At 47.5% G+C, this 286643-nt stretch overlaps 5 protein-coding genes across 16 annotated transcripts; 3 read left to right on the top strand and 2 right to left on the bottom strand.

Moving 5' to 3' along the window:
* The first annotated feature begins 31845 nt into the window (after window positions 1-31845).
* On the top strand, window positions 31846-41801 carry PIRT (phosphoinositide interacting regulator of transient receptor potential channels). Of its 2 annotated transcripts, none has more exons than XM_032992079.2 (3): window positions 31846-31952; window positions 32442-32661; window positions 38409-41801. In XM_032992079.2, the coding sequence occupies exons 2-3, from the start codon at window positions 32659-32661 to the stop codon at window positions 38829-38831; spliced, it is 426 nt and encodes a 141-aa protein (XP_032847970.1). In that variant the 5' UTR covers window positions 31846-31952; window positions 32442-32658; the 3' UTR covers window positions 38832-41801. The 2 variants fall into 2 exon arrangements, with proteins under 2 accessions (XP_032847970.1, XP_032847971.1); XM_032992080.2 differs by having other exon boundaries at window positions 31861-31952; window positions 32540-32661.
* A 25203-nt stretch (window positions 41802-67004) lies between these two features.
* RNF222 (ring finger protein 222) lies at window positions 67005-71320 on the bottom strand. Of its 2 annotated transcripts, none has more exons than XM_032992082.2 (2): window positions 70897-71320; window positions 67005-69542 (listed from the first exon to the last, which is right to left on the bottom strand). In XM_032992082.2, exon 2 carries the CDS (start codon window positions 69509-69511, stop codon window positions 68846-68848), a length of 666 nt encoding a protein of 221 aa, XP_032847973.1. In that variant the 5' UTR covers window positions 69512-69542; window positions 70897-71320; the 3' UTR covers window positions 67005-68845. The 2 variants fall into 2 exon arrangements, with proteins under 2 accessions (XP_032847973.1, XP_032847974.1); XM_032992083.2 differs by lacking the exon at window positions 70897-71320 and adding an exon at window positions 69855-70247.
* A 10313-nt stretch (window positions 71321-81633) lies between these two features.
* On the top strand, window positions 81634-109171 carry NDEL1 (nudE neurodevelopment protein 1 like 1). 5 transcript variants are annotated; one of them, XM_032992090.2, is made up of 10 exons: window positions 84772-84816; window positions 91631-91728; window positions 93178-93331; window positions 94570-94718; window positions 95802-95938; window positions 97981-98154; window positions 98982-99073; window positions 101381-101532; window positions 104704-104738; window positions 108904-109171. In XM_032992090.2, exons 1-10 carry the CDS (start codon window positions 84790-84792, stop codon window positions 108909-108911), a joined length of 1026 nt encoding a protein of 341 aa, XP_032847981.2. In that variant the 5' UTR covers window positions 84772-84789; the 3' UTR covers window positions 108912-109171. The 5 variants fall into 5 exon arrangements, with proteins under 5 accessions (XP_032847983.1, XP_042658666.1, XP_032847982.1 ...); XM_032992092.2 differs by lacking the exons at window positions 84772-84816; window positions 104704-104738 and adding an exon at window positions 81634-81978; XM_042802732.1 differs by lacking the exons at window positions 84772-84816; window positions 104704-104738 and adding an exon at window positions 82518-82586.
* Window positions 109172-111137: 1966 nt separating this feature from the next.
* Window positions 111138-215199, bottom strand: MYH10 (myosin heavy chain 10). Of its 6 annotated transcripts, XM_032992093.2 has the most exons (43): window positions 215133-215199; window positions 212083-212460; window positions 198728-198884; window positions 176749-176776; window positions 164981-165083; window positions 159018-159047; window positions 155079-155171; window positions 151112-151175; window positions 149356-149454; window positions 148268-148411; window positions 147872-147967; window positions 144305-144423; window positions 143718-143870; window positions 143146-143319; window positions 141190-141363; window positions 139337-139451; window positions 138222-138284; window positions 135583-135776; window positions 135196-135317; window positions 134798-134867; window positions 134538-134698; window positions 133826-133934; window positions 133616-133747; window positions 132041-132247; window positions 130695-130832; window positions 130023-130146; window positions 127624-127795; window positions 126639-126851; window positions 126394-126538; window positions 124783-124989; window positions 123609-123713; window positions 122394-122546; window positions 121806-122054; window positions 121042-121254; window positions 120336-120548; window positions 118888-119049; window positions 117229-117357; window positions 115904-115992; window positions 115531-115654; window positions 115219-115427; window positions 114241-114349; window positions 113697-113869; window positions 111138-112860 (listed from the first exon to the last, which is right to left on the bottom strand). In XM_032992093.2, the coding sequence occupies exons 2-43, from the start codon at window positions 212425-212427 to the stop codon at window positions 112800-112802; spliced, it is 5940 nt and encodes a 1979-aa protein (XP_032847984.2). In that variant the 5' UTR covers window positions 212428-212460; window positions 215133-215199; the 3' UTR covers window positions 111138-112799. The 6 variants fall into 6 exon arrangements, with proteins under 6 accessions (XP_032847984.2, XP_042658662.1, XP_042658661.1 ...); XM_042802728.1 differs by lacking the exon at window positions 138222-138284; XM_042802727.1 differs by lacking the exon at window positions 159018-159047.
* Window positions 215200-215903: 704 nt separating this feature from the next.
* CCDC42 (coiled-coil domain containing 42) lies at window positions 215904-280697 on the top strand. Its single transcript, XM_042802310.1, has 8 exons — window positions 215904-215977; window positions 276305-276460; window positions 276799-276904; window positions 277030-277134; window positions 277644-277841; window positions 278635-278856; window positions 279964-280122; window positions 280611-280697. The coding sequence occupies exons 1-8, from the start codon at window positions 215904-215906 to the stop codon at window positions 280695-280697; spliced, it is 1107 nt and encodes a 368-aa protein (XP_042658244.1).
* Window positions 280698-286643: the final 5946 nt, after the last annotated feature.

Below are 286643 nucleotides of genomic sequence, written 5' to 3'. Positions count from 1 at the left end.
GAAGCAGACGGGAGATGTCTCCTGTGCAAATGGACCAGGTCCATGACTGGAGTATTCACTTCTCAGGCATGACAAAATAATGTTCTCACTAACAAGGAGGGACTGGTGGGGAACCAGACTTGGCTGCAGTGATCATGAAATAGTGGAGTTCAAGTTCCTTAGAGCAGCGAGGAGAGCACACTGCAAGCTCACTACCCTGGACTTCAGGAGAACACAGTTTTCAATTTTCAAGGATCTGTTTGTATAAACCCTTGGAGGAAAGAGGGCCCAAGAAATCTGGTTAATATTCAAGGATCACTTCCTCCAAGCTCAGGAGCAATGAATACTTATAACATCAGGAAAAAAAGCCAGAAGGCCTGCGTGGACAAACAAGGAGCTCCTGGACGAGTTCGAACACAAAAAGGAAGCCTACAGAGGTTGGAAGCAAGGACAGGTAGCCTGGGAGGAATGCAGAAATACTGTTTGAGCAGCCAGGGAACAGGTTAGGAAAGCTAAAGCCCTGATAGGATTAAATCTGGCCAGAGACATCCAGGGCAACAAGAAAAGCTTTTATAGGTATGTCAGCGATAAAAGGAAGACTAGGGACAATGTGGGCTCTACAGAAGGAAATGGGAGACCTGGTTACCCAGGACATGAAGAAGTCTGAGATACCCAATGACTTTTCTGCCTCAGTCTTCACCAGCAAGTGTTCCAGCCACATGACCAAAGTCACAGAAGGGAAAGGCAGGGACTATGAGAATGAAGAATTACTCACAGTAGGAGAATATTAGGTTCAAGACCGTCTAAGGAACCTGAAGGTGCACAAGTCCATGGGTCCTGCTGAGATGTATCCACAGGTCCTAAGAGAACTGGCGGATGAAGTGGTTAAGCCACTGTCCCTCATATTTGAGAAGTTATGGCAGTCTGGTGAAGTTCCCACTGACTGGAAAAGGGGAAACAAAACCTCCATTTTTAAAAAGAGAAAAAAGAAAGACCTGCTGAACTACAGGCCAGTCAGTCTCACCTCTGTGCCTAGCAAAATCATGGAGTGGATCCTTCTGCAAACTCTGCTAGAGCACATGGAAAATAAGGAGGTGGTTGTTGACAGCCAACATGGTTTCACTAAGGGCAAATCATATCTGACAAATTTGGTGGCCTTCTACAACGGGGTTACAGCGTTGGTGGATAAGGGAAGAGCAACTGATGTCATCTACCTGGACTTGTGCAAAACTTTTGACAGTGTCCCACACAACGTCTTTGTCTCTAAATTGGAGAGACATGGATTTGATGGATGGGCCACTCGGAGTATAGGAATTGGCTGGACAGTTGCACTCAAAGAGTTGCAGTCAATGGCTCGATGTCCAAGTGGAGAGCAGTGATGAGTATCATTCCTCAGGGTTCGGGGTTGGGCCCGGTGCTGTTTAACATCTTTGTGAGTGATATGGACTGTGGGATTGAGTTCACCCTCAGCAAGTTTGCTGATGATACCGAGCTGTGTGGTGCAGTGACATGCTGGAGGGAAGGGATGCCATCCAGAGGGACCTGGACAGGCTGGAGAAGTGGGCCTGGACAAACCTCATGAAGTTCAACAAGGCCAAGTCCAAGGTCCTGAACGTGCATCAAGGCAATCCCAAGCACAAAGCCAGGCTGAGCGAGGAGTGGATTGAGAGCAGCCCTGTGGAGAAGGAGTTGGGGGTGTTAGTGGATGGAAAAATGACTGTGAGCCATCAATGTGCATTTGTAGCCCAGAAAGCCAACCGTGTCCTGGGCTGCATCAAGAGCAGTGTGGCCAGCAGGTCAAGGGAGGGGATACTCCCCCCCTACTCCTCTCTCGTGAGACCTTCCTGCAATGTTGTGTCCAGCTCTGGGGCCCCCAATATCAGAAGGACATGGGCCTGCTCAAGGGGGTTCAGAGGAGGCCACGAAGATGCTTGGGGGGCTGGAGCAGCTCCCCTGTGAGACCAGGCTGAGAGAGCAGAAGAGAAGACTCCGGAGAGACCTTAGAGTGGACTTCCAGTGCTTAAAGGGGGGACAGGAAAGCCCAAAAGAGACTTTTTTCAAGGGCATGTAGTGATGGGACAAGGGGTAATGGCTTTAAATTGAAAGAGGGTAGATTTAGATTAGATATAAGGAAGAAATTCTTTATTCTGGGGGTGGTGTGACACTGGCACAGGTTGCCCAGTGAAGCTGTGGATGCCCCCTTCCTGGAAGGGTTCAAAGCCAGGCTGGACGGGGCTTTGTGCAACCTGGTCTAGTGGAAGGTGGCCCTGCCCATGGCAGGGGGGTTGAAGCTAGATGATCTTTAAGGTCCCTTCCAACCCAAATCATTCTGTGATTCTAATATCAGTGAATTAATTGTATGGGACATTTTGTGGCTGCACATGAATCACAATGACGTTGCTTTTACTGAGCAAGCTGAAAAACACATATCCCAAGGGGTCTACAATGTCCCCTTGCAGGCAGAGGAGTTGCCTCCCCACTGCACCCCTCCTTGCATGAAGGGCATTACACTCTGGGTCTGAATATTCATCCTGCTAAGAGTCAACACTGCATGTCCTGCTGCAAGACTACAGCTGTCTCTAAGCCCAGCACTTAATGAAAATGCCCTTCTTTAGACAGCACCATCCTGTGTGCAGACAGACAGTGCCGTGAGAGCTGCCTGCATACAGCACAATGGAGAAATCTCAGCCCGAGTCCCTGGCCCCCAAGAGTTTCGGTACATAAGAAGAGGAGAGTGGTGATTTAAGGGTGAAGGACAGAGCACTGGGAATTTCTGAAGATCTTTTCTAGAGCTGCCAAAGTAGGACTTCAGGACTTGGCCCACTACATGAGCATAGCCTGCTAGGTTTAAGGATAAAAGAAATGCAAAGCCTCAGTAAGAGACAAATTAGCATTTAGTTCAGCTTCTTAAGTGTGAGGCATACTGGGCAGCAGGACATGGGGGGCTTTACATCCTCCCAACAGACATCTTGTCCTTCTGGGGGAAGTAGCACAAAAACCTCTTCCAGGCCAGCTGAGAACAAGGAAAAGTGCCATTTGTTGGTCACTGGGATTTGCTGCATCTCCAGGAGTTCAAAGAGCAGTGAGTGTTTTCACCAGGGATTTCTGAAGGTGTTTTCTTTCCAGAAAAGTACAATTTCTTACTAAGTCTAACTCTTCCATATGATTAACAGCTGTTTTTCATCCAAAATAATTTTCAGTTAAAATATACTGCCTTTAAGAGGCACTGCACACCCTGTTTTTCATCTGCCAATCCATGACAGTAAGTCATTCAAAGACTCACCTTGGTGTGTCAGGTCCATCTTCTTTTCTGCAAATTTCACTAAACATATCTACTTTGAATGGCATATTTGTGGAGCTTCTGAAGGACAGGATACCCCAGCCTGACTGATAAACAACCTGGTCTTGCATCCAGACATAAATCCCTTCTCTTGTTCCTTCTCATGTTTACTTTCTGCTAGGTGATTGCAAGATGAGAATCATCAAAATGTAAGATTATGTAGATTGAGCAGATTTCTCAAGTAGAGCAGATTAATCATGATCTTGTACAGTTGAGCTTTGGATATCTTTAGGAATGAAGATCCCACATCCACACTGGGCTCCTCTTCCAGTGGCTGAGCACCCTCAAAGTTAAAATATTTTTCCTAATTTCTAATCAGTGTTTCCTGCATTGCAACTATTTCTTGTTGCCTTTTAACCAAACTCCATGCACCTCCAATTAGAGTTGGTAGCTGCCTTCTCTACATCTTCCCACTGGGGTTGAAGACAGTAATAACATGTCTCCCCCTTTAGCCTGTTCTTCCCAAGACTAAACAAATAGCCTGTCTCCATACATCATATGCTCCAGCCCTCTGGCCATCTTGGTTGTGTCCACTGGACTCATACCAATATGTCAATGTCTTTCTTCAGGGAGCCTGAAGCTGGACCCAGTTTCCAAATGTAGTCTCACATGTCAGCAATAGAGGAGGATAATCACTCTCTTTGCCCTGCTTGCTACATCCTTGTTACTACAGCTCAATATGGTTTTGGCCATTGTCTCTACTACAGCATGCTTCTGACCTATGCTCAATATGTTGTACACCAGGATTTCCATCTCCTTTTCTGCTAAACTGCTTTCTAGCCAATTAGCCACCTGCCTGTCCTGCCACATGGATTTATTGCATCCCAGACACTGAACTTGGCATTTGCTTTTGCTGAAGTTCATGAGGTTCATCTGAAGAGCAGCCCTGTCCTTCCCAGGGTATTGACACCCCCCCCCCCAGCCTGCTTTCATCCACACACTCCCTGAGAGCACAATCCATCCCATGATCCAGGTTGATAGTGAAGGCATTGAAGAGCATTGACATCACTATCAGCCCAAAGGATGCTGCAAGTAACAAGCCACTAGTTGTACTTTGTAAGACTGATTGAAATCCTTTAAGCCAGTGTTCCAGCCAATTTTCTACCCATATTACCATCTTAATCCAGTCTGTATCTCACCAGTTTGGCTATAAGGATATTGAGGGCTCCTTCAAGATTTCTTTGCTCCTATTTTGCTTCAGAGAAGGGAGGTAGGTTTTAGGCTCCCACTCTCAAATGTTGATGTTTCTTCTCCAGTGACTTGATCTTGGAAGTCCTGCTCTGGAGGGATCCAGGTCTCTGTACAGTCAGTTCTCTTCTGAACTGTTTCCTGGCTCTCAAGCTGTTTCGAGCCCCAGGATCAGGTGAGATGCATTTCTGCAGTAAAGTGATTGTATCCTGACTGCTGCAGTAGTCAAGCAGGTATTCAAAGATCAGGAAGAAATTTTAATCGTCTTCTCTGGCCTCCTGTGTGCAGCAGAATTTCTCCCAGTTATTCAGGACTGAGCTCACCAACTTTATTTTGACTAAATTGGCATTACCAAAGTAGTACACAGTAAGGGTTTGAGGAAGCAGAAAGTGAGGACTGCACCATTTCTATTGGGTAACTGATCCAGCACTTGAAATCTTACTAAAGCAGATGCTTTATTTCTGATTGTCTCTTGTTTTTCTCTGAAAAAAAAAAAGAAGTGGTCTGAAGAGCACAGAAGCTTCTCCACATTAAGGTTTTTAAAAGAAACTCTTTTCTCACTTTGTGTTTTCCAGCATTGAATTTATTTCTTCGTTAAAGTACAGCTCTATTCCGAAACCAAACTGACCAAGAGAGACTCTGCAGCTTCACTTTCTGTATCCTTCTGTTCAACCCACAATGAATAAACTGCTCTCTGTTGGTGGAAACCAGATGGGATCTTAAACACAAGCTGAGCTTGTTCCTTCCTGGAGCTTCAGACCAGACTCTCATCTAATAGGATACATCTCTATAGGTCCTACCAGAAGTAGGAAGGCAGGCTAGAGGAACAGAGAAATGTCATCTTCTCAGAGTAGCACAAGTAACTGATAGCAAGGTGACAGACACAGCTTAGGAATCAGTAACACAGGAAACGGAACATTCTCACTCTCTTTGTCTCCCATCAGATGCTTCTCCTACCAGCTCTCTGGCTGTGGACTGTTTGAAGCTGAATATCAAGTGGCCTGTTGCTCTTTTCTTTCTTTCCCCCTAGGGCTTGATAACTTATGCTGAGCTTAATTAAAGGTGTTCTGAGGCAGCTATTATTTTCAGAGCATTTTCAACTATTTTCAGAGCAAACTAAAGATTTTTATCTGCTTTGTCTTGGTAGAAGCTCTACTATGAGTAGCCAAGTATCAGACAGTTTGCTAATGACTGTACTCTTAAACTTAGATGTTCCCGATTTGGAGCTTGATTCACGTGTTTCCAACAGAATGGGTAATTTCTTTTACCTGGCTCCAGTCTAATCTTGGTGTCAAGGCTCCCCCTGCAGTCACTGAAAAGAGATGGGCACCTCCAGGGAGCAAATTTGGCCCTATAAAAGTTTTCTCTGATGACGATATGTGGAGGAATGACCCTTCAGAAGGAGCTGAGTCTCTCCCCAGAGGCCATGCGGCACTCCAGACACTAAGTGTAGATGGAAGTGTAATTTCTGGGGAGTCTAACCTCCACATTTAGCTGCACAAATGAAACCCAGCACGAGTAAACGGAGAACTCTGACTGGTTTCGTTCCCATAATGAGGTGCTATATCTCCTTATCTTATTATTATTGCTTTGAATTGAATATCTAAGTCCATCACCCTCCCATCCATAGTCCATCCTATATTTCCAGCAGCCAGAGTCTTTGCAGCTCAGTTCCTTAGGAAATCTGTGTCACAGAGTCAAAGTAATTTCTCAGTCTTTCCTCATTTGCACATGTCCATCAGTCTTTCTGACAGAAGTGATTGCAAGGAGCACAGATGCATTTGCCTTTTCTGAGTATTTCAATGCAACCATCACAGCTGATTCCAGGAGAGAACATGCAAAGAAGGAAGCAATGAAGGAAGCAAAAGGACAAAAGAAAGTATAAGAAGATGAAGGCAAAAAGGTAATTGCAAAGGCAAAGGAAAAGGAAAAAATAAAAATTTTTTGTAGCTTGCAGTGATTCCCTGTAAAGAAGAAAATCTAGTCAAGCAGATATTTTCTTTGAAGAATATATACTCTCATACTGAGAAGTATTCAAAGCAAGGTTTGCCATCCTGAGATCCAACAGGCAGCCTCATCACAGATCAGAGCTGTGCCCAGCCCCAGCCCCCTGCCACTCTCTTCCAGTTCACTCATCTCATTTTCTCACTGCTCTGCTGCTTTTCTTCCCTTTGCCTCCTTTTCTCTGCATTCCTGTCTTGCAGCATTTCTGTGTCCCAATACCTCTCGTCCAGCTGCCAGACCAATTGATGACCTACCATGTCATCCCACAACAACCTTAAGATGAACCTGCCACACTCCCCACTGCCCCCAGCTCACAGCTCTGCTCTTCTTTTTATTTCTTACCCACTGATATCTTAGCCTTCCCAAGTAAAAAATGCAGCCAACCATTGTGCAGAGACTTCAGGTAGGTGTGAAGAGATGAAACAGAAATTCACAATGTAAGCTGCTAAGTGAAAGCAGGTTGTAATGATCTGCTCAAAAGCATTTTGCTAACACTTATCTGAAAAATATCCCTCTGCAAGACATTTTTCAGTCTTTCTATGAAAGAATAACTTGAAGAGCTTTCAGCAATTAGCTGTACAGATTTGCTCCTGAACTTAAATACTTCTAAAATATTTTTGACAAAATACCAATTTCCAACTGAACATCTCTGTTTTCAAGTGAAGACCTGGAAACTTTTCAATACTCCCTTGTGGCAAAAATTAAAACATTCCTTTTTCAAGGAATCCTCATCTTTCATCCAAATTTCCAAGGGAATCCCTAAACAAAAGTCCAGAAACCTGCCCTGTGTTGTTGCTGCATTCTTTTGACCTTTTTATCACTTACTATTTTGTTTTACCAGAAATGTTATTGTCAAATTTGAGGCACCTAGTTGTGTGCATCCAAGTTTTGCCAATTTAATATTCATCTTCTGACAACACTCAGGGTTCAGCTAGCCTCCTAATTAGTTACTGGCTGAAGTGGAGAGAATTATTGTGGAGAAACACTGACCTTCTACCCATGGGATCTCATTTTCCTTTGCTATCGCTAGCTAGAAATTTGGAAGAGTGGTTCTTAATCCTGCTGGTCCTGCCAATCGTAACTCCCCACCTCTCTCCAAAGAAATATGAATGCATGTACTATTTTGTTTGCTGAGGAATGCTCAGAAAAACTATGTATTTTAGTAACAAAATATCTGCTCAGGATGCCATGGTAAAACTCTGCAATAGATCAACTTAAGAGGGCCTGGGCTGAGTTTTAGTCCTACTGAGGTCAGGGTGTGTCTGGAGCACCTCTGTGGGAGGAATGTTCTGGTGGGGTTGCTGAGATCGGGATCTCTCCACTGTATAATGTTGGTAGTAGAGAGTTGTTCACACTCGTCGTCTGTGCTCTCGTTTACTTTTCATTAGTTTGTTAGGCAAATCTTTTGAGTGTTTTCATTCTCATCAGTCAGTAAATGATAAAAATCAGACATGGAATGTTCCAGAAGTGGAACCACAAAAAGAGCTATTTCCTGTCAGCCCATATGTTCTCAGCAAAGAGAGTTGTATATCCCAGAGGAAAATTCAAGATCTGAAAGAGCATCTGAAAATTCATCAGCCGAGTTTCTCAGCAGATCCTGATTGCACAGACTGAAAAACAAGAGCCCAGCACTAGTGGACAACTAAAGATCTCCATCTAGTGAAATGGAGTAACAGGACAGCTTGCCGGTTTGCAGTCTTCCCGGGAAGATCAGGCAGATGGTGAGGGAAATGGTCTTCAGTTAAATGGCAAGTTTAATATCAGTGCTGTCAGAATACCTGTTCTTACAACAACCTCAGTGTTGTGTTGGTGCTGTGAACAGCAGCCGCCGCTGTAGCTTGCAGGGGGGACGCAGGATGCTCAGGAACACAAGGGGAGCCTGGATGCTGCAATGGCAAGAGCCATGACCTGTGCAAAAAGGGGTAATGCACAAGGTTCTGCTTAACCTCTGTGTGGCAAGGCTCCATTAGGAGAGCATTAAACCTCCCCTCTCAAACTCCTAACCCTTACCCAAAGTGATCATGGCTCTGTATTAACTCCAACCTAACAAATTACACGATACAGTAATGATGGCTTTTGGCTGGGAACCTTTTCACAAGATGATATTTTTCCTACTGATGGGATTACCCATTCTGTTGCAAGCACAAGATAATTGTAATTTCCTGGACTGTTACGGAACACATAAAGGGTATGGGCAGTCTTATTAAAGCTTTCATATTAGTGGAAAATTGTATGTTATGAGCTGGGAGAAAATTAATGGCCATTCTTTTGCAGTTTGCATACAATTAAATTCCTAGGGGGCCTTTCTGTTTCATCTGAAACAGGTGATGTGCACATCATCAAAAACATCACCCCTTCTTTCTAACCACTATCAGGCTCAAGGATATTTCCTAATACATCCTGCCTGCTGAGCTTGCAGGAGTGTGTGACCAGACTCCCCAGCTCTGCCCTGCTCTCTCTACGCCCAGACATGAGTAACATGCTCCTGTGCTATTAGCAAAGAAAACCTTGCAGATGAAGGAGCTAGCTTTATATGTGATTACTTTGTGGTAGCTTTGTGGTGGGTAGCTGAAAACCAAAAAGTGTTTCTCAGAATGGCCACAGCAGGGGGACATTTCAAAGCTGGAGGCTACACACCTCCAGAGAGGTACCTGGAGATTACGTACCTCCAGTGCTACAAACATATCCTCATGTTTAGACTTGAGCTTATTGTAGGTCCAGTCAGGTAGCTCCCAACCTGGGCCTGACTGCTGAGATGTCTCATTCTATCAACACTTCATCTCATCTAAAGGATAACACTTCTGATACCCCTTCTTTGCAGGTTTCCTTGCAGGCCTGAAGCTTTTTCTTCTCCCAGAAGGAGAACTGATGCTTTGTTTTCTGTCCTCAGATGTAACTCCCAGAACAAGTGATTCCCTATCTCTTCAAAACAAGCTGTCCCCTTTCACTTCCCCACCTGCTGCTCAAATTTAAGAGATAAATGTAATAATAACCCAGCAGTTTTTCCACTGTTTCCATCCTACTGTGTTCAAATAGTGGCACCTCACTGTGCAGGCAGCACGGATCAACCTAGGATAGCAGATGTCCATCTTAGAAATAATTGAGCTATAGACATTAGGACTACATCCACCCTGTAATCATGAAACCTCCACACTGACTTAGCATCAATCCAGTAGGTATGAGGAGCAACGAGGTTGATAGTGGGTAATGTCTGCATTTCAGCACAGGATTTTCATATTAGTCCAGGACGCAGGATATCCAGCTGGGCAGCTAAAACATACTTCAGTCCGGGTGTCCATGTCCTTACAGTGACTATTACCACTAGATAGGTTACAGCAAACTGCACACACTGATACAGCTTTCCTGAATGTAAAGAAAAGGATCTGAAGAACTTGAACAACTTTTCCTGGGAGATTCATAGTTTCTCAAAAGAATGTCTGTGGGAGATCTCATGGATCATGTTTTCAGAGTGTACATTTCCAAACTTAGGTCAGTCCCTTGCTTCATGCTACATTTTACTCTTTTTTTGTGATGGACACTGATTATAGAGAAATTGCTATAAAGTTGCTGATAGGGATGGAACTGAAGTCATTGGCCGCATTTTGACAGTACTGTCTTACCACTTCTCATTACATGAGGATGGATTGACATACAGACGGAGGAGGCTGGGGAAAGAATGTGACCTGACTCATGAATTCTCAAATCAGGGGAAGGAGGGAAAACCATTTTCTTAGGGATCCAGCAACATCCATAAAATTGGTCCTTATCCAGTAACCCTGCTGTGCTCTCCCAGCAGTACATCTGTCTTGTCAAAAACTCTGACAATTCCTCCAACCTGCTTCAGACTTTGTTTTGTGGTACCAGTAAGGTATTGGAAATAGAAGAGCCTAACATTGGCTCCTGCTTTGTCAGTAGCAAGATCTATGTATCGTAACTTTCTTTACCGCAAGCAAAACTTGATTCAGGAAAAATCAATTTAGTTGTGGTCTGCCCAGGACTCATCACTGCAAGGATAATGTGTGTTCCTCTTTACCATGTGGGAACATAAAATTTATTCGGGCTGAAGTATGATTCATTAACTGCCCCCAAATGGCAGTTGGGCTAAAATTATTTTGGCTTTGTTTAACCGAAAAATATCTCTCTCTGCATGCATGGTCGAGAAGGTGAGCACAGCTCACTGTGCCTCGTAACCCCTGTGGAGACATGAGGCTTTGATACAAGACACACCTCATGATGACTCCTCCGCCTTAAGCAGTCGCGTAGCAGATTTAGGAAGACAGTTCTACTTTGCTAAATCATCCAACAGAGATAGGAACAGCATGTTGAACCTCATTCCTATTCAAGGCTGGAGGCATGTGATGGTCTTTGGTAAAGGAGATTTAACTTGGCCCCACTGTCCCATCACATTTGCAGCCCATTGCCCCACAGACAGACCTTTGGCTTGGTGGTGCCTGCCTGCAGGAGAGGTCTGAGCTGGACTGTCGTGTCTGGGCTGTCTGGGCTATGGTTCCCCCTGGAAAAGGTAACCTGTCCCCTTTCAGGAGTGAAAACATCTGTGCAAACCTCACTACAAGCTATGAGGTGGGGCTGGGAGATGAGGAGCAAGGAATCTCAGAAGTGCTTCAAGCCTGACACAAGACCTCAGTGCCACAGAGACAACCTAGTCGCAGTTACAGCATAGGCTATGGACCAGATAAAAATCTTGTACAGAGGTGAAGGTGGCAGGTTAATACTAATTAGGTTCTGCCCCAGCCCTGTCACACTCATCACACACCCTGTCGTGTGAAACAAGATCTCCCCACCATGGCTACTTGACACTTTACAGATTTTTGCAAGTGATGATTAAATATGAGTTCTGAGTTCTCTGAAAGTGCTGCAGAGTTAAGACTAAACCTAGTCCCACTGGTGGACTATATTTGGGACAGCTGAAGCTGCCCCATGCATTAAAGAAGTAAAAAATCACCGTGTAGCAGGGGAAGGGGATCTTACCTGGGTATTGTACTACCATACTAATGGTCTAGCACTTTAGTCAGTGGATGCCTTGGACCCATCACTTCTGGGAAAAATTCCTGGAATCTAACTGGGAAAGCTGCAAAACCTACAATTTGAAAGCCAACACCTTTCTAACATGGATTCAGGGAAAGATTCTACTTTCCAGTGAAGGCTGGCTGCATTTCACTCTGTACAACTAACCTCAAAGTAAGGGCCCCCAGAAGATGATTTATGATGTGGATTGTTCTGATTTAGGAGATAAATTGTCATTGCTTGAAGGTTGGTAGCTCCTTATACAGATCCTCCCCACTAAACAATGACTTCATCATGTGCCGTGAGCCGGGAAAGAGAAGGAGGATAAAAAGAAAGTGGATCTGGAGGGACTTTTGTATCTGATTTCCACATGCTCTTTGATGGGTGAAAGGCTCTCCAGCATCAGGGTCAGTTGTTGCTGGATCATAAAACAGAAAGTCTCAAGCAAGAGGCGAGCAAGGGCAACCTATGATCCTCAGACCAGGCTTGTCCTGGGAGAGGTCCAAGCATGCCAAGGCAACACAGCCAAGCTGCATGTGCATGAACAGTAGCTCTCCTGTCCTGGGGGTCAAGAGAGTGGACAGAGACCCTCATCAGTTCTGTCATGTGTATAGGGAAGCAACCCCTGTTCTCACATACAAAAAAGTAGCATGATAATTAAGAGATTTAATCAGCGAAACAAGAGCTGCTTAACTGCCCATATCAGCCTGCCTGCTATGAACATGTTTGCCACAAAATGGTCGGCATCTAGGGCAAGGGTTTCTTTCACATCCTCCCCAGGTGGCAATTCCAAAATTCTCCTTCAGTTTACAAATGGGTGCTCTGTTCCTGTCAGTAAAAGCAGACAGAAAATACCCTCAGGGACTTAGAAACAGAAAAAAAAAGCAGATATTGTTGCTCCAACAATCCAAGCAGGGCCCACCAAAACTTCTTCCTTTATTTTTTTTGTTTGTTTTTTTTTTTTTTTTTAAAGTGAAATATTTTCCAGACTAGATGTAGGTACAGGCTGCAGCAAACTTGACAGAGATAACAACGTGAAGAAGTTTTGCCAGTGGCTCAGTGGCCATAGGCGGTAAGAGGGCAGTTGTGTGGGAGGGACTGTACGTTGCATCATCTCCAATAAGGTCTTGCTGCTGGAGGAAAAGGAGCATCTTCTGAGGATGTAGGAAAGGCAGCAACACCAACATCTGTAGAGTATGTGAGGTAACCTTGTCTCCCTCCTCAGCATGGGTGCAGGACCCATTGGAGCAGCAGGACAAGTCTGTGGCAGAGGAAAGATGTGGAGCAACTGGAGAATTCAAGACGAGGGAAGAGAGGAAGACAAGGAAAACAGATTTGTGAAACTGTATGAATTGGATTCATTTCATGGAGGGAAGACTGAATGCAAACAATATGTCTCCAGGTACTACTGCAAAGAGGAACAGACCAGTTGATTTAAGTCCATCATGGACAGGACACGAGGCAATGGGTTTCAGCTCAAAAAAAGTAAGATACAGGCTGGGAGAGCTGAAAAAAAATGGAGACAAGCATGTGCCAGGGTGAAGAGCTGGGCCTTGACATGCTATGATTCTTTCCAACCCCTGCTGTCCTCTAAACATTTAGTTTAGGTTAGAAAACTCAATACAGTAAGTCTGTAATTAAAAAAAAAAAAAAAAAAAAAAAAAAAAAAGTCTTTAACTCGAAACTGAAATAATTGGCTGAAAATTTTAATCTTAAAAGACAGATATCTGGAAACTGTAGAAATCTGAGGATTCTACAGTTTCTACAGGGAATAAACTCCTTCTTAGCCCACTCTGCGTGGCTGTTCTGGTGTCAGAGCATTCATTTTTCACCCCCCCTCTTCTTAAAAACAAAACAGAGTGTGATCCCAGGACTGAAAGAAACTCCCAGCATCTCAGAACTTGCAATTAAAATCACCAGAGGTGACAGCACTGGAAATGCTTAAAAATAATCCAGCTGCCTTCAAGTTTTCTAAGATTTGCTTGTTTGTTTTTAATGCCTTCCTCTCAGAGGGAGAGGAGGATTTCATAAGAGCTTGAAAACTGCCTCAGGTGGAAGCCACAGCTACCGGCTCTGGACCGCTGCCTGAAAGGACAGAGAAAGCTTTATGTTTCCCAGTCTTTCCCCTCTCCAGACACAGTTGCTTTTTTTTTTTTTTTCTAACTCAGTAATTCATAAGGAATTAAAGCAAAGGTGTTGCAACCTCAAGCTGATTGGAGACAGCACATGTAAATGGGATGGAATGGGACCCAGGACTCCACTGGACCTGACAGCAGGTCTCCATGACCAAGAACGTGTCTTGAGGCTGTGTGTTCCCCCTCCCTGAGCCTTTCCACAAAATCTTAATTTGCAAAGAAAGCTTGGGAGTTCACCTTTCAAATAAATTCCAGCCTTCTCCTTTGGACAGTACTGGATCCTGCTAATTTCAAGTCTTGCCCAGGTGTATTGATTCTTCCAGCAGTGACAACACTGGCATATAAATTGCAAATTGGAACCAAAGGAAAGTGGCTGTATTCAGACCACATGGGATAAAAAAGATTTATAATAAGGGAAAGGTGTGTTTATTCATCTGTTGACCTCGGGGCCTGCATTACTACACTCCCCGTAGAGTGGTGCTTGCTGTTGACCTTGAGAGGATGGCTTAGCAGGGGCAGCACAGCCAGGATTTAATAAGTGTGTTTAGCGGAGGCAGAACCATTCCAAGAAAAATGCTCCAGAAAGTGATCCTGTCAAACCTGACACAGCAAAATTAACAGCCTCATTCTGGCCAGGCTAATTCCTTTCTTGTGACTATCATTATTATTCTGTTTTCATATTGCAATAAATAATGTAATTACTAAAAGCCGAGTGCTGATTAACAGAGACTCCCTGCTCTGCTGGCACAGACAGCCAGGCTGGAGACAGGAGAGTGAACCTCCAGCTCCTGCCTGGTTTTTCCTGCATGCTATTCAAATGATGGATCACTTGGGGTGGACACTTCAAAGAAAGGGACTGATTTGGTGACCCACAGGGTCCCTTCCTGACCATGCCTGAGCAAGAGTGTGATTTACAGGGACTGCTGTAAAGGACAGAAGCCAGGGACTGCAGGAGAGATGTGGATGCAGACCTCAGTGCTGCCTGTGGGCAACTCACGGGCATGTGGCAGGTGGGCTACTTGCTCCATTTCTCCAGGCCTGGCCTTCCCACCACTGTGATGAAACCTCCAGTCCTCTCTCTTGTCCACATGGAAAGGATGCAAAGCTCCTAATGCAGGGCAGTGCTGGCTGGGGGAGGAGAGATGGGGACACAGGGCACAGTGGGGGGTTTGTGTCTGGGAACCTCACCTGACCACCTTGGGTACAGCAGGCAGAAAATTTGAGAAAACAATGAGCTCTCACTGCCTTTGCCAAACTGAAATTATAGAAATATTGAGATTGATTTCAGCGCTGTTTAATGAGGGATAATTAATCCACTCATCACAAGACCATAGGATTACACTGGTTGGAAATTTTCCAGTTAATGCACTATTTGATGTTTCCTCCTAATTCTCAATTATTTAATAGATATCTTAATTACAAAAGATATAGTCATTAACACCATTCTTAAACAAATTCCTCTCACTGCTGTGATTTTACACAGGCACATGGGCCTTTCGCTGCCAGTCCCCATGGCAGTCCTTTCTCCTCAGAGACAGCTCCTGGCCATGCTTGCTGAGCCCGAGCTGCACGGACCATCTTGTGCAAGTCTATGTGAAGGACTAGGGCAAAGACAGGATCAGGGCATCTTTTATTAGTCCCAGGACAGAGTCCAGGCTTCCCCTTGTGCAGTACTTGAGTGTGCAAGATGTCCTGCGCAAGCCCACATCAGAACAAAGAATAAATAAATCAAGCTCTCTGGCAGCTCCCAACCCTCTGCCCCCAGTTCTCCATTAGAGTAGGGACAGTTGTAGAAGCGATTCACAACTCCTCTTCTGTCAGGGGCCAACTCGGACCTGTAAGAGAGAAATGGTGGTGGGGTGGTCATGGTTGTGATGACAGACCTCCAGGGAGGAGGGACTGAAACTGGTCACTTAAAAACCAGTGATGCTTACCTGTCACTACACTGCTGAAGAGTAAAGGAGGCACTAGCATCATTTTTTTGCCCTTAAATCCAGCCTTAATTATTTTTTGCATTACTGCTGGTTAGTGCAAAGGCACATCTAAATGTGAGGCCACCTCCCAAAGGCACTTGACAACATTAAGTATGATGAAGGATGCTGTCGATGATATGTGTAGGAGGGATAGCTTGTGTGGATCCACCTGGTCAAGGATGACCTAAAGGTGATCTTGATCAGTTGAGTTAGGTCCTGGGAATCTGAGCCCTGGGGCTATCAGAGAGGGGGAGGATGAGGACACACTGAAAGAAAGGTCTTTTTAAAGCAGAGCCCTACTCCTTCACATCCAGACTCAGCATCAGCTGAAATCCAATTAAACACACCAATTATCAGGGGAACACAGGAGAATATTAATTAATGATTGCATTGGGTCTGACTGAGATGGACTTAATTTTCCCCATAGCAACCCTCATAGTGCTGTGATGTGTAATGGTATCGAAAAAGGTGTTGATAACACACCAGTGTTTTGGCTACTGCTGAGCAGTGTTCCACAGCCTCAATGCTGCCTCTCCAATATTTCCCCCTCACCAGTGGGCTGAGGGTGGTCAGGATCTTGGGAGAGGACATAACCAGGACAGCTGACCCAAGCTGACCAAAGGGACGTTCCACACCATGTGATGTCTGCTCAGCAATAAAACTAAGAGGGAGGAGGGAGAGGTGTCATTCATTGTTACGACGTTTGTCTTCCAGAGCAGCCACTATGCGTACTGAAGCCCTGCTTCCTGGGAAGTGATTGCACATTGCCTGCTGATAGGAAGTAGAGAATAAATCTTCTGTTTTCCTTTGTTTCCATACATGGCCTTTGATTTTGCTTTATTAATCTGCCTCTATCTTGATCCATGAGGTTTTTTCCATCTTATTTTCTCCCCACCCTGTCCTGCTGAGGAGGGGAGTGAAAGACAGACTTGGTGGGCACCTGATATCCAGACAAGGTCAACCACCACAACGATGTACCCAGACATACTCCTGCTTCGTAACAAACACCAGAGGATAAATAAGGCATTTGAGGGATTGAAAGGAGACTTGGCACTGAAGAAGTTACCTCAAAAGATCCTGTTCCTCTTCTGGGTCTTCGAAACACCAAGAGCTGACAGACGCCAACAGGCAGTAGGAGTCCAACAAGCCTTCCTTGCTTGGATGCTGACTCTCATCCATTAGCTGACCTTGCCCTTCATTTCCAATAAGCCCAAATCCTCCACCCTGCCTGGTGCTCCAGAGCTGGGGCCCAGGCTGCCCAGCTCACACCTGAACTTTGCCCAGATCAAAGACATGAGCATAAGGAAGATACAGATAGATTAACCTTAAGAGGGTCTCTCTCCGCATCTCTTCTGGTAGAGATCATGCATCATGGAGAACGTGCATGGCCCCTGTTGCCTTTACCCATTCATTCCTCATGGGCAGCACTGACCTCTCAGACTTCCTCTGCTAAGTACCACCTTGGCCTGTGACACGTCTTTCTAAGGAGACGTCTGACCTTCAGGGCTCTTCTACTGATCTTAAAAATAGAGATCCCCTCCCAGAAGGGATGGCCTCAAGCTAGAGATCCCAGGCTAGCCAAGCTCTTACCCAACACTCTGGGCAGGAGGCATAAGTCAAAGACTGAAGAAGCACAAAGTCTTGAGGACGTTTCCATGGATGCCCCAGAGCCCTTCATTCCCTCCTCTATACCCAGTTGTCTGGATGCCTTCTACTCCGTGTGGGTATCCAAAGCAAGACTGGACAGAGGACAGGGAACAACTGCTAGGAAAACTGTTGGAGATAAAGACCCCTGACAGCTCCAAGCCCCAGCTCACATATTTCTGAGGATCGGGACATTTCTCATGAAGCTTTCCTGCCAGGCAATTGTGATTTTATTGGAAGGAACCTTCTTCATGTCCTGTCCTTTGAAGAACAGATTAGAATGGTCCCAATTCATAAAATTAAGACAATTCCCTTATGAAGAAAGAAAGAAAAACTCGTTCTGAACACTGGGGTATCTGAAGTCTGCAAGGCCACAGTAGTGCCTCTCAGCAGCTGGAGCACAGGCACCATGTTTTCTGTGAATTGATCTTCCTTTCAGCCTCCTCTTCATTATAGTCTTCAACACCACACAACTACTGCTGTGCATGGCTCTCCAGCCCCAAGAGGGTAGATGACAGTTCATCAGTGGAGACGCCCAGAAAATTGGGTCCAGAAAAGAGAGTAGCAGCACCTGATTTCCAGTGAAACCTCCCAGGGACTCCTGAAGCAACTCCTCATGGTGAAAATGTTGGGGATTTTCAGCTTTTGTTTAAAATGCAGATTTTTTTAATAGAAATTTTCCTCATAGGAAGGAACATCTGATCCGCTCCAGTTCTCAAACCCTCTGCCTGAGATTCACAAGAGCAGACACCCACTTCCCAAGGCTGCATATCTGATTCACACCCTCACTACAAGCCCCAAATTACAGGATAACTGTGTCTCCCAATTAGCTGTTCTCTGCTGTTGCTGCACCCATGTAACCTGCCCAGATACCGCGGAGCAGAACATGCCAGTGGTGGGGTGGGGACCAGCAGGCACTGATTTACTTTGCCTCCTGGCCCACCCAGAACTCCAAGCTGCTGCAGGAGCTTGCTTCTGGCTCAGGTATCTCTGAAGTAGAGGGATGGGGACCTTGCAGGGACAGCCTGTTTGCAGTGGTTGGACAACGTTCAGCCAGCAACATCCAGGGAGGAGCTGCTTTACATACATGGGGCCACTCACTCCTGCTTTGCATGTTGCAGCTCAATGATCAGGCATGGGTCTAGGGGTGGTTCTAGGGGAAATGCAGCTCAGAGTGTCCTCAAAAGCTTTAGCTGCTGCCATATGAATAACTTCATTTCCATCCTTTCCACAGCTGACCTAAACTGTCCTGGCTGGTACTGAATTGTCCTCTGTGTAGGGCTGCAGAGGAAGAAAAGCAGGGGCATGTGAGTGGGTGTTTGCAAAGGCAGAGAGTGCACAAAAGCCAGAACCCCTCTCCACTTCAGCTCAGCTGCAAGTCCACCCTGAACACAACTTCTGCCCACTGCCTCCGTGCCCTGGTGTCCATGTATTGCTCTGGGCAATGTGGTGTAAGAGACATTTTCTCTCATCAGTACTTGTTACAAACACAACTCCTCTGCAGAATTTGGTCTTCTTCATCATTTCACAACTCCAAAATAAATCCACATAATCATCAAGTTTCCAGTACCATAGGCAGAGTGTTCCTGCTACTGTTTGAACATGTCTGGCAAAGCAAAGTCCTTTAAAGACCAGCATGAAAAGGCCCCTGGGTCTGAAGCAAGCTAGGGAATATGCCTCAGGCCAGTTTTTATGCCCAAATGGAAGAACAGATGCCATAGCAGGGGTCTGTCTGGACAGTTGCATATGCTGAATGATTCCACTCCTTCTGTCTTTCCAAATCTTGAAGCCCAAGGGCAGTGACAACGACCTGACCACACTGTGATCTGTCTCCCTGGCTTGAAGGGACTTGTGTCAGACATCCTCCCATCACGTTCCAGTCACATAGATCTCACCATTGAATTTAAAAATGCCGCAGCTGCCACAACAATTAAAAATGCAAACAAGGAAAACAGCATGCAAGCAAGCCGGAGAGCAGGAGTGCGTATTTATAGCTCCTTATGTAAACCAGATACAATGGAGCCATTTGGAGCTGAAATAGGCTTAGCGTTATCCTCCGTCTTGGATGCCTGGTGCAGACTGCAGATCTCAACCCCACCATGTCCTTCTCTAAGTGAAAATGAGCACAGCACCACCCCTCCACGGGACACAGCCTGCTCAGGGAAGGTGTTGGTTGTGGACCAACAAAAGGAGAAATTAGAAGCTTTACAGTCTATGGGAGGTTAGGTACCTGGTAGTGATGGGCAGATAAGAGGTCTCATCCTGCTCCACACATGATGAACAAAGAAGGGGAAGAGGTTGTCTGAACCCAGCTAGACATTTCTAGGGCATCAAGAAAGGTCGCTTTTCCGTGCCCTTTACTGGAAAGCAGGAATTGCTATTACTCATCAGAAGGGACCCCAGAGCAAAAACCTGGTGACTGAGGTCTAACAGATTTTCACAACTGATAAATTAATTTCAAAAGGTCATTGTGAATGGCTTTAAAACAGTGTAAGCACATGAAAAAGGGGTTACTGCTCCATGAACACTGCTGCCTGTTCTCTTCTCATGTGCTGTTGAATTAGAAATTAAGTTCATAGATGAGCTAAATGAGTTGATCATGGCTAATGTTATTACCAGGAGTACCAGAGGAATCAGAGATGATCAGCCACCTGTCATAAAGTCTTAGCTCAGAGGACAGAGGCAATTAACTTGTCCCACTGGCCTGTTTTTGCTTTCCATGTGATTCTCATTGATGCATGCTAGAATATAGGAAATAAACGGGGAGACATGGAAATCCAAGATGATAATACATGGGAAATATGAGATACAGAAGAAATGTTCTAGAAAAACATGAAAAGGTAAAGATAGGGCCTGCATCAAAAAGGGGGAGCCAGAGAATTACCAACCAGCCACCAGCACTCCCTCCTAACCTGAATTATCCTGTGACTCTAAGCAGCACTTCCCAGCAGAGGATGTTCATTGTGCTCCCCCCTTGGGAATCACCTTCCCAGTCAAGACCCTCCAGCAGCACCAGCTCTCGCTTTGGGTCAGGCTGCCCCTCTCCTGGCCACAGACAGAGATCTCCACAGGTCAACAGGGCTGGAGACTTCGTCCTTTCCCAGTCATGTCTGCTGCTTGCCTTTCCCTCAGTGTTTCCTTCCCTGACACAGCTAATTTCCCAGAGGAGATGGATTGATTCTCCACAACCACTGTGGATTTAATACATGCTATTTATCACCCATCTTGTCACCCAAATGGAAGAAGTGTGTGCCTGCACAATATATATGTAAAAATTTCCATTGCATTTAGTTAATCCTCCAATGGCCATCAATAAAAATGAGGGAGTTGGAAGTCACTCAGGAAGAGTTTTAATAAATAAAATATTTACATAAATATTTTTTTTATTGTTGATCAGATTCTCACCAGCCCCTTCCATTTAAAAGTGTGTCAACCCGCAGTAGCTCTCTTGTTTTAATTATGTCAGTCTGCCAAAGCAGTAGAAATTGTGCTGGTTACATCAGTCCTGCTGTCTGGGGAAGGGAATATCTCAGAGGAAAATCAGTTATCATTGTTCTGACGTAACTGTGTCCTACAAGCCATTGACCCTTGAGCTGGCAAGCGCTTCCATCTGCTTTCAGAAACATTCAAAGTAGGACCTGGGCTGGGTCTTCTGTACCTGACAGTAAGCAAACCAACAACACTGTGCAGTGAGTGGTGGATCTGGCTTCTCCATAAAAGCACCTCAAGCCTTGTGCAGGGACTGCAGGACGCGGATGGCAGCCCCAGATGCACAACGGGCCAGGACTCACAAGGCCCCATGTTTGCTGAAGCCAAATCAGGCATCAGGTTAAGAAGGGCGCACCACTCCTGGAGATGATTTTTTCCAGTACAAGAGTCTGGAATAAGGTAGGTCTTTCAATACAGACCGAAGTCTGCCCTACGTGCAAAATGGTCCTATCCAGGACCATAGATGAAGTGTGGGCCTCTGTCAATGTGGTGCTCTGGAATTCATATGGCACATTGATCCCGGCCCAGCAATGCTAGCAGTGGGAAATCATTGCATCAAATTAATAAAAAATAACTCCATTTTGGACAGTCTGATGTTGCAGTGCAACAACCCCATTTTTTTTGCAGAAAGAAAGCATTAACGGTTTCAAAATGGTTTGCTCAAAACCCATTTCCCATCACAAGCCAGCTTCCTTTTTAAAATCTTAAGATTCATGTCATCACATGTCTAGTGGTACTTCTTGAGCCCTTGCTTACAGCCACCACCACTTAAGATCTGCCCCAATCATGAAGCAGATGAAGACAATTGCACAACTTGGCCCAGATACTTTATCCACCTCAGACTGGCCCAGCTGGAACTGTTTTCTCCTCATGAGTCATCAGACGCTGCCACTTTCTCTGTCTCCTTTTAATTGTCATTCTTAGACCAGTCCCATTTCTGCAACACAAATACCTCAGTACAGTTGACTTTCTTAAGTACTGCTCAATATTTCATACAGAGACTTCTCAGTGTCTTAGACTATTCCCAACTGATCTCTTTAATGATGAGCAATTCACTGAGAACACCCAAAATAGTACTTTTTTCTCCTTATTAGAAGGAGGGGACCAAAGTTTTCTATAAAGGAAAGATGAATAATGAGACTCTGGTAAGGATATTTGGACAAGCAAGCGCTGAACGTCTGTGAAATGCTCGTGTTCTGGAAACCTTTCTGTGCACTATCAGCAGTTTTCTTCCTACCTGAGCAATGCACATATTGCAAAGTGCAAGCAAAGACATAACACGTTTTAATTTGCAAATACAAGCACGAATCACTAAATGCTCAACTAGCAAGTGTGTTGTTCTTAACAGTTTGTGAGGAATGATCCTCTGTATCTTGCTTCTGACCCAGGCCCCAGCCAGGTGTCAAGCCCTGACAAGTACAGCATGATCCATCGACCCACCCAGCCACAGAAAATGGCATCCTTTCTGTTCCCACACCAGATTTTGCCCCAACAGTTTCTGTCTAGGTCTGTGGGAGCCAGAGCTACCCAGCTGGCCAGGCGTTTACTTTTTACAAACAAGCATGTGAATAAACTTATTTAACCTGATATGTCTGAGTCCTTTTGAGATCCCAACTCACATACACCTTGCAGACATGCGAACGGCCACTGCCTCTCCCTGGCTTAAGAAGGCATCTGCCCAGGATGGGGTGAGAGGACAAAGGGCTGGCTCCATCGGTGCTGCCCCATGGGGTGTGTACCCAGGGCCAGGGATTTGGCTGGCACCAAGGAAGAGTCCCTGACACCTGGACAGATTGCAATTCCTTCCAACTCTGGTCCTGTTCTGTGTTGCACAAAGAAGCTGTAGGAGGACACATGAAGGTCACCAGCACAGGGCAGGGAGTCTGAGATAACTTTGCAGGAGGAAGGAGAAAAAACATCTCCAGGGATTACAATAAATTGCCACCTTCTTCCCAACAACTCCTATGAAACACTTGAAAAAGTGACCTCATTAATTAATGAGATGGGTTAACACTCTCTCCACATACTCTACTTAATTGCAGTTCTGTCATTCCCAGTGAATTCTTAAAGCCATATTGATTATTCAAAGCTCTGTTCAATCAATAAAGCAATAAACCATGTATGCTTAAAAAAACGATTAAAAAGATAAATACATGAGACACTTTAAAGAAGCCAAGTCCTTCTGCAGCCCACTTAGCTAAGAACAAGCAATGGGTAAATATGTTTTAATGTCCTCATTTAATTGAAGCGGGTAATTGTCTCATGAATTTATTTTAATCCCTAATCCAAGTACAAAGTATTTCCAAACAGAAACCATCCCAAACACTAATTGTCTCAATTTTCCCTGTCTACTTGTTCTGTGCCCTGCACAAATGATAGACACGGATGAGCAGGGTAAGAGAGAGGTTGTGGCCAACAAGTGAGACCATGTGAGCCTCCTGCCTTGGGGGATAGATTGGGTAGGGGACCAAGGAATCCTGAAGAACAAGTCTACTTGGGAAGCTGCAGAAACATCAAGCACTGTGGCTGAAGTTCACTTATTGAAAAAAAGGCAGATGTGTCCTACTTTTTGGAGTAACCGTATTCAGCCCTGGTTGGAGCTACATCTGCTGGAGTCAAAGGACCAAGCGAGCCCACTCCTCATCCCTGAATATATCTGTCTTGGTCTCCATGTGGCTGATCCTCCTCCCGCTTTGTTTCTTCTTGCCTACAGCACCCCTGCACTGAGCATCCACCACAGCCTGCAAGGGAGCCCTGCAGCCTGTTGCCGCTCCTGTTCTCATGGGAGCCACATCGCAGAGCGGGGAGGAGGAGTCAGGGAAAAGCTCGTGTCCTCCCAAGTGTAAGTCTCATCTCTCACCTGTCTGTCATCCTGACGTATTTATGTTATCTCCCTATAGATGTGGGTCAAGGCAATTGTCTTCACTCCCCCCACTCCTCCACAGCCCAAGGTCTGATAGCCAGTTCCATGATGTTAACTGGTGTTGCTGGGATTTATTATCAAACTGAGGTTACTGGTGTCCCTGTGGGAGGTGGGACGTGACTCGCGACAGAGCTTTCTCAGCAATGCACCAAGGATCCCAACTCTGCCCCTGGCTGTACCGACGGGGACACTCTGTCTGTCCAGGGCTGAAATCTATCACTACAGTAATCCAGGTTTGAAACTCTTCAGAAAGATATCTCCAGTTCCCCTTCTGTCCAAGCCTTTTTCTCCTTTAGAGAAACAAATGATATGTATTTGTACAACACATCATGAATTTGGAGCTAACAGATCTCCAGGGCTTCTAACTACAAAGGATCCAAGGTAAGGGCTTGAAGCTTGGACAAGAGGAGGAAAAAGCATTTTTGGGCTTGACTGAGTGTTTTATTCTTCCTTTCTTTTTTATTGTAAACATTGTGATTTAACAACTACAGATGTTGTTGAACATAAATAAATAAATAATGTGGAGAACTGGAACATGCTAGGCTCTGTGATTGCATAAATATTCAAGCTGAAAAAGAAATATAAGATTTCAAAGGTGCAAACCTAATTACAGAGTTGTTATCTATCCCCTGTAGTAATTCAAACTTAAAGAACATTTCCCCATGGGGTGGTAAGGGACCATAGTGCACATCTGAAATGCTGAACCTGGAAAATACAGCACCATGCCATAGCGCAGCGTTGGCTCACCCTCACAGACACAGTCAGTTAAACTAAAACTAAGGGCACAGCCTTGAACTGTCCCCGATTGTCCCATGAGCAGAGGGTTGGGGCTCATAACCCCTTCCTGGCACATTGTCTCCTTCCATCACTTGCACGATACCTCCACCTCGCCTCTCCTTGCAGCCCCTCTGCTGTGTTTGGTGCCACGAGGACGGGCACAACCTGACACCGGTGATAGCCTCATCCCATGGTCCTTTCCGCAGCAACACCAGGCTGACTCTGCCAGGATTTTCTGCTGCCACCTGTCATGCTGCCAGGTTTTCTGGCTGGATTGCCCCACACCATGCACAACCTGGTTTGACGCAGGTCTCCCCATCCTTCTGCATGGCTCCCACACAGTCACCTGGAGATGACTCTGTCCTGAACACCTCGGAAAGCTCCTGTGGGTTGTGGACAATGCAGGAGGATGCTTCAGATCCCCTTGTCGCTCTGCAAATGCTTTACAACGGAGCCCAAAACTCATCCAAGTTTTGCTGCCAGCTTCTTTATCCTGGAATCTGGGGGATGAAAGCCCTCACCTTCCTGCTCTTGCCCCACCTCTGCAGCCAGACACTGCCAGCTCTGCTTGCTGCTGAGCTCTGGCCGGTGCCAGCACAGAGCAGCGAGAGCCAGGCCAGCACAGCCCATGCTGGTCGGAGAGCTGGGGCAGAAACCCAGCAGCCAGCACGGTTTGAAGGGTGATGAGACTTTCCCTGCCTCCATGGACAAAGCCAAAGATACTCAAAGTGTAAATGCTCCCTCTCCACTCCGATCAAGACCCTGCAGCTGGTTCCAAAGTGAAAACCCAAGCATCTGCGTGCATCTCCACCACGTTGCTGCGGAGGACAGTGACTCCAGCCAACCCTCCCTAAAGGTGCTTCATAGTTGTTGTTTGCACCCAGACCCCTTCAATGCCAGTGCTTCCCACCCTGAATTTTCAGGAAAACTGATCTTTATCGATGCCAAGGCTGGGGATCTGGGCTGAAGCCATAGCAGGATATTACGAGTAAGGAAAGAAGCAGAATGGTCTCAGGCTCAGTTTGCTGTTTTCCAGGAGATTAAGCAGATCCCTGTGGACTTTCCTTTTCAGTGGTTAGGGGCTCCAGGGGCACTGCAGGCTAGCATGCTTCCCAGCTGTTTTCACTTATATCTTCCCTCATTTTACAAGTTTTCAGGGCACAGCACACATAAAACCACAGTATGAGAAGAATGACAGTAGAAAAGCCCAATTATTCATGTTTTCTTTTCAAATCCTTAATGGCAAATAACATTTAGTGAGCTCCCAGCACCAACTATTTGTTAAAACAGAGATTTAAACTGGCAGATTAAGCTGATGATGAGCTTCCCCGCATCCTCCTCTGCTCGTGCCATTGGTGATGAGCAGAAACGTTGCCCAGAGGACGGCAGTTCTGGCTCTCCTGGCCTTGGCAGGGGGCACGGGCAGGGTCTGGTGTCTCTGCTTGCTTGCTTGGGGCCAAATGATGTAAATCAGCACAGTACCACTTCAGTCACATGAACGCAAGGCATGCGGGTTTATGTCAGCTGCAGTCTGGCAACGCTGGATTTGGCCTCGGCAGTCATGGGGCCAGCAGAGCAGACGTGGGCAGCAGATGGGCTACTGTTTGGGTCCAGCCCTGTTTGCACAGACTGTTCATCCTGTTTATCCAGGACAGGGGCAGCTTCAAAGACATCGTCACAGCCCTGGCCTGGGCCATTAACCCACCAACACTGGGGGTTTCTCCTGGATTTTGTCAATCCTTACCACAGGGAAAGTTCACCACTGGAGAAACAAAAACACCACACAGACCACTGACCCATCTGAGCTCCTTCCCACATGGCTTCTACTATGACAATAGCTGAACATCCTTAGCAAACTGAATTTGACCACTAGTCCCTTTTCCATATAATAGGCTTATGGAAATATGTCCCTTTACTATCTTGAAAACAATTTTTTAATTAACCCTTTAGGATTTCCATTGTAGTTTGACTTAAAACATTGGTTTGCTTCATCTCTCTTTTTAGGTTTGGGATTTTCCAACAGGAAACTGTGATTTCTATAATATTGTCTCTACAGCCAAAAAAAACCCAGGTCAAAACCCCTCCATCCACATCTGGGCCAAGCTATGACATGATGGGAGACACACACAGGGGCTCTCTGCTCCCTCCCAGCCTCACATGCCCTGCAGCACCAGGACCCCCACTCAGAGATGCTGAAGCCACATTGCTTTTTGGCCTGGGTGTGCTACAGGTGCCAGAGCAGAGCTGCTCCAGCCAGGAATCGATGACTTGCCATGACATTGCTCAGGAAATCAATGCCCCAGCCATGCTGAGCACATGCTTTAGAGCTGCTGCACATGCCGCAGCTGTAAGTTAGGTTTCAGTTGCATCCCAGGGAAGAAAGGTGATGTGCAACTGGGGAACTGCCTGCCACCAAGCTGGCTCAGGGCTCCCTGGTGACTCTTTGGACCCTGCAAGCTCCATTTGCCATCAGACAAACAACTGGAACATGTGGGGTAGGAATACTGGTCCAGCACAGGGCTCAACCCACACAGCAGAGCCCTGCACACTGCTAAGCTCTGTAAAAGCAATGCCTGCCAGCTGCATCGCAGGTTTTGAGAGTAGCATTACTGGGGAGATGGCAATAAGGCCTGGAAAAGGCTTCTTGGGGTGCAGGTTCCCCTGACAGAGGCCTGGGATGGACCCAAAACTCCTGAGATGCCGATTTGTATTTCACCTGCCCTCTGCACAGCCAGACATGCCAGAACCATCCTGACAGGGCAACAGCACCATCTACTGCTGCAGGAACCAGAAATGCTGCTCACCCCAGCAGCACTCTTACTGAGCACAGCTCCATCCAGCGTGTGACTTCTGCCTTGTCCTGGTCATACCCTGTAACAGCTCCATATCCACGAGAAAGTAGTTCTCTCTCACACCAGAAAGGGCTGTGGCAGGGTAATGCTTTTGTAGCACCATAAATATACCCCCCTTGAGGACAGAGCTATGGGAAGGGTGGTGGGGGTACCCCATCTCCCACTCCAGATAGAAGGCACAATGGACAGCCAGAAGCAGATCAGCTCTCCTTTTCTCCCTGCCCAGGCACATCCAGAGCAGGTTCTTGCTCTCTTTCATGGAGTGACAGCAAGAAAAAGCCTTGGTTTGATTTATTTAACCCAGATTAAGGGACTTTCTCATGTCATTTGGCACAGAACTAGGATCTGAACAGAAACATGCTCTGCCCTGCCCACAAGACCCTCCTGCCTGTCTCTTTGGCAGTTTTACAAAACCCGGGGTGGATTTGTCAGGGCCCCTGGCGCCCACGGGTGTTGCTCAAAGCAGGTAATGGCTGCTATAAGTCAAGTGTGTCTTTGGTCTGGCCCCTCATGCCCACACATATCCCTGAGCCTGGGGCAGAATGTTTGGTCTCCTGACACCCATGCTTCGCTCTGGCCCTGTAGAAGATGAAGGGATCAGCTTTATTCACAATTTTCTTTCAGTGCCTCTTTTGAATGCCTGCAGCTGGTTGTCCTGTATCCTTGTGACCTCCCAGGGATGTCTGTCCAGGGCCTGAAAACCCGACTAAGAGTCCAGAGGAGCCTGATCTTGCTGGGAGCTCTATGACACTACTAGAGCCCAAAACAATATCTTTTGTGCTCCCTCTTGCTGTAGTGAAATGATGCTGCTTGGAAAAGACTTTCACCATCTATCTATCCCCAACACCCTCCTAGTCCTGGACATGGGTGAGCACTGGGTGAAGAAGGAGCATGGACATGGGGCTGGACATTGGAGGATGCACAGAGGAGCTTCCCTCAACATGGAGGAGTGAAGAGGATGGAAGCAACAGGACCATACAACCTGACTCCTAGATGAGTCCCTCATCTTTAACAGCTGATGGAGAGGTGCTCTCCTGCTCTCACAGAAGCCATTTGGGCCACTTGGGAAACCACTGGTTTAACTGGAGAACATGGAATCCCATCAACTGCGAGAGCAGCATGGAAACAGCTTGAGGAGAGATGGAAAAGGCAGATGCCACTCGGAAGGACCTGTCTGGAGGGAGGAGTCCCCCACAGAGAAGACCTGGAACCCATCTTATTCACTATTTGAACAAAAGCAGCTGTCCCACTTTTTAGTGTCACAGAGGCCACAGGAGACCAGATCCCACCCACCTTGGACAGAGACCATGTCAACATGGGAAGGGACAGAGGAGGGCAGTGGGTGCTGGCAGGGCAGGGAGACCTTCCATCCCCAGGGCAGACAGCCCCAGTAGTGGGCATAACCTCTGTGAGGACATGAGGAGCAAACACAGGCAGGGTACAGAACTCTTGAACAGCAACGCTAGCAACAGAGCAAGGATGATGAACTGGCCACCAACATGCACCAGCTGGAAGATAAAAGTCAAGCCATGAGCTGGAAAGGGCTGGATCAGCCTCCTCATCCAGCAAAGCTGAGCTGCCTAGTCAGGTTATGTCAGGAGCTTCATGCCACTGTGCCTGGGTCCACCTCCGTGACTCAGGAGGCTCTGACGGCTCTCTGATCTTCTTGTAACTCTGCTCTGTGGCACCTCAGTGGACCCAGTGCTGCATTCCCTTCCCTGGGCACCTCTTGCCTACCCTACCTTACATCCTATCCTATCCTGCCCTCCCCTAGCCTGTCCTACCTTACGTCATTGTGCTGCTGAGCCAGCCAGCCCAGAGCAATGCAGGTGACCGTAGGCATCTCTGAAGTTGCCCGAGCTGCTCATGGTTCTCTGGACATGGTACTCATGACCAGAGTGGGTTATATTACCTTTGTCTCGGACAGGAAAAGGTTATGGTCTGTGGCAGGCTTCATTAGCCCTTACCAGTGCACCCAGCCTAGGAAGAAAGTTTAGAAGGAGGGGTGAGAAGGAAGGGGACCAAGGCAGGACACAGGCTTTCCCTTGCTGTCACTGGGTAGGGTGGTGACCATATCTCACAATCCAAAGGGTCTGGCAGGTGAATGAAATCATTTCACCTTTTGTGCCTGCCCGGGAGCTGGTGACCAGGCCATGGTGAGCAATGCAGGGCACACGGTTCCCCAGAGAGGGATGTGCCACAGATGACAGCCCCACAGCGTTATACACGGGGAGCCACATCACCCCACCGCTGTGTCCAGACATCTTTGCAAGACAAATCACTCCGGGTTTTCCCTTTCCTGAGGCTCTTGGATCTCCCTCTGCCCCTGCAGGGGACAGTGGTGTATCCCCCCCAGCTCCAGCTGCAGGGATGCACGGTGTGTGCAGGCGTTTGCCCGTGGGGAGCTCTGGTGGGGGATGTTCTGTCCCTGGTGGGTTCAGGGACAGCCTGTCCCCACGTAGACCCCAGAGCTGCTGGCAGAAGTGCGGCCCCCTCCCCACGGCCCCGCGAGGTGGCAGCAAGGGTCCACGGAGGAAGCAGAGAGGCTGGGAGGCTGCAAGCTGCTCTGCCTGGCTGCCGAGAGGAGCCAGCAGCTGGGCAAGCTGAGGTTGGCCTGGGAGAGGGGGCGAGACCCGGCCTGGGGTGGTGGAATGCCCCTACAAGACCTGCATGTAGGGCAGACTGGGAGGGATCCCCCATTCTTTCAGCACATCCAGCCCATGGGTGACCCCATGGTGCAGACTTCAGCACAGGGGACATCGCCCAGCTCTGGAGGGATGTACCTCAGCCCTGGAGGGGCAGGACCTCTAATAAATATTCGGTCCCCAGTGCCTTGCTCAGGTTACCCTGACATAAATAGGGGTCTGTGTTCAAAAGGAACTCCGGTCTGTGTCCGTGCCCAAGGCCTGTGACCTGGCCCCAGCCTGATCTCTGCCACCATGTCTTGGTCCCTGGGACAGGAGGAAGTGCCAGGAGCACTGCAAGGAGCATGGGGCAAGTTTGGAGGGGGGCTGAAATGAGTAGGACTGTGTGATGGAGAAGCTGGATGAAGCACAGGGCTGGATGCTCCCTAGCAGGGCAGTAGTATTTCAGTTCAGCCTAGAGACGCTGTAGCACCATGGTGTGAAATGCATCCCACTGCAGGTGCTGAAATGAAGCTTTTCCACCTCTATTTTTACTTTTTTTACCCCAACTGCTCCTTTAGGCAAAATAATTCATTCCTTGGACCTGCACTAGGGAACCCAAATCCACTCAACTCTCACAATTCTAGAGAATCTTTTAATCTGCTCAAATAAATACTCCCTGAATACCCTCAAAACACCTGGCCTCTTTGGCTGCTGGTTCCCAGATCAATGGGCAATGGAGCTCACTGTTAGCCCAGGGCTTGGCCATTGTGCTCAGCTAACTCATCCACCTCCCACCAAGAGGTGAGGACAGACCATGGACTAGGATGCTGAGCTCATCCCACCTCTGCCTCTCTCTACCCCTCTGCCCCTGCCCCTGCCCCAGCCCATGAGGCCACTGACCCTTATTAAAGAGCCCTATAACCTGTCCTGTGTCCTCCTACCACTAGCCAGAGGTCTACACAGAGCTGAGTTGAAGCACATCATCTTGACAAACACCTGGTCTTCCTGCCTGAGCTCCCCACACCTGGAAGAGCTGGTTTCCCCCCAACCCCGACACACAGTGCCTCTGGACTCTCCCTTCTCTTCTGCTTCCAGCCGCATGTGCTGCCCTGGGATGCTCTGCACCAAGCCCACCACACTTGTGGGTTGTGCCCACCCCCATGAGAGCTCCACCACTGCTTGCCCATCTCACCTCAACCCAATCTCTGCCCAGGTCTGTGGTGCAGCTTAGGTACCATTACTTACTGCACCAAACCAACGAAGAGCCCTTGGGGATGGAGGCAGCCCCACCGACACTGGAACACAGCCCTGGATGCCAGTAATGTCTGTGTCAGGCTGGATCCCTTCCCTGCAGCAAGTGGATTCACACTGATGTAAGAGGGTATTAAAGTTTGGCTGTGGGTTTGCAGAAGGAGGCAGTATGCCAGAACCACCTCCCTTTTCCATCCCCCTCCTTGTAATGGACTCAGGATGTTAATTAATAGTTAATTGCTTATATTTTGCATCCCTCTAATGTCTTACTGAGGAGCCTCAAAGCACTTTTCAGACACTGTCTATGATCCCCTGCTTTGAGAGTGCAGAAAATGCAGTCCAGAGATGTTTCAGGAGCTTGCTGATGATCTAAGTCTGGATCAGCAACAGACTCCAGTCCTGGGTCCCTGCTCCAAGCACCAACTCACCCTGCCTCTCCTGCCACGCCACTGGACTGCCTCCCAAAACGCGGCCTTTTATACAACCCTTCCAGGCAAGCTGCCTAGAAGTCATCTTTGCAGGGGCCCAAGGCAGGGAAGCAAAGAGTTAAACAATATACTGATAGACTGGTGAGATCATCGGAGCTGGGATGCGCTCCATTGTTTATTAGACTCAACAGAGCCCAGTAGACAACATCCACAGGGATGTGGGGATTGGGGTGAGCCTGGCTTAGGAGAGCAGGACCTTCTGCTGCAGTCCATCCCACTGCCGGTGGGGTGGGCAGCCATCCCTCACCACTCGCCGTGTAAGTAGGATGGATTTCCATGGGTTTGGCGTGGGGTGTGGTGGAAAGGGAGAGGGGATATGGCATGGCAAGGCTGGGAGTCTTCCTCTTGCTGAGCCCCGAAAAGGGACTTTCAGATGTTCTTTGCTCAGCAAGACCCTGAGCGTGTTGCTGGGACCATCTAAACTCTGGGCGATGCTGGAAAGCTATTCCCAAGGGCTGCAGGCAGCTGGGCCCAACCCCTCTCCACTGCACCAGCAAATGGACACTGGCTCCATCTCAATTTACATCCAAGATCTGGTGGGGCTTGTAGGCAACGTGAAAACCCCTTGTTACTCCACCACTGGTCTCAGAGCAGAGCTAGACAGTTTGCAGGGATGGCTGCCCATGTAGCCACTGCCAGCCCCCTCCTCACTCTGAGGTGAGCAGGGGTGTGGGGACAGGAGGAGAAAGGATGGGGCTTTAGTACTCATGCCTGGCACCCACACAACTCTCCCTGTCTTCTCCCAGAGCAGAGACTGCTCAGCCCAGCAGCATCCAGCCCTCCTGGGGCTGACACACAGCAAGAGAAAGCTGGATACTCCCAGCCACTCCTCTTGTGCCTGCAGGAGCTGGTGACTGGGCTCCTTCTCGGCGTGCTCAAGGGGATGTTTAATGCAACCGGACGCCTCACCTCCCACAGCGAGCCACGACACGCCGGTGACAGCCCGGACGACAGAGGCACGGCATGGTGAGTGGGCTCTCAGCGCTCGGTCCCTCCCCAGGGGATTCCCTGCCCCGACACCCGCGCAAGGAACCGGGTGCTGTCCCCCATCAGCACCCCCCCCCCGCATGAAAATCCCCCGGGGCGTGGGCAGCGCAGGTCCCTCACCTCCACCGGGAAGCAGTCCCCTAGTCCCCAGCTTACTGGTTTCTTGGGGTCCAAGGGAACAGTGGTTTATTGAATATACATCTCACTTCTATTCACTCTGAGCCTGGTTGATAGCCACTCTCAATCCAATCTGGCCAGCACTAAGCATTTAACAAAAAGTTTCTGCAAAGTGCGTGCATGCGCATGTCTGGCAGTGCAGCAGCCTCCTTTCCCACCCATCCCACAGTCACACGAGTCCTCTAGAGCAGCTAACCCCTTCTGCAAGCAAACATGGACCCACAGCTGTCATCCGGGGGGGTGTCCTGTACTGAACTTAAGCATCAGGACTGATTAAAGGGTCAGACTGAGACACCCCAGAGCAGAAGGAAAAACCATGCCCAAAAAAACACTTGTCAGTTTGCCTCCATTCCCCAAAATTATGGCTTCCTCCCAGCTGGTACCCACCTGTGGGGACTTTGCTGCACCCCCCTTGGGGTGGCAGGTACTACACGTCTGGCTGAAGGACAAACAAACCCTTTGGGTCTTACCCCAAGGCTTGAAGCTGCCATTTGCCAGGGGACTGCCCCAAGCCACCTGGAGGCCACTGGAAACCCCAGAGAGCCCTGGGGCAGTAGGAGGGTCTGGGGTCCCTCTCTGTGGAACAGCTTGTGGCTTTGGTGGGGCACTATCTAGATCTTAGATGGCCAGGTCTGGGGTGGGTGGAGGAAATGTGTGCACATCTGCATTCAGGTTACTTCCACCCAACTGCTTCATAGCACTGGAGCTGCCATTCACCAAATCCAGTGGTGGTACTGGTGATGGGCAGGCCAGAGCTCACTCACTTGGTCTGCCTGGGGACAACAAGCAGGGTCTGAGCCCTCAGGAAAATCCTGGCCAGGCCTGGGCCTCAGTTCAGACTGGTATCTTTGCATCTCCCCAGGATAAATCAGGGTAAGCCACATCCATGGAGTGCAGAGCTCACTTTGTTTTTTCCTCAAAATTTTCTTTTCCATGATGGTTGATCCCCAGAGGGATGTAGGGCTGGAGGTGAACCTGTCTTGGGAGAGCAGGAGCTTCTGCTGCTGCCTGTCCCACCCCTGGTGCAGTGGGAAACTTCCTTCAGGGAAGTGGCTTGACAGCAGAGAAGATGGCAAAATATATCCATAAACTTGGCCTGGATTTCCAGCAATATTTAGCAGTTGGTTTGCAAAATCCTTAGCTTTTCCCACAGTGATTTTTGTGGTAAAACACAGGGCAAAGACCCCAAGTGCTGCAGCTGCTTTGCAGCACCCTGCGCCCGGGGGCAGGTCCATGTTTGCCCCCACCACTGGTGATCCATGGGATGACACCCGCTTAGTCCCAGGGCAAAGACCAACCTGCCAAGCTGCTCAGTACAACCATTGCATCTTCAAACACGAGCACATCTGTGATGAATCAAGGATGGAGCATGGGCAGAGCAGGATACTTCAGGATACTGAGAGGGGTGTTCATGAGGAAGAGCCAGATGGAGATGGATGCCAATCCCTGGGGGGAGACTGTCCAAGCTGGGGAAGCTCTGGCATCCCCAGCCATGCAAAGTGAGAGGAAGAAGTGGCAGAAATTGTTTGCAGTGAGGACTGAAGGGGTGCATGTAAAGAGCTCCTAAAGAATCCGGACTACCTCCTCGAATAAAAAGGAGATGGCCAGGCTGAGGACTGGATTGGAAAAGTAAATCCAGCCCTTGTATTGCAGGGAGGACACAGGCCTGTGCATAGGAGCAGGGTCTCCAGATCGGGCTGTTGGCCCACTTTTAGCACAGCTCTGGCCACACCTGCAGGCTGTTTGCAGCATCCCAGGTGCTGGCTGGGATGCCAGTCCTGAGAGCTGCTGCTGCTGGGGGCTGGCAAGTGAGGAATGCCATCCACAGCTGGGATGGGCTGAGGCACCCGGGGCAGAGCCCTTGGCTGCTCTGTTCAGTTCAAAGCTCTCTCCTCAGCACCACCACGAAATGCCCCCGAGGTCCAGTATCCAAGTGTGTGCTGCGCTGCTTTGGTACTGGGGTCCCCAGTAGCACCAGCAAATGGGCACCAGTGGATCTCCCAGCCCAGAAACCAAGCACCACCACACAAAGCACTGGGAGAGCAACAGGAGGAGAAATAGAATCACACGAGGCTCTTATGGAGGGGGAAAAGAAAGACGCCAGTGTTAGTTCCACTGCCAACAGCTGCCCAAGATTTCAGAGGCGGCAGCAGCACAACACCAGACGTGAAATCTGAGATGCAGTCTGGAGGCATTTTCAAGCCAGCAAACAGTCATCTGCTGATGCTCTCCTTACAACAATAATGATTTAAAAAATTGGGAGAAATCTGATAGCATTATCCTGCCAAGCTGCTCAGTACAACCATTGCATCTCCAAATACGAGCACATCTGTGACGAATTAAGGATGGAACATGGGCAGAGCAGGAACTGAAATTGCATTAGCTTTCCCAAGAGCTGCAGATACATGCAGTGCTCACAAGCAAACTCCTGGCCACTTGCAGGGAGTGAAATCCTTCACTAGCTAACAGTGGGGAAAAATGTGACCAAAAAAAGCATGCTCTGTCAGGAAGCAACAGAAAAATAACCGGTGGGAATTGTGGTGAGACGGGTGGTTATGTCAGAAAACAAAATGGGGGAAAAAAATCACTCTAGTGTAAATGCAAACCTGAAAGAAAGATGATGGTTTCTGCAGGAGCCTGGCATTAATGCTCTGAAAAATAAAGAGGAAGGTGCTTTGCAGAGCTCAGAGTATCCCTAGATATGGAGTCAGGGTGGCAGCACGCAGGCAAGCAGAGTGGGGTGCCTGAAAGCTGGAGCAGGACAGACTGCATTAGACTGCTGAGATATGAGATCTGGGCATTATTCCAAAGAAGAAAGAAAATTTCCAGCCACAAAGCCAAATTAAAATTATACAGTGGCTTGATCATAAAACCTCTCCACAATGGATGTTACAAGGAGAAAGCCAAGAAATGCCATGGCTACCTAGGATGAAATTTCAGGAAGAGCCTTGCAAAAGATATGAGCTAGAAGAGGGGGAATCACAACCCAGCAGTGCCACAAGCAAGGCAGCTGGTGGACAGGCTGCACACGCTGGCCGAGCAAGGAGTTGTACCTGATCACCTGCATGTCTAACACTGCTGTAGCCATCAAAATGGTCTCTTGTGGTAGCTTATGCTTTTCCAAAGCCAAGGGATCAGCATGGTCCACTGCAATCAGTCCAGCTTGCAGAGACAGGATTACCAGCTCAAAAGGAAGAGAAACAGAAACCAGATCTTGCTACTATGATCAAACTTACCTGCCTTGTCAAGCATTTGATCATCCCTGATCAAGTGCTGTAGAAGACATGTCAGGATAGCAGAAATGTGTCCCCTCCTCTGCACCCATCCTTCCCAGTTCAACAGTGAGGGGTGAAAGCTGAAGATAGGAGGGACACAAATCATGTCCATTGTTCTTGGCTTTCATTTTTCGCTTGTAGGTCCTAGTTTGTCAAACCTGAAACATCACAAAACACATTCGTACCATCAGACCTGCATTTCTGCAACAGTGCCTGTGTCGGAGGGACTAAATTAAAAAATTTCATCTGTTTCTTTTCAGAATAAACCACAAACCTTGTCAGGGGACACAGGTGAAGGAATAAGGGAGGTGCTGGGCAGCACCCAGCCATCAGCAGCACTAGATGGGCACTGGGCCCGTTATGGTCCAAATACAGGCAGGTTTCCTTAAGACGGTGCCTCTGGAGCTGTGCCAGCTTTGCAGCCTCTCTGCGGGTGCCCTTTCGTGGCACATGCTCTCACAGTCATCAGCAGCCCTGGGAGAACAGCCGGGGCCACTGGGCTTCACGCTCATCTCATCTACACCTCGTTGCTGCCCGCTGCAGCCACAGGCGTTCCCGTGGCACACGCTGGGTGCAAATCCAGGCTGGTGTCACGCATGATGTGCATCTCCTGGCGAGCCATCCCCGGGCCAGCAGTGGGTTTGGGTGCAGCCAGGGCTGGACTGAGCAAACACGCAGCCGGCGATGCTGTGAGTGCCAAATGAGTGTCGAAGCAGGGTTTTAAATCGACTGCTCCAGATTAAAGCCCACTTAGGCTCGAAGCTTGTATAGTGCTTAGGAAGAGCTGGGCTTGACAGTGGAGGGGACACAGAGCTCTGGTGGCACTGCCCATCCATCTGAGATGTGCCCAGGCCAGAATGGATGTGACTTCTCCTTGACTGGTGCCCTGCACTGGGAGCCCCAGCAGGGACAGCGCTGGGGCTGGCAGCAATCTGCTTGGTGGTGCTGGCAGCAGGGCGATGCAGGGGTCCTGGGCTGCTCCAGGCCGGCACTGCTGTTGTATTCCTGCTGCAGAGCATCCCCACGCCTGAGCTTGGGGACAGCCCAAACAACCGGCAGAGGACAGGTCAGTCCCAGCCCTCCTGACACCGCCGAGCCCCTGGGAGAAAACCTGGCAGCTCAGGCAGGAGTTCACTTTACAAAAAAATCTTATTCCTGGGTGTGAAGCAACCACATCCCCGGCCTCTCCTGCCCTCCTCAGCCTTGGTACCTGCATGGATTCATCTCTCCCGGGCTTCCAGCAGCAGGACAGACCATGCATCAGGAGCACTCCCTGACCCAGCCTCCTGCCCTTGTCTCCTCAGCAGAGCCCTGAGGAAATAGTGGTTAACATAATGCTTGGCCCTTCCCATTTACCATAATGGTTTCTCCGTGCTAAAGGCACTTTGTTTCTGGGAAAATATATTTCCTCCTTGAGTTGGTGAAAAAAATAACGTGCCGAAAAGCCACGCTGCTGACCCAGCCATCGCAGGGCAGACTGTTTCAATGTGCTTCTGCTACCAAGCTCAAGAGCTCTCCCACAGAACCCCACCCCAGCTTACAACTGGAGAAATATTCCTGTGTAAGGAGCATTTCCCCATCCTCCATCTGTGCATTGACACAGGAAATGAGAAGCTCCTTTGCTGTGGCTACAACAAGGCTGACACATCTAGGCTGGATGTGGCAGCGAGGAACATCCAGCCCCAGGGGCCCAGTGGAAGCACGCAGCCAGTGGGAGGGTGATGCCTGCTCTTCCACCGAGCAGTCCTGACACAGCACACCCACACCTCAGTTTCCCCATCTGCAAGAGGGAGACCTGACCATGCCACAGGGTCCTGAGGTGTAATTTGGGATCTGGGAGGGAAAGCAGGTCCAGGGATGCAGCCAGCTTCTCCAGCCCTGTTTGAAACACCCTGCTACTCCCCTGAAAGCAGCCAGGAGCCCTGGAAGGCTCAGGGTAGTGGCACATCTAGTCATTCCCACCACCGAATCCCTGTGGGAGCTGGGAGCTGGTGAGCTGGACAGTCCAAGGACAGGGACAGGGACTATGGGAGTCCCACTGTCCATGGGTGGGCTGCAGGACTCCACAGGCATCCTCGGTCCAGCCTACCTGCAGGTCCCAGTTGCCTATTCCTACATTTCATTGATCTCATAGGTGTGATGCTCTTCTCCTCCCTGCAGTGACCCTACAAAGCCTTCTTCACCTTAATTTGATTCGTCACTGTTTAACGGAAAACACCCAACACATCCTCCATCACTAGCCCTGCTCTGCTCTTTCTCTTTTGTCCATCTCAGGTCTCCTCCTCAGATCCCGTTACAATGGAAATTCCCCCCAAGAGCCCTGATGGGAGTGAGAAGTCTCCTCAGTCCAAGGAGCTGCTGACCAGTAACACGGCCAGCACCCTCTGCATCAGCTCCCGGAGCGAGTCTGTCTGGACCAGCGCATCCAGAAGCAAGTGGGACATATACCACAAGCCCGTCATTGTCGTGTCTGTTGGAGCAGCCATCTTCCTCTTTGGGATTGTCATCACCAGCCTGTCTTGCATCCAAATCAAGAACAAAAACGTCTACAAAATGTGTGGCCCGGCTTTCCTGTCCTTGGGACTGATGCTTCTCGTTTGTGGCCTTGTCTGGATCCCCATCATCCGGAAGAAGCAGAAGCAGAGACAAAAGTCACAGTTTCTGCAGAGCCTCAAGTCTTTCTTCTTTAACCGCTGAGGGCAGACCAGGACCTTCCTGGGAAGGCTCCCCTCCCCTCTACCCACCTGTGTTGGTTAGCCATAAAAAGAAACAAGTTCTTGTACTCTCCTAGAGGGTTTCATCCCAGTAAGTCTCTTCCCTCCAGGTGAAACACCCTGCAGCAGCCTCCAGTGTGAAAATGAACTTTGTATTTCACGCCAGGAAAAAAGAGAGCAGGATTTTGCAGCTACAGCCATCAAGGCACATCTGAGCTCTCTGCATCACTCTCCTGTCCAATGAGCAACCCAACAACACTTATCAGGGAAAAGCAAAGCTCCTAACTTGTCTCCACCCAGTAGCTTCTGCAAGATACATCAGCAGGGATGAGCCAACCGACTACAGTGTGAGGAAAGCCTGGTGTGAACATTGCTGATTGCAAACTGCAGTTCAGATGTAGAAACTGGGAGGCCAGACATGGTTCATCCAGAGTTAGTGGAGAGGAGAAGGAGGACAATGTAATTCCAGACCACTTTCTATCAGAGGAGGCCACCAGAACAGACAACACACATCACCAAAGCTTAGGAAGACCAGATGCCGTGCCCATGGCCAGAACTTCCCCATCATTGATCTGTTACAGTGGCTGGCTGAGACATGGCTGCAAACTGGAGCTCACTCCTTGCTCAGCATGGAGCATTTGCAAGCTTTATTTATTGCTGGAAAGGGTGAGGGGAAGGAGCAGAATCACAAGCATCCCCTCTAGCAGAGGGTGTTTAAGAAAGGCTGCAGGGGCAAATTTGTTTGCCACATGTGTCCATTTGCCCTGCTGTTATCTTCCAGAGCCACCCATAAACCCTAACCATCAGCTTATTCGTGCAACCAGAATTGGACCACAGGCAAGAGAGACAGGTTCATTATCTCCACCATTCCCTTTATGCCTTTAATAAATGCGTGCCCTAAAGCAATTCACCAAGGAAAGCACAGATCCTTTCCGCATGGTTTTTGCTTTAATTTTATATTTTCAGCATGCCTGATTTACTTTAAAAGACAAATGTGAAACACAAATTCCCAGTCTGAAGAACTGGTTTCAGTCTGGACAGCAAGATCTAGGTTGAAATAAATAGGCCCATAATGTCCAGCTCAGAGTTCCGGATTCAGGCGCTGGTGAGAGTCTGATTTTTCAGAAGTGCTGATCCAGTCCGGACCCCGCATCTTCATCGGTCCGGTGAGACTCCCCAGCACAGTGAGCACTGGCTCAAAGGCCCTGACACCCGCTGCGGGGTGAGGATGTGGTCGGTGCTGATCAGAAGCCGAGGAAGAGCACAGAAGATAAGACCCCACCAAGCTCCTCTTTGTAGCCTACACCTCCTCAGGGAAGCCGAGGCAGACCCGTTGCTCTTCCAAGTGCCGTGGGAGGCAGAGAGGCTGGCAGGAGGTGCACTGAGAGAATTTACAATGGGTTTGCTCTTTGATTTCAGACAGACAGGGTATGATAAGCTCCATCAGATGCTGACGAGAGGAAGCTCATGCGAGCCCTCAGCTCCCTCTAACCCAGTATCTCACATCTCCCAACAGCTGCCAAGGAACTCTGGAGAAAAGCACAAGGACTGGGGCACACAGACAATAGCCCTTCTCCTGGTTAGTGTCCACCTCCCAGCTAACAGCAGCTCAGGGCCAAGGCAGACATCGCTCCAGACCGCTGTTTACAGCCACCAATACAGCCAACATGCCCACCTCCTCCTGTTTTGACCACTTTTTCACATCAGTTTGTACTTTCATTCTCTGCAACATCCTGGAGCCACAATTCCTTCAAGGTCTCTAATTTTCCAGACACACTGGAAGCTCTGCATGGCATCAGGAGACACGGCAAAAGCAGAGGGCAACAGATCCTGCTGCTCGGGGCCAGCAGGCACCCAACAGGCCAGTTAAAAGGGAGATGTGTTCTCCGTAGTCAAATATCATGAATCTGTAGCTGTGGGAACTGTGCTCAGGGCCGAGAGCTGAGTCCCTGTGGGGAAATATTAACCTCCTCCAGGCCATCTCTGGCTGAACTCTGTTATTTCTGAAACTGGTGCCACATCATCATTTCTGCCTGCAAATATGGTCCAAGGTGCCCATGGCCCAAAGCCTTCAAGTGGAACCATTTGTGCTATTGCAACCTGGCTAACATGATTAACTAGGGACTCACCTCGACACTGCTGCCAGGCTCCTACCAATATGTGACCAAGGCTGGCCAGCGTCATGTGCCTGGAGATCCCCTCCACCAGTGCTGGGAGAGCTTGAGGAGGCAGCTCCCAGCCTGGCACCTGGAACAGCTGGATTACAAGTATTTGAGTAACGCCCATCCCTTTGCCCCAGGGTTAGCCTGGTCCTGAGTTTTGTTTCCTGGGTGGTACAGACGTGTGTGTTCCCAGCCAGACAGTGCCAGGTTTGTGAATGGGGTGTACAAGGTGTATGAACAGTAAAACATTTGTTCCTTGGCCATTCATTATGTTGTGCAACGTTTTGCTTGGGTTTGCAACCCTGACATGGCACCAGGCAGCAGTCTCTATTTATTTAGCTGTGCAGAGAGCTCACCCAAAACTCCTTGCGGGAAGCTGCAGTCAAAAGAAGAGACAAACATCAGGACTCATGAGGGGGAAATCATGGAGCAATGTGAAGAGCATCACCAGGTCCCAGCTGGCTGCAGCCTGCAGACCTGGTCACAGACAGGCATCCTAAAGCTGCACAGTCTGGAGGAGGCACCTGGAAATGGACCCTGCTGCAAACAGCTCTGCAGTGGCAAGAGACTGCTCAGACTGGGCTAGCTGTCCAAAGAGATGAGCCAGGAGGACTAGAAGTACCAAGTGGCCTGGAAAGAGAAAGCAGGGGTCTTGCTCTCCATGTCTCATGACTGTCAGTGAAATGTTAATATGGTAAAAAGTCACTGAGACCAAGAATCTAATGGGATTCCAGGCTGGTCATTTATGGAGAGAATATTAGGTTTAATTAAAGCAAAAATTTCCCGAGAGACTTTCACGTTTCTGCTCTGGTCTCATGTCTGTTGTTTTGTGCCTGCTGGCAGGGAGGGGAGGCTGTGCTGTAAGGTCCTGGGGGCAGATGATGGTGTGGGGTCCAGAGGTCACTGTGTGGGGGGGCTCACTCAGGACGTGGGGAGGAGGAAGAGTGGGGCTGGTGCTGCAGGTTTGTTTGGGTGCTGGCCCTGTGCCCTGGGTAGGGTCTCAGGTCTGTGGATGTTCCCAGTGGACACCTCTGTTGAGGTGTGAGGAGTACACGGGTGGCATGGGAATGTGTCTGGCAAGAGGATGGAGCCTGCCCAGGTGGGGGTAAAGGCAATAGCCCGGGGATCAACAAAACTTGCTGAGGAGAGGGAATTTATCAGGTGGATCTTACCATTTGCTGCCAAGATCAGTAGAGAGACAGTGAGGTGAAGGGAGAGAAGTATTAACTGAAGGGAAAATCAGTTTAACATCTCAAAGATCAACATGCAGATGGAAGCTCAGCAACAGAGTGGGAACCCATCACTTTGTTGCATGGGGTATAAATGCCTGATTACTGCCGGGAAGCCGGGTGGACTTTGCATTTGTGCGCGCAATGCAAATTGCTCCCAGCACTGGGAAATGCACCAGCCTCTTGAAGTGAGAGAGGCTGAGCTGGAACAACTTAGGGAAACAGAGATGCAGGGTATCCTGGAGGCTGTTCACAAGGGTTTCATTAGGAGCTGACATAAAATGCATGCCCTGCTGTGGCTCAGAAAAACCCCACAGGGCTGCTGAAAAGTGAAATCCTGCCTCTGTGCTGTGGGACCTGTCAACTTCTATATCCCGCTGCTGCGGGAGGCTGCAGAGGCAGCAGGTATCCATGGATTCAAAATGGGTTTATGGACAACAGACCAAAAAAGAGACAGCAGACACAACAGAGAGAGATGTGCCCTCTAACTTCTGTCACATAACAGTGGTGGGTGCTGGAGAAGTCCATGAGGAGCAGAGGGCACAAAGGGATGGGCTCAGTGCTGTCTGCTCCTGCCGCTGCCAGTCAGCCCTGGGCTAGAGGGACCTTTCATCTGACCATAAATCAGTTCATGGCTCGGGGTCATTCCCATGCACCCGCAAAGCACTGTTTGACAGCTCCCCAATATTCCTCTCTACTTCCACTGAAGCCTGTTTGAATCCCAGTGTGATGCTTTGGATCAGAACAAAGAAAACCATGTTTTAAGAAAATATCAGGTTATCCAGCAAACATAATTATGTTCAGCTCCACTAAAGCAAGCTTAGATGTGATCTGTCAGCTTCCCCTGTTCTATAAAAAGAACGGGAAATCCATTATAAAATTCATTATCTCTGCAGAGCAGTTCAAAGAGGAAATGTTTCTCCTGCATCTCAAAGGTCAGCCCCCAGCAAACCCACCGAGCAGGCTCAGCTGCGGGCTGACGCCCTGCTACAGGGCGTCCACAACCGTTTCTTCATTCCTGGGCTTTAACAAAAGTTAAACCTGCCCAAAGATACTGCACACCCCTGTTGCATATCTCTCTCCGAGGATGTTATGTTTTATTTCACTTCACATCAACTGGATTCATTCTAGGTGCAATCAGTAGATTTCTGCAGCTACTGCTGGGAATTGCACTAACACTAACCTCCCTCCTTCGGGGTATAAATTATTTAACTGTGGAAGGAAGCAGGTGACCACCGGTGTCTGTAAGTGCACGTATATATTCCCCTGAGAACTTCCACCACTCCTTCCTGGGAACACAGCCAAGGGCTCAAGGGGCCACGGGGGCTGATATCCCAGGTTCCCACTGAGATGTCAGCTTCATGCCTGTGTCTGGATATTAGCTGGGCCACCAGTTCAGCGTGCACCCTGACAGGCTGCTGGTGCTTCCTTGCACCATAAGGAGCAGATGGCATCCCGCGGGGCTGAACTGCAACCGCCCATCCCTCACTTAAAGCCAGCAGCAGCCCTTCCCTGTCCTTAATGAGCAGTAACGAGAGCAATAACTTTCAGAGGACTCTGCTCGCAGTGAGTTTGAAATCCTACAAAACCCCACAATCCTTCCTATTTTTGCACTAGGTGTTAGGCACATGGAAGCTCTCGAACCAGCTCAGATTTGCACTGTGGCAATGCTGAGAAGGGCACAGGAAAGCTGCAAGAGGTAGGTGTGAGTAAACATGCCCCAGCTTTGCTCCTTAAACCTTGCTAAGGGAGGAGAGAGAATGCTGCAGCCGGACTTTCACCCAAACCATGTCAGAGACAGTAACTCTGGTTATTTCTCACTCAGATGTGGCACTGCTGTGACCTGGGTGTTTCCAGGAGAGGAAATGCCTCCAGCTGTGCAATTGCTTAGAGCTGCCTGTGGAGAAGTGTACTGTCCCAGGAGTTCTCCCCAGCGGAGCTGGGTGTTGCAGCAGCAAAAATAATTCTGGTTTTACTTCCTTTTTTTTTCTTTCACTCAACCGGAATATCAGGCTGCAACAAGTCAGCACCAAAAAGGAAACTTTATTTCCAGTGATCCGACACAGGATATTTAAAGCTCTGCTCCTCTGCAATGCAGCAGCATTGGGGATGATAAAACTCCTGCTCCCTGTAGTATGGGGTTTGCAGTGTCCAGGACACCATGAACACTGAAACCTCAGGGGCTTCAGAGACATTCTTCTCCATCCCAGCCTCCCCTGTCAGCATCCCTGTGAAGGAAATACCATGGATCCCAGCCTGCTCCCAAGCTGGCTGGTGCAGCATGGTTTTAACCCAGCCTAAACCCCCAGTCCTGCCATCAACCCCTGAACCACCAGGATGGAGGGGCTCCCAGGAAACCAGCAAGGAGCAGCTGAAAATTCTCACCCCCACGTCCAAGTTTTCTTGGGTCTGAAACCTGCTTGGGCCCCATTAGGGCTTACAAAACTTTCCATCCCTTTCTGTGCTGGAGCACCCTGGGGCACGGGAGATGAGGCTTGCAGGGGCAGGGCTGGTCCCAGCTGTGGGTTGGAGTGGGTCACAGCCAGAATCTCTGGCAAGGGCAGCTGCAACTGTGCTCTGGGCCACCAGAGTCAATGTAGGGGTGCTGGTTAACCACTACGGAAATACTGGGGGGGACCCCAGGCTGCCCAGCAAGCACTTTCCTGAATATTCATTTAACCAGGAGCTTCCTTTGAGGCTTCTGAGCCTCAGAGTTTAAACTTTCTAGTCTAAACTCCACCCCTGGGTTGCTCAACCCCTCTCTGGTCCAGCAATGACCTTTCCAACATGTTCCAGTCTGCATCTGCAAGGCTCCGTGAAGGCAGGTGGAGAAATTCAGCTCCTTCACCTCCTTCTTGTCCTCACAGACTCTTGCAACGGAATGCTGCATTATTTGCAGCCCTGACGTGGCTTGGAAGCCCTAGTTGGAGCCTGAACTCACCTGGGGAGAGAAGACACAAATACTTATCAGTGTACCTGTGTCAGTGGAAGGAAAGGCCCTTTCAACAGCATTTGTGTAGCCCTCGAGATGAGCAATACAGCAACATGTAACTCTGCAGTGAATGCACACAGGCCAGTAAGGCTCAATCTCTCCTAGATCGACTGGCAGTGATGCTCTGGTGCGTCTCCCCTGGCGATGGTTGATCTCCAGAGGGAAGAAGCAGAACCCTGGAGGGGGCCTGTGGCAGAAGGTGCCTTATGCCAGTCTGTCCTGCCAAGCCTTGGTACTTGACATCCCTCTTCAAATTAAACACTGACTGCAGGTGCCTGTCCCTCCGGTGGGACCCTCGGAGGGGACTGCTGCTCCTGACTGCCCCATGGTGCTGCACCGTCAACCAGAATCTCCTGGGCAGCTCTCATAGATAGTTATTTATTTTGTTTTTTATATTTTTTTTATATCTGACCAGTCTTTGTGGTGTCCTGTTTGCAACACTTCTCCCCTGGTTCAGGACCAGGAAAGATTTGCTCAGTTTTAAAGCAAAATCCTTGGGACCGTTCCTCTGCCTGGCAGATTCAGCTGTCATCCTCCAAGGACTCACAGGTGATGAAGGACAGGAACAGTTAGGCTCATGGCAGAGGGGGCTAATACTACACTATCTTCTGAAGAAAACTTGATGTACTGCTTTGAGAGACCCTCCAGGTGAGGTAGGTGAGTGGCTATGGGCGGGCAGAGGAGGGGCAACAGCATAGTCTGTCAAGAAAACACCTGTAAGGCAAAGCTGTGTCCTACCTGTCTGTCTGTCTGTCTATATCTAGCTAGCTAGCTAGCTAGCTACCTATCTGTATACACTCCCCAGACAAATAACAGTTCATTTTGATCCCTGAACAGTTAAGGCAGCCTGGTGCTGGCAGGTGCTGTGTGGTTTCAGCCCATGACACCCAGCCCAAGAGGCATGTACTGCAGTTGCCTGCAGCATCACCCACTGCTGGGACACAATTTTTCCTCTCCCTGCGGATGGAGAGCATGTTACTTCATGCAGGAGGAGGGATTGGGACTTTCCCCTCTTCTGCTCTTTCCTTCTCACCTCCTGCAGAGAATCAGCCTGTGTTTCTGATTCTGAGCAAAGCCCTTAGAGGCAGCCTCAGCCAGGCTTGGCTCCTGCCCAGCCTGCTGCCTGTCTTCTCTAGCTGGAAGGAAATATTTCATTGGAAAGTTCTTTCACATCCTTTGCCCTGGCAAAGTTTAAAGCTGAGCATAGGTATGGGAAAGGCAAACTGCAGAGCTGAAAGTAGCTCAGAAAGTCCCTTCTTGGTGCTGGTAACAAACAGTAGTCCCAAGGCTGTCTGTACAAGGTACAAAACAAGGAAGAAGAGAGGGAGATGGGAGATTGGGTCTTCTGCACTTGGTGACGTGATGGAAGCATTGAGCTGGGGAATTGAAGGGAAAATGCAGCTCTGGAGCACGTCCTGCCTGATTTGGGAGGGACCAAAGGACTCAGAAGGGCATCCCCCATGTCTGTGTATATGTGTCCCCATAGGGTAGTCTGTATTTTGGGAAAGGGTTTCAGGGGAAAGCACTTGGGGGTTCAAAGTTCCTCAGGGTTTTGGGCTCTTGTGTGTCTGAGATCGGGAGAGACCAACATCCCCAAAGCTGATGCTGACACATCACAGGGATTGCTTAGGGCAGTGGGCTGGGCTCTGGCAGGCTTTTTCTGTCTCCAATCATGGTAGGAGCCATAAACCCCAAGTGACACATAATCAACAGCCTCTTCTGCTAAAAGCAGCTCTCCCTGCTCTTCTGAGAAGATCAGCGATTACTGCTGAGCCAGACCCTGCAGGCAAATGAGAAGCAGGTCACCAGGCTTGCCCTGTGGAAGGCACGGGGTGTGTGTGGCACTGCCTCTGCTACAGCAAGACTCTGTGGCATCTCTGGCTGAGAGGCTGAGGCACTGGACCAGTGATGGGCCCTAACAGCTCCCAGCTGAAATCCTCACTGGGAAAAACTGCAGCCCCTCACTCTGCCCAGTGCTGATAAATTACTCTGGCTTTGTCTAGTGGTTGCTGCCATCATTTAATGCACAGGTTCCCCCCTTTGCTTGGTGGGGAGAGGGTGTCAAAGGTCTGTCTCTTTTTTATGGCTGCTGTGGGTGCTCCCCCGGACCCAGCTAGATCTGCAAGGTTTGGGGGTGTGGGGTGTCGAGCGGGGAGTCTGGTCTGCACCCCACCTGCCTGAACTGACCATTAGAGTCCCACTTTGGGCTGGTGTGCCCGTGCTTTATGAAAAATTTTGCACAGTTCTTGGGTTTGGGGTAAACCAGCAACCTTCCAGTTCCACTTGCCTTCCACCCCCCAAATGCAGTTTAAACACAGGTCTTTGAAATCCAGCATAGGGAAGGGGTGGCTGGAAATCCTAAGCCAGTATAACCAGCACTGCCAGCGTATTCCTCAGCTGTACTGACCTCAGCTCAACACATCTGTTTGTCTGCCAGGGAAGGAGCTGCTGCCCAAGGCGAGCAGTGCTGCGCATGGCTGATTGTATCAGGTCCGTGGAAGAGCTGGCAGATAATCTGTCCCCAGGGCAGTGCTGCTAGGAGCACTCATCAGCCCTTTGGCTGCTCACCCTGCAAGTGTGAGTCTAAACCAGCTCTCACTTGCTTAATCCGTTGCAGTGGTTTGGCAGTGGTGCCTGCCAGCACAGGTGGGTGCTGCCATGCAGGTCAGACCCCAGGACTGCTGCTCCCCCCCACTCCTGCCGTGCAGCTCTCTCAGACAGGGCTGCACAAGAGCATCCCCAGCTGCTGTCCGTTCCTGGGGAGCATTCGCAGATCTTGCAGAAAAGATTTCAACTGCTGCGTGCCCACCAAAGCCGCGTGCCAGCCAGAGCTCGATGATGGTCACAGCACCGAGTTGGGCAGGGGGTGCTGGACCCCCTCTGCACCGTGGTCTGGGTGGTCTGAGCTGTCCCTGATCAGGGACGTGAAGGGTCCTGCCAAGTGTAGGAGTTTCTTTCAGTAGAGGGGAGTGTGTGCTAAACCACCACGCACCGGGATGCTTTGAAGTCTTCTGTGGATGCTTTCCAGGGGATCAGTATCGCCAGCCAGGGCTCAGCAAGGAAGGTGCACTGGGGGAAGGAGCCTGTCCTAATTCAGTGCTATTCCTGTCCTGCCATGATGTCTGGGCTCCTTTCCCAGATATATGAAGAAGTACAATCACTCAGTGTCTGTCAACGGATGTCTTTTGGGAAGGAGGGTGTGCTGGTTTTACCATTCCTCTGCAGGGAGATGTCCTGAGAGATCAATATAAATTGCTCAAGGTCAGGGAAGCTCTTCCTACACCCAGACTTGGGAGCAGAGCACTCTAAGAGCAGCTTCATTCCTGCAGCCATGAGTCCCACAGCTGAGACCCGATCCCAAAATGCTCCAACCCTCCATGGAGCTGCTGGCCCTTGAAGGAAACCGGTTGCCTTGTGCCACAGGAGGGAGTTTGCCCACCCCTGCCAAAGCTGAGCTCATCTGCAGTCCCTGTATTTATGGCAGTTTGAGCCATTCACCACCACAGGCACAGCCAGCATTGAGCTGTGGAGCTGTGGCTGGAGATCCCCGTGTGTGAACCGTCCCTGGGCTGCTTTGTCAAGCAGCACTGTGCTGCCCATCTGTTTCCTCCTTATCCTCAGGCAGATATTTCATAAAAGCTCAGCCCATGCTACAGGGACTTACCTAGGATTCACTACAGAACAAATTTAAGTCTCCTTCTTGGGTTTGTCTCCACATGCTGCAGCTAAATAAATATTGACTGACTCCTGCTAGCCAAAGATTTTGTCAGACCACTTCCATATGCCTGCTCAAATTCTTGCTGCTCCCAACTAATATGTAACCTGGGGAAGCAACATTCATTGTTCCCTGTGAAGAACTGGTTCACTCTTGCCACATACTTCTGAAAACCTGTTTTGGGCCAGCTCCAGGAACAAGCGTTTTCTGCTAACATCATTTTACCAGCTATGGCAGAACTGGGCTAGAAAAAGGCAGAAGATGTAGGCAGACTTTTCTGCTCATTTTTAAGCATCTTTGGAGCAAAATGCAGCTGTTTGCGGTCTTCTGAGCCATTAATTGGAGGTGAATGAACTGCTGGAAACCTTTGGGTTCCTTTCCAACCCAGAGAATGACTTTATTTAGTGTGTCACATTTCCTTTCATGCTATCATGGGCAAATCGCTGCTCTCACGCACTGCTTGGCAGGGCTCAGCATCACTGAAATGCATTCAGTTGAAAGCCCTGCCTCCTCCAGAGACAATCCAAGCTGGGCTGCTGACACTCTCCTGAAGGGCAATGCGGGCTGCTCGCCTTGCAACATTTGGCTTATGAAAGTTGGAAACTGCAGTGGAAGAAAGCCTGAAGGAAGCCTTGCCTACCCCAGCCCCAGAGCTCTCCTGGGGGAGCCCCAGTTGTATGAGACAGGCCAGGCCATCCCACCCGTGTCTCCTCTAGAGGGACAAGAGTTGCCACAGCTATTCCACCCTCCGGACTGGGGTCAGCGACTCCCAGTTTCTGCATTACAACCATCTCCACAATTTTTCTTGCTCTCTTTTTCATTCCGAGGCTGCCTCAGGCATTGGCTGCAGCCCAAGAGAAAACTTCTTCATCTGGGCCAGTGAGATCAAGGGTAACCCAAGCCTTTTGCAGTGTGGGGCTGGACACTCCTGAGTGGACCTGAAGTCCTTGTATCAGACCCACCTTTCTTCCAGCTGTTTGCTTTTAGAGGGTTTCACTGGTCTGAGGGGGATTCCTGGGGTGCTGCCCACTCTGCTCCATGTGGCTAATATCTGTCATGATCAGAAATCAGGATAGAAAAGACAGAAAAGTCTTGAGGCATCTTCAGGGCCTCTCCCACTACGATAAAAACTGTTTAATCATCTGGAAGAACTCCCTGAAATTCAGTGAATGGAAGATAAACGCTCAGAAAAAACAAAGGAGACAGGAACTGGACATAGCTGTGGGAGTGAAAGGGGACACAGAAAAGGTCCTTCCTTCATTTCAAAGAGTGATAGGGCTTAAGGTCATCAGAAAACTGACCGAAGCAGCTCCATCACTGTCAACACTAAACCTCAGATGAGTTCGTAAAAATGCAGCTGAACTGGGGAGCAAAGAGATGCAAACCTCTTTTTCCATCCTCTGTCCACCTCCACAATCACTGCAGCCGATTGAAAGACTACAGAAAAGAGTATCATCCCCCGAGGCTGCCCCACAGCAAGCCGGGCACTGGGCACGGCTCCGAGCCTCGTGTCACCTGCGGCAGGGCAGGGGTGAGGGCAGACACCGGCGTACGGGCAAGCGCAGCCTCAACCCCAGGGCTTGGGCTGGGGGAGCTCTGGTCGCCGAACGCTGGGTGAGTCCCCAGCTCGGCTCCCCGGGTGGAACTGAAGGCTGGGTTTGAGAGCAAGGGACGTTTTCGACAGAGAATCCATGAAGGCAGATTTCAGAGCATGATTCCTGCAAATGAGGTGATCGGCTCCTGAAAGAAGCTGTTCCCCAGCACTTCCCTCCAGCTCTCTGGTAATTAATCCAGGGCTGATCCTGGGCTGGCAAGAGCAGATTCTCCCCCAGGCCCCAGAGGGTGATAATTCGCAAAGAAGTGATTAGGTATTTATTTGCTTATTTAAAAGCCTTAATTGTTCAGTCAAGGGGTGGGTGGGGGGGTGGGAAATACCTCCTGGAACAGGCAGACCCTTGCCATTGGGAGGGAACAGCACACGCTGGAATAGACGGTTGGCACAGCGCTGTCTGCCATGTGTCTGCAAGCGGCAGGCTGGATACGGCTGGGAGAGAGGACCACAGAGCCGAGCTCGGCAGCCTCCTCCGCCCCGTGCTTGCCACTTGTGAGATGTACGCTGTGGGTGGCAGGCGGGAGCATGGTGACTTTTAGCACCTGGGATTCCCTGGGCAGCAGAGGAAACACTCAGGCAAGGTAGGTAACGTCCCCCCATTCCCTCCAGCCATTCCCTCGCTCGTGGCAGAGCGGTGGTGGGGCTGCCCAGGTTGCAGCCAGGCCCTGGGTGCCCTGAGTTTGGCAAGGAAGTGGGGGATGACACTCCTCGTGCTACCCCTGGCGTTCCCTGGAGCTGAGGCCATCTCTAGCAGGTGCCTGCAGTTGGGCAGTGCTCCAGTCCCTGACGCTGACCTCGTGCCCGACGGTCCCCTCTCAAGCTTTAGCATCCTCTGCATGGCCAAGAGATGGGCCAGGCAGCTGCCAGCCCCCGGGCCATGCAGTGCTTATGTCTTGGGATGCCTTTCCCAGAGCCAAGGGCTCCCTGGATGCTCCACCTCCCCCAGACTTGCCCTGTTTGCACAGACCAGAGAGTCAGGAAAGAAAAGATGTGCCCAGTGTCACACAGCAACCTGAGAGCAGAGCAGCAGTCCTGGATCTTACAAAGAGATACTGGCTGCTCAAAGACAAGCCGCGAGGTCTGGGAAATTCTGCCTTATTTGATGATTCATCGCTGACTTGTTTGGTTCCCATTTTGGGGATGGACAGTGACACAGGTTGTCTGATTTGTAGCTTTCAGCAAGCCCTGCTTTTGGGAGGTGTTGCAGGGGTGAAGTATTTTTGACACTCTGGACAAATTCCTGTGCCTCCGTTTGCCTGTAAAGAGAAAGCAATGGTGCAAGGTTTCCAGGCTATCACCGGGATGTCAGAGCTTTTCTGGGATCCTTGCGTGGCAAATGCTGCCTAGAAGTGACACAAGATGTCCCAGTTCTCAGATGGAAGGAGTGTAGCCTGTCTGCAGACTGGCTCAGGGCCAGACTTGCACATTTTAGGCAGACTGGGTGTGATGTGCCTACACCCGGACCGATCATGGGGTATCCCAGCAGCGGGTCCCTTCCCCGGAGGGCTCTCACACACCATGCCCAGAAACACACCCCTGGGAGCTGCTTCAGGTGAGGCAGAGGCAGGGCAATGGCAGGTCCATGAAACGGTTAAAGCAGTATCGTGTGCTCCCTCCCGATTGTTCTGCAAGGTGTGTTGTGACATTTGTACTTCCTCCTGGCAGCCTGCAGCAGAGGCAGCAAGGGAGAGACTGCCGGGATGCTGCCGGCCCCTCCGCCCCTGCCCTGAGGGTCTCTCTCTGCCGGGGGGGCTCCACCATGGGCTTCTTCAAGCTCATCGGCCGATGCGCTGTCATACTCCTCCTGGCTGTGTTGTGCGATGTGGTCGGGCTGATCATCCTCTTCCTGGGAATTTTTGCTCCGCTGAGCTCCTGGGACTTCTTCGTTTACTTAGGAGCTCTGTTGCTTGCTTCCAGCCTTGTCTTCTGGATCTTCTGGTACACATTCAACATCGAGGTCCCCTTTAGGGAGCTAGGTTTTAACTAACTGGTGGCTCCAGCAAAGTTGAAATGGAAACTTGCACTTGGAGGAACAACGACACGTGCTGGGAAGCTCCAAAGCATCATCCAGTTGGTGAAGAGCATCCAAAAAGAGCAAAGGAAAGGGCCTGTTGGTCCCTGCAGCATCAACCAGCCAGATGGATCCTCAGGGGAAAGGTACCTACAGCTCAGCATGCACAAGGATGCTTTGATAGTGTTGGGGAATGCAGACGTCTTGGCAGGGCAGCCAGACCTTTCTGCTGGTGACAGCCACTCTCAGGAGTAACTTTAGATTTTAAAATGCTCTGGAATGGATTAATGATGGACAGGAACTTGGTTTTGATGAGATGAGCCTCTCCGTATGAATCTGGGGAAGGGGATTTTGATGGAAATTGGAAGTGGCTAGTATCCAGGGTTTATTTCCTCAGTTCTTCCCATCAGATGATGTTGTGAATTGAGGGTCCTGGAGAGTCGCTGCTCTCTTGTGACAGCTTTTGGTAGTAGAGGGACAGAGAGCACAAGCCATCTCCCAGGGATACAGCCTGGGCAAATAGAGAAAGTCAATAAGAGCAATCCAGATCCAAGCTGTCGCTTAGCACCAAAACCTCTGTATAAATTGTGTTTGAGTGAGAAAATCTGGCTGCTCGTTGGCATACACCCATCACACCTGTGTGTGCTACTGGGCTGCCCAGGTTGGGAAGATTTTGCCAGCTGGGAATGTATTTTCAGTAAAGTAATGGGGAACAGTGAAAAACCAAGCGAAAGTTGAGTCACCAAGGCACTGGTATGATGCCATGTACACAGCCCGGTGACAAATGCTGAATACATGAAAACTAGGTACAAAGTGCCATGTTTGATCACTGGTTCTGAGATTATGCTTTCTTAATCTCAGGCTGGTCTGGAACATGCCTGGTTTGTTTGGCAGTTGCCCAATGGGCAGAAAGATCAGGCAGCATGGACCTTGGCCTGGTCCTACAGCGCATGAGCAGGAGGCACCCACACATCGAGCATCAGCCCCTGCATTGCACAGAGGGGCTGGTGGTGATGTGGAAACATCCAGGTCAGCCAAGAGCTGCTGAAAAGGACTCAGTTTTGGCCTCACCTAGTAGTAGCACACCACTGAAAATCTTAACAGAGGTGGAAATGTCCGTGTGTCAGGAGACCGCTGCTGCATGGACCTCCTGCCTCCTGCCCAGCATCCCAAGGGGATGTTCCCCTCCACCAGTGTGCTGGCAAGTCTGGTGGAGCCATTAGCCTGAGTTAATTAATGAGAAGCTCCACAGTGCTCAGAGCTGTACAGTACATGAGAAAAGGATGACGGCAGTCTGAGGATATGCCAGACAGGAGCCAAACCCATGTGCAAAGAGCCAATCCTGACCCCAAAGAGCTGATGGTTTTACAACAGTACACGAGACAAAGAGAAAGCAGAGATGGGGGAGATGTCCCCCACTGACACATGGGTGAGTGTCAGAGCTGAAACCAGACTCACCTCTCTTCGGTTTTGGCATCTCATCCAGGCCAGTGTCCCCAGGCATATACCTCCTGGTGCGCAATGCAGGAAGATTGCCAAATGACATGATCCATATCTGCAAGTCACCCAAGAGAGATTTCCTTGCATGGTTTTTTTATAAAGCCTCTCACAACCGGTAAGAAATGTGGGGTTTTTAATTATTTCCTGATTTTTTTTTTTATTTTATTTTTTCTTATTTCTTGTGTTGTGGGCAGTGACTGCAAGAGGCAGCCAGGAAGTTTTTTCGACCCTCCCAGGAGCATGGAAGCTGCAGTGTGAGTCACAGTGTTTTCCAGCCCTACGTTTACCAGGATGCCTGGACCAGGAGTTGAGCTTTACCCTCCACCACCAGGTCTTAGGGTGCTGTTCCCCTCATGTGCCCTTGGGACTACCTCCTTGAAGAATTTCCTTGATGTATCCCCAGATAAGACCTTGTAACAAGCGTTAGTTGGATACTGTAACTATACATAAGGAAGGGCCAACACCCTCCTTTATTTGCTCTAGGATTTTTAATTACTAATGCTAAACCTGTTCAATCCAGCCTGTAAAGTTTAGCGGAGGGCTTTGTCACCATTCAATGTCTGTCCCTTGTTGGGTGCAAGCTCGGGTTCATCGCCCAGGGCCAACACGCCGGGATCTGGTGACATCGAACGGGTGCAAGGTCCCTGTCACCACCTGTCCCTCCTGCCTCCTGGGCCACTGCACCAGACCGCTCCTGCATGATGCTTGTTGGGGAGCAAAGCCTCTGCCAGCACTTGACTTTGGATGAGCCAGTGCACATCGCTAGCACATGGCCAGGGGAAAGCTTTGGGGTGATGAGGGGTGAAGGATGACACTCACCCACCCAGGAAAGTGCTTCCAGCCCTGTGTCCAGACCTCCTGGCATGCACTGATGGGGCCATATCCAGCTCCGTGGAGGAGTAGAGGCCTCTAATGCACCCCACCACACACTGGCTCAGTGCAAGCACTGCACTGCCAAGGTCCTGCGGATCCTGGGATCCTGTGTTACCTGTAGGGTATTCCTGCTTGCACATTTTCCCCTCTCTGGTTCATCAGTGGTCTCTGATAGTCACCTAACTCACATGTCTCCAGGCAGGGCAAGCACCGTTCCCCAGCGGGATGCATGGTGGGAGGTGTTGCACAGGTCAAACCCAAACATGTCTATGTACTTGTGTGTATGCTCAAGGTGCCTTCAGCATCCGTCACCTCCTCCAGACAGCTGCCACGGAGGGGCATGGGCACAGGCGGGACACGGTGGCTTCAATTTCCCCCCATGCACAGGCAGAAGCAATCAGCCAGGGCCAGCTACCAGAGGGAAAACCTCCTACTTGTGGTGTGTGCCCACGGCTGGGGACCATGGGGTTTCTCTTGTCTCCCTGTCCCATCTTCTGCCATGGTGGGTACCCAGGAGCCTGCACACCCCAGCACCTCCAGAGAACCAGCTCTGATGGTCCCTAATGTCCCTTTGCATCCCAGGGACATAAGTCCTTCCTTCTTCTGCTGTCCCCAAATCCCACTGGCTGGAGCAGAGCCCATCCCTGCCAGAGCCAGCCTCACCAATGCCAGGAGAAGCATGAGGGAAGCATCTGTGAGCCCCTGTCCCTTGGAGGTTCAGTCCTGTGCAGCACTGGGAGAGCTGGCCAAGCCCAGCATGTTATTGATTCAAGAGCTTATCTTTCACTGTTGGGTTTTTGTGGTTTTGTATTCAGTCTGTTTGCTTTGAGCTGCTGGGGGTGGTTTACAGCCATAGGCATGGTGTAGCCCAATGGCTATGGCACAGTGCCCATGCGTGCAGGGCACTGGGGACCAGCAGCCCTCCTCCACTCCCCGACCAGTCTGTGCTCCCCAAGTCACCCCACTGACCTGAACGCCCCGTCACCAAAAAAACAGCACCCTCCAGCTCTTCCTGACCCGATACTTTAACCCCAAAATGTTGTGGAAGTGCATGCCAGGAGTCCTCTTTCATGACTTGTGTATGCTCTCAGGCATCTGGGCTCCCTCACACCTCTTCCCCCACACAGCACCACAGCCACGGCATCCCCCACTCTGCACCAGGGGAGGCACCAGGGGTGATATCAACCCCAACGATGTCAAGTGTTTGAGCATGTGTCTAAATCTTCAAGGGGGAAAAAAATCCTCCTTTTGTGACCAAATATTAGCAGCCTTACTCATGCCCTGAGCTGGGCTGATCCTGAATATCACTGGGCAGCCCACAGTGTCCAACTCAGAAGTTGACATGCTGCACACGTGGGCATCCTGGACATCCTGGGCATCCTGTTTGTCCCCTAGAAGTCCACTAGTGCTTCAGTATCAGATCTGGCTGGTGGTCGATGGTCCCCTGAGTCCCAGTGTTTTGATTATATATGCCTTCATTGGATAGATCTTGAATTTCTTAGATATCATCAGGATCTGTTAAAGTATTTGCATCTCTTTTTTAATAGTGAAACAGAGAGGATGAGAGTGTGAAGATAAGGAGCAAGCAGATGAAGAGCAATAGCACCAAACAAGGACTCTTGTGCTATTCTTGCAAACCCATCACTGAAAATACAGAGAGCTGTGCTATACTGTTCTGCTGGGCATGTTGTGACCACTCTGGGCACAAGTAGTCAAAGCACCTCTTGAAGGGCAGATACCCTTTTTGCATCATCCCTAAGCATATCACACTCACTCCTACCCAATGCTGTTGTCTTAGAACACCCAACACAAGCAACCTGGTAGCAGCAGAGCCACTGCAAGCTGTCCTGACGGTGGGCACGGGTGCAGATCAGCAGGATCCATCTGGCTGACAGGCAGGACCAGTTCTGCAAACCTCAGGAATGGGATGTGATGAACTGGTTCAACAGGGCTCAGAGCTGGAGAGACTGCCTGAGGTACAGCTGACTCCCCTGGCTTGGGCACCTTATCTGTACACTGATGCACTCAACAGGAGAGGGAAACAACAAAATTGGACAGGACAGAGGATTTTCTAAGCAAAATCCAGCTGCTGGGTGGATAGAGGTCTTAGGTATGTTTTACCTAATTACCAAAGTCCCAGACACTTTCTAAGTGGCACTTAATGAAATACTCAGAAGATCTTGGTTCAAAGAATTAGTGGAGTTGTGAAAGCTGCAAAGGCCAGGAAGGGAATACAGTACTTCAACTGTCAAACTGGTGTGGCTCAACGTGTAAACAAGCTTCCTAGGTGACTCAAAATACAAATCTCAGGTGAGAAGAGGCAAGACCAAGAGACTCGTATCTCCATCCTCCTGGGTTCGTGATGCAGCATTCAGCTGACCATAAAGACATTTGTGTGCTATGGAAGCACATATAACACCTATCAAACAGGCTGTTCAGCACTTTCCATTACAGATGCCTTTTTTCAGTTGTTTCAAATTTTGCCAAATTTTTTTTTCTTTGTGATTTCCCATGCCAGAGAATCTGCCTCTTAGGTGAAGTTTGGTGCTTCCCTCGGTCCTTCTCTCCGCAGACCAGCTGACAGGACAGCGCTGGCACTCAGGAACTTCTCTGTTAGTCAGGATACACTCTGCTAAACAGGCTCAGTATGGAGACACATTGACCCGATACAGGAGCGATCTCCCCACCATATCAGAAAGTCCTCCACAAAGTTTCCTGCAGTGATGGAGATGTGGCTTGGGCCCAGTGTGTGCAAGCCATTTGCATTCAGTCCAGCTCCACCAGCCATTTCATGCAGAATTGAATTGTCCCCAGGGAGAGCACTCAGAGCAAAACACTTGGGGCTCCAGAGGGAGTGTAGAGCTGTGGATGCCCACCTTCACGGCTGCCCAGACAACAGCATGGACCACATAACACTTTATGGGTGATATCAGGCCTTTGGCGTCTTTGCTGTGCTTAATTTTAGCACTTTGCTCCAATAGCAATGGCAGTGGGGCAGCGGGGCAAGTTGTCCAGCGTGAGAACTACTGGTTGTGAGGGAAACTAGCAGCTCTTCTCTCTCTCTAGTTCCTAGGGCATGAGACTGGTGGCAGGACTGGCATCTCAGCCCTTGTCATGAAGAAGCAACTGGTGTCCCCTGTAGCCACCTAACCATCCTGTCTTCCCAGCCTGGGAAGGAAGGCTCCCTGCTCAACTCCACAGATGTGCTGTGCAGGACCCACAGCCTCAAAGCCTTAAAATAATGGACATTTGAAACATAGGCATATTTGGGCCCTAATTCTGTCCCAGGCAGAACAGAGACCACCTCCCAGTTCCTCAAAACATCAATCAGAGAGCTGTCATGCTAAGGGATGCCATCAAGCACATTGAGCAGGGTACAAGGCTGTCTTTTGGAGATGCGAAGCAGAGCAGAGCCTGTGCCAGGGTGTTTTGCAGCATTCTGTTCTGTTCTGCTCTGGGGAAACTATTTTGGTGTCACCTTTCTGAGCCTTTTTTATTAAAGTTGGTACCTTCCTTTTCAAAGCTCTTTGCTGGTGGTAGGGTAAAGTGGGAACCTCTGGTTGCAGCAACTCTGTTGAAGAGTAGCTCTTACTCAAGGGAGAATGAGAGATGGAAAATCAGGTAGCACATGTGGGATAAATCGCAGAGTCAGAATGGCAGTGGCAAACAGCACCATCAACCCTTCTCTGGCAATGCAGAGAGACTCCTGTGTAAGTAAGCCTTAAAAAAAAAAAAAATCTTTAAAAAACCATAGGCACTGTTGGCTCTTCTGCATTTGCAATTAGTGCAGAAATGGGCCATTAATTAATTCTTTTTCCTTCAAGGATAAAAATTATGTTAAGAGGTTGTGTGAAATTTTTGCAAATTCTGATGACTGTAGAAGCAGGGACCTTTAGGAAACAGCAGTTGTCAGGAGGTCACTGGCCGTATCTTCAGGTAAGCAGCTGCACTATCTCTGCAAATGACTGCCCTCTGCCCCGGACAGGAGCTGACCTTCTCCAGGGCAGCCTGCCAGTGTGAAGCCAGATATCCATCCATGGCTGAGCAAGGCAGGAGCCAGCCTGCAGCCAGGAATTGTATCAAATAAAGGTCTGGGAGAATTTTGAACTGACCCCACTGCTTACAGGGCCACCTTTGCACTTTGCCCACGGGCAGAGCCAGCCTTGCCTGGAGGCAAGGGATGGGGTTTGAAAAGGGACCAGCACTGTGACCTGAGAGGGGACCCAGGCCAGAGACCACAAAGTCCTCTGGTACATTTGGACCTGCACAGCACCTTGTACCCAGGTGCTGGCCGAGGGGGTAACAAGCAGGGTTTGTACATACTGGAGCAACTATTTCTCCCAGACTGCACAAACCCTTCTGCAGCAACCCTTGTCTCTCCTTGCACAGCTGCATCCACCCTCCCTGGTCTGGAGGGAGCAGGATGCCTGTGCCTGCAGGCAGTCCATGCCATAGCCATGTTTGACCTTTTTCCAGCTGGTTCCAGCACAGCTGGTGAGCTGGAGGGAGTGGGCTCTGAACTGGGATTTAACCCTCACCAGCCCTTACTGCTGCAGCTTCCCAGCCACGGAGGTGCTCAGGACTGATGGGATGCAGCAGGATGAGCAGCTCCCTCACCTTCTGTACCTTGGGCCAGTGCTGACTCCACTCTCAGACTACTTCTTTACACTCTCCAGGGCCAGACAATGCCTTGCTTCTTGCAGGCTCATTTTTCTGCCCCCACCCAGTGCTACTGCAGTTCAGTTAATGGTATGGGTCATTCTCAGGGCATGTGGCACCTGCAGACACAGTACTGTCAAAGGATCCCCTTGCCTGCCTCATCCTCCTGCTCTTCCAGTGAAGCAAAGCCCATTCCAGCCGCGGGGAAATGACCAGTCCTGCACCAGCTGGGAGGATCAGGCTGGAGTGAAATGCAACCTCATGTAGGGAATACTGGAGAGACAGGCTCCGGGGGGGACGGGGGGGAACGCTGCAGCAGGAGCTCCCTTGCATGTTCCCCCGCTGTCACTGGGTGGCAGGAAGGGCCTGTTTGAAGGGTCCCCAAGATGAAGGACCGTGGCACGCTGCTTTGCAAAGTCACGGATGTTTTTGTAGTCACCCGGGAGCATGCACCCCTGCCTGCTGCAGTCAGCCCCCGGGGTCCTGCCACCCCTTCCACCCCACAGCCCGGCCCCTCCGGTGCCCCCAGCCCCGCTGCTTTGCCCAGTCTCCATTAACGAACCGGGCTCCATTAATGCCTGCCTTAGCCCTGGCAGCGCTCCAAATGGATCAGCCCAGGAGTGCTAGCCAGGAGCTAATTGCTGCTCATTTGAAAAGGAACTGCGAGCTCTGCGGTCATTAGCGAGAGGGGTGAGAGGAAGCTCTGGTGTCACCAGCACCCAAAGGCGCTTGCCCAGGGGCTTCGCTGGATGCGAAGCTGAAGAGCAGCACCTGGTGACACAGGGGCCTTGCAGAACACTGGTATCCCCCTGCAACCCCAGGGCTGGTTGCTGCTCCAGAGCCTGGCTGCCACAAAACCAATTGCCAAAGCACCAGTGATGGCCGGGTGGCTCTGCCTTCCAGCTGGGCCTCATGGCTAGTGCCTTCCCGGAGTGGCCACCAAGCTACTTCGTGACTGCTACCAGCGATGCTCAGCAGGGCTTCATGGCTGCTCTCCACACACTCTCAATACAAGCAGTTCCTAGGGATGAAAACCTTGGGACCAAACCCTTCTACCAGGGCAGGGGCCAGGGCTGGCCAGGGCCAGGATCTCGCTCCAACAGACACAGTTATCAGCTCTCTCCAAGGATGTGCTCCCACCTGGGTCCCTGGAGATCCCTCATATCACAGCAGCCACCTGCAATCTGGGATGGTATCAGTGTCTGGCAGCTCTGACCCCCAAGGCATCTGAGCAGGCGGGATGGGTTTTCTAGGAGGCTCCAACACCTTATAGTTAAGTAAAGTAACCTTAGGCTTTCCTACGACACTCAAATGTTTCTCAGCGTGTAGCTTGTCATTAAACCCCTGACTTCCTGCACGCAGGCCCCCCGTGGTGGATTAACAAACCCTGCTTGGTCTTCAGCTCATCTGCAGAAAGGACATGCGAGGGCTCCTCCATGTGCATGCCAGGATCTGTCCACGCACAGTAAGTTGGGTGCCCTGCAGCACCCCTGGGCACACCCCACCTCAGCATCACTGATCCCTGCCTGCACCCAGGACTGGGAGCATCAGGCACACATCTGTCCCCAGCGACTACAGGGGGCACTGGCCATCAACCACCAGAGAAGACACACTTGAGAAAATGAAAGTGATTTTCCCAGCTCAATCTGCTGTTGCAAAATGGGACGTTATTTAAAGCAAAACCTGCTGAAAAGAAGCTCTTCCTAGAAAATATATTTGTAGGTTTTTGCCAGCCATTGCTGGAAAGGAAGTACAGACCTTAGGTTATATTCCAGGTTTTTTTTTTTTTTTTTCATGGTAGGTTGCTGAGTTTTTGACAAAAAGGATCTGTAAGAATGACAGAGGGAAATGTAAAACGTCCCCAGCCCACTGAGCAGGATGTGTCCTGGGGTGCTGCTGCCAAGCGATGTAGAGGAGCTCAGGGCTGGCCACACGCTCCTCTGTGCCCTGGCTCTGCCGTGCCATGCTGCGAACAGCCATAACAGGAGAATAAATCAGACTCTCACCAAGGGACTGGCTCCCGCCCGGCTCCTGTCTCTGAGGGGTTGGGGATCGCATCCCGGTGAGCTGCCCCTGCCACGGGCATTGATCTCACAGTGGGGACACTGGCCAGGCCCCTCAAGCACTGCCAAACCTCTAGTCCTGTTGTAGGCTTGGAAAACCTCGCCCTTCTGCAAAGCCCAAGAAAAGTCGAACCCAGGAACACACCCCATATGCTGGCACAGGTGAAAAACATAAAAAAAGTGTCTGCCATGTGCTGGAGATGGAACCAAAAGGACATTGGCTGGAGACAGCCAGGCACAGAGACATCCAGCTGGGTTGGTGTCACCTCTTGTCCATGTCCCACACCAGCCACATTGGACTAACCAGGCCAGTCCCACTCCAGCCTCCAGCTGACCATGGCTCTGCAGGAGCCCTGGCTGGGTGCAGGGGAGGGAGCTCGGAGGAGCCTCCTTCTCAATTATTCATGGTGAGATCTCAGCTGATGGAGCTGGGGCTCTCAGAGGCTGGTTCCTAATGGAGCCTGATGACGTGTCTGGTCAGTAAGCACTCCTGGGCCCTGCACAATTCCCACTTCTCCCATCTCCATGCTATAAAAATGCCACCTTCTCCTGCTAATGATGCATTATGCAGACATTACTCAGGGTTCATAGCCCTGCTGCTATCATGCAAACATCTTGAGCTGTTAGTGGGGAAGGGCAGCATGTGCTCTCCAGCCAGGGAAATCACAAATGCTGGGATCTGCCAGGAATCCTACCCGTGCTGGAGGCTGATGGAGGGATGACAGACCATCTGAGATCAGCTTGCACAGGGAGAAGAGGTACCAACAGGCATAGCTAGAGCACAGTGTGGCCTGCAGACATCCCACCCCAGATCTTTTTGCAGAGGATGGGAAGATGACAGATGACACTTGGGGCTGCATCAGCCGGCACCCCAGGTGCTGCAGACCAGTTAGCAGGATGTGCTGATTGCCCACAGGACATCTCTACCTGCAGGGTCAAACGATGCCATGGATGATGGGTGGAGGCACTGGTAGAAGGTGACTCAGGAATGGCAAATTTACTGGTTGGATATTGTGTAGGAGAATGTGTTAAATGCTGCATCAGGAACACCTGGCAGCCTCGCGACCCTTCTGGCTGTTTGCAACACTGTCCAGGGTTTCCTGGGGCCCTCTCCTGTCCAGGTGGACATCCCATACTGACTGGGTAGAACTTGAAACATGACTCTGGTGTATGCACAGCTCAAGGTGCCACGTAACCAAAGAGGGGGTTCACGAGGGCCACAGTATTATGGCAAGGCTTAAGTCACCTTGAACAGTCCTGTGTAACATCCCCGTGCCCATGTCATCTACTGTCCATCCCAAATGGAGAGCTGTGGAGGTCCACCCATTTATCCATTCATCCCCACAGCCTTTTATCCTCACAACAGGCATATCTCCATCTAATGCCCCTTCTCAGACTGACATGACACTCCATCCGTCCATCCATCTATTCATCCCAATGCACTCATCACCCAACTATTCTTCTAGCTCAAACCAGTGCTCCACTCATCTCTGAGTACTTGGGATAATAGCTCAAACCTGGGATGGTTTTCATGTCCTTTCCTAAAAGGAGAGTATTAAACCCTTGTGATCACGGTGTGGACCATGTAGGGTCTGTAAGGGTTACAGGAGTGCAGGAGACCTCTCTTTCAGGAGGGCAGAGGACATGTTGATGGGAAGGATCTGCACCCGCTTCTTCTCATGACAGGAGGAGCATCCTCAGAAGTGTCTGCATGGGCAGACAGCTATCGTGCCCAAGTCCTCCCTCAACAGGCTCCCTAGCACCTGTAGCAGGCGATACAAGCTTCCTCCAGATAGATAGCCATGTTTATAAAATGTCAGTGCTGGCAGAGAGATCCCGATCCCTTTTCCAGCCAACTGGCACCCAGGGAAGGTCCCCAAGCCAGCCTGCCTGGCTGAGTGGTGGCAATGCCTGCCAATACATGCCAAAGGGCCCTGCCACCAGCAGGCCATGCCCGAGAGCAGCGAGGCTGGGCGCTGATTTGGGATCACGTTGCCTGGTGGAACCCATTGCCCAAGAGCTCTGGGACCTGCCAGAGGGTGAGAGGGAAAAGCTGCTTTTGGGGACCCCCCAGGATGTCCCCAGCATGGATAGGGCCATGCAGCCACGGCACGAGATGGTACCCGCTGCAAGTGGGCTGAGGGCTGGAGTCAGTAATGCACTCAGTGCCGGAGGAGACAGGCAATTACCCCCCAGAGTGGTGACCTGCCCATCCTGCCAGGAGAGTTAGGGACCACAGGTCTGCAATCATCTAGCCCGTGGCCACACTGCAGGGCTCCTGGGAAGGGACATGGCCTGGGGACTCTCCTTCCACAGCAAAGAGAAAAACACCTCTCACACCCTGGGGCCTGGGGTCCTCTGGCACCTCCACCCTAATGGCCCTGCCCAGGCCTGGGATGTCCCCACTGAGCACAGCAAGGGTAGAGGAGAGCTCCAGCCCCACCACGATGGAGGAGGTGAAGGTATGGGCACTACAGAGTTCAGAGGGATGGGACATCCCCAAACTAACCCCTGGGGTTTGGGGCAGTGGAGAGGGGACTTCCATTTGCTTTCAAAGCAGTCCAGAAACGGAGTCCACAGCATGGCTGTATTGGTCCGCAGATCAGTTCACCAGTTCTCTCCATGGGGACAACTGGTGCTGCAGTCCCAAGGCTGTGCCGATGGGGTGGAAGATGCCCAGTCTCTTGCTTCAGCTCAAACACTGGAAAATGCTCACTGAGGCACACATGTGCATAACCAGCTGCTTGAAATAAATTACATGGGCATGAAAACATGCATGGAAGCATGTGTACCAACAGTCATAGACATCCCCCCATGCACACAGGCGGATGCTTTCCAGATGTAAGGACACATGGACATACATGCAAATACACACACACTCTATCCCTGCATGCAAACACCCACCTCCGGCCTAGGCTGGGCTTTATTTCTTACCCTCTGCTTGCAGAGCAGTCCCAAACCAACACCGGGGCTCCCAGCATCTTGCCCCATCACTGAGAGCCCTTTGTCCTCATCACTGAGTCCTACAAAGTCCCTGTGCACCAGGGATGTGTCTCCTCCTCTAGAGCTGCCTGGAGGATGTGTTCCTTGCCCATTAGCTATGCCAATACCATTAGCTGACCCTTAATTATGCTGCCTTCCTTTTCTGCAGGAGAGAGCCATTAGCTCCCCACACTCACATTAGGAAATAATTGCCCTAATGGGTTCTACCGGTCGCCTGGTCCATGCGTGCTGCACGTTACTGCCTTGGGTGGCCTCTGGCTGGCAGAGAACAGAGCGTGGACACGGGGCTCCTACCTGCAGGCAGGGAGACATGGCTTCAGCATCAGGGGGATGTGGCTCCAGCATCCCCAGGACCTCCCATGGGACAAGGGATGGGAGACCCCAGCCCTCTCCAGTGATGGAAAAGGGAGAAGGGGAGCAGGACTGGGCCAGGTAGGTCAGTGTGGAGGGGGCTCTGATGGTGGCCACGGGGTGGGCTGTGTGTCGGGGGGGCATTTGGGATGCAATACCGGTGACGTAAAGGCACAATGGAGCCAAGGCACCCAGGGCACTGCCAGGAGTTGCCAGCAGCTCCCAGCTTAAATAGCAAGCACTAGTTGTGTGCCGGGAGCCCACGGCTAAGGGTAAGTGTGAAAGGTGCTGTGTGGGGCTGTTCACCAGTAAATTTGTCCATGAGTGAGCAACCGGCTGCCCACAGCCCCACGCTGGCATTTGCTGATGGCTGTGGCAGGGCCAAAGCAGGGCTATGTGAGTGTCCCAGCTACGGGTGACGTGCAGGGTGGGCGCTTGCAGAGAACAGTACCATCCTATACATGTTCCAGAGCCACAGGCATGAGTTATCCTTGGGATTTTAGGTCACCATGACAAACCAAAGCACTGATTTACTCAGGACTAAGCTGGAATGGGCCCCACTATCCTTTAATGGACATATGCCTGGTGGGACAACAAACTGTGCAGCATCTGGGGGCTCGGGTTTGCTGGAGATCCAAGCAGTTCCCCCAGGGACCATCAGCAGAAAAGGGCTCAGGAAGGTCTGTCTCCAGTCATCAGCTTTAATAACAAGAAAATAGGATGATGGCAGTTTTTCCATCTGCAGCAGAAGGAGCTGGGAGCATCTTTCCCAGATGCAGGCAGACTCCAACCTAAAATGACCGACACCCACGTCTCTGGGATGACCAAACACAGGCCCTGCTGCCTGGAGATGAGGCGGCTCTGGTGAGGACATGGGGGTGGCAGCAGCTGTGTCTGTGGGCTGATGCAGTAGGTGCTGGTGTGAACAGACCCTGGCTCGTGCCCATGGGCACAGGAGCATGCCACCCCCAGCAGAGCTGGTGGATGCTGGAGTCAGCGGAGGATTTCCCAGGGTATCTCCAATCTCTTGCAGCCTGGCCCTCACCCACACAAGAGAGGGGTCTGGAGCCCAGTGTGCTCGCCCCCGCCAGCCCTGACAGACATCCAAAGCCATTGTGTGTCCAGGGAAGGGCAACGGAGCTGGTGAAGGGTCTGGAGCAGAAGTCTGATGAGGAGCAGCTGAGGGAACTGGGGGTGGTTGGTCTGGAGAAAAGGAGGCTGAGGGGAGACCTTATTGCTCTACAACTCCCTGAAAGGAGGCTGGAGCGAGGTGGGGGTCGGTCTCTTCTCCCAAGTAGCAAGTGAGAGGATGAGAGGAAACAGACTCAAGTTATGTCATGGGAGGTTTATATTGGATATTAGGAAAAATGTCTTCACCAAAAAGGTTGTCAAGCCTTGGAACAGGCTGCCCAGGGAAGTGGTTGAGTCACCATCCCTGGGGGTATTTAAACGAGGGGTAGACCCACGGGGTTTAGTGGTGGACTTGGCAGTGTCATGTTTATGGTTGGACTCGATGATCTTAAAGGTCTTTCCCAACCTAAACGATTCTGATTCTACTGTGGTCCCTGGCCAAGCAGTGCCACCCTGTGGCAAAGGTCCTCCTCGCCTCTGAAGGGGGTGATGCCCCTGGACCCCCGTCCCAGGCCCCCGGGTCCACGGTTCTGTCTGTCCCTGCTGATAACACCCCCAGTCTTGGCCCCCTCTCCCCTGGTCCTGCACATGACCCCAACACAGCTCAAGACATCCCACCTCGTCCCAGTGCTGCCACTGAAGCTCTTTCCCCATTGCTTTGACCAAATATCTCCAGGGCTCCAACCGAAAGTGTGTTCCTCCAGCCCTACCCCTGGGGGTGCAGATAAGGGGGGTGCCCCGCTCCCACTCCCAGCAGCCCACTGCCAAGGGGGTCATTCCTTGGTACTCTGCATTAATTCCCCAGAAAGATTAATAATAAAGTTTATTATTAAATAATGAGGTGTGGACATGTCATTATCAGGTAATAATTTCTTGTGAAATAAGATTTCCATTCCAGTGTGGTGTCTCAAGCACTATTCCCCAGGCAATCTCCCAGTGCTTCATATAGGGGTCAGTGCCATTGCACTCCAGGTGTGGGTGGGGAAACTGAGGCATGGGGTGGGGGACTGCAGTGTCAACATCACAGGGAGAAGCTGGGCAGTCATCAGCCCATCCAGGGCACCATGCCCCGGCTGTAACCCCAGAGGCAAGGGTGCGATGCCATCATCTCCTCTGCCCGAAACTGCTCACCCCTTTCCAGCCCCACGTGGTTCTTATTTGTTCCCCTGAAATGTTCTGGCTGATCCCAGAGGTGCCTCGGTGGCACTGCTGGCTGTGTTTTTCCTACCTGATGCTCAGCCAAGCAGTGGGAACCTCTCTTTGGGAGTATGGGAACCACGTGCCAGCCCTCCACCCCGCTGTCACCCCCGACAGGCGATGACGAGGACAGGCGATGATGAAGAACATCCTGCTCCCTCTCCCAGACACGTTGCAGCACCCGTGGAAGCGCTGTGGCCCTCAGGGCACATTCCGGAATGGCGGGGCCCAGAGCAGCACCCACAGGGCCAGAGACTGGGTCAGGAGGACAAAGGTGGCCAACGAGGGTGCAGACGCTGTGTTGGGGTGCACAGCTGGGGAAAAACATGATGAGGGGCCCTAGCACCAGCAAGTAGCTCCATAATGGGGGTCACCAGAAGCCCCAACTTCCCCCCTCCTCTGAGAGCAGGCGCAGAGGGTCCCAAATCTCAACTGTGCAGCTCAGATGTCCAGTGTCCTCCCAAACCAGGGTCCCTGGGACGAGGGCTGAGACTGGCCTGGGTGGGACCAGTCCCAAAGAGGGTAAAGCTGGGGTGTAAGTGAGCCGGGTGGTAACCCTCAGGAGCTCGATGTAGGGACAAGGAAACATCACTCTGCCAAGGCACAGGGCTCTAGCGAGGAGAGCAGGGTGGGATCCCAAATCTGCCCCCTTATACAGTCCAGGTCTTTGGATTAGCACTCTGCCCCACACCCTGTTGCCTGTCCCTGAATCTCCAGCGCAGGAGGGATGTCTGTGACACCAGGAGGATGGCCGCAAACCTGGGGAGCTGAGAGAGGGAGGTGAGGGAGGGCAAGGCTGGGACAACCTGGGGGATGAGCTGGTGTCCCTTCCCACCCCATGGCTCCACAGGGAGCGTTGGCTGGTGGAGGGGAAGATAAGCTCACAGGGGCCAGGATTGCTCACAACATTCTCTGCTTTTACTGCCCTTGTTGTCTGGTAGCTAGAGGCTCTGATCTATCTTTAAATCTTTGGGATGGAAAGCCATGAGTTTCTGCTCCAGGGTGGCTGTATCACATACCCCAATGACCCCAACAGCCTGGGGATCCTGAGAACCTCCAAAAGCCCCACAACCTGACAGCCCTGATCCTCCGATGCACAGAGCCTTGGGCTGTCCCTGGGCTCTGGGTACCTGCGTGCCATGGTCACAGCCCCCCAGGAGCTGTGAGGGGACCAGCACGGCCCCCTCACCCCCTGTGCATGCTCTCACAGGGTGCGGGAAGAGCAATCATCCTCTCCACTAAGACAATGGAGGAATCCACTAGCAGTGTTTGACCTGACATATTTTAACCAAACGAGGCAGAAAATGCCAGCAGTGACACTGTGAGTGCCCAGAGATCTGCAGAAAGGTCTGAAAGTCCATTCAGTCCCCAGCCAGATGAGAGAGATTCAGTTGAATCTGCTTCTGGGCTTTCTCCAGGGTCTTCCGAGAGAGGTTCCAGCCTTATCTCTGTCCCAGCATCACTGACACCCCTCTAGTATCCAGGCTGATCCCCATCTGCTATGAGTCCTTTTTCACCAGCAGCAGCCAGGGCAGTACAGCCGCCAGCAAGGCCACAGTCAGGATGAGGAGGACAGCGAGGGCGATGGGTGACTGGCAGCATTTCACCCCTAGGGCCGAGCTGGAGGACACCGAGCTCCGCGTTTCTGCTCTGCTTCTCCTCCCCAGGGAGCTGCAGTCCGCATCCACCAGTGGCGTCCCGTGGTCGCTGATGACAAAGATGTGGGCTTCCCGTGCCAGCTCTCCTGGGACCCCCTGCGAGTCCACGGGGCTGCTCCCTGCGCTGCAGCACCGGTCAAAGCTCTGTACCGGCATCACAAAATGGCTGGGCACCACCAAGGTGTTGCTGGCCTCCATTTTGGTCAGATGGGACAAGGAGGAAGGTGATAGAGGCATCTCCAGAGTCCGGGGGTTGGTGCCCGCCTTGGGTGGCCATAGGGCCTTCTTCTTGCTGAGGAAAGTCACGTAGCGGCAGACGGGGCAGATGATGCTGCTCTGGACCTGGCCATCGAGCTTGGCAGAGAGCAGGCACTTCACCAGGCAGTCGTGGCAGAAGGTGTGCCCACAGCTGAGCTTACGGTGCATGGCCTCCAGCGGGTGAAACTTCTCGTAGCACACGGGGCACTCGGCCGGGGGACCCTCCTTGGTGGATGAGGTCTCGGACATCCCTGCTCTGTTGGCCACAGGTGCTCCTCAGCTGCAAGAACGAGGTGTGATGGGTTAATAGGGTCTCGGCTGCAATGATGAGCATTATCCATCTCTTCACCTCTCCTCCTGTCCCTGCTCTCTTGCCTTTGCCCTCTTCCCCTTAACAGATGCAGTGGATAGCTACTAGGCATGCTCTCAACAAGGCAGAACATCTTCAGGAGCATTAAGCCTCTCAGTGTGGCCCTTGGGGTAAAAGAGAGATGATGGGAGGACCTGAGCTCCAGAGCCACTGGGGGCAATAATCCCTGGCTGTAATATCACATGGAAAAAGGGATGAGCCCCTGGATGGAGCTGTGTCTACCTGCTCAGCGCCTGGTACAGATAAAGCAGGTTCAGCTTGTGTCACAAGTGCCTCTGTGCTCCGCTGCCAGCTCCAGGTGCACAGGGAGTGAGAACTCCCATCCCAGAAAGAAGCCTGCCAAGGAAAGGGAGATGCTCCAATCCCGGGGGACGCAGAGGGGCCAGGCAGGAGCAGGGGGAGGCCGGGTCAGTGGGGCAGGTGGGAGCACAGGACCCCACGGGGATGGAAAGGGAGCGTGCCAAACCCCGGGCAGGCAGCGAGCACCCACGCCAGGCTCCTTCCAGGATGCTGGACGATGTCCCAGGCTGGTGGCCAGGCCACTGTCATCTCCAGGCCGTGCTCCTCACTCACGCTGCAGCACGGTGCGGGCAGCAAACCTCAGAGACCAGCGTCTCCTGTTAGTCAGAGCGAGCAGGGCAGAGCCCAGGCGGCTCACCCAGCCCCCGCCCTGGCCCGGGGTGCGAGGGGGAGCGCGGGGCCCCTCTGATCCCCAGCCCTGCATCTGGGCTGGGTCTGAAGCTCTCCTGTACATCTCCCAGGGCAGGGAGCATTCATGTGGAGACTTTAGAGAGGAAAGAGGGGAGAAGGGAGAGAGGAGAAGAGAGGAGGGGAGGGAGAAGGGAGAGAAGGAAGAGAGGGGAAAGAGGAGATGGGAGGAGGGATGCTCAGCTCCCTTCTCTTAGTTCAGGAACTGGAGCTTCATAAAGCCTGCAGGTTTTTCCAGACCTTATAGCATTTTCAGACCCAACCCAACCTGCACCCCTTTTCTCACGTATGACTGTGCCCCTGGACACCCTCACAGCTGGTTCTGGAGGTTTTGCCATCTCCCTCCTTGGCTGCCCTCTTCTTGCACAGGAGCCACCCCCTGCACCAGGATGGACACAAGAACACAATCAGCCATCCCTTCTCCATGCAAGAGAAGAAAGATCCAGGCTCCTGCTTTGGTTTAGGAGGGATCAGGGACTTCATGCTCCCCCAAAGCGCTGCAGAATGAGACCCCAAGCCTGTGCACTTGCTCCTCTGTGTCCCAGAGTCCCCTTACCTGTTGCAGGGCACCAGGGCAGGGGCCCCTCCATGCACTCCACCACCGTCCCCAGAAGCAGGGCTGGCCGTGCTCCGGCCCCAGCACCGAGCACCAGCTGAGAAAGGGACCGGGGCACCTATATAACACAGAGGTGTTGGCTCCGCGTTTCATGCACGCACGTTGCGCAAACGCCGGAGCAGAGACAGGGACAGCTCCCGGGGAGTGAATGCGGAGGAACTCGTTCAGGTTTTAAAGGCCTGATATTTGCCTGGTTGGCCAGGGAGTGGGCGAGGAGCCGGCGTCAGGCGTCAGAGGGCAGGGACAGGAGGCATGGGCCTGCCTGCTTTCCCTCATGTAATGGGAAGCTGTAACTGGGCTTGTCCCTGGGTTCAAAACCCCAATGAAAACAGGCAAACCCCAACCAACCAGGGCTGGGTTCCTGCCAAACTCTTCTCACCTCTACCCACCACCACTCCCCACCCCTTGCCCTGGCCACATCTTCATCCCCACGCCCCCCCTCCCCTCCTCATCCCCCAAACACTCATCCCCCCCAGCCCTGCACTCCCCATCCTACATCGTCAGACGTTCACCAGAGCCCCGGTGTGGCGGTGCGTGGCCCAACAAATACACTCGAGTCGGCGTGGGGACCACCGCAGCCTCGCACCTGCCCTGGGGGGGTTCCAGCATCTCTGGGAATCATGGCCCAGACAGCAGCAGGAGCCCCAGGCTTGGCCATCTCAGCAGCTGTGGTGGCTTGTGAGTCACTCACTGTTTGGCCACGTGCAGGCTGGAAAACCACACAGAGAAGGTTCTCTGTGGCCTTACGCCTGTGCAGGGGTGCTGCCCATCCCTCACCCAACCCCCAGGCAAGAAACCAAGAGGCATCTTCCCTGCAAAGCCTCGTAAAACTGTTTGTGGGGTGGGTTGCTCCTTCCTCAATATAGATTTTTTCCAGACACCCCTGCCACTCCTCAGCCCGTCCAGTGGCCACAGGGCTGCCGGCCTACACTCAGTCTTGTTGAGCATCTCCAAGGGGATCTGGATGCTGTTTGCCACATCCAGAGGAGGTCCCCAGAGCAGGCGCAGTGACCCCAAGACACCTGCCTGCATGCCTGGCTCTGGCTGTGGCAGTACACACACAGGACATGGATTTGCACCATTAAGGGGCCTGAATGTCCCAGAGGATCTGGGGTCTCCACCATGGAAAGCCCTCAGGAGAAACCTGGACATATAGGGAGGTCTTGCCTTGGGGCAGAGAGATGCTTTGCAGAAGCATTCCCAGCCCTGTGCTCCTCCAGCTTCAAGAAGGTGCCCAGGGCTCTGCAGAGTCTGTGGGGCAGGAAGAAGAAGAGATGCACCCCTGGCACTCAAAACCCAAAGAGGTGGGCCCTGGAGTCCCTCCGTGGGCAGGAGGGGTGGTTTCATGCAGCTGGGTGCTGTGGCAGAGCTCAGGGCTGCAGGCGTGGGCAGCAGTATCAGTCACTCGTGGGCGCAGCAGTTGCAGTGGTTACAACACGAGGTTGGTTTCTGGAAGAAGAAGGGTGGGTGCAGCCCCACTGGGACACCCCATATGCTGGGGCTGCTGCCAAAATGCATCTGCCCTGTGCAGAGAGCACCCACGGGGGGAGGCCTGTGCCCCAGGGAGGACCTCTCGAGCCATGGAGCCTTCTCCTTCGCTGGAAGGAGACCCAGAGCACATCAACAACTTCCACACCTCTGCTTCGGATCAGGGACCAAGCCACTCCACTTGTTATCCCAGTTTTCTCAGGATGATCAGAAATTGAGGCTGAAACCTCACCAGACTGATTGTGCCAGGGCCGAGGTTGCACAGTCACCCCTGGTGTAGGCATCCCCATCCCCTGGCTCCTCCTTGAAGCTGTTGGAGGTGCCAAGGCTGCTTACACGCACAGAGATCTGCAGTGCTGAACAAGTGATCTGGGCCAGCGAGAGTAGATTTGGGGCAGCTGAGCATCTCCCCAGCTCCAGTTTACTCTCTGCTGGAACCGAGGCGGGGTGGAAATTCCTGTTTCCCATACTTTGAATGCTCTCCGCAAGTCGGAAACTATGAGCTCATGGCTCTATACATAGGCACTGGAAAAACGAGTCTGCCTCCCTTTGCTGCTTTGACCACGCCAAAATCAAAGGGATTTTGGCATATCATGGGCCGGCTCTGTCAGCAGTTTCATTCTTTCCCGTGTATGGCTTCTCTCAGTGCCTTTGCCCCACTTTCATGTGTGGCAGCATCTTTCCTGAGTGACAGGATTGAGTTTGCCAGTGCCTGAAGGACAAGAAACCAGTTTCAGGGGCAAAGTGAGTCCCTAAACACTGTCTGTATTTTTCTCTCAGGCTTTAAGGAGCCCAGTTTACAGCCAATGTTTCATCCCCCCCTCAAACCCAATGCAGGGTCAAGGGCTCCAAGATACTTTTATCCAAGCAAGAATGTGGCGCCAAGCTCAGCACCTCTCCAGACTGCAGCTGAGACCTTCTCTTCTCTGGGGTCGGTGGCTTCCAGTGAACAAGGGACATTTCTGATCCAGAGGAGGACACAGCCCTCACTGCAGGGTCGGGGTGGCCAGCGTTCCTTCCCTGCAACTGTGCTGGCATTTGAGCAGAGCTTTGCAGCTTTTTGCAAGGACAAAAGGATGCTGCAGAAACAGCTCTTGTCTTCCACAGCATCACCCAAGCTTTCCACTCTCAGCAACCATGTGAGGAGAGCGGAAAATGCTATTATATATAGTTACATCAAAGTGCTTATTTTCAAAGCACATTTAAAGCCAGGAGATTGATCTATATGTGAGTCTGGTGCCAGCAAATAATCACTATAGGCCTCAATATTTCCACATCAAATCCATGCTGCCCTTCCCCAGGTCCTAACTGATGAAGCAGGAGCGTTTCCAATGAGCTTAGATGTGTCCCACATCCCTTCACTCAGCTGGGCCCAAGATCCTGGTGAGAAAATCCCAGATTTGTTCTTGGTGGCAAGATGCACGCAGGGAGCTTTGCCATGCAGCCACAACCCATCCTCATGGCTGGTGGCTGCTGGAAAGGCTGGGCTGGGTGAAGTCTGTAAATGAGTGACTGCCAAAAGCTGCAGGAGGGATTGCTGTGCCTCTGTCTATATTCTCTTCTCTCGGTGCCATGAATGCTTCACAAAATGGTGGCTGTGATGGCCACTGTCCCTGTCCAGTGACACTGGTGTGTCCCCGGTGAAGCTGCAGGACAGGTCTGGTTGCAGCGTGGTGGGGATGCTGCCCCTCCTGCCTCTCCTCCTGCTCCTTTCCATGCTGGGCTCCTTACACCATTTGCACCTTTTCCCCATCACCCCGGGGCCAGCACGCCCGCCCCGGGGTCACAGTCAGTCCTCCCAAACTCCCCCAGGTTTTCCCTTAACAATGCTCAACCTGCAAATCTGAGGCTTTATGGAAGTTTTCTGCTCCATCCATTCTCCTCCCACCTTTCCCCAGACCCAGCTCGAACACAGTGAGTTGTTGGCATTGATGGGAACAAGGTGAAGGGATGGGCAGAGGGGAGGTAAATCTGTGTTTGATCCCAGCCCAGGAAGATATTCCCGTCTGGGGAAGAAGCTTAGTGAAGAAAAATTACTTTCCCAGGGCTGCACCATGCTGATGGAGGGTTCGAGGGTCCTGGCCCCTGTCTGAGTTACCTCCAGTCCCATGTTGTCAAAATAAACTCACATAGCAGGAAAAGATGGATGAGCCTGGGGGCACCCAAGCTCCTTAAAGGGTCTTGTGTGCCCCTGCCTTGGGTGCCCCTGAGCTTGTCAATCTTTTCCCACACTTGCTTTGCTTGAATTCAGAGTGAGAAAATCAGTGTCTTTTCCTTCTAGGTGTCTCCATCCTGCCCATCAGGCACCTGGCAGGATGGAGACCCACCATCAGGACACCAATTTAACCAAGATGGCCTAAAATGCATAACAGGAGCTTTTCCTTCAACTTTCTCCTCGGTGCTTTCTGCCGTGGCCAGGAGGTGGTGCTCTCGGATGTGCTTTCGCCATCTTAAAAAAAAAAAAAAAAGTCAGGAGTGCACTGAAAAAATAGCCCTGAGCCTGCCTTTCCAGGGGTGCCAGGGTCTGGAGCTGGTGGTCCCCACCAGATGAGATGGATGGGATCTGCTCAACCTCCTGCCGATCAGAAATTTAGGTCGAGCCATTTGATGGGATGAATACTTACCAAACACCAAGGAATGTCTGGGTATGGCCCCAAACCTTTCTCTGACCTCTTTTCCTGCCAGATGCTGCCGGCTTTGCGAAGGGACCTCCATGGTTCCTGAGCATCACAGCTCCGACCTGCCCCCGCCTCCCTGCTGCTGGCAACAAACCTTCCCGGGAACGACCCCAAACCTGGTGTGAGCCCTTGGAGCCTTATTCTGACACCAAATACGGGGGATTTGTCCCATCCAGTCCATGTAGAGCCACACAGCCCCATGGTGCACGGGGTTTACCCATGACTGGGAGGGCAGCTGCAGTCTCCAGGGGCCCCTTCAACCTTTATTTCCCCTCCAAAGACGTGCTCCACCAAGCAGGGTGTCAGCTCACTGCAGGAGCTGCCTCGAGTGAGCCTGGAGACTGCCCAAATGCAATCACCTGAGGTGATGAGCGGTACCAGGGCTGCACGAATCCCCCTGGATGTGGTGGCAAGAACCAGCCCACATCCCCCCTCCCCTGGCCCGGGGCTGCCTCCCCGCATCCCTCCCCATCTCCCTGGCCCCGCTCCCACCCCACATCCCACCCTGGCCCCTCCAGGATGCTGGTTAACAGCAGGAGGGAGTTGCTGCAATGGTAATCCGAGGCATCGTGTTCATAATGGAGAAACAATACCGCTTTGAAGCGAGCAGGCAGATGCTCAAGGGAGAAGAAGGCGCCTATTCAGCGGCAGCAGCCGGGGTGGGCAGCTGCCCACTTGCAGAGCCCTGCGCTCGCCCGGGGCTCACTTTGGGGGTCCTGCCAGGATGAGGAGCAGCATATCAAAACCCCGGAGGGACCCATCATCAAACCCTACCATCAAACATGGCCAAAGAATGGCAGATTGTCCCCTTGCTCGACCCCCCCCATCCCAGTGCCCACACCAGCCCCTTTGGGGAAGCACACAAACCAGATGTAGACCTACCACGGTCCCTGTGGTCCACCTCTGCCATGCCGTGAGCCATGCCACGCCAGGAATGTTTTATCACCAGAATCTCCTGTAGCAGAGGGTACTGCCTGACTCTTACACCATCCCCTCTGGCCGCCTTTTCATCAGGCAGCTCCCTTGAGCATTATTCTGGGAGACATGGCACAGAAACCCTACAATGTCAGGAGAAAAGGCCACTGGCATTGGGGATTTGGGGCCTTTTACTAAAATGGGATGTTCCCCATGATTTTGGCTGCCAGGCTATGTCACAGTTTGGGCTTTTCCTCCAAGCCTGGCTCCTGGAGGGCTGAGATTGCAGAGGCATTGATGGCTTTAATGGGAACAAGTGCAGGTCAGCTTCTATTCCTGCAAAAACACACACCCTGGAGCAGCACAGAAAGGAAAGACTCAATAAGAGAAGCACTAAATACTCAATTAGGGTTCATTTAATGATTTTTACAAGGTGTTATGACCAAGCAGTCACTGTGTTGCTGTGAGCAGAGAGTTTGAAGGCAGACCTGCTTCACCACCCAGAATCACCCAGTGGGTCGCCACCCAGAAACCCAAGTGGGTTATCGAGAGGAGGATGCACAAAGTGCATCTGCCCCGACACAGTGGCAGGAGGCAGGAGGACTGTCCTCCCCATCCTCCCATCCTGTGGGGTCTGCACTCCCTGTAAGTCAAAATGAGAGAAGGATAACCTCAGCTCTCCCTTCCAGCTGGGGTCAGCTGGAAAACACACAAGGATCCTGACAGCCCCCTGACCCATGGTGTCTCATGGGGGACAAGGCATGTGGTGTGTCAGTGTCCCCTTCCATGTCCTGGGGGGATGATAAGTCCAGCACAGATACACACACCCCGCACTGGCATCGGGGCCATGGCCACTGTCACAGCCACTTCCCACATCTCCTGGACCCTCCATGTCTGTTGTTAGGGACTCCCAGAAAAATGGGCACAAGCAGAACTGGGGTGCCTAAGGGGTCACTCCTGCACCCTGTGAGCAGCTGGGCAGTAATCAAGAAAATTTCAGGGTGGCTCTTCATTTGACAGGCAAGCTGAGCTGCAAAGTATATTTAGGAATCGCTGGCAAAGTCTGTTGAAGGAAACCATTTGGTGAATATTACCCAGGCACCAAAGGCAGCACTCAGATTAGTTAATAAAAATAGCAACATTTATCAAAAAAAGTCTCTGTATGGATGGATACAGCCAACTCAGAGAGGGATTTTGGGTGCAGGATAAAGGGAGGATAAATGAAGTGACCCTGTTGTTGAGTACAACAGAGGTTTTGTTGCCATCGTGCCTGAAGAAATATCTTGTTAAATGTCAGTCCTTCCCCTGGCCCCAGACTTGGCCATCCTTCTGGTGTCCCCACACCGAGGTTTCGCCCCAGGCTGGCCCATGGGAGTCCCTCATCCCCCGGCAGGCAGTGGGATGTGGCTGCTGGCTGGTGGCAGCTGCTGCCCTAATGAAGCTCCTTGTCCCGAAGCTTTCACCTGATCTGCCTTTGCCTGGACTGTCTGGTAACAATCCCACTGACCCATCTGGATACATCCCAGGAGAGCACTGGGTATAAATGACACGTGGTTGTAGGCTCAGCATTCAGCCTCCAACCTCCCCCCTCCCCAAAATCAGCTCCAGGCTGCTGTAGGCATTTCAAGGGCAGGAGCTGTGGCTGTACCCTGCACTCCACTTCATCCAGACCCACTTAATCCTGGTGGGGACAGTCCCCCTGGCCGTGCCGCAGAGCAGTGGCCTGGCACCGAGTGCCTTTGCTTTCCTGGCTGCTGCATCATCCCGGCAGGCTGCTGGGACATGGCACATGCCTCTCCCTCCACCTTCAACACCATTGTCCTGCCACATCCTTCACAGGCCTGCACTCCCTGCATTCCTCCCACTCCCATCCCCTGGCCAGTCCCATCCCTCCCAGCCCCATCTCTCCCTACACCTCTCTGAGCCCCATCCTTCGCTGTAAGATGTCCCGTATCCCTCTCAGCTCTATACCCTCCCCAAACTCATCTCTCCTTACATCTTCTCCAGCCTCATCCCTCCCTGCATCCTGCCCAGTCCCATCCCTTCCCTGCTCCTTGCTAGGAGGCACACAGACCCCCATGGGAGCTGCCTCTCAAGGGCTCCAAACAGCCACGATTCAATGCATTGGGTTACAAGGATGAAATATTGCTGCCGCTGTTGTCAGCGTGGAGCTTGGATGGGAACCGTGGGTATGTGTGAGCAGCAGCTCTCGTGTGCAGATGGCAGGTCCTGCCCTGGACATTGTCCTCGACCAGCCGGGGAAGGAGGAGGGGCAGGGGAGAAACGAGATCGGGGCTGGTTGCAGACAAACACCAGACTGAGCAGGGAAGCTGATATTCCCCAACACCTGCCAGTGCTGAGGCCAGCAGACTCGTGACATAGAGTCCTTGGTGGGAGCTGTGCAAGGCCGAAGGCTACCTGGGATTTTTCCAGTGGTCAGAAAACCGCTGGATCTGAGGTCACCGTTCCTGAGCCCAGGAGCAGCCAGGCTCAGCCACTTCAAGCCCCTCAAAGCTCTTGAGGTGCAATGAGTTGACAGTTCTCAAACCACATTCCCAGGGGCAACTCTCACGGCTCCAGGGTCACAAGGAGATATGGATGCTGTTGCCTAGCACAGATGAGTACCCAGCTCCCCTGGCTGTCTCCCATCCCAGATTCTCCTTCACCAAAAGCCTTCTTTCCCCTTCAGCTCCCTGTCCTGGGCGCTGCTGCCAGCCCTGGGCCCCTGACAGGCCCCCCTGCCATGGCTGGGGCAGCTCAGGCACTGCTTCACCTTGCCACGGGGCAAATCCTTCACTGGGCAGCTGAGAGGCGCCTCACAGCATCCAGCTCTCCCCCAGCTGCTTCAGCTGATTAAGGTGTATGGGCAGACGCTGCCAGCACAGGGGAGATGTGGGGGGAGATGCTGGCAGCCCCATGTGTCCCACTAGGGATGTGTCCCCTCTCTGGCTGGGCTGCTCCCAGCTTCATCCCCCCAGCCCGGGTGCTCCTGGAGACAGTAAGAGCTGCTGGTCCCAGACACCCATCCAAGGCAGGGATTAGTGAGAAAATCCCTGTCCTTCTCCAAAAACCAGTCCCGGCCACTATTTCTGTCTCTTGAGCCTTCACCAGCACCTCTTTAAGGTGATGCCCAGGAGTACATGCACACTGCAGGGCCCCACACCTGGAGCAGTAATTCTCAGCCCATAATTGATCCTCCTGGGGACCCACACCCACCCTCTATCTGACCCTTTGGGGCTGTCCCCCCCACAGGTCTCCCTGCACAATGACATAGCCCTAGCAAATATATAACCCATCCTGCCCCCACATCCCCCTGCTCACCCCATGTCGAAATAACCTCCACCAGCCCCACACCTGGACCATGGGACAGCCCTGGCTCCTGCCCCTGTGAAAAAACAAGGCCTTTTGCTCAAATCCATTACGACTGCCTTGTCTGCCAGGCTTTCAGCAGAGGGGCTTTTGCTGACGAAACACAGACCTGGCTCAGCCAGCGGGAGACACGGCCACATTGTGGGGCCGCTAATGCTAAGTGACTGCTCCTTTGTGCGGCTGGAAGCGCCGAGCCCGCGGAGAATGCATGGGAACAGCTCTGGCTTACAATGGGGTGCAGCCAGGAGCGACCTCAAAGCAAACATTGACTTAAAAATCAGTGTTAACCAGGCAGGCACGCCGGACCTCTTGGGAAATACAGCCCCCGTCAGCGCTACGGCTTTGTCGCTGGAGGCAAAGCCCCGCTGGGCTGGGACAGAGGCGGCTGGTAAAGACGGCTTTGATGGAGCCGGTGGCATCCACCCCTGGGCCTAGAGATGCTGTGTCGATGTCGCCAGCTGGCTGGGAGACTGGTGCCACTGGGTGCAGGGAGAGGCAAAAGGCATTTCATTAACCTAGAGCACCCAGCCCAGGAAAGAGGGATCAGGGAGGTCAGGTGGGGGTTTAAAGGATCCCACTGGAGAGAAAAGAGCCCAAGGGTATGCCACGATGTAGATGCCCCGGGGAAAATTTACTTAGGGTTGTGTAGATACATCCTTGGCATGTCTGTAAAGGAGACACCCCCACCCCCTGCACACACAGAGTTCATTTCCAGCAGCCCTTCCAAGCCGTGATCTCTGTGATGTCTGTAGTAAGGTCGCAGAGCTGTGCTTGGGTTTTCCAGCGCAGCGAGGTACCCCCAAGCAACCTGCGTGTTGGTGTGCAGACCGGAGCCAGGAGTGGCCCTGACCCCCACCTCCTGCAGACAGACATCCAGAGGCACAGACAGAGGGACAGAGAGCCCTCGTACCGCTGCAGCTCCCCGGCGAGAGCTCAGTTCACATCCTTGCAGATGACTGCACTGCATTTTTGTCCCCTTGGCATGGCCACTCCGCAATTGAAGACTGAGGGAAAAAATGCACCAGGACCATGTGGGATTCATGATACAAGCAGTGCGTGGCATTTCCTCATGGCTTCTGCACTGCAGTGAGGAAAGTGGGTACCCAGACTGCTCCAGACTGCAATGGTGGGCACCCAACCTGTTCCAGAGGATAAGAATGGGCACCCAACCTGCTCCAGAGGGTGGCTGGCACCCAACCTGCTCCAAAGCATGATGGTGGGCACCCAGCCTGCTTCAGAGTACATGAATGGGCACCCAACCAGCTCCAGGGTGCAATGGTGAGCACCCAACCTGCTGTAGAACACAAGAATGATCACCCAACCTGCTTCGGGGTGTAATGGGCACCCAGACTGCTCCAGAACATGACGGTGGGCACCTGACTAGAGCAGCACAGGGCTGGGTGCTGGGAAAGGAGCTATTCGGCCAGCCAGGTCTTCAGCCTCTATGCATCCACCTCAGTCTCCCACTCTGGCCTCCACAGAGGGTTTCAGAGAGCCAAGGAGGGGGTCAGCTGAAGTGAGAAGCTGGGAGGTGGATGGGGTGGACCAGGGCTATGAGCATTGCCCGCATCAGTCAGGTGCAGCCAGGCACGGGGGATACAGCGGAAGATGCACAAATACACACTGGGAATAAGGTTCCATTTCCAGGAGGGATGAGACAGCTCCAAGGGCAACTTGCCACCGGGATGACTTCTCACAGGACGCTGTGGCTTCCCCACCCCTCGCAGCCTCTAATTCAGGTGCAGCGTGTGGCTTGGAGCCGCGCTCTGCCGCACGTCCTGGGCTCAGCACTGACGCTGCTGAGCAGCATTCGTGGCCTTGTGCAACACCCAGGTCATGCAGGGTGACCTGAAAAGTCCTGTGTAGGTGTTGGGGGACATCCACAGCGCTGGCTGGAAGCCTGGCCAGGGCGGGAGCGGTGCGTGCTCTCCATCCTCAGGTTGTCTGCAACCACCCACCCCATCCACTGTGCGAAAAGGTGGAAAAGTACCGGAGCATCGGCCCAGCATCACCCTTCATACAGGTGGACAGGACATGGCAGAGGAGAGGCTGTGGGGACTCATGTGGGGACAAAAGTGGCCTTGGTGGCACAGTGCCCATGGAGGACACAGGCTGCCCCGACAAGGGCAACCGGCACGGCTGCTGTTTTGGCCACCGCCACACCACACTGCTGGCAGCGCTGGCCCACGGCAAGGGAAGCACGAGGGCATCCCAACAGCACTGCCTGGTGCTAATGTCAGGCTGGCCAGCTAATTACAGGGGGCAGAAAATTAAGCATGCAAAAGGAGTTTAAATTTTAGGTCAGCGTACGGGAGCCGGGAGGTCAGCCGTGGGGCAGGGCCTGTCCGAGAGGCAGCGTGGAGGCACCCTGCCCACCCGTGCCCGTGGCCCCGGGGGGTGCGGAGGCACGTGTGGAGGGCATCAGGGCAGCGGGCAAGCCCCCCCACCAGCGGGGAAATGCTGGGCCCGGAAAGCAGAGGACAAGGAAGCCGGGATGGGCAGGGATGGTCTTGGGGGCTGTCGGCTGCCCTGAGCTTGGCTTGGGGCTGGCGGGATCCCCGGCAGGTTCACAGTGAGTTTCTCTCTCTTTTGGGGCTAGAAAAGCCGCGCAGGGAACAAGGCAGCGGTGGCGGGGATGGGGGTGAGACAGCAGGGCGGCCCCGCGGCCGTGCTGCCCGCTCCCCCTTCGGGGTGGGTGGTCGGAGGCGCAGGAATAAGGTGCCGGTGCCCGGGTCTGCCCCTCCCGGCGGCACCGGGGAACAGAGCCGCGGAGGGCCGGGAGGAGGGGGCGCCCGAAGGCGGTAGGGAGGGGGGAAGGGGGGGGCTGGCGGAGCCCTGGCCGTGCCCCGGGGACGGCCGGTGGGATGGGGGCGAGCCGAGCAGCTGGGGGACCCCCACGCCGTGCTGAGCGGGGTGCCGGAGGGACAGCGGCACGGCCCGGGATGGGCCGGGACCGGGACCGAGACCGGGAAAGGGAACTGGAACTGGAACCTCCCGCCGGGGCCCCGGTTGCGGCGAGGCCACGCCCCTCGCCACGCCCCCCGCGTGACGGCAGCGTCCCCGCCCCCCGCCCTGCCGTTGCATCACGGGAGCGGCCCCGCCCCCCCCCCCGCAGTACCCGGATGAGGCAGAGCCGGCGCCGGCGGGCGGTGCTGCGGCTGTGGCGGGGGATGTGCCTCGGTGAGCGGCGGCGGCCGGGGGTCCCCGCGGCGGCCCCGGGGCCCGGCGGGGCGTGGCGGGAAGGGGACGCGACGCGACGCGACGTGACGCGGCTGGGGTGGTGGCAGGGGGGGCGCGCCCCTCGCGTCAGCGGGGGCTGCGGGCCCCGCACGGCTCCGCCGATTGGTTGCAAACTGACAACGGGGCAGGTCCCGCCCCCCCCCTCCCGCGCGCCGTTGGCTGGCGGCGCAGCCCCGCCGCCTCCCGTTGGCGGAAGCGGGTGCCTGTCACTGTCCGGCCCGGCTCGGCCCCGCCCGCCCGGCCGCCGCCCTGCCGGAGCCGGCTGCCCCCGCTCGGCCGCGGCACCCGGGGGGACGCGGAGCACCGGCACCCCGTCCTGCCGGGGCGCCCCGGAGCGGTGGCCTGCGGGGGGAAAAAAAACCCTTTTTTAAAAGGTATTTGTAGTTGAGCGCGAGGGAAGGAGCCGTGTCAGGCGTGGGGCTGCCGCCCCGCGGGCAGGCCCGGCGGCGGGGCGCGGCTTTGCCTTGAAAACTCCGGGGTTTGGGGAACCCGAGGTGCCCGCGGTGCTGGGGCCGCGGGGAGGGAGCGCGTTTTGTTCCGGCATCGTCGCGTCTCGCTCCTCCTCGTCCCGGGGAATGGCAGGATTTGGATGAGGCAAAGCAAAACTGCCCGAGCTGTTCCCGGCTGCTCCGCGGGCCGGGGGGACCCGCCGCCGGGCCCGGGGAGGAGGGGGGACGGGACGGGACGGGACGGGACGGGACGGGAGGGTGACGAATTGGTTTGGAGTTCAGCCCCGGAGCGGTTTCCACACGCGGAGGGGCTTTAACCGTGTGCGAGCGCAGAAAGAAGCGGCACCGTAAGTTCGGTGACTTGCCTGGCTGCTCCCTTTACCGTCGCTGTGCCGCTGGGCTTTGTCCCAAAACGTGTTGGTTTTTCCATCATCCGTCCCCAGTCACTGACAGGAAGCTAAAGGTATGATTTGCCTCCGTTCTCATAAAATACGTGGTAGATCAGATGCCTCGGGGGCATCTCCGTCAGACATTTTTCAGTAATTCCGTGAGGGGTTTTCTCAGAGGTTTTTATCACCTCCCTCTCAGCTTAGCGAGCCCTGCTGTATTTTGTATAAACATGACCAGCTGAACAGTCCCTGCCTCGTACTCCCAGTTTGAGGAGTTTGACCCGAATTGCAGCAGACCTGCCGTAAAGGATGAACACAGCTGACGCAAGAGGAAATACGTTACTGGAGTTAGACTTCAGTTAAGTGACTTCCCATTCACGCATCTCTTCCTCCCCTTCCTAGGGAGGAGAGCTGTCCTCACCCACCCACAGCCCAGCTCCATTGTTCTTGACCAGTTCGTGCTGGGAATGTTTCGTGACTCGGGGTTCCTCTGTTCCTGCTGAAACTATCTTGATTTGATCACGACTGTGAAGAGGTGGAGGGCTCTTTTGAACGCCTGAATGCCTATGGTGTTTATTGCCCTGAGAGGTGGTTAAATATGTGAAACTGCAGTAGAAGAGTTCCTTGCATACTTAAGCACTTTTTTTATTACTATTATTTTTATTTTCCCTCAGAAACAATTGCTGTACACCGCAGAGGGTGAGTGGCCTTGTCAAGGTCACCGTTTTGTTAGAGGTATTAGTAACTAAGAGGAAGGAGCTGTCCAAGGGCAGAAAAGTGGCTGGGAGCCTTTTATATTTATTTATTTATTTTAAAATGTGAAGTGTCAGCAGTGTGACTGCGGACAGGCTGGCTGATAGTGCCAGTTAACTGTGGGTGTAGGGGATGTGACAGCTGTGGGTAAATAGCGTGGTTTTTGGATTAATAGTGCTAGGTGTGCCCTGGAAGAGATTCACTGTCTTCTTTTAGACCCAGACCTGTCTGGGCTGTGTATTTATGTTGCGTATGTGGAGGCAAAGCCCAGACATTTTTCTTTTGGTTCACACATGTGAAGATTTGATCCTGCATGTCATCGGGTGTTACAGATGAAGGTATGTGTTTAGAGGCGTAGTGATTTAATTTTCTTTCCCCCTCTTTGAGGCAAAGCCTTTTTTTTTTACTGACTCTTTAGAAGTTGCAGACATGTGAGATAATTCCTCAGTTGGTGGAGAAGGAAAGAGGAGAGAAAGGAAAAGAAGAAAGTGGAGAGGAAACACAAGACTGATGTCTGTGACCTTGGTACCGCAAGGAGTCTTGTCTCTGGAGATGTGTCTGGGAGTAGACTACCAAAAAGTATGGCAACAAAGTATTATTTATTCCCTCAGTCTATTACAGTTATTTTTGAGAAATGGGGAAAGTCAGACTACAGGAAGGAAATGGTCTTTTTACAGTCCTTCTTGATGCTTGTTGACACCAGAAACATAATCAAGATAAACTATAAGGTGAATTCAAGAAAATTGTCTTTTCTCTATGCTACTGCACTCATCCATGGGCAAAGAAAGACATACCCATCAAAGCATGTTTTTCTTCATCTGACTGTGTCCCTCGAGGGCTCTTCTGTTGATACAGCTCAGTAGCAGATTGTGCTGCTTCTCTCTCCTGATCACCGTAGAGTTTGGGGATTTATTTTTAACTCTCATCTTGTTAAGTGCTTACTGAAGAGACCTGAGGACCTCTCTGATGACTGGCCTGTGACTAGCATTTGGGTAGTATTTTTCAAAACTGTTTTCCCCTCCCTGGCACCGGTAGAACTTGAGATGTAAAAGCAACAGAATTCGCTTCTGTTGAAAAAAAACCTGTGCTAAGTGCTTTTCCTTTTAAGTTTCTTGGTCACTTGTCATTCTGCAGTGTCCAGAAGCATGTTAGCTCTCTGGCCACTGCCTTTCCAGGGAATGTCGTCTCGTCTTTGGGGTGGTATTAATTGCTGAGATAATAGGGAGGCCCAAGGGACCAGTGTGCTGTCATTTGTCACAAGCTCTTTGCTGTGCACGTCATAAGCTCTCAGATAAATTAATTGCTTCTGGGTAGGATACTTTGAAGTTTTTCAAGGTTTAAAGAGAAGCCGGGCAGCTGTGAGTTGGAGAAGACGCAAGTTGGGTGGATAATCTCGAGGGGTGGGGGGGGGCTGTGCAGGCACGTGGCAGCTTGTGCCAGCTGTCAGCTTCCACTGCAGGGTCAGGATCAGTGCTGCTGGTGCTCATCGTATCTCCCCGGTTTTCCTAAGTGGTGCTTTTCCAGAGAGCAGAGACTGCGGCAGGGAGAAGCGTATCCTTTTCACAGCCTTAATTTCCTTCTGAGTTTGCTGTTTACTGCGCAGCCTTCTGCTCTGCATGGATTCACCCCTCTGGGGTTCCTGGGTATGGAACTGGGAGCAAATTGTTCTTGTGATCAGGCCCAGGTTGTTCTGGGATCTGCGCGTCTCCAGGGGCCTTCCCTTCATCTCTGCAGATACCGAACCTGCATCAGGACCACCAACCTCTTCAGATTTTCCTTTATAAGGCATTTCAGTGGTGTTACCTGGGAACAAATAGAGGTCAGATGTCTTAAACTTCCCATGTTTGTGAAAGGGATAAATGTTTTTGAATACTAAATTCTTTGGTAGTTGCATCTTGGTTTTGGAAAAGAGGCTTCTTACATCAGTACCTTTCTTCTGGTGTCAAGGCTTGCATCCCAGTGCTGGCTAACTCATCAAGGGGATTTTTACCATATTCACAAGGTGTGTGAGTCTTGGCCATGTGGTGTAAAGCGTACCTGGTTTTATTTGATTAATAAGGCTGATTCCACAAGAGGCTGTTGAGATAACAAGGCTTTACTGTATGGCATTTGGTTGTCTTAAAGGCTTTTAGTCTAACCTGGCACAAAGTTCCTGCAGGTAGGATTTGGTTATCTTCTGCCACCTATACTGTTCAAATTGGAAATGCAGGATTTATTATTGCAGCAGAGGAAGGAGTCTTGTGCTGATGTTGTCTTTCTTTTTTTCCTGAAAGCTCATGTGCTGCTGTTGTAAGAGGCCAGGAGGCATTTGTTGTGGTCACCCGAGAACATTCAGTTCAAAAATAGTGTTGCAGGAAAAGACAGAGGTTGACTTTCCAAAGCAGTGATGGATGCAGGCAGCCTTCCAAATTGCGTATGAAGATGCTTCCAGCTCCTATTTCAGGATGAGAAAAACAAGCACAAATTGATGGGTGAAATCTAATCCATGGCTTTTGTTTATTGTTTTCCATATTCTAAGTGAAAGACAATGCAAATTTGCTTTGATTTTTGGCTGGAATGCTCAGGCTCCTTTGCTTTGAATCCTGATCGGGTGTTGGAAAAAAATGCAGAGCTTCAGGGGCTTGGGGGGGTTACCTACTGGTTCTCGTGGTGTCAGGTGGTGAAGGATGGTGGAAACAAGATTTCTTCTGCTTTTCTGTCTATGAATCAGCATAAAATGGGAAGAGGAAGAAGACCTGCTTGCTGGCAGTCCTTCCTGCTCTCCATGGCAGCTCTGGCTGGTCATTCCCTGCGAGAAGGGGATGACTGTGGCAATTACGTGGCGCTTGGCAGTTTTGGGGACCCTGATAGCCAGAACAGGTTGTTATCGTGAGAACCAAAAGCCAGATGTGAGCTTGGCAGAATTTAGGTGGTTACTTGTTTAATTCCAAAAGTCAGTGGACATTTGCATTGCCCTCGGTGGTGGGGCAGCAAAGTGTAGACGGAGGAGTCCTGGCGCTATAGTTTGATGCATTTCAGTGGCCTTGCTTTGCCTCTGCTTAATCCTTCCTGTTTGGTGTCTGAAAATACTGGGCAAACAGGATTGGGAGGAAGAAAGCTGGTGGCCTACGTGCAGAAAAATGACCTGTTCATGATCATTAAATAATATTAATTCACTTTATATGGTAAATACTTATAAGCTAGCTTTAAATGGAAGAATGTGGGGTGACTAAAGTCAGGAAGAATGGTTTATCCAGCCACTTGAGATGCTGCAGGTACATCCTGGGTGAATTGCAGCTGCCTCTGAGCAGTACTCAATCATTTTGGACGTGCTTTTATAGCTCATCCTTACCGCGATGTGTCAGTGAATTGAGTTGACTTTGAGAGTGGAGAGGAGTGGATTCCTGACTGTGGGAAGGGGTGGGTAGAAGTTGAAACATCGTGTTATATTTCAAGCTTAGTGTTTTGGTCTGATATTTGATCCAAAGCCTAGCAGCAGCCTCCAGTCACATGGAGAGCCTGGGAAGCTTTCTTAAGGTACTGTGTTACACTTCAAGCTGTGTTTGTGTTTTCATGACTTAGCTGAAAGGTGACTCCATGAAGATTCTGGTTTGGCCTTGAATGCAAGATTCCTTAAGGTACCTGAAAAATACTGTCTGCATGTTAGTTTAGTTCTGCTACATGTTGGATTCAGCCTTTGGCTCTTGTAATATCCAGAGGATACTGAGCATCTCACTTGTAAGGATGCTTTTGGAGGTAGGGAGCCAGATTTGTCCTGTACAAAACACCCTGGACTTAGAGAAATTCTTAACCTACAAGTTGCATTTTTATTTTTTTTTTTTTAAGAGTGATTGCAGCATGGAAAAGCTGTTTCATTTTAACAGTGGAGAGTTACTCTGTCCTGTGGACTGTGTAAGGAGGGGGCTTGAAAGGAGCCACTGCCTTTTGAACATAGTTCTTGTTTAATAGCTGCTTCAGATCCTGGAGTTATGCCTGCGTAGCTGAGTTTTCCCAGGGTGCTGCGTGAATGCTAAGCTGTGTTGTAATGAATTCGAGTGGGCAGCAGCATAAGCCTGCTCTCATTTTCCCTGGAAGACGCTGCTGCATTGTCTTGTCTGTATCCTGAAAGCCCCAGTGTTGTTTGTCAAAGGCTTGATTCTGCAAGTGCCACGTATGCAAAGAAGCCCGTGAATAGGAAGGGCTTGCCGTGCTGGTTCTCAGCTCCTCGCATAATGCCCAGAGCCGGGACAACCAGCAACGGGCTGAAGCAAAGCAGTATTTGTTAAACTCTTGGTATTCTGTGGGTATCTGCTCTCCCACATGTGAGAAGTTTAAAATTGTCTAGTTATGTTCTGATAATGCCTAGGAGTCGCTTTCTGCCAGGCGTGTACATGTGCTTAGATAGGCCTGTGTTTCTGCACCATAAATAGAGGGAATGGGCAAAGGCTGGCAGAAGTGGAGTGATCTCCTCACGGCCACATCTGTGCCGGTGGCAGGTTTGGAAGCTGTCTGCATCTCCTAGCTCTCAGACTAGTGTTTTGGCCCTTAACCACCTTGTTTGCAGAGTGTGTATATGTGTTCTTATCTCTTTCTCTCGCCCCCCCACACCTACGAGGGAAGACAAATGATGTAACAGTGTACAAAAACTGGGATATGGGTGTTGGAGCTTAGTATTGCACGCTGGCGTTAGCATCTGGTGTAGGTGTTTGTACAGTGCAGTTAGCAGATCAAAAATCCACGCTGATAGCGTTGGGCACGATGGTAGACATGGGGTGTGGGTAATCGTGGACCATCACCTGCTTAACCAAGGCAGGCAAGGGATGAGAGACTTGGAAAAGGTCAGCTTGCTCCCGCGGGCTGGGTTTGGGAAGGAAGAGTCGCTGCCGAGGGGCCTGAAATACCACAGAGCTGAGTCTCCTCCCTCTGGTATCTAAAAGGAAAGGGTCTTCGACCAGGGGAGGCCGGGAGGGGAGAGTATCTTCTACAGCTGGTGACTGTAAGTGCCATGGGGTCCCAAGCAGCCCTGCCCGCTTCTTGGGCACACTGCTGTGTTTGCAGGGGTCCCTCGGGTGTTTGTTTCCAAGGCTGTGCCCCATGTGAGCAGGCAGGAAGGAGTCTTGGGCCCAGGCGTCCCTTATCTCGGCTGCTTCTAGGAAATGATGTAAGCAGCTTCCATTTCTCTAAACGCATCCTGAATTTTGCTGATGGGTGGCTTACTGGCTGTTTACCGTTTGAGATCAGCTCGTCTGGAGCTGTGGGACCCGACCCTGCTCTGTGCTACGCCTCATTTGATTCGGGGGAAATGTGCTTCTTGCTGATCTAAGCCTCTCAGAGTGTGCTGGTCTAGAGCCAAGTGCTTGAAAGGGGGAGGTCAGAAGGCTTTTACCGGAGGGGCTTCAGTGGGATCAGTGCAGGACTGATGTTACGGATGGCATGCAGCAGGAGCCGAGCGGTTCACCTCTTACTGGCAATCTGAATCGCGGTTCGGGAGCAGCCTGACGTGCCCGAGCCGCAGCAGATGTCTGTTCAACTTAATGCACCCGGCTGCGAAACCACGACAGTTTGGGGGGTGATTCACAGGCTCTACCTCCACTATAAACACTCTTTTGCGTAGGACTTGTGGTCTGTCCCTGTGTTGTGGTGATTAAGCAGCCTTGGTAACAGGTACAACTACTGAAGCAAGTACGCTCAAATAAATTTTTATCTGAAGAGGTACAGCAGGACTGACAGTATATATGTTGGGAGGAATCCTAATGGATCCGTAAGTTTTTCTCAGTACAGGGCAATGCAGGCAAGGAAACACCATCAGTTCTCCTGAGCAGCATGGAGACCTGATTCATGATTAACTTGGTTCTACAATAAAGCTGTAAAGTTAACACAGTGCAAGAGTTGGGGTGTTTCTGAGGTGCTTAGCACCCTCTGGATAAATTTGATCTTGTGCCCCTGGATTGTGGCAGCTGCAGCCTTGGCTGAAGGACAAATATGCCAATTCTGCCTCACTTTATTTGTGAGCTAAGTGCCAGTTTCTGAAATGAGCCGGTCTGCCCTCTGATGAAAGCATAGGATTGTTTTGTCCCACTTTGAGGTGTCTAAAATGTGGGTCACTGAGATGCAGGACATACCAGTGTGACAATTTTAGGCCTGAAGGGACAGTGTTGACTATTGATGCCTGTTAGAGTGTGAAAGTCAGGACTTCTAGGTCAGCTATTACTGATGGATGAGCTTGATGCAAGCATGGTTTAAAGCCTCTGCTTTCAACAGGGCAGAGGTTGGTTTCAGCTTATTCTTTTTTGGGTGTTAATAACAAAATTTAGGTCTTGGCTTTTGGGGAGAAATAAAGATGCCTACCCATGAAAGAGTTGTGGGATTGCCTGGGGATTGCTCAGAAATGGTACCCGGTGCGGTGCATCTCCTGGCTGTGGTCAGGATCTGTGCACTTCTCTTCGTCCTGCTGTGCTTGGCAGAACCATGACTGCTTCTTCGTCTTCGTCAGCTTTTGCGACCTGGTGTGTGTCGAGACCTCAGATGTCTTGCATCCCCCTGGACTGCATATTGCTCCATTCATGAACAGAGATATACAAAGTACGTGTTGGGTTGTATTTCTTACGCCAGCTATTAGCTGAGCAACAGTGTAAACAGCATCCAGTGGTCCAAGCAGCTGAAGAAAGAAGGTCCTCGCCCAGGGAACGTGACCCCCCCGCCTTGGTGTGGGAAGCTGGTCCTCTGAACACCTCCAGGCTGGAAGCACTGTTGTATGGTGTGACCATGTAATTTCATGGGAGAGGCTGGTCTTTCTTGTGTCGGTTTGAGCGGACACGGGGCAAAACTATGTGGATCGCTTCTGTTAACTGCATGTTTTACAGGAAAGCAGGAACTACCTAGTACTCAACACAGGAAGAGTAAATTGAATTTTAATCTCAGCAACACAGTGTGTTAGCGGTTGACCTCAGAGTGTTTGTCCTCATTCATTACGTGTCTTTGCGGCTCTAATAGGAGCTGTAGTGTGCACGGCTGTGTTGGCAACAGGAGGCAAAATGTCTTTGAGAACATTTAACGAATGAAAATGCAGACTTGTAGCTGTAAATTTTAATATCTTTACCGACTCTGGTCCTAAGTGAGCTTGCGGGATTAACTACTGTTTCAGTGGCAGGTACAAAATACAGCCAGAATACCTGGTCTCATTTCAGGCTACTGCAAGAGCATTTCCAGAAGCTGGGTAAAATTACGTTGCTTGTTGAGGCAGGCCTCTGTGCTGAATGATGCTCGTTAGGGATCATTAACATCCCGCTTGCGGGTGCCAAGTCTGGGTGCCGCTGTCAGAAAGGCCGTGGCGATGAAGCTCAGGACTTAGCAGCGGTTTCAGGAGCAGTCTGCCTGGCTATTCATCCTGTGGTCTTATGTTTGTGTCCTGCAGGTCATATTGATCATGGACAGTGAAGAAATTCCAACTTTTTCGAGTCCAAAGGAGGAAACTGCATATTGGAAAGAGCTTTCCTTGAAGTACAAACAAAGGTACTGTTGCAGATTTGCAGGCTGGATTTGGTTCTTAATGATTTGATCTATTTCTCTGCAAGGGTACACCAAGGTGGGTATTAGATATTTTAGAAAGAATCTCCACATTTCCAGCTTTAAATTGAGGTTTAATTCCAGTCTTGTGGCAGCTGAATGTTTCTTGCACGGTGTTACCATGCTGTGAGCTCCAGGCTCTGTTTCAAGCGTGTTTGAGCAAGAGCAAAACCCTTCTGCAATCAGGTGCCTCTTTGTAGAATTAAAGTGCTGCCTTAAGTAGTATCTTGACGTTTTATCATAAGAAGGTGCCTTTGGGCTTGCCTTGTATCATGACTGTTCCCTCCAGCTCCATGTAGTTGAATTATTGGTATGAAAAGTGGCTACTTTGGTGTCTGTTGCCATTTATTGAAGTGTCTTGTACGTCACAGTGCAGCCTGTACCAGTGGTTTACATCTTTGAGGAGGCACGGGGGCTTTTTGGTTACCAAAAACGACAAGAGAAGTTGTTGTCTTGAGTAATGCTGTGCTTCTTGTGGGAGTAGGGTTTGTTTGGGGTTTTTCTGGAGTGGGGGGCATTGGAGGCTTCCGGTTTGTTTTCTTTGGAAAGCTTTCCTTGCCTTCAGTATTACGTATGTGCAGCTGAGATGAAGTTGGTTAAAGAGCTCTCAAGACCAAAGAGTCCAAGGTGCGAGTTGCTTTTTTGTTTGGTTTTGGTGTTTTTGTTGGGGAGGGGAGTGGGCATGTGGAGGGGCCCGTCCACACAGAGACCTAAGCTGGTTTGGGGTGTCGGAAGGTTCTGTCTCTTGGACACCAGTGGATATGTTGCTTCCCATAACCTTGTTAGTTTTCTCTGCCGCTTGCTAAGAGCTGAGCTATTACATATGGTAAAGATGCAAATTTAATAAGCGAAGTATGTGGAGTGACTACATGTAGTATTTAATAACTTGCAGTGCTATAAAGTAGGTATGTGCTGGGTTCTTGCCTCAGTCCTCAATAACTCTGACTCAAACCTTCATGCTTTTAAAGAACCTTAAATTTCCAGGTAGTGCAGAGATCTGGAAACTGTTGTCCTGTCTTACAGTTTTTGATCAAAACCAGGTTAAATGTTTAATTCAGTGACTCTATCCTCCTAGCCTTGTGAAATCTAATGGAGTACAAAGTGGTTGTCAGACTCCCATGAATCCTGTAAATAGCTTTGATACAAGTTTGTATTCAAACTTGCATTTCATGTAGCTGTTTGTTTGATGTAAGAGAATTAATTTCCTTTTATAGCTAAGCTTAATGATATGATTTCTCTATTTCTCCATTTTTCTTTTTCCCCCTAGATGTCTATGGATGACACTTAATCACTTCAAAACTCTTGTTTTTTCAGCTTACTATTTTAAAGAGCTGTGGATTTTGTTTTAACTTGGGAGATGCTGGATTTTCAACTGATTAAATTCTCTCTTCACAGCTTCCAGGAAGCTCGTGAAGAGCTGGCTGAATTTCAGGAGGGAAGCAGAGAATTAGAAGCTGAGTTGGAGGCACAGCTAGTGCAAGCTGAGCAGAGGAATAGAGATTTGCAAGCAGATAACCAAAGACTGAAGTATGAAGTGGAAACATTAAAGGTAGGTCTTTTCTGTAATAGCATTGCCTCTTCTTACAGATATGTCTTGGATCTCATTTTATGTTGTCGGGTCTGAATATCCAAACGAAGTAAAGGACTTTCCTGTTTAAGATCCAGACTTGAGTACGGCATGTACTCCGAATAAGGCCAGCAACTTACCAGGGAAATTTCTGATGGAATTTTTCTTGTTCACATCATGAAGCTCTTGTCATAAAGTCTAAGCTCATCTGTTTGAATTCTCTAGGCTCTGCCAAGTAGTAGCTCTGTTGGTTACACAGGGAACATCAGCATAGCAACAGGGTGGATAACACAAGTATGTTTTGTCAGACACTGCATTATCATCTTCCTTTGTATACTAGCTTTTTGCTGAGAAGGTCTCCTTGGTTTTATGAGACCGTAAAGAAAGCTGAAGATGGGTGATTTGTGCACATCCTTCAGAGAGAATCTCCTGATTCATTCTTAACAGCCGTATCTATGGGGACAGGAATTGCATAAGGATCTGCATGTGCAGAAGGTGTCTTTTTATTGATGTCTTTACGTTAACAACTTCTTGCTTCTTCTAGGATCTTGGGAAAGTATAATTTTTGGTAGTCTTAGGTTATTTTAGTGAAGGCAAAGGTTGGAAATTTACCCAGTGGAAGTCAAGTTCATGGGATTACTCGTTTGCATATCCAGTCCCAGCTATATCTGTAAGGTCAGTAGTTTTTATGTTAGTGGCCTGTGTGTACCCTCAGAGCTGGTAAAAGCATATTTGGGAATGAATTCTTTCAGTCTTTTCAAGAGGAGCTTGTGGACTTGGAAGTTTCCTAACAGATTTCAGTGGCTTTCATTTTTGCTAATGGAGATGCCAGACAAGTTCTGGTAACAGTGTGGCTATTGTCAAGGGAGAGGCACTGAAGGAGGGGCTGTGCAGTTAGATTTCTCTCTGGCTTCCTAGATGTTGGAGACTTCAGAGCAACTGTCAGTGCAGGCTGTTGGGAACAGATGCTGGGGTGCATCTCTGAGCAGGCAGCTGTGTCGTGACGAGGTGCCTGTGCACAATGCAGCATTTGTAATTTTTACACTGTGCCCATTTCTGATGTTCAGAGCGTGTTCCTTCTAGCTCTCCACTTTTTGCTTTGTGATTACCAGCAATCCCACACTAGCAGACTGCAGCGAGTAGGTAACTTCCTTTGTCCCATTTCGCTTACTTGGAGAGTGTATGTGGCTGATACTTATCTCACTACTTCTTTCTTTCAGGAGAAGCTGGAGCACCAGTATGCACAAAGTTACAAGCAAGTGTCGTTGTTAGAGGATGACCTGAGCCAGACACGAGCCATTAAAGATCAGCTCCATAAGTATGTGAGGGAGCTGGAGCAGGCCAACGATGACCTGGAACGTGCAAAGAGGTGAAGGCTGCAAACCTCTTGCCTTAAAGTTTACGCTGGATCTTTTCTTTGCTACTCAGATTGATGACGTTCTTCCTTAAGAGGGAAAATAACATGCACTCAAAAAAACCCCAAGCAAACTCCAAGACGCTCGATTCTTTGAACAGTGCAGTTTTTCCTTGCAGTTCACCTCCATCAGCTGGTAGCATTATGTTACAGCAAGAAGGACGGGGCAGCAGTGTGTCTGCTGTTCCTGTGAGAAAGCAGTGCAGGTAGGCGCGGAGCAAGCCAGGCCAGAGCGCTGCTTTTGGTACTACCAGCTGGGTGACTCTTACAATATATTTGTGATCCTTGTAGCTCAAAGCCCCTTTGAAGTAAGAAACTAGTGCTTTACATAGTCCCTTTTAAAGACAACAGGCCAAAGGAGTCTCTTCTTCCCTTGCATAACAGTTTAATGACTGTAGGGAGCAAATATGTCCTGTATAAATGCATAAAATGACCAGGCTGCTGTTAGAAACACCCAATTTTGGAGTAGGTCATGCTTCCGTTTTGCTGAATGGGAATTCTGCCACTGATTCAGTGGGACCAGGAATGAGCCTCTGGCTATCTGGCAAAAAGATCTGAGAGCTGAGGCCCTGTTTCCACAAGACTCTTAGCCTCATGACTAACTTTTGACACACATGAGTTATCCCACTGAAATCATGGAACAAACTGGGTCTTAGGTAATATCCCAGTGCCCTGCTTTCGGCACCCGCTGGGCTGTTGCCTGTCCAGAGCTCTGGACAGTACAGTACTGCCTCAGCCAGTGCACCGATTCGGTACGTGGATTTGGAGCGTGGCTTGGGAAAAATGGAGATTGGTGCACTGGGTTGGCTCTTTCCCAGCTCTTTGGTACATCTCTGAGAGCCAGACGCTATCGTGTTGTTTTCATCTTATTCCCCTGCTTCTTTGGAGTTTATTAGTCCTTTCTAAGAAGCATTTCCATAGCTTTCAAATTACTAACTTGAATGTAGACCCTGCTAACATTTTTCTTCTATTATGTTTTTGAATACGCTTTTATGTCAGCTGAGCTGAAGAACCTAATATTCTGGATTTTGTTTCTAGGGCAACAATAGTTTCATTGGAAGACTTTGAACAAAGGCTGAACCAAGCTATTGAGAGAAATGCATTTTTAGAAAGTGAACTGGATGACAAGGAATCGTTGCTAGTTTCTGTACAGAGATTAAAGGATGAAGCAAGAGGTACGTCTTGCTTGATTAGTTCTGTCTCTCAGTACATTGTTGGCTTGCTAACAGAGATGTGTAGCAACCAAAGCTCATGTTTCTAGAAAGCCTCACATAATGAGACTTGAACTGGATACGTAGTATAAGCGTTAGGTATTACTAACAGTATGTTCTCTGTTCTTTGTATGGCCAGCGTAGCTAAGAGGAAAAATTTCCTCATATAGGGCAAAATTAATATCAGATTCATTCAGGATTTTTAACACAGGTGAGTACAAAAATACTGCGTTCCACGGATGGAATAGAATTGAGGAGGTGTCCTTCAAAAGTTTTCACTCGCTGTGATTGAAAGGGAGAGCATGGGAAATGACAGGGAAATACGTGACAAATGGCTAAATAACTGTCTGTAAAAATCCTGTCTCCTGTGTTCATTCTAAACCTCTTGGAAATTGCCTGGTTTATTTAAGATATTCTGGTAAAGACTCTGGTTAGACCTGTGGGATCAGAGATGTTCGGGAGAGTGTTCTGGGATATGGTCAGGAGTGGCGGATTTCTCAATGGATTTCACATTGAGGATTCTGGGGAAACTTCCTTTTTTTAATAGTTGGTGGAAACTGATATCTCTGATAGTGGAGATGATCTGCTCATAAGCATGTGCCTGCCATTAACGCAGTTTTAGAGATTAGTGGTTTTCAACTTTGTTTCCCAAGTGAAGCTTTCTAAAATAATTATTCATTTAAGGCCTAGACCTGAGTGTAAGACAACGCACTTGATAACAGACTGGGACTTTTTGTTGTTGTTCTCTTTCGTGAACCTGTGTGAACCAAGTTTGTGCCCCACACACAAGTTTGTGCCTCTATTGGAAGCACAGGGTTTTTCTGATAAATATGAAAAGGGAGATTAAGTATTTTCTGAGAAAATACATGTATTTCAATTAGGGGTTAGGGCAATACTACTGGAAAAAACAGCAAAACCTAGGGGACTGTTTTCTAGAACACTGGAATAATTGGCAAAAAAGACGTTGTGTTTCTTGGATGAGTCATTTGGAAATTTTTAGCATTTGTTAGGGTAGCAAAGCTACATGTTATTCCCCCTGACAGCAAGCAGGAACACTAGCCACTAAAAGAACTGATATGGTGTCAAACTCAAATACACATTTCTGATTGAACAGCCACAAATCCTCTTCTAAGAGCCCAAATAAATTGTCATTTCAGCTGTGCTGTTTTGCTTCAAATCAGTTCTAAATCTTTATAATTTAAAAGGTGTAATGTACAACTAATTTTGCTCTTTCACGTTATACCAGATTGAGGCAAGGAATAAGAGGTCTATGAAAAATTAATTTTCTCTACCCAAAAAGGACCAAACCCCTTGTAATGTGTTGTTTATTTGCATCTAGTCCCTTCTGAGGATTTTATAGGTTCATTGCTGAGCTGTGATGGATGCTCTTTGTAGCAAATATGTGTGGAAGTGGGAAGGGACAAGGTAGGGGTCAGCAGCAGTCTGGAGAGGAGGGGAGAATAAAACATGGGTTTCCTAATCTCCAGTCTCATTCCCTGTCATTTGGACTACCCAGCATCTCCAGTCTGCCCTTTCACTTGTTGAGGCGTCGAGAAACTGGATAGAACACTTTGACTGTCTTTGGCTAGCACAGAGTCCTGTGGATTATTATAAACTGGAAGAGTAACGTGGGGAATTTGAAACACAAGAATAGGTCATTCCTCCCTTTTCCCAACCTCTGTTTGAGCAGGAGCTGAATGTCGTTCAGCAGACAGTTGTGACCAGCTGCAGTTTCGTAACACACTTTCCATGGGACTCACACTAGAGATGGGGAAAAAACCCTGCGGCTGTCACCCACCGTGCTGGCTGAGACCACGCAGCCCTGGGGGCTGCCGCTGCTGCCAGCTGGGACTGCTGCGGTTGGGGGTCCTTGCTGCTGGAGAAAACCAGCAGCAGGCAGTTAATATTGGGTTGTTGCAAAGTGTCTCCTCCTCCCACCCAAATAAATAGAAGGAGCGTTTGTTAGAGAAATCAGTCACCAGTAGGTGTGGGGTGTTTTTTTTCAGACTTACGGCAAGAGCTAGCAGTACGGGAGAGGCAGCAAGAAGTCACCCGGAAATCGGCACCCAGCTCTCCAACTCTGGACTGTGAAAAGATGGACTCGGCTGTCCAAGCATCTCTCTCCTTGCCAGCTACGCCCGTTGGAAAAGGATCAGAAAATAGTTTTCCTTCCCCCAAAGGTATAAGTTATAGAAACTGTATCTAGTTGTTTTGGCAGCGTGTTCAGCTTGTTAACGATTTCCAACCAGGTGCTTGTTAGGGAACTTGAAGTAACTGTAGGTAGGTGTGGATCCCACATGCATTGCGTAAGGTGTGTTTAAATCCTGGGGCAGCACCAGGTGCATTTAAGGAGTATAATGAGTAAATAGCACCGAAAAGAAGGAGAGTAAAGCTGATACTGCTTTTGGAGGGGCAGGGGTTTGCACTCTGCAGTAGAGCACTGAAGACATTTGGGATTGCAGGGAAGTGCAGTGACTGATATTTCTGCTTAAATGTGGAGTAGCAGTAGTGGCTAAGGGGTGGTCAGTAGTTCTGGCAGTCTGGAGTCTCTTACCACACGTACTTTTCAGGGGTCCTGTTTGGTCTGTGAGACATCATGATGTTAGTCCAGTCCCCTTCCCCATCCGGAAAGCTCTGGACAGCCACACGGATGAATACGTTATTTTTCAAATTAGAAAGAGTGGATTCCAAAGGCAGCTCTGGCTGGATTCGATGGGTTGCAGGCAGTAGCCTTGCAGATGGAGAGTGCATGAACTTTGCCTGTAGGTCAAACGGGAAAGAGGGCAGTGGAGGAATAAAGCTTTTTCATTTTTCATGGCTAGTGATCATGTAGTCTGTGTGGTACAGTGGGGTAATGGTATGAAGAATCTGCAGCAGGGTTTTAGATTTACTTTTTTTATGTAGAAGTTAATTTATTTAAATTAAAAAAACGAAACCAAAACCAAACAAATAAAAAAAAAAACTGTGGAAGAGTGGAGCATAAAATAAAATTTGTCTGTGTTTGCAGCCATACCAAACGGATTTGGTACCAGCCCCCTTACTCCTTCAGCTAGGATATCTGCACTCAACATTGTGGGAGATCTGCTACGGAAAGTGGGGGTGAGTGCTCTGAACTGAAGTATTCCTAGCCCTGTGCTGCTGTTGCTGTGCTTTCATCCCGGTGCACAGTTACAACAAGGCCTTGGCCCATGCTGCATACATGCTGTAGTTTCCAAGTCATCCACATTGTGTTGTATTTCTATTATTTTTAAATTATCTTGATTTGTAAAGCATGTTACTAAGGTTCTGATGCTAATTGGGGGTGATAGAATTCATACTCGGCGTAAAAAGTTTCCCAAGCACTTTGGTATATGGGATTAGACACCGTCAACTACTTCTTACTTTAAATGGGCCCTGCAGGTTCCTCTGTATTGAGACCAAGATGCAGAGCTGGACGTCAGACTCTGGGTGCCTGCTGTGCACAAGTGAGGGGCCAAGATCACACTGCCAGTGTCTCCTCGTGTGGCTGGGGAGATCAGCAACAGGTGCTGAAAATAGGAAAAAAATCCAGAAACCTTTGATGAGAAAGTGAGAAATCAGGAGAAAGCCCAGTGTTCCCATCTGTAGTTGATGGGAGGTGAAATGCTTGAGCTTTTAAAGGGATTACCACTATAAGCAGGGAAGAAGTGGTTTAAACATCTGTTACGGTGGTGTTGAGGATGCCAGGCTTTCCGGTTGAATGAAGACTTGGCTTCTGAGTTCTGAGAAGCTTGTTGACATGCCTCAGTGGTTAGTGTTTTGAGTGGAAGCGTGGATAGCCTCGGGGTCTAGCCTCTGGTGCTGGCTTTTCTCTGTCTGTTGTGGTTAACACTGGGAATGGCAATAGCAGCAGTAGAGACAGTTGTTTTAGCAAAGTTTGAAATCAAGAATTACCTCGTTGCTCGCATTTGGAGCCAGCGAGCTGGTAGTTGGTTTGAAAGGGCAGCAGGACGACTCGGGGTTATGGAGTGACAGGTCTAAAATGGGATCACTGTGAGTAAGAGTCTGCAGGGGATTTAGGGAGCTTAATTGCAATCCCGTGTGATTACTCTGCAAGGACAGGAAATGCCAAATAAGCATGCTGCTTTTCCAGCCTGCTCTTAGATACACGCTCTGCCACTGATACAAAATTCCTGCTCGCACATTTGTTTAGTAACAATTATAGGATGTTCAGGATTTCTTTGGGTTTGGTTACTCATCCCAAGACTTAGATTCCCTTTCTCCTCAAGAAGTTTCCCCTCAGCTTTCTTGCTTGCAGCTGAGATGGAGTCACTTGGCACAGATCACACTGGCTCCTTCCAGCTGGTAGGTGCTTGGAGACCAAGAGAGAGGTCGTTACCTACATCTGCCTGCATAGTCAATGAGTAAGCTTACATGGATTTCTAGAAGTAGACTGTATAGTGTTCGCTTACTTGTGACAGCATGTCAATGCCTTATTAATGGAATATTTTCTCCTACATGGGACAGGACCAAACCCCAGGTTTGGGGAGAGGAGTTTGTCTCCCACGCGTGTGTTTGCAGGTGTCTGAATGCTCCCGTGTACAGGGTGGATGCAACAAAGGGTTGCAAGGACTTTGTGCTAGACCAGATGGATATTCAGGTTAAGCCTCGGTTTGTGATAGATGGCAGAAAGGGGAGGTGATGTTCTGAAGAAGCAGGATTTTGGTCTCTGTCCTGCCAAGAGTCAGAGGATGAGGCAGAGAGTGTCACCTTATAGAGAGGAAAAATATCTCACCAGGCTGGCTTGGAAGTAGTAGAAATGAGGTACTGAGCATGGAGATGTGCTTAGCTGCTGCCTTTGATTCTTCCTTCTGATGCTGTGGCTGCAGCACCCCTTGTTCTGAAGCATATCAGTTGGGCTTAAGAAACTGGCTTTATTTTGCAGGCCAAGATTAAGAAAAAAAATGCTAGCAGGCATTGTCCTGGGGTAAAAATTCAACTTTCCAGATATGCAGTCCCTCATGAAACTTGGGGATTCTGCCTTAGGCTCAGTCTTCTGATTAGTTTATGCCAGCCTGATTGCAGCTGTTGAAGTTTTGGTACTTCTACTAGGAGTTAGATTCCTTATTTTAGGTAATTAACTGAGAGTTGATGAGTTGATATGTTCTAAAATCTGAGCCTTAATGGAACTGAGTCATGCCTGGCAGTCTGCATCAGCATCTCATTGTGTGGGTTTCCTTTGTGGTTGGATGACAGAGAAAATGACAGCTTTGTTCCCATTTAGTTCAGTTTTTGCCAGAGGTGATCACACTGGGGTCCTGATCATGGTGATCTTGGGGTCATGACAAAGCCTGAATTCAAGCAGCAAAATACTTTTTCTTAATGGTATTACTTTTTTAACTTTTGTGTTTGTTTGTTGTTTTTTTTTTTTTTTTTCCCCTTTCACAGGCCTTAGAATCCAAATTAGCTGCTTGCAGAAATTTTGCAAAGGACCAGGCATCAAGGAAATCCTACATTTCAGGGAACGTTAACAGTGGCATGATGAACAGCAATGGCACAAAGTACCCTCACCCGGGGCACACTTCTTTCTTTGACAAAGGGTAAGTGAGGATATATTTTTGCCCTAAAGTGGAGTGCCTTTCAGGATCGTACTTGGGGCAAAAGTTTTTCTTGGCTTGTCTTTAGCCCACCCCAGCTTCCATCCTATAGGACGAATAATTTGTGGAGCCAGAGTCTCAAGGGGACGGGGAAGGTGACAGTGCTGATTTCTGTAAAGCAAAGAGAAAAGCAAGTGGGCTCGTCTCTTAGCTGGTAGGATGCCAGTGCCTGTTCTGTCCCTCTGCTGCCTGATCTCGTGGCAGCTGCATCTCGGGCAATAGAAAACCCGAGGCAGCAAACCTGCTAGTGAAGGGAACGTGCCCTTCGGCAGGATCTCGAGTAAGCAGTGGTGGAGTTGCCTCGGCTACTGGCGCGCCGGTGTGCGGGGAAGTACATTAACTGCAAACCTGGAGATGCCCTTGGTGAGAGCAGTGAGCACAGGCAGTGAATACTCACTTGGAGGGCGGTGCCCTGTTGCTCTACTTCCCCCTCTATTAGGGGAAAATAAAATGTCACTAACAGCGTAACTGTGGCTGAGGGGGCAGCTGGCTGTGTTGTGCGTCAGCCACGAAGCCAGAAACTGCTTTCACAGGAAAAACCACCCCGTGTGTGTCCCATGACTCACCTGTGGCCAGAGCTTCCTCTGGAATACGGGGAAGTGGTTCAACAGGAGGATTATCCCACAGTCCCTCGAGCGCAGAGCCCTGTGGTTTTACGTGGAGCCCTGAGGAGCGGGGCGAAAAGCACAGTGGTATTGTGAGCTTTGCTTGGCGTCACCAGGCAAAACAGCCTCTCTGCTCCCTGCACAGTAGCAGTCCTCCGTGCTAAACCTCAAGCCAGTGCAATTTAATGCTAATAGTCAGCACATCCTCAATCAAGAATTTATTTTAGAGAATTAAATGAGCTGTCACCAACCCGAAGAGTGCGATGCACAGAGCAGACAAGCGGAGCTTCCTACAATAATCCTCATTTGAGCTGGATCGTGTTGCTATGTGGGTAGCAGGGCACGTTGCATCTTAGAAACTGGCAGTCAGAGTTTTTCGAGCCACCACTGTTTGCTGCTTTTGGAAGGGTAGAGTTCAGAGACTTAACGAAGTCAGTGTTATATGCGAATTGGCCAGACTTCTGGGTCGTCTGTATGCTGCAAGGCTGACTGGGGCCCGTGCCTCGCCACGGCAGAGCTCACAGTCGGGCTGCTCAGGCAGTTTCAGGTGCAAGCTGTCAGGGTAGTTGCTGGGGAGAGATTATAGCTGTTCTTAGGAGACATCATGGCTATATCGAGTCGTGGTGTGAAGAATGAGCTGATTGCTGTGTGGGATGTGGGGGGGTCACTTTTAATTATCTAGATTGTCATCACACTTGTCTGGGCTGGCTGCCTCAAGTTCGGAGCAGGTTGTAGCTGAAAAAGGCTTAGAAACCCAGTCTCCTGCGAGAGAACTTCTCCAGCAGGGTTGGAGGATGGAGGTGGGCTGGAAAAGGGGGTGGAAATGACGGATGTGCTTATCTGCAAGTTGCTGGAGATCCCTGCATGGCCCTGCTGTCCCGGCCTCCTCCTCTGCCCCCCGCCCGCTGTTCACTGCGGGGTTGCTGGTGGCCCGTGGCTCTCCCCTTACATCGGCTCCTGCTCCGCCTCGCTGCCCCTGTCGAGGTCCGTGCAGGCTGGGGCTGATCACGGTGCCTGTGCTGTGTACGTGTCTGCTTGGCTGCTGTGTAAAACCCGTGTAATTCTGTCCACACGTGTAAGCTAAACCGAGCTGTTACCCACAGGAGGCCAGCCCGGTCCTGCCCGCGCGCCCCAGCCGAGCTCCCAGCCGTGCTGGGGTCCCGAGTGTGGTGTGGTGGCTGGGCACGAGGTGCCGAGTGGAGGCATGCCCTTTCTTCTCCCTTCTCCAGCCCCTGAACTCTCCTCCCTGCCCCTAATTGTTGCTGGAGCCTGAAACAGCCACGTGTGACTGTAGATCCGATCCAATCTGCAGCCGTTGCCTAAAGAACAGCCGGTGGTTGGATGGTAGGATTGCGACGGAGGTAACTCAGCCACACCCTTACAGTTCCCTTTGCTTCCCTGCCTCCACCGTTTTGTTGGTTCAAGTGTTTGCTGGGTGTCTGCCTCCCATCAAACACCTCTTTGCTTGCTGCATGGAGCTGAGCAGGCAGCTGAAGACAGGCAGGAGCTGGCATGGGGAGCATCGCCTTAGGGGGGCCCTGGAGGACTGCTGGGCTTGCACCGAAGCTTTGCTGGAGGATTGGAAGAGTCAGAACTTAACCTGCTTTTTTAAAACTCAACAGTGTCTGGTATAACATCAGTTCCCTGCAGACTTGTTGCTTCAGGAGCATGCTGTTTCTGTCCAGTTGCCAGGGCATAGCAGAACAACACCTGAGGATGTTCTCGGGTAAATACTTGTTCTCTGCTGTTGTAATTGTTCTAAATTGGTTATTAACTTCAATCCAGTTACAAAACAAAATGGCTCTGACCTTGATGGGCTCCGCAGAGGCTTGGCACTTCAGCAGCAGAGCTGAGACAGCATGTGAACCAACAGGGGCTGTTTGTTCCTTGGGGAATTAACTTCTCGTTTGCTCCTCCCCTGCTCCCCTTTCTACACTTTTGAATGTCTTAAAAAACATCAACTACTTTGACATTTCTTAGGTCATTTTTATGAATCTGTTGGGCTTTGTTTTAATAAAACAAGCTAAAGTTTGAATGTGAGAAGTGCCGTTGCTTGAACACTTCTAGCAGTCCCATGAAGCGTGTGGGTATATCTACGCAGTGGACAGTGTTACCCACAACCCTGATTCTGATACATCAGGCTGTGAAATCAGGGTGGTCGTTCTGTTCCCTAGTCCACTTGATAAAAAAGTTTCCCTGGAAAAGAGAGAGCTGTGGGTAACTCATGCAGGTGAGTAGTCCCACGTCCTGTGACGTGCTTTGCAGTGCTCCAGGCTTTTATCTGGGCCACGCACCTGCAGCGGTGGAGTGTGGTGGGAGTGCTGGTTGTTGCTGGAGTAGGACCCTTGCCTGCCCCTGCAGGGCAGTGTCATTATTCAGGGGTCAAGGAGGAGAGAGGTCTGGTGAGGTTTAGTTTAACACCTTTGCTTTGCCTCAGTTCCTGCATCCCGGATTGTGCCCAAGAATGTCTTTATTGTGTGCATAAACTGTTTCAATTTTTCTCCACTAGGCGCGAAAAGGTCATATTCCCCACCTTGGTCATGGGTAAATGAATTCATTTGCAATGATAAGCTGCATGCATTTTAACTCGGTGCTTGGAGGTGCAGAGTTGGTGGTTATGCTAACTGCATGAGGTAGTTCTCTTAGCATTACAAACTAACAGTCCATGATCAGAGCCTGAGGCTATAACCTCCCTCTTTCTCCTTACTTCTCTGGTGCTGTGCCCTGTTGCAACCGTAAGATTGAGTGCTGCTTGCTTTCTTGATCTAATTAATATTTCTTCAAATACGTGCATGTTTTTGATTGGATCGGTCACATCAGAGACACAGGGTGAAGTATCACTGCTGTTAATTTTACAAGTTAGTTTGCCCTTTGGTCGTGTTTTTCTTTCAACGGTTTGCTGGCCGTGGGCTCGCCTGCCGTGGTTCTGGCTAACGGGGAAAAAAAAAAAAAAACCAAAGGCACAGATGTGCCGGGGGCCGGCCAGGATTGCAGCTCCGGGGGAGAGGGCAGCGTGGTCTGAAGCGTGCGGGTGGGGACAGGGGAGCTGCGGCCCCACGTCACCGGCCGGGGGTGGCAGGGCCAGGCGGGGAGCCCAGCGCCTGCGCGTCCCACCTGGCCGCCTCTCCAGGGAGCGCGGAGGGTTCCCCACGCTGTCGAAAAGCGGGGCTCCCTCCCAGCCTCATCCCCACCCTCACACCTCGGTGCTGGGTGTTCTCTACCTCCTTACACTGTTACTGCTGCCTGGGAGGGCAAGCGGTGTGTTTTAAAGCGCTGACCTGCCTGAGAACTCGCTTTTCCTCTTGTTTTCTTGTGGCGATGCTCTCCAAGCATGCTTTGGCCACATCCATTTACTCTCAGACTGGGATATTCAGCTACAGGAGGATCTTCTGCTGAGTTTTTACTGGATACTTAAAGTCTTGGAGATAGCAAAGTACAAAATAGAGCCTGCAATACAGTTTAATGAGGAAGAAATCAATCTTTAGCAATCAAGGGCCAGAGAGCGGTTGGCAACGGGCACAAAGTGCGCACCACTGTAGGGACAGGGAGTCAGAAACCTCCATCAGAAACCACTGCCGGGGACATTGCCAGCAGGGCCTGGTGCTTTTGGCTCCATTTGAAGCCCCAGACCTTGGTTTCTCCAGAAGCCCAGAGCCAGGGCACAGTGTGCTGGGGGGGTTAAGCCCTGCAGGCAGCTCCGCTGGGCAGCGGCGGGTGCAGCAGCCCTGCCCCGGAATCTTCCAGCACATTTCATTTGTTCTTTTCTTACACTTGCTCTGTTTAATTTTATTTTTCTTTAGCTGCAGTAATGCTGATTTCTTCCCCTTTTTTTTTGTGCGTTGTCATGTTACCAACAGAAACACGTGGCTGGGTAAGATCTCGGTAAGCTCAGCCACAATGCCAGCTTTCGGTATCCCCCCCCCCAGTTGCTGCTACTATTTGAAGCCTTTCCCCATGCCCCACTTACTGAACTGGCTTTCAGCAAATCAAAGCTGCTGTTTTGTCTTTATTTCTGCACCGAGGGCAAGTTTGGGCCGGCAGGATGCAACGGACAGCGTGGGTAACTGACTCCAGGAGCTGATCCCGGGAGAAGCTGCCACAAACAAGCACCCTGCACTGCCTTCCTGCTTTATTTTTTTAATTAGCCCACGATGGGGGAAACCTCAAAAGGCTTCTGAATGGGGTGTCTATCTTTAACATCTTCGGCAGAAAGCCTTCTCATGTCTCCCTCGTGCACCGTGGTGCTGTGAGCACTCCACATCTCGTGCTGGTTAACGCTTGTAACAACACTTAGAGCGCTCATCCTCTTGCTGCCCCCGGCTCTGTGGTCGGGCTTGGTCTCCCTTCTTGTTTCGGGCATCACTGGGTTGTTTGTGACACAGGTGATTCAGGCAGAGTCCCGTCACGCCCGTGTGGCATCTCTGCTGAGCATCTGATGGCTTCTGGCCTTGTTCGTGTACCTCTGGAAGGTGGAAAAGGGCACCCGAGGTGCTGAACGTGCCCCCGTGCAGGAGCTGGGGCGGGTTGGGGCTGTGTTGCTCCTTTTAAGAGCAGGAGCTGCCTGCAGAGGCAGGTCTGTCGGATGGCGACAGCTCCAGGGAGGTGTTCTCCCAGCAGGCAGACCTTGGCTCTGAATTTAGTGCAGGAGATGCGAGAGATCCGCAGAGCTTGGCTTTAACGTGACTCATCAAACACCAGCACTTCCAGGCTCCTGCTGTTGAATGTCTCTATTCTCTAACCCTTTCAAAAGGGAGCAAACCACCACGTTTTAATCCTGTTTGGTTTTGGGTTTTGGTGGCTTTTCTTCTTCCCTGTCCTACTTGGCAAAGGTGCTTTCTAGCTGGTAACTAATTTGCAGAGTCACGTCAGGATCGGGTTGGCTTCATGCCCCCTCATTCAAATGTGAAAAGCGAAATACATCTGCCTCTAAGCTTCTTCCAGCAGCTTCTTACTGCGTGAAGCCAGGGAGGCACGTGCTTTTCGAAATGCATCAGAGCAACGCTCAGATGGGAGTTGAAGTTTCCAGTTTAATGGGGAGAAGGTGGGAAGGTGGTTTCTCCCTGCTCCAGCCCCTGGTGCTGGGATGTGCTTCAGGCTGGGCTAGTGTGGATGTTTAACGGCAAGAGAGGGAAAGGAAACAGCCCAGCTCTGTACGGCACTGAGCTGCGTTACCATGGGAATCTGGCCTTGCTAGCAAATCACGAGATTTTAGCTTTTCATCTGCTTGTCTGGAAGGATTTTTTAGCTGCCCCGTGCAGTGGCAGCAGCCTCCTGGGTTTGCTGGCAGGGTTTTTGCATCCCCTGATCCAGGAGGTGCGAGGTCACCGGTGGGTGTGAGCCCCACGGGATCGGTGGGCCGTGCAGCAGGGGTGGGGACAGGGCACTGCTCTGCCCCGGGGCCGCCGGCACCTTGGGCCCTTAGTGAGGGCAGGGGGCTGGGACCCCAGCGCCACCAGCTCCTGGGTTGGCTTCTTCCTCAGCGGTAGAGCCCTCACTCGTTGTTCTTCTTGCTTTTACCCACCACAGCTCCCTGATCTAAGCAGCAAAGGCTGTCTCCTGAAGTGCCCCTTCTTAAAATCGTAGCTCTGCCAGGAGAAACTCCAACGGCATCTTCTGGGGTGCTGGAGGTCGAGGCAGAGCTGGTGAAGGGCTGCAGAGGCGCTTCTTGGGGGCGGGCGGACGTCGCGGCGGGGACCTGTCCTGCCTTGCAGAGCCGTGGGGGTTCTCCCCCACCTTCAGCATCGCAAATGCAACCCGGAGGGCAGGGTGCTAGTTCTGGGGGTGGACACGCTCTCCTGCTACAGGGATGCAATTGCTTCTGGTTGTCACGTCTGTGCTGGTGGCGCTCAGCAGATGGTGAGCCCGGGCAGACGCCGCGTGTGGCGCCTAATTACAGAAGATCTGTCAAAGCTGTAAGAGAGTAGAGATGGAAAAGCTGTCAGACCCGCGTGCTCCTCTCCCAGCCCGCCAAGGAGCCAGGTTCTCCGCACCTTCACCTCTCTCAACAGCTTGGGGAAGGGGGGAACCCAGGGATCCTGGGGGGCGTGGAGGCACCCGGAGCCCCCGCTGCACCCCAGCCGGGGGCGGTGTAGCGTAGAGGCATCGCTGCTGCGCTTTAACACGTGCCTGCCTGCTCTCGCAGAGCCCGTGCGCCGTGGCCGTGGCCGTGGGTCCATCCCCAGGACCGGGCAGAGCTCGTGTAGCCACCTGTGAAGGACCTGGGGACGCGGGTGCTGCTGTCCCCAGCCCGGCTGCGCTCCCCCCGGGGCCGGGGCCGTCGCTGGGGTGGCCGTGCTGCTGCCGAGACAGGCTGTGATGAAGAGGGCCGGGGAGCTGAGGGGGGGCCAAGCCTGCAGCGCTGCTGTGCCCGGTGCCTTCAGCTGCACCGACCCAGCGGGCTCAGGGTCTGTGCAGGAGCCCCTTGTCCTTTCCCAGGCCGGTCACCTCGGCCAGCACCGGCCTGCTCGGGGCAAGGGGTTGAGGTGGGCGAGCACCGATCCTCGCGGCCAAAGGTGGGAGCCCTGGTGTGGTCATAGATTGGCCCCACTCCTGCCCCCACGGCGCAGGCACCGTACGATCAGGGTGAGGGATGCAGTGAGGAGGGAGGGGAAGGGTCTGTCTGCCAGCTGCTGGTGGTGGGGAGGGGTGAGCGGTGCCAATCTCCTGAGGCCGCTCGGCCCGTAACAACCTGTCTCTTGTTCCTTCTCAGGGCAGTAAACGGCTTTGATCAAGGTCCCCCCGGACTGGGAGCCTCTCGACCATCCTCAGCGCCCGGCATGCTCCCCCTGAGCGTATGAGCCCACGGGAGGTCGTGTCGGACTTGCGGACGCTTTTCTCAGCCCACCAAGAGAAGAACTGCCCCCCCCGATCCCTCCCCATTCCCGCCCGGCTGGAACACGACCCGCTCCGTGCTGCCAGAGGCGACCCTGCGCTCACAGCCCTTCATGTCATGTTAATACAGTTTATTTTCTCCTGTTGCCGTAGCAGACATTCTCTGACTCGGCCCCACGCCCTGAGCCACGCTGATGCTCTTATTTTTTTCAGGGGCTGCAGGAGTCTCGCTCGCTAAACCTCGGCCAGGCAGTTCTCGGCTCTTTGCTTTATCTCTGGCTTAGGTTTGACTGCGGCTCAGCACCCCCCCCCCCCCCCCGGGGCCAGGCTGCGCGGTGGCACTTGGGCCGTTTGTGCCCGGGGAAGCAGCTCCAGGTCCACCAGTCAGTTCCCACGGGGTTCTGTGGCGTGGGGGGGGGTGCGTGGGCAGAGCCGAGGAGTGGGGCGGCTGCCTGGGGGGGGGGATGACACCCCCAGGGAGGGATGGGGGGTGGCAGCGTGTTGGGGTGACGGTCACAGGCCCGACTGTGGGGCTGGGCCTCAGGGGAGCGTTCTCCCTCAGCGCTCCCGGGTGGCAGAACCTCCCCCCCCCAACTTCCACACCCCCCGCAGCAGGGCCTCCGTCAGCGCGGCAGGACGATGCCACTAACCCAAGGGGCTGCCAGGCCCACATGTCACACACACCCCACAAACCCCCCCCCCCAGCCTCCCGCCGCCGTCACAACCATGTTCCCCACCCGTGTAATATATGACTGGATTTTACAGCGTCACCTCCAGGCTTCTGTGACAGTTTCGGGCGACCGTGTACCTTGTGGGTCTTTGAAGCGACGTTATTCGTGCGATTTCTCTGTCGATGTGCCTCGGAGCGGGGGGATTTTTAAAAGGAACCAGCAAACCCAGCCGGGGTTTGACCTGTGAGTTGGTGAAGTGTCGTTCCCGGTCCGGTCCATCCCGTTCAGTCGGTTTATTTACAGGCACTGAGATGAACCCTTGGCCCCAGCAGAAGGGAGGGGGGAGCCCCCCCCTTGCCCGGAGGGTTTGTATGGTCCTCCTTTCCTGTGCATCCTCTGCTGCATTTGACTGTTTACATTTGTTTTATTGTACATAGGTTTGTAAACATAATATCTTTGCCTAAGATCTTTGTACATAACTTGGGCTTTGTAGCTTTATTTATTCAAAATCTATATGGCATGTTTCAATAGGACAGTGTACCATACCACGGTGGTGACACAGATCATGATGTGGTTTAAAAAAAAAAAAAAAAAAAAGATCAAAGGAGTCTACTCTTCCAAAAATAAAGTTCTTTTAATGTGGAATCAGTGGATTTTGCAGAAACGGTGGCAGTGGCTGTATTTTGTCATGTAGTGTTTTCTGCCAAGCCCCAGCACTGCAGCTCCTGCTCCCCCCCAGCCTCGGGCTGGGCTGGTGTAAGTGTTGGAGGGCTCCAGCTGCAGCTGCAGGGGGGGTTTTGCCCCCCCCCTGCCCCGAGCAAAGCCATTTCCCCTGCAGCACAGGGGGGCTGTGCCAGCTCCTGGCTTGGCTGTGCCAGGTCAGGCTGCTCCTGCCCCCCCCCCCCCCAATCCCCCTGGCAGGGGTGGCCACGCACCCCTCGGGCCACCTCGGGGGGGTGCAGGGCACCCTTGCTGCAGCATCCTCCCCCCTTAAAATTCCCCAGGTAGGCGCAGGCTGCTCTTGCACAGGGGACAGAGGGAGGGAAAAGCCAGGGAGGGGCTGGGGCAGAAGGTGCTGCTGGCAGGGTCAGAGCAGCTCCCAGGCCAGCAGAGACCAGGCTGGGGCTTTCAGCTCCCACCCCCCCCTTCTCCCCTTTTTAATGCCCCCGACCTCCCCCCCCCAGCTGCACCTTGGTCCCTGGTTTCTGTGCAGACACAGCAAGGCCCCTGGCCCCCAGCAGCCCAGCCAAACCGGGAGCACTCCCAGCCAGGTACAGCCCAGGCACGGGAACCAGCTCTGCTCAGAAAAAACCCCAGAGCCTGGGGCTGGGCCATGGTACTGGAGCCAAAGGCTCAGCCCAGCCCAGGCCCTGGCTGGTGCTCAAAATAAAAGGAAAAAAATCCAAGCAAACAAAACAGGAAGAAGGAGGGAAAAGGCAGCTTCCAGTCATATTCTCATTTATTAAGTTCTATGCCAGCCTCAGGAGATAGCTCTTCCGGTAAGTAAACAGAGCAGGCGGCCGCATCTATAATGAATAAATTTATTGTCTTACAAAAATCATTGTCTAGAAATATGGGTATACAAGAAAACAAGATATTTGCAGTCAGATGCCTGGTGGTCAACAGCCAGTTTGATTAAAAATATCCAAACACACACAACAAAACCTTTGCGACAGATGTTAAAGCTTTTAACCAAAAAAAGGAAATCCATGGTTTTTGAGCATGTGGCAGAGGAAGTTTCCTAGTTAACACTGATTCATTGTCACTAATATCAAGAATACCACTTGGACTAGAGAGGTACATGATATGAAGCACAGTCAAAATTAATACATTAAATCATTGTTATATAGGCAAATTATATATGTAACATTGTCTTAGTACTGTAGTGTCTAAGGCACTTTCTGTAATGTCAGTTTTTCAGCTATTTAAACAAAAAGAACGCTAACTACTCGCTGTAATACTGTTCAAAATAAAAAAAAAAAAAAAAACACAACAATAACAAAAAAAAAAAAAAAAAAAAAAAGGATTCACATCCACTGGCATGTTAACTCGTAGGCAGGCAACATCCACGGCTGCGCCCCGTCAGCGGCCCCCGCCCCCGCCCCGGGCTGGCTGCTGGCCCCTCACACCCCCCTCACCGCCCAGCCGCCCCGCCCCACGTCCTGAAGGCTAACTCGGCCATAAATTAATAAATTAATTTTGCCTGTGTTGTATGTTTATTTTCCACTGGTGTTCACATTATACGAGCCTTAATATATATACAGGTCTGTTGGGCATGGCAATAGCAGGTCTCTACAAACGCAGAAGTACTGTACAGATGAGGAACGGTGACGCTATTTCAGTTTGCCTGTACTGCATGAACACTAACTGATGAAAGCAGGTGCTGAGAACACTTCAAAATGATATTGCGGGTTAAAAACGGACACTACTCGTTCATCCCTACATTTCCCTCTAACACTTCCCAAGGCCTTTTCACAGTTCACTCGCTGATTGTGTGCTGATCACAACAATTAGGAGAAAAGAAAGAGACAGGTGCAGTTTGGTCTTCAAGGATCCAACAGACTCAACACAGCCAAGGGCCGTCTGAGCACAGAAGAAATGGAAGGATGCTGTCTGTACAACAAAGCATGCATAGTCATGACAATGGGTCTGTCCCAACCACCTAACCCTCTGGGAATGAAGTTTCTGGATTGATAAAAAAAAGTTTCATCCTTCACATGATGCTTTATAAAATGGCTTTACAATGAGTATCTGGAAAATAGATGCACTGGACAGAGACGATCCCATTTTGTTTACTATATATAAAAAAAGCAGTTGTACCTATATCTGAAGCGGGGTACAGTATGGTGAGGCTGGAGAGCCTTAAGACATAGTTGACCTAGGATAAGTAACCTTGTAGCATGCCGACGCTCCGTAAGGCAGATGTAGGGCCACAAGGCAGTTGGGTGGTCAGGGAAGGCCTCGTCCTCCTGCCGACCCCCGTGTAAAGGTCTCTGCATGCAAACGGTGTGACGGGCTCTACTCGGCTGGGGCCGGCTGCGTTTCGTTCACATCGCTGCCTTTGCTCTCCGCGTCGTCGTCCGAGAGCTCCAGGGAGGCCCCTTCAATGTGCAGCTGACGTCTCCCGGATCGACTGGAGGAGAAGGTGATGGGCCCCCCCCCTCCTGCGAACAAAGCAGCGGGCAGCAATCGCTGCCGGGTCACAGCTCCTGGGAGGCGGCTCAGCCCCAGGCTGCCCACCCTGCCCGGGAACGGCGCCCCCCCCGCTCTGAGCAAGGGGCCAACACGCTGTGCTCAAACACGCTCTGGTACTCTGGCATTCCTGCTTAGTTTAGACCATCGCCTTCATTTTTAACAAGTCCCAAGTAGCTTCAAATATTGTCTGTGTACGAGCACCAAGCACGGACCGAGCACTGAGCGGAGTGGGCTCTCTGAAAAAACCACCGACTGCTCCTTTGAGAAGCACCACGCTGCGCCCCTCCTGCCATTCCTACAAGTAACCAGCTCAGCCACTCTCCACCTCGAGATGGTTTCTGCTCTGCAGCAGCCCCACCGCTGCCGACTCCCATCTGTACTTGACACAGACTTTGATCTCCGAGGCCTGCTCTCCAGGAAAATGCTGATAACCCTCCCAGCAGGGTGGGTCAGGAAAAGAGGGACCGGTGCCAGCCCCTGGAAGAGCACAGCTGAGCTGTCTCCTCTGTCACGTTCACCCACGGCTGGACTGAACTGGCCACCCCAGGGAACCTGCCAGGTTAAGCTCCAAAGAGCTCAGACTCAAGAGCTGTCAGGACTATCCCAGTGCTCTGCCAGCTTCGGCATCGTCACCGGTCTCAGCCAGCAGCTCCCAGCAGGCTCCAGTTTGACCCCCTCCCTCGCATTAGCCGCTCTGCTGCCGCAGCTCCACAGCTGGCTGCTCCCCCAAGGACGCACCATGGCAACAGTCAGTGGGCACGCTGGGCCTGGGAAACCCCTGCCCACTGCTCCTGGGGCCACTTACCTTAGCCTGTTTTTCAGGGTGCTGACCTCCCGGCTCAGGCCCTCGTTAGCCTCTGTGGCATCATCCAGCTCACGCTGAAGTTTACGTCGGGAAGCGTTTGCACGCGTGGCCTCCTCTTCAGCCTCCTCCAGCTGACGTTTGAGCTGCTTCATTCTGGCATTTGCCTTTTCCATCTAAAATACAAAACCTCAGGATTAAACTAGGCAGCTGCAACCCCAGGACTGGGGGTCAGCTAGCACCCGGCCCTCCTGACCAGCCCGGCTGGAGAGGAACAGTCAGCCCCACTGCAGCCTCCAGCCTCGACTCCCAGAAGCGCTGCAGAGCTGCTGGGTCTGGGAGAGCAGGAGGCCTGACAGAGCATCACACCACAGCTACCACCGGGACATTCTGACTGACAGTAACTACTCCGCTGGTTTTGTCATCAACATTGATTCCCATAGATATTTTTATTAAAATGCTTCTTAACAAGCCCCTTCTACTCCAAGTACAGTTTTATTTGCCCTTTCTGAGAAACAGGCCTCAAAAGCCAAGTCCTTCCACCTACCTGCTCCTTGTACTGGTCTGCGTGTCGACGTTCATCCTCCACTTGCATGAAGACTTCTTTCAATTTCTTCTCTGTACGACGGACCAATTTGTTAGCAGCTGCTCTTTCCCTAGAATAAGCAAAAGCTGTCATTTGTCCCAGAGCTTGAAGGCTGGGAACACAAGATCTGTCCTTTCTGAAAGGCTCTTGCCTCACTATACAACTGATACTTGAGTCCTCTTAACAGGCCTGACACCACCAACAGAACTGACTTAGTTTTAGGGTGCAGCTTTGAAAGCATGAAGCCTTAGCACCACTGGAGCAATATGAGTATGGTATGCAGGCTGAAGAGAGAAATAAGAAGGCACTTCTTCACCATGAGATTGAACAGAGCAGCTTTAAAGTTGCTGCTAACCAGTAACACTGTCTTGCCACAGAGCCAAAAGCCCAAAGAGAACGGAGATGGTGGTAAGACAGTTCACTTTCAGATTCTGGGAGGAACTAGCTTAAAAAAAAAAAAAGTATTTGGAGGACCAAGATGGCAAAGAAAGACAGGAAGAGCTCACTGCAGAAGGACTTCTGCAGAGCACAGGATTCATCTCAATTCACTTAAGCTGTCACATCTAAGATGTTCAACTTGTTTCCTCTAACCAAAGAGACCAGGTGTCTCACGGGGATGCATTTCATCTTGTCTCAAGAAACTCCCACAGCGCCTTGGGGATCCTGGGAGTACCAGTCAATATATTCACCTGGTTAACTTCAAAAGCTAATTCAGCAGTTTCAGTTACAGAGCAAATAGATTCTGAATCTTTCAAACCCAGTTACTTTACAGCTGTCTTGTTAAAGTGTATCCCCTAAACAGCAGCTTTCCAGACAACGAGCCTGTGCTGTAAGCTCACATCTCAGCCCCACAAACACTTAAGGCCTGGAGGTTTCAGATGTTCAACTGACAGAGCAAACACGGGCAAACAGATTTTTTTTTTTTTTTTTCCCCCTTACTTGGCTTCCTGCTCAAGCTGTTCTTCTAGCTGCACAATCTTGGCTTCTAGAGTAGAAATTGTTGCCTTGAACTTAGACTTCACAGATCCCTCCAGTTCCTGCAGCTTGGCTTTCAGCTCTTTGTTCTGCCTTTCCAGCTGCTGCCGTGCATTTTCACTCTTCTGGGCAGCACTCCTCTCCCCAGCTAGCTCGGAATTAAGTGTGTCAACCTTTCAGGAGAAGAATAGAAGTTCATTTGGTGCTATTCAGAGCCTCCACTTAACTGCACACTGAAACAAATTGCCCCTGCAGCACTGCCAACAACGGATTCACCTGCAGCGTGGTCTTTCGGAACCGCTCATTGAGAAGCTCCATGTTGCTCTGCTCTTCCTCGAGCTCTTCCTCCAACTGTGCAATACGAGCTTCCAGCCGGCGCTTCTCATCCAGCAGTGCTGACCTAGAAAAGGAGCATTTGTGTCAAGACGTGTTTAGATCTGATACAAAGCTACTGGCTAGTTTGCTTCTGATACTTTAGGCATTGCATATTGTCATGAGAAGCTACTGTGTCAGCAGTTTTCTTCCTCACAACAAGGAATTTTTATCACGAAGACAGGTCAATACAGAATTTGCATGCAAACTACTGACAACTACAGCTGCTGGTGCCTGAAGTTCTTCCAGTGCACAATTAATACATTTGATGACTCACTTTCCTGAAGCACTGTTTGCAATCTCATCAGCCAACTCATCCCTTTCTTGCTCAGCATGACGACGGGCTCTTTCAGATGCAGCAAACTCCTGGGAAGGTTTAGGACAAGATTCATTACAGCATCAGGAATCTCAAAACTCCTGCAAATAACTTATCTTGGGGAGGTGCTGTGAAGTGTGATATTCCTAAGGTCTTCTAATAGATAAGCAGAAGAAACAGCTGTAGAAGCTAGCAGGACACATCATGTTGACACTCCCACCCCTTAACTGCCATACGGCTACAATGGATTTACTCCTCTCCCTGTCCCTGAAGTGTTCCTTGTACAAAGTTAAGGAAAAAAAAAATATACGTGAAGATCAGTAACATTCAAGCCTGAAACAGTGGGAGAAAACCATTGTCACCTGCTTCTGTCACATGCACACAGAATAAAGTGGGCACTAAATTAAGCAAATTTTTTAAGTTCTTACAGAGCATGAATGCAAGAGGAGTATAGAAAAATAAAACCTTTATCAGAGTAGTATGAACAGCACTGAATCTCATACTGTCAAACTGTATTAAGCGGCAGAAACACCCAAGCATTTGCTTAGAACAATTAAATGCACTGCAAGACTGACAGGTTTGAAGTCCACAAAAGAATGACATGGAGAAGCTCTAGTAAGTCACAGGTTATCTGTAAAGGCTCAAGCAGTAAGTATAGTGAAATCTGAGCAATTGCTTCCAACTTTGGTCTACAGCTAATACAGACAAAAAGGAGGAAGTCTCTGACACAAAGCAATTCTGCTGATGTTTGACCTTGCGGCAGACCAAAGAGATAATGGGACAAGTGATATGTAGCAAGACTTAGAGCTCTTAGATAAATTGCCAACAATGAGGGAACACATGCCCGTAAAAGAAAGGGATAAGGACCTAACAGGGCAGAGTGATAAATCCCCAGAGACTTAAATGGTCTGCTGAAGCACTAGAGAGGTTGTTAGGGTTTTACATATTTCCAATAATCAATTTTAGTGCTAACACTGTGCACTGCACCCTTCAGAGACTCTTGAATCACCTTGCAAACTCCAGTGAGACCTCAAATCTGTTTAAGTACGAGTAAAGCCTTCCTGCTTCACAGGCAGGGAAATGAAGCCCAGACTACTAGAATGATTCTTACAAAGCCATAAGGTGTTGACTAATGACCTGGGGCAGGGCGGGAAGAGAAAGTTCTCCTGGTTTCCATTTCTCTGTTCAACTCAATAGATTGCTTTTTACCTTTTTTACTCTCTGATATTCGCTTTACTCTAGAAAGAAAAGCAAATGGACTTCAACCTCCTGGACTTCAATCTCACCTCTTGGAGCTGGAGTATTTCTGCTTCAAGACCTTTGAGCTTCTTTTCACTCTCTTTGGACTGCGCAAAGATCTCATCTCTGGATGCACGGGCTTCCTCCAGCTCTCGCTGGTAGTCTTTCATTTGAGCCTGCATTTGAAAAGCAGAGGAACAAAAATGCCATGCTGCATTACAACTGCAAGATTTATTAGTAGCTCTGAAGCATTTTGGCCCTTAAGAGGTAAGACTTTCCTCCCAAAGTGGCTTCACTCCACTTAAATGCACTTTCAGTTCTTATTTTCATAGTAAAACTTCATTTTCTCATCTTTCCATCACTCAACTCCTTGTCAGAAATATCACATTATAAGACTTCACCTCATTATCTGGTGTATTTCTTGGAGCAAAATCTTCTAGTAAAGAGCTGCTCAATTACATCTGTCATGAAACTTACGGAGAAGTAAAGCTTTTGGAATGACTTTTAAAAAGTTTACTCGAATTGACTAAAACCCCCCAAATTTATTACAAGTATTCAAGGTAAGAAGCTATTCTCAGAAGTAACACAATGCACCAGTTTTCACACCTAGAAGCACATACTTACATGTCCCTTAAGAAACGCTGTTAACACAGAGTGAGATCTTAATCTGCACAAGTTTGACTTGAGATGCTAAAAGACTACGGAAGTTGGAGAAACTGCATTTCAGTTGTACCTGCATCTTTAGAATACCACCGGTCAGAACACTCATTTCAGGTGCTTGAATGAAAGCATAGAGAGACCAGGTAATGAACTTTCTGGCTGTCTGCTGTCCTCTTGGACTAGAGAAGTGGGGTACTGCTAGGTACCAGCATTTCTTGCTTTAACCTACGCTCCCCTCTTCATCCAGGGCTCAGCTCCAGAATTGCCCTCGTTCAGTTAAGTAGGATTGCCAAAGAATAAAGTGGACAGGGCTGAAAAGCAATTTGATTTGCCATATATTTTACACGGTCTTGCCATGGCCTCATATTCCTGCAGCTTTGGGCCATGGCACTGAAGATTTCTGGAAAAAGTGAACGCTACCAAATGTTGAATATTTTGGGGGGGAATGGGAAATAAATCCTTGACACAAGGACTGATTTTTTTCTTGCCAAACTAAAAAGAATGGGCAGCCTGGAGCTTTTTAAAAGCAACTGAATTTTACTCCTCTTTTTCCTCTGGAGCGTTTTTTGGCTGAAATCACATTAAAAAGTTCAACTTGAGGAAGCAGCAGCCAGCAAAAGCAGTGCTCAAATCAGTAAATTCAAAGGTACAAACAACCAGAAATTTTAAAAATGCAGCCTAGATAGCAGTACTCTGTAAATCCTTCTGTCAAGTGTTGAAATAAAGACAAAGATGAACTACTGAATAGAAGTACATGGGGGACAAATTCACTCCTTACGGACAAAAGGATGAGAGGAGTTTTGAGCCCCTGGTAATTTCAGACTAGATACTCTATGACACAGGTCAGCACAGTCGAGTCAAACTCCCTTTCCCTTCAAGCTACAATGTACTTAATGAAAAGCAACATCCCTGACAGACTGTCACAGGTCAGCACAGTCGAGTCAAACTCCCTTTCCCTTCAAGCTACAATGTACTTAATGAAAAGCAACATCCCTGACAGACTGTCACCAGGAGAGCACGCAGCTGGGGTGATGAGCTGTGCCTACCTGGAGCTTACGTAGCTGTTTGATTGCTTCATCTCGAGCCTTGTTTGCAGCTTCTATCTGACCTTCCAGGTCTTTCAGATCCATCTCCATTTTCTTCTTGGCTGCCACAGCAAGAGCCCTCTGTTTGCGCTCATCTTCCAGTTCTGCCTCCAGCTCTCGCACCTGTGAAATCACGGCATTTAACAGGCTCAGCTCCAGGAATGGAGCAGACGAGATCCCACCAAAAAGGCTGACAACTCCAAAGGCCTTTACAGAGCAGAATTAACATTACGCAATTGGAAAAGACCACAGAATCCAAGCTACATGGGAAGCCACTGCAGATGGCAAAAGCAAATCCACAAATTGAAAGCAGGGATCTCAAGTGACAAAAAGGAAAATGAAGACAATAACTCAGCATCTGAAGCATTTCCATTTCATCTGTTCAGCTACTTAGTGATGAGCTTCTTGCCCAGCACATCTATCCACGTTGAGGTATCACTCTAGGGCAGATATCACTAATTCTGATTGAACCACTAAGAGGAAAATAAGAAGCAGAATCACCTAATTTTCTCAAGAAAATAATTAAAACAGCTGTGCTACTAGCATCACCAATAACTTTTTTTCCAAAATAAAATAGAAAAGTATCTAAGCAGCAAGCCCAACTTTAACTAAGCCAAAGATGCAAAAATAAAACTCAGCCAGAAATGCCACAGGTTATCAACATGAAAGAATATATTTTGTTTTGAATCAAGCCTCCCTCCTCATGCAGGGTCAAGAGCTCTTGTCCAGTGCAAGGTAACAGCAATTTTGCATTGCAGTGAATGTCAAAAGCCTTCCAGGCCATGGTTTTTTCTACAAAATCTCTGCATTGGTGATCCTCAGTAATTGTACATTTTTGTTTTGCTTCGGTAAGTCTTGAAATATTGGGTGTTATTTCCTCAAAGCTTAATGTTAGTTTAGAACCATCTTCTCTTACAAGCATGAAATTTTAAAGGCATTTCTTGAGCCTCTCCTGAGCTGCTCTGTGTTACTAGAATTCTCAAGTCTGGCAAACCTGGAGTCTTTGCCACAATTCTAATTCAGGAAACTGTTCACTTAACCTGAAAGACTGTAATTATCTCAGCATCCACAGATTTGTTCCTGTACCTCACATAGGATGGGTTTGACAGAGCAAATAACATGCCCCTGTCCTGGAAATACTCACACAGCAATAGTGAAACATCTGCTTCGTTGTTGTGTGGTTTTGGAGAACCAGCAGCAGCAGACTAACACTAACAGCTGACAGTGGCCAGTCCTCAACCAGACCTATTCTACTGCTTGCAAAGATCAGTGCTTGGGATTTCTATAGGATGGGATCTTTAAGGAAAGAGTTTTATTTTTTCTGGTAGCAAGTTGTCACCAAAGCCACAGAGCTTTGGCAAAAGATCCTCATACCCTTCTCACTATGAAATGCAGTAAAATAGACATACTTGTTTAACCAGCATCCTCTTCTTTTCTTCATTCTGTTCATCTCTGGCTTGCAGATCTCTCTCAAACTGGGCTTTCATAGCTTGCATGTTCACCTCCAAACGAAGCTTAGCATCTTCTGTGGCCTGCAGTTCATCTTCCAGTTCCTCCAGCTGAGTCCTCATCTCTTCAACCTGTTGCTCTAAAGTTCTCTTTGACTTTTCCAGTTCATGGACCTAAGCCACAAGCATTAATCAGACCCTCTCCTTCAGGTATCTCAACACCAGCAGTCAGTAACAGCAAAACAAGACATTATACGAACTCGGTACACTACATTTTGTGATGTTCTGAATTGGACAATGAATCAGAACAGGCAGAGCAGCATCTCTAAGTCTGTGTTAGAGAACCCAAACATCTATTCAGATGGAAAGAACTGTGCAATGTCACGGAGAAAACATACTAGTGAGACAAGCTCTTAAATCTAGCGCAGGCGCCAGTAGTCATTTGACCAGCAACTTCTGCTCTCCGTGTCTCAACAACATTTGAAGAGGCCTGTTGTTAACACAGATCACCCTCTTATTCCGAGCATTAATTCCTCCAGAATTTGGGGTTATAAATTAGCTTCAAAAAGTTCTATTTTTGTCTCCAATATACTTCTCCAGCCAGGGAGTTTTCCTGTGTTATTCCCTATGCAGTATATAACAAAACAGGGTGTGGAAACGTACTTACATTTTTGCCCACATCATCTTTAGAGCTCATTAAGTCTTCCATATCTGCACGCAACTGTTTGTTCTGTCTTTCAAATTCTTCCTTAGCTTCCAGGGCTTCTTCCAAAGCCCGAGCCAGAGACAGTGCTTTAGTTTCCTTCTCCCTTGCTTCTGCTTCAGCACGATCTCTTTCCTCTGCATATCTGGCAGAAATGTTCTTTTCTTCTGCCAGCATCTGAACATAAGAAATAATTAATCCATCTCAGAAGTTCTACAATCAGGTCCTTCCTGCCTCAGGTGTTTTAGTCAATGAAGTGGTTAATGCTCTAAGTTTAATGGGCCTTCAGAAGCTGTCTAGTTTCTCAGCCTTGTTCAAAGTGCTAGTAAGAAAACAGCTACAGCTAGTTGGGGATGAAATGAGGAAAGCAAGCTAGTAATTGAGATTAAATAAGTTTTATATTATTTTCATCTTTCACTCTTCACATCCTCTCTTAGTCTATCCTGAAAGAGTACAATAATACTCTTAAGCTTCTGTTCCAATATAATTTCCTTTTTGTATATAAAGAGCTTATTGCATGATCTAACAAGACTCAAAGAAGGCATTTAGCTCACTGAAGTGGAAAGTTACTCTTAACAAAGGCCAAGCTGCTCACAAAAGATTTATCAATAACCACAGCACTCTAGTCAGACCCCTCTTTATACAAGGCTCATTTATCCAGTAACACCACAAACAAGATGCCATTTCAAAATCATAAAAAGCAGCAAGATGATGGGAAGCTAAACTACCTGATCAAACTTCTTCTGTTTTTTCTCCAAGTTAGAAACAATCTGGCGCTGATGATCTAAATCCACCATCAGGTCATCCAGCTCTTGCTGCAGGCGATTCTTTGTCTTTTCTAGTTTGTCATAAGCCATTGCCTTCTCCTCTAGGCGTTGGCTTAAGGACTCCATGTCCTTCAATAATTTCTTCTTATTTTCTTCCAAGCCTTCAATGGTTCCCAAGTCATCATCTACCTTTTTCTTAGCATCAGCCAACTGAAATTTAATAAAAGAAAATAATGTTCCTTAGTGCATCACAAGGAAAGAAAGGCATGAGGTCCAAAATACAAACCCAGAAATAGATGTTATTGCTAGCTAAAGTAACACAAAAATTGTGAGCTAGCAGGATACTAGGCAGGGGGAGGTCCTACCCATGGCAGTTAGTTGTTCTAGTCATTATTGCAATGGAGAAAGACCACAGGAAATTTTACTATGAAATCTGGTCTTGCACCTGTGCAAATGACACGATGCTTTTTCTGAGAAGCTTGGGACAGCAGTTCATCTCACCTGGAACGTGCAGGCCTTACAGAAGTTCTGCCATTTACAACAGCGTACCTGTGACTGCAAGGCGAGCATCTGTTTCTCCAAGTTCTTTCTGGCCTCCTCTTCCTCTTCCTGCTGCTCCTGCAGGTTGTTCTTCTCCTCTTCCAGCTGCCTAATCCTACTGCTCAGGTTGAGTTTCTGGCGTGTTTCTTCCTGAAGCAGCTCCTGTTACACAAACAGGCATATTCAAAGTTCAGTTTGGTTCACAGTATGTTAACTGGGGCCTTGGGCTACCACCGTCCATCACTCCATGTGGAGTTTCGGGTTTGATTATTTTCTCACAGCATTTTTGTACAAGGATGTGCTTATGAAGATATCTGTAATTTGAGTTTTCAGAAAGGCACTGATCATTCATCTTGGACACACTTAAACCTTTATGAAGTGTATTGCTGATCAGGGAATCATTGCCACTCTCTGCTCTAGAAGTTAACGGAAGACACTTTTCTGTCTTTAAAGGAACAAGCACAGAAGTCACCTTCAAAATTTATTTTTCTTCTTTCAGACAAGTATTTAGAGTACCTATTTTGAACCACATGAGAAGAATATATAGCAGCAAATCCTGCAATGGCAGCATGCTTCCAAGTTTTGCTGCACTGCTTAAACATAAAGGTCAGTTTAAAGATAGCTGTAATTTGGCAGTGGAAACTTCTGTCATAATGGAAACTAATGAAAGATGTAACCATCATCCCCTCTCCCCCATCCTGTTCTTCACAGACCTCTCCAATTGTGATTAACATTATTCAAGTAGTCACCATTAGCAGTTTTATACAGGGAAAAAAAGGAGTGTATTTAAGTTATGAATACATGCATAAAGCTGCACTATTTAGCTCAAAACAAACCCTTGCAGTCTGAACTTAAGCTGTAAGTAAATGACAGGGGTATTGTCCCTCGTGCCTTTCATATACCCCAAGGATCTTATTTACATTAACATTCTACTTGGAAAGGTATTTTTGACTTAATTATTATCTCCCACAGAGACTAAGATATAAAAGAGAAACTGAAAGGTTACAGTCTATCAAGTAGTGAATCTTAGAGAATGAAACACTGGCTCCACATGTAGCTGAGCAATCACTGATCACCACATTTCACTAGACTTCAATAGGAAATACAGCTTCTACCCAAGGGGCTTCCTAGATCATGAAAGAAAATGTATTTTCTGTTATGCAGTCAGCATTTCAATGAAGAACAAAGCTTCAGTGCAAAGTTCAGGCTTCGCTATACACACACCTGTGTATCCTGAAGTTGAGATTCCAAACTAGCTGCATCCTTGGCAAACTTAATGCCTTTCTTCTCTGCTTCCTCCAGGAGACTTGAGACATTATCCAACTCGTTCTGCAAAGCAAGCAGCCTAAAGGTAACAGCATGCAGCTGACTCATGGCAAAGCCTACATCCCACTGGGAGCTGGAACTGCAGAACACAAAACCTCACCAAATTCCAGGTATGACACAACAATAGATCCCAACAGAGAGATATAACAAGCTAAAAATATTGACATTTGGCTAAAAGCTTCAAGTTAGACGTCAGTCTTGAACTTAAGTGGTTTAACATACCAAGAGTTAAGCATGCTATTTAGCAGAGCACATCATTCCAGTATCTGCATTCATAGTTAAATACTATTTTTAATTATAGGACCATATAGTTTATGGGACCATTAATTCAGGGATTATCAGGATGGCAGCTGGGTTTAAAGCATCGTTGCAAGAGAAAAGGTTACTGCCAGGTGCCAACTCTTGCTATTTTAGGCCATGTTACTGTTATATACAATGAGAGACCGCCCAAACGCTTCCTCTGAGAAGAACTGGCCCATTCCCTTTTTGAAGTATTTTAGCTTGATTTCCCCAAAGCACTCATTGCTGTGATTTGAGTCAGCCCTCATTGCATTTTGCCTGTCTTCTCCATTTCCCAGAAAAAACGGGCCTTTACTTGCAATCCCCATCTGCCAGGCTCCCAACTTTGAAGCACAAAAGGCCACCGTCAATCAGTGCATTTTTGCTCACACCTACGAATGAGCTCAGCCCAATCTACTCAATTCCATATCCAAGCCAAAAACCTGTAGGCCAGCTGTAAGCAGTTGGACTATGCAGAGCCTCCTACAGGATTTGGTCTCCAGGATGGGAAGCCACATACTTAAAAGCCATTACAATTCTCCTATAGCGCAAAAAGTTGAGGATTAATTTCATGGCTGTCCAGCTATCTCCACCTGAGGCACGTCACCACTTTAAGGGCCCTTAAGTACATGACAGTGCATGACTGAGGCCACTTCCCATGTCAACTACAGGCCCACCTCCTGTAGACCTAGGTGCATCTTTGAAGGTCATTTCTCCCGGCCATTTCTGCATATGGTTAAGACTTAGTTTCTTGCCTATTTTTCAGCAATTTAAGACTTCCACACAGCCTTACCTGCAGCTTGTTAGCTTTCTCCGCCAGCTCCACCCTCAGTCTTTCGCCTTCTGTGACCTTAGCAGTTAGCTCTTGTACCTGAGCATCAAGCTTCTTCCTCTTATGTTCAGACTCTGCCTTGACCTGCTGCAATACCTTCACTTCACAGGCTAACTCCTTGTTGTCAGACTCTAGGCCTTGCTTGTTTTTTTCAAGATTTGCTTTGAACTAGGGAAGACAAAAAGGAAAGAAATTCAGCGCTTTGCTACATATGAATAAAGTTTTCTGCTAAAAAAAAATTCAGTTCAGCAAATCAGGTTAACAAGTCCAGCAATAAAACAAGTGCTCAGCAAATTGTAACTAGGGAGTTTAAAATGCTGCCATGTAACATTCTGTGTATGTTAGCCAAAGACTAAGTTAATGCACGCTACTCCACTCTCCGATATCACACATAACAGTGAGGATCAGAAGATACTTCTATGAATTTAACAAGATCTGGGATGTCAGTGCTGTAAAATGACCGTCTGAGTAGCGCTGTAAGTCAGAAGGAATGTGCCCATTACCAGATCAGCATGGCTCATCTCACAGAAATAAAAGCACAGATAACAACTAAAGCAGCCCTGATTTTAGTAGACATAGCAGCCTGGAAGTGCGGAACAAAGCACTTTTCATCACTGCACTGTCATTTGTCAAAAACCTTTTTAAAGAATTAATAATTGGCATAAGGGATGTTTATGCCATTCTTACTACATCACCAGAACTGACATCATCTTATCACAGGATCTTTATGATTGCAGAGCATTCTTCCACCTTTTCATGCTCTCATCGAGAATATTTAATGATTAAGCAGCAGAAGACATGCATAAGTTCTTCAAGTGAAGGAACTATGATTTCCACCAGCTTCAGCTACTACATTTCTCAGTTTAAAATGCTAAGGAAGCTTGTGAAGTATTCCCTACATAAAAATATTATTACAGTATATGAACTGTCCACATATACATTTGTGAGTGACCAAAACTAAAATTTCACGATCTACAGATACTTTTGTTTTTGGCAGTGTTGGAATAATTGCCATGAGTAGGAAATATGCTATCCAGGTGTGCCTCCTCCTCCTGCCTGCTCTGGTGGTGGTTACCAGAGAGCACAATACAGCTGTGCAAACTGGCAAGATATTCCACAAGTATCGAGCACCGGAGGTCACAGTTCAAGCATAAAAGTTAAGAGTGGCCAGAACAACTTTTCCACTACCTGCACTCATAGTTTGTTACTTGTGAGTGCTGACATCACAATTACCTTATTTGGAAGCATTCTGCAGTTCACTCATGCAGAGCTGCTTTTCACCAAAAAAGCACGTGGCCTGCTGGAGAATTCCTACAGAGGCACTACATGATTTTTCTCTAGGTGTGCCACTTCCAAGTCTCATAAACAGTTTTCAGACAGATGCCAAGACTATCTAATAGTTGCAATATATTCAAACCAGCACAATATATTTGATCCAACTGCAATTGTGATGCACGTATAAGAGGACAACTTAGTTCTGCAAATACCAGTGGAAGGGACTGCAACACTTAGGGTACTTATAAGAAGTCCTGAAGCAGAAAAGTGTACTTCTGTAACTCATATTCTTCTCACCCTTTTGGCCTGTTCAAGTTGCTCAGAGAGCTCTTCCAGGGCAGTAGCATGCCTCTGCCTGATTTCCTGGATCTGTGCTTCATGGTTTTTGGTTTCCTCTTCAATTGCTTTCTTCAGTTCAGCGACCTCCTGCTCACGCTTTGTCCTAGAGGAAGCGTCAAGGGTTATCAAAATCAATGTTTTAGTCTTTTGTAAATTTAAGATTAATTTTAATGGTCCCTTCTTACACAGACATATGATCCTACCTCAGCTCTTGCTGTGCTGCGGTGGTATCCAAAGTGTCTTCCAGCTCAGTTTTTAAAGCCTCCAACTCTTCACTTAAATCTCTTTTCTGTTTTTCTGCTTTGTTGCGTGATGCCTTCTCAGATTCAAGATCCTCCTGGAGTTCTGCAATTTGAGCCTGCAACTCTCTTATCACTTTCAGTGCATTGTTTTTTTGAACTGCTTCTTCATCACCTCTGTTAAACAGAGGCACAACAGTTAATGATGTATCATAGCTTCAGATCTATTCTCATAACAGTCTAGCATTATTTAAATTATGTATATAAATGGTATCTTAACTTTTCCACTAGAATAAAACAGACCTTCTAAAACTTCATAGCTAGAAAACCACTACTGTTATTCTCAAGATCCTGACACACACAGTGCCCCAGGTACCACATATGCACTATCAGAATGATCAAGCTTTCAAGTTTACATTCAAGTATTCCGATATTGTAGATCTCAACACTGTCCTGTCCCAAAAACTCCCTGTCTGTAGAATTCTTTCTTCCTGCAAAATTACAGATCATTACTCAAAAAAATACAAAAGGTGTTTAACTTACAACATGTGACTGCAAGGCTGCCATACAAAGCTTGATGTCTGTACTACCCAATCACTGAAAGTACTCTATTAAGAAGGCTCACAGAATTACATGTTTTTTCCCCCCTCTCAAGGCTGAACTCTGGGGGACTAAAAAAAGGTTCCAGAGCCCAAACACTATTATACCCTGGTGAAACTTCTTTTTTTGCAGCTTTGTAAAGCAAGGATGCTAATAAAACACTGACTTGCTTTTTTTCTTTTGCCATGCCTATGCACAGCACAGGCATCTAGAGATGCTCTATACAAATGGGTCCTGGCTTCTGCTTTAACACTCCCAGTTCTGATATGTTTGCAGTCAACTGAAATTCTGTCTGGGAAAGCAGGTTTCTACCACACTTCCGTAGTCATAAGCACCATCATGCCCTGACCTAGCAAGAGCAGCCTGAAGTTCTTCCTCTTTCTTGGCCAGCTGAATCTTCAGTTCTTCAATCTGGGCTTGCAGCTCAGCTATTTGGTCCTGTAGGTCTGTTGTTTCACCATCAAGTTTTCTTTTAGCTTTTTCTAATTCTTGACGGGTCTTCTCCTCTTTTTTCAAGCGCTCTAAAGAAGCAAAGAATTATATTTATATGGAATATTTTTCTCCCATCATCCTCAGAAGCTTCAGGGGCAGGGCCGTGGAGTGGCAGGAAGGGTGGGGAGTTTAATTTATACTGCGTCAATTCTTTCTCCAGTCTGCAGCTGGAAGGCTGACTGGGAAAGATGAAATAGCAAAGTAGAACTGTACAATTTAGATAGAAAGTCAAGAAGAAGTCAATGAGTAGGAAAAAAAGTTTGAAATAAGGGAACAGAAACATAACCTCATCTTGATAGAAAATAGGAGTTGGATCTCACAGAAGTGCAGTTCAAGCTGATAGGCCAGATAATCACAGACATCAAGATTCAAAAATGAAGATCAACTATGGACTGGTAAATGCATAGTTTGGGAAGGGCTAGGCTAGAATCCAAAAGGTCTACTGGAAAATAGTATAGCTTAAAGAAAACTCAGGTAAATGGTTTTTGCAAGTATGTGTGCCACTAACTCACATGCCATCAATATTTAGCAAGACTTTGCAACCCTGATAGTTTCCAGGAATTTACTTGTACAGCTGAGATACTCCTGCCCTAAGGTAGTTCTCTGTGAAAACCATCCAGTTATCAGTGTCATAGCAATAAAACACATTTAGTTGATCTGCGTGTTGTCTGATTAAGGTAGCTAGTTCATGACCAGGTATGTAATATATTTAAGTCACAGGAAGCTTTTGCTTAGCATAACATTAGCACAATTCAAAATGCATTAGCATAGAAGGAAGTTATTAGAATTGTTCAATACTTTGTGGGTCCTCAGTGCAGAGATTTCTCTCACACTGTTCCTAAGCCTGATACTGGATCAGGACATCATCTTCCACATGGAAATGGAACCATGTTCAAGAATAACCTCGTCTAGCCACTCAGGGCTATTTGGGATTTTTTGATAATGTCAGATAACAGTTTATCTCTAAACAGTTCCTCAAAAATATAACACTTTTCCCTCTGTTTTTACATTATATTCCTGGTGAGTGACAGTTAGAATAGTGTCATTAGACCCAATTTTGCAATTGGGGAAGTTCATAGTAAACTAGATTTCCCCCTCTCCTTCCCTTCCCCCCCACCCCCAAACAAAAAAAGATCAGTGCCTAGCAGTGTCAAGACCCTAGCAGAGACACCTTACTGGCTTCCTGAATCATCTCCAAGAGCAAGTATCATTTTACTGTGCTTTACTAGCCAAGAAGCTGCATGACTTATATTTAAGCTTTAATTTCCATTTCTAAAGTCATCAGCCTTGGAATGGTACCACAACCAAAACACATCTGTCAAGTATCTTCAGAAACATTAGTCCTGATTTAAGCATACAACTCATTCAAGCATTATTTTCCAGTGAGTAAAGCTTACTTATGCCCATCGTAAGATCTCTGAATACTAGTTTTAAAGAAAAGGTACATCAATCACCTACTATCCCTATTAGTTCCATACCTTCCCATACAGATAAGTTTAAACTTTGGCATTCCTCTGTAAGTACATCAGTTTTAAAATATGTAGTAAGATATGCCATAATGCAGCAAGTGAAAAAAACATTTCCAAATGAGGGCACAGAGAGTAGCTTTGCCTTTTATTTTGCAACTTTGACTTGGCAGTTTATTAATGTTGCACAATAACTATTTACTGCTGTAAGTACTTTAAAAAAAAAAAAAAAAAAGTAAAAATCAAGAAAGGTTACATATAGGCCTAGTTTAGCCTGTGACAACACAGGCAAAACAATCAGAAATAAACGGCCAAAGAAATGGAACCATTTCAGATAAACAAAGTATTAAGAAAAACAAAACAATTCAGACTTGCTTATTCAAAAAATACTGGAAGCCTAATGAATGCCTAACATTGTTCCAGAAATACGTTGTTCTAATATGTTATTATAGAAAAGTGTAGCAAATTCCCAAGAGACAGATGTTTTACCTTGTTACTAAGGGATGCATGCAGCAACATGAATCTGTGAGTGAGTCTATAAATGAAACTGATTCTCAAAAATGGAAACCTAACAAGTTAAATATGAGAAAGACTAAGCAGCCAGATGCAACAAGTGTTGCGACACAAATTCGTTTCAAGATTTAAATAAAAATAACAGCTATTAAGGTATCTACATATAAGGTTACACTTAGCAGACTGGACCAAATACTGCATACATTGTAGTAATTCATTCATTTCTGGCATGATGTCCAAGTTGTTAATAGGCAAATGTAGTACAAGAGGAACAAACCTTCCAAATCTGTGATCATCATTTCCTGCTTGTTCTTGAGTTTGGCCAAGTTTTTGGCCTTTTCTTCTTCTTCAGCCAGCTGAGAAGTGCATTCAGCAATTCGATCCTCCATCAGCTTCTTCTCCTAGTTAGGAGAAAGGGAAGAAAGAATCATTTCTAAAGCAGTTTGGAAAGTCTCTAAGCAGCACAAATAACTGAATATACCAAATTCATACAGAAGTTTCATACAGCATATATAACACAAATTTTATTTCAAGTGATTGATCTGTCAATATTAAGGACCAATTGGAATAGTACAGAAACCCGAATATTTCTTTTCCAAGAAAGTGAGACTTGGAATTTAACACACAGGAGGCCTGGTTTTAGGCCAGTGTTTGCTGTACACTTTTGGAAATCTGTTTGCAAAGAACAACAGTAGCTATGATAAACACTGTTTCCGCGCCTTAGTTTTGGAAGACTCATGAAAATGGAAAGAATGCATGACAAATGCCTCCACTTTGAAGGCCAGTTCAAAGGAATCCAAGTGTCTCCATTTCAACCTGTTCAAACCCCACAAGCCTTCAGGTGCAAGCTTTACAGATAATGTAACAGCAGTCTCAAATGTTTTGAGAGGTATCACTTGGCATTACTGTTACTTATGTGCAGAATCTCCACAGTACATACTGGTCTCACCTTCAAAAACTTGGAATTTTGGTCCTCCAACAGTAGGATCTCTTCCTCCATTTTCTTGATCTTAGCTTCAGCTGTCACTTTTTCAAGCTGTAACTTCTGTCGAGCTCCCTCCTCCTCATCAAGCTGTTCCTCTAGGTCCTGGGGAAAAAGGCAACTGCATCTGTGCATTTTTCAGGTTCCCCATGTATTTATTTTATTCTGGTTTTAACTTGGTGAAGAAGATGTACTATTTTGAAAAGCCACCTGTCCTAACTAACACTAAAAATGTATTTGCTTTGTTAGATTCATTTATAGTATGAATGATCTGGTAATGAAATCAGGGGCCATGGGATACACATGGAATTGTTTATGCTCTGTATTTCAGCTTTGGCTGAAATATGCTGTCTAGGGAACATACACTCACTTCAGAGTCTTCCACCTTCCTAATTCTGAACATAAAATAAAAAATTCTACTTAATGACAACAAAATCAGATCAGGCTTTATGTCAAAGACTTGCTAGCATACTACATCTGATCAGGGCATCTGGTGTAAAAGTGCAAGTGTCTAGGAACACACACCACAGGAAACATGCCTCCTGATTTCAGTATGAATCTACATCTCAATATTAGAGCTGAAATGATTCAAATATTGGCACAACTAGCCAGATATGACTAGAAAAGCAATAATGTATTGTGCTTCTATTCATTTGTGGTTTTAAATAAGATTCTCAGCCACACGTTAATGAATGCTTATTAAAAGGCATCAAGAGCTGTGAGATGTGAGCTTTATTTCCCCTTTAAGTACCTTGAATATTTTGAAAGGTAAGTTCTTGGGTATTCCCTTTTTCAAGGTCCCCATAACTCGAAAGTAAGCATCTAAATTTTCACAAAAAAAAACCCAAAGAAGTAACTTGGAGGAAATTAAGTTGTTTTAGTATCATAAAAGTCAAAGAAGGAATATTCTTAATGATTTTCACTGGATTCCAGTCAAAAAGGAAAGTTTCTCTCAAGTTACATCATCCCATCAGCCTTTGTTTCTGTAAGAAAGCAGGTAAGCCCCATGCAGTCAGTCCTGGTTCTTCCTCACCCAAAAGCGCTTGCTACCTTTAATACTCTATCTGCATATGCTACAGCTACCAACAGAGCATTTTGACTTTTCTTTTTCTTTCCTCACCCTCATAGCCTGGAGACCACAAGAAGCTAAGCACTGAACACAGGAAGAGGAAAAAAAAATTCAAATTGATTTTATACCACACAGGGTGCTAAGGAGCTAAATTCCTCCATGCTGTAAAGATGTTGAGGGAACTTTCCCATCCTTAACTGTCCTGTTTGCACCCTTTTCCCTCTCCAGTTACCAAGAAGCATACCTGAATATGGCCCTGCATTTTCTTTTTCTCATTCTGCAATATTTGGTTTCTTTCCTCTTCTTCCTCAACTCTGGACTCCAAATCATGGAGAATTTCTTCCAACTCTTGTTTTTTAGCAGCCAACCGAGCCCTCATCTCCTCAGCTTCTGCAAAGAGCTCTGTCTCAGCCTGCAGCTGCTCTGCAAGAATGTTCTTCTCTTCTAGAAGCTGCAAATATACACAAAAGGTAGTAAAGTAGTGAAAATGACATTTCAAAGTCTCTCATAAGAGATTACAGACATGGCAACTACAGAGTTACTTAAAGACAAGTTCTGCTCCAATTCTTGACTCTCTAATCAACATCCAAACGTAGAGACTTTTAGCAAAGGGCTTTAACAGCAGTCTAGAAGACACCAGGTTTCACAGTAGGGTTACAGCAATATTCACTCACTTGTCCCCCCAGTTTCAAGAACAAATCCCACTGCACCTACTCAACCTGCCCTGTTCTACCAGCCGCAGAAAGATAAGGCAAGTGCCTGTTTCCTGGACTGCTCCTCACACTCAGCTCTGCACATCGGCAGAGCAGTGCCATGGATAGCTGGGCTGAAGCTGACACTTGGGAGTCACTGGAACGGAACTGGAACACATTAATTTTTTGCCATGTAAACTTGACACTAGAATGGAATAGTTCCAGTTGGAAGGAACCTACAACAATCATCTAGTCCAACTGCCTGATCACTTCAGGGCTGACCAAAAGCTAAAACAGATTAGTGAGGGCACTGTCCAAATGCCTCAAACACTGACAGGCTTGGGCCATTGACCACCTCCCTAGGAAGCTTGTTCCAGTGTTTGAACCACCTCTTGGGTAAAAGAAATGTTTCCTAATACCTAGTCTGAGCCTCCCCTGACGCAGCCTTGAACCATTCCCACATGTCCTGTCACAGGATGACAAGAACAAGAGGTCAGCACCCCTCTCCACTTCCCCTCCTCAGGAAGCTGTAGAGAACAATGAGGTTATCTCAGCCTCCTTTTCTTCAAACTAGGACAAACCCTGTGTCCTCAGAAACTCCTCATAAGCCATGCTTTTTGGCCCTTTCATCAACAGGAACTGATGCTTTGCCCTTCTAGATATCTATACCATGTCTCAAAATAACCACAGTGGTAAATACATGTCTATCCTCACTGACACACTTTCAGCTCTTTAAATTGGTATCAATGTTACTGACCATCATAAATCCATTTTCACTTTTGTCCAATAATTTTCATAATTGTTTCCCCACATCTTAAACAGCACATTCACACCACAGACATATCCTGAAAATACATCTGAAAAGGAAAGTGACACTGCTACTGAAGTTCTCCTGTAAACTAGGAAAGGCCAAAAAAGTTCAGTTTTACTAACATGATGTTTCAGCATTCCTGGAGGAATGGCTCATGCTATATCCTCCTATTTCAGATTTTAGCTGAGTGTGAAAGGAGTTAGCTTATCTGATTCTCAGTGCTTTTGTTCACAAGTGTCTCCTCAACATGTCTCCCTCACATGGGATGTAGTCCAATTCACATTCTAGATATCAAAAGTTGAACTTGGAGACAAACCTGTTGATGTTTCCTTTCCATTTCCTCAAGTTCTGCCTCTACTTTTGTCTGCTTTTCTTTCACCTTCATTAGCTCCTCATCCTTGGCTTGAAGTTCTTCTTCTTGACGAGTGACCTGAAGAAGAGGCTTCACCTGCAAAGATTGGAAATTACCAACTGAGAACCTGCAGTCACCTACTTGCAAAAGTCAAAATCACAGAATATAACAAACCTTCGTGAAGACTCTCCACCACTGCCAGTGCCTAAGCTTTAAATATGCAGCGCAATTCCTCTGCAGGATTTTCAGTGCACTCAGTTGCTGTTGTTTCTTTGCAAAGGCTCTGAAGACAGAAAGAGCAAAACATTTCGTGTTAAATACAGATGATCATCTGTCCGTGTTTTTAATTTTTAGGTTACCCAACCCTAGAACACTTGCAGACCATAAATACTTTGAAGTCTTGGTGACTACACTGATCAATGAGTACACATTTCTTATCAGAATAAGGAGCAGAGCAAGAGCTGGATTCACCATTTTCAAAACAGTAATTACAAATGCTATTTGTACTTATTCTTAACAGACTTTTTTCTTAAAAAGATAAAATCAGGATGGATTAGATACTGAACTGTCCTTCTATTTCAGGGAGGAAGCTTTCCAGAGTACCTCTAACAACCTCCTGCTCCACCAGGGCAGAGACTTTTTTGCAGCCACTAGCTATACCACACACAGCTGCGTATGTCAAAGTCAATACTAAGGAAAGAAGATATTGTTAAGAAATGAAGGTGCAAATTCTTATTAGGTAAAAATTCACCTAATACCCCGGGGACAGAACTACAGTTTCAGGCACTTCAAGAAAATCTCTCCTGAAATGGAAGTTTTAATGCATAGCTCCCTATCAAAGAGACAAGATGACCGCGAGAAAATGAAATTATAAAAGCACACATACTTCCTAGCCAGGTATCCTCTACAGACTGCCTGGAAAAAGATGATAATGTCTGTGATCTTCAGATCTCGCTCTTCTTCTAAGTGTGCCAAGACACCAGCTCGGAAAAAGATCTTGCTCTGTCCAATTCTGTATAAGTTGGGGTCCAGCTCTAAGGCTCTGATCTAAATGGACAGGCAAGCACATTGCTTTTACATCAAGAAAACAACATTTTTTGCTCCAACTTTTCAATGTTTTAACAATATTTAGGTATAAACACTTACCATACGCTCACAGGCTTGCTTACCATCCATGAAACCTTTTGGAATTGCATTGGGAGTAAGGATCTCATACCTTTAAGTCAAATGAAAAAAGACCTTTACATTCAACAATAAACTGCATTATCACAAGCCCATAAAGCTATAGTCCCACCAAGTGCACGGCTAAGGAATTTCTCCAGAAAGTTTTCCCAGCAGTCCATTTTAGATTGTTCCCCCTTTGCTATTGTCTTTAGAATAAACTTGTAGTATCTAACTGCTTCAAGTTCAAGCCACTTCAAGACCTCACACACCGTTTTGAAATTTCTTCCAGTTGGGTTGGGGGAGGTGGTGGGGAGCGTCTTCAATTATGTAACAAGGATCTTTACAGCAAAAAAACTCAAAACAACTGTTCCTGCTGTTACCTCTGTCTAAATTCCTGGAACACTATCCTGTTTGGAAACCCTTGTCGACAAATCCTTATTCCTTCCAAAACACCGTTGCAACGAAGCTGGTCTAGAACCAGATGTGGATCCAATTTTCCAGCCTGGACAAATAAAACATTATTTTTAGTCCCTTCATTTGTATTAATGAAAAACTGTAGCTTAAGTTTTTCAAGCCGCCCTCTACAAAGTCAACTGTCTAAATAAGGGAATGTGCAGGGAATATTGAGAAGATATTTGATCAGTATGGAAGTTTTGTGAAACCTGACATGATTTCAAAAGGAAGAGACAGACAGCACGTGTAACTTAAAATGCATAAAAATACTGTAATAAAGAGAAAGAATTACAGGAACGGCCTATAGCACGTACCCTCTTTTCATGATTTGGAATAATGCAGCGAACAAAATTGGGATTAGTGTTCCGGAGCGTTGCCATCAGCTTGGTGAGAGATTCTTTGTACAGTTGGCCAACAGTACGAAACATGCCCTTCTTGGTCTTGTACGCAGAGCCAAAAGCGGTTTCTGTTATTCCAGTGACTTGATCCAGACCCACAATACGATCCACTGGAAGGACGAGAGAAAAATAATTAAGTGGACTTTAATATTTGTGAGGTATGAAAATGGGCAGGAAGAGGAGCAATAGTGCGGCAGCAGAAGCTTTGCGGAACAAATGACAGAAGGTGCCGTCAGTAGGCAAGGCAGTCAGCATGTACTAGGGACGTTGTGCAGAAGCAGTGGAACCAAAAGCCACAAACTTATACAGCAGGATAGTGTAGCTTTAGTAGGTACAGACTAAAATATCCAGCTCTTTACTTGCAGTTCTACATGACCAGTAAAGACATTTCCTTTACTTTATGTCAACTTTTAGAGGTAGAAAGCTGCCTGGAAACTGGCTATTATTTGAATTCTTACAATGCAAAATATTTCTGGGTTGAACATTTGGAATTAGACATCTGTGCATATTTGCTTAAAAGGAAGAGTCACTTATGGTAATTACATAGATTAAGTCTGAGTTCCATTGAATATTCAAAAGTGTTTTGAAAGCATAACTATTTACAGAAGAGTTGGAAATAGTGTTATTTCAGTGACAAGACAAAAAAGTATCTGCCAGACTTCTGCTTGTCTGCTATTTTGAAGAATTCTTCCAAGTTTAATATACAAAGACCTCTCTAGCCAAAAGACAAGTTTCAAAACAGGAAAACTGCACACCAAAGCACTTCAAAGCTGCCATAAAGCATCAGAATAGAGAGGGGTTTGTTTTTTTTTTTTTTTTTTTTTGAACATTTGGGTAAGGATCTCTATAGTTTCTTCTTCAGAAGCACAAATTATAAATCTGACTGCCATCATTAAAACCTTTAGGCCAAATCATGAATGCGATTCCATGTGCATGTCAGCAGTTATTCAAACGGCTTGCTAAAAAAAAAAATACATGGGTGGCTTAAGACCTTAATAATTATAGCTGGCATTTCTTAGTCCTGAGCAAATGCACAACATATTGATTCTCCATGAAACCCAAGCTGGCCAGCCAGAAAGAAGCAACTATAGGTAGGCTACAATTTAAATTTTGTGACGTTATCTTCCAATTCATTCAAACCAAAGCAGAAGGAACTATGCTTTGCTAACAGAATTAGTTTCTTATATGACAAATAACTGAAAGTATTTTTTTTTCATACTTTCAACTAGTTTTCAAAGGTCTATAAAGAAAAGGAAAATTAAAAGCAGAAACATACAGGGCAACAAGTTTGGATAATCACCTGTAAGTCTTGCATGTAATACAGAGCACAGCCCAGATCCTCCAGAGTTTTGAACACAAGAATCTAAGCAGCTTATTAAAGTTAGAAGAATAACTAGATGGTAAGTTGTTCATAAGTTCATATCCCAAATATTTACTTTGAAGCAGATTTTTAGTTCTGAACCAGAAATGGGATAGAGATTACTGGGAATCAATCTTAAAGAGGATGAACCTAACAGATTGTAAATATTAGAAACATGCACCCACCAGACACCACTAACAACTGGACACCATTCAGCTTTTGTTCGGCCACATACTTTTTAAAATTTTGTAAATATAGCTGATAATTGTGCATCTTTTGATTTACGCCCTGCTGTCCTCCAACTATAAGACAGCTATTCATGTTTCAAAGAGGATTATTAAAGTTAAATGTAAGTTTTGTCTACGGGTTAAGAACAGTCATCAAACAACGTGACTGAACAATCATCCATTGCCTAAAGCCCTCTAGTAATTACTTTAGGAATCACCACTAGCTTCAAGTATGTGACATATCATGATTAGTGGAAGATATAACTAAGTAAATATCAAAAGTCTGAAGGCACAACCTGCACATATATGTACTTCTAAACTTGGGGAGAGTAATACAAGAAGGATGAGGAAGAGGCTGGATGAAATATCTACCATTCCAAATAAATGGACTTGTTGATTTCTCAATACATAAAAAAAAAAAAAAAAATGTGTGCAGCTTCTATAAAGGGAAATACAAAGAGGTTTTTAAATAAAAGAACAATTCCAACAAGTCTGGAAGAAGTTTATTTCACTTACTACCTCCACTACAACTGCAGCACACATTCTGATACTTCAATACATTCTTCAGCTCTCCTCCTAAAACACACATCCATGTTCTAAAATGTTCCAGAGTTTTGTCAATGTTGGACTGCAGAAAGAAGCTTGATAGTGTTACAAAGCTTATGCATTCTCTCAAATGCTTGGAGCTACCAGAATTATCACTTAAGAAGCAGTTCTGCATCTCAACATGGAACTAGGAAGCAACAAACCTTTTTATCTGCAATGCTTAAATGCAGTGCATAAAAAAGATGCTATATGTATGCAGCAGCAACTGAATAGGTATGCACTCGGAGACCATTTGCCTTGTGGAGGTATACCTAAGTTTAGCATGAAATGAAAAGTTCATGCAAGCCTACGAGCAAAAATGGTTTTCCTGTAGATACAACAGCCCTGCCTTTAGTAGGCCTACTGTTTTTATATCCATTCACCTGGTGGATCATGAAGACCAGTAATATTGTCATAGAAACAGGCTCTCTGAATATTCTGAATCTCTAAGGCAGAGAAACAGCAAAAACAGAAAGACAGAAGAGCAGATACACAAGACACTTCAGTTAGTATACAGAACAGGTTTATCAATTGCAAACAGGCTTAACTGTGCTACAAAAGCAATTAGGCCACAACATATTCCATGCACATTTCAATTATCTGTTGAAGCAGGTTTTTAATATTTGGACCAAAATACTTTTGCTTCTGTGTGTGTACTCAAAAGGAAAGGAGCAGATCCCCAACCAAAAGTTCTTTATATATTCATTACAACTGCTCTGTGTAGCTGAACCAAGAGGGAAACTCAGTATTAACCTACAGCATCATCTACAGCACAAGCTTAATTTCCTCCTTAAATAAAACTACAGGATTTATATACTGAGGCATGTAAATATATGCTAATTAATATACTGTGATGTTAAAAACTAGAATAGAAAAGTCCCTGCTAAGTATTTTTTTGGTTCTTTCTGCTTCCTGGGAGTGTTTTGGTAAAAGTGGTGATAAATACTTGAAGCTGATGTGCAAATAAACTACCTAAGCAAAAATGTATAGTTAAAATAAGAATACATTGCATTTGGTTTTCATATGCAATATTTAAGCACTAGTATGGCTGCTAATGAATTTTATTTTAGGAGATGCAGATTTCCAGGATATCACCCACCACTAGACATGAAGTAACAACTGTGCTGGTGCTCACATTTTGTTAACAGCAAGAACCACTACAGCTGTTTGCATTCAGGACTCCACTGCAGCAAGTCCAACTAAGAGTTCTGGACAAGATTCTACTTGAAATTTGACACAGGGTAACAAGTAATAAGTGAGTATCAGTTCAAATAATGAACATGAGAAGCAGCTTCTCAAAAATGGTAGTACATGTGCAAAGGACCATAGGTGCAACCCAGCTTCTTTGTTATACTTCTGGTGCTAAACAATAGAGAAAATGCTGTAGATATTTACAGTGTAGAGGTGGAAGGTTAGGGGGGGAACAGGCACAAAAAAACCAAACTCATCCAACAAGGTAAAAATCGCTAACTTGTGTGCTCAGAGCATGACCTCTTACCATCCTTCCAAAGTTCTGCAACAAATTTGTCAGAAGACTGGTGCAAGAGCGTTGCCACATTGTCATTCAGGGGGTCCATATTCTTCATCAACCACTCATCTGCCTTGTAGTCTACCTGTAGAGCAGCCAAGTTGCACACGATCAGATGGACTAACAGCTTTAGATTTAAATTTACCAGCAATTAAAAAAAGCTTCCAGAATATTATACTAAAATTTTCTTCCTTTTCTCTTCTTGGTGCTTGCTTGCTATGAGTTAAGTTGTGCCTCCTTACAACACTTCAAAGTACCATGAAAAGTTTTTACTTTGAAAAAGTAAACAGGAGTTTTCTCAAAAATTTAGCAATCTGTTTGCTTATTAATAGCTGGCAGACGTTTTCAGCCTAGTGTTATTGCCAAAATAAGGCTTCACTGTCCACTGCGAAGATGTAAAAACAATTCTAGTATAGAACCTAATTACTTTACCTAAATTACTAGAGAGTAAATTAAGGAGGTGCTGCAGCGAGAATTTTTTTTATTTCACTATAGCAGTTATACTTAAAACACATTGTTCTGTAAAGAAAACAAACAAAGCTCTTATCTGGAAGGAACCAATTCTGTGCTGTGCAATTAAACTATAGCTCAGCAACTGAAAACTCCATACTACCAACATGGCTTTCATCCCAACCCAAATGAGAGCCCTAAAATTCCAGAAGTCCAACGAAACCTCTATATAGACTAGCATGTTTTTGCTTCAACCAAACGAACAGTGTTCTATTTTTAAAGAAGGGCTTTGGAAAGGAAATCCACCTTTAAATGCTTCCAGCATCCAAAACCAAATAAGTTCATTATCTTCCTGCAAGAAGTACTAAGGATTCCAGTTTTGAAAGAATACACATTCTACTCAAAAACTGAAAAATGCCTTCTGTCAGAGGAAGACATTCAATGCCAATATTCCAGAGATGCCCACTCAGTCTGGCAGAAGTAAACCATTCTTTAGAACAATTACTTCCTAGTAGTCAGGCACCAAGCTGTTTTACTTCATTTTGATTATCTAAAGGTAACCTACCAGTAAGTGCAGTAACAGTAATGATTTTATTATTTCTAAGCAACTGCTTTAAATATTGATACAATAAAATCTTTAATTTCTTTATTTCACTTTTTGCTACAACTATCTGGATGGCACCACTGACATCAAACTAACAGATAACAAGCCATTAGTACTTTAAATGAAAATTAAAGGATAACTCTTAATCATGTGCACAACTTTTTTCTTCCAAATATCAGGGCAAAAACTGGTACTAGGATTAAATTTTAACTATTTATGAAACTAATCACATAGCACGGCCCTATAGACTAGACCTTGTGATCATGAAGGACCCACAAAATACAAGAATTGCAGTTATTTCATAACCTGCTCACAATGCACATAAGCTCTGTACCCTTCAGCAGGAGACTAAAGATTGAACTAACATCAAAAATGAAAAAATTATCAACTTACCAATAAAGGGGATATACAGAAATTTTTATGTGAACTGAGGAGATAAAAGTGAAGATGATACTGACACAGCTCTACTTCAAGCACTACTGTCATCTTGGAAACATAGATATTCAAAAGAGAATACTTTCAATAAGGTCCCGAAAAAACACTCACCTGTAACACCTGACAACAACATTACAGGAAACTGAAATATTTGCTTAATTTAGTATTAATTTATATTTTTCGGTTCTATTTGGTAACAAGAGTTTTCCTGAATATGTTCAAGAAAATTAAACAAAGTCACCCTCCCACGCAAGTATTTCTAAATTTGGTAGCTATACTCCACCAGTACTTCTCCAAAACCAACATTTCTAAGTATTTAACATTTAACCCTCACCTTCCCTGCATAGTGAATAATGCAGAAGTCTGCTTTGTCTTTTAGCTGTCTTGGCTTTTGGAACTTGGAGTGGGTTCCTTGTTCTTGGACCAATTTTTCCACAAATGTCTTGTCAGTAGCTTTAGGGAACCAGCATTCTTCATCCAGTAATGCTAACACACCAGGAGGATTTGCCTGAAATTCAGTTGGATTTAATCTGTATTAATATTTAATATATATATATATTTTTAAATGTTAATATTTAAGGACATACCATTGAATGACACAACAAGAAGCTGTCTAAACTGATTCAATTTTGATTTAACTTAAATCAAGCTGTGGGGCAGTCCAGCCCAATGAAGGACACTGTGACTGGTTCAAGTTCATTCCAGCGCATACGGAGCCAAGCACGACTGACCTGATTTAGTGCTGACCGGAGCCCTGCTTTGAGCCCAGACTGGAATAGATGACCTCCAGAGTTACCTTCCACACATTTCTCTGACACATATGCTGTACACAGCAGCTCATCCATGTTTCCACAGTAGCTAATGCCATGCTTTCATGTGGGCTAAACTCAAGACAATTATCCCTCCCAGCCACTCCATACTACTGCGGCAGCCACCGAGCCTCCCCTTGCCGAGCCCTGTGTTGATATCCAGTAGCAACATCCAAAGAGACTCAGCAGGCTCAACTTGAGCAGCCAGCATAGTTTTATATACTCCCTCTCTTTCCATAATTTAAGCACTCCATTTGAAAGTTTGTTTATTCTTAAAATGAAGCAGGGAACAACCAATGTCTGTATTTTACAGCTGTAGAATTGTCTGTCTTCTCTGAGGAAAATCATCCTGTCAGACTTACATACACAGGAAAGCAGTGGGGGAAAAGGGTTTATAATGACTTAAAAAGTTTCTAGTGAATGTAAAGTTTACACATGTGAAGGGAGATGCGTCTATGTGCCTACTACATGGCATCACATTTACAAAACAACTATGAAGGTACTAACATTTGCTTTTCAAAAAAAATAAAAAAAGATATCAAATAACTTGATGCATTTTACAACATTCAGCTGAACATCTGCATACAGAAAGCATCCACACTTACCCCGCGGGCTCCTGGCAGAGATTTTACCTTCCAAGGAGGTAGAACATTCTGAATTTACACACACAAAGTACAAACCTTTGATAACTGAAACAAGATTTCCCCTTTCCTACTCTAAAGAAAAGCAGGAACATAGCTCGTGGGCTTTTCTACTCTTCAGGATGTCTAGCATCACTGGCAGCTTATGTGTATTCTAGAATACACACACAGAAATGTAAACAGCAGCAACTGCAATGCCCTAGGTTTAATTTAAAAGGTGGTAACCTAATTCTGACAGCATAGTTCTGAGGTCTGAAGAACAATAACTTTCTGGAATTATGATCTTTGTTCTCCTCCAAATGGTCCTTCTCTTTGAAGCCCTCTTCAGATTCCATATATTAAGCAATCATAAAAATATGTTTAAAAGCACAGTAATTAAAACCACCTTTAAATACACTGTTTTCCTATTTGCAAGGTGAATTCATGGGAAAAACTCTACCCTAAAAGAAGTTTCAGGAATTTTGCTATTGATCTCAAATGAAAAAAAGTTTACTGTAAATCTAGAAACTCTTTCTAACTGAGCCACCACTCTAAAGCTCCTGTAACACAATGGCATGGTTTAATATAAAAGTGACCGAATTAAAGACTTCATTAGTACTAAGGAGGGGGAAAAGTATAAAAATAGTAGCTTCATATCTTTAGCTCCGTGTTCTACCCTAACATCAGGGCAAAATCCTGTAAGGATAAATCCTTTTACTAATTCAGTTTTTTAGACTTTGGCATTCAAGTGAATGCACTTTTTGTGGCAGGTCCACAAGAAATGTTTACACAGTCCTACAATTTGCAGGCAGCAGAAGGCTAACCTCTTCTCCTCAGAGCATTATTAATGCACAAACTTACAGGTCTTTCGATTAAATCAATGCAAGGTTGCAGATCCAGTCCAAAGTCAATGAAATTCCACTCTATACCCTCTCGCTGGTACTCCTCTTGCTCCAGGATAAACATTGTGTGGTTAAATAACTGCTGAAGCTTCTCATTGGTGTAGTTAATGCAGAGCTGTTCAAAGGAGTTCAACTACAAAAACAACATTAGTAAGCAAGAATAATTCAGTGACAGGATTTATCACATATCTGGAAGTCAAAAATTTGACCATACGAGGAAATTCCCCAAAATTCTGCAACACAAGTATAATGTCAGGAAAACTGGAAAATGCATTATCCGAATCTCTCCTGTTGCCTGTTACATACAATTAAACTAACATATAGTAGGAAAAAACACCACATATAAAAGAATGATTTGGACTAAAGTATGAATTTCGGCACTGTAATTTAGTGTTGTCAAAGCATCTTCATGCTCCAAAACAAAACCCTCCTGCGGCCTTGGGACATGCATGCATTATGTGGCTCTACAGTTAGTCCTGGACACATAAGAACAGGGAAAACAAAAATCTGATTATCAGTGTTCTTCTGTACCTCAAAGATTTCAAATCCAGCAATATCCAGAATTCCAATAAAAGACGCTCCCTGTCGTTTGGTCCTGTCCAAAGCTTTATTAATGCGGTGAACAAGCCAGCGGAAGAGGCGTTCATAGGTGGCCTTCGCCAAAGCTTCCACTGCAAAGTCTGCCTGAAAATCCAAACAGGAAAATTTATTTACCCTGGAAAAGTCATCAAAAGAACACAGACACAGATGTTATCACAAATAACTAACAGAGGACATTTAATGGAGTTAATACCACTGAGGAATGAAAACAACTGGTGGAAACAGCATGTAATTTGATTAGTGCTATGAAAAACTTGGTTTTAAACTGTTTCATAAAAAAAAAACTAAAGCTCTCTGCATGTTTGACACATACAATGACATTTAAGGATGAAACCAGCAGAAGGTCAAGGAAAAGTTTCTTCTATTCTACCACTGATTTTTACCATAGAAGAACACTGAATAGAGACAGTAGGCTTAAACAACATCAGCGGCAGTACACACTCTTCCCAATTTTCTTTATTGGGAGCTAATCAGGATGAGGTACAGTTTCACTTCACCTTCAAAGCACCAAAACTTACCTGTTCTTTGGTCTGGGCTTTCTGAACGTAGTCTCTGCCAACTTTGATGCGCGGCGTCAGTATGGCCCGGGTGAACTCCATGACGTTCATTCCCAGCAGATGGCAGAGTTTCTGTGCGACTGGAGAGCAAACTAGTAAATAGAAGCACTTCAATCCTCCCCGCTCTGCAGTGGCTAGCAGCATGGGTGACAGGAGCTACTGGCAAAGGCAGTCATGTGCCAGCTTCCCAGCTGAGCTGCCACTCGGAACAGCAGCTCGGGAGATGCGGGTGGGCCCTGTGGGCAGATCTACCCCACCCCAGCCCCCGCGGCGGGGCCTCTGTCCCAAAGGCCCGTGGATGGCTCTACAGAAGCAGACTCTACAGGACGCTGCTGACTTTCCTCCGGGGAGGGCCAAAACCACTAGATTTCATGAAATTGCAGGGAGTTCATTTAACAGCCCATAGCCCGCATACACGCATTCATTTTGCGACTTCGAGAGGGAACACTGATTTTCTCATCTCCAGAAAAAAAGCACAGTATGAGGACATCACACACCAACTCCATCGTACTAAGGGCTGCTTAAAAACCATGTTTCTGTTTAGGCAGGCATGCCAGTGTAATATTGCTGTTACAGATTACATCAAAATACATTGTTTAAACAGCTTAAAACATGGCTTTGTAATATTTTATACAGAACAACAATACAAGCAGCAGCTCACTTTAGACAGCATGAACTCTCCTGGTGTCACATTCATTACTTGAAATAATGAGTTACCCACACTATCGTTACATATTCTTGCTGCATCAATCTCTTTTTCTAAATACATTTTCCAGTAGGTTCAGTGTTTATGATTCCATACTTCTAAAAATGAAAGGGACACTAAAGGTATCTTTAGGTCTGGGTAAGTGTTGCCCTTTGGCAGGAAGCCCTCCACACTACCCAGTAAACATGTTAACCCCTTATCTTTGTAATCTGACAGGTTGTTGGTCCACTGTCGAAATTTAAAAAGTTATTTTTACAAATCAGCATTGGAAAATAGATTTTAATACCAATATATAAATAGCTTCCTCTGCTTTTTTTTTTTTTTTTTTTTATGGTACTAAAAACTTGCTCTTCTTGTTGAGATTCTCTGTCTGGCCATATATTCATTACAAGGGTTCATGAATCAACACACATCTTAAATCAGTGAAATTAGGGTAGCATCATAAATTGAGCACTCCTTTCACTTTAGCTACATACAGGAGCATTGTAATTGCTTTGAATGTAAAAATACACGTCAGAATAAACTTACAACCTTAGGTGTTAAGCAGCAAATGCTGTCAGGATCTTTAAAAAACCCAGCTTGAAAATATTAAGTAGCCATGAGCATCAACTTGGTACTGTGGCATAACACATATTATATACAGGATATTACAATTTTTTAGGGATGAGTGGGTTTTCCCTCCACATGAAGTACTCCAAACACTACACTCGGGTCCTCTTCCATGAAATGTAAGATGGAATTTACTGTCACTACTTTTCCAGTTTGTAATAAACCATAGCTTAGGTAATAATAATAACAATAAACCATAGTGGAGGTAATATTAAAAACCACATCCGGTTCAGACGCTGAAGGAGGATGCAGGAAGCATTTTAGAGGTTTGACTGAAGGAAACAAAACCATTTTGAAGTCAAAGATCTAAAACTTCTAAGTGTGGGATTGGTCCACGATGTTTCAGTTTGATTAATCTCGCACTTTAAAAAGTGAAATTCATCTTGTTCACTTATAACTGAGGAAGTTCCTTTTAAAAGATGTGATTGTAGAAAGCCCTGATACTTTGACTTTTATTTTATTACTAATGGCTTTTGGATATAAAATTCTGAATTATTAGAAAGTAAGAGATACTGAAAAGCTTGTATCACAGTTGAAGCACGAACCTCACGAAGCTGCTTATGAACCTCTGCCCTTTCAGCAGAAAGGCTTCTTCCAAATCTGGCAAACATTAAATGGTTCTCCAAATACAGCTCCTCACTCCTCTTCATCCATGAAGGATATATGGCTCTTTTGCCATCTCTTGTATCTATGCTTGAAACCAATATTTTTTTATACCTCTATTTATTATCTGTGGGGTAGAATTTGCTTCCCATATTATTTGAAATCCATGTTGTCTGGGTTCACACCTCCACTATCCACAAAAATTTCTTCCCATCTATGGGGACCCCAACCTGACCTATTGCAGACACATGCTGCTAAAGGAGGTGAGTCGCTATCAAGACACACTTAATTCTCTGGAGGACACTAGGGAAATCCATTATAGTGAGATGTGACAATACAGATGACAAGGGAGAGATTGATTCCAATCAGTGTCTTCAGAATGATACAAAGGCCACATAACCAAATAAAGTAATTTTTAAATATATGAGAACAGAAACATGCTTTAACTATGATCTGAGCTTTTCAGAATATTTGCTTTATCATTCAGAATTTTGTATCCAGTATTATAAATATCTAGTATTGTCAATATATTTATATCCAATATTATAATTCAGAATTCTATGTCCAAAAAACAATGGTAATACAAAAGTATGCAGTAAGGAAGTAATAAGCATCTGTATCTTTCTACATCGCGCCTCCTAAATTGACAGTGACTTAGCTGAGTTACCTAAGCTGGCACTAAAAGCCAAAAACGATCCTTCACCCAACCTTTTTTCCTCACTGAAAAACTCAAAGTGTCAACTGCCAGCCAAATGTCAAGTCAATGACTACTGAACTTTAATTCATACCTGCTTGCTGGAGTACTTTGGGCAGCAGGCCACCACCCTGAGAAATGACAAAAATTTTGGACACTGCAAGCAACCTACATGCACAGCAATTTAGGACAATTATGAAATGTGACACAAGCAAGAATATGAGTCATGACTGTGCAGCAGGTCCTGTAATGATGGTTCTTACCGCTCTTCTCACTGAAGTCAGTTCTCAAAGCTTTCTGTGAGAACATTTAAAAGGCTGATACTGAAGTACCAAATTAAAAACCTAGGATCTTCAGCAGCAGCTACCTTTTTTGTGAAGAAATACACTCCTCAAAATGCTGATCACATTACAGGTACTACTTGATAAATTAAATCTTAGTCATTCTACCATGCCACTTCAGAAATCAGATTTTTCTAAATGCAGCATTCTTATGTTCAGCCATTTCACTATGGAAGTTGGGCTTGGCCTCCAGGGCTCTTATCATTGGCAAGAAAACCGCTGTCAAGAACCAAAGAAAACAAACTGATTTAAGCATTCACTTTCTCCTAGTGCTTAAGACTTTGTAGATAGCAATAAATGAGACAACTGAAATACTTGTTCAAAGTTTAGAAGCAATGCAAACAACATAAATTCTATTGATGGATATTTAAATTTGTCTACATTATGAGAATGGAAGAGTTCTAATAATTTCCCGCTGACTACTACCACAACAGTCATGGCCTCTTTTTGGCACAGAATACTGTCAAGGAAGCTCAGAAGACTGCTCTGTACTTTTAAAGATATGCACTAAACAAACAGCAGGAAGAAAACTACAGCTCAAGTTAAGGGAAGTCACAAAAATGTGATCAACTTACCAGTGTTCTCTGGCATAGAAGCTTGATCGGTATTTCTCTCCTTCTTAAAGGAAATATTTCCAAATTGTAGCACTGAAGACACCACTTTCAGCATTGCTGTGTTAACAAAAGACATATGCAACAGTTTAATTGAAGAGGGCTCAGCTTAACAATTTTTTCTTTTATTACTTGTGTCACTTTCCTTCCAAATTCAGAGTATGAGTTGAGAAAGAAAATAAAGTTTGTAGTGTACTTTTGGGGCAAATGGCTTTAATTCAATTCTAGCTCATGTTAAGCAAACATTTGCTGCAGGCTGTCAAGACAATGAAGCAACATTAAGTCTGGTGATTAAACTAGCAAGCATGTGCACAAGAGATAAAAGTACACTTTAAAAATCCAAAAGACTCAGTAACTTACACAAGATCTCATCATGTGAAAATCCCATGATATGCATGGCTTCCATAGTCTCCTGAAAGTTATCCTTGTCTTGTTGCCCAGGAATAGGGATGTAGCCATTAGATAAAAATCTGTAATTATTAAATCCTTCAAGCAGCAAGTCAGCTGTATTGTGGGGAAGTGGAAGAGACAGAAAAATAAGCTGAAGAAATGCTGTTCACACCCACCTGTATTCTGTTCTCACTAAATGCGCAAGCTATGCTTTACAAAATTAGTTCCTGAAACATGGCTACAAGCCATTACATCAGCTTCTGAAACTCTAAAAATGAGCGTACCTTAAAAGCTGAAGCCAGATTCCCAGCATCTCTATCTGTAGCAACCTACATTGGCTCTTTAATGCATTAAGCCTGTAAACAGAATGTTACTCAACTCATATCCAGCATAATCTCAAATCCCCATGTGGAATATCCTAAAAGAAGTATCTCTATTGAAAGGTAACAGACACAGGCAAAAATGAAGTTAGGTATTGATGAGAACCATGTCAAGAATGCTAAACACAGGCTTAACTAATACAGAAGGAGAAAGAGTGGATCAACTCTCTGAAGCCTGTACCTTCACATGGTTACATTTATCACAACCTAACAGGAATTCCCCCTTACCAAGGGAAAAAAAAAAAAAGAAGGTAACCAACATAGTACTGCAATGGCTGAAGAAAGCTGCAGGGTTTCCTCATGTTTTTATAAATCGGCCGCTTTTCTACCCACTTTGAAGGCATGGTCCCGAACAGATACGGCTGTCCCTGCTCACCAGGTTTGTTATTTATCAGTTGAGAGTGCTGCAATTTCAATCCAGTGACTCCCAGCCAGAGGCTGCCCAAATTGCACTTTGTCATGTAGGAGCCATTTGCTTGAAATGCAACAGTTGCCTGACAGCATACTTGATAAAACACGGCAGTGGTTTTGAAACAAAGCCACCTGGCTTTTCATTCTTCTTTTAAAACTCACTGTTATCAAGACCAAAAAATAGTTCAAACTCAACTTTGTTAACACTGAAATAATAAACGCGCCACACAGAAGCAACAGGTTTACAAACTGAGGTTCTCAACTTACACTTCAGGTGCTCTCCTGCTCCAGCTAGTAGTTGATAGAAGATATGAAATGTTCGCTCATCTTTAGCCTGACGAACAGCACGAGACTTTTCCAACAAGTCTGATTATAACTAGTCAAGGATCTTTTACAATTTTTAGTTAAAAACATCCAATACAAACAAAACTTTCAAAGCAGGCTATATAAATCAAAGACCAAATAGAACTTCAATGGTAATGACAGGACTATGACCAATATAAACTTTCAGTACCTTTAAATGAGAGATATCAAATGCAGACTGGCAGAAGCCCACATCTAATTCCAGCAAACTCATTTCTTGGATATCGACTGCATTTCCCTGCTACATGCAGCCAACAATTGTCTGTAATGGATCAGCTGAAGTCTTCAGTGAGAGACAGAGCTGGCCATTCTTTTTCAATCACTTTATTAAGGTCATAGCTGAGCTCTTAGTACCAAAAACCCAGCAGCTGCTGAAGTCAAAAGTACTTACCTGAAGTGCAGTTGTCATTTCTCTCAAGCACTGCATTTTTACATACAATCTTTACTACCTTTAAACAGGTTCCAAATTCAATTTGTGCAGGCAGATAGTGTCTAATAAGCTGCTCTAAGATGTAAAGTTATTTAATTCTTTATTTCTTCATATTCCATATTGTGAAACAAATGTTGGACAGCAATTTGAAGTGGCACAGGTAACAAGCAAGGGTTGCAATGAATAAAAAATTCCCTAAGAGGTAAGTCCTCCTGTTTTCATAGAGCTCTAGGCAAAGCAATTCATCTGAACTTTCATAAAAGCAAAAATTTCCTTCATTCTTGTGCTGAATGAAAAAAATAATTTATCATTAAAGCGTATTTTGAATAATCATAGATCTTTCCCAGCCTTATTGGGAAATTATATTTTGTGACAGTTCCAAACTTTCACTGCACTTAATCAGTTTAACTCACAGCAACAGAATGAAAGCTGTGAATGAATGCAGCACTGTTTATGATTAATACTCACATGCCATTGTTTACCAAGACTTCCAATTTCATAATTTTATGATCACCCTATTGCTATTCCCCCAGAAAACAGGCTAAACAAACTAAAAACCAAACATTTACACACATTAATTTTAGTATAAAGAAAACAACTTTAGAGAAAGGCTTTCAATGCAAGTACAAGTATTTTTACTTGTTCTTACACAATCATAAATAAAAACGAATCCTAAAAGTTAAAACTGAATTAGGCTTCAGTATTAATTGCTAGTAGGTCTTATGTTACTGAACCTACACTGGTACCTAGAAGGCCTAAGGAAACAGAAGGTGTCTCTGCACTTCCAGCTTTATCACTTTATAATGAGCACCACCCTCCTTCCAGGCAGAAGAGCTGCCTCTGCAGTGCTGAGGAGAGTGATGAGAGCAAAACCAAGCTTTTGGCACAACACAGCAGCTCAGCTTCTAAGTAAGAAGGCTTTTTTTTCCTGGAAATAAATGTTCATAGAGCAAGCACACTTTAAATGGTTTCCCTGTTTTGCATATCCTGGTTTTAAGGCTAGTCTGAAAATCCAGCTTCAGAGTGCTAAATTTTGGGGGATCTGATTTCTAAGCATGAGGAAGCACACTGACTTTGCGATATTTGATCGGCTATTTTGAAACAAAGGAAGACATGGATGTTGTCAAAGGAATGCAGAAATGTGGTAACCTTCCACTGCATTCCACTGAATTCTAAGCAAAACAATGGGGAAACTTGCATTTTACAATGATGTGGCATGAAGTAGGATACATGTCTCAATGTTGGCCCCAACAATATAACCAGTAACATCAAAGTTAATCCTAATGAACTTGCCCTGCAAAGAAAAGATTTATTTTTTGTAATTACTGATTAAGACAACAATGCTATCTATAAAAAAACATAATGCTACTTGCATTCCTAGAACAAGCATTTTACACAAGCTCAAATGAAAACTTTTCAGTGCGCTTAGTCATGATTTGAATGGAATATGTTATGCTGCACACAAACACTTTCTAAATATTAAAGAACTAGTATTCTAGATATGTTTGTAATCCAGACTTATGAAAAACTTTTCTGAAAATGAAGCTCAGTTTCTCACATTGACAAAACATGCTGTCTAGGGCTGATAGCAACACTGAGATTTTAAGTGCATCTATTTCTATATGAAACTTATTGGTGTTTTATCTGCAGTCACCCTGAATCTCAGTGTGCTGCCCAGCCCATCACACTTCTACATCCATTTCCAAAACCAGGATGGCTGCTATCTGCATGGCCTCTCTTTTCCAGCACTTGGTAAAGAAAGGACTAAGAGAGACAATATACCCATTTCTTCCACATACATCTCCTTTTCTCCACGAAGGACCAAATAAAGAGCACACTTCCCACACACAGAGCAGCTCTTGGAAAGAAAGTGGCTGCAAGTGGATATATTATACCAGTTTTAAGCCACATCAGTTCCCCACTCTGATCTGTCACTTGGCTACGAACATTCCCAACAGGACGAGAGGCGGTGGCTCGGAGCTGGACCACCTCGAACAGCACCATTACTGTATTTCCAGTTGGTGCTCATGAAACTGTTAGGTATTCCCCTGGTTGCAAACATGTGAGGAAACTACTGGGAATACCCACTGACTACACTGGGCTCTCCATTTTCATTTCATCCAGTTTCTACAGTCCTCTATCCACATACAAAGGTTCTGGAGATCAGGGAGCAAGCATCACGGCAGTTTGTCTAAGTACTTCTTTTGATGGTATCTGCACAAAGTCACCTACTAATATCTTTTGCAAAGGCCTTCTAAAAGCACTCTTACAATCACTACCCAAATTCTCACTTACCTCAAGTCTGACTGACTAGTGCTATTAGTACGTTATAAGTGAATTCCTGTTTGGCAGATCCATTCAGCTCTGGGACTGTACTATTAATTTTCATATTAAATATTCTACTCTACAAGCCTGTAGAATATACATATTCTAGCAATGGCTTGACCTAGTAGGTGCATATTGGGGGGTATATTGCCATGCTGCAGACATAGGTCTGAACAAACTGATGCAGTAATTTGAACTACTGCAACTCCTAACCAGAACACCCTACCCTTCTCAACTTCAGTGATAAAACCTAATCATGTCAAAAAGATTTGTGTGCACAAGAGTGACCAAGCTTCTCCCCCCAGCCACATCTGTGAAGCCAGAGAAAGGTACAACCTACCTACTGACCTTATCTTGACTTAGTCTCAAGCAAAGCAACTGCTCCATGGTTGTGGCTATACATTTTCAACTCAAAGTGGTTTCTCCAAGGTTCAAGAAAACTGGTGGAATACTTTAAATTAGCTTCAATGGTTACTCCCTACTGCTTAACCTGAATTTTGTTTGGAAAGCCAGTGGCACTAAAATGACTCTGCCAAGGAACGAGGTTTATTTTCCAGCAAACCCTGTCAGGGACCGACACTAAAACTCAGTTTTCTGAGTATGAAGAAACAGAACACTCTAAGCTCAGCTTGTAATTGAAGCATTTATACTTTTTGCTCAGTAACAATCCTAGAAAGCTATAAATATAGCTGCTACAAAGAATGAACGAACAATTTACTGAAATTCAGTCAATAGACTACATATCCAACGCCTGTGTCAGCACTAGCATGTCAAGAATGGCAGCTAAGCACTTTTAACCCAGAACAGTAAGACAGAGACTTCTTAGAATGACATGGCTTGAATGGGCCATGTTAAAATGTAAAACCAAAACACAAAGCATTACGTAAGGTCTAGTCAGTGGCTTTTTCTGATATCATTCAGAACCACTTCACTTTGTTTCACTCTTAGAAGTTATTTAATTTCTGCTATCAAGTTATCAGTCCCATGAAGAAAAATCATTGAGAGGAAGTGCAGTCATTAAACAAGCTGACACATCAGAAGAGGGGACCTACATGCTCCCTGCTTCAAAGTTCAGTCATCCCTGAAGTCTGTACTAGAGACCTATTTCATCTTCTGAAAAACAAAGTATTAATACATCTTTTTAGCTAGCGCTGGCAAATCTTGCTATGAAATCTTTAATTTATCAGTTACAGACCGTAGTGGTGGTCATCTAACAACTGAATTCTGTTTACACTATCATTACAGCACTAAGTACATGGCTTTCTGAACACCACATCAGAAGCAAGCACTTAGTTCTGCAGTATGAACCCAGCAAGTCGACTCCCCTATCCACTGCAAACTAGAGACTTTATTTCCTGAAACACAAGAGGACACTGCCTTTAGTAGAAGAAAAAAAAAAAAAAAAAGAAAAAAATTAATTGATTTGACACTAGCCTTATTTCAGTCCTATCTGGTATTATCAGCAAGTAGGGAACAGGCTGGCATCCTCAGGCTGCATGGTGAAGACCATCAAGCCTGTACGGGCTGAACACCACCACTTCTCACTTTGTGGGAGGATATATATTTAAGTCAGGTTTTAAAATAGTTATTACTAAAGATTATTTTTTCTGCATGAGATGACACCATCTGGAATGCATTATACTTGCTCCTTTATAAAAATAGAGCTGGAGCTATCTGAGTGATTATGTTCATGATGGCAATGCAGACTTCTATAATACAAACCAGATGCTAACATCTTTTAGGAAAAAAGTATCCTCATTAAATTAGTAGTCTTCAATGGATTCAAGACATGTAACAAAGTAGAATTATTGCACAGTGAAACCTGTTGATGATATAAATCCTATACCCAACATATATAAGCATAAAGAAATACTGTAAATAATATGGTTATAAAAATATCAAAGTTGAATTTCTACAGTACTCTGCTGCTCTTGATTGAAAAGGCTAAGGGATTTAGTCATACAGTCTTCCCGAGTCATCCCTGGAGCCAAGTTCATCCATTATAAATCCAAGCAACTGTTGAAACATCAAGGCAGCCAAGAAATCTTTCATTTGTTCTGTAAATTTTAGTTTTGTTCTCACAAGAAAAGATTTAATACCTCCTATACTGTTTTAAAGTTGTACCAAAACCATCTTTCCCCTGAAATAGGATATGGCTTTTTTTTTTTCCTTCAAAGGAAAGGAAGTTTTAAGCAGTGGTAAACAGCTATTCACCCCAAGTTCCACCACTATTTTTAAAACAGTGGAACAGGTCAAAAGTGGTTATCTGACACCAAAATAGTACACGAACAGAGGGCACTGACCCAACAAAAATACCAACCAGATACAAGAGTGCCCAACACCTCGAATAAATCATAGTGTCTTTTTGCCTCTCCTTCAATAAAACAGACAGGAAGACATGGAAATTTTGAGAGGTTTTTATACGCAATTTTTGTGGGGTTTTTTTACAAGTTGAGGATGTTCTCCCTAAACCAATCAATTGATAAAGTCATAGCTATTGTCCAGAAGACTATATGTTTAGCCAAATTCTTTCATAGTTAGTAGTAGTTCAGCAGCAGTTTGTGCATGCAAGCCACGGTTTAGCTCTACGGCACGGTTATATTTGTTGATGACCACTATGAACACTATTGTCACTTCAAAGATGGCTGAAGTTAGAAACTGGATAAAATTAAAATAAGTTTTGCCAAGAGCCAGTGAGAATGCATCTTCAGTGACCCCAACACAATGCAGAAAGCATTGTAAGAGAACCTGAATTCATGGAGGAAAGAGAACAACGAAAGCTTCTGGTACTAATTAGATAAATTCCTAAGGGAATTTTCCCATAAGCAGTAATTGAGATTTACATATTCTAAAGAGAAAAGGAGTAACTCACAAAGCGGGAAGAGTTGTCATTTTTCACTGTCTTTGCATTCCCAAAGGATTCCAGAATGGGATTTGCCTGAAGAAGCTGACGTTCCAGCTCCCCCTAAAAACCACACAAACACAAAAATAAACATTAGACATTAGCACAACGCACATGCAATTAAGAGGTCCTATATTCTGCTTCTTCCTGACAGTCATTCTACCCAAGCTGTGGCAGTGATATCACCTTCAGAAAGGCGATATTTTTCCCTCGCTTCTAAATCCACTGATAGTCTCCTCCATCCAATGAAGAACGTGCTTCTTTCAGGTTGTTGGTTGGGTTGTGGTTTTTTTTTGTTGGTCTTTTTTCAAAACACACACACATACAAACACAAACGGAGCAGTGACCAAATAGGACTTAATGGATGTGGGGGAAAAAAAAAAAAAAAAAAAAAAAAAAAAAAAAAAATCACTGAACATGAAAAAGAAAATTCACATTTAGAGCTAATGAAATCAGTCACAGACTTTGAGTGCTTAAGAGGAAAAATTTATTTAACTGTTTTAAGATTTTAGCGCAAGGTTATTCTTGTTTAGTGATTTGACAATAGAGCTACTTTGGAATCCCTATTTTCAAACTTACTTTCAAATCAGTGAAATACTGACTTTCAAACAGCCAGATATTCATAGCATTGCAACATCTCTGACCCGAATGCACTTGAGAAGCATGCCAGAATGGCATAATGGGAACTGAGCAACACCAAATACAAAGATCATTTTCAAGTTGCTCAATTCAGCCAACATTGCTCAGTATGTTTAATGTTTTTAAACATTTCTTTAAGTTCAAGCCAATTGATGTAGAAATCAAAGTATTTATCTTAAGGAAATTGCACAACAGCTTTTACAATTGATGTCTGTGAGGCGGTCTGGTAACAAAAGTCTGTGCTGTTTCCATAAGCCCAGAAAGTATGTATGCACATCAGAAAATATGATATTGTCTTCCCACTCTGAAGGATGGTTTAAAGGAAAAAAAAAAAAGTGAAGTTGTCTGGAACATAGTCTCAAAAACTGACTTTTGTGTTCATAAACCTGCTTTTTCCAATTATTTATAGCATAGATTAATAAAGGCCCCAGACTGAGCATCAAAGAATGGGAAACTTAAGGCTTCCACAACGTCAGTTTTTACACAGGCATTTTAAAAATTCACTAGTTAACACCTAAAAGAGGCTTTTATTTCTATAATGTAATATATTCCAAGTTCTCTTGGAAACTAATGGATGCTTGTTCTTTAATGTGACCTCAAGTTATCTGCTTAAAACTTGTTTACTTCCAAATATATTCCCTTCGGAACCATATATTCTCTGAATTCTGAAGTAACTAAAAAAATAAATGTGTGTCTTAGCCCAGAGCACACTAAGCACTACTCAGGCCACAGTGCCTATGCACTCTATGTTAGGGTCTGCCAACATTAAAAGTGCTCCTGAGAACGGCAAATTGGCAAAAAAATCCGTAATTGGAGGGAAAACTAGATCCCCATCATAACCACTATATGCACGTCTGTGATTTATATTCTAAAGGTTTCCTGTATAAATGCATCAGATAGGGGGAAAGCATTTGCTCACACCATTCCTCCCGTTCCCCTCTCCCAACCACGCTGTCAGCTCCTGTTAAGACATCAAGTATAAAAATGAGAAGCTTGCTTACCATGCTGTACACAGCTTGAAATAAACCACATTACGTATATTAAATGCAGCAAGCATGTCACAGCTTACATTTCAAATTCCAGCTATTCTGGAAAAGAAAGCATGCCGGCTTCAAAATTTGACTCCTCCACAGAATATCACCGTGCCACTTGAAAGCATCTCACTGCAGGCACGATTCATCCATGCTTTAAAGTGCTTCCATGTACCACAACCTTAATTTGGTTTTGCGCAGAGGAACTTCTGCGATGCATTGTAAAATTGTTTTACTCAAATTCTCCAATTGAATGCAAGAAGTTAAGCAGCTCATTTTTACAATCATCGCTGAGGATTTGAAGAAACATTCAGCTGGGTGCTCAGATGTGGGTGAAAGCCGTGAGAACAGAGGGCTGAGCCTTGCCAGCCCCTGTGGTTTGCACTTGCAAGTAGACTTGTCGTAGCAATCACTAAGAAACAGCAAACCTCTCACTCTGTGTTAAACATTCTGGTTTAGTAGTTTTCATTTACAGATGGACTGCTTTACAGTCAGAAAACAATTCTCGTTTTTAGAAGCGTTCCAGTGTTTTGGAAAGAGTATAAATTTGGCCTATAGGCATATCTCCTGCATAGGCATCTAAGCAGAACTTGGAAAAAGCAGTATCACAGTATTGTGGAAAAAGTGAAGTCATGCAATATTTCATGCAGGGTAACACTAAGATAAGGACAGGTTATTGTCTCAGTTTCAGAAAAACCAGCATCCCAGTGATTCAGTTCGGCATGAAGCCTGGGTGAGGCAGGGAAAACTACATGCTACTCACATACAACAGGGATCCACTCTGTAGTTCAAAATGACATTGAAACAGAAATGTTAATGATTACAGTTTATGCAATATCAACACTTCTGAATTAGCATGTTTCCACTGATACATTTAAAAAGATTACCAACAAAAGGTTTATTTCAACCCTGACATGATCACTCTAAGCAAAAGGAGGGTTAAAATAAACACTGCTCCATCTATTTTTGGAACAGAAATATTTTAGTAAAAACCCTTAGAATGAGGTTTGCAAGGAGGGAGGATTAAGTTAAATACTAAGAATGTCTGCAACTTCTGAAAATGAGACTGTGGGCTCAGACACATGATTGGGTTACAGAGGTTTAACAAGTTACCACACACTAGCAAAGGCATCAGAGCTGTCCATGTAATTTCTTCTTGCTTCCAATACACAAGACCTAACAGTTTCTTTTACTATTTCCCTTCCCACTACAGGTTAAGTTGCACTACAGTCAGCTTTCAGAAAAAGGTAAGGGGAAGAATACAATCAGCTAAACTCATGGTAGCTTCTTCAGTTACCAAGCCTTGGCTACACCATACGGAGCTGTTGCAAAGCTTTTTCTTTATTTAAAAGTTTGTGCCCATGACAAAGGCATCACTTACCATCTCAGGTTAGAGAGTGGAGCATTTAACTTGCATAACACGTGGCAGCAATTATTTATCTCTTTCCACAGTCTTACCCTCAACTTCTACCTAACCTTCTTTATTCTCCTTCACAAGTATACTCCACAGCACTGGGAATATTGCAACTCCCACTCTCGTGCCAGAAGGGGGTCTAGAACAGACCAACTACTGCTGCCCACTGGAAGGGCTAAGGGAGCAGGGAACGGGCAGCGTTTTCTGTGTGGCAGCTCCAGCCACCCTGAGGAACAAGAGCAGCTGAAGCTCAAATGAGGAAACTAATTCAGGCAGCAACACTGAACAGATACCACATTGCTCACACCACTTATCCTAGAAAGTCAGGGGAAACACTTGACTTCAGAAGACGATTGGTTATGCCAAGGCTTTTACACTCGAGATCAAAGTCTGTATCAGGTTATCTGAGAAGCTATAAAAATATTCAGACAAAACAGTATGTTAATCGAAAGAATTCTATAGCTTCCATTAATCCATCTCATTTTTGTTCAGTATTTTAAAAGTGTTCTGTACTCTCAGCAGTATATTAATCAAGCATACACACAGCATATTGGAGAAGGTCAGCCAGAGAGAGGGCGAACCTCTTGCTTCAGGACAGACTAACACCACTTCAAAGCGGTGAGAAGTGCTTTGCAATGCTGAGGAACTAGTAAGCCGTTCTTTAGTCCAAGTCTCTCAAAGCCAGTTAAATATTTATCAAAGTTTATTATTAGCTGGATACCTCTATAAGATTTCCCACATGTTATAAATACAAATTGACAGAAAAGAGAATAGTACGTAACAATTCGCCTACATAACTTTAAAAGCATAAAGAAAAACACTTGCCTGATGTTTCACGGGTTTAGGTGATTCGGGCTGTTCATTGCAAACAAACAAATGTATATGTTAGCAAGCAAGCATTCCAGCTGCAAGTTACATCCCAAATTATTCATGTCAGTAGGTTTAGTTTAACTATATACTCACTTCATAGAAACTGTTCAAATTAATTTTAGAAAAGCAGTTATTCGCATGCGCAAAATACTAAAAGCTGTGTTTATGCAAAGGACTAATTCCAAATAAAACACAAGATGACAGATGGACCTAGAGCAGCAAGGAAAAAGAGCAATAGCTTAAGTAGTTATGCACTGCTTTCCACAGTTTTGCCAAACAACAACAAAACAAACAAACCCACACCACCAAGTAACTTTCTCTACCGCCTCAGTCACTGTAAGGTTAGTTTGTATGGATAAGACGATCATCATTCTTCAAAAATCAAAAAGGCTGTGAAAGAGCCAAGAGGAAAGCAATACTTAAGGAGTCTGGGGTTTTGTTTTTGCACTGTACTTCAAATATTTAAGAAATGCAAAGCTACAATCGAGACAAAAGCTTTGTTTCTTTCTTTCAAGAATGACCATCCACATGAGAAGCAAAATCTTAAACTAGAAGACATTCAAATTCTGCCAGGAAGAAGGGTAAAGGGAACATGAATGTAATAAAGTAAAATAAAAAACCCTCAAAACTCAAATTGCCCAGTTTCTGCAGAAATTTTATATTCCATTATTATTTCTTTGGCTCAGTCTGCAAGTTTAATAATCTTGAGAGCGCCTAGGGGGAGAATACTGTGGCGAAACACACACACCAAGAGATTTTCATACCAAGCTAGATACACACTCCTGTTTATTATTTTAAACAACTAGCACTGTTTTAGAGAAGAAGAACAGATTTTGACAGAGGTCTGCAAAGCAGCTGGCAAAGGTTTGGCTTATTCAGTCAAATGATGCAAATTTTGCAAAGCTGCATCATATATGCTCAAAAAACAACTCAGGCATCTAAAAAAGAGTTAGGTGTTTCAGTGTGAAGCTACCACTCTTTCCGTAATCACTGGAGAAGGATAGGTACACCTAGGAGGCATTTCATTTGCTTATCTTCAGACAAGATGAGCTGCTTTCTCAGGGTGTCCATTTCTGTCCTCAGACACATACTTAACTTCTTTGTGTTTAAATTAGGGCAGTTAAAGCCCATCTGGGAAATTACTAAGGGGAGCTTCAGCCTGAGCCAAGATCCTGTACTTCAAAACCAATTATGTTTCTTTTGAAATTAATAAAACAAATTAAACGATTTAGCATTTCAGCTACAAAGGCAAATGCAGACACTGAAAGCAAACATTAACCTGAAAGTATCAGTAATTATTTCTGAAGCTTAAAATGATACCACGGTAAAAGCTGAATTTTAGTGAAAATAGAGGGGATTAGGGGTAGGAAGGCTTTGGGGAGAGGGGAAATGAACACAAGTCTAATTCTGTTCATCTGGACCAGAGGCACATAGTACCAAGATGACTGGAACTGGGGACAGCAGTGGTGGATGGATGCAGTTATTTATAGAACTTAACTACTTCATATATTACCATGACTGAAAACTTCTGCTAATTTCATGTATTTGACCATGAATAGGGTCCAGGTATGTCCATAATCTACAAATACAGCTACGAACATCCCCCAGCCTCATGCACTAGGGGACACCCAGCACTCTTCCTTATTTTGGAAAGCCATGTATGAATTTTTTTTTTAAATTATTATTTCTATATTTTGCACTGACTTCCCTCCCCATCCAAAACCACCAAGTTTGTGAACTGAAGCAGAACCAAAGAGTCAGAATTAAGACTCATTTCTTAACCATATTAAAGCAACTCTCCAACACGTGCATTAACAACGCTATTTCATTCTTTTCTCTCATTCTTACATCACTTAGTATATAGGGGAGCAATGAGCCACAAAGCTAAGCAGTTTAGAAGTCTCCTTTTCCTCCCTACTGTCCTTGCTTAATCTGTCCAAAACCCTCTCCAGACACATGATCCTCCTCCCAACACTTACTAATTATCTATCCTTGTTCTCCTCATCTCTTTTTATCCTAAATGTCCTTTTCTCCACGCCGCCTCAGCCTACAGAAGAATAATTGAGAGCGAAGGTGAGAGACTCCTCTGTGTAGCCAGGGAGCATGGGATAGCTGACCAGACCAGCAGATACCAGTGTGGGTCAGCTTTGGTCCAAGATGCCCAAGCTAAAGCACAAGGGTTGTCTTTCTAAAGCTGGTCCCTGCGTGGCATAGTTAACAACTGAATAAAACACAATGTGCTTGGTGCAGGCAAAATACTCAGATATACCGGCAAAGTTCTTAACACTACCACCCCAACCCCTCCAATTCTTTATAGCTCAGAGTTGCTGGATGCGAAGATAAAGCTTTTGGTTATTTACAGTATCTTCCATCTTCTCTCTCCCTTGCTACACACCTACTAGGACTGTTCCTGCATCAGTTCTGACTCTGAACCAAGCACACTACAGAAAAGGATTCAGACTCACTTTCATCCCACCTTCAGTCTTCAGAAGAGCTAATGGTTATAACTCATCTCCAAGTACTCCTCCCTCCCCTCCATTACTGGGCTCCAGAAAGCCCAGCTTCTCTTCCTAACTTAAGGGACCACCTTCGTCTCACCTAGCTCTGCCAAGTCCCACAATTACCAAAGCTTCTCTTCTGCATTTTTTTTTTACCACCACTCTACACTTCCTAGCACAGTGCCCAAGACAATACCTTTAACATTCCTTGGGATTAATCAGGAAATGAGACAGTGTGGCTACAGATTCAAACACTCATAAATTAGGAAATGCTAGTATTAAGGAGGTTCAGTGCTGTAATTCCACCCTCTGTGGTTACCCATGTGTTATTGACTCCATTTCCCACAGGGCCCCTGTCTGAGGATGACATGCCAAGGGCTCTGCAGGGCTCCTCTGTAGACACACAGTCACCAGCTATTAGGAAAGACGGCTGTTGGGAAAGAAAAGCCTCATGGACAAGCAGTTGAAGACCAAATGTGATGAGGCTGTTCAAGGCATGGGTAGAGCTCCTACGTGATGCTCCTCACATAAGCTGAACACTTCAGTCAGCACTGCTGGAGAATGTACTTGGTGAGCATCTGTGACATGGCAGAACACCAGTGCTACTCTGGTCATGGCCTGAGGTGGCAAGCTGGGGACATTTGTTAGTAATACTTCTACAGCACTGTCAGGCAAAACAGACAAAGTTAACCCTAGACTTCAGAACAGTGTTGGGAAGATAATTATTCGTTCATGAGCATACAAATTGTTTCATAAAAAAAAAAAAAAAATCTATGCAGCATTCAGAACAGTCTCAGTAATATACATGTCACTGGTAATTATTTGTAACAGGATGGGTAAAAATAAATCCATGACTAGCAGGCTGTTTAACAAGCCTATTTAGCATCTTCTCTGTGCACAGGATAATGCAAAGGTTGTACAGATGCATACGATGGATCACCACCACCCCTCTCCAGTTTTCTAATAAATATGTAAGCAACAAATTAAGGCTGCATCTATAACCCCAAATCTGACACTTCCTAACTTTTGAGTGTTAGCTGTATAGGTTAGACATTCTTTGTTTGCAACAGAGAAATAAAACTGAACTGTTACAGGACAAGGAAGACATTTGTATTTTCAAAATTGTTTTGGTTACACAAACATTTTGCGTTTTTCATAAACATATACTTAATTCAATGCTTACTATGGTACTGCATTGAGTGAAAAGCACAAAGTATCAGACTTTTATTCAGGAAACTACCCTATTCTTCTTACTGTGCCTAAACCACGTTTTACAAATAATAAAATCTTTTCCAGTCTTCATCATGACAGTCATCGTTAGATCATGAAGCAACTGATTACAACAATCCTCTTCAAAACTCTTTTGATATGAATACCCGCATCCCATTTAATTCTCTACTTATCAGTGTGATTAAGTTGCAGTTCAGCGAGTGATTTAGGTGGAATTAGCCAACACTGCATCAAAAAGGACAACTCATCCTTCCCTTCACTGACATTTTGCACCTCAGCTTTCCCTTTTCTTTTCTGCACCCTCATACCAGTTATGCAGCCATGTAATAAACAAAGGAGGAAACTTGTTTTCTTTAGAGCCAGATGGACTTAAGAGCACTAGTTTGAGCCTGCATCAGTCTCCAAGGCCAGTGAGTGGCCACAGGAATTGTTATAATGACAAAACTAGAAAAGGGGTAGTTTTAAGAGAAGTACTGACATGAAATCCTCATGGAAACACAGCACAAGATGGGCCAAACAAACATGGTGTATTTAAAACAATCAAAATAGGGTTTCAAGTGGTTAAACACTGGAACAGGTTCACATAGAGGCTGCATAATCTCCATTAGTCAAGATTTTCAGAACTCAGCTTTACAAGGTCTTGGGCAATGTAATTTAACTTTGAAGGAAGGCACATTTTGAAAGGAGGCTGGACAAGAGGCTTTCAGAAATCTCTTTCAACCTGAGGTATTCCAAGTTGTCAACAGTGTATTTAGAAGCACTTGGTACAAACCCTGCACAGTTCCCTTTTCTGCGTAATTCCCTTCACCCCCAAAAAGCTGTAGTCCATTTTCTCCTGTAGAAATTGAAAGAAATGCTGATTTTGTTCAAGGCTGCACAGCAGTAAAGCCAAGAATATTCCTAAATGAAAACCTACACAGAAAACCAGTTCTGATGTATGACATTCTAACCAGCATTCCCCAGAGCCATGTATTCTCCCAACACACAATACACCTAATATTGCTGATACTTCGTAAGAAACTTCATTCTAAGGCCTGTAACTGATATGCACACTACCTGCAGCACACTCAAACTGCACAATGCTTAGACTAATTTTCACCTTTTCTATGTGATAAACTAGCACCAGTCTGAATAAGTATCAACACACATCATGTTACTTGCTCATGATTAGACCAAAGATTTGAGTTTCCCCATACACTTAACTAGATGTCTCCAAATCCACCTGCAGAGCAATCTTTCCTCTCTCCCACTTCAAATCCGTGACATTTTTTTCTCCAGACCAGTCAGAAGTCATCTCTTCTTTTTCCAGCTTGAGTCTTGACACATTCAAGAATGTCTTAATGACATTAATGCCATGCACTAGAAATTACAGAAGTTGTTGCTGCTAAATCAGATTAAACAGTTTGAAAGCTTCCAACCACCAGACACACCAGCAGTACTACTGGAGAAAAACAGGCATATGCCAGTGTTCATTATGCTACAAGCAGGTGGCTTGCTAAAGTTGAATTAGTAATTCACTGCAAAGAGAACCAAGTGCTCACAGCAACAGATATTCAACCCCATTCATATTTTTTAAAGCAAAGAATTGCTAGAAAGGTCAGTAAAAATTTTGAAGTCTGGTAGTAAATCTGAAAAAAGTACTACATAAATCAGTTAGTGATTAATTACAAAAAACCCCAAGATTCTCTGACATAAGTGTATACTCTCTTGTTTGTCATGTAATAAAATCTGAGCTTTTTATTAGGTGCTGACTTCTAGATATAGCACAGCTACAGCCGTTTTTAAGCTTGATGATTTTTCCCATCTACAAGTTAATTTTTGAAAGAATGGAAGGCTTGTTCAGAAATATAGTACTGAAAACTACATCTAGTGGGAACTAAATTCCCTAAGAATTACCCAAATTCATAAAATTTTTTGAAAACTGCAGTTTACTGCATCAGAGCACTTTGATAATGTTCCTAGTTACAAAGCTTGCCTTTAATTTCACAACAGAAGTTAAACAGCTAACATTCACCGGAAATTTGATGTAACTGCTCATTTCAGACACTACTAAAGAAAAATAATGGTTGAGACAGACTTATGTGGATTATATTACACCTTACCTTTAATAAAGAAGTTGTGGTATTTTTAATACAAAGATGGTAGTTTTCAAAAAGATCAATAAACAAATGAGAAAATATCCCAACTTACAGGAATATTATGGTCCTTTCTTCCTTTATGGGAGGAAGCAACATGAGCAAGGTATTGAATAACCTTCTTAGTGTTTTCAGTCTTCCCGGCACCAGATTCACCTCTGAAAAATATTTCAGACATTTTCCTCAAAATTAGTTTTCAACAGTTTATCAATCCTTTGTTTATAGCAACCTCTTTTCATTCCATTTATGGCTTTGACTAAGCAACAGACCTTCTCTAACAATCTAAAACCAAAAGCACTGATGTTGCAGGGAACTACAAGGTATTTCTTTAAAATATTTTCTTCATCCTAAAGATCACCTTAGCATTAAGGTGTTGATACAATGCATAACATTAGTTTGACTATAAGCTTTTGACTATATGCCTGACTGACTTTGTTACCTTAGGTGACAAGAAACAGATTTATTCTCTGCCTTGATCACAATGCCAGAAACAGAACTTTTCAGAGTGCAGATACATATATATCAATTTTTCAAAAATCTTTATATATATATGGACACACACACACTTTTATAGTTAGCATCATATTAATGTATTTTATATACCAGGAGCTGGTTTATGAGAATTACCAAGTTGATTTAGAAGCCAGTTTCAAAGTACAGTAAAACACATTTTAAATAGATTCTTTGCACTGCTCATGGCAGACTCTTAGCTCATTTAAAAATACATCTGTGGCCACAGGGCTACAGAAATTAATTAAGAAATTAATTTATTAGTGCAGAGTGGTACAGTACACAGATCAGTAAAGATGGCAAATGCACATTTCATTTTTAAGACAGAGGCAGATTTAAAGCAGAACATGTTTAGACAGAATTTATTGCAAGGTTTACATATGGGATATTCTAGGCAGGAAATGCGACCAAGTTCACATCAGTGCAACCACAAATGATGTTACTACAGTTTGGGTTTTTTAAAACCTAGGTCTTGTCTTCGGACAAATCCACACAAAGGGATTACCAGGTCTAACTTAGCCATGATTCAGTGGCACTAAATTATTGGAGGAAGATCCTATTTCAAGTGAGACTGAGACTGCCACTAGCAACTCCGAGGTGTATAAAGCTAAAAAGGATTTTATTATGGGAATTTGCATCAAAGAGTGAAAGTACTTCTGTCATTCAACAGTTGTTCAGAAAGTAGTTTGGAAACAACTAGTTTGTAAGAATGACAAGTATACATTTTGTGTGCTCGCATATTTTTCAGCTAAGATACTTATAATGGAGATGTTAATTTACCAGGAGAAAGAGGGGAGAAACTTAAGGACATTCTTTTACAGGCTTTGTAAGTATCTTCCTCCACCATGCTGCATACCCCAGTCTTGTAGCTAGTCTGCATTTACTTAGGTATTTAGTACCTTCAGACCTGCACTTCTTGATCAGATAGGCAGCTTAGAAACATCCCTATCCTCACATTACACTTAAAATCTACAAAAATGAGACAATATAGCAGTTGGCATTTTAACTTTGCGTATACAGAAAGGATATTGACTCAGAGTTTCAAAGAGAACTCTAAAACAATCCCCTTTCCTCTTACCTTCCAGTCCTCTCAAATCACAGAAACAGGAGAGCTGCACTAGAAGTGATCTCTTGCTAAGAGATGGCAGTATGTGCATTTCTCCACCCATGAGCAAGAAGTCATGGGCACTGAAGCAGCTCACTCACAGCTTAGCAAACTCATCACAGAAGAGTAGCCAACAAGGGCTACGTACAAGCTTCAGGTGAAACAGCTCATCTGGTTGACCTGACAGAACAGTATCAGCCCCTAGGTTTTGCAGGAGAAAACTTTTAACTGAAAACAACAAACAAAATTATTCTGCAGACAAGATGTGGAGTATTTTTCACAGCCTGTTACCAAATTGTGGCCTGCAATACTAGAGGGTTAACCGAGGCACCCAATTTTATTGATGGCATCTGCTTCTCAGAAGCAACTACATCAACCTAAAACAATTTTTGTTCCATTTTCTCTCACAACAAGACAAGCATCACTGAAAAATAATACAGACTATGAAAGATTAGAAATCACTGTACTCAATTACTCGAAACTTTCCAGAGATAGAGAGGGTAGTTCCCGTGAAACTTGTTGACTGCGCTAGCTTTGCTCATTGCATGAAAAAACTTGGAAGGAACTACCTGAAGAACTGGTTTCAAAGAAGATTACTCTGAGAATTAGCTAATGGATAACTGGGTTTCCTTTTTGCCAAGATACCATCAATGTGCAACACAGAAACTGGGTGTACTTTGGGACCGCTACAAGTGGATCAACATACTTTGACTCTTAATGAAAAATCCCATTTCTACACAGCCCAGAGTCACTACATACAAGACAAATATAAAGACTGATAATCAGAAAAAAGACTTCAGATGCCAATTCTTGCTTCTCATGTCTTTATTTCTAGTTTCTCTTTTACTGCAGTGTTTACATTAACATAATTCATGACTATAAGCAATAATAAAAGCAGTCTTGCCTGTTTCTAGATGTGTATTAAAATATGCTTAATGCTAAAACTATTCTAGAAGGTAAGAGAAATAAGAAAAGAAGTACAGCTAAATATACATTTACATTTTAAAATAATACAATTTGGCTTTATTATCATCAGAACTTGGGAACACATCATTAGCTGTGCCTTTAAAACTTGATAAATAATCTTTTCTGTCAAATTATAAAACCAAAGTTTATTAAATTTTAAAGGAGGAAAATCTACTCTGACACATCCAGTGAGGAGAAAAATAGTGCAATAAATACAGTCCAGATGTTGACTTTCTGAAAAGGCAGCACACAATTTTAGAAGAGTCTACTAATCAATAGGCTTTTCTGGCATGCATACCAGTACAGCACAGGAAGGTCAAAAGCTTGCAATACATTCCTTTTGCTAAAAAGCCTTTAAATCTAGGAGTGAGGTTTTTTTAGAGAAAGTCTTCATGTAAGTTCACATTCAAAAGCAACAGTAATGGATGTTATCATCCTAGTTTTCCTCTCCCTGGAGCTTACAAGTATGCCAAATATTTCCTGCAGGATACAGTGTTAAATAGCTCTGCTGCCATATACTATAAAAGAATTAGAAGATTTAGGATAAAGTCCTTTTCATTTATAGAAATCATGACATCTGCGTACTTTAGTTCATTCCCAGGAGTGCAAACATACGGATTATAAAAATAAATTAAAATCTTCTACCTCTATCAACCTGCCCAAAAAAGGTAAACTTTTAGTAACACTATGTACAATATTTATGGAATGGAGATGGTATCATGAAGCTAAAGATTAACTTTTTCAAAACCTTGTTTTAATACAACTCAATTAATATGTTACCATAAATTAAACAACTAAAACCCTTGGCTGAGATCCTAGCCTTACTTCAGTCAATGGCAACTTTGCTAATGACTTCAGAAGGGTCATAATTTCACCTCCTTTGTTTCAGTCTCAATTCCACTACTAGTAGAAACAAAACCTTATGAGACTGAATTAAAATGCTGATCGACTCCAGCCAGGGGCTGTGCTAAACACTGCATCCAAGCAAGCAAACCTTCTTTAGCAACAGCCTCAAATTGGAGGTATAAGGTTAATTCCATCAATTAACTTAAAGATTTACAAACTATGCTAGAGACAGGTCAAAGAAAGTCCGACAGTCCGCAGTATCTAGGGTTAAAGCACTTTTCCCTAAAGCAGCAAAGCTGCTGCTTTGAAGCAGCTTCAAGCACATTTAAAATAGGAAAAGCTTAGCTAGCATGAGTACTTTAAAAGTTTTTACATGGTTTTAAATTCATTGCATGTAAAGTTGTAGTGTAATTTTCAATAAGCGAAGGTACTCTTCAGGTAAATTTCTCTCAGCTACAATTTGGTTAGCAAAAAATTAGCGACTGACTTTTCAACCAGCTGCAGTTTTTTTCCCCCTGAGCAACTTGAGCCCAAATCTTGCACAGAAGTAAAAGGCATTTCCTCTGCTGAACAGATTGCCATCTAGAAAACAGGCAAAACAAACATAGGAGATGACTCGCAGGTCGTAAAACAAAACAGGCAACAAGCAGGAATGGAAGCCAGTCTTCTGACTTTCGAGAGAGCAGTGTGCTCTTCCCATAAGGACACGTATAATGGCAGTTATTATACCATGAACAGGTTAAACGCCTGTCTGAGAAACACCTCTTCCATGGGGAAACACTGTTCTAAAGGAAAACAGTAGTGAAACAGTTGTTTTTCTTATTGTCAAGCAGGTTTGAAGCATCTACACATCTTTTTGTGATAGTTACAGCACTCAGCATGGCAAGACGAGGCAACACCACCACCTCAGCCTGAATTGGCAAATGAGTTTCTGGATTTTAGGGAAGTCAAATTAGCTTAGAGTTGCTTACTTAAGCCCCACTGCAAGGACTGGCACCCTTCGACCAGCCCCCAGCTAGACATTAATTTCACTACCAGATCAGAGGCTACACAGGATGTACAACATGCAGTGCTGTGAGTCACACAGGACCAAAGGACACAAAGCCACACGTACAAAGCAAGCTTTGAAATTCAGACATTTCTTCATCTTGCTACCTATGCACAAAAGTCTACTGCAAACTAACATCTATGAAGATAAGCACCTGGAATATATTAGGATGGTCAGATTCAGTTGGTGTCACCTATCCCATCACCAATCATCTCTGTGATTTGAATTACTGAAAAGCTAACAAAACGAGCCTTTATTTTCCATGCAGAAAGGCTAGATCACTCGAACCTTTCCCCTGCCCTAGAAGTTCCAGTCTATTTCTACCATTCCTGATCAGCAACAAGTTCTGGGATGAGAAGTTCATCTGGAAGCGGAAGATCCTTCTGCAAAGAAGTGGCACCACCACCTTGACACCTGGCCAAATTCTCCTCAGTGCCCAATTTCACAAGACACAGGGATCCCAACTTGCCACTCACAGGTCCTGTGACTAGCAATGCCTCATTTACTATGAAGCAGCCACTTATATAAGGCACTAAAACATGGAAGCATGCACTTAAATTGTTTGTAGGAGAAAGTAACTGCATAAGAGCCACAACAATGGTCTTTTGTCCTTCTCACAACAGCAGTTGCAAAGAACAGAAGAGACACTTATTCTCATACACAACTGAGCAGATCTTCTGCCAGTTACAAATTAACAGATATTTACAGTTAAGACCTGTAATTAAAAGGATGTCTTAATCACCTGGCTAATTTTCTGAAATTAAGAGGTATAACTGACAGTTTTGTCTAGCGCAGAAGAGTCACTAATTGGCTTTACTATTTACAAGGCTGCTTTATAGCTCCTTCATTTCTCTCTAGATGCTTCACATCATCTCAACACCAGTTGTCTAGGGAATGTGACAAGCTGGACTCTAGCCAGAGGTTATATACAAATATGTTTGGTATTTGCTGCCCTTGTCCTTTAATAAGCAGCCTCTATTCCCTCTACACCCCATAACTCCTACTGAAGCCAATTCAGATTAGATACCCTGTACGGCTGGCAAGCATCTGCTAAATAACTGTTTATCAAGCCCAGTGTCAGTTTTAAGACTACCACAAACTTGTGGTAAGATTCTCCAATTTAGAACATAGTAGCTTAAAAAAGTGCAGTGCAGCACATTTTCATATTTGACTTTCCAAAAGTCGCCTTGCAGCTAAAGACAACAAAGCCAGGAAAGGTTTGGATATTTCTCAGATTCCCAGTATACCACAACAAAAATTTCTTCACCTCGGTCATCAGCCTCCAACAGCCTGGCATGCCCATTTAACATTAATAGACAGCAATAATCAAAGAGAAACAACAATACTTAACAAAATGTCAGCAGCTGTAGCTTCTCAAAGAATAAAAGCCTACAAAGCTGTTAATTACAACTTCACATCTTCGAGAAATGAAAAAATGTACACTGAGATATGTGCACATTGCAAAGTTAGCACCACTTCTCTGTAATTGGTTTCTTATGGATGCTGGGTTAATATAGGCTGGTAGCACACTTATAACCTAGTGGGAACATGAAGTTGCTAGAACTACATATATTTCCCTTTTCAGCAAACTAAGAAATTACAGGCAGAAGATTCTAAGTAAGTTTTCATTTGCACTCTAGTCAAGGAGGAGTGATTAGATGGAAGCTAGTTAAATCTAGCTTCCTAGAGAAGTGGTGGTTTTAGGGGTTGCTTGTTTGCTTTTTACTGAAAAGCTTAATGAACTAAATGACAAAGCAGTAGAAAACTCCAGCAACCTTACTGAAAATTTGTTAGTGGTTAGCATCCCAAGGTTAAACCATCCAACTTCAAAGCTAAAAAGAAATTATCACCATTATTGTTCGTTCAGCTCCTCCCATCTCATCATCAACCAGGCAATAATCTGGCTTTCACCAATGTCTGATAAATTATCCAGTAGATTCAGGAACTGCAGGCGTACGTGCCTGTGCACATATTTGGCGTTTTCAGTTGGTGAAAGGCCAAAGTGTACGTAAGAAATCACATCACTACCAACTGAGGAAATCAGAGTTACACCACAGAGGAGCAAGATAGAATCCTTCTGGACATGGGAAAATGGCTTTTGGTTCACCCTGAGAAAAGCCTCTCTCTAATAAGTAATTTAATAAGAAAGTTTCTCCTACAAACTCCGTCTCTGGGGCTCAAGTACTAACCAATTTACAAGAACAGATGTGGTTGGGGGGAGAGGAGAGTGAGGCACAGTGGAAACAAATAAAAAAAGACTAGAAGAAAGGAAGTCAGCACATAAATATCTGTAATATTACATGTCACTAACTCGGAATAAAGCCCTGCAGACTAATCTCTGCAGCAGTGCAATTCTCTGTGTTCGTTTCCTAAAAGACAGAGAGTGGAAAGAGAAGAGAACAGAAGGTAACAAAAGAGAGGAAGAAGGCACACCATTTTATGTTCAGAGACAACTCTTATTTCTACAGCAAGAGCAGGAAGTCATCTGTGTCATGAAATCTGGATTGGAGAGCTGAATGACAGCCACATGAGCTGGTAATTTGAGTAACACCCTCCTGAAGAACCAGCTTCCATGTTAGGTGAAGGACAAGATGTTTTGCTGAGACAAGCATCCAGAGAACACAGCAGAGAAGGTATTTTTTTCCCCTCCTGGTATTAAGTTTGACTTTGAGAAAATATTACTAACTTTAAGAACACCAGTTTACTCAAAATTCCTCACAGAACATCAACCGGTGATGAAGTTAAGACAGAAAAATTCCAAGTAATCCCACTGCCTTCAAACTAATGAAATGTGATGAGAGACAAGCTTGGAGAATCATCCATCAAGGCTAGCCCATTCCACATATTTACATGAATGCCTGTATCTATCTGCAGCATTTCAATGGAATACAGGTTATTCTTCAGCACAGTTCTATTTCAGGGAAAAAAAAAATAATTCTCGGCAAACTGTATTTCTCAGGAAGATCCACCTGCATGCACTTTCTCTCCAGGTATACTGCCTGCATACTGTCCTGTCATGCAAACAGTGAATAATCTATCAAATGCTGAACCAACCTGGATCATTAGTCACTGTTACTTCTGAGGCAAAGTATGAACTAATCTCTAAGTGTCTACAGAATATCTGAGATAAGACATTCTTTAATGTAACCATAAAAGTGGTTTAATTATGATAGAGAATATGCTAAATAACACCCTTGTAGTTTCATGACATATCTGGACACAGTTAGCTATTTACTAGAATAGTGACTGCACGAAGATAACTGCAGACCTTTCAGGGGAAACGTAAGTATTTCCTAAAGATCTGGTCAGGTGAAGACAATGAAACAGCCTCAACCCCAGATTTAAGTTGCACGTTTTTGTGCTTAGGGTAAAAGATACCATGTGTACCAGATATAAATCAGGATTCTGGCGTGTGTTGAGTCCAGAAGGATTAAAATCTTAAGGTCATCTTGCAGATGAGGTAATAACAAAATTAAAGAGTGTTTAAACGTTTTTGAAGGTGAGTATGAATGGATCAGGCATTCATTAAGTTAGACTCAAACAAAGGAAGGCATCTGGAGTAAGTGCAGAGACAGTCTTTGAAGAGGAAGAACTGAAACCAAACCCAAAGGCCTGAAACAGCACCAATCCTGCACCCAAGAATGCCCTTGAGAGCAGCACTCCTGGCTGTCAAAACAAAAAGGGGGCTGGATCCAGAGACCTGGTGAGGTGTCATTCAGATCAGATACTATTACTCGAGAGCTGATCTAGCCCCCTACTCTAAAGGCCATAGAAGGTAAAAACCCAAGAAACTTGGTTAACTAGAGGTAAGGAGAGATAGGTAAAGACGCTAATCAGACAGACTATCAAGAAATGGGAGACATTTAACTTGAGGATGTACATAAAAACAACTATGGTCAAGGCAGTCAGAGACAGAAGAATGACAGGCACACCACAACTCTCCACTCATCTAAGTGCACAAATCAAGGGATGTCTTCTTTCTCACTAGCTAGCTTGAACCACTTCTACTGGAGAAAAAGTACTGTGAGGACTTTCAGCTCTACTACAGATCAGGGTCAGTCATGCGATCTAGGTCCTGAGACAACAAGATGTCTCAGGACTTTTATGAACCACCAAAGGAGTTTCTGAAAACACCTCCAGTGTGGTTAAGACACACTCCTTCTACCTTATTTATTCCTGCCTTAGTCCAAGACCTATAAAACCAGTGGCATCAAAACACACACAGTTTACCTCTTCACCACAGAATCAGCAATGCAATAGAAGTCCTGGACACTAGCCCACTCTAGATCAAAACATGAGACCTCCTCTTAGCCTGCTGCACAAGGGAGCTTCCCATGGCTTTATCCCATTCATGAAGAGGATTTAACATCTCGGCCAGCCAGATGTCAAGTACTGAGTTTATAATGCAAACCTGACAAAAAAAAGTACACCTCTTCCATGAAGCCCATGGGGAAAACCATGTTAGGGACAGTACCACAGCAGGGAACTGTCTTTATAGTCTATTTGCTCAAAAGATACATGCAGGGGAATACAAGTGGTTTTGATGGCACCTCCCTTTGAATTGGACACAGAGCTGAAAAGCAGCCTAAGACAAACTTATTTTAAGAGAAAAGTGTTTATTAACCTGAACAGCAGTCTGGTAACTCCTACTATCCTTTTTTATAGTCAGGATCTAAGTGGTGCTGCTGGTTAGACAGCATTAGCAAGGTCTCCTGGACTATGGTGGAACTTTGGTGTTCAACTTCAGGTGACAGCAACACCTTGGATCCTAGCATCTGTCACACCTCGTGTCTTCACTGTCCCTAAAGGTAAGACCTAAGCTGGATGTTCTTTGGTCCTGTATGTCCAGTTTGGAGATATGATGCCTAACCCTTCATAATTCTGAGGCCACAGATCTGCCCACACTACTGAAGAAATTTGCATTTCCTCGTAAATAATGATCAGTGACATTGATCTTTTTAACCTTGTTTTTCTTTACGCTGCTATGTAAGTACTTCAGTAAGAAACTTTAAGTGGCAAGATAGATAACGGAACCTGGAATCTGCTGCTCAGAAACACAGCTTTATTAAGACTCTGCCATACTTCTGTTAAGTGTAGCTTTTCACACCAATACAACCAAGACACTGAATTAAAGGCAGCAAAACTTGTCTAGTGTCATGGTACTAATATTTTCATTACTTAGTTTTGTGATATGATTCCAGGACAGTGTTAAAATCCTTCAGGAAGGTATTGTTCATTGCTTCTTAGCACCAGCTTCTGAAGTTTTACATGGAGTAGTAGATTTGTCACCAAACATTTTACCTGTCCAACAGAAGAGATCTCCTCAGGGCCATCTCTGAGGGTTTTCATATTACGACTGCACTCATAGCAGTGCCCAGTAGCTCCAAATTTCAGTACTGGATATGGTTGCATTCTCTTGAGGTCTGATTGTAAGGACATGTGTCCATTCCCCACCCCTCACCATCTGTAAGCAAGCTTCTCTCCACAGATGGATGTACAGCAAGCAACCTATCAACTGCCTAGCCAAGATGTGGAACCTATCACAAGATCCAGATATTTTGTGCTGAAGTGTGCTCTACCAGATATAAACCAGTGTTCAATTATCTATTCAGTACAGAAGGATCAAAAGCTTACGGTAGCCTTACAGGTAAGATAATAACAAAATTGAAGGCAAGAGAGCTTCAAGGCTTTCCAATTTGCAAATTAACAGATCACTAAATCCTGTAGCACTGCCATTTCAACCTTTGTGGTCTCAGCTGACCATGTAAAGGAGTGCAAGGTTCATGCATAGGCGCAAAACATGAAGCTACTTCAAAAAGAATTCACCTGGGGCAAGCATATGCTGTCAAAACATCCATAAACACACAAGAACAAAGCTTTTATTTTCACTCTGGGATCCCATCCCTGCTTTGAGGGCTGTTTTGTACATTGCACATGAAGTAGTCATCACACGAAAACAGAATTCCCACTAAGAGCAGGAACCGCAGAGCTAGACAAGCCTGTGTTAAGTGGATCAACTTTTATCTCAGCTACAGAACTGTATTTGCTTCTGTGTCCCTAGGCCCCATGAATCCTGCATTTATAGTAGCCATCATTCAAAAAAGAGTTGCTTGAAAGGATCCACCTTCAGTCTTGGATAGTCTGACACTTAAGGCACTTTTGCAGAAAGCAAGAGATGAAGATTTGAATCCCTTCCGGTCAAGAAGAAAACTGAACCCAGGTCTCTTTCCAGCAATTAATCTAACCATCGAGCTATTTCAGGAAGCAGGCATCCTCACAAAGTATGGCCTCAGTGCAGCTGGTATGCACTGGCACACAGCATGGTCAGCTGATCATATAACCAAGGCAGAGGCATGCAAGGTACCATATCTTCCCTCTTTCCCTCAGATAATTGAATATATTAGGTTATACCCAAGACTGTGCACTGCAAGCCGTTTCAGAATGGAGCCAAGGTGTGGTTTCACAACGCAGATGAATAATCCTAACCCCCAGGCTGCTACTAACAGGGACCGTTCCCCTCCTGCATGTTCATACCTTCTGCTTCAGGCTAGTACTCCTCTGAGCCCACAGAGTGCAGACCCAGAGAACTAAACTGCTGAAAAGCATCATTCTGCGGCAAGGTCGGTTTTCTGCCAGCTCCAGTCCCTGAACTAGCTTATGTTGGCTGCCAACCCCCAACACTAGCACAAGAGGCTGCAGAAACACGCAGCCTATGTGGGAGAGGAAAGGAAACTGGATCACCCCTTTTAACAGCAGCCCAAAGATAGATCAGCTCAGTAGTTTCATAAGCCTGCCTGAAAGCACATTCATATTCCAACTACCCCACCACTGCATTTCCAGATCCCAGAGAAATTCATGCTGTAGCAAGAAGTTTGCTCCTGGGTGGGGCAAATTCAGGTGTACACAGAGAAAGCAAAAGGAAATCTCAGTGTCAACTTCTTCAGAGCTCTCCTGTTTGAAGCAGATCCAAAGTGAAGCTGTTGCTCAGCAGAGTTTCTAGACCAACTTTTGATTCACGTCCCCCTCAGGCACTACACATTGAGTAGTTACAGCACAGCATTTCAGACAGATGTATGCTTTTAAAAGCTTTTTGGTTTTGATTCAGAACTCCTGAGTGGCATTTTTAAACTACATTTCTGAAGTAGCACATGCCTATAAAGCTTTCAATAAGGCAAATTATAGTATTAAAATAATATATCCCTATATGAAATATTACTTCATGTTACATCTTTAACCATTAGTCACTGTCTGTCAAGATTAAAGACAAAGTTTTGACTACATCTGTATCCAAGTCCCCTTTCACAATACAGATTTCCAAAAATGCCCCAAATGAAGAGTGTTCACTTACGTGCAGAGAATTGATTGGTCCTCACGGTCTGCAAAACAAGAACAAACACGGTTACAGTTTTTTGTTTAAATTGTAATTTGCAAGACAGCTTCCTTTAAAGGAATATTTTTAAAAATTCAGCTTTTCAGCTTAACAATTCTAAGGACATTCTCAAGCAATTTTAATAATATCCCTTAAACGTTCCAGTTCACACACACATCCCTCTCAAACAACAGCTTAGACACTCCTAAAAGTTCTGCCATTTCTTATAACAAAGCCAAAATTTTGGTTAAATTTAACTGACATCCACAGTAACATTTTTAATCGTATTTTCAGATGAAGCTGGCCCAACATTTCTTATTCTGTAAGCACCTTTTCCTAGATTAATCAAAGAATTAAAAATCTTAAGTGAGAAGAAAAACCAATTTCAAGTACACAATACTAATGACCAGACACTTGGAAATAGCACTAACAGCTCCAGTAAACGAGTGCTTTACACTACAGTTTTTTCTTTTTTAAATTAACATGCAAGCCTAAAGTGCTTCCATAATTTAGCTTATTCATTAAAGACTTGTCAAAGGACATCCAGGGAAATACTGAACAGAGCTGAACTCCATAATACAGTGTGGCTCAGCACTTTTGTGACACCCCACTGCCGCGCTCATGACCTTTGAAAAGAATGCCTGAAGGTCAGTTATACCCTGCAAGAGGTGTTTCATAATTACAGAATCTTTAACACAATGTATTTCAACATCATACACTCTATATTAAAAATGATATAATCAAAACATTCAGATGTACTTGCAGAAAGTAAAACATTTCAGCTAAAGGTGTTCTCCACCCCATTTGAGCCAAGGTTTTCAATGAGTTCAACATCTTTGTCATAAACCTACATCACAGAGATCTTGCTTTTACATTTCAGCTGTTTGTCACTAGCTCCACAAGAACACAGCTGCCTCCTGCAAACCCCGAACTTCAAACAGGTTTTCTGTTCTGACTGGTAATTTGCAGTGGATTACATTATAATGAATAAAATCAAGCTTTATTTTGTTCAAGCGTAAAGCTCAGAAAAAACACATTAGCCTCCCTGCCACTCTCCACACACACCCCTTCTTGAACACAACGCTCTGATGGACCACAAAAAGGAACAATTGGTAACATGATGATCATTATTCCTTCTGGGACACAGTTAAGTTCTAGCAGGAGGAATAGACAGCTTCAGATGCTACAAGGCAGCCTCCCCACATGCTTAATACATATGAGACTGATCTGTGTTCATATATACAGCCTCAACACATTTATGACCATTTCTGACCATTTCTGATAAGAAAAGAAATGTAAACGTTTCATAGTTCTTCTGGACCCATTTAGAAACAATTGTTAAACTGAGTTGCAAATCACTGCTGAGTTTTTCAGACTGCATGAAACTAGTCACCCTACCTATGTAACAGCCGAGTTCATAGAGTTGTTGCATAACAGTATTGAAGCGGAATTTCAATTTTAGATAGGTAGCATGTTAAAAAAAATAATTTAAATCCAGCCGTGATCTGTGCTTCCCCCCATTACAGCGCCTGATGAACCACCCAGATACAAAACCAGTTCATGTTCAGCCACATCAGCTCCTTGAGCAGGCCTGCCACACTGCAGCAGAAATACAAGTTTCAGCACAGATCGGCAGCACTGCCAACAGGAGCACAGCCAGACGCCTGGATTTGGAGCAGCATGGGCTGCCAGAGCGCCTGGCGACCGAGTATACCGCCAAAATGAAGGCAGGCTGCAGCTGGAGGGGCAACCGTGTCCCATCCTCTTCCTCCAGCTGTGCCAGCACTCACCTCCAACTGTGTCACCTGCATAGCACAGGCAAGAGGTGAGCAGGAAAGCTGCCTGACAAAATGTTTTTTGATGTGATTTGTGTTGAGCTGAATCAGTGCCCTCGTACTCTGTACAAAAAACTGTATTGGTGGAAGGGAGACACGAGATCCCTTTTCTACACAGCAGCCCCAATCTACCATAGATCAAAAGGCTATGTTCATAGACGCAACAGATCTAAAAAAGGAAACCAGCTAAAAAAGACCTGGTCTCAGCAAAATATTGTTATTTTAATTAGTTTATGAATAGAAAGTTTAAATGACATTAAGTCTCTTAAAGCAGGCAGATGCTATTGCCCCAGCTGGCTAAACTAGAGGCTTGTGGACTGCACCACTAGCAAGTTTTAGATTATATTGTAACATCAAGTATGATGGAAAATATGAGGTGCTTTCTGAGTGAAAAATGTTAAAAATATGCAACCAGTTGTACTTTGAGCCCCTTGTACTAACTTGTTCAAAAATGGCAAGAAATACCAGCCATCCTCTTACCTGTTGTGCAGACAAACTGAATTAGGTTGCACTTCATCAGGAGCACAAGTCAAAATGCTGCACCCCTGTGACTGTGTCCTGCAAGCAGCTGCTAACTTGAAAAATACTACCTACTGGGTAACAGAGCAAAATGATTGTAGTAGGAGAGCAGAATGTGAGTTGAGATTATTCAAAGTGGGAAAGAAAATAAGATTCAAAAAGTTGATCATATTCCTGACAAAACTGCAGGGATGGTATCATATTTATTTCCTGCATCTGCATGATGTGTAGCAACCCCTGTACAGACACACCGAAAAAAGGAAGGGGGAAGTCTGTGACTGCAAAAAATAAAAGCAGAGAGTAGGCAAAAGTAGTGGGAGTATGACAACAGAAACATTAAGAAAACACTAAAAAAGTTTACATTCTGGTTTTGATATACAGCAGCTGGTCTTTTGAGTCCTATCAGAAATAACTTTTTGGTACCAGAAGGCGGCAAACATCAGAAGTCCAGCAGCAGTCAGAGGTACCAAGATACCATATGTCCAGTTATCAGCATAAACTAGAAAAAAGTGCAACTTTCTTACCCTGACCTGTTTCCAGGGGTAGCTAAGTGACTAATGAACTTCATAGGCAACTCCATACAACAGAAAAAAAAAAAAAAAAAAAAAAAAAAAAAAAAATCAAGATAACATAGAACAGTACGAATAATTTGTTCTTTTAGAAGCAGCTACTGAATGAATGCCCAGTTGGTACCATGAGTAGAGAGGAAAATTAGTATTTTCTGCTTTAATATTTATTGAGACACTTTCTAAAGTGACAACTTTACAATTTTCCCCTTTTTCACTCCCAAGAATAACTTTTCTCTAATTTTGTCACTGTAGCTAGGCCACTTCATCAAAAAAATACAGTATCTAAATTACAGCTTTTCAGTTTATTACCTCTTAAAAACTTAAGAACAGAGGTAACATCTGCCTTGAAATTGAAAGTAGTTTATTTTGAAGGCAATGTGCATTTGTCAATACTTTGTATCATGACATATTTTACCTGTCAATTTGCTACACAAAAGTAGTGTTCCACAACATGCAAGACACTGTATAAATGAATTTTCTCACCCAAATAATCCTAGAGAAAGTCTACAAGTCCAGGCAGTTCTATGTATTTTGTCATTGTCAGAAGCTCCAGCAACTGCAGCAGAGCTTTTTTATTTTCTACGTCCAGGAGGCTGAACTGACACAGACCCTATAAAAGAAGTTAACTGGTACTCCAGTATGTTACTCCAAATCCATTTTTCTGTGTCCATCTAGACAATGAACCTCAAACTATGAAAGCTGAAGACAGACAATATCAAGCTTCAAGTTTTGCCTTCTGATCAGTGGCTAATGGCCAGTACCAGCATCTAGCACTCAACTAAAAATAATAAAAAATTACAGCGTGAAGGCTCAGGATGACACTTTATGCCAGATACCTTCTGTCCCAAGAAAAAGAGCTGATCTCACCAGATTCATACTGAAAAAGCTTCTGACGAAGTGACTAATACAGAAGAGTTGTTTGTGGTTTGTTTCTTTTGATTTTCTCCTCCCCCAAATAAAAAAATTTATCTGTAGTCGTGATTTCAAAGCAGCCAGTCCACTTCCTAAAGGCTCCAAAGAGCAGTAACTATGTATCTGTTAGCCTGTCTTCTGAAAGAACTGAGCCCTTACCTGGCACTTTTGCCAGATTTGTTATCTGGGGCAGGGAAGAAGTGCTAAATTTCTCATCCTTGGGCATATACCTCAACAATACTTCCAGAAAACTCTCTGATTCTGTGACCCAGCTTCAAACCTGAAGGGCATCAGGAAAACCACAAAACAGATTTTTTTTTATTTTATGACAGAGAATATGCCTAAAACTTAAAAATAATCTGCCATCCTTTGCAAAAGTTTTAATAGCAATTTTTAATTAGTCACTGAGTTTTGAGGTGATCATTTATGGAAACCGACAAGTATTTGGAAAACACTTAAATTTCTACATACATCTTGTGATTCTTAAGAACAGATCAATAATATTGCTCTCTAGCAAAGACTTCATGAGATAACATTACTCTAACATCAGACAGATTTGTAGGAATAAAGACTAAACCAATTCAACGTATCCCTTGGGGTTTGTAAACCAACTGCAGTACTAAAAAGCAGAACAAGTTAGCAGACAATCCTCATTCTCCAACCTTTAGAGCAATTGAAATAGCAAATACAAATAAATTACTCTCATGAATAGCATTAGAAAATTTGACATTATATGTCTCTGTCCAGAGTATCAACCATTCCAAACTAATACACATTGTCACCCTTTGCATAGAGTAACAAAGTCACAATGGGTATGTTACATTTTCAGCACGTAAGCAGACAATTTATTTGGGGTAAAAAAAAACACTTAGACAACACAGCTTTTGCTATCAGCATAAATATCCTTCAAGTTACTCCCCTATAACTCAACACAGTTTCATTATAAGGCTGAGCCAAACCAACAACTGCCAGTCTCTTAGGGAAAGGTGTCACGGTTCTGCCATACCAACAGCACAGTTTGTCCTCTGAGCAGCCTCTGGTGCTTGTCCAATCATAGGTTAAAGCAACTTAGCTCACTAGTCAAAGATACTCAGTAAGTCAGTTTAACTCGGATTAATATAAGCATGAGGATGAGTATGTCGTAAGAGAGGATGAAATAAGAGGACCAAGCCCTTAATTCAAGCTACATTATAAGACCAACCCTTTGGTTTTAAGCCAATACAAAAGGTCCTCTGGAATCTATCACTTCAGAGATATACAGCTCGGATTCAAATATATCCCAAAGTCTTCAAAGTACAGTGAAGACTGTAACATTCACGTTGCACAGAGAACGGGTACTATGATATTCCTAATTAGAAAAACAAAGTTCCAAAATTACATAGAGTCTAAGAACAAAATTTGAATTCCTGCTTATGAAGTAAGCTTTCTGCAGACTAGTATGGCCTTTTGAATGGAAGAATTTCAAAGCACAGAGGCAATACAACCTGACACTAGCCTTACACTGAAGCTCCCCCACCACTGTAATTCAAACTGAGTTGCCATTGATGTCTCTGCTTCCTCTGCCCAGTATCACCATCCCACTCCTCCCTTCAAACCAGCAGCCAACAGCGCAGATGCAAGCGATGCTAGTTCAAGTAGCTGATGGAAACTTAGTTTTCAACCAGATCAGCTCCCCGATCCAGTTTATAATGCAGCCACAAACACTAAAATTTATGTGCACAAAGTAAGAGAATCGCCTCTTGTACCAGCTACACGTGCTCTGGTCACTCTAAAGCTACCACAAAAAACAGCCCCTAGCTCGGGTGAGCTGCAAACCATTCCCAGCTGGATAGCTGCTGCCAGCAGAAGGTACCACCTCCTCCATCTCCAGGGTACATTCACACTGCCTCCCTTGAGCCAGCACTGGTTGTCACCTACTGGCAGTCACTTACACCAAACCAATCAGTGAGCCATACTAGCAGAAAACTAATCCTACCAAAATACATATAAAAAAAAAAAAAGTGGCTAATCATTAGACCAGCTTACACTGTGTCAAGCTATTTATTTAGTATCTGGAAGTATCAGACATGGAAGCATTTCTTTCACTCCTGCTCTCCTCCCCCTTTTCCTTCTACCCAAAAGATGACTCTTGCACCCCAGGGCAAGAATCAGCTGCTGTGTTTAACACATACTGCTGTAGAGCTGAAAGACACCCTACTGATACAAGAAGCAGCTGCCACATTAGGGAAACCCAGTTGTACAGCACTGAACAGTACAAACGCTTTGAAATCAGGCCAAGAAGAATTACCAGAATACAAGAAGTACAAGAAGCATTACAGCTCTGAAAGCCATCTTTCCCTACACACTTAAACACTCTTTGCTCATCTCCTCAGAAGAATATGCTCTAGGGGCAGCAACTGGCAGCTCCTCAAGCCAACCTGTTGCTTGGCTGCAGAAGAGTTGCCACATTTTCTTGTTTGAAGATCCAGTAGGAATAGAACCTGATGTTTACCTTACTATGTATATATAATAAAACGCATGAAGTTTTGACTGTCAGAATACAAAACATTTTACTCCACATCCCTTCTCTCGCCAAATTATGGAAGAACTTCTTCCCCCCTAACTAGTAGGCTAGACCCAACAAAACCCCTGGTAACTCTTGGGGGGGGCTCTAGATGTACACTAAACACATTTGTTGGGTAATTGGTTCAGGCAGGGTGTTCTGAAAAGTCATAGCTCAAAGCTATAGAGTCTTTCTATAAAGAAATTACTGTATTTTTAAAAAGCAGCTTTTCTCAAAAGCATTACTTAGTTCTGCTTTGGCTACACCACAGTCAGTCATAAATTGATAAAAGATAAGCAAACAAAAAGGAGGAACCTGTCTTCAGAATTTCCTAATAAAATTTATAAAGGCAGTAGCATTGCAAGCACAGAAATTTTATTCACAAAACAGAGCTTCTAAGTAAATGGACGCCCACCCTCTACAACTGTCTTTGCTCCAATTGCCCTTCACTATATTGAAATTTTATGTGTTGCAAATGCCCAAAGCTGCCTTTAACCCTCACGATTTGACTCAGAATGAATAAGCCATTTGGAACTATCCCCACACAGTGAACTGCCCAACTAGAAAGCCTTTTTTTGAGCTTAACACAAATAGGCAGATCTATGAAAACAATTCCACAGATGTATTGTCTGCTTTCAGATTTAAGGTATCTGATTACTTTTGATAGCAACTACAATTCTTGTCAAACACAGTAACTTTCACACAAACATTGACTGTCTCGCAATCACACCACCCTTCCTGTACGCTTCTTCCCTTTTGCATCCAGCCTTTATTTAGGTAAGAACATGAAATAAGTGTGCCAAGATAAAAAGGTTCATTCTAGAAAAGCAGTGAAAAACAGATGTATATGAGTATTAACCTGCTTTCCCAGCTCCAGCTGATGAAAAATCTATGGGCTACTACACATCCAGCCGTCAACCATCAAGAAATTATGGAGACGGAAATGGTTCTTACTTGCAGGTACATCAAGGGTTGTCCTTCCCAAAACCCAAGCACAAGAGTCTTGCAGACCATTCATTTTCACATAGCCTTCCCTTTTATCTCTCTAGAGCACAAAATACCTAAATCAGCAGTGATAAAATGCCAGCTGTTTCTGTAGAAGTTTCTGTTTCTTTTGTTGGGGTAGAAGAGGCAACTTCCTTGATATTTCTCAAATGGGAGAAATTGTTGTCTTTCTAAAAAGAGGCAGTGGTGTAGGGGGAATGGAGAGTTCTTGTTTATTTTTAGATAGTATTTAATACTCAGGTGCTATAGACCATAAACCAAGAAAAGCTCGGTTCCCTGGTCAATAGCCTTGTTTGTTGTGGATGTCAGGCTTGGAAGATCTGTGTCTATTTGCCCTCTACTGTAGGTGAACAGGCTCAAATATCAATCTATTCAAGGACATTTAAAAATTGAATTCCTGACAAGTTTTGTGAAAATGGGTCACTGCCCGGAGGAAAGAGACCTTCCTATCAGCACAGATTTTGCTGCTGCCAGAGCATTCACAGGACTCAGTCATAAACACTATATAACATTATAAAGCACGCAGGTGGTCTGACAATCTGTCATTCTTCAATTCCAAACTCTGAATAACTTTTTTTTTTTTTTTTTCCCCTACTGGACTGATAAGCATGGAAAGAGATCATGTTACAGAGATGAAACATGCCTTTATATTTTGTGTTTGCCTTTAAAATGTTGCCTGGTTACTCCATAAACTATCAAACACTTAACACTATGAAGTGACTTGCAACAAACATCTCTAACAAGCCTAATAGGAAGACTGACAGGCACAAGTTTGTTTGCTGAGTACCTACGTTACTGCAGACCAAATATACCCTGACACACTTATGCTCACCATGAGATTTCCGCAATAGACTGTTTATCCTACATTTCACCTCCACCTTTAGTTGTGCAATAATTTTTGCCATGTACAGCTTAGTCATTCATTCTTCAATGTACATTCTGTAACTTCACAAAAAGACATCGGCAGTTTACAGGAATACAGTCAGTATTCTGCCAACAGTAACCCATTAAACATTCAAGTGAACTTTTTAGAGAGCATCTAATTTCCTCACGCTATAAAGCTGCCATTTCAGATTAAATTTACATTTAATCAAGCTAGTACTGGCTATTTAAGGAAGCTGAACATACATATGTCCAAAGCATCTGATGCGATATATTCACCAGTGATAAAGGAGCTGGACAATACCATTGTCAGGTTACTCAGATTTTAGGCCACTAAAAGGATAGAGACATCACACGTCTTCAAGAAAGGCAAGTAGGATCATTGCGCTATCCTTCTAAAAGCTGGAAGGAACCTCTAGAGGTCCGAAGTGATCACAAGGACACTATCACTCTTCAGGAGAAAACCATCTCTCAATGTACCCTGAAACTCCATTTTCCTCTTCTTGCCTTGTCATGATGAGTTTATTCATCTGTTCATCAGTTTTTACATCTAAGTCTTATTTCATTGAAACTGTCAAGAAATGAACTTGCAGAAATTTTCACTGTTTGTCCTAAAACATCTAACACTGCAATTTATACTAGAAGATCAAATTCAGGTGCACTCCACTCCTCATGGGCATCCAGTGGCTTTAAGATTTAGAATAATATTTATCAGGTTTGCATCATCAGTGCTCAGATACTTTTTCCACAAAACACTAAAAGCCCCCAGTGCTGACTCAGACACTAGTCCATGAAGAATTACATCAAAAGTCTCCTTCCAGCCCAATACTATCCACTTCAAAGAAATACAACAGTGCTGTTTTAAATCAATTACTCATTCCCAACTTTGTCTGTTTACCTAGTATTTCCCATATAGCATGACAGAAGATACAGACAGCCAGCAACTGCTACATTTCCTCTACCTAGAAACCAGCCTGAAAAAACTGTCAAGTTGAAGTGCCACAGACCACTTTTGACAGACCAGTATTTCACTCTTGCCTTTTCTGTATACTTTGTCTAATTACTCCAAAATACTTCCCAGTCTTTAGTGAAGTGCTGAAAAAGCACCTCTTCACTGTGAGGTGGGGTCACTGATGCAGACACTCCATAGGTGTTCCTGCTATTTGTGAAGTTAAAATAATAAAAGCTTAAAAAAAAAATGGCTCTACCCCTTACTCTAAAAGATGTGAAATTTGAGGTAAATCACAACAGCCATACTTCAGTTTTGCTTGCTGACTGCTAAGTACATTAATTATTATCAAATGAAGCATAGCAGAGGTCAGTAAACACCAGTCAGTTTACCCTGCAACTTGTTTATAGCAAACCACAGCACCGAATAAAAGTATTTCTTGCCTGTCTACAGCAGGCTTCATGACCACACTCATTATTTGTTCACTCACCCCAGATAGCTCAAGCTGCTGTGCAAGTGCTCCAGCACAGACATAGCACAAGTGGCTAACCTAACACAGCATCATCAAACCCTGGAGGAGTAAGTCAAGCTATGAATTGATTCTATTTTAGAAGTCACAAATTAGGTATTTGCAACATTAGCTTGAAATTACCTGAATTCCTGAAGAAAAAATTGTGACATTTGTTTTCAGAGTCGCTAGCCAGGGCTGAATCAGCATAAAAGGAGAAAACAAATAGCTTTTAGACTATGTCCTGCCCACTTAATGAAACTGTGGGTTGCTTCTCCATTACATACCAGATAGAATTTTTTTTTTTTTTTAGTCCTTATTAAGTTTGAAGAAGCTCAAACATGGCTTATGTTTTCACTGGCAGTCTTTCACTACCTTTATTAACTATCATTAAGAGAAGCTTTAGTAAGTCTAATGCAGAAATTAAAACAGAGCTGCTACACTTGTGAGAAGAAATTAATAGGTAACACATTTCTTCCCTAACAAATTCATTCAAACAGGTATGGATTTATACCAAGACTTGAAAGCACCCCAGATCTATTATGTAATACCAAATTTATTTAGCCTTTTGAAACAGGTGACTGCTGTAGTTCAGGAGATAAGCGGAGAATACAAGTCAGCCTTCAGTTTGGAGAAAGACCAGAGAAAACGGCACAGTCTCAAGGGCTGATTCACACTGTGAACAACAGCTGAGATGTGCAAACAGCCGATACATGAAGAGGGCAACAGCTTCAACTGAGAGTGTGCCTGATACACCACACCAGCCAGCCAGCAGGGCCAGCTACAACAACTTGTGACTGATACACCATGAAAGCCAACGACTGGTTCTCACACAAGTGTTTAATGCAACTTCGCTGAAGGGCAGTAACAATCCATAAGGCAGCAACTTCTTAAACTGCTCCAGCTAGAGCAGCAAGGACTTGCTCACTTATGCTTATTGTTGTTCAGATGACACAGATGAGCAGTTCTCAGCCTTCCTGATTTGTGGCTTCCAAAGAGTTTTCCCAGTAGAAATGAGCAGCTCCTAAATCTTCCACATAGGCCATTCCTATGCTTCCTTTTCAGTTTTTATTTGCATGCTGCTTAGAAGTAACCTAAGATTAGTAGTAGTTGGCAAGCCACAGACTGGAAAAGGTTTATTTTGACTGTAGAATATTCATCATAGTAGTGGTTTCTACTCTCCATCAACCCTGCTTAAGTTGTTCTGTTTCTCATGTAGTACAATTTTGCCTAGACAAAGATTACACTGTCAACTGAAACAATGATTCAGGGAGGTCCTTTAACTGTAACATCTGCCAGTTAAGCTCACTCATGTAACTTCTGCTCTTCTCCTTCCCAAACAAATAAGCAAGCACAAACCATCTGACAAAATTGGCTGTGAACTGACTTTCACTCTAGTGGGCTCTTCCTAAACTGTTTCATTATGCCTGAACTCCACAAGTTTAAAAAGATAGCAAGTATGGTAACAGTACATAGCTAGGCTAACTTCAATACAACAGCGTCAGTGGTTTGGCTTTTTGTTCTCGGTCACACATAGGACAGGACACAGATCATCTAACACATCATCCCACTCCCAGTAAAGTCAGCCACACTACACACACCAGTGACTCTAACACATCGCCTAGCAACAGCTAGGCTAAAGAGTTGTAAGCATTTTTCTGATGGGATATTTTTTAAGACCTGTAACAAGCCTTTTGATTAGTACGTTTATCTGAAAATATTTTAAGTCCCAGATTTTTGCTGTATAGACTTCTTCAGCAGTGGAGTCGAGTTACTACTTTTTCCAATCACTGAACACCATAAATTCTAAAATACTTTCCCAAGAGAACACACAAAAGCTATTGTTACAGTCTCATGAGACATTTCAGGAGACAAAAGCTCGTAAGCTTTTACCACTTTACATGCCAAACTGTTGAGGCTACCCTGTAAGTGTGGAAAGGTACACTCATATGCTTCATATGCTGTGCAATGTTCAAGATAAACATTTGTCTACAATTAAGATTGGGGGGAGAGGGGAGAACACGTATCTCAAGTTAAGTGAGACAGTTCAAACACCAAAATCTTTTCTTTAAAGGACCCAAGTTAATGATAATTTCTTATATTTTAAACACAGACTTCCTTTAGGTTTGATTCTGAATAGTTTTTAAGGAAGTTCAACAATTCAGAGGACATACAACACACTTCCCCTACCCCTTGTGCCTAAATCACCACTAAGTTCTCAAGCTCTATTTCAGCACAACAATTTGAATTTCCACAATATAAATATGTCCTTCAGCTTTTAAAGAAAAATTCATAGCTATATTCGGATCTCCTTTCCTTTGGAGGAAAGATGCTGACCTTCATTTGTTTAAGGTCAAAAGAGCTTTTACTCAGATGCACTTGTGCACACACACAAGCATTTTCCTCTACCCTTTGCCATTTTTCTAAACATGAGCATCATATATTCCTTATGCTATTACAGGGTGAAAATCCTTAAAGTCCTCTTCTCTTTCTCCCTTCAGCATACAGACCTGAAAAATATTTGTTCCTGGAAGTACAAAGCACTAACATTCTTCTGATAGCTTCACTGTATCCGCTGATAATTAAAATAACCCTTCCCTATCAGAGATAGTCATGAACAATCATTGTTTACAGAATGGCTTCAATTGGTGTTTTTTCTACATAGCTTAATACTGTTTCCAACTAAAAATCTAGTGTGCATTACCCTAAGAGGAGGTATTCTCTCCCTATGGAGAGCAGGAAAGGAACAAGAGGAGCATCTCCCCACCAACCACAACCTTTCTCCACCCATTTTCAGCCCCTAACATCCCCTTTCTTCCAGCCTTAGTCTTCAATAAGAAAGCGATGTGAAAAACAGACAGGAGAAAAGAGGATAATCACTGGAGGAATTTTTGACCCAGTAACTACTGTCAATTCATTCCTGAACTAAAGGCAATTTTTCCCTGTGGTTTCGTGGAGAAAAACTTAACCTCATCTTTTAAATCTATTTAATTTAAGATGCTGAATATCACCATTAACAACTACTGCTTTAAAAAGAGATACGATAACATTTTACCAGTTGCCTCTTTTCAGCCAGTTTAATGCTTCAGTGTAGTAAGAAATAATGTTCATAAAAAGTACCCTGATAAAGACTAGTTAAGCTCCATGCAATCATAGTAAGCTAACAGCTGTGCTACAGTTTCCAATAGACTCATCAGCCTCTTGAAAGCCAGCTACAGCAGATCCCTGCACTCCTAGACTCCCGTGCACTGCAGTGAGGATCACACTAACCCATCTCACGCGACAACCTCCCAGTGTTATGAAGACACAGACTATTACCGTTTAACCCATGTGCACTTTTATATGCAGGTTACTTACTGATGTAGCAAGATATACCACACACAATCGGAATCAGGATCACACTCCAACAGCAGATAATGTAAGGACCAAAATTAGCAGGTAAGGATTATTGCCCACAACACTTTTCCAGTAGCCAGCAAATTCTCCTGTAAATTCCTGATTCATTAACCTCAAACTTCAAGTTCATGTATCCCTCAAATAGCTTTTCAGACAAGCATGGGCTTTCAACACCCACTATATCCTGGTGCGCAGACTACCAGTTTAGCCATGGTGTTAAAAAAATTGCTTCTCTTTGTTGTTCTGAACATGTCATTTGCAAATTCTAAGTAATGACCCTTTGTTTTTGCATAGGAAGAGATGGGGTGGGGGGAGGATCACTATTCCCCTCTCCCTGTGCCACTTCAGATTTAGACTCCTGTTACATCTGACCTGAATTATCATTTCCATGCTGAATGCAGTTTTGTTAACTTCAGCTGTTCTTTAAGTGTCTTCCTGTCCTATTTCCTCTTCACCCAAAGCAGGGAAGGCCAGAGCTGTACAAAGTGTTGAAGATAAAATGTACTGTAAGTTTGTGGTGAAAGTGCTTCCTGGTCTGATCCCTTTCCAGGTACTACTCACACTCCCTACCTGATTTATAACCACTGCTGAACACTGCATTGTTTCAGTTTTCCACAGATCTGTTTCATCCCCTCCAGCTCCTACTCAAACATTAACAGCTCCAACACTACTAACAAAGTTCATTCCCTGCCAGTACACCACCACTGTGGAATGGTACACATGGAGTCTCACACACTATTTTAACCACCACTCTGAGGTCTAGTTCTTCACATCAGGCTCTCATTTTTGCTACCCTGGATAACAATAAGTCAAGTATCCCCTCACAATCCCTTCTTTTTTCCAGGAAACACATTTACAAATAAGAAGCATAAACACGATGAGTGCAGGTTCCACGAGGTTTCCAGCAGTAACACTGCCAAACTATAAAAAGCAGAAAACAATGGACAAGATTGGTCAATCTTTAACCAGTTCTTTACATATATAAAGGCCTCTCCTCATATTGCAGTTACTCAAGAGCCTCTGGTTAGGATCATTATCGATTACTTTTGGAAAGCCATATAGGTCATATCAGATAGCCCTCCCTTGTCCATACAGATTCATCCAGTGATCAGTGCACTTGCAAGACATGACCTCTCTTTAGAAAACCCATACAGAGACTTTATGTATTAAAATATGCATATGTATGTCCCTACAAAGACTAGGTTTATAGTTTGGAACAGTTTCTACCGTGTTTGATACCAATAATGACCATACTAGTCTTCAGATTTCCAGATCTGAAACAAATCTCAGAGATGGCACCCCATAGCTGACATCTGGCTGCTTTGGTACCAAATCTTTTGTGACAAATATTCCTGTGCAACACACATAGTCAGCTATTCCATCTCTGAGATTAAGAATTTGGTTCCTGCAGTCTGCTACTATCCTTTTTCTACTCACTAACCCTTCAGTTTGAGAGTGATTCCCCTCAAAGGAATACTCCCAGTCTGAGAACTTCCCCAAGCAACTTCATAGCAGACATACATAAAGATGTCGTTGCGTTTTGCCCTGCTTTTTCTTCTGGATTTTCCTTCTGCACATCATCTGATGGCTTTACCATCACTCTGAACAAGTCCTAGAATAAAAAGAATTTTAACACCCCAGAGTATTCAAAAAGCCATGAGCTTTTAATTCAACTTGCTTTATTAAACAGCATACTAGAGGTGCACACCACCTTGCAATTCTGAATCACTGAGGAAGGTACCCCAGGTCTGTCGGGAATATCTAAGCAGCCAAACACCTGAAAGCATCAAGTATGGACAAGTGAAAGGAAGTTAGATATACACCAAGATATAAATTAGCAATTGCGTTGGTGATGTGAGCCTTGGGTTATTGAAAATGAAGAGCAGACCACCACCAGCCCCTTATCACTTCTCTCCACTTGCTAAGTGATGAAAATTGCTCCTACTTCTTGCTGCTTCCTTGCCAGAATATAACAAAGAAATTTAAGTAAAGAGGAAGGGGGAGGAAAAAAGAGCTACTGCAATTGCTAGCAGCAGCAGTTACAGCGTAGCTAAACCTCTTAGTTCAACACCTCAGAGGAATGCAGACATGACTAACAAAAACCAGTTATTGTGCAAAACATGCAACACCTAGCAGTGCTGTTACAGTGCTATGTGCTGTCAAGATTAGACTACATTTAAGTTTTTGTTGCACAAGCAATAATGTCTTGATGTATGTCATCTGAAGGCTAAAGCCAAGCAGAAATTATCCATTTCACAACTACCTAGAAATACATGGGAGTTTAAATTAAAGCTTCAGAGTAGAAGCAGGTGCTGGCTGAGTAATAGGAACAAAATGAATCATCCCTTGAATGATTTCATAAGGTGGATGCACTTAGTCTTGAATTCCTGTCTGTAGGCTAGCACAGCTACAATTCAATTATGAGGCCAGCTTGCATAGCAAGTTTTAAAATTAAAATCATCATCAGTTGGTCAGAATATCAACCACGAGGACCATGAAACTGGTTAATCTGTTGCAATACTTCAGAAGTGGGAGAAGTCAGCCAAGGCACCAAAGAAACTAAGAATTCTTTATGTAACAATTGACACTCCTGCCTCATTTTTAAATATAAGAAAGTTACTTCTTGAAGTTACACAAAAAAATAAGTCAGTCAACCACTTCAAGTAACACTTCTAAGCAACTGAGCCTTAAGAAAAAAGTTGTTTACTGTAAATATCATCATGCCTAATTAAGTTTGAAATCTTGAGGTTGAACACCAATGAAGAGCGGGGATCCAAACACATTTTGACACAGAAAGACAGAGGTTAGGAACTGTTGTCACAAGCACTAAAGTACTAAAAGAGTTGAGAAAAAGACATGATGGTATACTGTAATCTAGTTCTAGCAACTAGGTTCAATTGAGTTTGTTCAATAAATAATTGCTACTGATGTCATTCAGAGATGGTCTAGTAAGGCACAATAATTTAAATCATGAAAATTACTTTGCAGTCACTGAAGCACACATTTAGTATCAAGAGACAGAATGGAAAAGTGAGGGGAAGGAGATGAAATGTTGCACAATAGGTTTAGCTGACAAGCATCTCTCATTTCACTTCAAATTCAGAAATAATGAAGAAGACTGTTTCATCATGATGAATTTGTTTTTTCTACTTCTTTTCTTGCTTCAGGAATCTCTTTTCCCTCCACCCAGCCATTAAGAGCACTGTATATTACATTCTTATTGGTACACAAACCAATCTTGATGTTAATGTTAGTCACCTCAGTATTTATATTCCACATCAGCCTGATTGGACAAAGTGAAAACACAGAAATCACAGTGTAACAATAAAGAAACCTACAAATCCTTCATATTGCTCCTTACATAACAGAGAATGCTAGTCATCAGTCCCAGATTTTTTAGAGGGATTTTTTTTTTTAGAGGAATTTTTTCCTCTTCCATTTAAAGATTTAATAGACCTTTACAGAAGAGCTGTCATATTTTAATTTTTATTCCGTATCTTGGGACACACACAGACATGTCCCCAAAGGGAGGGCTTAAATCGAGATAAACTATTGATCAATACAATGTTTTTAACACAGAAGTCTTGCACCTGTAGGCAGCACTGGCTTCTCCAACACCAAGTATTCACTTCACGTATTACGCTGTTTCCAACAAACCTTCTCCGCAACAGGATTAAAGGCAGTCCTAATTTAGTGCTCATCAAGATGTCCTCAGGGAAACAGGATAAAAAGGAGAGACTAAGTATAATTATACAAGGGTAATATTAGTAGGCAAGCTGGTCTTTAGCAACAAAAAGCAAACAAGTTTTCCTTAATATTTTTTCCAAAGTACTTTTAAAAGTCAATGAATAAAAAGGCATAATAAAACAATGCCACACTTCCTCTAGAAAAACAGTGAGAGAATAAGAAGAGAGGAAGGAGAAGAAAAAGCCAAGTATGGTAAAAGCACTAGAAAAAAAAATGCACATTAGTGCTGCTTTCACACAAGTCTCTCTTGCTAGTAAAATACAGTCAGAGATGAACTATTAGACTTACAGAATCAGTTTTCTTAAAGAAAGTCCTAGTCCCTATCAAAACATTTTCTTCTTACTGCCTATAACTTAGCAGTACAGAAAAACACTAGCAAGTCTTGCAAATTGTATTACCAAACAGAATTAAGGTCAATGTTGTCACAGGGATTAGGATACCAATTCCTTATGACCATGTCAACTGTCCAGCAGCCCCGAGAAGTTCAGTCTATCACTCTTTTGTGAAGCACGCCAACTCCAACCCTATGTATTTATGCATTTGACTACTGCCTAGGGCTAAACAATTTCAATATGCCTAGAAGCCCCTGGGTTATGTGTACTTACTGCTTCAAACTAGCATTAGGAAAATTAAGAGAAAGCACAGGAGAAACCCACTAAACCACCCATGAAGTAACACTTACCCTACTACCATACTACTTTGAAAAATAATTACTAGGAAAGAGAGGGGAAATCCAGTATGTAAAGCTGAATTGCATGTTATTATCTTCTGAGGTCAAGGCACTAGGTAATGAGTCTTTTCCTGAAGAGAAATCCTGACTGTCATAAACAAAAGGCACCCGAAGTCTTCCTTGTTTTTAATAAGACTGTGTTCACACTTAATCTTTACCGCAAGTCTTGCAGAAAAGGCAACACTTCGGACATCCAGCAATCAATGAGGTTTGCTTTTCTCTGCAAAACTTGCCTCAAATCCCTAGTGCATCACAGCTGCACCACCACTGAACTGTTCATCTGTAACACTCACCCATTGAAAGCAATTCTGTGCCTCCCTCTTTCTTGTGACAGCTTACTCTAAATTAATACCATCACTCTGGAGAATACTATTCCCTCTTCAAACTGGCAAACTGGGCTTCTTGAACATACTCTGTTTCACAACTCTTCACCCCCCACCCCTTTGTCTTCCATGTTTAACAAGCACCAAAATAGATTTTCAGCCCCTTCTCCTCCCCACTAAAGGGCACAAGGAGAGCTGACCTGTGCAGACTGCAGGGCTAAAGGTCCTCCTAGACAGGAAATTCTTCAAGGGGACAAGAATAGAGAAGCAGTTCAGTGACTGGCAGTTAGCAATGCTTCCAAACAACCTTTTCCTAACAGAGAGCGCACTGTGAAGTGCAGTGCTCTGGTTTTATCACTAGTTTACCAAAATGGAGTATTTCCAGCAACATTTAAGACAAGGACAATAACTATTCAGATGTATATGCATCAGTTGTTTCTGCCAACCAAACAACCTTTTGCTTTCAAAATCTAAACCAGAAATCTGTATTTTTTTGTTTAAGCATAAATATTATTTTAAACATACAAAACTTCAGATGAGCAGAAACATGATCTCTAATCATCCATGCTCTGAATTAAAGGCATGAAAGCATTAAGATATTGAGTAACAGATTACTCCCTGTACCTGATTACCACCACAGAAAAATTTTTTTAAGGACTTAAATTGTTCAGAGTCATAGCTCAGGTCCACATATCCTGTTATTCAATGTAAACACATCTCAAACACCTAGAAAATTAGCAGTTTATGGTTAAGCTGCACTGAAAGTAAACGTGGATTATACTGAACAAAATACCACTGAACAAACCAGAAAAAAAACAGCCAACCACGTTCATTGACCTAAATTAGTGGTTAAGGTATTTCTATAAGATATGGTCATACTAACCAAAGGAATTGCATGCCTATGGTTTCAATTTCTGTTTTGAACTATAATTATTAAACTTTAGATGTCAAATATGGGAAACACAGAAGTCAGCATATTCACAGATTTCTTTTGATATGACTATGCTGCAACAGCAAAATCATGACTTGCAATAGTACTGGAATAACAAATCTCCACTACTTCACTCTCTCTACCATCCTGTCTTCACCTCCCAAAGCAACATGTGCAGAAACGTGAACATGAACTGTAAAAGAACAGTTTTATAATAACTATGTGTTCGTAACTTATCAGCAAAAGCATCTTGGGTCGAGGATTATGCTGCAAATAAATGCTAGAAGACACTGCTGATGACTTAAATTGGAATCACTGTGATTAGAACAGCTAGTTCTTGGTTAGAGGCCTATTGCTACTAGCTGAAAGTTTTCTATACATTTTCCATTTCATTAGTTTAAGACTGAAACTCTAGCAAAACATAAGGCATAGCTAGAAGATTAAGGACACTTCATGCATTATGTTAAATCCTTGGCTGGCAGGGAAAACCTAGCCCTTCCTATCAAATTCTAGAAACGCTCAGTAGTTGACCTTCTGTTGCCACTGATAATCAGAAAATAAACTGAATATTGTAATAATCTCCTACTGTTAAGACAAGTATTATCTCATGTCCTAATGACTAGAAAACCTTAGTTGTTGTAATTGGAAGTTTTATTTGCATGAAGGGAATTCAGTTCCCTGAAGTGCCTCTGTCTCTCTGCAACAAGTCCCATCTAGAGGCTCTGTAAGCAAAGAGGGACCAGCACTGAGCAGTTAGTGCCAGACTTCTCCTCCACTTACCCCCTTTAGACGTACTCATTAGTCATTCTTATTATGACTGATCACCGCTTCACAAAACTATGTAAAGCCAGGATGATTATATATAATCACCAATACAAAACAGCATTGAGTTTCATTCTTCAAGCAAGCATACATTCAGAAGTCTGTACATCACATTCCTCCTAAAGGAAGCAATGTTTGTAAACAGTTTCTTGAGTCCATTAGAAATTCAGAAGCAGCACTGGTTTTCTCTTCCACTGACCCAACCCAATCAGGCAAGAACAGTTTGCTTAGTAAAATATTTGCCAAGCACAAAACTGCTAATGCCTGTTCTGGAATTTTTACTTATCCTTGGCAACGCAACTGTGACAGCAAATCACCAATGGGAAGTTCACTTGCTGGTTGGAATTGCTTGCTAAAATAAACAGGGTGGGTGTAGCTCCACACAGGTGAGAGGCACAAGAAACACAAATTTAGCTAACCATGAAGTTATTCGCTAGTAAAGTGATCCTGTTGCATTTTTCATCTATTCTTTTTTCAATCTATGGCTTCATTCTTTCAAATTAAAAGAATTCAGACTACCAAAATGAAAAAAAAAAGCAAGCAAGCACAGAAAGACACAGATTTGATACAAAATATAAACCTCCATATATCAGTATGGAAAGAAAACAAAACTGTAACCAAACACATATCATCATGTGAAATTGTTTTTTTCATTTCATCCTCCAAAAATAGTTAAGTTCATACATGTAGTAAGATCTCCAGAGATATCAATCAGTACTAACATCGTATGTGAACAAATATATAGAGCACCTGAAGTGTTGTAACTACTGACATTGACTTATTTTATTAGAGGACATTTGCCTCAAGAACCTTTCAAAAGTTCTTGAGGCAATTTCAAAAGATATTGTGCTTTTAGAGTGGGAAGCCCTTATCCACAAACCACTTGAGACTTCTAGGAATAAACTCCTTAAAATAATCTTAAAGTTTGCTTTACTCTTCCACATATATTTATTATTAGGGGTCCTCTGATCTGAGCTGTTAAGAGACTGTTGTTCTGGTCAAGAGACCATAAATTTTTGTTTTTCAGAAAAACACATAAAATTAGGGCTTCAAATATCCACTGAGAAGTGTGACAACTCTTGGTGACCCCAATTTGCTGCTCCTCCATTGCTTTTCCCTGCATCACTCTGCTCAGTGGTGGTGGCCTAGTTTCTTCTGGGGTGAAAGAACACACAGCAATCCAGTAACCTGTAGTTTATTATTAAGAAGCCCTAAAGACAAAGGCACTACTGAAGAAACAAAGACTGACAGTGATTTATATAAAGACAGAAATGTCTTTTTAAAAAATATTTGAATTTAAATGGTTGGTTAACCTGGTAGCAGAAAGTGTTTTCTTAGTTTGTGTGAACTAGGTCAAAGAGCTTTTAACCTACTTCCAGTACATCTATATCAGGTCTATAGCACAAAACACAGTAAGCTTTTTAGACCTGCCTCTGCATTACACACATTTTTCTAGATACAACATGCTGGTGTTCCCACATCAGTAAAACAGCCACCGAAGTATGAACAAATATTGGATAGTATGAGCTGTGTTTCCAACATACTATGTCAGAAGTACAATTTTACAAGCTCAACAGTATGCATTTATTTCAACACATTTATATAATGTCAGATTCACAGTTTTCAGATTTGACAAGCACATCCTTAAAGTCAAAATTCAAAGTGCAGTGCCTGCCATAAATTTACTCCCTATTCTACTATAGACATGACCTATGCCAATTTGGAGAAAAAAAATAAATTAAAAAAAATTCTTCAAGGTTAAGCACTTCCCTGACCTCTGTTTGAACTCAAACATACTATTGTTTCCTTGTCACTTTAGATTACTCGTTGGTATTTTGGCAGGTGACATTTTTATAGAATTAGAGAGACAAGTCATTAACATACTTTAGCTTTCCCTTTTCAATCATGCTTTTTCATTCTTATTTCGTTCAAAGCCATTGAACTAACATCTTTTGACATGAATCTTATACTTTCTTTTTTTCAAGAAGAAAGTATTTCTACAACTTTCAGTGCCACCAGTTGACACAGTACACTTCCCATTAGTGTTAGTTTGTTTCTGTGCCTCAGTAAGTCAGGCAAATATGCTGACAGGGGTCAATCTCCAAGTTATTCCTATTCTGAAAGTTTAAGGTTCTAGATAAGAAAGCTTCCTCCCTGCCTTTATGTACCAGGAAAGATCCTCATGGTGTTAGAAATTACTATGTAGCTGGATAATGAAGCTCCTGAGTTTTAGGTACATTACAAAGAGCTGTCAACTAACTGTTAAGTAACATTTAACTCATTCTTACCTTGTAGCATGCATCTATATGCAGATTCAGATATTGCATAAATGTGCGGTGGCATTTCATGGCGCTTCTTCCCTCTGTACATCTCAATAATGTTTTCTGAATAAATCGGGAGGTTCTTGTAAGGATTTATAACTACGCAGAACAGCCCTGAATAGGTCTTAAAAAATAAAAAAAAAAAAAGAGAAATGTTTCTGTTAGTAAACGGTATTGAAATAGAGCCATGAAGAGCAAAAAATTTTTTACAGGTTCTATAGTATTTATCTTAGAATAAAATTGAGATTCTTTTTGTTGAGCAACTCAAAGTACAGGCTATATTCAAATTACTGGTTTCTCATTTTCTTAAAAGGCTCTTTAATTACCTGAATAAAAAGTAATTTAACTATAATAAATGTGAGTAAATATGAAGTGGAACACAAGATTTCTTTACCACAGATATTTAAATTTCCCTTCCATTTTCCAAGTTACAGGATTTATGGACATTTTTTGATGTTCAACTCCTTTAATAAAATGAAAAAATAACTTGGAATGAGCATTTTTGAAGGAACTGATAATCTCCATTACCATAATGAAAAATTTGGGTAAGGAAAAAAGCCTCTTTCCAACCACCAGTATTTCCGCTCTCCTACTATTTTCTCATATCTGTATGTCTTTCCTGCTCATCAGCCCCTCTCAATCCCAAAGCAGTCTCCTCCTGGAGAGGTCATTCCCTCCACTGTCCCACCCCAGCTGATGGATAGCCTGGCAGCTGGCACTGCAGACAACATTTCATACTCTGCTTTTAGAGTTGATCATAAACAGAAGTTATCAGGACTACTGTAATGTCAAGAAATCCAAGCACAAATTTTACTTTGCTTATTTAATTGACTCTCTTACTGAGGCATATCTGTTTATCCAAGAAATGCCTCAAGTTTTACAAAATCAAGCACATGTTACAAATTATACATACAGGTCCACATTTCCCTATGAACTAAATATCAAAGGCTACTTCAGAACTGTTCAATCTCTGTTTCACAGAAGTTATTTAGAAGGAAATTATCATGTAAATATATATGGAAGAAAAAATGCATAGTCAGCTACCTATACTTTGTTATCTGGGAGAGACTGATGAGCATGGCTTGGCTGCATGGGCTTTACTAGGGATCAAAGATCAAGTTCACAAACAGTTTGGGACCATACAAAAAACAGAGCTAATTCATGGTGTTTCCCTGAACCAAGGCATGTGGATGCCTCTTACCTTTCCAAAATCAGCTAAACTGATGTTTTTTAAGAAAGTAAAATCTCTCCATTCACCTTTATTTCACAGCATGCTTTGAAAGTGTGATAATTTTAGTCATTAATACTATTCACATCTATACTGGCACAGGAATGTTAGCAAGAGACCAGCTTTCTTTTGACAGAAACAGGAAGTATCTTTCTGAATATCAGGAAAACTTTTTCCTACTTTTTGCAGACTGAGAGGAGTGAAGGAATGGAGACAGTAAGCAGAGAGCATTAGCAGCTGTTGAGACCCTACAGCATTAAGCAGGTAACTCATGATTCCTTTAACATTTGTTGATTTAAAAAAAAAAAAAAAAAAAAAAACACACCACACCTTTCTGCTACGCTTGCATGAAAAGTAGCTGAAATTCCTGATCTATGTGGTTTGAGGGTTTTTTTAATATATAGAAGATCTTATTTGGAGAAAAAGGTGCCCTGTTCTTTCTACATCTGCCAGGGATTCTGAAGACAGACAGAAGGTAACCCCTGAATTGAGTCAGGAGCACCATTGGTAAAGAAAAAGAACTTGGTTTTATGCCAAATGTCCTGACATAAGGACATCTTATGTCCTTATAGGAAAATAATCTCTCCACTTTGGTCAGATCTGCTGGATAAGCACTGCAGTGCCTTACCCATCTCTGGTAATAAGGTATTTATTTCTCAAGAGAAAGGAAACAGATGTTATCAGGTCAACTGACCCAAGCAAAAGGCACTTATCAGTCATTAACTCAACACAAGCATGGGTCTGTTGGCAAGTGGGCAGCTTCTCCCCAGCCTCCCTTCCAGCCACATGTTCCTACCACTGTCCCTCTTGCCAGCATCAGCACTCTCACAGTAACTTACTGAGCTGGATACTACTGAAGATAAATTTCAAAAAGAATTGTTTAGTAATAGAATCAGTTCCCAGACCAAACTCATTCATGGCCACTAGTGATATGGTAAGGGAGAGAGAAGGCAGGACAGTTATTTTAATATCATGGTACAACAAAGGAGACAATTGATAAATACTGGATTTATGTTCCTAGCCAGCCATCTTCCCTGTTGTGCTCAACTGAGGTCACCCACATTCATCTGTAATTACTACAGGTGACACGAAGGCATGGAGAGTTACCACAAACCTGATTTCCATTCTACTCTTCAAATAAGAGCAACTAGAAGACAGATACACACTCACCAAGCCCATCATAAGATCACCAGCTCAAAATCCCTGAGCAGCACCTGAGCTGTGTTTCTCCACTGCAGCCACATTTAATGAAAAAGAGAAAGACACTTGTTCATTGCTGACTGCAGATGAGATCTAGTCATAAGCAAAAGAATTCATGTAACCAAAGCCCATTTCCAGATCTGTTCTAACACGCCCTCTGACCAGTGTAACAGCATGAACATTTGCTTAAGCTAGCAGACCTCTTCCCTCCAGAATGACTCTGGACTCTCATCCAGCAGCGCTTCTGAGCCCTGGTCTGAGTTTTACCCACCCAGCTTCAGAGACTTGCAGTTTATCTCTATGGGATGCTGTTTTATATCTTACTGTGGATGGGAACTCTCAAAACACTGACTGATGGTTAAGCTGCAAGGGTACTGCTGTATGTACTAGCTATATTACAGTCACCCTCTTTCAAGAGCAACACCTCTATTTCTCTGCAAATTAATCTAAGACTTTTATCGGTTGTTTTGGTATGTTTATGTTCACAAAAGGAAATTGTTGCTTTTTTTTCCAGTATCACTGCCCTTCTCCAAACATGAATAAACTCATCTGGTAAGCAGGAAAAAAAAAAAAAAAAAAAAACTTAGGTGCTAGGGTAAGAATAGCTATTTGAAGATCATTCTTCCCTCCTCCCCCCCAGTTGCTTTGGCATCTTTTATTTATTTCCCTAACACAGATGTGAAGTAAAAGTTACTACTATTTAGCTACATAAAAAATTAATAATTTATAAAAACAAACTTAACAATCCTTCAGACCTCTATTGATGATACCTAACCTGGAAGCCTTTCTAGACTCTCTTCCAATGCACTAATTGGATGGATCAGTGAACCTGGAATAACAATAAACAGTAAAGTCCAGCTAAATGTCAACGTAACTCATCCAATCTAGAGGAAGACCAGGAAATGTCCTGGGCAAATGAAAATGGTTAATTTAAGAGGCTTGATATTGAACAGGGCCAAATTAGAAGTTAGAAAGAACAAAATTCTACCATTTCACCAGTGCTACGGTTCATTTATTTGAAACTAAGTCTAAAGGATATGTTTTTATCGCTGACCATTAAGTCTGTGTCATGACATTGCTCTTCACATGCAGCAACCTGAACTCCAACATTTTGATTTCTTGCAGATTTTTCAGTCAATTCACTCTCCTACTGTTTTCCCTGCAGAATTGAAAACCCACACTTTCTTCAAAATATGACCACACTGTAAAGCATTAATTTATGCAAAGGAAGATGGAACAGAGTTCTCCCACAAGGCTCCCAAGTTTCCTGACCATCATCTATGGCAGAAAGCAAAGTATTAACATATTGGGGGGGATTGGTAGGCATATAAACACAGATGAGATGCTTTTATTGAGTCAAATTTAATTGAGAGAAATGTAAACAGTACAAAAATTTTATATAGCTATTTTATAACTCCAAGTCTCACAGTACATTACTATATTTAAGACAGCAGATTGGAGGTATGGGCTTCCTGCATGCAAATTGAAGACATGACAAGTAGGCTGATACTGTTTTACACACTGAAAAGCTTCTTGGTGACCAGCCACAGAAAGAATTAACAGGAATACTTGCACACCTGCCTTACAAATGGACAGCCTACTTAATGAATACCACCATGTAACTGGTAAAGAAGTCCAGAGCCTTCAGACATGCCAAAAGGGCAGTTACGACCTGTGTCTCCTCTCTATTCTGCAGTACATGGACTCTGCCAAAACTGTCAGATCTGAGTTACAGCTAGGATCAAGCACTGAAGAGGTACAGTAACTAGCCAGTCTGGACGAAGAACCAGGCTCTATTATTTTTTCAGCTGACAGAGGTAGATACATTTATTAAGAATTTACAGGCAAGTAAAAATGTTTATTCACCCTGAGATCAGGGGATCAGGTACAAACAAGCTAGTTGCTTGAAACACGCACATTTCAGCTTTACTGAGGAACAGGATATAGACAATATCAACCAACAGCATAAGGCTTGTTGGAATGCACACTCTCTAGGCAAGGCTCCAGCGATGAGTAGTAAAGCAGTGTTCAGACAGAGGTTTGTTACACAAACTCTCCTTCAGGACACTAATTGTGGAGTTTGAGTGTTTCCAGATGCTTACGAGCCTTTATCCAGTAGTATATCATTTAGCAGTTTGGATTTTGGTAAACTATCCCAGACTGCAGAGTTCAGGTTCCCAGCACTGGCCTATTTGAAAACTACTTTATATTCCTAGCACTAAGCAACCTGAGAAAGAGGTATATGTAAGTGAACTACTGGCAAATAGGCAGCGCATTATTTCCAGGTGAAAGCACATGGGAATTTAGGCTCTACATTTGGGGTGTGGGCTCCAGAGCAAGAAAGGTTTCCATGGCCTGTCATCCCTTAAAACCATATCAAACCTTCACTAAGCACACACATATGGTGATATTAGTGTCAAAAGCCTTGTACAGTTCCTTAGATTAATAGCTCAGCTTTCCAGTTCTTGCATCAAGGAATACGCTGTTGTAACTGTTAGGTTAGTTCCTCCTGCGCAACATCAAAAGGCCTCTTTAAAGCATCACTTCAGAGTGCATTAGCAAGACGCTGGTAAATTTTTAGTATTTCTAACAATCAGTTTGCATCACCTGAATATCCAGGCTCATCATTATCTCCAGTTCTTCAAATCTAGAAAGTGACAAATCTACTCCACTACTACATAAATAATTAAGATGAAGTAAGCATCTAGATATCTCCTATTCTTACTCAAAATCTAAACCAGCAGTTTCTCACCTAGAAAGCAATACCTGCTTAAACAATATCCCACATACTAATGGGATAGAGAACATTCTCCGATTGATAAATTGCATCATCATGGCATTCTCTTGTCTGGTTACATTTCCTGATGTTATGGACCTGTTTTTCACACTCCAAGACCTATTAAGTCCTCCAAGCTTGGCACAGTTTTCCCATGTACTACCTTTCCCCTTCCCCCGAAAGAGGCAGTTATCCAATCCTAAACGTAAGCCTTAAGGGCAGGCAGCTCTTCAGTCTCAGATGGAAGGAAAGCAAGTCTGCAGCCTGGGGTGGAACACATTCTCTGCTCTGCAGGGCAGCTAATCCCCAGCTACAACCCACCTCCCCCCAGGGCAGGGGGACCACAGCTGCCCCAGCACCTCGTGCTCCCCTGTGCTCCCCAGCGAGGGCATGGTCAAGACTGGAATCCAGAAGTTATCCCAGACATCTCTGTACAAGCCCAAACTGCCAATTAAAAGAAAACTCTTGTTGGCACCCAAGAAGTTAGGGTCAAGGGTGCCAACAAGGCTAAGGAACTCCCTAATCCTCAACTCTGACAGAGGCTGGTGGACAAAGCCACTGGCTGCTACTCAGGGCAACCGAAGAGTAAAATCTGTGCATGAGGAGAACATGAAGGGGAAGGAACACAACACACATGCAAGCTATTAAAGTACAGCCCAGACTTCTGAAGACTTCTCTGTTGATGTTCCCTACAACTAGCACTAAAGAGAAGCCATTCACCAGTACTGTATTTTCACATGTATAGCCTCTGGGTTACGTGTTTAAGGAGAGAAGAACCACCTTTAGATCAGCAGTGCAGGTTATACTCCTGCTCGCTCAGCTCACCACTTCTCAGAGATAGACAGGCTTAGTGTCACAGCCACTCAGGCAGCGGGACTGCTCCAGCCACAGCAACTGCTAAGACATAAAACATGATCTTAGGTTGCACCAGGGCCAGAAGAATATTAATACCCTTTCATAAAGCTCCTGTATAGCTGCATGTTGGAGCTTCACTGCTCTACAGAAGGCTTAGAACAGGCGACCCATGACTTCTGATACAGGCATACAGCTTGAAAGGACATCTTGCAACACAGTGCATTCCACTGACCACTTGAACAGGACTCCATAATCCAAGTTACTGAACCTTCTTAGGCTGCTAATCTACCATCTTTAATAGAAGCAGAGGATGTATGACAAGAACATGCACTTTTTCATACCTCTGCTTGACTGATGGTAAGGAGGGCATTGATTCACTTCCCTTAAATCCCTCTAACATTTCTAATGAGGTAAAAACCCTGCACAGAAGTCTCTCAACTTGATCACATTTATGAGTCTTCCAAAAATCATAGTTAATTTAAAAAGTTCTTGTGTCAAAGCAACCCTTACAAGTTGAACCCCAGCATTTCTTCTGCAATATATTAGGTACTATATCACCTGATTGTTTTCCATTAAGGAAAAAGATGAAATTAAGTAACAAACTATTTCTTACAGGTTCTTCTAATACCAGTCTTCAACACTCAGTAATGTGAAACATTCCCAACTGGATCAGCAGGAAAAATCAAAGCAATTAGAACACAGAAGCTTATATAATAACACAGATTGTTCTAGGTTATGCTCTGGCCTTGCAGGAGGCAACAGCTTAAGAGAAGAAACAGCTTATAGACAGCTTCTCAAGTGCAGTTTTATAAGAGCTTCCACCCACAGCAGCTCTGGAACTGGGGACTACAGCATATTTCTCATTCTTTCCCTCTTCTGCCTCAATAAAATGGAAAGTACATTAAAAAAAGGGAAGTAGCATAGGGCTGCAGACCAGTTACAGAAGTAATACTTGTAATTATAAAAAAGTATCTGCTGAAGTATTTTTAATTGCACAATAGTAAGCATGTTTTCATCTTCACTGGTACAAAGAAAACCCAGTAAGCATATACACAGAAAGCAATAATTAGCATCAAGGTTCCAGGAGCTCTCAGCCTTACATAAACAGTTTCTAACCCTTTTGAAAAAGTCTTTGCTAAAAAAAGTGGAAGAGTGGGCAGGGAATATAATGCATAGGCTCTTTAGGGTTTGAAGGACTTTGAAGTTGAATCTAACCCTTTCCTCAAGTGTTTCACCATCTTTTTGTCCTTCTCAAGGAACAGCAAAACTAGTCATCTCTAACTTGACTTCACCAACATGCACATGTCTTACTCTATACATCCCCCACCTGAAACTCTCTAGTTGAGCACCCAAATGTAGGTCACGGGCCCACCAACAACAGACAGCACGAGGGGAACATCCCACATACAGTGACACCAAGGCAAGAGGCCATCTGGATACCAACATCAGCTATTAGAAGTCAAGCATTTCAGAAATTGTATTAATTTTAATCCTTTTGACTGAATAAGGTCAGGAAGCAGTTAAGTAGTAAGTGCAATGATTTATGGGGGTATCAGCAAGCTACATATTATCAACTGCGGGCAATGGACTTCCTCCAGCAGAGCTGGAACTAGAACAGATGTGGCAATGGCAACATTTTTTAAAATAGATTTTTTATAAAGCCCATTGGATTTTGAGTATCTTAGTTTTTACTGTAGCTTAATTAGACCCTACACTGGTGTGAGGAATTCCTTCATCCCATCTTACTGCACGGGGTACAGGAATGGGAACTTTTGACTGCACAAGACAGACTTTTGGTCCTGCAGTATCTTCTTTCAGTCCAATTACCTTTTCTCAAACATTTATAGACCCAGTGAGTAGACAACGTGCCATTTATTCAGGAACTTTCAGATATTAGTCCGCACTTACCAGTGAGACCCTTAAAATACAGCCATCTGCAACTCAGATGGTATATTCTTCTGGAAAATCAGTAAGGTGTATCAAACCTCTACAGGTTCTGTACTATTAGTGTTTGCTAGTGCACTCAGCAAGAAATCCATTTTGGCTTAACAAAATGAGCATAAGGCTATGTTTTTACACACATTAAGAGTATGTAGGAACATATAAACATTTAAAATATGTTTTAGAAGGGAAATGGAAGGGTCTTTCTTGCTATCAAAAGAGATACTAACAAAAAAGCAGAGCTTTAAATTGCTGGGAAAAAAGTGTCATCCAGCTCTGACTTATTGACAGTCATTAAGAGCTCATTCATTCCAGTTCCAGCCAGTGTCTGCAATACCAAGAACAAGTTGCTTTCCATTTAACTAGAAATTAGGTATTTACATTCCTGATCTATGCAACTAGCTGCACTTCAAGTAACTGAAATGCTTTTAATAGACTTACCTGGGAATACTAAGAAAGTTACATCCTGAATGCTGCCTAACAAAGCACTGAAACACTTAGTGATCAGGAACACTCCTGTCCGCTTCGCTTTTTGCGGTCCTAGTAGTAGTATAGCGGATCTCAAAATTTATGTTCAAAGTTCAAAAAAAAAACAATCATCTTGCTCTGAAATGAAAGAAAAGAAAGAAAAGGACTCTCAAACTGCAGACTAACTAGCCGCTCTCACTTGCAAGTAGAGAGAAAACAAAAAGGTAAAAAACAAATACTTTAAAAAAAAACCTGACACTGTTCTTTCCTTCAGATCAGCCACAGGAGTCATACTGGGTGGTAAACTCTGAGTAGAAGCCTAATTTTGCATATAATTGACATGCCTATATACAGACTTTCTGAAAACACTGAAGCTAATACATTGTTGATACTGAGATGCAGAGATCAAGATGGAGAAAATGCCTCTTTCTACACCAGAAACTCCTTTGCAGTTTTCAGACCTTATTTGTAGCCCTCCATCAAAGCACTTAAGTATTTCTCCCCTCCATATTGTCAAGTGCAGCATCTGTCCTCCTATCACTTCAGACTAAATCCTCCTTCTTGTTTAATCTCCCCTGTCAGTCCCATTCTTTCCCACCAAAACCAGAAACCCATTTCAAGCATCTCCTTTTTTCCTAGGATTCCAACTGAAGGAGACAGCTATAGCTCAGGCAGCCAAAGTCACTTGTTTCACACACCCCCCGCAACAGCAAACTGACACCACAAAGCTGAGCCATGAACAAAACTGCTCCTGAACCTCCACAGTGCACAGAACAGCAGTTTAAAAATCAAAGTCAGTGTTTTCCTACCTTCAGATACCCTATTGGACTATGAAGGGTTTGGAAGCTGGTTCATGAGAAACCCTGGACCTCATGAAGCACTGACAAGGAGAACTACTGGAATTGTAATCTTGCCTATCACAGCTTGCCACAAATCATTATGGCAACACTGGTCTTGAGAACTTCAGTAACATTCAAGATTAAAGAACCCTTAACATCAACTCTTTCCAGTGGATGTCTTCATTTCATTGGCTGATTCAAAGCTCCCCCCCTCCCCATGAAATTGTATTTTGCTGACATGACTTAAGCAGAAGCCAAAATCTAGGGCTGGTATCTAGAAGCCTTCAAAGGGGCATCTTACATGCAGGTCTTGTAGTATCAGGCTACAGACCTTCTTGATCCAAAACCTCTGACAACTAGACTGCTTTCATAAAGCAATGCCCCCTATAAAGATATCTGGAACTCAGTTCATCACAGTATACAGATATTCAAGAACCACCACAAAACCAGTCTGAGCAAAATCATCTTAATTCCAAATTTTCAAAGGACCTCCTAAGCCTTTGGACATTCCTCCTGGGTGCCCTTACAATGAACTACTTCCAGTTTCTAACCTACAGCTATGAAGGGTATTACTAAATACACACTGAAGCTAGTGTTAAAGCTGGCCACTAAAGCAGAGCAGACATAATAAAGTTTTCTAAGAAGCTGAAGAATTGACAGTTCTCATAAGCATGTAAGTCAACCAAAACCCATGAGAAGTTGCCAACACAGCAAGACATGAGAGACCAATTTAGAGTATTAGTGATTCAAAAGATACATCCCCGTTATAAAAAAATGCTGACATCCCCAGAAAAGCACAAAATCTGGAAAAATTTAGCTATGAAACAGGGAAAAGTGAAAACTACTTCCAAAGGTAGAAGTAATGACAGAAAAAAAAATGCTGTAGATCGCTGCACTTTCACAGAACCAACACTTGCACTTGATGAAGACCAAGCCTCAAATGTGAGCAGAGATCATCTCAGGGACTCCATGGTTCTGCAGTGTCATGCTTAGTCATTGACAGGTTAAGGAGAAAAGTCCAAGTGCAAGAAGTCAATGATAGATTTGCCCATTCTCAGGGGTGAATATATACAGTATACTTCAAAAGAATTGGAAAAGACAGTACAGCTTCTCTAGGAAATAATTTTTTTAACATATTCTTCAGATACACTCAAAATAAACCTTGTGGCAAAAGAAATAGGTGATGTTAAAAGTAGAGCAAGAAATGAAGTTATTTCATTTCTAAAGCAAAATTAGGAACACTATAGCTTACACCAACCATTCTTCCCAGCAGTTCTTGTACAAGCCCTGATACCTTCGGTCTTTTGTGCTGTCATGAACAGACCAGAAATAAAGACAGGACCAAGGATAGACATTATGCTTTTAGAAGCCACTGGTCTTCCACATTCACCATTTGTGTTCATCTCCAACAGCACAGTAATAATGCAACTCAAAGCCCAAGATCGTGTCACTTGGCAGATACTAGAAATGACAGAAGTTCCAGAAATTCCTCGCCATCCCTACTTAGATGTTACATGAAACTCTTGATGAATGGGCAGTGATGCTCAGGTCATTCTGACTGGCACTAGCTAGCTTTAGTCAGCCCTCCTTGTTCCTCCACCAGTGTCATCTTGGAGAGGTAGATTATAGACAGATGACTAGACCCACTGGCCAAATATCTCAACTCAGTTGTTTCCTTTCTAGGGATTGAAAGGAAACATGTATCTACTTCCTAGAAAGGGAACACTGCATGCCACCTATTGTGAATTAAAGAAAAACAAAACCAATTCACCAACTCTATCTTAACTACACAAGCCCAACACCAAAATATTATATTTCAGTTTGATTATTATAGAAGTACTATCTGGGAATCAAAACATACCTTCAACCATCTCGTCATGGCCAAACCACTCTAATTCACTTCATCAGCTCAATTAGCTTTGGCTCTTTTCCTTACTCCAAGTGAACATCAGCAGTACACACAGGCAATGGCAATTGCTCTGGGCTGTGGAGTCAGCAGCAGCAATCACAGTGCCACGTTCAAGAAGTTTAGGGATCCCCAACAGAGATCCCTTCCAGAACCACACTAAAAAACCCACAAGCTCAAGTTCAAGGGCCTAATGACATTTGCCAGCATTCAGTCTCTACTCCATTAGTACTTGCAACTGAGTTTTTCCACCCTTGAAAAAAAAAAAAAAGCTGAGCTTTAATTTCAAACGAGAAGCCATTATTACAGCAGCATAGAAACATTATTCTTGGTAACTGTAGCATCTTCTAGCCATGTCCCTGTAACTCAGACCTCCAGTTAAGGCCAATAAATCCATTAGCTTCTTGATCCCAAACAACTTCTTCCAGCTCAGGAGCAGGGGATGTCATTAGCAATATACTGATGCAGTAATCCTCCTATGTGACAGCAGTATCTCAACACCAAGGAAGCAAGTTTTTGAGTCTGCTTCAACAGTTAAAGAACGAAAGCAGAAGGCACCTTTTTGGGAAAAGAGGGGAAGCTTAAGTCACCTATAACATATCACTTAAGCTCCAAGGACACAATGAGCCAGTCTTTTAGAGTTCCTTAATTTGTCAGTCATCCAGAGTAACAGGGTACTCTATCATCTGTGTATATAGAAGAGTGACAGGTTCTCAACACCAGCCACAAGTGCTTCTGAAGATATGTTTACTGTATGGAGTCCTTGGACTCAGGCTTGCTTTGACATTTAAGCTTTTAACCTTCATAATGAAATACAGTTATAATAGTGGCAATGACATTCATAACTAGCATTATGATCAATAGATATACTGAAAACTTTTGACCTATCACTTGTTTACTTTTCATTTTCAACCCAGTCCTAATTATCCAATTAGTTTGCTTATAAGCAGGCAGGAAGCATTCCTGGAGTGTCTTCTGCTAAGCTCTGCCATATGGGTCTTGGTGAAAGGCCCTGGAAGGGTAGAAACCAAAAACCCCACAGAAGAAACTGACAAAGACGCACAAAGAATATTTTGAAGTTGCACATAATTTTTTAGTAAGTCCAAGTATAACCAAGGGCCAAGCAAAAAAGTACCCCCTTTAATACCTAGATGGAAGGGAAAATGAGCCAACTAACTAGCGGAACTACGTGAAATAAATTTAAACTTTAGAACAAGTGTTTAATAAATTATGCCAAGCATTTAAGCAGATGTTCCAGTTTCTTTTAAGATAGAAAGTCTACTTGTAGCTCTTAATGATACTCTGACTCAACAAGTCACTATGCAATCAGTTTGCCAAGAGACAAGGAGCTACTCTTAGCTGTACGGTGCAGACACTCATTTAACATTGTTCAAGGAAGGGGGTCAAAAGTGGCATCAATGGTGGTGTGATTCCTAACTCTATAGGAAGATGACGATAAACCAGATATTTCTGCTAGTGCTTCAAAAATCACTGAAAAAAAATAAAGCTTTATCTTATTGGTTTATTTTAAGCACTTGCACACATTCTTTCCTGGCCCACTAAGTTGATATTAGATTCCAAAAAGACATTTTGCATTCCTAGCACTCTCCAACTTCAGCTTTTAAATAATAGCATAGCATAGCCTCTTATTATCACTCTTAATACACAGCAAGTTAAAGCAAGATATATGCTTATTCATATGAGCAATTAAACAACAGTAATTCAGCAAAATGAGGTTTTGTAATCTCTCATCAGCTCAAACAAGCCATTTGATACTATTCACTGTATCAGTTAAACATGTCTGAGGCAAGTGCTCTAACAAGCGGCATGAGCTAAGCACCCAGAGTTGCCATTTAGCATTCTATTTTTGAAAGATGCTTGCAGAATTATTTCCACAGGAGAATTTTTTATTATTTGTTTTATGACAACAGAGTTCTTGACCTGTACATAGCATGAAAAAAGACCCTGTACTAACCTAAATGCTAGGGACTCAAAGTATTTAGGCTACCAAAATCAGAGACAAGACCCACTCCATTTCAAATAGGTAAAGGAATGAAAATAAGTTCAGCTGAATTAGCACCCATAATGAATCTAATAATTAGTACTTACATAGATGAGCCCAGAGTAATACCGATCCTTTAAATTATGCAATACAGAGGCTTCATTTAAACAGGTTAATTCTGCCATGTCTTCCACTTTAGAGAACTTGGGAGGATTCATCTTCTGAATATCATCTTTATTGACTAGTGCTTTCTTTCCATTCTCTGCCAGTTCAACCAACACTTCATCCCCTTTTTCCTCCTTGATGCTGGCCGCCTCAAAACCATGGCGCTCTGAAGGAATCCACACCAACTTTTTCGCAGTCCAATCAGCCTGGGTGGCAGGGTTGTAGATTACAGCCCTATCCACAAAGAGGTATCTCTCCGGATCTTCCTGTCCGGATCTCTGTGCCATTGCAGGAAGTGAAGGTGTCCACTATCAGTTACCCTGTAAATTGGAGAGGAAAAAAAGCAGAGAGTACGTTACATACCATATTCTTATCAATGAAATGAATGGAGCTATGGCACATCAATGAAATGATCTATCACTAATATCTGTCTTCTCTTGATGAAGCAGCGTCATTAATTTCTTCCACAGTCTGAAGAAGTTTCTATACAGCTGAGAGCCCCTATTCACACAGCGGCCTTCTGAATAAACCAACTGCCATAAAAGTTAAAATGATCTGTCAAGGATAACCCCCAGACCCAGTACAGGAAACTTGGTATAAACTGGTTCTAATTGTGCAGCAACTAGGGAGAGACATTACAACAAACGTGAGACCTACAAGCAGGAAAAACATGCATCTGTGTTCTGTGCTTAAATAAGGAAGAAGAGTAAATTTAACAAAAGCTTACCAGTAAACTCAACTTCAGTTGAACAGGTAAAAAAAAACTATACAAAGAAATGCTCAGTGGATAGCTAACTACAGTAATCAGAAGGCAGTGAGAATATGTTTCAAAATGTGGATTTTCAACTACAGACAAGAACTTGAGACACTTGGGGTTTCTGCAAGCCATTAAGCTTGCTAAACCTTGCTCATATTCTTCTTGAAAAACTTAAGACTTTGCATTTCTACAGCCTGCTTCTGTTCTCAGTTGTGAGCACTGACATTACCATATTGCAAAAAAAATGTCTCCAGATCTCAAGTTTACCTTAAGGCTCAAGACACAGAAAGGACTGATGTTAGATTTTCCAACAGCTTCACGGGTAACTTGAAGAGGAAAAGGAAAACTGCTGACAAGAGCTCCTGCACACTCACTTTACCTATTTGCCTCTAAGAGAGGCCACTGTCACATCCAGGATTCCTGGAGCTAGCAGTTTCATCAGTAACTGCCTGAGGAGCAACAGGTCAAGCCTGACACCTAGTATTCAGGTTATAAAGTACCTTGTTTTTTCACACACTAGATCTCTTCTGCTGAAGAATGTTACCTTAGCTAATGGTAGCCCTTTCCAACAGGTGATCTAAAGGTTAGCTTCAAAAGCAAGGAAGGTTTCGCAAACTGCATTTGTCGCACTTCATACTATGGTATGCACCCTGATGGAAGTTCTGCAACACACCCATCCTCAGAAGAACATGTAATTAAATACAATAGTCTTGTCTCCATCTACGGCATGGACATTGGTTACATTGTCCAATTTTAATGTAAAGTAAGCATGAAGTCACTGAACTCTTCAGAGGTTCGAGGAGCAAACCGTTTACTATAGACGACTTAATTCAAATCAAGAGGTGATGACTCAACATTTAAAGTATTTTAGAAGAGCCTCTGAGTGAAAAATTCATCAAAGAAAGAGGGAATCGTTGAGGAGACCTTAAATGATAGCCAGACTTCTCAGTATGGAAAGTGAGGATATTAGTCAAGGAACGTTACGCTTGGCTCAAGAAGCCCACAAATTTAATAACTGAGACTCCAATCCCAATTCAGATAGCTTTTTGTCTCCACTGGGCTAGACTACAGATGAAGTTCCAACAAAGACCTGAAACACCACTGACGCCCTCATGTGCAAATGCACCTCATGTGCAAATGCACCTCGGTGTCAGGTCTCTGAAAGCTCCCTGGCCAGGTATGACAGACAGCCAAATGCCTTTATGATAAGCTCCGTCTCAGTTTTGCACACTGAGATGTAGTGAAACCTAGAGGTCAAATAAAACTCATGACAAAATTAATCATTATTGTTCCCCAGCAGAATTAAAGGCTGACGACTGAAATGAGTGCATGGACTGACTTTATACCAGTTCCTGAGGAATATACCTAACATTGAGGGACCACAGACAGTTTCAGGGTCGTTTTCCCACTCTGGCTTATAATTCCACAGAACCCATCACAAAAGGTCCTCTGCAGAAGCAAAGCAAGTTGCAGCTTACTCTACCCAGGGCTCCTCTGTTAACAATGGCATTCAAATGAAATACACAAATGAGCACATTTATCATGCAGGAATCCAGCGCTCCCAAAAGACGACTAATGCAGGGGGAAAAGAAGAAAAAAAAAAAAAAAAAAAAAAAAAAAAAAAGAAACCCCCACACATGTTCTGCTCCTCTAAACAAACGGGGGGTGGGGGAGCACCCGCGGAGATGGGGAGTGGCATCCCTCAGCGCAGCCCGGGCATTTTCAAGGACAGGGGCAGCCCGGGGAGCCGCAAAGCCGCACCGCCCCCGGGCGCCGAGGGCTGATGCCCGCTGCGGGAGCGGCTGCGGAGCCCCCCCGGCCGGCCGCAGGCCCCGCCGCCCCCCCGAAGGACAAAGGAGGCGGCCGGGGCCGCTCGGCCCGGAGGGGCCCGGCCCCAGCCCCGCGCCCCCCGCCCAGCCGCCGCCCCGACCGCGCAGAGGCTGCGGGAAAGGGAGAAAATGGCCACCTTCCCCTCACCGACGGAGCCGGCAGCGGCGGCGATGCGCCGGGGGGTGGGGGGCTCGGCGGGGGGGCGGGAGGATGCGCCGACGCGGGCGGGCGGGACGGGCGGCGCGGCCCACACAAGGGGGTCTTTGTGTGCCGGGCCCGCCGCCCCCGCCCCACCCCCAACGGCGGGCGGGCCCGGCCGCGCGCCCCCGGCGAGCCCCCCCCCCCCCGCCGCCGCCGCCGCCGCCGCCGGGAGCCGGGCCCCACCGCCGGGCCCCGCCGCCTCACCTGTGCAGCGCCGGCCGCCGCCGTGCCCCGGAGCTCCCGCGCCGTCCGCCCGGCTCCCCAGCACCCGCGCCGCTCCGCCCCCCACCCGCCGCGCTCCTTTAGCGCCACACCGAGCCCTCCGCCCCCTGCTCGCCGCCGCCGGCCCCGCCCCCGCCGCCGCCGCTACCGGCCGCCGCCCTTCCCATTGGGCGGAGGCCGCGTCCATCCGCCGCCGCTCGCCCGCCCATTGGCCCGCAGCGCGGCCGCTCTCCAGCCACGGCCATAGCAACCTCCACACGCTACCCTCCAAACCCCGCCTCCCAGTTTCGCCCCGCCTCCTCGGCGCTCATTGGCTAGCTCCTCCCGCCCGTCGGCCCATAGCGCTCCTCTCACTGGGCGCCCGCCCCGCCTGTTGGGGCGGGCTCCGCCCTGCGCTGCAGCACGCTCGGCGAGGTGTGCGGCGCGTGCCCGGCGCTGCAGCGAGCGGCGCGCGCGGTGCTGCAGCGCGGGGCGGGCGCGCGCTTCTCCCTCACCCACCCGCACTCCCCCCTCCCCTCCCCCCCCACCCCCCTCCACACACTCCCCTCCCCACACCCCGGCGGCGTCCCGGTATTTTGGGTCGATTAAGGGTTTTTCTGGCCCCGGACCGGCTTCCACCGACGCGAGAGATAACGGGGAAAGCCGTCCCCGGGCGCTGGAAGCCGGCACTGCCCTCCCGTCGGGGCCGCCCCTCGCTCTCTTCGGCGGTGCCCGTCTGAGGTGGCAGTTACCGCTTCCCAGGCCCTGGGCGGGATGGCGGTGCGGCGGGAAAGCACCTGGACCCGATTTCCAAACTTCCAGTTCCAGAAACTCTGTCACAGCCCTCGGTAATTGCTCCCGGGGGTAATTACTCTGATGATTAAGAATAAAAACCTCACCCTTGCAGCAAGTCTGATGTGGTTTCCCAGCCCCCATGTCCACTCGAGTGTCCTCTGTGCCGGCTCTGCAGCCCCCCTCAGCGAACGGTGCTGCCGCGTCTGAGGTCCTGCAGCCATAAAGTCAGCCCAGGCCTCCTGGATGAGCTTGTCCTCACATGTGTGTTTTCCCCCTTCCTTAAACACAACCCTGAGACTTTTTGGAGCCCTCACCCGTTTGCCAATACAATTTCTGGATCGGGTGGGCAGGCAGAAGGCTGCAACATGGGGAAAAAAAGCCATTTGCAGCATCTCTGAGAGTCTCAAGTTCATACGGACTTTGAAAATCAGCACTGGGTGGGTTTCAGGTGTAGCACTTTGGGGTCAGTTTTTTGCTGCCACTGACCAGGCTTTCGAGATGGAGAGCTTCAACGTTGTGATGGCCTTCCGTGTTTTTTTGCAAAACCTTTCCTGTGTTTCGCTCCCTGGCTCAGAAAGCTCCTCGGGGATCACATATGGCACATTCAACCTCCAGGAATGATCACAACCTCTTGCCACAACCACAGCTCGCCCCAGCCCTGCATGCAAGCAGGTAGCTAGAAGCATTAAAGGATCCCATTGCCCGAGCTCTGAGTTTTGTTTCTCTGCCCAGAGTAAAAGCAAATGTGAGTGGCTCAGGAATTAGAGCTATTTTGGTGTGAGGGATTTGTGTTAGATCCTTCTGAACAGGACTGCAAGGAGGGTGAGGAACAGAGAGAAGGGGCAGGAAGGAGCATCAAGCCTGGCACAGGGTGAAGCTCCAGTGGGAGAACTTGGGAAGGGCTGGTGGTGTCAGGCAGCGCCTGGGGACAGGAGTAAGGATGTCTCCCATTTCCCCTGTGGTTAGGAAGCAAGACTTTCTGTGGACTACCTGCACGAACAGAAATGTTTCAAATCAGCATCTGCCATTCCAATACCACTTAGCATTTTCAGACTGGGTGCTCAGTTCAAAAAGGGAGGCAATAAGGCAAACTGCAGGGAACCAGGCTTCTAGCACAGAGCTGGAAATCATTCGATCATCTCTGCTCACCTCTGCACACAAATCAGTTCATGTGCAACTCCTGGCACTTGAATTTATATGAAAGTCTCCCTGTTAATTACCATTTCAGTGGGAGGTCTCGTACATCCTGTTTCACCGAAAAATAAGGGTGTTGACTTGCAAGCGCAGGTAGATGAAAGCTGAAAGGCTGAACTGGTTACTCCCCAGCTGTTTTTCGCTTTGCAAGGACTGCCACTCCCGGGGCCAGTAGGGATGAGCTGTGTGGTGAGCAGAGTGAGGCCAACACCACGTGGATTTTGGGCTGCTTGAATACAGGTATCCAGCACACCGCATCTCCCAGGATTTGCAATTCCTCCTTGCTCAGCCATCAGGTCTCCACGAGATACTCACCCAGCGTTCACAGAGCGATGCCAGCTCCTCAGCAGCACCAGGGCTTTGCAACGGAGCAGCCTGATGAGCATTCTGCTCCCTTTGGAAAAACCGCATGCTCAAGGAGCAGCGTTGTGCACTAGTTAGAGTCACCCCTCGGGGCAGCTGAGGCCGCGGGATGGTGCAGCACCCACACCTCAGTGCCCTCCCACTCCGGGTCAGCGCCTCCACGACACGCTACTTAGGGCTTCAGCCACAAAACTTCCTTGTTTAGGCATACAGAGTCTTTTAAAAGAAAACTGGAAACATCACTCAGAAAACATTATTCTAGAGGCAAGCATTTTGAAGAGTTTAGTTTCTTTTAGAAAATTATTTCCATGGAAAATCTTTGAGGATCGTAAAGATGCCACTTGGAGCATGTCAGGACTATAGTGCTAAGTTATTATTTTTATCACACAATTGTTTTTATCCATGCTGGTGTTAGGAAGGAATTCCCCAAATCTACTCAATGTCTTTAACTCATAGAGGGAAAGATGATATTTATGTCTTCCCCAGGAGACTGGAAAGAGCACAAAGAAACATCTTTCATAAAGGATTTTTATTTGAAATAGAAACTCAGCTGGTCCCTAATCCTAAAATTGTTTCCCTACTTTTAAACAGAAGGCTAATGATACCATTGCTACGAGGGCATGCATGTGCTTAAGGCAAAGCATGTCCCCATGGGTGTTTCCAGAGCTGGAACCTGAGCAGGTAAATAAGAACCACTTAAGCTTAAAGCAGTGCTGTGCTTGAGATTTTTAAAACAATGTGGAGGATTTAGGCAAAAAATGATCCATTCATTTCTAATTTAGAGGTCTTACTACTGGTAACATGTATTGGAAAGCTAATTTCCATACTGAGTGACGTGTACCTCCATCCCCAGTCTGCTTCGGACATTGCTGGGCAGAACAAACTTCTGCAAGGTGAAAACACACAACTGACATCCAACAGCTGTTTGTTCTGTCCCATGTCCCTACCAGCATCCACAAATAAGCCAAACAACTCTCGTTCCTTGATTATTCGACAGCTTTGCTTCCTGCAGAGACTGGCGTCCTTTCTCCCTGCCCTGCTTTCTGACTGCAGCAGATTTTGGGCGCATCTCCAAGATTTACAGACCCAGGTCTGGCCTCCCCCAGGAGCCCCATGTCTCTGCAAAGCGGGACATCTTAGCACCTTTCTGGGTCAAATTTTTTCTCTGTAACTTCAAGTACTGAACAATACTGAGCCAGGGTTTAGAATTAAATATTTAAATGCAGGAGTTGCATATGCACAGACATGGTCTGTACTTAGTGGTGACAAGGGTACACATGAATAAAATCCATGCGGATTCGGTTCCCATTTCAAATCCTGACTTGCTGCGGCTTTGAGTAGCCGCAGTACCTTCCCTGCCCTCGCTCACCCTCCAAAGGGAAGAGACATCATTATGCCCATTTGGCATGTCAGAGATGAGATCACGTTTGATGTATAATGTGCTTTGACACCTTCAGAAGGAAAAGGCAGAATTGTTCATGTAAAAACTGGCTGCTTTGTTGCATGGGATCAAAACACAGAGAAGTGCAGGAATAAAATAACAATTATTCCACAACAAAATTACTTTATAGTAAACATTTCTATGAGAGAAGCTTGAAAGGAATTGGAAATTCATGCCTTATGCTTAATGCTTGAGTTTCAAAGCTTTCCGAGATGTAATAAATTACAGTAAGATGAGGTTACACTTATTTCTTGAAGCATGCTGTCCTCCAGGACTGTGCCGTTTATTTTATCTCATATGTCAATAGGAAACGTTCTGAAACAGGAGGTGTTCTCCAGGGCGCCACGCAGGGATCAGCACCAAATATGAGCTTCATTGTCTCACCCATCATATATTTCAGTCGTGGGTAGTTAAAAAAGTTAGCTAAATCAGGAATGGAAAGTCAGCTTCTTACTCACAAAAGGGGATTGCACAATGGTTGGACAGGCTGCTGTGAACCTGATGTCAGATCAGCAAAAATAGCCACCTCTGCAGCAAATGAGTCAAGATCCGAGCAGCAGAGTGAAAGATTTGCATTCCCTCCAAGCAAGCCTCCAACAACCATGCAGCCATTTTCTAACAGGTTGTGCTGGAAACGAAGACACTCCACAGAACATCTGGAGCCTCTTCAAACATGAAGGGCTGAAGTGGAGCACACAGGATGGGATCCATCTCAGATCATCCTGCTGCAATCGTGCTAGGGGTGAGACCTGGACTCATACAGGGGACCCGTGCTTGCCCACTGCTTGCTTTCTCTCTTCCTTCCCCTTTCCTCCATCCCTCATGCTGGGAAGGAAGAGGGGCTGGGAAGGTAGAGCAGGATTTTCACGAGCATGCCTTCCACCCTCCATGCAAGGATTTGGCATGCATTTCTCTTCCCTCAAGGAAAAGGAGGACTCATTCACAAGTCTCTGCTTAAAACCAGCCAGAAATCTGAACCTCCCTTTTCCCCTCAAAGCAGGAACTTGTCTGCAAGATCTGTCTTCCCCCGCCTCGCTCACACACCCTGGGATCGGAAATTGTCCCTGGGAAAACCACGTGCGGCAGGTTTGGGGAGCTGCCCTTTTACTTCTGGCTAGCTGGGAATTTGCAATTTACTGGGCTGGATTCTCATCCCAGTTACACCAGTTCACATTGCAGAAGCGCTTCTCACTTGCAGTACTGTCTTTAACGGAAAAGGATTTAGCCATTATGTAGTAGAAAGGCCAGAAGAAAAAAATATTTGGGCATCATAGGATCTGAGAGTAATTCAAGCTGGAATGGACTTCAGAAGATCATTTAGTTCAACCTAGCTAGGATTTTGGAGGCTAAAAAAAAAAATAAAGAAAATGGTGGGTTTCCTTTGGAGCCACTTGCAAAGGGCACGTTTTCCTGGGGATCTTTGCCTCATCCAGTACTGGCCTTTGCTCAGCACAACTGCAAGATTAGGTGCTTGGATGCCAGAGGATGAGCATGTCACACATACCTCTCCCCATGGGAAAGATTTCCCTCCTCGTGTTTGGGATGTGGGGTTTATTTGTAGCCTGCTCTCTCATGCCCTATCTCCATTTCCTGTTAGCAGGGCTCATGCATCAATACTGGTACAGCACCCACCTTGGCTACCCTGGCTGGAAACCCTAATTATCCCCTTGCTTTCATTCCTCTGTCCCTCTGCCGATGCTGCCAGGGATCACAGAATGTTTTCTAATTTAAACTAAATGCCCCATTTATATCTGGGCAAACCCCGCAGGGGTTTTTTGAGAGTTGTTGTATACAAATACAAAAGTGATGCCGAGGAACACAAGTCCCCTCCACAGTCCAGGGTTTGGGCTGGCCGTGTGCTGGAGGGGCTAGACAGAAATTGAGGGGCTGCCCCTGAAAGAGGTTACTGCACCAAACGCCCAGAGTGGGAGAGCTGGGCTCTCACTGTGGCTGGGGAGCAGGCAGGGGCAGTTGCCCAGGGTTGGATTCTCACTGCCCCGCACTGGCCCGTGGCCAGGCTGAAGGGACCAAGTCCTTCCTCTTGGGCCAGATCCTTCATCCAAGACCAGTCGCTCCTTTCTGGCATTTAACTAAAACCATCCATTTATTCTCCAATGAAAGGATCAGCAAAGAAAAAACCGTGCTGAAAGAACTGAAAAGTTCCCCTAAGGGCATATCCAGCACCCTTTGTGGAAGCCCTGGTAGTGCCTGTTGGAGGAGGAGCAAAGGCATGGCAGAGCTGACCAGTCTCTGCAGGGCTGGGGGGACATGCCAAGGACATTCCAGGATGGGTGGGACGCTGAGAATTGAGGGGACACTTGGGCCAGGGCTGGCTGAGTTGTCCTCCAGCCCACAGGCAGTATTGCTGGAACAGAATGAGACCTGCACCAGAAACTAAGCCTGTCCCTGTGCATCCCAGCTGTGCATGCCTGCATCCCACCTGCCCTCAGGGGCTCTTCAAACACCAAGGCGCCACAGAGGAGAAAAACCCTTCAGGGCCCACTCCAAGGAGCAAACAGCCAAAAACTGAGCGGAGGATGGCATCCAAGAGACCACAGGGGAGAAACCTTCCACCAAGAGTAGAGATCTGATGGCTGCAAGGGGGCCTCTGGAGCCTACAGCCCATTTTTAAAGACAAATAATGCACTTGGGATGTATCCTTGCCTTGTTAGAAGGTGTGAGCTCCTCGAGGTCCACCTGAGGAAGGCAGGGACATGCCCAAGCACACCAGCAGGTCCCACCGGACTGCCAGCAGTCTCCAGGACCAGCGGCAACTTCAGCTTCTTCAGACTTGACCCCGAGAGCTTGTGTCTGCTTAGAAAACCACAGAAAAGAATTCCCAAGCCCTGCCTCATGTTTGGACATGGGGTACCAGTACTGCCAGCTCTCCTAACCCTGTAAAACCCTCTCATACTTCAAAAGTGTGCATTTTCAGGGCCAGGCTACAGCACTGCACCCTCCAACCATCTGCAGTCCCCTGCAAGTGGCAAGCAATAGCGTGCAGGGTTTGCCCCGGCAATTTCGGCGTACTGGGGATTTTCCCAGCTTCACTTGGAGCGTCCTGTTAGACTCTGTGCAGTCTTTAATTGGAGCTGATTTACGGCATTTTTATTGCTGCAGACAGCCAGCAGTTGGCACAGCAGGCAGCTTTAATATTACTTTTGCATTTTGTTATTGAATCACCAGCTTGGAAAGCAATTGTGGGGCTTTTTATAGCTGCTGCCTGCTCACGAGCAGGCTGGCATCACAGCCCCTCTCCGATCTTTGAATAAATACCTCTCAGCATCTGGGCCAGCAGGAGCCCATCCGGCTGTCCATCAGTGGACCCAAACATCGAGGCGTGAGCGTGTCTGAGCCTGGCTGGTCAGGGAGCCTCTCGTCCTGCTCAGCAGCACCAGCAGCACAGCCACTTTTCAGCCACTGCTCTGGGGCTCATCAGTGGCTTTACTGTCCTATAAGGCTGGCCTTGAGGTTTCTGCCTGGAGATTTCTGCTATGGATGTGCAAGTGCTTCTCCCAGGGTGCAAAATGCAGCTTCTGCTGTGGAACAGATGTGGTCCAGGCTGGACCTGCTGCCTGCCTCAGGCACGTCCTGGTTGCTCCCTGGCTCAGGGCAGCTCAGAGTCTGGGGCAGAGGAGTGTGTCCCAGGTACTCTTGCCCTCCTGTGTCCAGCAGAGACTGTGACAGACCCAGTGGCTGTAGGATATGTCTTCTGCTGCAGCTCGCCCTTTCCATTCATGCTAATGCTTCAGTTCTTGATCTCACAGGCATGAAGGATCTCTGTCCTGGTCTTGTTGTTCTCTGTGCAAGGGGCATGATAGTATGCATAAAAGGGAGGAGGGTGGTCTCTCATTATCAATTATCACACACAGTTTGTTTTATCACATTACATTCAAAGGAGCCAACTGGTCTTTACAAGCCTCCTCTATGGCTATTTATCTTTGACTTGAAAGCAGGAAGGTCAGGCCTCGTGGACACCAGCTTCCTGACACTGGTTAGGGGCCAGCTGGAGAAACCCTCTCCCCAGAAACCCAGTAGCCGAGTCCAGTGCATATGGGCTGGGAGATAAATTATTCCTGGGAGATGTTCCTGCGAGGGGAAGCAGTCAGGGATCCTCCCATCACATCCATATCCAGCATGCCGGCTCTGTCGGGGTACATGGCGCCGGGAGTTCCCATCACAGCCCGGGCAGCTGGGCTCACCCTGGGATGTTAGCCCACAGCCACCATCTAATTCAATTTAATTCAATCCAATTTAATGACTGACTGAACCCTGCTGGTATAATTAGCAAGCCAATACTCAGCTATCAGCTGGTCATTGAGTTTGTAATTCATGTGCCAACCACTTCCCTGGGCTGGGGAGAGGGGACAGGGGATCGATCTCTGCTCAGTCCCAGCAAACAAACTCCCTCGGGTGGGTGAGGATGAGCAGGGTGAGGAGCAGTTAACCCCTGGCACAGCCCACGCGGCACATTAGTGCCACGGAGCCCAGTTCCATCATCAGATGGGTGCCAGCGCTTTGCTTAATGCCAAAGGGAAAATGAGCTTGCATAACCCCATTAAGGTCAGGGTGCTCACCTCTGTGTGGCACTGGTGCTGGGATCCCACCAGCGGTGCCTGGTCCCTTCCAGGCACTGTGCTGTGCTGGTGTAGCTTGTCCCCAAGTCACAGCCCCCCAAGGGACGACGGTGCACAGTGACAGTGTGCTGAAAATGTCCCCAGCTGGCAGACGGTGACCTGAAGCAGCGTGCCCAGGCTGGGTGGGGAAAGCTTCAGTATCCCCCTACACACCATGGGCGATCTTAGCATTGCTAAACGGCTGGAACAGAGCGCCGAAGGCACTCGCCAATGCCAACAGGGACAATTCAGCTATGGGATGACTTAAAATACCTCCACTGCTTGCTCACACCCTGTGAACGGTGCTGTTTTGAGCTCTGTGGGTGGAAAATGCAGGTACTGCACGGGAAGGAGGGGAGACAACCACAGCACAGAGCTTGAAGCTCTTGGGTACCGCAGAAATGGCTCCCAGAAGTGCCAAAATACCATTCCTACAGCATGACACTGGGGGCAGAAAGGGCAGAGCATCATGATAAGCAGGGTATTTCCACCGTGGTCGTCTCTCCTCTCTCATGTTCCCATGGTCATGTCCCTGTATCTCTGATCATCTCCCCATTCCTGTGATTGTTGCTCTGCTCCCACACAGGCAGCGTTCCCATTTCTCACTTTAGTGTGGGTGTCAGGGGCATGGAGAAACCAGGGACAAACACACACTCCTCGATAATTGCTCCAGACACAGAGGAGGGCTGAGCACCATAGTGACAAAGCTTGGTAGAGCTTTAGCATGAAGATAAAGGTGATTTGCAAATGGTTCCATGATTTTGTTTTTAATTGGACTTGTGCCTTTTCTCATCTGTTAAAGATGGATGAGGTTGGTCTGAGCATCTGAAAAGGTTGTTTCTAAAACAAACAAACAGGCTATTCATTATCCTGGATGTTAACCTTGGTCTTCTTTGACTGCTGGAAGGCTCCGTAGGAAGGTCTGCTCTTTCTAAAGGGTGAACCCTGATGGGTTCAGTTAACCAGCTCCAGCTCCTGGTGCAGGTATTCATATACCGTCATAGGAGCAGCAGCAACCACCTTCACTTAACCATCCACAGCCTGATTGAAGAGAGCCCGCATAGCCCAGTTGCATCAGTTTAATGAACCTATCTAGCAAATGAATTTAAGGCAATCTGGAGATGAAGCCGCTGCAACCTCCCCCACCTCTGCTGAAGGATCTTGGTGCTGAATATTTAACGGAGACTTCCTTCCTCCATGTGTATTTACACCCTGGGGTTTAAAGAGCATGAAATTAATGTCTCTTTTAGTAGCTCAAATTTTTGTCATTAGTTTGTCATTAGTCATCATAATTTTGTCATTTTCATTTATTATTTCTTAGTTGTAATTTTATATGTGTGTTGTTATTCAATCACCAACAGATCTCAGCACTGGGCGGAAACTAAACCTGGAAATTCTGGGAAAAATAAAATACCCCTTCATTTGTATTGTTTTCTACTTCAATAACCTCTGGAGGTGCTGCTGTGACTCCAGGGCAGAGAGTCAAGGGATTTTTCAGTATAAAATCATGTGGAAATAAGCACAGAGAGGGGAGCGCTCATACAGGGACTGTGTTTAAATAGTGCTGAGCAGTGATGGTTTTGCATGGTGCAAAGAACTCCAAAGGAGATGAAACAGCACAGAAGAGATGAGCAGAGCTCCAAGTTGAAGGAAATCCTCTAATTTCAGCCCTGCAGCAGGGAAATGAGGAGTCACCAGATTAAAATACCGGAGCCACCACACAAAGGGAGCAGTCTTAGCTCTGGTGCATTAGCTGCCGGCATGGAGCTACCCTGGGGGGGAGCAAAGCCACTATTTCAGGGTGCATAAAGTCCCCACCATCCCCAGCTTGAGCACACATGGGATAACCGTGTCATCAGCATGTCCGTGCAATTACCAGAGCCATTTTCAACGGCAGCAGCCCGTGCTGCGGGGCACGGGGCTATTGATTTGCAGCAGGAGATGCGGCCAATGGGGGGTTTTAATATACACATCCTTGTCGGGAATTTTATTTTTCCATAGGGCTCTTTCCCCTCCCTCCTCCCATTTCAATTTAAAATTTCTGTCAGGGTCCCAAAAGAGGCCAACCCTCACCCCCAGCCGAACGTATGTGGGACCTGTAATGAGTTAGGGCTGAATTCCTGCCAGCCCTTCTGGTAACGTTTAAAGAGGACGCTGGCAACAGTCCAAACCCCGAGCACTGCAGAGGAAAGAAAGGCAGCGCTTGATGGGAGTTAAGATATTTCAGGATGTCTGGGAGACAAACCCATCCAGGGTAATATTGCAACCCACCATAGCAAGGTAATCCATACACAGCGAGAGGCCAAGGAGCTCTCTTGTAGCCAAAGGACCCCTCGAAGCCTAGGAGGCAGAATGCAATTTATTTGTTTCTAATATTTAAAAATTCACTTTTCTTGAAGGCATCTGGTGGAGGGAGAGATTTCAAATCCTCCTGTGTATTTCTTGTTTTTAGAGGGGGGAAACCACCCTTTTCTGGAAAGCCTGGTGCAGCCACAAACTGGCTGTGGCTGGGCAGGTCCTGTTCATCAGAAGATGTTCTCTCAGCTACATGTTCCCAACCCCAGATTTTCCAAAGGAGACAGCTAAAAGGGCTACAAAAGAGGGGGTTTCCAGCAGCCCCCCAAGCTAGGTCCACGTGGGGATCCCCTGCCTGGACTGCACGCTTGGGATTGGTATAATCAAGCCTGACCGGCTGCCCCACGAGCAGCAGCACGGAGGCTCAGCCTGCAGCCATCCGTGCCCGCAGCAAGCAGTGCCAGGAGGAGGGGGGCTGCTTTGCAGAGGGGTCAGGGCACGGCCCCTCAACCACAGCAGCTTCGAGCAGCTGGGGAGAAACTAGACTGATTTTTAGGAAAGCTGGGGAATGGCAGCAGTCTGAGCTCCTGCTTGGCCCCCTGCCTCTAAACCAGGGCACCTGGGCTGAGCACCACCGGGACTGGGAGGCACTGGCGATGACGGAGCTCTCATGGACCCCCAGGGCACGCTGCGCCTGCGGGAACAGGCTGCAGCTGCATCTCTTCGCAGCACTGCAACTCCTCCGGGAGAAATCCTGGTTTATTTGCTGAGGGCTCAGCCCTCTGTTAGAACCCGTGGCCAGGCCACCACCATGGTCACAGTGTCACCATCTCCGAAGCAGCACACGCTGGTGTGACTGCTGCAGCTTCTTGCCTGCCTTGCTTTCCCCTGCCTGTGCCTCCCCGATGGCATTTTTCTCTGCCTGCCCATGTGCTCTCAGCATGCCCAGTGCAAGGGGCGTGGGGGTGTGGGGGCGATGCAGCAGCACAATACACCTCTCTGCATCTCTACACAACAGGGAGAAAAGCTTTCCCTAGCTCAAAAATAACTGCAGGTTGTCCCATACACAGGGTTCATGCATATCTCCCTGAGCAGGGGAGCATGTACTCCCCCTTTTTTTGTGCTCCATCGAAGGTGCCTGCTTTGCCCTGCTCCCCAGACCAGGCACCTCCTCCTCCCAGGCAGTGGGGACCCTGGGCAGTGGGCACCCCAAGAAGCCTGTTTGGCAGCACCTGGGCACTCATGAGCTACCTCGGTGTCTCACACCTCCTCCCCCAACCTCTCCTCCCAGGAATGCTGTGAATGCAAAAGCTGACAGCTGCCCAAACCAGCTTTTAGCCTTATATAGTATCTGCTTACACTCTTCCCTCCCGAAAGCAGAGCTGGAAAAGCCTGATGACAGTGTGGGAAGATAAAGGGCCGCTGCCAGAGTGGGGATAAATATTTGTCATTTTCCATCACTTTGTAAAAGCAGGCATCAAGGGTCACAGGCAACCTGCAATTAAACCGGATTCCAATCTGATTAACTGCAGCTCTGCCGACTTAACCCTTCTGCACCCACCCACCCACCGAGCCAGCACGGTGCCACCAGCACCAGACGGGTTAACACTCATACATCCAGGGTGCAAACTGTCACCAGGGATTAACTGCAAGTCCAAAGGCTTCGTGGGGTGCTCCACTGGTAGCAATGACTGGATGCAAGCAGCGGGTGACGGCTGGCAGCGGGGAGGTGTCCTTGAGCGAAGCCCCTTTGCAGGCGCTGCTGGCTGGGGCTTCCCCGCCGGCACGGGGGAGCTGCTGTCCCGAGAGGGCTGATGTCTCATCTTCGGCCTGGACTGAGCCCTTTGCTCCTGGGATCACTTCTGGGGGCACTGATGGGTGTTGGTAATGCCCCCCAATAAACAGCTCAGCAGAAGTCCAGCAGCAGAGCCTCGCTTTCCCATGCGCTCACCCCAACACGTTTGCTTGCCCCATGTCCCTGGAGGCTGGACACCAGCCTGGGGTCCACAGCTGGCAGCTCCTGCACCCCGCCAGCCCCATGAAACTCCTCCAGTCTCTCCAACATGGGCTGCTTGGCCCCAGTTCCCACTGGGTTTTATTGGGCCGGTCCCCACTTTGCCAATGCTGCTGTGACCAAATGTGTCCTTACAGTGGAAACACTTGTCCCCGTGCCAGGCAGCATCCCTGACAGAAAAGTGTCTGGAGGAGGGCACAGACCCGGCCAGTCTGAAGCCCCGGGGTTCAGTCCTAGCAGGGTGGTCCTCCCGCGGCCACCCCGGCCACGCTGTGGCCCAAAGCACCCGTCTCCAGCTCTCTGCCAACTCAGACAAGTTGTTCACATTTCCAGCCTTCCCTTCATAGGCACAAAAATTGTATTTCCTCTATTTTTTAGTCCCCTGGGTCTCTGGTTCTCTAAAATATCCGCACTTCTGCTTAAAAATAACCAAAACCTACATGTGTAGTGGGAGGAACATGTGCAGGCAGGCTGGACCACACAAAACCATGCGCAGGAGCTGCGTGCAAATGTATTTGTTAATTCAGGACCATATACCATCCCCCCCCTCCTCATCCCCACCTTTCCCTGCTTTGCTGGAGGTGCTTTGTCTGCTCGGCAGTGACACAGAGGAATGATACACCCATTGTGGCTGCATGAGATGTAACCCACTTTTTAAAGACTCACTACAGGTGTTTTGTGCCTGATCTCTGCATTCCTGACATGCCTGAAATTCCCTAACGCTTACCCTCAGCTCCAAATTTCCTGGATTTATAACATTTGGGTGTAGGTTAATAGCAATGACCCTGTAATATTATTCGGCCCGAACTACTGATATTTGAGCTCCCCAATAACTCCAGCTTAATACCATTTTTGCACATAACATATGTTTGTTACTCCTGCCAAAGCAGCCTCACAAGTTTTGGCTCTCTGTTTCTATCCAAACTCATCTGATATCCCAGGCTGAGGTAGTGTTGAAAAGACTGGCTTTAATCAGAAATTTCTCCCTCTCACACACGCATGCTCTACAGGTTGGCGGGGTGCAGACCTGAAATGCATCTGAGCATCCTCCAGGTCCCCACCCAGCACTCCGACCTCTCGTCCCATGGCCGTGAGCTCTCCCGCATCGGCAACCTGCACCTTCTGGGAACTCCTTGGCAGGAGGATGAATCTGCATCGCTTGTGCCTTTCCCCAGGTGCCTGCCAGGCCGACTCCCAGCCATCAGCTCTTTCCTTCCCAGCACTGAAGAAGTCCTTTAAATATTTTTAAGCTGCACAGCTCTTTTGCCTGCAAGAAATACTGGTCTAGGGGCCACATGGTGAGTGAGTGTAAAGCAGTGCAGCTCCTCTGAGGGATGTTGCTTTACGCCAGCTGAAAATCTGACCTCTGCTGCTTGAAGAAACTGTGTTCCCTGGTAATAACTGCAGGGCAAGTGGGTAAAGGGTAGAAACCTAAAAGGTCCTTGAAGGCAAACACCCATGAATGTGTTCTCCAGCATGATTCAACTCCCATCCTGGTCCGGGCAGGAGAGGGGCCAGTGGCTCCTTGCTGGCTCGGTGCCCATGGGGGATGAGGGGTTCAGAGTGGTACGAGCGGTGGCGGTGGGGAAGGCTTCCCTGCTGGCATGGGAGCCGAACTTCATCTCATCCCTGGGACGGAACAGCATGGCCGAGTGCTGCCCTTATCCCAGAGGTAACTGCCCTGCACTCAGCTGGGCTCCCTGCGTGGAAAATCAATGGGATCGAGCCCAGGGCTGAGTCACAGCTCGGCGTTACCTGCCCCGTGCCCTGCCCCTGCTCGCTCAGCGGTTTCCTATCAGCCCCGGCATCGCTTCGCCTTTGAGGGAGCTGCTGGAGATAAACAGCGCTCGGCAAGTCTGAGCAGCCGCCCCTGCTCTGGCAGCTCGGGCAGCCCTGCCTGCAGCTCAGCCTCGCCGGGGACGATCCTTGCCGAGGAGGTGCTGGAGGGTCGCAGGCGAGGAGGAGGAGGAGTTGATGCACAGAGCCAGCAGACCTGTACAAGACCCACCCTGGAGACACGCAGCCGCTGCACGGGGGTGGAGGGGTGTGCGAGAAGGAGGAGGAGCGGGTGTGGTGTAACCTCCGCCTCGCACCTCACCATTGCCACCATCGCCTGAGGGCAACCCCGTAAGGCCCCACAGTGGGCTCTCTGCATATGGCCAAAGAGCCTTCGTAGAGGCCTTGAGTAGGCTGGCAGACTGCTCGGACCAGGGAGGGATGGGATTTGCCCAAGGTCCTGCCCATGGGCTGAGCTCTGGTTGAAAACAGCCCAGCTGATGCCATTGCCCAGGACCAGGTGGTTCTGGTGCCTCTCACATGCCACAGTCCCTTCTCTTGCCTCCCAAAACCTTCCCTGCGATGTTGTCCCAGTACACACCCGGCCCTGGGGATGTGGCTTCCAGGTGGGCAGCCCCCACCTTGCGATGACCCCAGGCTCACGCAGACCGTGGGGCTGTGAAGATCCTGTGCCCTGCTGACCAGCACCGCCAGGTCATCCAGGAGAAACTGTGACACCGACTGTCCTGAGTCCCCACAGAGAAACTGCGCAGCGTGAGGTTGGTCTCCCCTCTTCCAACAAAATGCCCTTTTCAGAAGCAAACGAGCTAGAAAATGAGAAGCAGGTGAAACCAAAAGGCTCAGATAGCAAAGATCCCCCTGTTTATTTTCACTTTGAGCTGATGATTATTTGCATGCTTGTGATGATTATTTGAATGTCTCTCTCAAGAGGGAGTCCCAGATACCCCATGCGTGAGCCTCCTCTGAGCTATTCTGGCATCATGGTGGCCACCAGCCAGGAGCCAAGACCTCTAGCCTTCTCCTGCTTGGCCCTCCATGAACCACACACCTCGTCTCTCCATCTGAGATATCTGGGCTGTGCTCAGCTCCTGGGACAGGACCCCACAGTGGGGACCTGAGCATCGCGTGGCCAAGCTGCCTCCAACTTGGCCTAGGCTCTCAGCTGATGGTCAGGGTCTCTCACCAGGAACCTCTCACGCTCTGGGGAGATTGTTGGCCTCCTCCTGGCCAGGCTTCAGCAGGATATCACAGAGCAGACGTTCCTCAGCAGTCTGACAGTCCCACTGTGGCTGCCGATGATTGTCTCTCCCTACCACGCCATTCCTCCTTCTCCGCCTTGGTAGCTCAGTGCTCCCCACCTTGGTTTACAGCCATGAGGGGTCTTCTTCCCAGGAACGAGTTTGCAGCCAAGTCTGAAATGTGAATCACTTGTCAGGCAAACCACAGGTGACTGAACAGGGCTGATTTCATTTGGAGACCTTGAAAGCAGCTCTTGAGCCTTCCCAGCTCTGTCAGCCAGGAGTCCGAGTCACCAGGTTCACGTAGGAAGAGGATGGCAGAGGGGCATGGTTCGCTCCAGCATCCTGCTGAAACAAGTACAGGACCATGGATCATGCAGCTGCCCACATTTACTGGCCTGGAAGATGTACACTTTTATGGACATGACCACAGAGGCGAAGTCGGGATCTCTGGATGTGAATATTTTCACCTGGATGTGGATATTTTCACCTTCCCCCCCTTTGCCCTGTTACTCCCTATCAGGCACATTCCCTCCAATTGTGCCAAGTCTCCAATTTTCAGAGCAAAAGCTTTTTCATTGGAAATAGTTTTGTCCCCAAATGTTTTTCCTTTGGTTCGTTTTACAGAAAATGTTCTGGGTTTCAGATTTTTGTTAAAAATTCACCAAGAAGTGAAACAATCCCTCAGGTTGAAACAGAAACCCTCTTGAGCCACCCAGCTCCTGGCTCAGGTCCCGTGTGCCTCTGTGTGATCCTGAACTGGACCTTTGAGAGCCTCCTGGCTCAGCATCCCAAGGTGCTCGGCGTGCCACTGGCCTCCTGCACCCTCCTGCTAAGCCCAGGGACACCAGCTGGCTCAGCGGCGGGACCCTGCAAAGAGCTGGAAGACCATGTCGTGCCATCAGTATAAGAGGGACAGGTTAGAGCTGGAAAATGAGGCTGAGCTCCTGCATCTCAGTGGGGTATCAGACGCGAGAGAAATGGTCTTGTGGGAAAGGCAATGGAGGGGGGTTGCTTTTGCTGAAACCTGGGCCGTTTGCCCTCATTTTCTGCTGAATGGGAAATAAAATATTAAAACTTGGGTTTGTGGCTGCATTTGCTTTTTCTGTGGCTGGCAGACAGTACAGGGGAAGCTCTGTAAACTCAAGATTTTGAGAGTCACCCTTTCGGCACCTTTTCTGTCCCAGATCCCTTCCCGCTGCTCCTGCCCAGGGAGCAGGGCTGAGCAGGTCCCCCTTCCCGGCTGTGATGGCTGTGCGGGGCTGATTGTGTCCAGCTCTGCATTTTTTCTGTAATATACTACAGGTCATAGCACTGTTTCTTGAGGAGCCCCTCTAAAGATTAAAGGCGGAAGGAGTAATTTCCATGGGTGGTTCCCATTAGCCACGGTCACACACTAGCAAACCAAGCAGATAAATTCGGGATGAAGGAGTTCACATCCAACACCCACCCAGCATTTTGGCTCGTGCTTGGAGAGCCGCTTCGGTGGACCGGCACGGCAGTAAACGCCTTGCTGGAGGTCCCTGCTGCCGTGCAGCAGGTTCTCAGGGCAGGACACAGTGGTTTGCTCCACCACTGCAAGCCTGCTCTCTGCCAAGCCCTTCACAGCTCTCTGCTGCAGAGAAGTGGACCCGTGCGTTTGGTGGCACCCACCTCCCAACCCGGCAGCGACTGCTGCTGCTGACGCCTGGCCTGGGGTCCCTGCTCACCCGCCTCCCCAGGAGGACGCATGAAGGTTGGGTGGATTTTTTTTTTACATCATCTTGCCATGTGTTTAGTTGAGAGAAGGCAGGTCGAAGATGTGTTTTTTGCTGATAGAAGCTGTGGGATAATTTTTGTCTCCTGAAGGCTACGCTGGTTCAGACAAAATGTCTGGTTTGCCCATCTCTTGTCCTCAGCAGTGGCCCAGCTCCTCCAGAGCCTCTTACTGAGGTTTTGGGAGTTCTTCTCACCTTTTTATTTACACTTTCGCCATTGCAGGGACCATCTTTTTTCTTTTTTTTTTCTTTTTTTTTTTTTTTTTTTCCCATTTAGACCTTCCCACAATATGGCGGGACCATCTTCTCTGCCTCCTTGGCCCTGGACAGACTGGCCATCCCCAGAGGCAGGAGAAGGGAGCTCAGCAGGGCAATCCCACTGTCTGTGCAGCCTGTTTCCATCCCTCTCCCATCACATCTCCAGGCAGATCATTGGAGGTTGGTAGATACTGTGGGGGATGCTTCTCTTGGGGTACCCCACCCCAGTCCACAATTTAAGTGGCTTGATATTTTGACTTCTCCCTTTCTTTGTCATGCCCCATAATCACATAATATTCTCTTTCTGAAGACCCCCTTTAGGGAAGAGAGGAGGATTTCATGGTTGCTGGAGGAGATGACACCCAGCCCTCAGGAGAAATCCAGTAGAAACAGTGGACATAAGTGACCAGGGAAGAGTAATATCAGGATAAGCAGGTACAGTTTGTTGCCTAGATACTTTCCCAGCCTCTGACTTCTTCTGGAGTGCAAGATTTTCTGAACCTCATGTGGTTTGTTGGTTTAGCAAATCTCAACAGATCTCTATTTCAAGCACTTACTCAGTGTCTCCTTGAATCTGTGAAAATCTTCTGCAGTCACATATTTGGCAGAGTTCCCCTGATCCACCAGCCTCCGTGGGATGAACCATGTCTTCCTTTGGCCTGTGTCTGGCTTCTCCTAGCTCTACTTGATGACCTTTAACTTTTGCAATTGAGGAGGTGGCAAACAGTAGATCCTCTCCATTTTTAATGGGATCTCTGAGTTCTCCAGACCTCTGGGCTGTCTCGGATCCAGGCTGAACATCTCCAGTGACATTGCTGCTATTGGAGAAGTCAGCTCAGAGGAGCTGAAGCTACTTGCTCCTTCAGAACCAGAATGGGAAGAGGTCTTCTAGCCAAGTGGTGCTTGAGCAGCCCCTGCGAGTAACGCCATCTACACCAATGCTCATGTAAGCCAGAGTCTATATGTGTCCCTCAGACCTTGTCCATGATGTAGGGGATCCCTGCTGTTCCTCATTCTGCAGCCCTACAAGCCAAACTCACCCTTCTATCCCCTTTGAGCCCCCAGAGTAACCACCACCTCAAGCGGTGGCAGCTCTTAAATGGAGAAACCTCAATTTTCCATGTCCCCAGGAGCCACAGCCAGTTCTGCTGGGGCCAGGACCGAGGGGTCACACACCATCCTCCTTAACTGTAGCCAATGCCTTCCAAAGTGACTTTTGGGTGTGCAGACGAAGGCATCTAGAAGGAGCCTGGTGAGCATTTCCTAAACCTGCCCATTGCCTTGCTCACAGCACAGCCTAACCAGGGTGAGCGGTGCTACCTGACCGGTTTCTATCCAGCTTGGCTGGTTTGGCCGTTGCCTTGCTGGTTGCTGGCAAAACAACTGTATTTTCTGGTTTTACCTGCAGCAGCTTTAATGTGGGATGAGCCTGCTGGCTGATCCGTTTCTACGTTGTAGTTCCAACTCAGCTTGAGACTGGGGGAGCTCCCATGCACACACAGATCTGTGGTTGTGCAGCCAGAAAGAACCGAGACCATCTCACCAGTAACAACCGCTGCTTGGGCACTGGGAATGTCCTGGTCCAGCTGCCCATATATTCATTTTGTCCTCTATGTATGGTAGCCCTGGAAGACCTCCAGCAGCTCAACACTGCTCTGCTTCCCATGGCTGGACACAGGGACTCAGCATCAGGGCTCCTCGGAGAGCCACGGGGTCTCTGGGCTGGTATGGCCAACATGCACTTGCCTTAATGCCAGGAAGACAGAGCACTGGCCTCGCCCCTGATAAGAGAGGTCACCCTGGAAATTTTGCTGTGTGGGTTTAGCTTTAAGCAGGCGTCTTACTGAAGTCACCCAGGGAATCTGCAACAAAGCCAGGAGTTGGATGCAGATCTCCTAAATCTCATTTGATATCTTCACCACTAGGCCTGCCTTCTTCTGCCAAGTCATGTCTAGGGTCAGTGGCAGAGCTAAAGAGCAAGGAACTGAACCCAAGCATCCCAACTCCTCCTCCCCTCCCTTTGTTTCCACCCAGGTTGGCTCTCCATAAATAGAGGATTAATCGAGGCTGTTACAGTTAACTTGAAAGGACCCTGCAACATAAATTCATGATCCTAAACATACCCAGTTCCAGGATAGTAATTAGTGCATTTCACTGTGCATCACAGGTGCACCCTGGGAGCTGTGAAACAAGTACAGGATCAGCAAGAAAAAATATCTGGAAGCAATGGCAGGGATTTAAGATAACTATCTATCTTGAAAACCCAATTGGATTATTGCTCTCTGCCTCATTACAACTACTCCGTTACTGGAAAGCCTTTGGGAGCTGTGGCAAAATCCTCAAATTTCATCTCCTATCTCAGAAGTGAGGGCCCCCTGTAATTCCTGTGTCGCATGGTTGGCTGGACCCATTCCAGTATGAGCATGGACAAGTCACTTCGTCGTCCTGTGACTCATTTTCTCCTTCTCTAAAATGGCAGCAGTGTTTCCGTGCCTTGGAGGGGTGATGAATATTTGCACAGAGCTTTGGTGTTCTTGGATGAAGGGATAAAATCTCTGTGAAATGCTGTGGTCATCCCCCTGCTCAGTGAGTCACGCTCAGGTCAGTGACCGTGAGGGAGACGAGCATTTTTAGCATCGTTCGGGTCCAGGACATGGGATGGGAGTCAGGCCCGGGGAAGTGCTACATGCAGAACGTGATAAATCACAGCTTTCGCTGAATCCCCCCAGGGGGAAACTTGAAGCTGCTTTGTCCAAGCTTGTTAAGTTGTAATATATTAAGAAGGAGCCGACTTTGTGTCTTCCAGGAGCTGAAACTCTTCACTAAACAAAGAGACATCACGGGATGTGATGGGCCTTCCCGGGCACTAGGAGCTGGGTAGCCTTTGGGCAGAGCTGGGGTCTGAAGGCGATGCCAGGATGGGATTAGCAACCCTGTTGTGGTGGGGAAAGTGGGTTCCTGCAAGTATTTTTCTCTTTATTTCTTGGGTTTGCCCAGTGCTGTCTTTATCCATCTGCTCTCAGTCCCCTCTCATGTCTCTAGCAGCCTTGCAGAGAGCATCCTGGCCAGGCCAGGCCTGGAGATGGACACTGGGGTCGAGCCTTTGCTGCTGTGACAGTGGCTGCAGGGTGCAGTGACGCCGGTGGTGCGCAGGGGCCATGTGAGGGGTCCCCGTGCTGCTGGGAGCAGTGCCAAGGCGGACGCTACCTTCCCCTGGACCTTGCCAGGATGGGATGGTGGACCAAATCTTTTACACCTCCTTTGACGTCATTCTCCTCTTTTTCTCCCAGTCATCTTCCTGTGGCCTGTGATTTTCCAGCTGTCCTCACCTGTGATTTCCCAGGAATTCCAATCTCCCTCCCCATCCTGCCCTTCCCCATCCCTTGGCAACCTTCTATTTCAGGCATGTTCAAAATTAGGCAAAGCAGGTTCTGCCTGTGGTCCTCAAAGTCCCTGCTTGAGAGGTGAATCTGGTACCTGCTGACCAGGGACATGTGCTTATTTGATGGAGTCGAGCTGGCCCCCCTCATAGCCGGGGCAGTAAGGACGGGTTTGGTTTCAGTGACTGCATCCTCCGAGCAACAGGGGATGTACGCAGGAAGACGTGTTTATTTTCCCAGCTCCTTCCCCTGCAGCCCCCAGCAGACGTCTGGCTCACAGTGGGAACACCGCTGCGTGCCTTTTGATGGGTGATTTCATCACCAAGCGGGAAAGGTTTAGTCTGGGAATCTGTGCTGAGTCCCATCCCCATCCCGGTGTGGGGCATTTCTGGGAGCAAAGGCTGCTCATGGGGTCAGCCTCGCTGGTGGCTCTGCTGATGCCGAGGGGCTGGGGAAGGTCCAGCTGATCCACCGTGCTCCCGAGAGGTGCAGAGCAAGTCTGGCTGGGCCACTGCTATCCTCTGCTCTGCAGCAGTGGCCGTGGGACATAAGCAGTGGTGGGTCTGAGCCAGGTGAGTGGACGGGACAGAACACAGTGTTGTGGGACATCCCTGAGTTTTTGGATGAGCCAGATTGGCCCTGATGTTACCTTGTAGGGATGTCTGCCTCGGTGGCCACTGTCTCCAGGCAAGGGCTGATGCAGTGCAGCTCCCACTAGGTCTGGGGTCTCACCCAGCCCCAGGCCAGCACACCTCAGCCCCAGGGCGCTACCAGGCTGCTCCTGCTGTGGTTGTGGTGGAGAGGTGCCCACGCACGCTGCCTCCCCCCTCATGCAGGACTGTAGAGTGGAGAAACGGTGCCCGGGGCTGCTGGAGAGGCTCTCTACATCATACTGGTGCATCAGAGCAGAGCTGTCAGACCGAAGTAGGTCTCCACCACAGCGCTGGGCTCTGAAGCTGCTGAGCTTCCCATGGGATCAGAAGAAAATGAGCCAAGAAAATATATGGAGTGGAAAAGCGTAGCAGTTAAAGCTCTGGAGGAGAAACTCCTGGAGTGTGGACAGAAGGTTTAAACACTGCTTGCCTCTGTGTATGCAGGTTACGGAGACCAACGGGAAGGGAGGTGTGGAGGCGGCCTGATTTCAGCACTTGACACTCTTAATGGGTTTTGTGTAACTCACTGAAAGCCAACAACAAAGCTGCTGGAGAAGCCTCTGCTGTCCTGCACTTGGCAGGCAAATGAGACCAGGGGAGATGCTTTTAAAGTGGAAGATGCAAGGAGGTGAAGACCAGACTGGAGCTGAGACCCAGTCATGCAGTTTGTCAAGGAGGCAAACCAAGTGTCCAGCACAAAACCAAACTGCAGCAGAGACCACGGGCAAAAACCCCAGAGCTGGCCTTGGGCAAGCGCGTATACCTGGTCCACACCAACCCCTCCGGATGGACGGGACTGTGCCAGCCTGGGAGTGACTGCAAACCCAAGGGCTACAGGGAAGGAGACCTAAGGAAGAAGGCTCTGCCATCTCTGAATTTAGGCTGCCTGGGACACCACAAATGAAGCCAGGAGAAATGGCTAGGAGTTCCTCTGGACTCTGTTGCTTTTCAGGGCTGTGTCAGCACCGGCAGCAGCTCCTCTAGCTGAGGAAATCTTTCATAGGAACATGGTCAGTGGTGAAGAGGACAAGCAGACCAGCAGGCTGTAAGCAAGCAGGACTTTTATTTTTTATAAGTTAGATTCCAAAGCAGCAGCTGAGGTGGCTTCAGGAGCAGATATTAGCAGTGAACTGAAAGGCAAACATGTAGATATGAGGGACACATTAGACTTGCCATTCCGTAGTCATCCTCATTAAGGAGTTAAGCAATCTGAGCATAAAGATACAAACTGCAAAATAGACGGTTGAGAGTATTCTAAGGGAGAACAGTAAGGCAGAAGGTGCTAGGAGCAAAGATTTCACAGCAGCACATTTGCTAGCTGGAGGGCTAGAGCTGTAGAGGATTTTGAAGACGTCTCCCCCTGACCAGAGAAACACCCAGCTCCGTGCAAAGAGGTAGAAGAGCCCAGTGCTGCCCCAGTCTGTTCCCACAGAAAGGGCTACGGGAAGAGCCAGGCGGCACATTGCTCTGGACACCCACGCCAGGGTGGAGGTGTGCAGTGATCACCGCGGGAAAGCAGCTGACACAACTCGCCACTCACACCCAGACCCAACGTACTGCATATGTAGGAGGAATATTTCCACTGCTTTCAAGGGGAAAAATTCCGGAGGAGGTGACTCATGCCAAATATTTTCACGTTGTGTGCCTTAGCAGGGCTCTGGCAGGTAGGCTTGGAAAAACAGGAGCAAGCTCATGTGCGGTGAGCTCTCCTTTAGGATACACTGACCTCACTGCTGTTTGGGCGGCTGGCAGCACTGGGGGTGAGCACAGAAAAATAAAGCTATTTACAATGCTCTTTGGGCCATTTTATTTTATACAGGTGATGTTCTGAGTAGGAAAGAGTAGAGGAACGTGATACCTGGGTCTGAGACACTCTTTAACAGCCAGAGCTGCTGGACTAAGGCTCAGTCAGAGAAATGAAGGCAACAGAATAAATCATCTATAATGGAAATAATGTGCCTAGTGATAAGTTATTGCAACAAGGTGTGAAAGATAAGGATGAGGGTATGGCAGCAGCCCCCTCCGATGCCACACCTTTGAGTACGAGTGGTGTTGGGAACCGTGTTCCCAGTCTAGCAGCTTGGATCACACAGATGTGCAACACACACGGTGTTCAGCCTGCCCCAAAAGCTCATTAAGCCTGTCTCGTTCCCCAGGAGACACAAGACAAGATTAAAACTGCAAAGGAATACAAGACTGGGGGCACCTCCTGGGCCATGAAGACCTACAGTGTATGCCAGACCCTCTCTGTCCCAATAGCTGGGACCCCCTTTAACCTCCCAGTGGGAATTTCTCCATGGTCAGTCCATACCCTTCTGCAAGGGGGGCCAAATGCCTCCAGGAGCTGTCAGTCCCCAAGAGGACACCCATCCCCATCTTTGCAACAGCATGACTGAACCCAGAGACCAGCTTGGTGCTGGAGCAACAAAAACCCCAGAGAAGGAAAAAACAGCATGAATATTTCATGTCTTTTTTTACAGGAAGCCAATATTAGTGAAACCTGCTTGACAAACTGCCCCCACAAGACTGCAGAAATACCTTTTCCATCTGCAAATGGGCTGTTAATAGGAGAAGATTTAGTGGTTTCAAATGCACTTCAAGAGCATTTGATAAAAGTGCGTGGGAGCAAAGTCCAGAGCTTGAACTAATACTTCTCTGCTGGATCAAAAACGCTCGTCTAGACTCCAGCAGGACACAAACTGAGTGCCAGAGCTACTGCTGGAGAGGAGACTGCGGGGAGTTGCTACGTTATTACCCCGGCAGTGTTTGTTGTTTAGCAGGGGCTCTTTATACCCAGTAGGGTCTTGTTTAAAGGTTGGTGATTCATAAGACAAAAATAAGGTCTAAAGGATATATAGTATTGCTTCAGCACTGGAAAATCTAAGATAAAGGGCCAGAAATATTTTAAACTGGACTCCAGTGAACACAGAGATAGGGAAGGACGTTAGGGCTTATTGCATGTGCCGAAAATAGAGTACATCAAGGAAAATAGCCTGTAACAATGGTGCTTATCTCCAGGAGCAAAGTAGCACAGGTTTCTTTGTACTGTGTGGAAACCAAAATAACAAAAAGATGACCTTGTCCTAGGTCCTTATGCCAGATGTCTAAAATGGCCTTCCTGGATCCACCACAGCTACTAAGGATGCAAATGAAATGCATTGCTGGCGGATATGGCTCACCTGGCCGAGCAGGGGCTGGGCCACACGTCAGTGCTGGTACATTTAAGCAAATTGCAGTGAAAGGTGGAAATAGAAACATAGCACCTAATCTTCGTTACCACAGCTTCATAAACAGATGCAAAGTGAGGAGCCGGGCTGCAGCCCGCATGGTGAAGTCACACACTGGTGCCACTGAAGGCAGCTCCCATCTGCTGATGGACGTTGTCACAACCCGATGCCGTGGGGGGTGTGGAGGTGTGTGAACTGTCAGCGAAAGCAAAGCAAGGTCTTGGCCTGATCTCAGTCAGGATTTGCCACTGCTTCATGAAAACATCTCTTGTCGTATCCACCTGGGGACAATGATGTCCACCTGGAGGGTGTTGTAGGAGGCAGCCCATGTTCGGTTCTCTAGATTGACGACCCAAAAAATTACCAAGCCCTCGTGCAAATCGGAGAGGAAGGGGCCACCAGGTCAGGCATGTCATCCAGGGAGGTCTTTGGCAACAAACACAACCAGTGGGAGTAGCTGAATGTTTGGGTAGGACGAGGTGAGGGGGACAGACAGTGATTGGGTATGGTGGGATGAGGCAGGGTGGACAGAATGCTGCTGGGCCACAGGGGTGCTGGTGGCCCAGGGGGAGCAAGCAGGTCGCCTCAGGCACTGCCTAATAGTGCAGGGTTGATAGGACTGTGATTCACTGTTACGTGAGACGTGTTCCTGAGAGGGGACGGTGGGGAGCACTGCCTGCCAGCATCTCTGGCCAAGATGTGACTCTTTTCATCACTCTGATCTCACAGTGTGAACAAAGGTGGAAGAAACGCCCAAGCGCCCGCCCAAGGGACGCTGCGATGCAAAATTTCAACATCCACCCAGACGGGTGCTGTCCGGTGCGTATCCACACACCCAGAGCAAGATGGGCAGGGGCTCGGCAGGGCAAGGGAGCCTCCGGCTTCGGGATGTGCAAAAGCAGATCTACAGATGCATGGGCAGCTCAGCCCCGTGCTGCCTGTGCTCGGCTGGGAGGCCGTAGCCAGGGTTCATCTGAGATGCCGCCTGCCATCCGGTGCTGTGCTGAACTGCAGGTTTTAACCTGCCTTTCTTTTAATTGCTCCAGCCCAGCCAGATGAGTGAGGGAGCACGCTCCCCAGCCCCGCTCGCTTGGATGTGCAAGGCTTTCCGCTGCTTGACGGACACGGCTCCTTGCAGCCGGTAGCGCAGGGTGGGACGGGGACAGCGAGCCTGGGAAAGCGGCCACGGGGGCAATGTGAGCTGCCCGTGGGCACCAGGGCTGCAGCGGCCAGCCTGGGATTTCCTCCTCCCTCCTCTGGGCTGGGGCGATGCTCGAGGGGGACCTGCTGCAATCAGGGCACCACAAAAACCCTGGCAAGTGCAGAATCAGGAGGATTGTGTAAATATTTTGATTAACTTCTCCTTGAATCTAGATGAAGGGGAGATTTTTATCGCATTTACTGACAAAACAGCTTTTTTTTCCAAGAGGGAGGAGGAGGCTGACTAACTGCTAGAAGAGGATTCCTGGAGTGATTTAATACCAGATGAAAGCAGCCAGATAGGAGCTGCTGCTCCCCAGGAGCAAGTGGACAGCCACTACCAGCAAGCGTGCTGACCGTCAACAAGCTTACAATTCCTGTTGATTGAGAAATATTTGATATACCTGCCGGTCTGCTTGGAGGTGACACACGAGCACGGGGCAGCACGAGGTGCCGCAGAGTCTGTCCAGCTCCCCGGGCAGCTCGGGGCCCTGGCAGCCCCGGCGGGGAGGGCTGGCTCCCTCCTCCCTCCCCAGCAGTTCACACGGTTCATCTGAAGGGCTTTGGTTTAATCCCTGTGCGTTGGCTGGCATGGTGTCCGTCGTATTAACACGGCCTGTAAATAACTCCGCGCTGGCCTGCGCCGGGGGGGGAGATGGGCTTTGCAGCATGGTTCACACCAATGCAACCGCCCTGCGGGGAGGTGGTTCCTCCGCCGCGGTCTGGACCGGTCCCAGCGCGAGCCCTCCACGGCCGCCCTCGGGCTGGAGGACATCCTCTCCTTGCCAGAAGTCCCCAGAGGAAGTTCGGCTGAGCCTGCGAACAGCAGGTGCCCAAAACAGTGGAGAAAGGCTGTGACTAATGGCGATGGGATGGGCGGCATTTCCATCAGCAAAGTTTGCCTGGGTGGAAGCCAGTGCAGGGGATCTTCTGTGGAGGTGGAGGAGGCTGAAGCAGGGATGTTCACCTGCTTGCAGGGAGCGGGTCCAGAGCTGAGGCATCACCAGGGCCTCGATTGCTCCAGGGGTGTGGGAGGAGACACAGCCACAATGCTTCACACCTTGTCTACATCCCCCGGTGCTGGGGATTGCTAAATATCGCCTGGAGGGGACTGGTGACAGCTCCTCACTCTGCAGTTAGCCACCTCCGCAGACAGTAGGGACGGGGCTGGGACAGCAGCGGGCTTGCAAAGACCTGGGCTGGCATCATCCATCCATCAGTCCATCCCACCTGCCGTCCAGCTGCATCCAGGGTGCTCCTGCCCAGCCTCAGCAGAGTGTGACAGCCTACAAAGCCATGGGCACGTTCTGTGGCATCGCTTTCCTGTTATAAAACACACCGTGGTCTTCCTTATTTCTTCTGACAGAGGCTCCCTGGGGCAGAGCACAGCACCAAGCACAACTAGGGATGGTCTTTGCTTCAAGGCTACAGGAACTTCGTATCCTTGAATCTTCTCTGATAGTTTAAATATTTGTGAATGCTTTGCAGAAAAAAAATGTTAACGTGCCTTTTGCTTTGAATAGAAGAATAGAAAAGATGCAAATATGGTTCAGGGCATGAAAAGGTGTCGGGGGCAAAAATGTACACGGTTTGGTAAAAGCCAAAAAGGAAAGAAGTTAAACCATTTCCCCGAAAGAGTTGTCTTATGGGGAAACTTGCTTTCATCTCCATCCAGCAAAAGCACAGAGGCATCTTTTGGGGCATTTCATATGCAAAGGTAATCGTTGGAGCAGTTATGTGTGAGTGCGTGTGAGAGAGAGGGAGAGATGAGTGCAGTGGTGACTAGCTGATGGGGGAGCTGGAGACAGTCAGGGGCTGACTGTCCTGCAAGCAGCAAGTGGTGTCTGCACCAGGACACTGATGGCAGTCAGGGGCCTTATCTGCTGGAAGAAAGCCCCAGAAGGTGATATCAGCTTATGAAGTAGGTGGTGCATGGGTTACAGCCCTGCTGCTCAATTAAACTCTTCCTGGGAAAGATCCTGGCCCTTGCATCTTTGCTTTGGGGATCCTCTACCTGCCCTGCCGTGGAGCCTCTTCACCCTGCAGCCCCCTGAGACGCGGCACAGAGCTGAAACGTGTCTCTGGGAAGTCTCCTCGATGGCAGCCGTGGCACATGCACAGCCCGCCTTCACCCCGCCGTCCCTGCAGGTCCGGAATGTCCCCGCACGGTAGCTGGGCTGCCATAAACATCGCAGCAGCAGTTTGCAGAGGGCTATTACAGCCTCATGATCTGAAGTCCTGATTTATTACGCGAGCCTAGGTTGTCAACAGATTGGTTATGATAGAGGGCAGCTAACAAGCTATTTCTCATGCTGATTAGGCTTGCTTGTCAGTGAATGCCTGCACGATCGCTATCATGAGAAGTGCGTCATGGCTGGGATTGCTTCTTATGTCTTCGAGTCCTCAACGCCCCCCGCCACAAACCCGCAAAATGCAGAGCTGTGGCAAGAAAACAAATAACATTGTGCCGGTGCAAACAGCAAACCCATCATTCACGTCAGAGGACAGGCACGGTGCCCCACCAGCAGCCCTGGCACATGGGAAAACATGGGAGGAGGGCACAAATAAGATTTTAAAATAGCCCTGTCCAGTAAGGGACTTTAAATGGCGCTGAGATATTCGGACCCTGCTCTGCACAACATGCTGTGCTGGAGAGAGGCCTGTTTTGTCTTCAGGGGTCAAACCCTTGTGATGTCCCCGGGTTGGGCAGTGCTAACGGGGTTGCTTCATGCAAATAAACGTGGATTGCCACCCCGTACCACTGCTCCAGGGCCAGGTTCTCTTCCTGAATCACCTCTGGTCAACGACAGACCATTTTCAGCTCTGGCTGATACGGCCCAGTTTCCCAATTTACAAGGCACAGGGGCTGCTGAGATGTGGAGATAGATACTGGTGATGCTGGGGCAGCTGATGGACGGTCGGGTGGTCTCTGCTCTGGATCCCTCCTTTACTCTTTGTCCTGGGGGGTCTCCAGCTCCATCAGCTCAGCAATCTCTTTCATGACTCCCTTGTTAGACAGCGCTCCAGAGAGCAGGGAGGGAGGGAGAAGTTTCAAAGGGCTTGGTTTATATTTACAGTTTTCCTGTCTCTCTGCTCACCTGCCTGGAACAGAGTGAGTGTCTCCCTCTGCACCGTGACCTCAGGGTGCTGACAGCCCGGCCCCCCCGGGGCTGGGGACGGGGCTCGGCTCCTGCTGCTGGCTATCCTGGGGTCTTCTGCCACTCGGGGGGGCTTTTGCTGCAGGGTCAGCTGGTGGGATGTGGTGAGCAGAAGAGCTGGAGGGATGGGGATGCACTGGGAGAGAGGGTGGAGGGTGGAAGGGATGAGGAGGAGGCAGGGAGGGGAGACATCGCTCTCTGGGCACAGGGGAGCTACGCAGCAGTCAGCCTGCCGGCCCCACACCATCCTCTGCTCAACACAGCTCTTCCCACAGTCAGGTGAAATCCTTTGTGTTCCCAAAGAGGAAGCCTCTCCATCCTGCTGACATAGTTTGGGGAGTTCAGAGCAACACTTGCAGTTCGATGGGACTTCCTGAAGTCTGGACTGCCCAAGGTCCTTAGGTACCTTGTTCCCATTAATATTAATAATTCTTAACTATCCTAGAGGTACCTTGTTCCCATTAAAATTAATAATTCTTAACTATCTTAGAGGTCTGGACTGGAGTCACAGAGGTACTTTGGAAATCCTGGGACCTTTCATCCACAGTTCAGGCCCAGGTATATTTTCAGAGCAGATCAGTTTTGGCTGGCGTTTTCTCTCTGTCATATTGTATTTGCCTCCAGCTTGTCAGTCCCCTCAAGAGCAAGGATCTTGTTATCATTTCATAGAGCAAGTTAATTTAGTGCAGTGATTTCTGCATGAAAAACATAAAAGTCAAATTCCCTGTTAGCAGGACTTGTGCTAAAGGACGGCGCATTGTGTTGTCCTTCGGGAGATCCCAGCTCACGGCCTGGGAGCATCCCCTGCCATGGAAACACCCCCGGAGCTGCCGCGGGCAGGAAGCCCCCGCATCTTCATCCCACGGGCCATCGTCCTGACCCACCCGCCCACCCCGGGGACTCGCTGCTGGTGATGTGCTCGTGGGGGAAGGCGTTCCATGAACCCGGGGGTGTGCAGGCGAATTCAAGGCTCGGCTGTGCTCCAGCCCTCTCCCTACACGCCATCAAGCCCCGGGCGCTCGCCTCCCTCGTGGCTCTTTCCCAGACCCGCAGCCTTCGCTTTCCTCCCCCAGCAGCCTGGGCCGGATCGTCCCGCAGGCATCTTTCCTGCGGCTGCCCCATCCCCTGCACCCCCCGAGAAAAGAATGCAGCTTTGCAAAAGCAAGGCAGGAACAAAGCAGAAAAGAGCAGTTTTGTATTATGTTCTTTTCTGGGCCATTTTGAATTAATTAAGGAATGTGATCTAAACTATAAATACCCTCCTTCACATATGATTTATGGCCTGTTTGTTCTGGATTGGTATGTGCTTAATCTCTAATTGTAAGCCCACCATCTGTTTTTATTGATCTGCTTGCCAGGAGAGTTATTGCTCTCCTTGGCCTTATATGGGAAAATTAGGTATGTGGTGAGCAAGCCAGCTCCGGAGCTGCTCTTACGTCAGCCTTGGAGCGGCTCGGGAGCGCGCTTCCCAGCTCTCCTCCGGCCTCGTGCTTCTGCCAGTCTCTATTTACCGTGTGAAACTTGAACTTCTGGGTCCCACAAAGCCCCGTTATTTGCAGGAGCATCAGCCCATCTCAGCCTCCCTCTGTGTCAATCCTTCTTCAGCCCCCAAAATGGTTTTGCTCTTTAAAAAAAAAAAAAAAAGAGGGGGGAGAGAAGAAGAAGCTGGCATGACCTTGGTGTTTTTGGCTATAAATCAGGCTGCCGCCAGCTCAGCCTGGGTGCTTTCAATGGTGGGAGTGTCTCCATGAGAAAACAGGCTGGATTTATTCATTAAACCTAGGGGGATTCGGCTGCATTATTAACTGGCTAGATAATAGCACCCGAGCCCAGCCCACGGCGCTCTGCACGGCTGGAGAAGAGAGGGAAGGATAAAAGCTCCCAGGAACATTTTGAGGCTTACAGGAAACCTGTGGATTTGAAGAAAGAAGCACAGTTTATTTGCAAAGCTGGGAAGCAGAGAAAGGCAGGAACAGTGCTGTGGAAGAGCCTCCCCCAAAGGGAAGGGGGTCTCTATACCCCTCCACCAGCTGATCCCTGTGGCTCCCAGACCCAGCTGGACTGTGGGTGGGAGCCCCTGGGGAAGGGTGAGATGAGTCACCCTCACTTTGGAGGGAAGTTTGGGCTTAAACATGGGTAAAAAGGGAAGAGCGGGACAGAGAAAGCAACCGAGGCACCTGGGGTTGCGTGGCTGCTGAGGAAGGTCTTGATCTTGGAAGTGGCTTGCTGGATTGAAAGACGAGGCCTGGTTTGGGGAAAGCAGGCCTGGCTTGGTGGCAGGGGCTTTGCTGGGGAAGCTGTGGCAGAGGGAGGTGGATCTGGGGAGATGATGGCTGCTGCACTTGTTCATTTTTGTTGCAGCGCTGGTGCTGGCTGCATGAGTTGAGGGCCAAGCAGGGTCCAGCCACCCTTCCCCTTTCCCTTCCCCTACCCTTTTCCTTCCCCTTCCTTTCCCCTTTCCCTTTTCCTCTCCCCTTTCCCTCTCCCCTTCCCCTCTCCCATTCCCCTCTCCTCTTTCCCTCTTTCTCTCTTCCCTTTCCCTCTCCCCTTTCCCTTTCCCTTTCCCTTTCCCTTTCCCTTTCCCTTTCCCTTTCCCTTTCCCTTTCCCTTTCCCCTTTCCCTTTCCCTTTCTCCTTTCCCCTTTCCCCTTTCCATTTCCCCTTCCCATTTCCCCTTCCCCTTTCCCTTTCCCCTTTCCCTTTCCCCTTTCCCTTTCCCTTTCCCTTTCCCTTTCCCTTTCCCTTTCCCTTTCCCTTTCCCTTTCCCTTTCCCTTTCCCTTTCCCTTTCCCTTTCCCCTTTCCCTTTCCCCTTTCCCCTTTTCCCCTTTCCCCTTTCTCCTTCCCTTCCAAGGAAAAAACAGGGAAAATCCCCTTAAGATGTCCTGCTCACCCCCTGGGCTATTTCCTCAGCCACCCTGAGGCCTCCGTGCCCCGCTGCTCCCTCCACTCAAACACACACGTCTGGGCAGCAAACGCCTCCACGTGACTTGGCAGCCACTGCACCGACTGCCCAGGCTGCCAAAGTCCAGCGAGGCGGCTCCGTGGCCGGGGCTCGACACCCCCCCGGCTTGGACGGGCTCCCGGGACGCGTGTGTCGTCCCGCGGGGACCCGCCGGGGGCCGGGGAGGGGCAGGCGTGTGCCCACCGAGCCAGCACACCCTCCCCGCTTCAGAGGGGCACGGTGCCACCGGCAGCCCCTGGACCAATTTCCAGAGCCCAGCCAGGGGCGGGTGTGATGCTGGAGGTCCGGGGTGGTGCTGGTGGGCTGGGGGATGCTCTGCACCCGCTGCTGCACGACGCCTACAAGGGGAGGGAAGCTTTTAGGGCCAGGCTCATCCCAGCCCCGGCGAACGGTGCCCACCAAAGCACCCCGCAGAGGCGAGGGACAAACTGGGACCACCAAACACCTGGGGATGCTCAGCTGGGGCCTCCCCGGGGCGCACCCTGGTACGCTACAGGCACCCAGAGCTGCCGTGCCACCAGTGGCAGGGATGCAGCCGTGTGCAGGATCAACAGCCCCCTGCCCGGTGTCTGCAGAGACTCAGCGGGCTGGCACCCGGCCGGGTCGGTGCTGCTGGGACAGGGGCAGCGTGGGGGCCACTTCGGCCAGAGCAGTGCCCCCCCTAATCCTGTGGCACGCGTGGGCTGGGCCCCTTCCTCCTCACGGGGGAACCCACTGAGACGGGAGTCATGCCCAGCCTCTGGCTCTGCATCTGCGTATCAACCATGAAATGCCCCTGAAATACACTTGCAGTTGGGAAGGAGCTCTCGCCGTTCACTCAGCCTCCCTCATCCTCCCGTGGTTATTATTTTAAGCCATTCCCCTGATTTCAGGGCCCTGGTTTGGAGATCCCCATTCCCAGACTGACTGATGCGTGCGATGACAGAATTTCTGCTGTTGGGCAAATTAATTTCCCATGGGAGTACGGCCTACTATATAAATATAAAACTGACACATTTTTACTCAGCTGAAAATAAAATAGCTCCAGCTCAAGTTTGCATGAGATAACATTTCCAGGAGATAAGGCGGCAGCTGGAGTGCGAATTGCCATGTGGATCCCATTTTTCCCACAGATCCCCAGCAATGTTTGTTGGCCGGGCTGTGAAACATCAGCTTTTGATTAGCACCAGCCGGCATTAACGCAATGTTTGTGTTCTGCTCCATCTCACCCCACACCTGCCTTTTCCCGGGCAGAGCAAATGGCCGGGTGAGTGGGAGCGGGGAGTCTCGCTGCCCGGCGTAGTCGGGATTTGCCGAGGGGACCTGCCTGGGGCCGCGGTGGGGCTGGGGGGAGGCTGGTTCAGACCCCAGCCCCGATGCCTTCGAGCTGGGATTGCGGCAGCCTGGCCTGGAGGAGGGCAGCGAGCACCCTTCGCACAGGGGAGGTGATGGATAGCTGCTCCGTGCTGGATGGCCAAGTCCCAACTGGGGCGAAGGGATGGTGGATCTCCTTTCCCCCCCTCCTCCGGGAAGGGAACCATCGAGAAAATCATTTGGGGAATGGGATTTCCATCCCTGCGGGCAGGCTTGTGCCAGTGCTGAGAACAGGGCAGCTGGGGCTGAGGGCCTGGCTCCTGTCCCGCTGCCCTGTGAGCTGGTCTAATCCCGCGCTGTCTCTAAGGCCCCTTTGTGTACGAGTTCTGGCGAGCAGGAGGTTGCGAGCCCGAGCTGGCAGGGTGGCTCGGTGCCTCCAGGGACCAGGTTGTATTTGGAAGTTGATCTCAGAGCCCTGGAGCCCCGGACCCATTAGCGCATGCAGAAGAAATGAGTGTGTTTGATCTAGAGATCCTGACCTCAGCCCTTATAAATAACCCAGCCGGGGCCACGCAGAGTACCTAAAACAGTTTGGATCCTCTGCTACCAGAGCCGTCATCTTCTCTTCTCTTCCTTTTCCCCCTCCCTCTCCTCCCTCACTGCTCTGGGAACCTGTCCCCCCTTCATCAGGATGACTAAATCCTGAAGAATGTGCTTGGGGCTCTGCAGGCGCCCGGGCGGGATGCTGATAGGGCACACATGGTGTGAGGGTTCTGCACAGCCAGCATACCAGAGGGGGCTTATCTCCAGGCTCTGTAACCCAGGCACAACCAGAGCCCCTTTGGCTTGTTCCTGTGATGATGGGGCAGAACCAGTCCCATCCCATCCCACCTCAGTCTCTTTGCGTGAGTCCTCTGCGGTGTCAGACATTACAGCACCTCATTTCCCTTCTCCCAGATGCCACTTGAAGCTCCCCCAGGGACAGATTAACAGGTCACTGCAGACCTGTAGCCTGGCGCTGCTTTTCTAAAGTGACTTTTTCTTAGAGCCATCACACTGCCAGGCACAATCAGGCACAATCTGACCTTCAGAAAGGCAGACTGGGACCTGTGGTGAAGGGAGAGAAGCACGTAGTGGAGCTGCCTGCCCCTGGGAGAGCCCAGGGAGCACTGGGGCAACAAGAGGTCGCATGGACATCTGGGCTGCCGGGAAGCTTGGAGTCGATGTCTTTGGTTAACCCCAGGGCAAATGCACTTGTATTTGTAGCTGGACCTGTCTGGACTAGAGCAGAGTGTCTCAGGTGCCTGAGTGAGGGGCCACCCCAACCAGAAATGCAGGTGGGAGAGCCTGGGACAGAGAAAGAGTCTGTTCAGCAGCGATTCACACTGGATGGCCGGAGCCAGTGGGGTCTCTGGCACGGTGCAAATCTGCTGCGGGAGGAATTCACCCGAGATTCACCTCTAGGTCTCTCCATTGTATCAGTTACGGGGTGGCACAAGCTCCTGAGCCACCACGGGGTGCTGGCAGGCAGACACCCACCTCCCCGGGTCGCACCCGTCCCGGCTGGAAACTCCTCCTAGCTCCGGCTGCGCTGGACCCGCGGTGGCCCGGGGAGGGCGAAGGGCTGGGGGCAGCACCCAGAGGCTGCACGGCTGATGACAAGCTCCACATCATTAACGAAGAGTCCGCGGAGCAGGCTTGGGGCAGATCTCACCCCCAGGTCCCAGGAGTCCTGGGACAAACAGGCCAAGCTGAAACCCCAGTAGAGAGGGGACACAGAGTTTGGGTGGCTGAAGCCAAGCACAGCTGGCCAGGGGAAGGGCAGATGCTCCATCTCATGGTGTCCCCACCTCTGACCACCTCACTGAGGGTGTGATTTAGCCATTAGAGCAGCTGCAAGCTCAATACAGGATCAAAATGATTATACACAGGACGTCAAACAAAGGGATTTATTGGTTTTTCCTGGTCCTAAACTCTCTGAATAGGAAACATGCTCTGCCTCAAGGAGCTCAGAGTCTAAATCATTAATAAATCCGTATTTATTGTCATAATGGGCCCAAATTATTACTATTTTTTTATGACAGGAAAATACAAAATCCAGAAAAACACGAGTAAGGGAGAGTTGCTTTATGAACGTTTGCAAAAGACACTTTTATCTCGGAGGCTTAAACTATTCTGCTGTTTCTCCGCCTGTCTGTTTGCTGCCTCTAGTCAGCTAGAATATGCTGACCACTTCCTATCAGCCTCAACAGAGACATTAAAATGTCAAAAATGTTTTATTCTTGCAGGAAAATATGGGAAAGCAGAGAGAGACCCACACTTGGGCTGCTGTCAAGAAAAAGTCTTCAGTGTGAGCTGAGCCCCATTACCAGACACTGAAAAGGCACACACAAAAAAAGAAAAAAATCACATATCACAGATTATTTCAGGTACGAGCACGATCCTGAAATGCAGCACAGGAGGGCTTTTCGCAGGTACGAAGCCCTTGAGCTCAGCAGGGCTGTGAGCGGTGTGGCTGGCAGGACTGCAGGAGTCAGGGTGGGACACGTGGGGTGGGACGTGTGGGGTGGGACGTGTGGGGTGGGACGTGTGGGTCCCCACGGCGTGCTGGGCCCCAGGACAGAGGAGAAGGTCTTTGCAGCCTGGAGTAGCGGTGCCTGGCCTGGAGAAGGACCCTGACCCCTGGGTGAGGCTCTCACACCACGGGGATAGTGGGAAGGGGTTGGTTTTGGGGAGCCATGCCTCACGTGTGTGCGTGCGTAAGCCATTCACCTGTGTCACCAGCAGGTCTCCACCAGTCTAGCATCCTCCCGGGACTTAAGGCAAGTCAAAACTGCAGGGAAGACGTGCTGGACCAAGTCTTGATCATGACTTGACTTGCTCATTTCCAGTCCAAGAGGACTGAAGAAGGAGACCTGTAGGTCTGGGGTTATCAAAGCACCGGAGCTGAGGTGCTTCCCGGGCTTGGTGGGGGATAACAGTAATTTTCAGATGTGGATTCTCCAGCCTTCATGGCTTCACCACTGCATAGGCAAATCGCTTTTGGGCTCAGCATTTGTGAGCACCTGAGGTAGCACCAACCAAGCAGGTATGTGCTGGGGAAGTGGTGCAGTGGGCAAGCAGCTCTTGAAAGCCGAGCAAATAATGCCAAACCTAGAAAGATTTGTCCATTTTCAGAGCGCTCTGCTTGCAAAGCATGTGCATACTTTGAAGGAGCTCCAGGGTGCATTGCAAAATCTACCACATTTGGAGTAGGTTTTGTACTCTTCAACCCTCCGTAATGATACTGTCCAGGAAATGACAAAGCTTTTGAAAAACAAATGGATTCTGGCTTGGTCCATTTCAAATCGTTGCACAGATTTTTTTCATGCATCTTGCTGAATCACAGCAAAAACACACAACATCCTGCCGCAGCTCTTCTTATTTGTCTGACACTTCTGGCATGAAAATTGGACACTGCAGCAGATTCTAAGGCTCAATTACATCCAGGTTTGCCCCATGCTAGAGGAATCTGGTTTAGATGGCATTATTTCAAGTTTATAGATGATAGCTACGTGGTGATTTTAGAAAGAAGCTCCTCCTGACGGTTGGTATTTTTCCCTGGGACCATCTTCTCTGCTTCTTCTGCAGTGACCTCCTGATACCTGTGGATGGACAGTGCCAGGGAGGTTGCAGGGTGAGGCCATTTTCGCTGTGAAAAGCTTTATCTAAATAGCTTAGCCACATGCAGTACCCACTGTAGAAACAGATGGGTTTCAGGTACTCCGTATGCACCATCTTAGGTGTAAGTGCAGAGCAAGGACTTCTCAAAGCTAAGCAAACTGCACTAGGGAAAAGAAAATAAAATACTGGTGTTCTTCCAGTGGTTGATGATTAAGTATTAAACTGTTTTGAATTTTTGGTACAGGAGACCTTTTACTGGGTTATAACTTTTAAAACAGAAAATTGTGATCCTTTGTGCTAAATCAAGGTCATACACAAGAGGAGGTTACACTTTAAAGAAATTCATATTAGATTTATTAGTATTTACTTAAAACCACAGTAAGAAGGGAGACCCAAGGAAAGAATCAGAGGCATCTCCAGAAATCACTTTGTTCTAACCTGGGCCTGCAAACAGCAAAATGTAAGGTCTGGGATTGTGTAGTTGTTTTGTGAAAGCAAATCTTGCAGCTATGAGTCACACGTGGTGTCACGCTGGCATCTCAACAACGCTGCTGCTACACGTTCGAGCCCAAAGCAGAACACAGGGACTAGGGTCAGGGACAGGAGCCCTCCAGAGTTGGGGCATGTTTGGATGTAGGATTTGATTCAGAGGAGCTCTGCCTCCAAGGGACACAGTGAAAAATAACAACTACCTTCAGGGAGGGGGGGGCATGGGGCCGCTGATGGGGTGCAGAGATGGGGCAGGCAGGGAAATGCAGCGTGGGGTCAATGAACTGCAGACCCGAGCAGGGGAAGATGAGCCAAACATCTGGCCCAGCAACTGTTGAAGCTGCTCTGCAGCCTGCAAGTGGTTTTAGAGCAACCACAGAGCAGGACCAGAGTTCCCCGAAACCGGGTGATGCTGTGGCACCGGCCCCTCCCAAGGAAGGAGGGTCGTCATCGGAGCTCGCAGCCCACCGGTGCGACGTCCCGCCTGGGAGAGCAGCAGGACAGCCTGGCATCCCCCTGCAATCCCCAGCCGTTGCAAATCCCTAACGTATGCACGTGCTCTCCTTTCCTCTTGCTGGGGCACAGCAGAGGCGTGGGGTTGGGAACAAGGACAATGAGTTAGGCACGTGTCTTCTGCAGGGCTCTCCATATACAAGGCCTGGCATCTCTCTGTACCTCCGGGATCAAGGCTGCTGCTTTGTTTCAGCAACGCAGGCTTGGCTGGATGGTGGAGGGGGGTCTCCCAGCAGGGCAAAGACCCCAGGACAGGGTGGGGTGGGATGTCCCAGGGAAGCTGATCCACCTTAGCAGGAGCTAAGCGCCAAGAGCAGCTGGGGAGGAGCCTGCTCCGAGTCGGCCCGTACTGGGGTCCAGCAAGGCTACGCTCCCCTTCCCCAGCAAAATCCGGTCACAGCACTGGGTCCTGCAGGGCTGGGTCCCGGCTTGAGTGCTGGACCCTCATCAGATGTGGTCAGCACTGCAGCAGAGCCGGGGGGGGGGGGGCTGCTGCACATCCCTGCATCAAGCTGCAGCTCCAACACTATTTCTTTGTTCTTTTCCTGGGAATTTGACACAAAAAAATGTTGTTATGCTTTGTCCTTCCCTAACATCTGTTAAAAAAATGACTGTCTTTCCTGTTCTCCTGCAAATCAGTGGCACACCAGCAAAGCCTTCATCTAAGCACTTGGGTGTGTAAACCTGTGTGCAGAAAACTGGAGCCATAAACGTGGGAATTCCTTGCTGTGAAGTGGGCGAGAGGAGGCTGCCTGTTCCTATCAGCCATCAGTTTTTGTGAGCATGTGCGGTAGATACTGATTTCCTCCAGGACCTTCACACATCAGCCTGGGTGAAGCAGCTCATTAAAAGCAACTAATTGCTGCAGTCAGTTGTGACATGAATTTTTCAAGGTTAATTTAGTTTAGCACTGAGAGTCCTCCATTTATCCCTGAAGAGGGTGAGCAGCACGTGCCACATGGCCACCCTTCTGCTGTATTGCTCCTCTGTGGACAGACAGACTGCCCACGATGGGGGGTTTGAATTTGAAGGATCCTCAAGGACTGCTAAGAGGGAGCATACTGAGCTGTGACGGGGAAACCCAGCCCAGAGGATGCAAAACATTGGTTCTACAATGGCAGGGTGACCAACAGGACAGCTTGGCTCGTTCTTGATGCAGGCATCAGCTTTGCTTTGTCTTGAGATGAGCAATTCCTTCAAAAGTCCTTTTAACCCTTCATTTACCTGAGCTTGCAGGAATACTGGGGAAAGCAGAGTCTGAAATATGTTGTGTTCAGTAAAACTCCTGTTCACCTCCCTTGTCCCAATTCTCCTTTGCTGTGGAGATTCCATAAGCAAATCTCCCTGTCTGATGGAGTGTTAAAGATAGCAGTAACTATCTTGGGGGGGTGGCAGGGGGGAAAGAGATATTTGCTGGAGCTGTGGTGGTGCTTAGTGGTAGAATCATTTTCTGCTCCTTTGTAGATTAAAAACAAGACCAAAGAAGAAAGCAAGCTCAGCGCCTTTTTCTGGCATTTCAGGTCCAGATGTGGGGGTTGTACCAGCATTTGCTGTCTCCTTTGTGAACGACCTCACAAAACAGCCTGTGCAGGGGTTTCAGTATTGTGGGACACCAAAGATGAGGCCTCTGCCCACTGGCCACGCAGGAGCAGTGGGGACCTCTGTCCATCTGTCCCCTCAGTGCATCAGCAACCATGTCCCCCATGGAAGGGATCACCTGCGGAGCAGCACCTTGCCCAATTTTGGGTGTGCCAGGACTGAGAGTCAGGGCGCAGGGAGCGATCTGAACCCCAGCACCCCATGCCCTGCGGCAGCACGGTGGGGTGCCAGTCCTGGCGTGGGGCTTCCCCCCCCCCCCCGCTGAGGCGTGCGTGGCCCCGGGGTGCAACGCTGGTGGGGAGCTCGTGAAGCTTCGCTCGTCCCACCTGGGCAAAGGCCGACTTGGCCCCCACCGCCAGGCGGGGAAGGGAAATAGGCTGTTTAATGAATGTATCCTGTGTTTACAGAGGACCCGCCAGCTATGACAATGCAGATGTTTCCTGTCTCCCTACATCTGCAAACAGCCATTTGCTGGCTGAAAGCAGCTCCCCCCGTGAAGCTGCACGTTTGGTCTTCACTCCGGCAATAGCAGACGGGACCTGACCTCCAGCGAGTGGGGACGTGTCTGGGCAGTGACCACCTCACCCTCTCCGGGGGTTAGTACCCGTCTGTGGCCGGGCTGGCACGGCACCTCCAGGGAGTAAAGCCGAGCTCAAAGGCCGGTGCGGGCTTGGCTGCCCCTGGGCATGCCGCCAGCCCTCCCAGGGAGGGACGGGGCCGTGCAGAGCGCGGCCGGCCCTGTGCAGGACGTGGTGCTCTGCAGGTAGGCAGGAAGATGCCACGTGTGAATTAGGACGGGAGGATGTGACCGTGTTTACTGTCCACCGTTGTTGAGTCTCTGTCTTTTCCTCGTCTATCTGACGGCCCTCTGCCCCCCATGACCTGGACCCCTGGAGTCAAGTGCTGCTGTACTTTCTGGCTAAAGACTGCAATAAGGAAGCAGGTAAAAGCCAGGTTCAACCCCTTTTCTGTCATGAGGACAACCTCCTGGCAAGGCTGGGTGAAAACCCTCTCCCTTTCTTTGCCTTAACAAGCCACTGCTCAGCAAAGACACCAAAGAGCAGCTGTAAACACACAAGGCAAAGCTGTTGGGAAACTGAGGCAGGACTTGGCTATAGCCCAGCATGAAGGACATGTTGCTAAATGGGACTTCTGGGCGCTGGTCCCTTTTCTTTAGGATGAGTCATACAAACAAATTCAACTGTTTTTCTAGTCTCAAGACCAGCATCTGGTCTGGGGCTGTGGCTCTGACTAGCCAGATACGTGACCAGGGAGTCACAGCCCATATCTCCAGGCAAGGTGGCATCAGTCTGGACTCTTCCACCCAAAGGCTGTTGGTGGGAAGCTCCCGGAGACAAATCCCTGCTGTGCCACCTGCAAGTCCTGCCCTCTGGGATGATCACAGGCCACAGAAGCCAGTAGGAGAGTCAAGGCCCTCTAGCGTTCCCCCAAGCAAGGCTGGTGCTCTCAAAACACAAGATCTGAGGTTCAGAGGCACTTCTGGAGGTTTCTGGTCCAAGCCCTGGTCCAAATGGGGCCAACATAGATAGGTTAGCTGAGGACTGTGGTCAGGGTACCTCCAAGGATGGAGATCCTTCAGCCTCACTGGATCCCTATTCCAGGGTCCAGCCACCTTCATGCTGAAGGGGATTTTTTTATTACACGTCATCTGAATGTCCCTGTTTGTGACTTGAGTCTGTTTCCTCTTGTATTTTTGCTGTGCAGCTCTGAAAAGCGTCCATATCTGCTGTCTCTATACCCTCCCATTAGATATTTGAAGACAGCTGGCTACCAGACTCCCCCTTCACCTTCTCCAGGCTGAAGAAACCAAACTTTCTCAATCTCTCCTCATATGTCCTGTGCTTCACGTCCCTAACCATCTCAGAGCCTCACCACTGGGCTCTGTCCACTTTGTCAGTGTCATTCTCGTACTGGGGGCCCCCAGATTGGACACAGTTAATTCAGAAGTGGCCCCGTAAGTGCCATATAGAGGGGAGCATCTCCTGATGCTCTCCAGTCTTCCTCAATTATGTGTGTGGAGTCTTTTGGGAATCACAACTCTACAGAGCACCATGATGGGACCAAGGCACACACTACTGAGAAACCATCTTCTCTAAGGAAGGGCATGAGGGGTGGTTTGCTTTTAACCAGTTCAGCATCAGTAAGACTCAACACTTTTCTCTAAATGGAAAAGTATGAAAAGTCTTGCAGCAAATAAGTCCTATTTTCATCCCAGTTTGTGATGAAAAGTCAAGCCAAGTGAGCAGGACATCGAGTGGAATGGAAACACTGACTGTTTTGCTTTGCTTTGCTATTTAATAGCAAAAAATCCAGCATTCCCTGTTCGCCTGCATCTCCTTTTCCTTTTCCATCCTGCCAGCTTTCCAAGAATCTGAAGCTGTTTTGGACCCTGTGGTGGATTTTCCTCTCTCTGCTGCAGGAGCTCACCACTGTGTCCACCAACTCATTGGCCAGGGCCCCTCATGTTGTGTCTCCCTTGAGGTGTCTGAGTTTCTTGGGTCGTTGCCACCTGGGTTTCATTCAAATCGCAGATCTGCAGCAAGGAAGAGGCCCTGGGCAGGGTGAGCGGGTCCCTTTCTGTCAGCTGCCTCAGAAATGCTGATGAGCAGGCACCCTGCAGCCCCAGGGGAAGGGAGGGGGGTACCAGATCCACTCATGGACACGCCAAACGGTGCAGCGTGATCTGGGTCAGGCTGCCCAGGTTGAGTTGATCCACTGCAAGAGGAGAAGGCATTCAAGCCCAGGGCACATGCGAGCTACCTCCCCAGATGGGATATTAATGGTCCATGGGATGGGAGAGTCAAATCCTCCCCTCTACTGAGCATGGTTCTTATTTGCTGATGTGGAGCTGGGGCAGAGCGAGCAGCCAGCCTGCTCCCACCCACCCATGCAGGACTCAGAACTGCTCTGGTTTCTATCACGCTGTGTCAGAGCCCTTCCCAAGGGATGAAAACAAAATGCAGTACCAAGTCTCTCTCTCGTCCTTCACGTGGGAGGAACCTTGGACAGCAGATTGTTTTGCCTCTGTCATGGTTTCTTTGTCTTCTCTCATCATAAACCCAGGCTGATATTGGGAACGGCTCCTGGTCAGAGCAGAGTGCAGCTGGGGGAGCCCTCACAGCCAACCTTTGCTTTGCAAAGCTGCTGTCCTCCAGAGAAACTGCTGGAGCCGACCACCTTTTCTTATCTGTACTGCTTCGTTGCTAACAAAGCTCAGCTTTGGAGGGGCACGGTAGGCTCTAAGCTGATGGAGGGCTTTTAGTTCCAAGCTTTCCTCTTGTGCCCCCTGAGCTACAGTGTTCCCCTTCCTGACTCTTTGATTTCTCTCTCCAGTGACAAACCTCTGGAGCAGGGAATGTCTGGGCATGACCAAGTCCTCACCTGGGCTGACCTGTACACTTTCCCTAATGCAATGCGCCGGGAGCAAATATTTCCTCTGATGTCTCATGCACTGGAGAGCTGGAGCAGGTTCTGGGTGAGGATGCCACCCTCAGTGAGGATTTCTACCTGCACTATTTCAGATGAACTCTCTTCCTACCAGCATGGAAACATGGGGGTAAATTCCCTCCCTGCAGACTGAACATCCTGCATGGAGCAGAAATGCTCTCTCAGCCCTGCCCAGCCCCAGTCGGGAGCAGCTAACCAGCAGGCCAGGCTGGTATGGGGGCCACAGGGAAGGCTGAATTGTCACCAGTGGACCAAGGTGTCCCCTGGGACAGCCCCTCCACTTCTCCATGCCTGGTTTCCCCAGACCCCAGGAGGACAACGGGTCCAGAGCAGGATGAATCCCCTCCAGCAGTCCCAGGGGTGGCATATTTGGTACTCGGTGAGCAGTTTCAAGCGTGGTTGAGCCCAGAGAAGCCCGATCTTGTGGTCCTCTGTCTCTGCAGGGCGTCCACAACCTCCAGCCCCCGCTGCCTGCCAGCCACCCTGCCTGGAGGAGCGCTGCCTGGCAGTGGGGGCAGAGCCCCGGCGCGGTTGGGCACGCTGGGCTGCTTGTGGAGGATGCCCTGAATGCCTCAGAGCCAGAGGAGGTGAAAAACTCATGGGGATTGAAGCCAAAACTGGACAATTTAGCCACTGTTCCTGGAAATGCTTACCCGGAGCCAGGCCTCTGTGCCAGTGGGCACGGCTTTGACCCCCACCTGCCTTTCCTACCCGTAGCCATGCAAACCCACACGCAGCAAGGGGAGATGTAGGGGCCAGGGCTCTGAGAGAACACTGCTGACGCATCCCTGACAAAAAAAAAGGGGGTTAACTTCAGAGCAAAGGCCACAGCAAAGCAAACAGGAGGGAAGTAGTTGGGAATGAGAGACAAAAGTGCAAGCAGAGCACTGTGGTCTGGCAGAGGGAATGCTGTGCTGGGAGGATCCTCTGATGTATTGCGAGAGGCCTGGCAGCTCAAGGAAAGAGGGGAACAGGGCCCTGAACAGGGTTTCTAAGAAGCGGGCCATCCCCAACTCTTTTCCCCAGAAGATTTTCTGCATGATGGGGCAGAAGGGGTGTGGGGACACATGGCGTGGGCACCTCAGGTCTGCCCTGCTCCCTGTGCTGCAGCCTGAGTGGGGATTCAGCACCCCGTGGTGGGTGTCCCTCGGGAAAAGCCAGCTGCAAAAGCAAACTCACTGTTTGTGGCGGGGAATTTCGGAAGCAGGCAGGTAGGACAGCAGCCACGCTGTGCCTCTGTGGCAGTCAGAGCACCCTGACCATGCCTGGCTGTCCCAGCCTGGGGAGCACAGTGGGGGTGAATATCTTACCCTCTCCAAAACAGACCAGGGATCATGGGCAGCTGAGTGTCCCACCAGAGGTAGGTGGCCTGGCCTGATGGGTGTCCATACTCAGGGTGGCTTGGCTGAAGCAGCTCTTGTGCAGCAGGGAATGCCGTGGAGACCCTTCTGGAGAAATACACAATTCCCATTCCTGGGGAAGCCTTTGCTCTCAGAGCTCCTTGAAACCCTCCTCGGACTCACGGCTGCTGCACAGGGAGGACACAGCAGCCCCATCATGAACCCGGGTCATCTGTTCCTCTTTCCACCATGTCACACAGCTCTGTTGAGGATGAGATGAGCTGTGATGAAGCCACAGCTGCACGAGGGACTCCTCCGTGCCCCACGGAGGTGCCTCTTGGCAGCAAAGGGAGGGTGGTTCACTTTGGCTGTCCCACCAGGACAGGTCCAGTGGTGCCACGTGGCCCCAGCTGCGGGACAAGGCTGTGGGACAAGGCTGGGCAGGGCTGTCCTCCTCCCCAGGGCTCTGTGACACAGGACTGGGACCAGTCCAGCAGCCTGGATGCCTTCCCATATGGGCCTTGCCCTGGCTACCCTTCTCCTAGCTGCTTGGGCCCCTTCCAGAAAATGTGCAGTGAAAATGTCACTATTGGGGGTCCCCAGGGAAATTAGAGTGTTGAGTCAGGCTTATAAGTGACATCCCCACTTAAAAACCTATTAACCTTCCGGCTCCTCCTGCTCCCACTCGCCTGGGAGCAGCGGGGCTCTCGGTGCAGGGTCGCAGCCCCAGCAGGGCTGGTTTTGCAGGCGTCTTGGCTCAGCACCTTCTGAAAATTGGGGAGGGAGTTCCCATGCCTCCAGATGGGCTCCAAAAGTCAGCGGGAGTTTGCTGGAAGTGTGATCTCAGGAGCTTGGGCTCCAGCATGCTTCACCCCATGCCAGGGGTGATGCTGGGGAGGTGACTCGGGTAGGAACGGGCTCTGCTCCTGCTGTGGGTCTGTACCCAGGGGTGCAAGGGGACCTGCTGGGACCCCTGGGGCTCCTGGGTCCATCCCCAGTCCCACTACATGTCCCTGGAGCAATTCCCTTCCGAGCTGGGGGAGCCAGAACTGCTGAGCAGAAGGGGCACAGAGCTGCCTGCCGAGGAGAGGCAGGAACGTGCTGTGGGTATTCCCCTGCCCACCTCCACGTACAGGTTGCTCCCAGCTCTCGCAACAGGCTCAGCACTTTGCGAACAGAATTTAGCCACAACCCAGAATGTATTATTGAAAAACCAACCAGCAAACACATTCTTCTCCTGAATTCCTGGGCTCCTTCTGCTTCTGACCTCCCGGACGGACCCTGGCAGCCCGTGTGTGCAGGGAAGGGTTGGCTTGCTTTCCTGCAGCCTCCGCGTGTGCGAGGTCCCACCCTGGTATGTGCACAGCCTCCCCGGGGTGGCTGGAGGTTGTTGCTCTGCAGAGCTGCTCGCTGGGTGACCTGCAAGCCCGGCCGTGCTGCCCACGGGCAGGCAGGCAGCCCAGCGCAGGAACCGGCTGCCAGGAAACCACGGGCAGCAGCACCGGGCAGGTCTCACTTCTCCATTTAAAGGCAGGGTGAGGCTTGAACCACGCTCATCTGCCCTTCGTTCCAAGGCAAGTCCTTTCTTGGCCAGCTTGGCAGGCTTGCTTGAAGGATTCAGCGGGCTTGGGGAACCTCATGCTGGGTGCTGAGCCCTGGTGCCTACCCCTCCTTGGTACACCCAGCTTGGGAATAGGGGTCTGCCAAGCTCTTTGTGTCGCTTCTTGATCCATGTGAGAGCCTTCAGCCCACAGAGGGCACAGAGCCACAAACAGGATGGTGGAGGGGATCCAATGGGCACAGCTGAGCCATGGATGCACAGCCTTGTGCCTCCTGCTCCACCATGAGCCATCGTGATGTTCAGGCTGAGCTCTGGCTTCTAAAGTGCCCCAGATCCTGGTGCCTGTGGCCAGGCCTGAGCCCGGGGAACAGCTTTGCTCTGCAGGGAGTGGCGGGGCAGTCAGCAGCCATCCAGCCCAGGGCTCCCGTGGCAGAGGCAGAGCCCTTCTCTCCCGATGCAGGGGATCCGGCTGGCGAGCCAGCGAGCGAATGAGCCCTGGAGAAGCAGGCGTTTGCCTCGCAGGCAGCCCATCGCGGCAGGTTTTCACATGCTTTTCCACTCCAAAAAGCTGCCAGAGCTTTCCAAGCCGGGAAGCCCATTTGTGAGCAGCAGCTGTACGTAAATAAGAAGGGGAATTGGTGGGTGGCGGGGAGTTCCCACGAGGCTCAAGATCGCAGGCCCCGGGGAAGGGTCTGACATGGCATCGGGGCTCTGCCAGCACCGCTACACCCATTGCACCTGCCCCTGCGGGTTGCACACAACTGCAGTTCTAGGGGGAGGGGATTCCCCAAGCCTGTGGCAATCCTGAGCAGCTAGAAGGGATCTCAACAGCAAGAAAGGCAGGGAGAGAGACAGCAGGGAAAGGCAGAATGGGGAGCAAACTGCTCAACTGGCAGCAGGATGGAGAAGAGCATGGGGGCACCTTGTGCTGCCCATTCTCTGCCCCAAAGCTGACACCAGCCAGCTCCCGTGATTGTGCTCTCCTGGACATTCCCTGGGCAACCTCTGTCCCTGTATCCTGGGAATAGATCCCCTATAGCCCCTTCAGCAACACTGAATTAAAAGCCAAAGGGATATACAGGCAGCATCAGCTCTGGGATTTCCATATGTCCTGGTCTTGGTAAAGGTTGGAGGGGAAAATGCTGGCTGCATCTCAGCATGTGGCTCTTCCAGAGCTCAGCAGATCAGGGCCAGGCCCCCATTCTTGGCTCTATCCTAGTCTCAGCCAGCCAAAACTGTGGGGTGAAGAGGGATCTCAGCTGCCTGCACCACCCCAGGAGCTGAAGTTCCCATGCAGGACACTATGGAGATCCCTCATGGGCTGCCCCCGGACCGCAGCTCACCCAGGGAGCAGAAGTGAGCTGGCACCATCTCCAAGAGCTGCTGTGTTCCTTGGGATCCACTACTCGCCTGAATGTTTAGTTTTCGCATTGCCTCATCTTGGCCAGACTTTTATGGCTGGCTGGGGACTTAGGCTTGTTCTGAACTCTTGTGCCCTGCACATAGTTTGAATTTCCTCGTGATTCAGGGGACATGCTGAACTCTCTGGAAACTGGAAGATGACACCTCCTTGTGTTCCTTGCTTCCCTGAGCAGCACAGACATCTCCACGGGTGCCTGGAGGGCTTCCCCAGGGCCCCTCCCAGTGGGAGGGTGGCACAGTGGGCAGCTGGTCCCGCAGAAAAAGATCTGCATAAAGTGACCCTGGGCAATATATATAGCCCCACACTCCTTGCAGCCTTCGGATGCCACCCCAGAGAGCCCAGAGCAGGACTTTGGGGGGTTGCAAACACATCCCTGCCTGCTGCCCACCCGGTGTCTGGGGTCAGCACCCCCTCCTCTGGGGTGGGGGCTGAAGCACATCCATCCCCCATTGCTACCCTCACCTACCCCTGGTGCACCGTGACCTGTTTGCCCTTCCCCAGCCCAGGCAGCAGTTCCTATACCACCTCACCCCTTTCTTTTCATGGCATGGGAGTCACAGACACCCCCAAACCCCACGGTTCACAGGCCAGCTCAAACCAGAGCAGCTCCTACACAAAGCGGCTGTGATGGAGGGGATGTGCTTGGGGGTGATGGGACACAGGACACAGGACATGGACCAAGCACTGGTTCCCCCTCCCAGACTCCCCCAGCCCACCTGCATCCACATGGCCTCTGGCATGCCATCCAGGCTAGGTTTCTCCCCCCAACCTTGCCTTTCCTGTCCATCTCAGGACTAACTCTCAGAGCGGGCTGGTCCCAGGTCAGCACTGGACATTTTGCCTCTTTGGCTCCCTGACATGGGAAACGTTTTGGTTTTGGACAGGATTTCAAGCGTTCACATCTCACAGACACGTCCACCCTCCCAGTGGAGAGCTGCTGAGGAGGGAAGGAGCCGAGGAGGCAGGGAGAGACCCTCACCGGGGGCTTTGAGCGTGGCGCCCGGTTTATTTATGTGTGTAGGGATCAGAAATGCAGAGGCAGCTGCCAGCAAAGGCCCTTCATCCTCACGGTTCTATTCCCATGGGACCCCAACCCCTGATGGAGCTGAGAAGAGTGTGAGACACACTATGCAGGGTGCAAGGGGAGACAGCCTGGTTGGAGGGGGACTGTGCTCTGACATCAGATTTGCTTCCCTGAAGCCCTCAGAGCTGTGCATTTCCCAGCCCAAGTCATTGCAGTGGAGATCATTAACAATACTGCCAGCTAATTAATCTGAGCACTCAGTGTGAGCTCCCATAAAACAGCCTTAATAGACTTCCAGCTGTACAATGGCTCTGTGAAAAAGACTGGTCCACGTGTCTTTAAACAGGAGGAAAATCCCACACCACCCTTGCCCTGGAGGTCATTCCCCCTTTAAATGCTCTGGTGGGGTCTTTAACAGCTGATAAAGGGATATTGTAGTGGGAGTTACTGGCTGTAGCTGCCAATAACTGGAGAAATCATCTGCCAATAGAGGTTCAGGACCTCAAGAAAAGGGGAACTGAGATAAAGGATGCCTAAACTCCAGGAGAGGGAAGACACCCCCAGTATCTGTGGAGCACAGGCTTTTTTAGAGTTTTGGCCCCAGCCAACTGAAATCCCAGGGGACTTCCCAAATCCCAGGGGCTGCCTGGCCACCTCACTGCCAAGGCCCCTGGGTGGGGACTGCAAGATCTGAGGACTTCAGAAGTGGAAGAAGTGAAGGAAGTGGACAGGGAGGTAGAGGGGCCCGCAGCCCTACCCCGAACCAGTGTCCTGCTCTGCCCACAGTTTCCTCAGCTCCAGCAAAGGAAGGTGGAGACCCCTGTGCCCAGTGACCCCCTCAGCTGAGCTCCATCCATCAGGCTCAAAGCCCTGTTCACACCAGCTAAAAACATCCAAATTGTCTAATCTGGAACACATTCTTCCCTGGCGGTCTCTGAGACCCCTGACCTGTGTGCAAAACCCATCCTCTGGCTCAGCGTGGGCAGCCGTGTTTCCCCTGGTCTCCGTGGACCACAAGTGCCTCAGCCCACCTTCCCTCCCCATCTTCGGGGCAGGACAAAGTCCACCAGGTCACACCACAGCCTGCAGCCTGGCAGCTTGAACTCAAGACCTGTCCCCAGAGGCTCTGCACAATCTCACAGACCTAGGGAGGGTTTGGGGGATTTCCAGTGACACACCAGTGTCTGCTGGGAGGGCACAAGTCTGGAGCAGCCAGTGCAAGAGGAGCTGCATGTCCCTGCAGACCAGCCAGTCTTCCTGAAGGGCACTTGCAGCTCTGCAGGGAGTGTGTGAGATGCTGGGGGATGCTGAGACCCGGGGCTGTGCAATGGACAAGACAGCCATGGAAACCAGTGCTGGTTCCTTACCCACAGGTACCCACTGCTCCTGGGTATGCGCCTCCTTCTTGCTGTTCAAACCCTCTGCAATTTTTCCCAGAGCCTGGGGATGGCATCACCTCCTCATTTTTCTGGATGGGTGGTGAGATGCTGGAGGCACACAGCTTTCCCCCGTCTTCTGTACCAGTTGTGCTGCACCCTGCAGAGAGCAAGAGTGTGTGGATGAGGCTTGTTTTGGTAGAAAACAAAGAGATGCCACATTTAAATCAGAGATATTCACTCATTTTCAGCTTCAAGTAAGGGTTGACCAGGGAAAAGGTATAAATGCAAATTTCAGGGGTAGTGCAGCTGGAACATGAGCATTCAAAACACAAAGAGAAAAGCCGTGGGATATGGACATCGATGAAAAAAAGCAGGCATCTTCTCACAGGGACCTTCCTGGCAGGGGATCTTTGAAACCAAGGACAGCAGGAAATCTGGTAGCTCCCAAGCAGGCCTCTATCTCAGCTCCACGGGAAATGTTTGCAGCACAGAAAAAGCACAGGACCTGCCAGGAGAGGAGCAGGAGGGCTGCACAAGCCCTCGAACACCGAAGCAGTGAAGAGTGGAAGAGCACATGAGCAAGGCTGAACCTGGAACGATAACACGAGTGAGCGGGATGTTGATGGGAAAGCAGAGGCTGCTGCGTGCAGGGGCACCACAGGCAGAATGAAGAGCATCTGCAGGGAGGAGGATGAAGAGGACCTTCAGCTCATTGCTCAGTGGGAAAGAACAAATGGAGGAGGATGCAGGGAATGCAGAGGAGTTTGATGGTTTCTTTTTTTTTTAGCTTTAATCTTCATAAAAATCCAGACATGCCCATATAGTTAATGAAGGGGGAGGTGAGAACGCAGGCCAGAACAGGAGAGGTTGGGGTAAAGGAGCGTGTAGATAGTGTAGATAAGGGATCATGGGAGAGCTCGTGGGGATGATGCAGAGAACAGAAAGATGGGGTGGAGAGGAACGAACCTGGCCAGAAAAACTGGAGGGATTATCAGCCCATCATCAAAGTGACATTGGACCAAATCGGGGTGACTTATTAAATGGTTTATAAACACTAATATGACCAGTTCACACCAAATAAGCCTCATGTCCTCTTTTCATGGGACTGGTGGCCTGATGTGCCAGCAAGAAGTGACACTATGAGGCATATCAATGCTTTGGGCTGTCCTGTGTCTCCAAAGGGGACCACTGCCCCAGCACCAGCCCTGCTCGGGGGAGGCTTTGCTCAGGCTGGGGGGGATCAGTGTAAAGCATTGCTGCCAAGAGACAAGCCATGTCCTCCCCTTCCCCACGCACTACGCCACTTCTCAAACACCCTTCCTTTCCTGGGCACAAGTTTTCATCCATACAAATGCCCCCCGGGCTCTTGAACGGGTCTTTGATGTTGGCCATGTTTTCCATGCAGTTGGTTCCCTGATCTGAGCCAGGGCAGGGCTCCCCAAACACTTGTGCCAGCACAAGGGGTGTGAAGGGCTGGGAATGAGCAGCTGGGGACAAGGGACCAGGCTGCGTCTCCAGGAGGCACGGACGGATTATGGCAGCTTAACACATTCATCAAAATCCAGCTCCCCCTGGGGTGACTGTCAGGCTGCAGGGCTGGCTCAAGGGAGGTTGTTGGGACTCTCTCCTGGATTTCTGGACTGTGTTTTCCCTCCTGATTAAGATGGTGTGGCTCTAATGCACGAGGAACATCAGTGGATTTGGGCTTTACAGGGTTGCAAGAGTTCAGGGTGTGAAATGCAAGTCTGGAGGAGACATTGGCTGCATGAATGGAGCGTGGGGGTGACAGCACAGCCAGAGCGGGCCCAGGCTGTGTGTGCAGGGGGGTGGTGTGGGGGCCACAGGCTGAAGAGGAGTCTGCAGTGCCCAAAAGCAAAACTGGGCAAATCTAGACCTCGGCAGGTCTGATCCTGAAATCTTCTTGTTGCTCACTTGGCGCTGATTTCAGCAAGATTTGTTCATGCCTAAGGGTGAGGAAGGGTCTGGTGCACCACTACGGAGCAGCAGGAAGGGACTTGCAAGGCTTCTGCACTGTTGCAGGGCTTCGTGGTAAAAAGCCTGATCTCCCAGAGGGTAACAAACACTTGAGCATCCCCTCGCAGAGGTGATCCCGGCCTGCGAGCAGCTCCCATCTCATTGCGTCGGTCTCCCCCTGAAGTCATATCCTGCATGGCGGGACAGAGTCAGATCTATGCTGGGCTGCAACTGAGGATGAGGCAATACCGTGGAAATGGCATTGCAGGCTGATCGTGATGTCAGCACTCAGAGAAGCCCCAGCTGCATGCAAAAAACGCTCCTTCCTCAGCAACTGGGAGCAGCACTGGAGCCTCTCAGCTTGCGGAAATATCCCACCTGGCACCTCTGTGAATTGGTGATGTGATCCAAGCCAAAGGCCAGAGCTGAGCTCGCTCCTGAGCCTGGTCCTTGCTGCAGCACTGGGGGTTGGGAGGCTCTGCCCCGGCTGCGGGCTGGGATGGCCACTGCCTGCCGCGAGGAGCATGAGCGAGCAGCCGTGGACTTCATCCATGCTCTTTGGCCTGGCTGATTTGAGCCTCCCCACAGGGACTTCACGTTTCTCAGGTCTGATCCTCTTCAGGAGCCATGGTCACAGCTGAGACATCCAGACAGCCCTCTGTCATGGTCCCTGGGCTCTGAGCACACGGGGATCCCATTTCTGCTCCTGCCCAGCAGCTCTGCCGCCTGCCTGTTGTTCACCACTGCGGTGCCACCTCTGCCCGGGTCTGCTCTGATGGGCTCAGTGGAGTCACATCTGGGGTCTGGTGCCACCAGGCGTAGCAGGAGGGTTTTCAAAGCCCAAGAACAAGAACTAACCCAGGACTGAGTGCTTGGAAAAGGGATTTGAGCTCCTCTTGGTTACTGAAGAGCTGAATCCAGTCCAAAAAATCTGAAGACCTCCAGCTTTGCAATTATCCTGCTGTGCATTTGAGCTCCTGTGGAGCTGAAATCAAACCTTTGACGGGGAAGAAAGGGAGGGCAAGGCCTTTCCAGCAGCCATGGCAGATGAGGCAGCTTCAGCTGATGTGAATGGAGGAAGCTCATTATCTCCAAAAAATCTGGTGCGCTGGAAACCAGCTGAGTCCTGGAGCTGGTGGGATTTATTTATGGCAGGTCTCTCCATAGCTGAGACTGTCAAGATGCACCTTGGGGATCAGGTCACAGTCTCTGTCCCCAGTATAAGAACAGCTTCAGAGTGGTGGCACATCCCAGGACTTGCCTTACCCCAGCAAAGAGAAATCTAAGATGAAAAAGGAGGCACTTTCTTTTCACCTTATGTTTCTAGTGCCTTGCTGATATTGCCACAAGGCTGGCTGTGCTGGTCAGAGCTTCCCTGGGAAACAACTGTTCATTTAATGCTTCTGTGTTTGACATCATCTGCACCACAAAAGATGTACTCAGGTGGTTTTGAGCTTATGGCACCCCTGGGTGTCCCTGTCACATGAAAATCCAGAGCCATGACAGAGCTATTGCTAAAACCCAGCCAGGAGAGAGACATCCTAGAGGTGTGTGCAGCAAACACTGCATTTCTATAATTGATGCATGAACCCTGACTGCCTGGGCCCGTGCCACATCCCCAGCCCCAGAGCCTGAACACTCCCACCAAGGACCAAGTCTCCATCGGCTCCTGGTGGGGACACTAAGCTGGAGGCAGGCCAGCTTTAGGGCAGCTTGCAGGGGCTCTCTGAGGGCTGTTCAGAGATCTTGGACTGGGTTAAAGCACAGTGCCTGAACTGAGTGGTCAGTCACCTCCAGGAGCCTGATCCATGCACACAAGGGTCAGATGACTTCTTGGAAGGGGTCATTTTCTTAAGGCTGAGGAATTCCCACTGGGGCATAAAAATCCATTCTCATATCCTTAGCAGAGCTAATAGACAAAGCAGGAGTCTCAGAATCTACTTTGGGCAACGACTGATGTCTGGGCATGTGTAGTGACCTGCCTCCAGCACGGTTAGCCGTGAAGCCTACCCGCACCATTGGGTTATCTTTCTCCCCTGCAGCCCACAGCTCCAGCCAGGCAGAATTCCTCTCCTCATCCTTAGAGTTCTTGTTTACAGGTTAATCCCAGGGAGATCTTGGGAGACAGGGCTCAATCCAGTGATTAGGCATGTCCCAGCCCAAGTGAGGGGCTGCAGGGCCTAGCACAGATGCTCAAGGTGGCCAAATTGGATGTGTCTATGTGAGCTAGTCATGGCAGGTGTCCTGGATAGTCCATGGAGAGAAGCAGGAGCTCCCATATGTTCATTCAGCCTTAAGGGATCAGATCTGTTATGCCCTGGGAGTCTTTATCCCTCTCACCAGTTACAATGGGAGCTTGGGATGGCCTGACCCATGGAGATGTCTCCATTCAAGTCATTTACCATGAAACTGGATACTAATCCTTAAATGTTCTCTTTGCAGACACAATCCAGATCCCAGCTTGAACTGAAACAAGGTAAGGGCAGTTTTCTGCCCTGAAACCCTTGGGAATAGGTAGTCGTACCTGCCTTGGGGCAGACCTGTGAGCCTTCATTATTGCCTGGTGGGAATGCATTTTTTGAGCATTTTAGGCTGTAAAAAGGGAGCAGAAAACTGTTCCTGAGAAAAGTAAATGTCTGCTGATGCTTTGCTTTTGTGTCCAGATGTGTGGTCCTGGGGACCAGCTCTCAAAGCTGGAGAATAGGCAACATCTGAAGGCTGGAAGCAGACTCAGCCCTCTTCCACCAACTATTGCAGCCTCCTCATTGCACAGAAAATGAATGAGCCCCTGTTAACACAGTCCAATGACTGCTGCTGCCACAGGGATGTCTGGACATTGAGTCATAGTTTGCTTCTTATTCGTGCTGCATCATCCTTATTGTTTGATTCATGGACCACTCTGGGCATGAAAGAGCAAACTGTCCTTTTTGATCTCTTTTACTTGCTATAAAGATTTGCTCAACAAATGAGGTCTTAAAATGGAAACATCCCTGGATACCTGGGTTGAATTGATCTTCTCCAATTGGAAAAAGTGTTCCCTTTTTCTCTTATTCACCCAAATATCCAGGCTGCCATTCTCTTGCAGTGAGTGCTGGCAGCAAGTACACACCATCTCCTTGCTTCGCTGCCATGCACAGGCACCCTTCTAAACAGACTGAACCACAATGGGAACAAATAGCTGAAGCACCAGGGATAACAGGGAGGTGTGGAACAACCCTTTCCAACAAAGCCAACACAGCTATTTCATTAGTGGGCTCACCAGTCTACTTCCTTTTTTGCAACCCAGCTAAGTGAGAACAGAGATAACTTATTGCAAGAGAGAAACTGGACATGTTGCTTCCCTGGAAGTGGAGCCTGATGCACACAGAAACCCACCACAGCAACCAGGGAAGCCAAACACAACCTCTCCCTCTGACACAGGCAGGAAGAGCACGCAGCTCTGCTCCAAGCCACATGGTGAAGTGGGATTTCAGGAGGCACCACAAAACTGATGGCGCAACAGTTTGGGGATGGCTAACCCCTAAGCTTGTGTGATTCAGGTCTTACAGAATGCAAAAACTAGGCAAAAAGACATACACAAAATACTACACTCTCATTACCCATGAACTTGCCTTTGGGGTTATGAGTTCTTTACCTGGAAATTTCTATTTAATGTAAATTGAAGAGCTTCGCATAATCCCACGATTCCAGGAGGTCTGGCTTTAGAAGTCCCTATATAAACACACAGGGACTAACAGTGAAACCTTCACAAAACAAGGAAATTTCCTGAAATGATGCCACCATGCTGATAAGGTTCGTGCTCCCAAATCACTCTCATCTTCAGCATGTCACCTGCGCTTGGAGAAAGCAATAGGCAGTGACTGCCCTGCAGGAGCCTCAGGGGCAGGTCTGGGGCCAGGGGTAATGCTGGAATCTGAGGCCACATGGCAAAAAAGTCCACCCCGACCTGAATGACAGAGACAGAGGCAGGCAAGGATTTCCTGTGGCTGTGAAGCTGTCTGGTGGCAGAGCAGAGCTGCCCTGCTCTTTCTCATTAGCCCATGCTGTCTCTTAGGTGCCTGGAAATGACTAAGAAAATTTAAGGATGTGCAAGTTTTCAAAGAGGTGGAGAGCCTGGTGTTTGGAAATGACTCCTTAGCTCCTTCTCTTGCTGCTCCTTGAATCAGCGTCCAAACCTGAGCCTCCTCTCCCAAGCCACGGTGTGGGATGAGCACTCTGAGGTGCCCTTTGGACTGGGGTGCAGGTACAGATATTGGGACAAATCCATGTTGGGGAAGCCTGGGAGAGGGACGACATCTGTTCCACAGAGCAGAACCCAGCCTGCCCAAGAGGTGCTGAGGTTCTCAAAGGAGATGGGCATCTCCAACAGCCTTGGCTTTCTGGGGGTTAAGCCAAAACCCTGCTGTGCAGAATGACTCAGAGAGAAGGTAGCAGGGGAGTGAAGTGTTGTGTGGGGAGAGGCACGGAGCAGTGATTCAGGCTCCCCCACTCCTTCCCCCTTACACATCAGCACATTTATCCTGCCTTGCCATCAGCATCAACTGCATTCACATCGAAGGGGCAGGCTGGGATGGGAACGGGTCAGAGGAAGGGTTTGTTGTGTGGAAGGGCTGGACCCTTGCCCACCACCAGAAAGGCTGCCTGGAGTTATCCCAGGGCAAGGACACAGGGCAGGACTGGGACTGCATCTGGGACTGCACACTTGTTTAATAAGTGCTCCCTCTCCTGGGCTGTGGCCACACTGTCCCGGAGAAAATTCAAGTGCTTTGGCAAATTGGGAGGTATCTCGGGCTGGACAGACTTCTGGAGTGGGGCAGGGACCTCCCCTCAGCTCCAGATAGTCCCTGTTCCACAGGGGAATTGCTTCCCAACTCCAAAAACCCTGTGCACTCAATGAAGATAGCATGTTTGAGCATCCTCATGCTGTCTGTGCCCACCAAGATACAGCATCATGCTCTCCCTGGGTAGAAGCTCACCTTCTCCCTTAAGCCTGTCCCCTGGGGACCTAAGAACTGGAGAAAGATCATGCCACTACACAGCCCAATGCGATTTAGCAGAATTGGCTATTACCAAGGGTGTTTTGTACTGCACTAGGAGATTCTGAAGGCCAGAAGGGAACGCCTGTATCAGCTTTCCATCAGCCTTCAACTCCAGGGGCTCCAAGAGCAGAGGAGATTTAAAAGAAAAAAAAATAAATAATGCAGTTTCCTTCAAAGATTAAAAAGCTGGGGGATGTACCTAAGGAAGGAATAGAATAGGTTTCTCCTGGGTAGCTATGACTGAGAAATGGCATTTTCTATATTCTAATAGGGATGTCAAGTCAGAGGTAATTTATTCATGGCAAGCTGATGCAGTTGCTATGGAGAGCATAATAGGAAGAAACTCTTTTTTAATGCATGGTGTATTTAGGAGGAAAGTGTTTGTCGAAGATAAAACCTTGGTGTGAGGATAAAAGTGGCAAATAGTGATTAGGAACACACACACACACACACACACACAAAAAAAGCTGCCTGCAAGCACTTTCACCACAGCTGTGAAATGCAGAGTCTGATCTGTTCCTGCTCAGCTTCCCTCCAGGTGGGCAGAGGACTGTTCCCAGATCAGGATTTCCCACCCACCGGACACCAGCCCAAGAGGTTCCAGCACTCTGGGAGGCAGGGTTCTGTTGGGTTTGGAGCAGGCAAGACCCAGGACAGCATGTGGCTTTGGGTGATTCATGGGCTGGGTTCTCCCATCCTGAAGGGATGAGGATGCTGCAAGACAGAGGGAGTCAGTGCAGATGCCCAGAACGCCGTGGTGCTGCACAGCAGGCACCTGTGTGTCACTGGGTACTTAAAATTCAGGTCTCTGTGTTAGGCCAGCCAGCAGCCTTTTCACCTTCAGGGGAAAATGCACACAAGGTGTATTTTCAGACTCGCTTGGTCATCCATGTCTCACTCTCTCCAGCCATCACATCATTTCCTAGCCCTCCATCCCAAACCTTCCTCCTCCAAGCTCTGCTTTCTCCTCTTCTTGCCCTCCCAATCACAAGGGCTGAGATCACATTTCCCAGCTTCGGTTGTCCTCATGTCCCCAGGAGAGTGGCTGTTTGGTGCCAGTCCCCGTTTTGATTCCTTACTAATCCTTCTGATACAGACACTGGACCCAAGCATCCTCTCCACAGCAGACAGCTGTTCTGGGCAGAGCTGTGACCAGGCAATGCAGGCACAAAGAGCTCCGTCAGAGCCTGGATGTGCTGGAGATGATTGCTGGGTAACACGTGAAACGGATCATCCTTGCAAACATGAAAGATCCCAGAGAAACACTGGCAGGGGGATCCCTGAGTGATACCCTGGCCTAGCCGTGCTGGGGACCACCACAGAAAGCCATGAGCACATAACATCAGCGCAGACTTCATCAGTGCAAACACGGAAGAACTCAGAAAAAAACAGCAGCCCAGGGATTCCCAGTAACATACCCAGACAGACCTGGCCACCCTGTCCAGGCTTCTCCCAGGGTTGTCCCAGGAGACGCTCAGCCCCGTGTGCCACGTGGGAAACCCAACAAGGTGAGTCCATGGGCGCTGCTCTCCTGAGCACCTTCCCAACACCCTGGTACCCTGGTAATGACAGGGCATGAATAAAGTTTTGGGGAGGGGACTCCAGGCCTGCAGACAATGGCATCAGACGTGTTTGTTGGAGTGCTGTATTTTATGCTAGGCATTACGGCATTGTGGTGATGGCAAGGAGCGAATGTCACAAGGTGCTGTACAGATGGGGCACACAAAGATCTCCAATCCAAGCAGCTCCGCTGTCTGCCAAAACAGGGGAGGTGGAGGCAGGAGCAGGGGGACTCCATAAGATAACGTTGGGGATGTTTGGTATGTGGGATGCCACACAAGAAAGGCTGAGAGCAACACCAGCAATTTGAGCTTGGCTCTCTGCGGTGCTAAGCCAGTGGGCACTGCAGCTCCCCACTGCCAGCACGTGGTGAAAGGGGTGCACAGGAGGGGGCTTTCCCTGGGCACAAGAGTATTGAGAGATTCCCCCAAGCCCCCCTGAGCCCTCGACCATTTGATTGACCCTCCTTGGACTCAGCTGCAACTTCTACTGATCAGTAAGAATAAGACCCAGTGATGATTTCTTCATTCATAAGCCTGCAGGCAGCAGTAGCTTCGCTCAGAGTTTTCAGCATGGAAAGCAAGAACCCCACAGCTATTTACAGGGGAATGTAAAACCCCAGGGATTTTATTACGGCCTGCGCTTTCTACTCTTGCTGAGGAAGGGCAGCACATCCTCAGGAGCAATGAAATACCATGAAGTCAAAGGGACAGGGGCAGCCTCTTGGTGTTATACGTGCCTAACAAGCAGGAACGCGACTGATGACATCACTTGCTCCCTGGAGCCCATCTGTCATTTATGTGACAAAATGTCATCTAATGGGGAATTCTCAGTCAGACTGGGAAGTCAGCCAGTGCTTCCCCTTGGAAATGTCTGTCTTCAATTATTCATAATGATAATGAACTTTAATTGCTTGAAGTGCTGATCCTGGTGCCCAGCACCTGTCTCAGACTGCTCTCCCCAAAATTGTAGGGTTTTTTATATTTCAGACAGCACAGTTCAGCCACTGGAGGACAAGGACACGCATGGCTCCACAGCTCTGCTTGTGTGAAAGAGCAGGTCACAGTCGTTTCCCAGGCAGACTCTGCCCCAGCTCCTGGCTCTGCAGCAAGTACTTGACATTTTGATACACTGCGACCTCCCAGGATGCTCGTCTGGTGGGTTCTCGTGCTCTGCTGGGCACCAGCAGCTCCTCCAGCCCAGGGCATGCAAGGCTGGGCAGGATTTTTCCAAAGAGGATCCCTGCTTGCTGGAGGAAGGGCTGAGGCCCCTCACCTTGCAGGCAGGCACAAGCCCCACTCCCAGGCAAGACTTGTTCCTGCCAAGGTCCAGAAACTGCTCCAAAAGATCAGGTTTAATCTGCCTGACCTATCGGGATGGGAACAGCCCCGTGATAACCTCGGGGTGGGCAGAGGGGAAGTCACCTGTCACTTCTGGGACTGAATTGAACCTCAGTAATAAAAGCCAGATGTATTCACTGCTTTGGCTTGGGTCATTTGTCTCTAAATGAAGCATCTTTCATATAACAAATGGTCCCTTCCTGGGCTATACATCTTCTTGCTGTTCTGGCAGACTTTCCTCAGCTCCTACTGGTTTATAATGAGCAAGGGGTGACTTTTGGCTGAAAACAATTTCCCTAATGCACGTCAGGGTTGTAGCAGACATTCTTCTCCCCTCAGAGAATCGTATCCTTTCCCACCAAGCCAGGGGTGTTTCAGCTTCAGTAGCTCACAGAATTGTTCCTGTATGTTAAGCCAGTGAGGAATCCAGAGATTGACAAAATCAGATATCAGAGGGTAAAATCTTCTGTAGAAGGAGCAGACCCTAAGGTCACCATCATCTGTAGTTTTCACCCCCTGGCCCATGAACACCACTTCTTTATTTTGGGCAATGGACCTTGTTCAAATGCCTTGTTTTAGGGAAAAAAAAATAATCAATTAATTTTTAGCAAATGGTAGACCTCAGTCCCACACAGAGAGGGAACCATGGGTAGTACAGTGATCAGGCATCCCTGAGGATGTACCTTGGTTTAACTGTGTTTCTATCTGGTATTTTGGGAGAGAAGGAGCAATTCCTACCCTGAGCTCTGAGACAGTGGGATGTGGATATCGGGACACTGATATACCTGCCCAAGACAGCAGACATCACAAGACACAGGGGCTGATTTTTAGCAGAGGAAGAACAAGAGAAAATGAGAGGTGGGGAAAGAAATCTGCTTTTGTCCAGCTTTCCTTTAGTGCTGAAGAGTCCTGGTCCTGGATACAGTGGTCAGTCCCCCTCTCTGGCATGAGGGCATCACCCTGTTTCTGTTGCTAAGTAACCACCTGAGCATCTTCCAACTACCCTGGCAACCATTCTATGCCAACTGGCCACCAACAGCCAGTGGCCACAGGCACAGCCAGGGCAAGGGAGGTCCTGAGAAAGCGGAGGAAAGAGGCACCCAAGAGCTCATCCCTTGCCCAGCTGCCTCCCCCATGCACCGCCAAGCCCTCAGGCTTGCAGGGCAGCTCCGGGGCTGACCTGGGGGAGTAGCAGTGCCAGGAGGACCTGGCCTCTCTGGGCCCGGCTGGTGGCTGGAGTGATGGCCACCATGGGCGACGAGGACCTCTCGGCCTATTTCCACATGCAGTACAAGCAGCACCTCCTGCAGCTGCTCAGGTGAGGGGGATCTTCCACCCACCTCCTTCCCCTCCATTGTCTGCTCCTGTCTCCTCCATCCCTCCTTCCCCCACCATGGCAAACACCCATCCCTTATCTCCACCACTTCAGTCCCCTTCTGTACCTCCCTTCCTCAGCCCTGTTCCTCCCTGCAGCACCCCCTTGCTCTGTCAGTGGGATCCCCACTGGGGAAGGGTAGGGATGCCATGGTGCCAGGTGGGATCTGAGACGGTGTTGGGTTGCTCTGTGTCCCAGGTGGGGTGACAGGGCAGAGCAATCCAACACCTTGCTGAGGTACCCGACCCAGCGTGTAACCTCAAGGAAAACTTCTGTGGCAGGAAACTCGGACTGACAGAGAAGGGCTCCCTGTCTCCATTTATTCGCCTCCAGGAGAAGAAGAAACAAGACCGACTGATGCAAAAGGCTCTGGAGGTGAAGGAAGAGGTAAGAAAGACAGGAGGGTGCTGGGGCATGGTTGGGAGAGTTTGTGGTTTTTTGGAGGGCAGCAGCAGGCAGGTGAGTGGCTCTGGGTGCAGGCAGCCATGTCACGCTTGCTCTGGTGCTACCAGGCCTTCAGGGAGAAGATGGAAGTCATAGCCTGCCGGTGGAAGGACCTCCACGCCAAGGATGCTCAGCTGAAAACCGACATGGAGAAATCTGGGAGGATTTTAAAGGTACACCTGCCCCTGATCAGCTCGACTGACGTGACCCTGAGCCACACCACCACCTCCTCCTCTCCCTTAGGGAGATGGTTTTGGGCTACCACGTCTGTCCAAGCCTCCCTTGAGCCTGGACAGGCCTGGCAGGGGTTTGTACCACAGATGTGGAAAGCCCAAATAGGGCTTGGGCAGGAGAGAGCTTGTCCTGTACTAGTGTGAACTCCTGAGTGCTCCAAACATCCCCCCAAGAAGGGTCTCAGCCTGTCCCCACTGTTGACACACATGTGTTTTCCAGGGACAGACACCAGTAGGTCTGCAAATCAGAGTGCCATCTCTGATTTAACAGGATGTTAAACAGAGAGTGAAAATGCTCCCAGAGGTGCTCCAGTACTAGTCTCTCTTCTGTGAAGGTATCTCCTCCCAGTGCTGCTGAGTGACCCAGGTCCATCTTCCCCTTGCCTTCCTTTCCCTCTGTTTGTGTGTGTGCGCACGTGTTTGTGTGTTGATGGGGGAAACATCACTAGGAAAATGATAAAATACGAATCCAAGCTCTGAAGACAGCCATGAAAGAGAGAGAGAGGAAGATACAAAAGGAGAGTGAGCTTCTGAGAGCTAAGAGGGAACTGGAAGCCCTGAGAAATAAGCACCAGAAACTCTCCAACAAAGTGAAGAAGTACTCCATCTTCAACAAATACCTGGAGGATGTGGTAAAGATCTCACAGGTGAGTTTGGACATGAGACAGATCATGGCCTTGAGGAGGGCTTTACTGGGGTGTTAAACCTAGAGAGTAGATAAGGCAAGCCCAGGGAAATCATAACCCTTGGTCAAACCCAGAGACCTCAGGTGGCATGGGAAGAGGATTCCTACAGCCAAGGTGAGGCAAGGGGACCAGAGTTAGTGGTGGAGAACCTGAAAAGGAGATGAAGGCTTGACAAAACTAAAAAAAAAAAAAAAAAAAACCAAACAAAAAAAAAACATGTTAGAAGGAGGAAAAGCACAGGGCTGAGGGGAATGAGGACCCTTTTGTGTCAGTGTTCCACATCACTTTGATGGTTTGGGAGAAGTGAAAAGCTGCCCAGGAATGGGAACCCAGTCAGTTGTCAAAAAAGCTGTGCCCTCTCTCAGGGATACCCGGGCATCTCTCCATGCATTGCTCATACTCCTGCAGTCACAGCTGCCCCCATCTCATGTCTAGGTGACACAGCACTGGCAGTTGCAGTTGTGCTTAGTGTTTTATCAGAGCACTGCTCACCTGGGGAAGAGGTGCAATATCTCCCCTTGCTTATGGCACTGACAGCTCTGGGACTGGCACAGTGGGATGTCATCATACAGAGAATGTGGCAATGCTCACAAATGAACTGGAGCAATAGTCTTGTGTCATGGTTTGAGGGAAGATCTTTCAGCTGGAGGAGGTGTTGTCCCTGGTCAGCGTGGGGTGCCAAATAGCATGAGACTTGCAGTCGTGATGAGGGGAGGGCAGAGGGATTACTAACACCAGGAGTCTTGTGCTGCAGTTTGAGGAGATCCAGGAAGTCATTTGGCGGTACAAGATGCCGGTGAGGATGCACAAGGACCTGCTGCATTCACAACAGGGGCACAAGGAAATGTTTGAGCAAGCCAAGGTGCTGCTGGACCAGTACACAGCAGAGAAAGAAGCTGAGATCCTGCAGTACAAAAATGAGCTGGTGCAGCTCCAGCTACGTTTTGATCAGGCTCAAAGTGACGTCCTCCCCTGGGTGAGGAAATGTGGGGCGGGCAAGGGAAGATCTACAAGGCCTGGCTGTGTCAAGACAGCTGATGGCTCATCCCTAAACCCTGGGGTTACGGCAAGGCCCAGTAGCAGGCTTTGTGTTTGGAGGAGATGACTGATTTTATCCCTCCAAGGAGTTGTAGAATGAAGAATGACAGATCGGGTCTGGAGCAGGTCACACCAGCAGTTAAAACAAGGCCCTCACAAAGCCATCATGATCTTGCACTTCTTGCTTAAACTCATAGTCAAAAGAGATCAGCTAATCAGGCTTTGGGGAGGTCTGCCTTGGCACAGAACCCAACCACACTCCACCACGTGCCTGCTGGGTTTGTCTAGCCTGGTCATATTCATTTCTATTCACCATTCCTTGCAGCATCACCCCTCTAATGGGGCTTCAGTGTGGCATGTCTCGTGGTCTCCACTGCTCATGGCTCAGGACTCAGAGTGAAGTTGGTTTTGCGGATTTCTATTATTGGTTTTCAGCATTTCTACAGCATCTGCCCACCAGGGCTCATCCCTTCTCCTCCCTCCTTACCAGTCCAAAAGTGACCAGACTGGTGGTAAACTGGGCTGTAACGAGGAACGTCAATGTGCAGCCAGTGCTCCGTGTGCAGAAATGCCCTCAGCTCTGCTGGCCTCTGCTCCCTTTATGTCACCCTGAGGAGGCCTTACTAAATCCCCTTGCTGGATACTCCAGGCTCCAGGAGTTGGATCACGTCAGACGAAGCTGGAAAGCACCTAGTCTGGGAGGGTGGCAGTGGGAGGTGCTGCTCCCTGGGTATCAGCCATCCCTGCTGCGGGGAAACCAAATGGGGCCTGCAGGGAGGACCCGCCAGAGTGAGGAAGGGCTGGCAGTGAGCTGGGGAGGTTCCTGGGGCAAGGAGCAGCTCTGGGGGTTCCTGGATCTGCTTCCACCACACCAAGCTGAACCACCACCATCACAGCCCTGGGCAAGGACAGGTCCTTCCTAGCAAAACAGATGAGTGTGGAAGGTAGGGTCTCCAAGCCAGAGTCTCTAAGCCACGGTCTCCAGTGCTGAAGCAGCATCTTTGCTGGGGCATGTCCCTATGCTGCATGTCTCCTCTCCTCTCAGGAGACTTCCTGGGCTGACATCCAGGATACAACTGCCAAGAAAACCCTGAAGCTGGGGAGCATCAAGATGGCCATCCTCAGCCTCTTCCAGTGCATGAGCAAACAGATGAAAGAAAACCTGAACGTGCCGATGGATGACAGCCACAGACAGCTGACCATGGTAGAGCCAAACCAGACCCCTTCTCCCTGCCCAGAAAGAGGAGCAGCAATGGCTCTCGCCTGCCCAAAGGGAGGGGAGAGCCCAGAGGAATCAGTGTGCCCAGCAGACACCTCCCTTTTCACCTGGGCTCTCTCTGGGGCACGGGGAATGAGCAGGAGACACCAGGCAAACCTGCCTCGGCTGATGAGGCAGAGCAGGGTGTGGGTCGCTGCGGGGGTAGAGGGAGTGGGAGCCAGGATGGCTGGGGCAGGGGATGCAGGGGATGCAGATCAACCCATGGACAAGGTTTGGTTTCATTCACCCTTGCCCTGAACCCAAACTCACCCAGAAAAGCCCACTGTGGTGGTGCAGATCCGGCAAGGCAAATGCCTTATCCTTGTGCCCAGATTGGTTGGTAAAATTTGCCCTCCAGAAGGGCCAACAAGCTCCCCTCTGCCTCCTGTTCCCATCCCTGTTCTGAGATCTGCCATCTCTCTTCCCTACCTTAGATTCAGCAGTTTATTCAAGACTTCACAGACATCTCCATGGAGGTGAAACGGAACCGCCAGCGAGCATCTATACCTATGGATCTATGAGGGACATGCCAACATCACCTGCTCTGCCAGCAAAGGCTCAGCAGGGTGGGAAGGGAAAGAGGACAGCGGGCCCTACAGATATTGTAGACTCCACCGTAGGTTAGAGCACTGAAGTTTCATACCCTTTCGGGCTCTTCTGTCCTGCACAGTTGCTGACACCTTTTATACTATTAAAAATAAGCAAATTTTTTAAGGTGTCTCTTCATTTCCTGGGAGGACTGGAAACATCAGAGTGGCTCCATCCCACAGCTTCACCCCAAACACCATTCAGAAGGGGTGCCTTCTCTGGCTGATGGGATTCTGGTTGGAGGAGGCAGTGTCCCAGCAAAGTATACAAGATAGGGAGAGCAGGCTGGGACAGGAGTATAGTCTTAAATAAGGATTAGTACTAGTGTTCCCATTTAGACCCCCCACTCAGCATAAGCTCTCAGATATTTGAGAGGGATATATCAATAGGTTGGCAGGACTGTGCTTCTGGAAAGCTTCAGAGATCTTCCACCATCACATCCGTGGATGTGGATTTCTTTGCACAGCCATGTGCTATGCACTGAAACTCACCTTCCCCCTCAAGCTGTTGGAGAAAGTGTGGAGCATGGATATAGGTGAAGGATGAAGCAGCCAAAGCTGTTGCACCGCTGTTCATCATGAGTGCTAACGTGATGAATACAGAACAAGAGGACTAAAAATGGCTCTGGAGACACACTGTGGACTTCAGGACAGCCTCAGAGGCTTTTGGGGAGGACCTTTTAATGGACCAAAGACCCAATGACATAAGCTTGCAGATTTTGAGGCCAGTGACCATTGATCACATGCTCTTGCTCCCTTCTCTCCCGTAGTTAACTCCTGTCCTGAGCCTATGGGTTCAGCTAAAGCATCCCTCAGAAAAGCCTGAGTCCAGTTGGTCCATGTTTATAAAGCCTGAGGGTTGCTCAGACACCTGACCCCTTCCTTGGTCTGCCTTTCTTCCTTTGAGAGTGTGGAAGGCACAGATGAACCCCCTCCCTTCCCCAAATCTGTGCTTTCATAAGCAACAAGGAAAACAGATGCATCCTGCAGCTGGTGCTGGCTGCTCGTTTGGAAAGCAGAGGAACGATGAGTTCGGGGTGGGAACACCTGGTGCAGAGTCTAAACAGAGGATGCTCCCTCTGTGACTTTGCTGTTGCTATCTCTGCAAGTTTGAATTCATAGGCAAACTCAATTAGAAACACAGTACCTTAGGTCAGGTCTCAGCAAGAACTCATCCAGGAAACCCAATTTCCCTCAAGCCTCTGAGCTCAGACCCATGTTGGGCCATTGAAGCTTAGTGAGTTACCATCCATCAGCAGAAAATGACCCTGTGCAGTGTCCTCAGTGTGACGCCAGTGCAGAAGAAAACACAATAGTAAAAGCCTCCATTGCAGAGGCAAGGGCAGTAATTGCTTCTCAGCTGTTATATGTGGAAGAAGAGCTCCTTTCTTTCTGAAACCTTGACATGTAAATGCAGTGTGGGCCACGACATGCCCTATGTTCTTCTGAATAGATCCCCAGAGCAGTGGGAGGTGAATGGCAGTTTGCATTTCAGCTGGCAAGGAAAAGTAAAAGCTGTTGCAACTTTATGCAGCCACCATGTGCCTACACTTTAATGATTATATTATGTTCATTCTGTAAAGCAGGGATAATAACAGTCAGGGAGGGGCAAGAGTGGGCTGCTCCTCCAGGGAAGGAGCTAAGGTGACAGTAAAGCAGGCAGAAGGATATCCTCACCGACAGGATGAGGTGCTGTGTGAGCAAGAGCAGAGAGGTTCAAGGCTGTGTCCAGTGATTCCCACGCTAGTCTGCAGTGATGAGGCAGGTCCAAGGTGAAGACAGAAAGTCAAGTCAGCAAGGCAAGGTGAAAATCAACCCGGTACAAGGCTGGGCACAGCTTACCTGCAAGGCAAGGACCAAGGGCAAGGATCTAGGCAACTCCCGAGCAAAGCAGGGGAAGGTCCAGCAAAAGCTCCACGCGGCTCCTTCTCATGCCTTATCTGTTTTCCCAGCAGTCGGATCCCAGGGTACGTGGCTGTCCCACGTCAGGGCTGACCTTGAGCACAGGCAACCAAACCCCTGGCAGGTGGGGAAGGGGGTCACAGAGCCCGTGGGTGCAGTGAAAGCCCTGGCATTAACACCTCCTTGCAGTGTGAGAAAATATATTTCTTTTTGTTTTCATGGAGTGATCCAATGCTCAGCCCTGGGACTAGGCCTTACAAGGAGCTCACGGTGCCAGGGCTCGCTCTGACACCCTTTGCCCCAAAGTCAGCAGCATCTTCGGATGCTGGCCTTCCTTGCTCTTCTGTGAGATCAAATACGCAATAGCAGAGGAGGGAGAAAAAAAAAAAAAACAAGTAGGAGACAGTGAACCTTGCTGAGACCCTCAGGGGTCCCAGACGTTGGTGTCTCATAGAGGCACTGGTGATGATACGAAGGGCTGCTGCCTGCTCTGGAAAAGTCAAGTCATGACTCATCCGAGCAGAGATGATGTTTTTCATGTTTGTGCCCTTGCCTCTTATCTTGGCAGTGACGTATCCAAAGGGACCAGGAGCATTTACACCCATCCTGAGAGGTGACTCAGCTGTCCCCTCTCCTTCCACCCACAGCCACCCCGTCTCCCACTTTGATGCATCTCACTGGTGGCAGCTGATGGGAGCTAACGGGAGAGGAGCAGCTCTGCCCAGCTGCTGAGGAAGATGGGGAGCTACAGCTCTGAGGGCACAGCTGTCTCCAGGCTGGGCTGATGGAGAGAACAGACTGATGGGCCAGGTTTCCTGAAGTCCATTGGACACTGAGTGCTGGCGAGCACAGAGACTTGTCTCTTATCTGGATGCCAGAGCTGAGCTCTTCTGAGGAACATTCAGCACGAGACAGAAAGACAGTGAGACACATTGGTCCAACCAGGCACTTTATGATCTGTTTCAATGTATTTTCTTCCTTTCATTCAGCAGACCGGGCCTGGCAGTGTCCATCTCTCAGCCAGTACATCACACTCAGCATGTTCCTTATAGCTTTACTCAAAGGCCAATTTGAAGACCTGTGCTCCTGACTGGTCCTGTTGTCCCGTTTGGTTCTGCTAAGCCCTAACAGCCCTCACCATCCCAAACATGAAACCACAGCATGTGTGGATGCTGCTCTGCAGCATCATTTGCTGGAACTGCTTGGTTTTGTGGCCCCATCCATGACCTCACACAGGGAAATGTCTGGTTTTAGAAATCCAGACCAGCAATTGAAACTTGAGGGCAGATTTTGACTTTTCTTATGCACCATTCACACCACAGCAGCAGAGCAAAGATAGCAGATCCTCCCCCAAAACAAAGTCCTTACCCAGGCATGAGTAAGCCACACTTGAGTCCCAGATTGCTGGGAGGCATTGCATCTAATTCTTCTTCTTCCACAAAGCTGGACAGATGTCATGGCTCCTTAGATGCAGCACTGTGACCTTCTGACCAGCTGAGCAAGCTCTTGAAAAGGGACAATGTCAGGCTGTCCACCACAGGGATCGCAGGCAAGCTAGCAGAGGAAGAAAACAGGACCCCAGGGATGTCTATCTGCGGGCACATCAGGGGAAGGGAGTTACCCCCAGAAATGTGCCAGATGTCTTTGTCATGAGCAGGGTGGTGGGACAAAGCTGTGTCAAACACCGGCCTGGATTAGACCCAGCCAAGCTGCTGGAAGGACAGAGGGGGGTGACACAGAGGAGATGCTGTCTCTGGCCTTCTCCCGGGTGGGAAGGCATGACAAGAAGGTATTTCCTTGACTGCTCCAGAAGGAATTGGATTCCTCTCTGAGCCATGACTAGTAGTCTTCATAGCTAGCAGCACACTCAGAGAGATGCGACCATCACAACAGTAGTTTTTGACTTTCCAGCCCAATGATTCTGTGTTGTCGAGTCTACTTGAGCAGCTCTGGCCAGCTTATGGAGTACAGGTTGTGCCCTGGATGGCTACAAGATGTCTAAATTACCTGAGTTCCTCACCTCTCCTCACATGACTAGAAACCCCTAAATATGTCTCTTCAAGCAGCCTTGGCAAAAGATGGTGCCCATGGGTTAAAGAGGACAAGGTGGTACCCCAAGTGGGCACTGACACTGTCGTGACTGGGGTGAAGGGATCCTTGGTCAAGCTTGTCTGGAAAGGGAATCAGGAGTAATAGGGGTGTGGGGGTCTGGCTGCTCCAGCCTATAAAATTAATTTCATCCTTCCGCTTCTCTTTCCCTTGGAAGCTGGGAAGGAAGGAAACCCTCTAAAGCAAAGCCAGCCGAGGCATCCCCAGCCTAGCAGAAAGACAAGCTCTGCTTTCACCACTTGTGAGATGCCAGAAGATGCCAAGCCGGAGCTGTGTTCATCATGGAGTCCTGCTCCAGAGAGGGGACTGTCAGCGTTGGCAGGGTTTCCTGAACCACCCACCGTGCTCCCCTTCTCCTCTTTGCTGGAGCCATCCTGGTCAGGGGCTTCAGCACCAGCAGAGGAGAGGGCAGGACCCACTGCCCGAGCACAGTGTGCTGAGCATCACAAAGATGCAGTTCCTACCAGCTTTATTCCATTTCTCGGGCAAAGCAAAACCAATGTGACTCATGATGCCACGGGAAATGGAAGCAAAGGCTAAAATTACCTAATCAGGTATCAGGGTTTCAGTTCTGTGATGCTGTGTATAATAAACAAGTTTTATGTGTTAATAGCCTGCCTTCTCCTTGGGGAATTACAGTGTTTGGATTTGTTTGCGTTGGTTTTTGGGGGGTTGGGTGGGTTTTTTTGCAAGTTTTCTTTCTCTTGGCACAGAGAAGAGATGATTAAAGTATTGGCTAAATCTGCAGTCTGTTTTGCCTCTTGTTGATGGAAAATCCCCGGCACATTAAGATGTTGTTATTCGCTTAATCTGGACTCTGTCAACATTTCCTGTGGAGCAGCCTGCTATTCCATCAGTGTGGGCATGAGCTAGCAACGCCGGTCCTCACTGCCGCACTCCCTGCTCTGCCCCAGCACTGATGGTGGGATTCCCACTGGAGGGGCTTGTGGCCCAGAGTGGCCAGCTGCAGAGAGGACACCATGCAGTCCAAGTGACAGGGACACGCTCTGACACAGAGCACGGCTGTACAGAAAGGCACTGTCAGCTCCAGATCCATCAGGATGCTCACCTGGAGACCTGCCTCCTCCCCTCTTGGGCACTCTGCAAGGAGGCACCAGGACAACCCCGTGCTAGCACTGACCACTGCCTTCAGCGGTGACTTCAGAAGACAGTGCTGGCTTGTTAAACCCATGATTAGCACTTCTGCAGGACTTGGCATGCCAAACACCATTGGGTGCCAGATGGCAAAGACACGGAAATCATTAAAACCAAATTAGAGCATTGTTTTTGCAAATTCCAGCCACCTGGTCCAAGAGAGGATGTGAGTGCCAGAGCTTCCTGGTCCTCCCTCAGCAGTCACTAGCAGAAAACCACGTCTCATCTGTGAGTGGCTGCAAGCTTCCCTCGTCCTACACAACTGATGAGACCCAGCAAAGCACACTCTGTCCTGACTCTGTGCTCCTGCTGGGCCCATCTCCCACCTCCTTGTCTTCTCCAGCATGTCCACCATGAGATGCCTCTCATATGTTCTTTAATGACCCATCCCAAGAAGAGGAAACACAAAAGCCCACAAGATCCTACAATGTGCAGACCTGCCAGTCCTGCTCCTCCTCCTGAGAGCACCTGGGGGTGGGATACAGGAGGGGGAGAAACGGGGGCCAAGATAAGACATGGTGTAGCCAGACCCCCCTTCAGTGATCCACTAAGCAAACTGCCACATATAGAAGACATTTGATATTCCAAAACCCCTCTATAAATGGTACCATTGAGGCTTGGTGAGGACAGAAGGCTGTTGTCAGTGAACAAATGCATAAAAACAGTTCAGGGCTCTGAGCATTAAAGGGTAATAACCTAGGGAGGCAGTTTCTT

Source organism: Tyto alba, unplaced genomic scaffold (genome assembly GCF_018691265.1).
Source record: "Tyto alba isolate M040663 unplaced genomic scaffold, T.alba_DEE_v4.0 Super-Scaffold_39, whole genome shotgun sequence".
NCBI classification, from domain to species: Eukaryota; Metazoa; Chordata; class Aves; order Strigiformes; family Tytonidae; genus Tyto; species Tyto alba.
This window is presented reverse-complemented; position numbering and strand designations above follow the sequence as displayed.

What these genes read in the sequence shown, in the direction of transcription:
- NDEL1 (XM_042802731.1), top strand. Translation starts at nt 84,790, where the DNA reads ATGTGTCTGGGAGTAGACTACCAAAAA. An exon ending in ATGAAGTGGAAACATTAAAG is followed by an intron (nt 93,332 to 94,569) that starts GTAGGTCTTTTC and finishes TCTTTCTTTCAG; the next exon opens with GAGAAGCTGGAGCACCAGTA. An exon ending in ACTTCTTTCTTTGACAAAGG is followed by an intron (nt 101,533 to 108,903) that starts GTAAGTGAGGAT and finishes GTTCCTTCTCAG; the next exon opens with GGCAGTAAACGGCTTTGATC.
- RNF222 (XM_032992082.2), bottom strand. Translation starts at nt 69,511, where the DNA reads ATGTCCGAGACCTCATCCACCAAGGAGGGTCCCCCGGCCGAGTGCCCC.
- CCDC42 (XM_042802310.1), top strand. Translation starts at nt 215,904, where the DNA reads ATGGCGGTGCGGCGGGAAAGCACCTGGACCCGATTTCCAAACTTCCAG. An exon ending in CACCTCCTGCAGCTGCTCAG is followed by an intron (nt 276,461 to 276,798) that starts GTGAGGGGGATC and finishes CTTCTGTGGCAG; the next exon opens with GAAACTCGGACTGACAGAGA. An exon ending in CTCTGGAGGTGAAGGAAGAG is followed by an intron (nt 276,905 to 277,029) that starts GTAAGAAAGACA and finishes TGGTGCTACCAG; the next exon opens with GCCTTCAGGGAGAAGATGGA.
- MYH10 (XM_032992093.2), bottom strand. Translation starts at nt 212,427, where the DNA reads ATGGCACAGAGATCCGGACAGGAAGATCCGGAGAGATACCTCTTTGTG. An exon ending in GACCAATCAATTCTCTGCAC is followed by an intron (nt 165,084 to 176,748) that starts GTAAGTGAACAC and finishes AATATTTTTCAG; the next exon opens with AGGTGAATCTGGTGCCGGGA. An exon ending in CTGGATTTGAAATCTTTGAG is followed by an intron (nt 143,320 to 143,717) that starts GTACAGAAGAAC and finishes TTGTTTTTGTAG; the next exon opens with TTGAACTCCTTTGAACAGCT.